Genomic DNA, 257,016 nt, shown 5'->3' with positions numbered 1-257,016 from the left:
TTATGAATGTGTTCCACAGGAAAGTATTCAATAAGCAAATGCCACATGGTACTGAGTCTAGGAATCCAACTGTGTGCGTGCAAATATGCAGTGTGCATGACATCCTAACATTTCGCATTTAACTTGAATACTTGTGTCGAATATTTGTTTGTTGTTATTATTATTTTTTACTATTATTTACTGCAATCCTCAGTTACACTCTGATGCCTTTCATGAATGGTTATTTGTCATTATAGGTAACACTATCTGTGTTTCATCTTTAAAATTATACAGGGGTGTATTTTGATCAAAATTATGATCTTTTTGGCATCTAAATAGAATAATGATAATAATAATGGATACTTTATTGATCCCCATGGGGAAATTACTTGTTTTTCTCTGCATTTGACCCATTCACTCAGTGAAGCAGTGGGCAGCCCACTAAGCAGGCGCCCGGGGAGCAGTGTGTAGGGACGGTACCTTGCTCAGGGGTACCTCAGGGTAGCCGTTAAGTGGATTCGAACCGCCGACCTTCCGATCATGGGGCGACCACTTTACCTACTGAGCTATCCCTGCCCCAATAAAGAATTCAACTTTATTGTCATTGCACATGCACAGGTACAGGGCAACGAAATGAAGTTTGCATCCATCCAGAAGTGCTTTAGTGATATAGATATATTACAATATATATTAGCAATAGTATAGATATGTGAGTATATTACAGAAATGGGTCTATTATGGTATGTTATAATGTACACGGTATGAAGTATGTTGTGAATATTCTATAACTAAGTATGTACAGGCTGTAGTGAGTACAAGCTATGAACAGGATATAAATATGAAAAACTATACAGAATATGAAATAAATAACTTTACAGAAATCTGAGATATACAGCTATACAGAAATGGGAACTATGCAAGTTGTAAACAGTTGTAGGATTAAAGATTATTGAATGTACAGAATGATTATTTACACAGAGCTATACAGTAGTGCAGTTAAGATAAGTGAGGGTGTAGATAGTTTCTACAGAGGCTATATAAAGTGCTAGTGGTTGTGAGTGGTGGTTCACTCCATGTTATTATTGTGTTTGAGGGTACAGTTGTCCATTGTGTGTGTGTATGTTCAGTCCATGAGTTTAACGTGGGTCAGATGTCAGGAGGCAGAGTTCAGGAGTCTGACAGCTGTGGGGAAGAAGCTGTTCCGGTACCTGGTGGTCTTAGTCCGGAGGCTCCTGTAGCGCCTCCCAGAGGGCAGGAGGGTGAAGGGTCCATGTGATGGGTGACTGGGGTCTTTGATGATTTTCCCAGCCCTTTTCAGACACCGCTTCCTGTAGATGTCTTTTATGGCAGGAAGTGGTGCTCCGGCGATGCGCTGGGCAGTTTTCACGACCCTCTGCAACGCCTTCCGGTCCGAGGCAGAGCAGTTCCCGTACCAGACTGTTATACAGTTGGTCAGGATGCTCTCGATGGTGCAACGATAGAAGTTCACCAGGATGTCTGAGGACAGGTGGTTCTTCCTCAGAGTCCTCAAGAAGAAGAGGCGCTGGTGAGCCTTCTTGACCAGCTTGGAGCAGTTGGTCGTCCAGGTGAGATCCTCGGAGATGTGGACTCCCAGGAACTTGAAGCTGCTCACACGCTCCACAGCCGTCCCCTTAATGTGGATGGGTGGATGTGGGTCAGCATTCCTCCTGTAGTCCACGATGAGCTCCTGAAATGAAATGAAACCAAAGGGACAGAAAAAAATGTTAAATTACAAAGTATCAGTCCCAGAAGGAACCCAAAGCCTGTGTGTGGTGGAAGTTATATGATTATGCCATCAGCCCCCATCTTATCGAGACTTTTGTCAGTTGTTATACTTTGTTATGCAGAAAGTGGTATTCTGGAGCAGCGCCCTGCAGGTTGAAAAATGATGCTGAAGGATTAGGCGGTATGTGAAAATATGACACCAACTGCTCCTGACTAAGTGTCAGTATGTGATGAGTTGAAGCAGAGCTATGTAGGAGTTTAAAGTTACCTGTGAGCATGGTTTGTGACATCAGAACTCATTTAAAGGTGAATCCTCGCCTAAGAGGCTCAGCTCTATTGTTGAAATTTGAAGCAGGGCATTGCACAGACACTGAACAGTCTTGAAGTGGTCTTTTTGTTTCAAGTAATTAAACTCTTGAAATGTAAATTATTTGCATTCACTGAAGAATTTTATATCACTTAAAGGGGACTTTTAATTTCCTTGAACGTAGTTGAAGTGGATCCTTAAACCTAGCTCTCTTCCTTTAGTCACAGTTCATGTGCTACCTTGACCCTGAACACTGATGAAAGCTCTAGGCTGCCATGTTTGTCTAAGAGGACGTGCAAGAGCCTGCTTGTCTTTTTCCTCCATGTTGTCTTGAGATCCTTTTCATTGGCAGCCGAAAACAGTGCGGCCACTGCTGCGTCCTTCCAGTGTTGCTAGTAATAAAGTTGCGCTGAACTGATTAAATTGAAGGCCAACTTAATGAACTTGTTGGGTTTGCAATGCGGCTGTGTGCATTGGCTAATAAAGTTGTGTTATCAGGATGGCAGGCAGCCTGCACAGCCTGCTGCTTTTCGAGACATGTCACGCTGTGTGCGAGTTAATAAAGTTATGTGTCCTTTGAATGGGTGTAATACAGTTGCCACGGGCGCTGCTGTGTGATGATAGCATTACAGGAGGCATTTTGATTGTCAGTGCAATAGGCTCGAACCAAATGCCTCTCAGTATGATGAGCAGGGCCAGAGGAAGCACACTGAGTTTCTCATTGCTTTTTGTTCCGTGTGACCCATGTGCAGCGGTTTTATTTGACTGCTAGATCTTAACATGATGGATAAACAGAGGAATTGCAGAGAGGAAGGTGATAACAGAAGCAACATGCACTCCCACAGATACATACAAACAGGAATGACGATGTTTGGTATGTGGCTTCTGTGTCAGGTGGAGCTGAGAAGGGTTGACACCTCGTCAGAGAGTCTGGGAAAGAAGACAGGAGATCTCACTATGTGACACCACGCTTTTTATAGACACAGGGGAAGTAGAGATGGATCCAAATGGATCATGTCTGCTTTACAGGGCCCCTCCACCACTCTGTGGGGTGCGCATGTAAATGCCTGTGGGCCTTTGATTTATAGACCTCTTTTTTAATCTGCAAATCTCATCGAGATTAAAGTCCTATTTATGTAAAGACTTAAAAGAACAACAGAAATAAAACTTTGCCTGCAAGAAACACTGACACCAACAATTAAACAACACAAATTTATACAAAATGAGTCATTGCATGTGGGGATTTTTATGGTCCTAACTGCAAATGGGTTTATTGTTTGCTTTAAACTCTAAGATCAAGTACTTTTGAGTTTCTTGCCATAACTGCAGAAGTTAGAATCTGCAATATGTTGTCTGGAGATCAAGTAATGACATTGTTGCAGTTGATACAGGAATTGCTGAGATATGCAGAAAGTGTCCTTTTGCATAGGGGGAGTTTGACACATTGGTCACTGTCATGTTAGAAATAGATGGAGTCATGCGTAAAGGTCTGCCTCGGGAAGGGGAGCCTTTCTTAGCCAGGTTTGTGTCCTGTTTAAAAGCTTTTTGTTCTTCTTCCAAGCTCTGCTTTGCTAGGGTAATATATATATATATGTATATATGTATATATAAAAATAAATATATGGCATGGCCTTCAATTGTTTATGCGGCACTTTGGGAGTGAGACCTGTCACATTTAAAATAACCTGGTGCATCATGGTGCCAACAGCAAAAAACGCCAGCGGCTGAGACAGAATGGCACTACTTGACACCCTGGGAATGAGAACTTGCTTAAATCTTTGTTTGTTTTGAGTACAATGGAACACTGTATGTCTTCCAACTTTGCAATAATGTGCATTTAATGTTTCTTTCATGAAGGAAAATTAAGCCTACTGTGATATCCTGTGTTTAACAGCTCTCGTGTATGCACAGTTGAATTCTGTGTGTGCGCTCATACTCTTTTGTGTCTCCAAGATAAATTGATTTCAAAATATAAAAATGTCACACAGGCTGAAGCACAATAGGTTGTAGATTGTTTGTGTGCACGTCGGCATGTGTGCATACATGCATACATAGATGCATGGGTCTGAATGCGCTCTGTGCTCAGCGTGAGCGAGTGAATAAGGGTGAATAGTGCACTGCGGGAATACTGCCCCTCTATAGAAGATAAATGCGCTGATATGACAGTGATACATGGTGATGTTTACAGTAAACCCAAGTGAAGATGAAGGGCTTGACCTCCATGGGATTAAAAGAAAACGGGAAGAGAAAGATGGACTCAGCTTGTAGGATGTTTTTGCTGAACTCTGTTAAGCACAACAAAATTGGCAATGCTTACATTAATGAAAGAGGACAGTTCATCCATCTCTCTGTCTCTACGGTGAAGCTGTTCTCTATCAGCCCTGTATGATATCACCAGAGGAATGTCATTATTATGTGAACTGACATGGTTGGCTCACGTTCAGTGCTTGTTCAAACAGCCAACATACACCCGCATGCCCCACCCCCAAACACACGCACACACGCACACTCACGAAGGTGCATGTGCGCATTAAGCCAACTCGTCCCACCCCATTACTGGAAACAATTCCTACAGTGTTTGTGAAGTACAGCACGCTCAATGCAGAGCAAATCTCAGCCCTTTCATACCAAAGGAAGGCGGGAAATTCAGCAGTAAACACAGACTACTGAGAAATTAAACTGTTTCCTTTCAGTAGCTTTATGGACTTTCTAAGGTTTCCCGAGTTTACAATTGGACCCCAGTGGACTGTCGTAGTAACAGAAACTCTATACTTTTAGCTGAATTGGTTTTACAGCAGCACACCACTCTGTGCAGCTTTGTATATCCAAGCTGGTGTATAATGTGATATTGGCTGGCTTTAGGAGACTTAGCGCTGCTGCTCTTGATTTGTTGCAACTTTGTGGGAAAGTTGACTGTGAGTGGGATAAGCCCTTTTTGCCTGCCCCTGTGTGTGTGTGTGTGTGTGTGTGTGTGTGTGTGTGTGTGTGTGTGTGTGTGTGTGTGTGTGTGTGTGTGTGTGTGTGTGTGTGTGTGTGTGTGTGTGTGTGAGCTGATGGATGAACTTGCAGTCTGGTAAGCAGGGACATTCCCCTCTCTGTTCTCTCTCCGTGCCATGGAAACCAGACAGGAGGGCTATGGTGGCCCACAGAAGCCAAATGAGGCGGCAATAATGCAGCGCTTAACCCCACATTGAAAAATGACTTCATTCTCTCATCAATAGAGCAGCTTCTAACGCCCCGCCACGCTTATGCATGCAGGTACACATGCGCACACGTAAACACACACACAGGGATACACGCATAAGTAACTAAAGGGGGTTTGATGCAGTTAACTGTTATGCTTTACACACACACAGATGCACAGCCTCTCATGCATACACCGTATGTGGTATGCTGCAGTGCGGAGAAACCGGTTTGTTCTTTTGGTTTGATTTGAATGAAGATGTGTACATTTCTGTTTGTGCTTGCATTAATATTCAGTGTGTGTGTGCGTGATACTTTCCTCTCTATTAGGATTCGTTTTAGCCAGCCTAGCAGATGCTAATGTTCTTAGGATGCATTAATATTAATACAAAAAGAAAAAAGAAATTTTGAATGCATTTCATCATGTTGTAAAATTCAAATTATTTTTTGAGAAAACACGGTTTCCTAATTGCTCCCGAAAGTGCTCATTAATTGAAGGTCATCGTAACACAACACTACATGCAACAAAGAGCTTATTGATCTGGCCAGAGGTCCAAGACATTAATCCAAACAGCTGCTATTTTTGTGCGTGACAGACATCCCAAAGGCCTTTTAAGATGCTCCTTCTTTCCAGAGACTCTGTGCTCACTTAGTGCTGGTATTGTGCGGCTTTCTTCCATTTTTGTATGTGTGTGTGTGTCAGTGCATGCATGTCTGAGTTTGTGACAAAAAAAGGCAGAGAGTAAAAGAAATGAGGTATACTGTAATATTATAAGTTGAGCCCTGAGGGCAGCTAGGAGCTTTTAGAGAAAGAGCAACAGAGACTGATGACAGAATGGCAGCCAGGCGTGACGGACAGACAGACGAGAAAACTAAGAAAGTGAAAGAAGAGGCAGATATGTTAAAAGACAAAAGTAAAAGAAAGAAAACAGTAAAGTCATACAGGAATGACTTTACTGTTTTTGACTCCCTATGGAGTCAACACAGAGTGATAAACTCAGAGAGGGAAATCCCTGATTACTGTGTCTGTGTGTTTTTATAATTACCAGTGTCTCTTGGATACCTCTTAGCATCTACACATTAACCAGAGATGAACAGGCTGTGTTTCCACTTCTAAAACGTTGCTTGATAGCATGTGTGTGCTTGTTTTTGTCAGGTTTGTTTATCAGTGCTTCTTGTGTTGGTTCTTGTGTCCACACGTGTGTGTGTGTGTGTGTGTGTGTGTGTGTGTGTGTGTGTGTGTGTGTGTGTGTGTGTGTGTGTGTGTGTGTGTGTGTGTGTGTCCACATATGTTGCCCCAGGGCAGCCTCTTTATATTCTCTCCTCTATAAGGGCTCGAACTGAAAGCTTATGGAAATGATAACCTAGATTTGGCTGTATACACAAGAGACACACAGTAGTGTGCAAAAATCTTGAACCGCCCCTCATTTTAGACAGACGTTCTTGTCATTTTTTAAGTGGTGTAGAGTAATAGTTCTCTGGTTCATTCTGAAGGTCTGTTGAAGTCTTTCTTTGGACATTGGATGTTTTTTCCACTCATTTCAGTCCAGTTCATTTTCAGAGGCACAGGGTGATTCCCAAAGAGCTATTAGGCAAACACTTGCACATAACACATAACACACATGTGCAGTGAGGAAACTGACAAGTGAAGATAAACAGTATCTGAAAGTCATGTGTTTAACAAAACCTCCAGAATACACCTGATACACAAGCTGAGAGTGGAGCAAGTGGACCTTCAGTTGATCCTTCTACTAATCACAGTCTCACCAGAAATGGTCTCAGCGGAAGGATGACTGTCAAGAAGACATTATTAAGGAAGGGAAACATAGAGAAAATGCTGAGATATGCAAGATTACAGAAGGACTGGACTAAAAATCAGTGGTAACAGGTCTGATGGAGTCATTAATCCAATTTTTACATTTGTGGTTCAAAATGTCTTCATTTTATATGGAGTAGGAAAGGTACAACACTGAGTGTCGACAGCCATCTGTAAAACACAGTTTTTCTATCCAAGTCACACAGTGGAACACTATCAGTCAGTGGATTGGCCTCCTAGGAGCCCGGACCTCAACAATATTGAAAGAAAGTGGGATCGTCATGACAGAGAATGTAATAAAGGGCAGAAACATCCAAAGAAGAGCATGGACCTCGAGATATAAATGGTTGATGAGCAGAATAAAAAGGAACAATATAATTCAATAAAAAAGAAGTGTGTGCAGGGGGAATAAAGTCATTACTGGAGGTGAAAAAAGGCTCTTTTATTTCCTTACTAGGGAATTGTTTTCTTATTCACTGCTCTTTCTTCTTGCCTTTATCTTTAAAAGGAGAAATTGGGGGGGGGGGGGGGGGGGGGGTGAGGAAGAAGGAAACGTTAAAATAGACGAGGGTTATAGGGGGACCATCTGTGTGAGTACATGTGTGAGAGCGAGGCCGACCAAAAGGGACAAAGTGCGAGAGAAATGAAAGACAGAGGTTAAAAGCTGCTGCAGTGTCTTGTTAACCTGCGTGGTGGGCAACAATAGCTCAGTAGGACCCCTGCACTCCCAAGCCTGTCTCAAGTGCTGCCTGTCAGTACTTAGAGTGCTCTCTTTCTAATCAGGCAGCCCGCTCTAGCGCCTTCACTATGGCCTCACTAGGGCCTCCCAAGACCCCCGCGCTAAAAAGAAACAATTTCACAACGCCACCCTCTCCAATCCGCTGTGACCAGATCCACCGTGGCTGGCACAATGAATATAACCACTGTGGTTAAAGTTGCACCATTTTCCTCAAAAGTGGCCTGTGCTGCACTCAAGTACTTTTCTTGTGAGTTTTTATACAAGTGGTCATTTTGTGCTTTTTTTAACCTCTGTTGTTTCTGCAGATCACCTGTCAGTCAAACACTCTGTCAAGTGCTGTGCAGGGCTAGCCCATATGTGGGAAGCTTTGCACAACACTTTGTGTAGGCAATTGTAGTTCCTGCAGGTTGCAGTCATCAGTTTTATATATTCCACAAAATTTAGCTTCTACATATTGAACAGTTTTACCATCTGTTGAACCTCACAGCCTGTGGTGTACCGGTATATTTTGTACTGTACTTTAATGTAATTGCTCTGTTTTTATGTATTTTTCCACTTTACACTGATTCATTTACAAGGATTGATTTGACTTTTCCTTTTAGGTTTCAATAGGTTTTTAATAATAAATAATATATAATAGTAAAATTACCTGTAACTTATGTGTTGTAAAAATCTGACATCTTAGTATAATGCATGAAATATGTGTCCTTTTGCATGTCTCCATGAGCTCCTCCTATACCATTAGGAGTTGAGCAACCAAACTTTACTCACATGTACATTTAAGGTCCCTGAAGGTTCTTGTCTATATTTTGTTTCCTTGCAATGGAGTAAAATGACCCATTCATAGCATTAATTCACCTATAACAACTTATAAAAGCATGTTGAATTTTAAAAAAAGCAATGGACTAAGATGAGTTTTTTGCATATAAAAGTGGGTCTCAATCAGTCCCAATGTTTTTATGTATATCAGTTTACCCACAGCATGAACACACCAAACAACACTGCAGTATTGGCATGTGGTGGCTGTAGCTCAGGTGGTAGAGCAGGTCATCTACTGATCGGAAGGTTGGTGGTTCGATTCCTGGCTTCCCCTAGTCTGCATGCCAAATATCCTTGGGCAAGATGCTAACCCGAAATTGCTCTCCGATGCATTCATCGGAGTATGAATGTGTGTGAATGTCAGTTGTGCTTGTGCGAATGGGTGTGAATGGGTGAATGCACAAGTTGTGTAAAGCGCTTTGAGTTAGGGCTGGGTATCGTCACTGATTTCTAGAATCGATTCAATTCCGATTCACAAGGTCCCAAATCGATTCGATCCACGATTCGATTTAATTCGATTCGATTTAAATCTGGGAAATTTTGACAGTCAGAAGTATAATTCAGATCAGAACATTTACATATTTTTGTATCTATAAAAAGGAAGCTGACACTCGCAAGACTTTATCCAAGGTGTGAGCATCACAGCAGATGCCTTTGTGTCAAAGTAGCTGAGGATAAAACACAGAAAAACATGAAGGTGATTTTCCTGGCCTGGGATTTTATAAAATATTCTGCAGTACATCAAAAACGAAAGAAAACCATTAATTAATGAACATTACCTCTGACGTTACAGCGGTTTTATTAGACACACGGCTAAGCATTTTGCATTTTGAATAATATTAAAAAGTTTAAATTTGTTCAGTATTGAACAGCAGAAATGAGGTTTTCTTTTCGGAAGAATGTAAAAGGGAAAAAAACAGCGGCCGACAGCGCTGTAAACAACAGTAGACTTGTGTAACAAGCAAGCGAATAATGAAGAAAGCGAAACTGTTCGAGAGAGGGAGAGAGAAAGAGAGAGGGAGAGGGAGAGAGAGAGAGCTGCGCATCGCAATGGAAGCAAAACAGTAAAAGAGTGAATTCATGACGATGTTTATGTGAAGCGTTTGGATCTTCTTTTGCTGCTGATTCGGTCAATATTGTTTGGAGAGACATCAAACTAACAGCTTTAGAATCAGCGCATAAAGGGCGTGAACACAAAGCGCGGACCCGGATCAGCGAGCTGTCGGCTTTCAGCCCCGACTGTGAGAAAGGCGACATCTAACTGATTCTGATCCGCGGGTCGCGCTGTGTGTTTAAGTCTATGTGCAGAATCCCTGTACCTGCTCTCATTTACTGTTTGGTGGTTCTTGAAATTTTGTGAGATGTCACCAGAGATTCTGGCATTTCGGACAAAATAAATTTATATTAAAAAATCGATTCAGGATTTTAATGAATCGATTTTACGTTATCCAAGCCAGAATCGATTTTAATCGATGAATCGATTATAAAAACCCACCCCTACTTTGAGTGCTCAGAAGAGTGGAAAAGCGCTATATAAGAACTAGTCCATTTACCATTTACTAGGCATCTGTGCAAAGTACTAACAATGAATGCAAACGGGGTGGTTTCTGTGTTTTTCACCAAAAAAAAGCTCATTTATCAAAAGCATTTTTTAAAACTCAGAGCACTGTGTCACATCTTCTCATGAACACAGCAAACATAAGCCACTTGAAGGCATCATGAAATCACACCACCACTAATGAAAGAAACTTATGAGTTGATACCACTTCAGTCACAGTAGTTTGCTGTTAGTCTGGCCATATTTGCTGTCCCTGTTTTGATGTTAAAAGAAACTCAAAAATCAAATAAAAATGACTTGACAGTAGTGAATGGTCTTATGCAAGAATTAGGCTGTTAAATCTTTAAATCAGTGGGGAATCATTTCCTCTGGTGAAACCCAAGACAGAAAATAACCTTTGCCTCAAAAACTTGAACCAAGCGAGAAATCACCATAATTTGTGTTTGTCTTCATATACGTGTATGTGTATGAGAGTGAAAGAGAACGAGTATGTTTCCCATTCTGGCCACCTCAGGACAATAAATTGTGGTGGTAAATGTGTGTCTGGGGCATGAAATGGACTTAGACTCTTTGGAAAAAACCACAGTAGCTCATCTACTTAAACTACACCATGTTTGTGTGGGTGTGTGCATGTTTGGTAGTGTTTTATTGCCCCGCTTAATGTGGAAGACTTAAAGGAAGCATGCGTGCCCTCTTTGGTATTCACTGAGAGAAAGGGAGAAGGACAGAGGAAAGGAGGAATGGAGCAGAGGAAAATAAAGAGGTAGGACACAGGACAGAAGGAAATGAAGAGAAGAGGGTGGAAAAGCAGAGCAATAAGGGAAGTTAAAAGAGACCATGTAGACTGTACATAAAAGACGGGCATATCCACCGTAATAACACCTATTAGTCTGTGAAGTTCTGCTTTAAAGTCTAGAGTTTTCATTACAGCTACTGGAACCAGCATTGACCACATCTGGATAAGAGGCTGATTTGTCAAACATGAATAGACTGTATGGGCACTTTGATAGCCACAGAACTGCTATTTAGTGCTAAGAAAAATACAAACAAAATACCATAACTAAGCTTATCAAAACTGGACATAAAACATAGACTTCTTGGGTGCAGTTGTATTATATGTAACCACGTAACAAGCCATGTCAAGTGTCAGTTACGGATACCACAAAGAAATACAGTTAAGAGGTTCAATTTAGCAGCTTCTGGGCCTGAAAAAGGCCAAGCCCCTAATAATTCTTACCTTTGAACCTTGTTGTTAAACAAGTGAGATGTTTTAAATTAGAGCAGCTGTTTAAGAACAACAGCAAAAAAGCATTTTTCTTTTTAAAGAAACATTTCACAGGACTCTCTGCAGTCACCCCTTAATTGCTTCCATAGGAACTGAGAGGGCAGTAACAGCCAGGTGCTTCTCAGTCCCTGAAAGAGTAAAAAGGTTGTAGTTCCAGCTACACTTGTATTATAAGGAATGCTTGTTCCCTTCATCAAGGTCATCTAGAAGGGACCGTGATGAAAGGTACAAGCTAAAACATGTTGGTCAAGCAATAAAGTGGCTGGAGCTTTAGACTTTATTTTCTTTTTCATGCAGCTTGGAAGTAAGTAAAGGTGTGCAAATTACCACAAATTTGTTAGGAAAGGTTACCAGGAGAAAACCTGTTTGCTCTAAAAAGGACACACCAGCTTAAGTTTGTAAAGTTATTTTCTCAACAAGGACTTTTGGAACAATGTCATTTGGACAAGACCCCGATGCAGATGTTTGGTCGTAATGCACAGAAATGGTCAGTGATACCAAGCAGAGCAGCAAAACTACAACAGAACGGCTGAAAAAGAAAAGAATGTATTGGGAGGATTAAAGTCAATCCATCAGCCTGATTGAAATACTGTGACAGGCCCTAATGGAGTGATGTATAAATGCCTGCAAACCTCAATGAATTGAAGCAAAGTTGTAAAGAAGAGTGGCCAAAGTTCTGATAAAGTCATACAAAAAGGATTTCTTCAACTTATTGATGTAAAAAGGCAGTTTTACAAGCTTTTAAATAATGTGGTGTGCTTAGTTATTCACAGAACTACATAGAGTCCTACTAGGTATTTGAGCTATGAAAATGTTTATTTCCTGCTGTAAAGCTGGGCATTGTAACACGAATATCTATGAAATCTGTCTCAAATGGCCAACTGAGAAACTGCAGGTTTTTTACTTGCCGCTTGGGAAGAATGGATAGAAAATTAGGCTAGAAAAATAATATGTCAACAAGACAAATGTTGAATGTTGTGGAATGGAAATATAGATAAAGGAAAGAAGAGCTTCATGTAAAAACTGGGGAAAGAATTGAGGACGAAGCGGAAGAAAAGATTAGAGAAATTGAAGGGTTGCAAGGAAGGAAAGAAGGAGGTGTAAGTTAAAATGAGTAGCCAAAAAGGGTTTGTGGTCAAGAAGAAAAAGAGGGGAAGGAAAGTGGGGGGTAAAAGCAGAAAGGGGAGATGGGGGGGGGGGGTGAACAGTATGAGAAAAAGAAAGGAAAAAAGTGTCAAATTTGTGTAAGTGGGTGTAAGTCTGTGTGTGTGTGTGTGTGTGTGTGTGTGTGTGTGTGTGTGTGTGTGTGTGTGTGTGTGTGTGTGTGTGTGTGTGTGTGTAGGGGTGAGAGGTCTATGTCTGTCTTCACCAGGATTAAGCTTCGCCCTTATTACAGCCTCATTACATCAGTCCACTTCTTCCATTACAAACACACACATTCGATGTTGTATTACTGGTGCAGGCACGCACACACACACGCATAGACGCTCTCACACATGCACACGCATACTTATGAATTTAAAAACAGTCGCCATGTCAATCAATCTCTGAGAGGTCAGCGCTGGAGGCTGGTATTCTGAAATGTTAATCAGTTTATGTGTATGCAAGTGTGTAGCTATCTGTGTGTGTGTGTGTGTGTGTGTGTGTGTGTGTGTGTGTGTGTGTGTGTGTGTGTGTGTGTGTGTGTGTGTGTGGGAGGGTGGACATGTGTGTCACAGCTGTCCAATGCATTACCAACTAACATGACACTCCTGGTGCGCCCACAAACACACACACACACACCCTGCTAATCTAATTTAGTTAACAGCAGCAGGCTTCAGAAAGGAAGCTGATGTGTTTGTGTTGCACAGCGCCTCCTATGTCCCTTCCGCTGGCAGGCAGCTTGTCTAAAATCACTTACTGATTTTAGACCTGAACGTGTTCTCTATATTTGGGACACAAACCTCATGGTGGACATTGTACCGTGGAGGATGAATTTCAGTCCGCGCTGCTCGTGTTGTGCTGTGGTTAGTAAATGGAACAGCAGCATCACGTAGGTCCGGACTCAGCAGCAGCAGTCGGAGAGCTGAAGTGTCTCAACTTGTTTAGTGGAAATGTGGGAAATGTGATGCGGTGCTCTACAGCCCTGGTCCTGGTCAGGGTGTGCGATCAAACACCGTGAGGAGAAGCTCTGTCTGATGTTGACAGTTTTGAGAGCTGTCTTAGAGAGGATTTCACACAGGTTTAAATATGCATTCATAGTTCATAACTTAGTGTTTAAAATAAGCTTATAGTCCCAAAAATGAACTACTTCATATGGATTTCTTATACTCACTTGCTCCGAACTTACCTTTTCCTCCAAATCCTACTTTTACTCCTCTGCCGCCAATAATTGGCTCTCAATGCCATGAATTAATTACTAAATATTAAATGCTTCTAAAAACTCAGAGACAAGACACAAAACAAATATTTTTGCTAAACTAGCCAGTTGCATAAATTCAGTTGTGTTTAATAGTCGCTGCAGATGTTGCTGATGTTCTGACTTATTTTGCAGACCTACAATTTCCATAAATTTGTGAGCTCACTTTTGGAATCTAAACCAATTTCTTTACAGGAATCTTTCAAATGCTTATTGGGACTGGCTTTTGCAGTAACACAATAACTTGCATTGACAGATTGCTCTACCATGCTTAATAATGTCAAACTAACTTACAGTTTATATACCATAAGATGAACATTCATGCTTCCTCAGGTTGCGTTCTTTCTCGGTCCACATGGAAAAATTTAGAACCACCGTGTCTTTTTTATGTAGAACATGATGATTTTCTTGCTTTTTCATGTATTTTTTATGTTTAAGAAATGGCAAAATTGCCTGTTTTTTATATATAGTGCTTTTCTACTCTACTTGAACACTCAAAGTGCTTTATGCATCGTGTCTAATTCACGCATTTGCACAAGCTCCGTTTTCTACATCTAAATGCTTTCAGTCTAACATTCATAGTCTGACAAACACACTGGGAGTAACTTGGGGTTCAGTATCTTACCCAAGGATGCTACTTAATCAACCAGGAGACTGAAATTTGAACATTTTAACAAACAAATTGTTGGCAAAAGTGGTAAGATTGGCTTACAAGCAATTAGACGTTCCAATACAGTCATTTTAAAAAAATGTTACATAGTAAGATACAGACATGTTGTCAGCCAGATGTTAATAGTTAAAGTATTCATAATACAGCAGAATGTGGACTATCTGTGTTATATAACAATGTTATGTTACTGTATTTTTAAGGCCATTACGTGTGATATTTTACCTGCAGAATCAGTCAGCAATTTCAAAATAAAATTACAGCAACTTCTGGTAATTATATAAGGGTATTTGTGGAAAAAGTACAATATATCCCCACAAAATGTGGTGAAGCAGAAATGTAAAGTACCAGGAAAGGGATATACATTAGTGAGGAACTTTAAAATGTGTTTTAATTATCCTACTTGAGCTTCCTCTCACCCTGTGACAACTAAGAAAGGCTCCAGCCCTCTGGATATCAACTACATATTAGTGCCATGAATATGAATATTTTTCTTTTAGCAGAAAGAGTGCAAATCAGGAAGTAATTTTAAAAAGTCATTTTAAACATTAACAATGTAAAACTTTGTGTTAGTTTTTCCCAAATGAACACACAATCACCGAGGATCTCTTTCTCAAAATTCCAGACCTCATATGCTTAAGTAGTTTTTCATTAGTGACATATATGTGCACACATAAATGTGCGCGCGTGTGTGTTGTCTGGCTGGTGTCCAGGAGACTTAATGGCCAACGCTGTTTGCTTTCATGGCCAGTCTTTCCAACTCACTGCTCAGAGGAATGCAGAGCGCACACAGTAATTTTGCTCACTTCAGCGCATATGGTGTTTCAGTAAATGTGGCACAAATGCATTAAAAACCCAAAGAAGCAATCCTGAAAGCCTACAACTAGCCTGGATTATGCGTGACTTCTCATTCTCACACTGTTGGTCATATGGAAATAGATCCTCAGCTTCTTTGTTTGCTCTCTGTTTTTCTTTCCCGTCTTTTGTCTCTCACCACTCTCACTCTTTGTCTTCCTTCTATCAGTCTCAAATATTGTATTTATTTTGACACATGCCCAATAAACAAAAATTGTTCCCGGGCATGGCGTCTTTGCCAGTAACTGCCACATTTTAGCACCAGAGTTGCAGTGTGTGTGTGTGTGTGTGTGTGTGTGTGTGTGTGTGTGTGTGTGTGTGTGTGTGTGTGTGTGTGTGTGTGTGTGTGTGTGTGTGTGTGTGCTGAGTGGACAGTGGACAGATGGTGCAGGACAGCTGGTCCAGAGTGACAAGTGTGTGTGACCCAAGCCTCTACGGTGGTGAAAGAAAGAAAGACAACATTGACGGAGAGAAACTATTTGAAGAGGAATATTTCAGCTAGCCTGCAATTGCCGGGAGCTGGCAAACAGAGGGGTGGAGGAGATGGGTGTTGTCGGGGAGGGGGGCGGTTCTGGAGACATCTTGAATAGATTTGGAGTGAGACAGAGAAGAGGAGGTGGAGTAGCGATAAAAGAAAAGCAGAAACTATGCCTTTCTGCCAATTTGTTCTTTTTTTCTGAATAGCGCCTGGATTTCTTTCTGATGGCCACAAATGTTGTTCTTCCATCTTTTTGTGTTCGCCTCTGGCCCCACCCCGTCTGTCGTCCTCTCCTCCCCCTGGTCTCTCCCGCTCTCTCTCTGTGAAGCATTGTGCAGGTGCCGGGTCAGATACTGTAAACTGCCACAGCCTCACAGTCGAGCAGCTGACTGATGAATCGCTCATTTCCCCAAACACCCCGAGTAGACGATTGACAAGAGGCTCATTTTCACACTGAGTTTAAGTGAGAGGCCTCGGGGGAGGAAACACTTTCTGTCTCTAACATACACACAACACACACAGATGGTGACACACACTCTAATAGTGCCTGATGGGAGAAATGTGATCTGCCTCTGCTCTTACGCGATGACCACCTCCTTTTTAACCTGCTTTAATGTGAGCTGAAGCCAAGAGGCCACAACGACCCCGAAGAAGCATCTGCATGTGTTACATTTGGATGTGCTAGTACTGCTAAAGAGCAATTTCATTCATCTGAATAAGTTGGAAAATATTTCTTTTTAAGCAGATACATGACATCTCTGCTTTGTGATTGACTGGCTACCTGCGGTTAAGAAAATGGATGAATGGAAATGACATTGCAGAGGTTTCCTTTGTAGATCAGCTGTCACGCTGATGTCACTCACTGCTGAATACCTGAAATTCTTTGAGAAAGATATAAAGAGGAAGGATATGAAGTAAAAATTCTTTGTATGTTGGCACAGATGGGGTGTGACATATTTAAGACTCAAGGACACCCTCAGGTTTTGGCTCACTTTTTAGGTTATAACCACTGCTTTATTAAACTTAGATTAATAAACTGTAGCTGACCACGCATCCCATCGGGTTAACCTCCTGAGACTTGGTATCCTCATACAGGGACATTACAATATAGTGTTTTATGCTTTGTTAAGCAGTGGTCATTTTATTGTGTTATGCTGTAAAATAAACCCACTGTCCCCATTTATGAGGACATGCTTTAAAAAATGCTCTCCATTTAAAGATGGTGCTTAGTCTTTATATTTATCAGGTCTTCCCAAAAGCTCTTAAAGATGCAACCCAAACAATAAGAAATACAGCAACTGACTTTTAAGGAGGATTGTTTTTTTTTTCTTTCGTGTTACTAAATGCCTGAGTTACAGTTTTTTACAGCCGCTAGGACACATTTCCCAATACTTAGGTCACTTTTGCAAAACACTTCACACAATCCTCCTAACTGACCGTCAGCTTGGCAAAGCAGTTCATTCCACATTCAAAATGCACTACAACTACCAAAACACTTCATTCAGGTCTCAAATAAACTCATTCTTCCAGAACACTAGCAAAGGTTGACAGCCGACAAACTTTGTCATCCACAAAACAATGACCTGAAAAACACTAACAACATGTAGCATTACACAGTGTTTTCTTGTGTAAAACAAGGACACATCTCTGTTTATAATTTCAATATATGTTACTGGAATGAATCAGACATCATGCAGAATTCGTTAATATTTGTTTATGTATTTTTAGTTTTTTGCACTAAGTAATCCCAAAATACAAGAATTTGTATACACACCATCCACTGATACACATACAATAGTAATGCTAATCTACTCGGTCTTCTCCATTTGGCCACAGGTTCTCATCCACATCACATCTTATGTCATCTAGGGCAACACACCTAGGAAAGAATCTTCTGGCTGCCAGAATTGAAGGAGTTGAAAAATTGAAGGAGTAACAACTGTGTAGATGTTCATCTACAATGAGAATCAGCTGTGGCTGGTTAAACTGCATTTTTAGATTTAGAATATGTTTCAATAAAATATTGCTGTTGGATTTTGCTGTCTTTTCAAGTTTTGCATTGTGTTATTGTTTTGGCCATAAGTTTAACAGTTTTGAAAACAGTATGTAAGCACATGCAAAATGTCCTGTCCGTACAAAGCTTTTTGGCAGTTGTTGTGTCTGAGTGAGAAAATAATTCATGAAATTTGAGAGATGTAGTCATTGAATGCATTTTGTGCCAAAACAATGATAACTGGTCCTCAGTTTAGCCCACATAGACTTCTGTTGTGCTCACTGTGTGAGGAGTTTTGCAAACGTGACCTAAGTATTGAGAAATGTGTCCTAGCGTCTGTAAAAAACTGTAATGCTGTGAATCTGTCAACACATGTTAAATATCATTCTGACGACTCGGCCCGTTCATTTTGTTCTCATGGGTTCTCTTGCATGACATATACTTCATTGATGGTTGTGTCTCCTAGGATTAAAAAATAAATAATTAAATAATTGAATGTAGCACTGTGACAATCTCCAAATTTAAACATATGAGATGGCATAAAGGTGCTGCAATTCAATTTTTTTTTTTTATAAAACAAAAATATTGAAATTAATGGAAGAGAAAAAAAAAGACAGCAAAGCGTTCTTCCAGGACGATGATGTGCCATAATGTCTAGAGCTAAAGTTATTACTATTTGTAGATTTGTTGTTTAGTCAATCAACAGACACCATATATTTGCCTAAACTGAATCTTAAATCTTGGATCTTAGGCTGCAGCATTTTTAATAACTGACAGTAAGTCAGTTTAGAGAAGAAGTACTAATAATTCAAAGGTTTCAAGGAATGCTACTTATTTCCTTGGAATGCTGTGAGAGCAATGGGATCGTATTTGGGTGGGCAGAGGCGATTGTGAGCGTATGCATCCTTTGTTCGCTATTTCCACACACTGTACAGACTAAACAAATGTTGCTCTGGTACAGCAGATCTTTGTCTGTCTGTCTCTTTGTCCACAAACTCCTCCTGGACCGCCAGGAGTTAAGCAACCAAATTTGGCACACAGGTACATCATAGGAAGGTTCGTAAAGGTCCCTGTCTATATCACATGTCGTGATGTGTAGCAACCACCTAACGATAGGCTAAAAGTTTTCAAGTTTCCAAGCAACTATCGATAACCTGTGATATACTTCCAGGGGTGAGCGACTGAAGCAACTACCAATGAGAGGGCAGCTACATTAGAGGGTTACCTTGGAAACCAGAGTCTGGAATGGCCAGTGTGGACACAGCTTTAATCTTAAATGCTTTAACACCCCCATCATATTTTTTTTTAATTTCACTAACATTGACTTTATGTCCACAAAAGTTGAATTATACATGTAACCACCTAGCAATAGGCTAAAATCTCTCATAAGGAATTTTAAGGGTCTTATTATCTATAAGCTATTAACGAATTACTCTTAAATACTGCAATGACCTTAACATAAGGTGTTACCTTATCAGCATGATCACAAAGACATGTGTAAACTGGAGATGTGTATGTGTATATGTAAGGAGGGCTTGCCAGCATGTCACTCTAATCTGCTGGGTAAACACAAGGAAGGAAAGACAAAACCGCGCAAACTGCTGAATTAAGAGATGTGAGAAGTGGTGTGTGTGTGTGTGTGTGTGTGTGTGTGTGTGTGTGTGTGTGTGTGTGTGTGTGTGTGTGTGTGTGTGATTGTCTCTGCCTGTCTTGTCATGGTTTGTAAACTGTGAATAATGACACCAGGGTGAGTAAGTGATCGTCAGTGCAGTCCTCTGCTACTCTCCACACTCGTGCTCACACGTTATGCCTCTTTCCACAGATCTGCTAACCCCTCATTCCTGATATACAAACACACTCTCCCCGACCACAGACCATAACTTCCTAAGCTCAGCTGTCAATCTCACCAAAAATGTTGCTAGAGGGGGGAAAAACTGACTTCTGTATTTTATAGCTGTATCAAAACCATTTTTGTGCCGTTTAGTTGTTTATTTGTTATCATCAGTGGGTCGCTTTGAACGGCAAAAAGCAGCAGATGGGCTGTTAGGGTTTTAATGATGACAATTTAAGCGTCAGACTAAAATAATACACATGCAGGTTAGGGATCTTTCTCACCACTCCCTCCTTAAGCCAAAGCATTTACTTTAAATAGAATGCTTCTGGATGTCTGACTGTGCGGGATTGCAGGATGACAGATGAACTGCACAAATGAATGATTGATGTATGAAAAGAGTGATGCAATGATTGAGCGATCAGGAGAATGGTGCAGCGACTGATGGATGAAGCGAATTGTGGGGGAAAAATTGATGGCAAAGCTAAGTCTGAAAATGACAAAGGATCGTTGGGCACCAGATTGATACATTATCCGCTAGTGAGAGGGTTTTTTTTTCTGTAAGTCGCTGAGGTTTTAAATGGAAAGGAGGCAGACGAGAAGGGAGGTGGCTGCTTGCTGCTTCAGCTTATTGGGTCATGGAGTTTGTGGCAGATCAGGTCAAAGACGTGGGTGAAAAACTTTCTGACCTGGCAGTGGATAGGCAGGCTGAGGCACACATGCAGGCAGATGCACAAACCCACACAAATGGACACAGACGCACAATCATGTGCTGTCACTTTCTATTTATCTTTTCTATTTATTATTGTATGGCAGTGTAAGAGGCAAACAGGAAAAGGATATGATGTCACTCACCAAGGGCTTGTGGCCACCAAGTGGTCTGGCAACTCATCCAGTGGAGGTCATTTTAGCTGTGGTGTGTGTGTTTGTGTCTACATCTTGTGTGTGTTTTGGACGCTCTTCCAGGCAAAGACTGCAATAAATTTGGTCATAGTGCTGAGCTGGTTTTAAAATTCAAACACATGCAGACACACACACACACACACACACACACACACACACACACACACATAGCCTATCTGTCATAGGCAGTGTGTAGGTGTTAGCGTAGGGGTTATTGACTCGTAGAGACAGAGACAGCAGCGAGCAGCGAGTGAACACACTGCTATCGGAATACGATTAATACTGTCTGGCTGATGGATTAGACTCATTACAGAAGGAGCAGGGCAGGAGGAGGGTGGTGCAGGGGATGTGGGAGAAAGAGACAGAGAAAGTGGTGGAGACAAAAGGATGGAAAGACCCCCAAAGGAATGAAGAAAAATCAAGATGAAAGACGAAAGGGGGGGGAAGAGAAATGTCAGGAAAGAAGTTAAATTTATGGAATGGACGGAGACATCAAAGATGAAATATTCCATTACATTTAAATACTCTTTAATTAAAATGAGATCAAACATCTTTAGAAATCTGGAGGTTAAAAAAACTGAAAGTCCAAGTTGACCATTAGAGGGTGCTCAAAAAGCAGTCTCCTTCAAAGATTTCACTCAAATTATGACCAACACGAGGCTCTACACAGGCACCACTGAACAACTGGTTTGAATTGTTGCATTTCTTTCACTCATTAAAACTGTAAGTCCTCTTTGGGATATGTACATATGTTTATGTTCTTAGAAAGAAGGAATCTTTATCATCGCCAATGCCAGTTAAAGCAGCTTGACTGATAAGCACATGCGCTAGATCAGTAAACTCATGCATGTGTTGATTTCCTGGGGATTAAAATGTTCTCAGCATCTCCGGCATTTGATGTTTCTCCTCTTCCATTTGCCAAAACATGTCTTAAAATGCTTGCAGAATGACGGGAAGAAGAATTGCTTCTAACACGCGTGTTGGAGGAGCACAGGTGCAGGCCACAGTGGGATGGCCTGCTCTGTTGAGCCAGCTGCAAATCTAAATATCATCATCAGATGGTCCCCATTATTAAGTGCTTCTCCTCATATGTAATTACTGCATTACTGCGAGCCATGTCTATCTCTCCGCTGTGAGTGTGTGCGTTAGTGCAACAGATGTATTTCTCACTTGTCTATAATTACACGTGTAAACATTTCAGATGATGTCATGGTCTCAGAACGCTGACTAATCCGTTCCTGGGCTGGAAAGCAACGTAGTCAGTCTGCTTTTACACACACACGCACACATCCAAACACACACACAAATGTAAGATTTTTTTCAGCTTTGTTGTTTTACCAGCTAAAGAAAAGAGGGCAATGTATATTTAGTTTTTAGTTTCCTCAGCAACAAGTGTGGCACGTGGCTTGCAGCTGGCTTTGTTAAAGAAATAACTAACTAAATAAAAGATTGGTGAACAATTGAATGAAAAATGCGTGAGCTATTTATGTAGGAGATCAGTAGGCAGAATGTCGCTTTTCTGCTGAGAAATCTTGGCTTTGCTCTCTCTGCATTCAAACTATAATCGAGGAAACATTGCAAAATAAAACCTCAAAATCAGCTGGAAAAGTAACACAGCTCTTACCACATGAGCTTCTCTAAGCTGGGCATTTTGTAACTCACGGAGGCAACACACACACATGTGCGCACATACACGCACATACACACACACACACATGCGTGCGCACCTTCTTTTGGGCAAATTGCCACCTCTGCAGGACAGGCGCACCCACGTACACACAGGGGACATCTCTGTCAAGTGAAAATGTCCCATAGGTGTCCACCCTTGCCCCGTAACCATAGCAACCCTCTCACCTGGTATTCAAAGTATGTGCGTGAGGTGTGACAGTGAATAAGGGAAATAGACAATGAGATGGGAAGAGAGGGAGAGAGTGAGGAGGACTGCAGATCTGTCATTCATGAGCAAAGTCAATATTAGTTTAGGAGAGGGGGACTGAAGGAGAAGGCTGAAAGAGGAGGCGATCTGTGTGTGGGAGGGTGTGTGTGATTCTGCATAATAACTATCTCTTTAAGGAGGGAATAGTAAGAATCCTTTTTTTTGTTCGTTTATTAGTTCTGAAATTCTGCTGCCCAAGATTTACAAGATGTGCTTAAATTTAAACCAGAGAGATCATGACGCGCACACCAGGCGCACGCATTCGTCCACACTGCCAGGTGCCAGTCCTGGCCCGGTGCGCTCAATAATCCATGGCATTGTCTTCAAAAGGTCTACTCTCCTCCTTCTCCTTTCTCCTCTCATCTCCTCTCTTTTCTTTGTGAATCTTTCTCCTCCTAATTGCTCACAGAAGTGTGATCTTTGGGGGTCCACTAATGGCACCGCTGCCCGAATTAGCTGGAGGATCTGACTGCAGACACACTAGCGCATACTGAATGTCCCAGCATCATTTTTAGCCTCCCTGACCATCTCTTCATAAAGCCCCTCCAGCAAAAACTGAAACTCACTCCTTCTCCTCCTCTTCTTCACCTTCTCCTCCTTTTTTCTTTTTCCTTTTTGACTCTTTCCAGCTTCGTCTTTGCCCATTCACACATTCTAAAACTTAATAGGATTAAGGTCTCCGAAAGGGATTTGAACAAGATGATTAGTTTACTGCACTGCCAACTCCGACTCATACCCTACCACACACACACCCACACACACACACACACACACACACGCTCTGCCACAGGAACCCCCAGTCTGCTGGACCTGGGAAGAATCTTGTGGCGGTAGGCTTCGTACAAAAGAGATTCAGAAACTGTATAACAGTAGGTAAGAGTTTGTGTATGTGTGTCCGGCGTGAGACACAAAAAACAGGGAGGAGGGGAAAGGATGAGGGGTGCATGTGTGAGAATTGAGTAGTGCTCTTTCATGCTTAGGTCTTCTTAGACACGGAGGGTGTCAAAAGCCCCCCTCACATTGAAAAGGTCCTTTAGAAAAGCAGCTCTAAGCTCTTAACACTGAAGACCTGACTCTGTCGCGCATACACTCCTGCGCACACGCGCGCACACACACATCCTGGACCACCAGAGGTGAGAAAAACAGGAAGATCCGTAGAAGATCCATTCGCACCAAAATGGATTTCAACAGTGTGAAAACAGACACATACAACCAGCATCTGGACAGATGTCTCACATAGTCAGACTGGTCCACTTTGCCCTCCTGTTCACCTGTTTTAAATTGAGTCTGTATACAAATCATAGCCACTAACCACTGTCACTTAAGGTTCATTTAGGGACTATACTGGAAATTAGGTGTTAATTAGAGCTAAGTAACAGACTAATAAAACACTAGAATTTCACTCATAGAAAATGGAGTGCAGCATTCTTGGATGTTGTGTTTTTACCCAAACACCAAGTTATGTCATTTGTAAGATAATAGCATGAAAATGCTCCAGAAGGACCTACAAACTTGATTAAGAAGTAGAATTGAGCAGCTCGAATTAGCTGAAGTTAACCCAGACAACCACTGCTCATGCATGGAAATCCATACCCCAAGCAATGCACAACTGTAACAATTGTAACCCTCCCTACATTTGGAAGGACTGTAAATGTCATTATTTCTGTTGTAAAGTTGTAAAGTTGTGTGTTTTAACACAGGCTTCTTTGGGGCTTTCCTTGCTTTTGGAGTCAGCCTCAAGTGGCCATTTGAGGAGTTTGAGTTTTCGACACTTTACTGTTGGTTTTACTTTTCTGCCCCGGAGCTTGATGCTTGGTTTCATTGTAGCCAAACTCACAATTTAGTATTGTCATTTACACATTTTTCTGTGATGAGACCGAAAAGCAAACGCTGCCCGGCTTTGGCACACCGAGGCGTCGGCCAAATCGTTATAAAGGACGAAGAGTGGTCTGAGCATCTATGCTGACATTTAAAATGTGTGACCACAGCGAGGATTAGAGGTTACAGGAAGCCGGCATTTTAACTGCTTTTTGGTAACATTCCTGACCAAAGACTTTTTCATTGTTTTCAAAAAGCTCAAGTTTTCTGGTGCACTCCAAAACCTGAGGCCAGCATTTTAAGATTTATCTGCGCTCTCAAACAGCTCAGTTACTGAGTGTGAAAAATAACAGCTTGGTGTGGACGGAGGGAGAAAACAGGGGCACCAAGTTTTTTTAGATTTATCTTTCTTAGGGTGGATGTCAAAGAAAAAGTGCAACACAAGGAAGAGAGCGAAATGGGACAGAACATTTTCGGTCCTTGCTGCTGTGAATTTGATGCATGTACAGTATCAGCATCGTGTGGCACCGCGTCTGTGTGTGTGTGCGGTTAAATCTCTTTTTCTACACATCATGGATAGAGGCTGTCAGCTGTTTGTTTCAGCAGCGACTGTGCCTAGGATTGGTGCGTGCATGTGCATGTGCATGCGTCTGTGGGTGGACGTGTGTGTGTCTTCTCTTTCAGAAGGTTCCTAACTTAGCAGCATGATATAGTTCCTGTGTGGGTCTAATACCCCCAGCCCCTTCAAACAAAAACACACACGCACGGACATGCACACGCTGGGCTCAGCGGGAGCCTCTTTTAATGAAGCCAGCCTCCCAGTTCAGGCTTAAGGGGCAGAGGTGAGGGGTTAAACCTTGGGGAAGTCCAAAAACAAGACCAATTTAGGAGAAGAGGAAAAGACAGAGAGAGAAAGAGAGAAGGATGAAAAGGAAGAGGAAGTTTGAGAAGAAAAGATAACGTGGTGGGTTGAACATTCACTAAAAAATCATTTAAGTGGAGATGAAACTGAATCAGGTGCATTGGCGCCAAACGGAGGAAGAAAATCCACTCCAAAGTCGCTAAGAAGTCAATTTACTAGGCGGGATATTCACTCTCTCTTTCTTTGGTGGTCTGAGTGATGAATAGGGTTTAGTGTGGCCTTCTGCACTTCCTTAAGAGCCCCCACATTAACCCAGACTGCCACTCACATGTGTATGCATGTACTAAGTGTACATGAGTGTGTTGTGATATGTGTGTACGATATGTAAGTGTTTGTGTGTGTGCAGTCTGTCTGTTGTTGTGCATCACAAGGGCAGAAAAATTGCTCAGAATCAATTTTCAATCATCTCAGCGCTTTCGAGGATGACGGTGTGTGTGTGTGTGTGTCTCTCGCTCTCTCTCACACACACACAGCACTTCTTTCCTGTCCTCTGATGTTTACCAAGCTACATTACTGTAATTGCCACAGCAACAAGTTGTGTGTTCCCAAGTGAAGTGTCTGTGTGTGTAAACAGTGAAGGTTGTGTGCAACCTAAAGCACAAACTGTCGAGCTGTCAGAGCTTCACATTTTCGACGTTAACAACTTTTTACTGATTGTTACATCTGATACAAAGATGTAGTGGATGCACACACTGGGTGCTATATGCACTGCTGTGTGTGTGTGTGTGTGTGTGTGTGTGTGTGTGTGTGTGTGTGTGTGTGTGTGTGTGTGTGTGTGTGTGTGTGTGTTGGGTTAAGTTAAAGAACATTTATTTGGATTTCGAGCTCCAGCGGTTAACGGAGCACGGCTGTTTTCCAAACCCCCTTGGTCCTGTAAAAACAGTATCAGGATACACTCTATTTGATTCAGACCAGCCACTTTGTGTGTGTGTGTGTGTGTGTGTACGTATCTGCATAAAAGAGAAGAAGCACACGTGTGTTCGCTTTGCGTGTGCAAAACAGCAAAGGTGAACACATTTTACTGGGGGGGGCTGCAACTAATTATTGCTTTTTCCCGTCACAATTTTCCAGAGCTCAGCGTGTCGTTCTCAGATCCTTGTTTTGTCTGACCGGTAATCCAACATCCAAAGATTCTCAGCATACAATGATTCACAGGGCAGAGAAAGCAGCATCATAACCACTTGAAAGATTAGGCAGTTGTAAAAAATGATCTACGTCTTCTATTGATCATCTTACATTTAATTCTCTTGTGTTCGCACAAATCGCCAGCTTACATTTGGCAATTATGTGCGGAAGAAATAAAAGCCCAGAGAATTGAACTTCTATATGCAGGAATAGATCCATCTCGAATGCAACGTTCAGCACACTTTCGCTGACTTAAAGTGCACTCACTTGTGTCATTTTGACACTTGAGAGTGAACTTGTGCCTCAGCTCTGACACTTTGAACATCTTCAAAACATTTACCTGCCAACGCCACAATCTGTTGCCGTGGTTGCAGAATGATGGATTACTTTTCTTCAGTATCACTCCTAACACACGCCTCTTAAAAAGCTACAGTTACCAGAGGACTCTTGTTTACATTGTGTCTTTGTGCCCCTGCTGTCTGTCTCAGCTGTCAATCCAAAGCTCACAGCAGCTAGCCAGCCCTCCCACAGGCTCGTAAGCTAAAAGAAGCATTTTCATTGTCTTTTCAGTTGGATATTAAGGCTCCAAATGAACAAGCCACTTTGTTGTTTTTAGTCTTCAAAACGCCCCGCTTTGTAATTTTTCTCTATTACTGGCAACAAATTACCACTTCAGATGAAGGGCTGGAAGCAGCAGGTGGAGAGATACCTGTAGCGCTGATTAAACGATCACAACTGCAGGAATGCGAGGAATGTGGATGGGCATTAGCTGTTAGCCGATTAGTGTGGCAGAGGACACAGTTGGGGTCGAGAGCTGGAAGGTCAAAGGTGAAAGGTCAGGTGGTCTGTCTGGAACTTGGGTTTGTATTGGAAGCAGAGGACACATGCAGAAACACTCGCTACCGGGCAGCCTGTGGTGCTTTTAGGATGCCTGAGTGTCATCTTTCCACAGCTGCTTGAGTGCTTTGATTTTACATGCTGTAACACATTTTGACCCGACAGCTGAATTCATTCTTGTGCCTGTGCTTTATGTAATTTATTTATATTTGCACATGTGCGTATGTGATTAACACCTCTGTTCGTGTAACTATTTGTGAGTACATCCTTCGGCACCTTTAAGGGCATGTGTGTGTGTCCTTTATAAACCAAGCTGCAGCACCAATGAGTGTTAGGATGTATGTCACATGATGGCAAGCACTATAATAACATTTAGTCAGTGAAGCACCTGTTTGTATGTTTGAGGGTATTTATACTTCTATGGGTGCATGCATGTTAGCACGATCTGCATGTATATCACTGACTGCAGTAAGTGTTTCCTTTTTTTAATGCCAACCTGTCGCTTTTTTGAAGTAGCTAAAAATTAAAGTGTATGTAAACTCCAAAACACACACACACACACACACACACACACACACACACACACACACATATCCATCACTCACTCCTTAAAAGCAGGGGAGGAGAGGGTGGTTGGAGTGAGGTAGAGATGAGTGGGAGTGATGAAAGAAGGAACGGAAATCTGAGGTAAGTGGAGGTCACTAGTGCCCCCTACAGGCTGCCGGAGGGCTCAGAGCCTCTTCCACCTGACTCGTGTGGATGTTCAAAGCAGACAGTTGAATTGCATCTGGCTCTAAATGTGTGGACACTTCACAAAGGAAGTGTTTTATGTATCCCTGAGAGATGAACCAAGACGGCTGATTATATTTGAGGAAGAAGTACTCTGTGTTGATGGAACTCAATTTTGCAGATGATCAATCTGGCTCTGAAGCCCTCCACCCACAACTTCTGCATTTTGATGATTATATCAAGTACTTAGTCTGCAAAGCAAGTGGCCCTGTGATATCTTGGCTTAACTCTGTGCTGCCTTTATTTTTTCTGTCTCCTTCTCTGTACAGTGATCTCAGCGAAAACCAGATTCAGGGAATTCCAAGGAAAGGCTTCAGGGGAGCTGTGGAAATCAAGAATCTGTAAGTAGCACTTTGGCAACACTCTCTCTGCTTATATGTGCGATGTGGTGTAGTGTGGTGTGCATGCGGTTCTATAGGCGTTCACACGTATGTGGCACCTCCTTTCCGACATGTTTGAGAATGTGCACAGCACCCATTTGCCTGTGCATCAATATTTAATTGTGGTAAATGTCATGTGCCTCCTGCCTGCTGTATTGACTGGCACCGCTGCTCGTTAGCAGCTGTGTGCGTGTCTGTGTTCATGCATTAGAGCGCGGATTACACTGTGTGTGTCACATCACTGGCATTTTGCCGTTTCCTCCCTTTGTTTTGCCTCACTCCGAGTTATGATAATTGTTGGTCATTTCACAGGTAAAAGTAATTGCCCATCTTTAATTCTATAAATATGGATTTCTCAACTTTTAGGGCTTCCTGTGGTTTTTTTAAATGTCTTGCAATTATTCTAAAAGGACAGGGCATCGTGTGTGTGTGTGTGTGTGTGTGTGTGTGTGTGTGTGTGTGTGTGTGTGTGTGTGTGTGTGTGTGTGTGTGTGTGTGTGTGTGTGTGTGTGTGTGTGTGTGTGTGTGGGCATCCATTAGAGTGCGGATGACAGCATGATTTAATGTCCTTATGTCTTAATTAAATTGTTTCAGCAAACCGACTTTGAGAAAGAGTCGGGGGAGAGAGAGGAAGAGGGACGAGGTATAGAGCAGCGCATACAAACTAGATGTCAGAAGAGAGCAGGAAACAGGAATGAACACACAGATAAATGCATTCAGAAATGCAGCTACGAAGAACAAAGCTACCAGGAGACCAAACTTTTTTTAAAACAGAGAGAAGGTGAGGGTGAGACAGAGAGAGGTTACTAAGGAGTTGAGTTGTTTTCACCTGGAGCCAGCCGAAGCCTTAAGATATACCTTTTAAACACCTTGATGTCTTCAGTTTCCCCTTTCTTTTAATTCCGTGTGTGTACATGTGTGTGTGCAGCCAGTTGGACTACAACCACATCAGCTGTATTGAAGATGGAGCTTTCAGAGCGCTACGTGACCTGGAAGTACTGTGAGTACCTGCAAAAAGCAGAGGGTTTGGTGAGCACTAACAGCAGTACAGTATAGAACAGCTAATTTCCTTGTTGACCTTTCAAAGACTGCATTGCCTATGCAGCTCCCCAAAAGGAATGAATTGGTATATTTTGAGCAGTGGCACTAACGCCTGGTTCTGTGGTAATGCTGTCATTGTAGAGGGTGCTTGAAGCAGGGGTTCAGGAAACGAAATAGGAAAGGCAAATATAAAAAGCAGAGAATATGCAATTGTTGTTGGGGATTGTTTCTGAAATAAAGTTAAAGCACGACAGTTTTCTTTGTTCACCAACATCTTGAGGAGAGAGAGAGAGCAGCTGAGGCGTCGCTGGGGTTTTAGATTTTTGCTGTATTGGCTAGCGATTGTGCTTCTCTATCATTAACCAAAACATCTTTAACAGTATTTTCTGTGTCACATTAAGGATCTTTCTAAGAATAGTATGTTCTTTCACGTGCAGGGCATCCAGGATTTTTTCATTTGTAAGATGACATGCAGTCCTGACGTGTCTTGAAATAAAAGTGCCCCTACTCTTCACATAATTTGTTAATGGGGCCATTAGGCACACAGAATGGACACTTTTGTTGTCCTGAATGCCTGTAATATTCATTTTGCTTTGATTTCAAAGTCAGTCAGTACCTTAAGTGGGCACTTTATAGCCCGGCCAAAATCAGAGCTGTAAGCAAACGTGCAAAGGTATGATCGTTCGATCAGGCAAATAAACTCTACCATCTATTTGTATCTGATTTCTAATGATTCAAATGATTTTCTGTAGTCTGAGCATTCCGGGAGCGAATAAATGGATTATGTTTTAAGCCGATGTCTAAAAAGAAAGAAAAAGAAAAAGCAAGATTAAAGGCTCAGTAGCTTTCCATTAAATGTGATTTATTACAGACCTAATTAGAAGCTAACAAGGTAGTGCTTTGAACACATTAATCTAAAAGAGTTGTTTTTTGATTGTTTTTGTGTTACATTACAAATGCACTGTATGACACTGCAGCCTCTTTCACGGTAACAGTAAAATACTGCGGGACAGATTTTCTGCATATCTGTAATATGCTGTGTGTTCACTTTCTTCTTTAGCACCCTGAACAATAACAACATCAGCCGACTGTCTGTGGCCAGCTTCAACCACATGCCAAAGCTCAGGACCTTGTAAGTGGCATCTCTGTGTATTTGGTACACCTCGCTGCCCTGAGGGGAAGGATTCTTCCCATCCGTGTCCATTTGTGTAACAGATTGATTGATGTGTACTTGCAACTCTCTCTCTCTTCCCTCCACCCAACCTGCTCCTGCCTCCCCTGTCATCACACTTCTTATTTCTCTCCTTCCCCCCACCTGTTCTTGTCTGTCCCATCTCCTCCTCTGTCCCTCAGCCGCCTGCACTCCAACAACCTGCAGTGTGACTGCCACGTAGCCTGGCTGTCAGAGTGGCTGCGACAGCGCCCCCGGCTGGGTCTTTACACGCAATGCATGGCCCCTCCGCACTTGAGGGGGCACAACGTGGCCGAGGTGCAGAAGAAGGAGTTTGTGTGCACAGGTAGGTCGGGTTCACCGGTTTGCTTTGCTGTCTGTTTTGTGACTTCCCTCGGCTCGCTGTTTCGCAGTGGCAAACCCATCTTTTGCTTTGTCTCGTCTGCTTTCTCTCATTACCTTTTTTGCTCATGATTTTTAAAGACTGGGATGAAGGTAAGTGGCTTGTCTTTAACTCTATGTGCTGCATTTCCTAAAATATATATCCTCGATCTGATTTTCTGTACAACACGAGAATAGAAAACAGTTGTAGATAGACAAGGTCACATCTAAGGACAGGATATTTCCCTCACTTGCACAGTTGCTCTAGCCGTGCTGCAGATTTTTTTTCTTTGCCTTTGGGATTTACTCAAAGCATAATCTGTTATCCGTGGATAATATTGGCCCTCTGTCTCTGTGTAGGTCACCAGTCGTCATCATCTTCCTCCTGCAGTGTGTTACAGTGTCCGGAGTCGTGCACCTGCAGTAACAACATTGTGGACTGTAGAGGGAAGGGTCTCACAGAAATACCCACCAACCTGCCCGAAACCATCACCGAGATGTAAGACCTGTGATCCAAGTAAACACGTTTGCTTCCAGCCGCTTTTCTTACACACACAAAACTCCCACATCCACACTCGGAGCAGTGATATTTGTCCTGCTCTTTCACTCTGCGTCTTTCCATTTTCCCTCTTTGTCTCTTTCCACCTTTCTGTTTCACTACTTCTCTTTGTGTGGCGAAATAAAATCACACATCTGTGAAATGAGAAAGCCTGGTCATGCAGCTCCTTCCTGCTTAAGAAAATAATAAAGGAATGACAAAAGAAGAACAATTGAAAGATTAATCTGAGAGACGAGGTGGATCATATCGCTATCTGTAAGTGAGAATCGGAGCAAAGTGGAAGGAGAAGAGCCAGCAGATTTAACAAAGTCCCAAAAAATAAGACGTTGATTTAAGATTTGAGATTTGGACTTCTTGAGTCAGACTTAAATGGACATCACACTGCTGCTCTTTTTCTTTGTTTCCCAACAAAGAGAAATAGCACAACACAATCTTTAAATGTGATAAAGCACTCATGAGAAGACAATTTATCGCAGTCGACAGTTTTTAACAATTGATTTCACTTCATTATAAAGACAGTCTTTGTCTATTAGACTTCTCTCTTCCCAACAGCTGGGCTAAGCTGAAGGGCTGACAGTCTTGAGACTGGTTATAAGATCTGTGGGCACTGCAGAGGCTCTAAAGGGACAGGACTCCCTTTAGACCACGGCCACTGGCAGCGATGTGGTGACCAGAGATCTGAATGTCAGTGAAAATGTAGCAAACTGCAGTGTCAAGAGACAAAAGAACTGCAAGGTGAACGACTAATGTGACAGCGAACAGCAGTGAAGTATACCACTGATCGACATGCATGGTGCAGGTGGAGAACAAAGTGCTGAGTGCTGTAAAAGTACAAACAGACCATAACGTCTCTACACGTCTGTCACTGCATCAGATCGCCCCCTATATTAAATACAGATTTGTGACTGGGACATGAGTTCTCAGATGGCATTCCAGCTCTGCCATTAAAACCATTAAAAAATTTTATATTTCTCATTTTTAAAAACAATATCTGCATTATTTTGAAGGTAAAGCTTTGGTCACCATGACTATGAAGACATGAAGCCTAACTTGGACTTCTCGCTCTCAAAGTCACTTCACTGATTTTGAGACCCATTACTTGCTTTGATACGAACAAAGACCCCCGTTTAATTTAACTGCTAAAAGACGTGTTTTTCAAGACTCAAGATCAAATTTAGCGTTATGTTTTTAACATCTCTGGGATTTGTGCCGCCCTAGAGCAGAATGGCGACCTGACCCAGCTTCACTGAATTGGATAAAAGTTCTATTTGTCTCCTTTAACTTAAGACTTTTTAAATGCTACAGGAAGATTTGGGGCATAATTTGGACTTCTCTTTACTTAGTTAAGACCTGGAACTCTTTCAAATGGCTTGAAACCTTATGTAAGACCTACAAGACTTCAGACATTAACTTCCTTAGCGATTTTAGATTTTATTTGGACTTAACATAGCGGAGCATCAACTTGTCTAAATTTACACTTGACTTGGCCTTGTCCTGATTGATTTTAGGCTTTAAAAGGACTCGTTTCTTTTCACTTCAGACTCAAAACAGCTGAAACCACTATAGAACAGGCACATTATGGTTCGTATGCACAACCAGTCAAAAATGTCAGCAGTGAAAAGTTTAGAAAGCGAGAGAATTTTTCACAATGAAGCTGTTGTTTTTGTTTAATTTGCTGTCACAGTGAATAAACACTTCTTTCTTTTTTTCCACGTCTTTTCACTCTAATGGCATCGTCAGATCGATGCACAGTCAGACCTAATGGAACACCTCCCAGATGTTACAGCTGTGTTTTTGTGTGTCCGTCTGACTGTGCAGATGTTAAAGAGGGCAAAAGATCAGAGAAATGTGGCAGACTTTGGCAGGGCCTATTAAAGGGACTTATCTGGAAAAGTTTCCCCTTAGCCATAGCCCCCGGGGAAAGAGCAGCAGCCAACAATGGAGCAGAGATAGCTCTGTGATAGGGGAATGTTAATGTCGCTTCTCAATGGTCTGTGTGTATGTTTGGTTCCAGACGACTGGAGCAGAACGCCATCAAGGTGATACCAGCTGGGGCCTTTTCTCCTTATAAGAAGCTGCGCAGGATGTGAGTAGATGAGGAGATGCGTGTATTCTGCACCCTGTCAACCATCCACAAAAACTTTTGTTGCCGGCCACTTTCCAGTTTGTGTTGACCTCCGTGCTGTGCTTTCTGTGTTTCTCTCTTCCTCACTGACTCTCTGGTTTTATGCTTCTGCTTCTTGTTCCCTTCTCCTTTTGTTTTTCACAGAGACTTGAGTAACAACCAGATATCAGAGCTGGCCTCGGATGCCTTCCAAGGTCTGCGCTCTCTCAACTCGCTGTGAGTATTGTGTGGTGTGTTTATATTGAAGTTGTATTTTTTTAAACACTCTGAAGCACCGCTTTGAGGGCACAAAAAAGTTTAAAATCTGTTTATGCTCCATAACTTCCGTTTATTTTTCACTTTTAGCTACTGCTTTTATATTTTATGTGAATAATGCGCTCAGGAGTTTAATATCTGAGATCTGTTATGGCCATAACATACTGAGAAAGAGAAACAGGAAACACAAACACAAACACTTGGATTTTCCCACAACAGTGTAGCCAAATTACAGCAACCTCTTCATTAGGAGTGAAAACACAAAGCAAGCCACACCTGAAATGATCCTCAAACTTTGGACCTCGCAAACGTTTTAATTTCCCAGTAACTTTGTATAGGAGAGCTCCTTTTTCCTTGATGGTTGGGAACCATGTTAAAGTTCCATTACTGCAGATACTGACGGGAGCGTGGGACCGAATATGGACAGGGAAAAAACAATAGAAATAGCAATGCACTTCAGATCTTTCATCAAAAGTAATGAATGGTAAATGGTCTGTATTTGTATAGTGCTTTTACTAGTGCCGCCTAGGGACCCCAAAGCGCTTCACACACCCAGTCATCCACCCACTGGTGGAGGCAAGCTACAGTTGTAGCCACAGCTGCCCGGGGGCAGACTGACAGAAGCGAGGCTGCCATATCGCGCCATCGGCCCCTCTGGCCAACACCAGTAGGTGAAGTGTCTCGCCCAAGGACACAACGACCAAGACTGTCCGAGCCAGGGCTCGAACCGGCAACCTTCCGATTACAAGACGAACTCCCAACTCTTGAGCCACGATCACCAATGAAGCAACACGATGAAGATTTTCCTGACAAACTCTTATTTTTCTTTCAATATTGTCAGTAGATCATTTCTCTCACCACTGTATCTGTGGTGCTGAAGCAAAGTTTGGATTCTTATCTGTTTTTTAATTCGACTGCAGTACTTTACATTTTCACTTTTTCAGCCAAGAAAACCAAGACTGTAAAGGAAAAATTAAACAATATTACAGTGCCTGGAAAACAAATTACCTTCAGCGAGCAGCCAAAACATCTAACCAAGCTATCCCCAAGATTTGGTTTCATCCAAAAATCATTTTTTAATTTGCAAAAAAAAAAAAATCCAGTTTGAATAATAATTTTGTGACACTTATCATCTGATTGCTTGTGGTTCTTTCCTTCTCATTGTGTTTATAAGGATAGAAACTACACCCACATCTGTGGAATAAACATACAAAACATAACGCACAAAACAAAAGCGTATACGTGTTTAGCAAAAGCAGCGGTGCTGCTGGCTTTCTGACTCAGCTCGGACCATCTGCTTTGCGTGTGAAGCTGCGGGACGGACCGTGGAGAGAGGAGCTGAGGAGGAAGCGAAGGATGGAGAGTTATTTCATGAAGGAGTTACATTAAGGTCTCGTCTCTCCAAAGTCAATAATTCATAAATGCTGAATTGCTGAATGGAGGCTTCTGCCACCTCATTACACATTCGGCACAGAAAGAATGGGACACACCGATTCATGCTGACACACCACATGCAGCATGGCCTTCGCATTAAGCCACACTGTGTATTTATTGTGCGTCAGTGTTTGGTTAGAGAGGGTGTAAATGAGCCATAGGTGGCATCTGCGCATGTGTCCGTACGCGTATGCGTGTGAACAAGCAGAACTGTATGTGCTGACTCGTCTGTGAGACATAAATGAAGCATCCGCTTCCAACGCCGCGTGTTTCCCAACATCGGTTCTCTCAGGGACGGCCACTCGGCACAACGAAATAAAAGCCGATCCAAAACACATGTCTTCAGCCTGAATACACAACTCATCTGTTCACAGGGCATAGATGTCTCCTGTGTGTGTGTGTGTGTGTGTGTGTGCGTGCGTGCGTGCGTGTGTGTGTGTGTGTGTGTGTGTGCGCGCGGGTGCGTGCGTGCATGCGTGTGTGTGTGTGTGTGTGTGATTGCATCTGAGGTATTTGTTGGGGCAAGGCAGTGGCAGTCTCAGCCTTCTCCTGTTTCTGTAGCACTTTTGGTGTGTTTATAAAAAAACAGTGTGCATTCCTAACATAACACCACAGCCAGATTTATGGACGTTATCTTAATTTTTTATGATATTTAAATGAAAAGTGATCGTCATGTGTTATATATCATGTACAGCCAGGTACGAAGTCAGATTAAGTGATTGAAGCTTTTTTTTTCCCCTGTGTGTTTCTGTGTTTTCTTGAGTAAAAAAGCCAAATGCCTTCCCTCTTAGTAATTTCTGCTGAATTCTAGTTAGTTTGTGTCACTTGTGCAGATTTAATCTAAGACATTTTAATGACCATAATTCTTTAGTATTTGGTTCTTAACAGCTGAGTACTTTAAACTTTTTTTTGCTGGTTATACGTTTGTGTTGAGGAAAGAAAATGGGTTTAATTATTATTAAAAGTGCAAAATATTGTTCAAGATCATTGTCAGCTGAGTGTTTTCAGAAACTTTTCTTCACTTTCTTCAGAAGTATTTTGTCAGTTCATGTTTTCTTTATGCTTTTAAACAAATGCTCATCCAGCAGCTCTGTCGGGCAAAGGTTAACATATCACCTCATACACAAATGGTCCATAGTTCGAATGCTAGAGCCCAGATAAATGGAAAGTAGTGCTGTGGGATACTGCAAATAATGGCAACAATCAAAGTTACTTTTACTTCCATTTTTTTAGATGTAACTACTTTTTGTGTTTTACCAAAGATTTCTTTAGATTGCTCAGTAGGTGATTTTGTAGTTGTCAGTCATTACCAGTACCTTGAGCTATTACAGCCAAGGTACTGGGCAGCATTTACAATAAAAACACAACGCACACAAAAAATCATGGGAGCTGTATTCCTTTTTTACACGAGTTTACACCAAATGCACTCATATTTTCCCACATTACCGCTTTAGAAAATATTAATTTTGCAATTTTGGTTGAGTAAAGAACCAAATAACTGGAAACAGACACAAGACAAAAAGAGAGGTCTGACTCCCTGTACGATCTAGGTTGACTGTTGTTATTAATGTTGCATTTGTTTTCTGCAGGGTACTATATGGGAACAAAATCACAGAGATCTCCAAAGGACTCTTTGAGGGGCTGTTCTCTCTGCAGCTACTGTGAGTAGAAACACACAGACGAGCACAAAATCAGTCGCATTTGCATCTCATCGATATTCAGCGGAAAAGTGCTTACCTCAAACATTGTCATCAGAGTTGAGGCATCATGACTGAAAGCCGTCTTCACTGACTTGCACCATTTGAAACACTCGTCAGAGAACGATAACGGGGTGAGCCTTCATTTCCATTTCTCCCACTCTCTCTCTCTCTCCTTTGTTCTGTCACTTCAGGTTACTGAATGCTAATAAGATAGCATGCCTGCGCGTGGACGCGTTTCAGGACCTTCACAACCTCAATCTGCTATCACTGTATGACAACAAGCTCCAGACCATCGCCAAGGGGACTTTCTCATCTCTAAGAGCCATACAAACACTGTACGTATGCACACACTCACACACACACACACACCAGACTTGTAGAGATAAATAAGGAAATGCAGTAACCGGCAAGCTTTATAAATGACATTCAATAGACATTCAACTGAGGAACATCTTTTTGGCTCTAACTATAGTCTCCTGTGTAGACACTTATTGCTCTGTTTCTCATCACTGGTTAGTGATTATAACAGAATATAACAGAAGAATAATTATTGTTATAACAAAGTGATAAATATACAGACTCCTTGCAGTCACACACCTCATATCATTTTTAAGAGAAATAAATCCAGGTATTTGTTCTGGTCCTTTAATTTAAAGAATAAAATAAAGGTTTTTGATGTAAACACTGTTCCAGTATCAGTCTTTGAGCTGCTGTTCACATACGTGGTGCTATTACACGCTCCCATTAGGCTTACCTGAATGTGTTTTGTATGTTCTGTGTGTCTCTGTGCAGTCACTTGGCGCAAAACCCCTTTATCTGTGACTGCCATCTGAAGTGGCTGGCAGACTACCTGCAGGACAATCCCATCGAGACGAGCGGCGCCCGCTGCACCAGCCCTCGACGGCTCGCCAACAAACGAATCGGGCAAATCAAGAGCAAGAAGTTCCGCTGCTCAGGTACAGACACGCACACACATGCACTTCACTGCATCTACACACATACAGTAGCTTGCACAAATATAGCTAGTGTAAATATGGTACATAGTAGAGGCTAATTCTTTCTTCTTCTTTTTTTACATTTCTGATCTACATGCACACACAAGACAAGCTGACCTCTCCTCTCTTTTCATTCTGTGTCTTCCTGCTGGGATTTTCCCTCAGCCTCTTTCTACTAACCTCATCTCCCTGTTGTTTTTAGCGTTTTCTGGGATTTTCCACACGTTTCATGCCAAACCACAGCCAGAGCTGGTTGTCTTTTAGTGTAGCTTTTTTTCTTCTGTTTTTCACTTTGACTCTCTCTGTCTCTCTATTAGCTAGAGAACAGTATTTCATCCCAGGTATTGTACAATGAGCATGAGTGTGTGTATGTGTGTGTGTGTGTGTGTGTGTGTATAAACCACTGTTTGCTCACTCACAGCTGATGCTTCACACTCGCACATCCTCGACGCTTTGAGTGACTTGCCCTGTCCGACACCTATTCAATGCCAAAACATGTTCTGCTAATGGTCTGTCATGCATTATGATGCACCGCGTCTAACCAGACACCAGATAATCACACTCTTGTCCTTGCACTGGGTTTTCGATGGTTAACGCAACCTTGATGATCGAGGGAGGAAAAACAGTTGGATTAACAAGCTTGGGTCGCTGTCAGCTGGGCTCTGTCTGTCTGGCTAAATGAAAGGACCCTGGTGCAGCGATCACAGAGACTATATTTAATGCCAGTCCTTCTTGATTCTTAGCAAATCTAATGACAGCTAATGTATGAGCGTGTGTCTGTGAGCATCTGCGTTTGTTTTTTTCGCTGCAGAACATCAAAAGGTCACACAGTCATCATGCTCAGAGGGGTGCTGGGAAATATGTAAATGAGACATGCATATGAGATCAGTAGCAGGGCTAAAGGCGGTCATTACCACAGCAGCACACAGAGGGGCCACGAAGTGTGTTGCATGAGAGAGCGTGCGCGCAAGCGTGTGTGTGTATGCGCGCACTCACTGCAGTCATTAACTCTGTAGCTCACCGGGGGGACAGAGGTTTCAAAGCCCAGATACCACATACGGGGCAAAGCTGAATAATTTAAGAACATTTTCGGTTGAAAAGTTGAATAAACATGTTTTATTCTGCGGTCCAACCTTCATATTGCGGCTAAGATCAATTCACCTAAAATCCTCTCGTTTGCATTTACACTGTTGTCTTATTTCAGATCCTACCTCATTTTTCTGTTGTTGCAAATGAGGCTCTTTTATCTGTGTATGTATGCTTTTTGCCTCACAGTCTCCCCAGAATAGGTTTAAATCGCGCCGTGCTTCGACTGGAAGAGGCCGGGACGTGTGTCGATAAATGTACCCGTTCTGTGTCACGTCACGCCAGCACGATTCTCGCTATTCACGAGTCATTAGTCCTTTAAATGAATCACTGCCTGGGGTCTGAACACGGACTGCAGCACAAATTGCAGCTTTTTTTATTTGCACTCAGTTTTTCATCAGCTTTTTCCCTTCCTGTTCAAATAAACGAGTGAAATCCCTTCTTCTTTCTCCTACTGCCTTTCTAACACACTCAGGAGTACACCATGTCAGCTGTAAGTAACACACACACCCCACACACACACACAAACGCACAAGGCTCTTCGTCCGCTCTGAATCCCTCACCTCTTGTCCCTGACCGGCATCTGACCTTTGACCTCAACTGCAATGACCCTTCTGTGACTCCTCTTGTCTTGTTGTTCACCATCAACAACGATGCGACGAGAATAATAATTACAATTTACACTTTAGCGCACAATGGTTCATGTATTTTTATCTTGTTTATATACCTATGGGGTGTGTTGGAGTGTGTGTGTGTGTGTGTGTGTCTGTGTGTGTATTACCCAGAAGTCAGGGCTTCTCTTGCATTCCGTGCTGCTGTAACTCTCCTCCCACTCCTCCGTAACAGCTGCCCTGTTCCTGCTCTGCTTTCTGTGATGTAGATGTCTGTAGATGTTCCTCGAGCCTTTCCCTCTATTCCTGCAACTTTTTGAACACCTTGTCTGATATCCTCCTTCTTATCATTTTTCCTCTCTGTCCTCTCTATTCGCTGCAAATTACACATTTCCAGTATCAGGTGGCTTCTTCGTTCTTCTCTCCTCCTTTCTCCTCCCACTTCCTCTCCTATGCCTCTTTTCACGTTCATTCTCCCCTCAGCTCCTTTTCTCCCTTCCTCCTCTTCCTCCTCCTCCTGTCTCCTCTGTCCTTCCCACCCCTGTGTTCCAGCGGAGGAGCAGTCAGTCAGCAGGTTGTTCCTTTGTGCTTGATCTAACCATGTGGCTGCCAGGTTCCTATCGTGGAACATGGTTCTTTCAAGCACCATGGAACGGCCCTGCAAAACCCTACAGCATGGCGCAAGAGACAGCAAACTCCTGTCACTCCCTGCAAGAGTGTGTGTGTGTGTGCATGTGTGTGAGCTTGATTTAGAGCCTCAGTGTCTGTACAGTATGATAGATGACTACCTGTATGTGCATGAGCATTTTTCTGGTGAGATCTCAGCTTGTTTGTAGTCTGACAGGGCAGAAAACCTCCAATATCTTTGTTCTCGTGTGAGTGCATGTGCGTCTGTGTGTGTCTGTCTTGATCTTCACAGTCTGTGTAGCTTCCTGTTATTTTGATTCCTTTAAGGCTGCGAAGCACAATGCAGCATTTTGAGCCAAAGCTTATGGGGATTGTTGCAAATGATTGTAATCAGCTTTCTTTTCCTATGACGAACAAAAAAACAAAAAAAAGCAGCACAGCCCTTGAGCAGTGTCTCTAAATTCTGCTATTGTGCTGGTGTTTCTATCGGGACCCGTGCCAGTAAATGCTGGGGTTTGACTCTTGCACATTTAGTGACACTGCGGTTATGATTGTGACCAGGTAACGAGGATTACCGTAGTAAGCTAGGAGGCGACTGCTTTGCAGACCTGGCCTGCCCTGAAAAGTGTCGCTGCGAGGGCACCACCGTCGACTGCTCCAACCAGAAACTCACCAAAATACCTGATCACATTCCTCAATACACCACCGAGCTGTGAGTCACGCCGTGTTTGTCTGCTACAAAGTGCATCTATGTGTGGGATAGAAGAAACCTCAGAGCCTCTTTCTCTTTGTTTCTAACCACCTCTACTTTGCTCTGTTCTCAGGCGTCTGAACAACAATGAATTCAGTGTGCTCGAGGCGACGGGGATCTTCAAAAAGCTGCCTCAGCTGAGGAAGATGTGAGTCAGACATGTCTTTAATGTAACAAGGACGTAACGTCACGAAGTCACACTCGGGTCACACAGAGGAAAACTGCGACAGATGCGGATATAGAAATTAAAATGAACTATGTGTGTTTCTCTCTATACACGTAACCCCCCACCCCCTCTTTACATCTTTCTTTTCTTGCTGCTCTCTTACTTTCCTTCCTCCTGCTTCCCGCTCTGTGTAGTAACCTGAGTAATAACCGTATCACTGACATAGAGGAGGGAACGTTTGAAGGAGCTTCAGGGGTCAATGAGCTGATTCTGACCTCCAACAGACTGGAGAACATACACCACCGCATGCTGAAGGGACTCAGTGGCCTCCGCACACTGTGGGTACACACACACCCACACACTCACACATATGCATATGTATTAAGTATGCCAGCAATATCCAAAGACGTTCCCACATACTGTGACACTGTCAAACACAGAATAATATGAGCATGCATAATTCACCAGGTAACACTGCATATTTAGGTTTATGTAATGAGCTTCAGTTAATAGGTAATACGATCCACATGAGGCTGTAAAGATGTTTATTAAGGCATATAATTTTACATTTTATCTACCTTGACAACAATCAAGGGCCCATGCCATTTTTTTCCAGGGGTCAGGGAATAAACCACCATTAACTGTTAATTAATATATAATAATTAAGACCCTAAGATCCTGAGGAAACCAATGCAGATTAGATTTTTTTTATAAAGTCAATAGTATCAGTCTTAATAAAGCAAAACTAAATGCTTATTCAATTTAATATGAGCCACTGGTTAAACTCAAAAAGTGCAACTGCATTGGTCTCATAAACAATTAGAGGAAGGTCAAGGCTTTTAGTGACATTCCTACACAGTTATAAAGTGTTAATAAGTGTTACTGTTTATGATCTTTAAGACGTATGTAGTGTTATGTACATATAATTTATAAGGAATTATGTGGGGATTTTTTTTAGTTATTAGCTATTAGTTAATCGCTATTAACTACTGCAAAGACCTGAAAATAAGGTGTTATCTCATTAGGGTATAAACATAAGTGTATATACTTAACTGTATATACACGTATACTACATACTTAACTGTAGCACAGGTTAATTCATTCACTTTTTTCCTGTGTGTGGGTAGCATGCTGAGGAGCAACCGCATCAGCTGTGTGAGCAACAGCAGCTTCGTGGGGTTGAGTTCGGTGCGTCTGCTGTCACTCTATGACAACCAGATTACCTCCATGAACCCCGGAGCCTTCGACACGCTGCACTCCCTGTCCACACTGTGAGTGTAAACAACACAACCCACAAATGTGACAAATATAAATGCAAAAAATAACAATAATAACAATAATAATAATGCTGAGCACCCTCATCACCTTACTTTCCTACTCTCCAGAAACCTTCTGGCTAATCCTTTTAACTGCAACTGTCACCTGGCTTGGCTTGGTGATTGGTTGAGAAGGAAACGCATCGTCACTGGTAACCCCCGCTGCCAGAGTCCTTACTTCCTGAAGGAGATCCCCATCCAGGATGTAGCTGTCCAGGACTTTGCCTGTGAAGATGGTGAGATGGAGAAAATAATAATGATATTACACGTCTCTCTAAAACAGCTTTTTTATCCCTAATCACTTTTACCATCAGGTAATGATGAGAACAGCTGCTCTCCGGTGCTGAGATGTCCAGCTGAGTGTTCCTGTCTGGACACCGTGGTCCGCTGCAGCAACAAAGGACTCACCACGCTGCCCAGAGGCCTCCCCAAAGAGACCACTGAACTGTGAGTTTATAGCAAACACACCCTTTAGTCTAAAGCTTAACCAAACTCCACATTTTACAAGCTGCAATCATAAAGTTCCCTATTAAATGTGCCTGAAAACATAAAGAAACATAAATTATTTAAGATCAGGTCCAGACCACTTCCAGGGCTTTGAGATAATTGTTACTTTTAGTTTGGTCCCTTAACACTTTCCCTGCTAATGACAAAAGCAATCAGTGATTTCAGTTGTTGACTGCTTGCACTTCTACATCTTGTTCAGAGAACAAACATTCCACTCTGAGTCAAACTGACCCAACGCTCATTACAATTAGAGCTGAATCTCCAGCTGTGACCCACAGACTAAACAACGATTGGCAGTTGAAGAGTCCACAAACCAACAAAGCATCCTTTGCTTCGTTTTTAATAGATTCACACAGACAGTTAATCCACCAGGGTCAGGAACGTTTAGTGGATCTGATCTAAACAGTGGTTCGTGCCAGCGTGCAATCCTGCGCTGGTGCACTGTAGCTAATCCCAGACTGAATCTGTGATGCTAAGATCAGTTAAGGTCAGTGCTCCTTGGGGCCACGCCACCTGCTTCAGCACTCATTGTTCATCTTGTGGCTAAAGATAGCTTTTTATAGCTTTGGCTGTATGTCCAAGGTCTGCATCAGTCGTCTGATGCAATATCATGAGACACTTGATAAATTATCTCTGCAGTGAGACTGTGCAGATGTAGAGCTAGAATAGCAGTGTAATGGAGGATACAACGAGTGAGTCTGGCAAAGAAATGCTGTCCTCTCACACCCCAGAGGCTGTCCTGAGAAAAGTAAGGCCATAGTAGAGGTCAGAGTCAGAGTGGATTTCAGTAGTGCCCACAGAGAGCTCAAACTTATGGTGGATGGAGGAAGTTGAAGCCGTCTTTGACTTCAGAAAACCTCAGATTTATCACGCTATGCATCTGAATCAATCTCTTACCTCACTGGAGCTTGAAATGTTCATTCAGAAAGGTGGAAAACCACAGAAACACATGCTTATAGATACACAGAGACACAGGAACCGTGAACTTGAAGAGAATTTTATTTCTCAGAAAGTCATCTGAAGACATTTGTGTTGTAATAATAATTTTGATTGGTATAGCTGTGTACCCATAATAATCAAAAACTATCCCTCATTTAATTTTGATTGTCTTTGTACCTTCCTGGATCACTTCCGCTTCTGATCTGACTATTAGCGATCGTGCTCCTGAGATTTTAAACCAGATCTCACACTTCCACAGAGTAAACATAAAATTCTGTTTCAGCCAAAAAAAATGCATATACAGTAGATGAAGATCATTAAGACGATCTTGAGCTGAGACTTTGACACAGAGAGTGTTTTTTTAGCTGAGGAGTCCACAGTCTCTAAGCCCCAAAGCAGCGCATCAGGTGAGGAGCACAATCAGGTGGATGCTCCTCATTCTTCTGACGTTAGTGTACTTGAATTCATTCCAGAAAGTGAAAACTATTAAAACAGATTTATACTGGAACATCCTGAGTCATCCATTTAAAACTGTGGCACTTGCCAGCTTGCACCAGTATTCAGCCATGAAGCCTTGAGACCTAATTTTAATCAGTCCTGAAACTTTCTGATCACACTTGGTACATAAAGTCCTGCTCAACAAAAAATCCCTAATGATCAGAGTATTATAATCTTGAATTAAATATCAGACCGCAGCTTTAGTGGTATTTTTATTCATTCTACTGTGTCTCCTTTGGGGGACAAGGTTCTTCCAGTATTAACAAAGACTTAATTAATATGCTGGATTAATAGCACATTGTCACAAAGTGAGAGATAGGATCTCACCCGTGAATGTGTGTATGTCTGAGCGAGAGATGCCTGTGGGGATATTAAACTCCAGTGTTTATTATGGCTGCAGCAGTAATGACTGCTCACACTGGTTATGAGGAATTTCCCACATGGTTAACACTTCATTTTCTCCCTTCTCACTTTCTTCCTTTGTTTACCAATCCTCCTCCATATTACCCCCGTGTTCCCTCGTTCTTTGTCTCCCACGCTGTCTTTCTGACTCTCAGGTATTTGGATGGAAATCACTTCACTCAAGTTCCCGTGGAGCTCTCCAATTACAAACACTTAACGCTCATGTAAGTCTCACCCATAGCACCTCAGTGGAGAGATATTGTATACTTTCACACAGATAATTAAATCCCACTTTGCCAAGTTTAGTACGGTTAACACACTTTTTTTTTTTAACGCAAAAAGAAAACACTGAAGGATTGGGATTTGGTCTGTGCTTCCTGCACTTTGCTTTTAATCACAACTAACAGACTGAACTCTGTGTTGAATCATTTTTGTGACTTTGTTTGGCCCTGATGTGGTGTGACAGTCTCGGTACGATAGACTAAAGGAGGAGCATTACAGAATCCATAGTCTGTGCACGCATGTGGGTTTGTTCATGCATGTATGGACAGTGCTGCCTGTGTGGGTTTTATGTATCTGTTGTTTCCTTTCCAGTGATTTGAGTAACAACCAGATCAGCACGTTGTCCAACCACAGCCTCAGTAACATGTCCGAGCTGCTTACCCTGTGAGTCTGGCTTTACATATGCCTTTGTGGTGTGTGTGTGAGTGTTTGTTTTTAGGCGTAGTTGTGACTATGTGTGGACAAGAAGCTCATAAATGCTCAAGTAGAAGAAGGCCTCAAAAAAATCATAGCAGAAATCAAGAAAGGGTGACATGACCGCATGTGATTTTTAGCCAGTCCTAAGAGAGTCAGGGGAATCTCTGAAAGATTTTATTGCCACAAAATAACCATCGATGTCATAAAATACTGGCTTCACCTAAACTAGTCCAAAAATTCACTTTAGTCAGACAACGTATGTTTTAAAGTGCTACTTTATTACAACAACAAACTATAGTTAGAGTCTGGCTGAGAGCTCAACACCCTGCCCCACAAATATATTACATACAAAACTGGGGAACGATGAGTAAATATACAGATGGATGTTGGACTGGCGGAGGTGCTTAACAGCTGGCATCAACTCAGGGCAGCAGGGAGAGCAAAGATCCAGTGCAGCTGGAGATGCTGCCTTGAACTAGCTTGCAGCTTCACTTCATTTTTAATAATATATAAAGAATCATTTTGAAAAAATAAAACAGGAAAAGAGTGGAAGGCACTGGAGAAAACAGTACATGATATATACATCTGAGAGCAGTTTCTCCAGTTTATAGTCTGCGCACCAGTGTGATAAATGTTTTGTCTCTTAGTTGCTGTAAATAAAAGAAACAAAATACACATAAAAAAGGAAGAAAACTTGCACTCTGAGTGCTAGATCACTGCCTTGTGAGACCTGCATATGAATGAGTGTATTAAACTGTTCATGTTTGCTGCTTTGCCTGCTTATCTCAGTCAGAAGTAGGATTGTGTTCTGAATTGTCTTGCTGCATGCAAAGATTTCTTGGGGAAAAAAATCTGCCTTGTGTCTGCGCTAAAATGTTAATTCTGTCTGCAAAGAATTCTGAGCTACAACCGGCTGCGATGCATACCAGAGAGGGCGTTCGACGGACTTAAATCTCTCCGTTTGTTGTGAGTATCTGAACTTTCTGATCCTGGGAAATGTCCCAGAGAGTCAGATTAGTGCTGAAGTAATCATCGAATCGTTTTTTATTGTATCTCATCCTGTTTCAATCACGTTTTCTTAGGTCTCTTCACGGTAATGACATATCACTGATACCAGAAGGAGCCTTCAAAGACCTGGCATCGCTTTCCCACCTGTGAGTAACACGCAAACACAGAAACATCACTGGTCATGTGTCGCTGTGTGTTGGAAAAATCTGCCCTTTTTTTTCCCTTATAAAATAACAAATCAAAGAAATACATAATCATCGTGAATATATCTGTCCAGTAACAGCAGGGACCTGAAAAACACAAACAGAACAAAACTTATAATTAAAGTTGTGACGCGTCGTCAGACAGGATGTTACCCGGCCATCTGCTCAGTGACCTCTATGAATGTCGACTGGAGGTCCTTTCTAGCATTGGGAAGATCGTTCGCTTTAATTTTGTGTGTTTTCCTTTACCATTTACAACAAAACATAACAAAGAAGTGGTTTATGCAGATGCCACATCCTTGTCCAGCTAACTGGTCATGCCATCAGTGATCACACAGGATTGTTTCTTGTAGCTGAGTAGCAGAGCGTCAGTGGTGATATGCGGTCACAGCTCAGAGGTTTACAAACAATTTTCACAATGAGCCAGGTATGCAATTTACACAAAGGTGGGCCTGAATGGCATAAATGTGTTTTTTATACGAGTATCTGTCTTTGTATGTTAAATGGACATTGTGTGGCTGTGTGATCACAACACTTTCAGAAACATTCAATAACAGAATCCATATTTTCCGGTCAGGTGAGATCCACATACTAACCACTTAGCAATCTAAATAGTAGTTATGAGAAGAATACAATGCACTGTGTTGTAATTTGGGGCAAATTACCAGGGATTTTCCCCCCTGGTAGTTAATGAATTTTCAGGGAAATCTGCTAAAATAATTAAATGCAAAACATAAAAAGCCCACTCCCACTGTGACGAGGACGCCCAGAGCAGAAGCAGAAAAATCAGAGAGTCATGATTATATATTCTAACGAGAAGTCCATGAAGCAGAAATATTTTGTTGAAAAGAAAACAAGCTGATGTAATTCAATGAGGTTTTGTTCTGCTTTACTTTATTTTACTGTTGTTTTCTTTGAGTGTTGCCTCGACAACGATCTCATGGCTGAAATGAACAAAAGAGAAAGACATACAGAGGAAGAGTGCGAGCACTGGGTATTGCTCTCATTTTTTAGTGCAGTATCAAAAAAACTAAGCAGGCTGCAGAAAAAGCACCGTGGTCATACAGGGTGCAGATGCCTGGTGAGTCTACGTGAGGCGCTCACAAGGATCAGCACCATGGAGAGTGCTTGTAACAGACAGTTCTAATACCCAAGGCTTTATATAAAATGATGGTGTAGCCACCATGATGTCGCCCCTTGGTTTTGTAGCTGAGGGTTGTGGTTGTTACCAGCTTGGGTTTTTGAAACCAGACGTGACAAGGAAAGGGTGGATCAGAGTGACAATCCAAACACCGCCACTCCCGAAAGCTTCATGGGCGACTTTATTTAACACCGAAATAAGTTGATCTAACAGTGACACTGTTACCACCATGATTCAAATGCTCCCAGTTATTTCTTCTGCTGTCTCACTTTTTGTCCAATCGGCTGGCAGGGCTCTGGGCGCCAACCCTCTGTACTGTGACTGTCACATGCAGTGGCTGTCAGACTGGGTGAAGAGCGGGTATAAGGAGCCTGGCATTGCTCGCTGTGCCGGGCCCGGCGACATGACGGACAAACTTCTACTGACCACACCCTCCAAGAAGTTCACTTGTACAGGTAAATGGACATATTGTAGTGCAGCAATACAATGCTTTCCAGGAGCTAGACAAAGAAACGACACAATCCAGTTAAATCAGTGTCTGGTCTTGTGCTAGCAAACATACATACACTTGAGGAGAACTCCCAAAGGAGACCACAAGTTGCCAAAAATCAAAACAGCACTATGTATATATTACACTTACTGTGATATTGTTTTCACTGGGCAAAAACGTTAATGTTAATTTTAACATGTATATACTAACTCTATACATTTCCTTGAGATTCTTGATGCTTGAAAAATGCTACTGTTAATCTTGAAACCTTATTCTATCACTTAACTTTGAACACAAGACTGAAATCTATTTTTGACCTAATCTGACTGACGCACTGTAGAAGTCCCCGGGCCTTGTGGTTTTCTGGTGCCAGGTAAAGTATCTTATAATGGTATTTTCTACTCAATCCCAGATTCTCCAGTTTGAGACAGTCCCGTCCCAGTTTTCCTCTCTGTTCAGTCAGAACCGCTCCGCTTCCCTTCCAACCCTCATGTTCTGACCAGCATTGTGTTCTTGTGTTTTCTGTACATGATATGGTTCTGCAAAGAAATGTCATCTTTCTCAAGCAATACTTGTAATATATGAGCAAGTGAAACCTCCTCGTGATAATACTAAACAACATAGTAAAAGTAACCAGACGCTTTCTTAGATACACCTTGCTAGTGCACAGTTGGACCCCTTTTACCTTCAGAAGTGCCTTGTTTCTTCGTGGCACAAATTCAGCAACGTGCTGGAAACATTCCTCTGAGACTTTGGTCCATATCGACATGATAGTATCACACAGTTGCTGCAGATTTATTGGGTGCACATTCATGATGAGAATCTTCCATTTTACCCAGATGTGCTCTGCTGGATTGAGATTTGGAGACTGTGAATTCATGAAACCAGTTTGAGATTAGTTGAGCTTTGGAAGCAGCCATCATCAGAAGATGGATACACTGTCGTCATAAAGGAATAGGCATGGTCATCAACAGTACTCAGGTAGGCTGTGGTGCTGAAAAGATTTTAAACACCAAAGTGTGCCAAGAAAATATCCTACACCACCAGCCTTAATTACTGATACAAGGAAGGATGGATCCATCCATTTACCCTAAAACCATAAACCTGGCTCCTGGTGTGGTCTTCTGCTGCCCTAGTCCATTTTCTTCAAGGTTCGACATGCTGTGCATTCAGAGATGCTATTTGAGAGGTTATTTGAGTTACTGCTGCCGTCCTATCAGCTTGAAGCAGTCTGACCATTCTCCTCTGATCTCAGGCATCAACAAGGCATCTTTGTCCAGAGAGCGTCAGCTCACTGAATCTTTTCTCTTCTTCGTTCCATCCTTTGTAAACCATAGAAATGGCTGTTTGGGAAAGACTGAAGTATTCACATTCAAAGTGACTTAAATCACCTTTCTCTCCATTCTGATGTTTGATTTGAACTCAAGCAGGTCATCTTGACTGTGTCTATGCCCCTGGATTGAGTTGCACATGATTGGCTGATTAGATATTTGCCTTAACGAGTAATTGAACAGGTGTATCTAATAAAGTGACCAGTAAGTGTATATAGAATGCAGGGTAAAAATCACCATCCTTGTCTTCTGCAGAAAAAGTTGACATTTGAAGCTTTTGCAGCTGCCTAATAATGTACAGCCCTCTGTGTAAATCGAGTCAGTGTTCCTACTCTCCAATGTGCCAAATTTTATGCATTGTTAATCATCTCTCCTGTGTATATGTTTTATTTGTGTGGATTGGTGCACCATATAGGCCCAGTGGATATAAATATCCAGGCTAAGTGTGATCCCTGCCTGTCCAACCCCTGCAAGAACGACGGCACATGTGCCAATGACCCTGTGCACTACTACCGCTGCACCTGCCCTTATGGATTTAAGGTACACCCAGCATAGAAAGCAAAAGGAATCATATTCACCTGCTCTTTCAAAGCATCTTTTATAATCACTCACTGGTAGAAAAAAAAACACACCCATGAGACAACACTTCTTATCTTTCAAAACTCATGCAGAGTACAAACTTACACATACAGACACGTAGAAAGATTATTCCTGCGTGAGCCAGATGAATACATCTGTGAACGAGTGTAGGGATAAGAGACAACACTTTCAAAGTCAACTGATGCAATAGGTGGAAATTTTAAGAAGCTGTTGTTGTTTGAGAGCGCTGAACATATGTGTGTTTGTGTTGTGCACGCAGGGCCAAAACTGTGACGAACCCATTCACGCCTGTATCAGTAACCCATGCCAGAACGGTGGAACCTGCCACCTGAAAGAAGGAGGAGGCAGCAACTTTTGGTGAGAGACATTCGAGATATTTTATCCAACCTGGTTAGTCTTGACCGTCAGTTTACCCGCAAGTTATGTTAAAGAGACATTTTCCTTAATTCACACACAAATATCCACCTGTTGTGTATCAGGAGGTACTACTCCACCTGTGAGGCTCTGGAGAGAGCTTTTTAAAGTGGACTCTGATGATGAAACTGGCTGGGACAAAAAAGAAAGCATTGCCGTGTTACATCTGAAAGATGTGAGCATTTACCTGATGGGGCGCATTGCATTATGGGAAATCCAAGAAAACGCATTAATGGATCAAACATTTTTTAAAGGAACTGCAATGTCAGAGCCTCACTTGCATCAGTTCTGACCTCTCTTTTGAACATTTCATACAATAGTATTCTAACTCCAGTATCTGTAGTCCTCTATGTGCTACAGGCCCCTCGGTGTACTCGGTGGTACTTAACTTTATACATTTTAAGTAGTGTTTTGTAAGGATTAGGGGGATAGAGCTAGAGGACATGTGCTCAAGGTGCTAAAGTAAAACTTCCTTTTCAGAATAACAGAACATTTATGGCTGTTTCATTCTTGGAAGATGATGGAGCTGAGCGAAAATACAAATAAACATCAATAACTGTGTTACCGCAAAGCATCTGTTCATAAAACCAACCATCCAGAACACCATACATCACCGATCAGATAGCAAGAGAGCACACGTGCAGGTAATCTGTGGTTTCTCAGCTGATTCCTCCATCAGTGATGCTGCACCGGTAATTAGAGGTGGTGATGAAGTTACGGGAGGCGAATGGCTCAGGAGACTGGTTCTTTTGTGTCTCCAGAGCAAAGTGGACAGACCCGCTGTGAGAACTTTCTTCATTAGTCTATTTAGTGTTAACTGTAGGGAAGCTAATGCCTGTTTGTGTGCTCGTTCCGAGCAGATCTTAACAACGTACGCAGATGATTTAAGAAACCCCAGCTCCTCCCGTTTGTCGTCCTCCATTTCTTTGCCCTCTCTCCGTATCCTCTGCTGCCGTTTCTTGTCCATTTATGTCCGTATTTCCATCGGTGTATGATTTCTTTTCCCTCTCCAGCACAGGGGGTGGAATATTCATCGTGAAGAGCTGTCGCCGACTATATAATGAGATATTAATCCACCCGAGTGTGTGCCGCATAAGAGCTCTTTATTAGACCCATAATATAGCGCTCTCAGTGTGTGTGTGTGTGTGTGTGTGTGTGTGTGTGTGTGTGTGTGTGTGTGTGTGTGTGTGTGTGTGTGTGTGTGTGTGTGTGTGTGTGTCATAGAGAGAGTGTTGTAATAAACCTGAGTAGTAGTTACAGAGTTGAGGCACGCTCACGTTAACAGAATAATGACTCTCTTCTGGGGATATGTAGATGGAGCTGACTCTGCCGTTATGAGCAGCATGCATGGATAGTGTGTGTGTAGGTGTGTTTGTTTATGTGTGTGTGTCTGTCTGTGTGTGTGTCAGTGAGGGGGTGGGGTGGGGACGGAGGGGATATTAAATATGTCTGATATTCACAGGTCCCCACATTCGTGCAATGTTTGCTATTAGAGCTGCAATGATTACTCAATAAAATTGTCCACCCACACAAAATTAGTTGCTGAATATATTGGCAATTATTCAGTAGTAATCAACTGCTTACAATCATCCCCACACTGGGCAGAAAATCCCTACCTGATGTCTGTTTGAGGCCACTGAGAGTATTGGCAAGAACAGCCGAACACGCCTGTGTATGAAGCTTGATAGTGTGTGCGATGGGACCTAAATTATATGTAAAATGTATTTATATACCCACGAGGGGCTGCTCTGAATAAAATCATGGGATGAAACTCCCAGCTGTGTGCTAATGCTGCCTCTGTGTCTCTGGTTATAGTTGATCAAATGCTGCAGCGTGAATACTGACAGGGACTAGAAAGAGAGCATATTCCTCCCATGTTAGCGTCGCTTCGTTGACTTCCTGTTAAATCCAGAATCAAATTTAAAATCTTTCTCATCACATTCAGGCCCCATCTTATCCTAAAGACTTCATAGTACCATATACCCTCAATAGAGCACTTCACTCTCAGGCTGCAGGCTTATTTGTAGTTTCAAGGGTGTTTAAAAATAGTTGAACCAGCTCCCAGTTTTGGATTCGAGAGACAGATATCCTCTCTACTTCTAAGATTAACCCTAAAACTTTGCCTTTTGATAAAGCTTATAGTTAGGGCTATATCAGGTGATCCCAAATCCTTCCTTATAGGCCTAGGATGCTGATGATGAGTGTTTTTTCTTCACTCACCTGTTTGAGCTCTCTAGGTTTGTATACACCACTTTGCATTGAATCATTAGTTATTCATCTCTGACTCTTTTCTACAGTTTTTTGTCCTGGCAAGCTAACAAGAAATTAAAGTTTAAGCACACCAATGCAACCTTTATTTTTTCAACAAAATTACTAAAATAATTATTTTTTTTATTTTCGGGATAATTTACCAAATATTTGCTCTCTTCATCTTATCATAGATGAAAAATCGATGGATTTCCCTTCTGTACATCCTGTCTGTTGTTAATCTAATAAGGATGAATCAATAGTTACATTAATGTTAGAGCTCAGTGTAGTGTATGTGACCCTACAGGTGTTTATCCACCTATTTATGAGCGCTTGCATCTTTCCGTGTTTGATCTCAGGTGTGTGTGTCCGGAGGGCTTCGAAGGTGACGCGTGTGAGATCAACATTGACGACTGTGAAGATAACGACTGTGAGAATAACTCCACCTGCGTTGATGGAATCAACAACTACACATGCATGTGCTCACCAGAATACACAGGTAACAATCACGAACGAAGAAGGAGCCGATGTTGGAGGCTGGCATGTTTTCCCCGTTCTGTATTCCTATTTTATTTATTTCTTTAAACACAGAAATACAGGACTCTCCCTGATAATGCAGGGATCCTGTAGGTTTGTGTCATAGCCATCAGTTTTAGTTACTTCAGTGTTGTGTTCTTATTTTTTTTGCATGATGTCGGCCACTAAAATACTGCAGTACCCATAGAGACAGGCCACCATTACCACAGAGAAGAGGTGTGTCAGAGGAACAAATTAGAGCATCTGAAAACAAAGTACCATACAATATTATGCTTAGAGGCATGAATAACAGAATTTTGTGGCTCAGTGACTTGAAATTTCTTACCAAAGTGCACCTTGGGAGTCAATCAAAGTGTTACGCCACTCAGCCCGTAAAGAGTGAAAATCATTTCTGGCTTAAATTTTGAAAATCCTGCCTTCAAGAGTTGCAAAATGAGACAAATCAGTGGCTGCTTAAAATACGCTGACCCCTTTTATGTGTTCACAATGGACCACGCACCCGCACAGGCATCAACATCAACTTCTTTGTCAAACTGACCCAAATTTTAATCTGAGGACAATCACCTGCCAAGCAGCAGTTTTCTGAAGGTTGTGCAACGTGACTGTCAGTGAGAAGTTCTGCTGTTGTATCTTAAGGCCTCTGGGGGAGACTTCATAAGCATAAACAACCTGAAGTGTGGTGCTGTGAAAACAGTTTTTGGCCACACCAGCACACCAGCCTGTCTGTGTCTTTGTATTCTCCAGACACTTCCAGTACTGGAGGACACGTCTGAGGAGCTTGGAAAGAAAAGCGTCTGGACTTCTTTAAGTTTCTTGAAGACGTTTCACCTTTCATCCATCTCTGAACAGAGGGGGTATCTTACGATACCAATTGTCTGCCATCTATTATCCAGTTTTGAGATCCCTTACCAGACACCTTAACCTTGGATGGTACTGGAGCCATTTTTCATCCACAGCGTTTTTTAATATTTGGCCATTTTCACTGTGTTGAATAGAATATAGCCAAACCTTCCAACCCTTTTTTTTTTCTTTTTTCTTTAGAATTGCAGTCTCCGTTTATTAGATTAGCTTAAAGTGGCTAAGCTACAAACCGGCATACACATGACGCGCTAGAGCCATAAATCGCCCCATTGAAACCCATTATAAACGCTATTTTTCACTGCACAATTATTACCATTAACGTAGTGGTGATGGCTTAAGTTTCGTTTTCGTTCTGTAGTCAGGACCTTAGAATTGTAATTTTTTTATTTGGCCACCGGGTGGCGCCCTTGCTTCACATTTGACCCCTGCTGGAAAACAGCGGGCTGCTTAGACAGACCTGCGGAAAATGAAGCCTGATTCCCGGCGTGCAGCAGCGGCTTCGCCCGCTGATCGGGCGGGACCATTTTTTGGTCCCCAGGTCGGCGAGAGGGTGCATTTTTTTTTCAATCAACAGGAAATGACGTATTTGTTGTCACGTGGTATCGGTGTGTGTGCTGGAGAAAGGACTCCGACCCAACATGCCCCCGGTGATGGTAGAGAGTTACACCGGAATAAGGCACTGCTTTCGGCTTAACGTAGCAGGGCTGGCCGCCTGGAGACTATTTTCTGCTCTTGCGGAAAAAAAAACCAAGTCGATCGAAATTAATGTTAGTGCCATTCTTTGGACCATCTAAAGGCCTAATTAAAAGTACAATAAAATATAACTTTCAAATGTATTTTATGGAAAATATTTCATTTTTTCGTTTTTTTCGCCAAAAAAGCCGTGCGCTCATGTGACAAAACCGGGATATAAAGGGTTAAAATCCGCGAAATATAATTAAAACTTTATATGAATATTTCAGGGAGAAGTAGTTTTAAAAGTCTGACCAATTTAAAGTGAAAAAAAAAATATGAATATATAATTTTTTTATAGCACCTTTTGGGGAATTGTCCTTATTCATAAAGGTGGATGCATTTTTTTAAATGTGCTCCTGCAAAAAAAATAATGGCAGGTCAAAATGTATTTTGGTGCCAATCTTTGAACCATCTAAAGGCCTAATTAAAAGTACAATAAAATATAACTTTCAAATTTATTTTATGGAAAATATTTCATTTTTTCATTTTTTTCGCCAAAAAAAGCCGTGCGCTCATGTGACAAAACCAGGATATAGAGGGTTAAAATCCGCAAAATATAATTAAAACTTTAGATGTATATTTCAAGGAGAAGTAGGTCTAAAAGATTGGCTAATTTAAAGTGGAAAAAAATATTAATGTATAATCTTTTTATAGCACTTTTTATGGCGTGGTCGATTTTTGGCTCTAGGACCTCATAAGGGGTACTTTTTCTAAGACCATCCAAGGTTAACATCCACTCACATCTTGGGTTATTTGTTCTCAGCAAGCCACATAACAGGTTGGGGCAAGGTCTCACAATGAGTTCACCCGAAACCTTGGCTGATTGTGACCCACACCCATTTTCACACCTTGGCTTGAGTAATTAGGCAGAGGATCAATAGGGGGTCCATGACCTTCTTAGGAACACCCCCACTAGGGCTGGGACTCTCCACCAGTTGCTCTTAGAACTGAAGAAGCTTCTTGGATGAGAGGTGAAACTTCTTCAAGGAAACTTAAAGAAGAAGACTCTTTTCTTTCCGAGCTCCTTAGACTACAATGACATCCACTCTGTACAGCAGGGACACAAGTCCTCAGGTTAGAACAAGAAGAGTGTCCCATTCATTTTCTGCCACTTATCCAATTCAGGGTCACAAGAAGGCTGGAGCCTATCCCAGCTGTCAGAGGGCAAGAGGCAGGGTACACCCTGGACCAGCTGACACTCAGCTCCAGAGCTAATACATAAAGACAGACAACCAGTCACATCTATGTGCAATTTAAAATCACCAATCCTCCCACAGTCCATGTCTTTGGACTGTGGGGAGAAGCCAGAATACTCAGAGAGAACCCAGGCAGACATGGAGAACATGCTAACTCTGCACAGAGTTGTGAGGCAATGTGGTAACCATCACACCGCCATGTCAACCTTTCAGCTGTTCCATTTTCACAAGGCTCTGGGTGTGTTTGATTTGGAAGAGTTTTACACTCTGACTGAAATGGAACTAGCAACCTTTTGCCTACCCAGCAAATGTGTCGACCACTACATTATGGAGCGACCTCGGTCACTTGGATGGAAAGATTAGCCAAATTTAAATCAGAAAGGTTTTTTGACCTATTTTCATTGGAAGGGTTGCCTGAGTTTTATGGCTGCAACTTGATTCAATCAAAAACCTGTACTTTTGATTTTTTTTACCAAACTGAAAGTTTCTTTTCTCTCCTTTATCGCCTTACTAACACTGACATTATCCAAACTGTAATGGAAAACAAACTCTTTATTCCAGAAATAGTCAGCATGAATATATCTCCCACAAAAAGTCTTCTATCATTACAGAGAGGTCACAAAAGATAAATGTTTTATCTGACTAACGCTGATCTGTTGCTACTTGTTTGTCTGCATTTGCACTGTGCTAATCATCTCTGAGTGCTAACTTATGTGGCGGTGTTCTCTCTCTGTCTTTCTGTGTTTTGCTGTCCTGTGTCTTTTCTCCCATCTTGCTCTGCTTTCTATCATCTGTCATCTTTTTTGTGGTTGCAGCTGCTACCAATGAGGTGGAGAGAGGTTAGTCTGTTCTTCTCTCTGTCCTTTCTGTCCCTCTCTCCTTCCTAACTTCCCTCATTTCCTGTGCTTTATCCACGGGAATGCTACAGATTCACCATACTGTATGCAGTCGTGCTCCGTGTTAGCAGTGCATGTCTTTGATGTATAAAAAGACCACTCTCAGATTTCTGTGGTTATACTGCTTGCTGCTTCACGCATACATGTGATGACCATTCCAGGTGAATGAGCTGAAATTAGAGGAACTGGCAATAATCTATATTTTTGAAAGTAGAAATCCCATTAAAATACCCAAACTTACTAACATCTAGACTGCATTTATTCCATCCACTCCTCCAGAACAATCAAAATATATATTTTCAGTTTTAAAAGAAGGCTAATTTTCTAAACAGTCACACATTGTACTTATTATCCAGATTTACTTAAATGGTGCATTTGGTGCCGACTATTTTCAGCGGAACGTTTGGGGGTCCTGTGAGTATTTGTTTGATTGTACGATAGACTGAAATAGACTCAAACGTGCGTGTTTAATGCTTTTAAAGCTGTTTGGTTGAACAATGGAGGCTTTTGGTATTGAAGGAGTTATATTAAGAGCCATTTGAGTTTGTTTGAGTCTTTTTTGGACCATAACAAAAACATACTGAGTTACATCTTATCTTTTTAATAAAGGTCATTTTAATGTTCCACACCTAGGAATGAAAGTCTGGGACAATAAGCCAGTCTGCTTTCTGAAACGTAAATATCTAAAGTGGTATGTAAAAGTTCTGGGCTACCACTCATTTCTTTATGTTTATATAAAACAAGAGAAAGGTGCAGAGATTTATTAAAACAGGCACCAACAGAACTTAGAATACAGACTGTTGTACCTCTTTCCTGATCTCCTCTGTACCTACTGACAAAGATTTTAACCAAAAATTTCAAATTTGGGTTTGCTTTTGTTGGTGGACCTGCACCTTTTCATGCCTGTCAGAGTGTGTCGTCTTTGGCATTTTTCGTAGACTATAATGTCAGTGTGTTTTGTGACAGTCTGTTAGTAACAAAAGCCTAAATATAAAGTTTAAAACTGGTTCTTTGTGTGATAGAACACACATAGGTAACTCGAGTTAGGTACTTTTTTATGCTTGAATAATCCAGAGGTCAGTATAAATTGTATAATAAACTGAAAAACAAAAACATTTCTGAATGAAAACAAGTGGACAGCGTCCAAAGGATGATTTCAGAAAGCCCGGAGAATTAAAAACACTTTGGAAACAAAAATTACTTCTGGCTTCAGAAACTCTGGCTGCTGGAAGCAAAATGTGAAGAAATGATGGGTGACTCAAGACTTTTGCACAGTATTATACTGTACATTAACCACCCAAAGTTCCTTTTTAAGGAACTAAAAACTTCCTTTCAGGCTTATGGTTTGCATGCATTTCAACCACAGTGTAATGATTTCTAAAAATTAAACAAACTGGTCCTCTGGTGTATGAAAAAGATATTTTAACACATAAAACTATGTTATACTGCCACTGCACCATCTGCTCTATTAATTCCTTTGCAGCTTTCTTAATGTGAACAAAAAACAAACAGTTTATACAGCTCTAAATGTTTAAATTGCCTGAAATAAAACGTGGTGAGTATTTTGCCACTGAGTAATGTTTGGCTCAAGGTTCATTTCTACACATACGACAGGACCTTTGAGGCTTCTCTGGAGCTCATTTCACATCCTAAAAAGTCGTGGGGGGAATAGACCAATATTTATCACATCTAGATTGTGATATTGTGACAAAAACTCACATGTAAATAAGAAGCCATCAAAGTAAACAAGCAAGTACTCACAGTCTTTTAACAGCTCTCTTACAGTTTTTTACAGACGCTAGGACACATTTCTCAATACTTAAGTCACTTTTGCAAAACTCTTCACACATTTCTCCTAACTGACCCTCAGCTTGGCAAAGCAGTTCATTTCACATTCAAAATGCACTACAACTACCAAAACACTTCATTCAGGTCTCAAATGAACACATTCCTCCAAAACACTAGCAAAGGTTGACAGCCGACAAACACACTTTGTCACCCACAAAACAATGACCTAAAAAACACTAACAACATGTAGCATTACACAGTGTTTTCCTGTGTAAAACAAGGACACATCTCTGTTTATAATTTCAATATATGTTACTGGAATGAATCAGACATCATGTATTTATGTTTATGTATTTTTATTTTTTTGCACTAAGTAATCCCAAAATACAAGAATTTGTATACACACCATCCACTGATACACATACAATAGTAATGCTAATCTACTCGGTCTTCCCTATTTGGCCACAGGTTCTCATCCACATCACATCTTATGTCATCTAGGGTAATACACCTAGGAAAGAATCTTCTGGCATGCCAGAATTGAAGGAGTTGAAAAATTGAAGGAGTAACAACTGTGTAGATGTTCATCTACAATGAGAATAAGCTGTGGCTGGTTAAACTGCATTGTTAGATTTAAAATATGTTTCAATAAAATATTGTTGTTGAATTTTGCTGTCTTTTCAAGTTTTGCATTGTGTTATTGTTTTGACCATGAGTTTAACAGTTTGGAAAACAGTATGTAAGCACATGCAAAATGTCCTGTCCGTACAAAGCTTTTTGGCAGTTGTTGTGTCTGAGTGAGAAGATGATTCATGAAATTTGAGAGATGTAGTCATTGAATGCATTTTGTGCCAAAACAATGATAACTGGTCCTCAGTTTAGCCCACATAGACTTCTGTTGTGCTCACTGTGTGAGGAGTTTTGCAAACGTGACCTAAGTATTGAGAAATGTGTCCTAGCGTCTGTAAAAAACTGTAATGACAGCTTTTCTTTTAAAGCCATTATGCTTTTCTGTCATACCGAACTGTTTGGAAAGGGGAAGAGATAATCCTAATATGATCATCTCAGTCAGACAGCTCTGTCTTTGAGTGCAGAATCCCCACCCACCTGCTGTTTGGGATGGTCAGCCAATCAGCAGGCTCAAAGGGAGGCTGGCCTTAAATTGAGAAGAGCTAAATTTACATATTTCAGACAGTAGGTAAACTAAGTGGTTGCACCAAAAACATGTATCAGATGAATAACTATTGTTACTGAAATGTGAATTATTAAAAAACAACATTTTATATGCATTAAGCAAGTCTGACTGCTTTTAAGTCCGTGAGCGAAAGAAATCACTGTCTAAATGAAGGGCTTAAAAGCACAAACATCTCCTGCTGTTTCACGCTTATACTTATTAATCCCTAGAGGGTTGTGTAATTATTCCCAGCGTGGACTTCAGGAGTCAAGGAAACTGGTTTATTCCCTCATCAGTGATTCATTTGGAGTTCAGAGTTTCAGGAAGATCAGGATACTCTCTGGAGCATCAAGATTCCCAGCACTGAAATCATTTATCGGACCACTGTGTTGATTCTGGCCACAAGAGAGTCATCCATCATGAGACCAAGCACCCATTCAACTGACACACAAACACACACAAAGAAAAAAACAAACCACAACGAAGTTAAAATATTGATGTGTTTTATGTTTTCATTTCACTTTATCGTTAATACTGTGCAAAGAATTTAAAAAGTGATGAGGTGTGTGTGTGTGTGTGTGTGTGTGTGTGTGTGTGTGTGTGTGTGTGTGTGTGTGTGTGTGTGTGTGTGTGTGTGTGTGTGTTCCTAGGGGAGCTGTGTGAAGAGAAACTGGACTTCTGTGCCCCAGAGCTGAACCCATGTCAGCACGACTCAAAGTGCATTTTGATTCCTCAGGGATACAAGTGAGTAGACTGGAAACACGCACATGCACGCACGCACATGCACGCACGCACACGCACGCACGCGCACGCACACGTACGCACACACACTCCTGTATAAACTAATATGCAGATATTAGAGTATGCAAGTAGTGGTTCTTGTTTCTCTCCTGCATGATTTGAATACTTATATTTTTCACACAGAAATAATTGAGTTCCAGATTTTTCCCAGCAGAGAAATGGTGTGTGTGTGTGTGTTTGCATGTGTGGATGGGAGGTGTTGGGAATGTGATTTTGGCTCCCTAGTAAGGTTCCCTGGCGAGATTTTATCTGTACTTTTACTCCCTTGCTCCCTTGCTTGTGTGCGCTGTGGTCAGTGTAATTACGTCTGGATGTGCTCTGTGAGGCAGTTTGACATCATGTAAAAATTAGATTAGTTTGTGTTCTCTAGGATTTGTGGACTGTCTGGGTCACGAAGCAATTGACATGTTTTCTTTTTATTGTTAAGGAAATCTTCCACATGCAATTAGAGCAAATCTAACCACAGGCAGCCACAAAGAACAGCTGTATCCCTGCGAGTCCAGTAACAACAAGCATTTCTGTGTGTGTGTGTGTGTGTGTGTGTGTGTGTGTGTTCATTTTAGGTGTGAGTGCATTCCAGGATACATCGGTGAGCACTGTGAGCTGGATTATGACGACTGTGAAGAGAATAAGTGTCAGAATGGCGGTCAGTGCATCGATGCCGTCAATGGATACACCTGCATCTGTCCAGAAGGGTACAGGTGAGCTGCGCACCACAGAGGAAGTCACACATGCCAACAGTTTTTGATATATGAGGAGCTCCCCCTGGTGTGTATTGTCAGTTATTGAGATCAACATACTATTTTTCTCAAGGTCCCTGGAATAATAGTACAGTGTGGTATTTTTTGGACTTTGGATTTGTCTAACTTTCACATTTGAAATGATGAAAAATCCAACTGTAACTGAAAGCACCGAAGAAGTATGTTTTTAAGCTTGTATGTTCTAGCAGCCGTACCACAAACTGATAATAATTATAAAAGGAACAAATAAAGGGAATGATCTGGACTCTTACGGTATTCCACGTGTGTTACAATGTGCGTTTCAGTGGGTTATTCTGCGAGTTCTCTCCTCCGATGGTCCTTCCTCGCACCAGCCCCTGTGACAACCACGAGTGCCTCAACGGGGCACAGTGCGTCATTGTGGGATCAGACCCCCGCTGCCAGTGTCTCCACGGCTACGAGGGAGAGCGCTGTGAGACTCTCGCCAGTGTCAACTTCGTCAACCGCGAGTCGTACCTGCAGCTGCCCTCCAGTCTCCTCTCACCACAGACCAACATCAGCCTGCAGGTGACCTTCTTTAAATTAAATGCAGCTCTGCACTTTTGCTTCGTTTCATTTCAGGTGAAATATTTTTGAAATTTTTGAAATGAAAATGTTTCCAAACTTTTTTTGAGCTTGTGACCCCTCAGAGTAAACAGAGTCACCGGTCAGTTTTACCAAAAAAAAAACAGCACACAACAACACACTTAAATAATTTATATTTAAAATGATCTACTATTTTCTTAAAAACAACAAAAAAAAAACAGCTTTTGTAATGAAGTCTTTTTTATCTCAAAGCTTTAATGTAGTAACTCTAACTTCTGAGAAAATAACTTGAAATTTTGAGTTATTCAGTCACATTTCAACACAATAGCTCAAGATTTTGATTACGTTCTGCTTTTTCACAAACAAGCTTCATCTCAAATCATGAAATTTAAAAGAAAGGCCCCACCTGGCCATCACAGATTTGCTTACAGCTCTTATGACTGGTTTTCTTAAATAAACAAATAATAACAGTTTCATACTGGAAAAATGAGTCTGTGTGTCTATATACCTGTGAATCCATTCATCTGATTGGCACTGTTTTAAAGAATGTTGCATGCCTTGAATATGCAAAGCTGTAAACTAAAAATCAGTCCCCTACCTGTGAACGTTTGGTTTCTACAGACATCCAAATATTTTAGAGACTTCGAGCATCTGTAATTTTGTGTTAACTTGAGCTACACTCCTGAGAGTCCATATTCATAAAGTTATAGTACCAGATCTTTATTCCAAAAAAAACAGAAAATATTGCTGGAAAATATCTAAAAGCACCTCTCTCTTCCTTCATCCCTTAATTATTTATTTATTGAGAAAACTCATGGCATTAGGGAATTTTTTTTGTTGTTTTTTGGGAGGTCATGTGTTATACAGCGCACACACACACACACACACTCTCTGGGGAAAACTGTCACACGGGAAAGGCGGATTACACAAAGTCACGGATTTTACACAAGCTATGTTCACAAAAGCTAGAAAGGATCACTAACGCGTCTTGCACAATCATCCAGCGATGAGAAGGTCTGTGTCCCGGCTTTAAATGGCATCACGTAATGGCAACATAATAGCAAACAGGTGTGTGGGCCAAGGGCGGGAGGCCGCAATGAGCTCCGCCCAGGCAGAGCGGCCAAGGAGAGAGAGAGAGCAAAAACAAAAACACATGTAGCCTTGTGGTCCATGACAATCTGTGCCTCCCATCAGATTTTATAATTTCACTGTGTCAGAATATTTATCATTAAACTCTCATTGGCATGCAGACACAGTTAGTGACTGGCTGGTGAACGTAGTGGAGCGCTTAGCTGCTAAAGAGTCAGATTTCCTTCAGGGGTTTGTAAAGATTCATCTCCAGTTTGTGCTCCTCATGTATTAGCATACATTTAGATCACAGCAGCAACACCAACCATCAGGTTTGCCTTTCAATTTCTCTTCTAGAGAAACCAAACAAAACAGAGTTAAAGTAGGTGAAATCATGTGAATGCACGTATTAACAGGAACTCTCACAACAAGTTTGTGATGCTGATTTAATTTCAGGTTTAAGTAGGCAGGTATAAGTAGGGGTCACAGAAGTACACACATGCTTTGTTTAAGTTGAAGATGCAGATACTTGTGTTTAAAAATTGATCTCTTTACCCAAGTGAGAGTGAAGTAAGAGGAAGGCAAAGTTTATTTCAATTTAAACTCTAATGATATTGTTTTTAATTTGAACAGCTGTGATGTAGAATTTGCTTTGCCTGTATTGCAGATGATTCAGCCTCCACAACTAAACAGAAAGAGTATATTCTCAGGTTAAAGTGAGATTTAGCAGGTTGGGCTGTGGGGGAAATAATCACTTAGAAATCATTTTTATTTTGAGCATAACTAGATTTTCTTTGTGTTCAGGCTGCGATTAGCTGAGCCGAACTGAATATAAATATAAGTAAATCTTTAACTTTCCAGTCCTTCATTTTAGAAATAATGTCTGTCTTCAATCTTTCTCCATCTCAGAGTGAAGTTAGCTTTCATTCTTTTCTCTATCCAGGAAATACAGCAGCTGAACCTTTAGCTAGCAACACACTGTGTGACAAACTGCACACAAACAGTTTGAGTGTTTGCTGATGTTTGTGGAGCTGAGCTGTGAACCTTAAAAACATTATTTCCTTTATGCTCGCTAGATGCTGATGTACTCCGACCACAACTTACAGACATCTGCACAAACGTGGATGTCTTGGCCTGCTTTAACCCCAGAGTACAGAGTTATAAAAGATCTATAGATATTCTGTGCAGTGACTTGAAATAATAACTCCCCTTAAATATCTGAAAGCTAAAGTTTGTTTTGAAAATGTAAGGAGTAAAAGCAGAGATATTTGTGTACACATATAGGAAGTAAAAGTGATAAGTTTTCAGAAAAATAAATACACAACTAAAGTACATATACCTGAAAATGACTTACTTGTTTTTTGTTGACAATTCTTACAGCAGGTGAAAAGAACTATGTGCACTTGTAGGCCACTAACATGGCGATCCTGCTGTGTTTTCAGATTGCTACCGATGAGGACAGTGGCGTGTTGTTGTATAAAGGGGATAATGATCACATTGCCATGGAGCTGTACAGGGGACGCCTCAGGGTCAGCTACGACACTGGATCCTATCCTCCTTCTGCTATATACAGGTATACAGAAAGCCCGTTCCCTGGCTCCACGTTCACATGATGGATGATACAGATGTCTGAAGTGAATTTCTCCCTCGTGTCTCTCTCTCGCTCTCAGTGTGGAGACAGTGAATGATGGTAATTTCCATGCCGTGGAGTTAGTAGCATCAGATCAGACTCTGTCTCTGTCCATCGATGGCGGGCCGCCCAAATCCATCAACTCCCTCAACAAGCAGTCCACACTCAATATAGATTCTCCACTTTATGTGGGAGGTAAGGACTCAGCGCTATGTATATTCTTAATGGCTGTGTCTGTGTAAGTGTTGTAGAACAGATAGATATCGTAATACTTATACAAATTATACTTAATACAAATTATAGTATAAATACTTGGATTTAAACATTATGTACAGGTGGCCAGAGGCTAGGTGTGAAGCACCAAGTCATAAAAAGCTTTCCCGTTGAGTTTGGACCTGATTTTATTTCCATACACACAAAAATATAATTAAGATGATCTTTAATCATCTTAAATGAGGCGCTGAGATACTTCTGTCTTCATGCAGGGATGCCAGAGCGAGCCTCGGCTTCTGGCGGTCTGTCGGCTCTACAGCACAGCTCGGGTGGCCGTAATGGCACGAGCTTCCATGGCTGCCTCCGTAACCTCTACATCAACGGGAAGCTCCAGGATCTAGGAGCTGGGCTTGAAGCGGGGCTCCCAGGATCTGGAACCACCCAGAGTACCACCAGAAAGTGGTTGGGCAATGGGGTGGAGCCGGGCTGTCAGCCGTGCCAGAGAGGGGCCTGCGTCCAAGGTGACTGCCACCCAACTGGACACCGCGGTTTCACTTGTACATGCCACGCAGGCTGGACGGGAACTTTGTGTGACCAGCAAGTTAGCAACCCCTGTGATGGCAACAAGTGAGTGTTTCTGCGCTTCGTCTAAAACCACAGCTAGTGCAATGGCTCTCAAAGAGAGACCACGATTTGTCTGTCCAGTTCTTTACCTTCTGTATTTCCCTCTTCCACCCTACAGGTGTATCCACGGTACCTGCATCCCAATCAACTCCTATTCCTACTCCTGCCGCTGCCAGCCTGGCTTTGCTGGTGTCCTCTGTGATGAGCAGGACCAGGATACAGCTAACCCCTGCAGCCTGTCTCGCTGCAAACATGGCAAATGTAGAGTGTCAGGCCTGGGCAAGGCGTACTGCGAGTGTAACAGCGGATATACAGGAGAGGCGTGTGACAGAGGTAAGCGAAACACGGATGCCTGTTCGGTACACTACCTTAATTCTTCTAAAAATAATAATCTAATACTCCAGTGGGCTTCTTTTAACAAAGTCTGAGCTTCTCTGTTACTTGCTAACTCTCTTTAAAGTGTCTCAGCAGCGTGTGTCTCAAAGTGTTTAATCTCTCTGCACTGACGCTTCTAACCTGTCGCTTTTTCAACTCAGCATCTCCTGAGCCTCCTCTTAATCCCACACAAGGGGTTACTCAGGTGAGACCACCTGATCGCATGTTAACGTCAGCTTTTCTTTACTAATTTTCCCTCCTGCATGCAGCCCAGCAAACCTCTCATCAGCATACTTGCTCTCACCTCATGCAACATATAGCATGACAAGTTCCAGCTTTTTATTTTTTTTCCCCACTGTAATGGAGCGCCGCAAACTCTGCAGAATAATAAAAACCTTTTTTTAATACTAATTATAGCATTAAAGGAATACATTTTTGCAAAGGTAACATAGCTTTATATTAGTGGAATTATATCCCAGGACTGGTAAATCAGAAAGAACCAAGTCTGTCTGTGTATCGAGGGCATTTCCTTTTCTGAGCTGGATACTACTTTTGTCAACTCATTTCACAGATTTATCAACAGCAGATTCAGCTTAACAGCTCTTGACCAGTTGCCCTCACATCACATGTTTTGAAGGTGCCTAATATGCTAGTGTTGAATCTCTGCAGTTTGTAAACAGACCAAGTCTGGGAGATGATGATACAATCATTTACATGCTGCAGAGAGCTTCTTCCCATCTAGATAGTAATGGCTGCACAATGAGGATCATCCTCTTTGATTTCTCAAGTGCATTTAACACAATCCAACCGCTGCTGCAGTAGAGAAGCTACAGAACGTGTCAGTAAACACATCCACCATCTAATGGATTACTGACTACCTGAGAGCTGTCTGCTGTGTTGATGAGCAGCACAGGAGCTCCACAGGAGAATTACACTGTAATTCTGTTTACCTACAAAAACATTAAGGTAGATACATTAGAACAAGTCATATTTTTTCAGGACTATACTATACAAAGCAAAACTATACATATATAGCATGTGTAAAAGTACATACACATTACTTAAGGTATAATTATTTCTTCATTTCCTTTTACCCCGTTATTGTAGTGTTAAATATTTGTAAATAATTGCGTTGTAATTTCAAATAAAATGCACACATGGCAGGCCAGTTTTTCAGGCTGAGCTATTCAGTGTGTGCAACAAATTGATGGGCCATTTGAGGCGATTGAAGTGTACTTTGCTGCGGTCTGTTGGCGGAGCAACATCAGAGCTGATGACACCAACAGACTGAATAAACTAATTAGGAAACCTGACTTGAAGCTGTGGTGGAGATGAGGTCACCGTCCATCATGGATAATCCTGACGAGCTCCGGGCCCAGCCGCTGCTTACTGGATGGCAGTGAAGGACAGACCGACTCAGCTCCACTGACACAAAACCAGATACAGAAAGTCTTTCATACCACATACTACGAGTCTTTGTAGTAGTGTAGTAGTATCACTTCAATGTTACTACCAAATTCCTAAATATGAAACAAATAAAATGTTTGATTGACAAAAATCAAGTTTTCAGCTGTCGAGTTGTTAAAAAGGCTTCTAGAAAAAACTTTCTTTTACATCTGAATTTAGTTGAACCAACAGCAGACATCGACTTCTACTAAACTAACGCCATTGAACCAAATTAAACCCGAAAGTTTTATGAACAGTTCACTCAGCAGTTTATTTCTAGAAAGGGTTTTTCTTTATTCTTCATATTCGTGCCATTTTTTCCTCTTCTTGCTGTCCTCTTTGTGTCATTGGTGTACTGACTTGTTGTGTTGCTGCTTTTACCATTAAGATTGCCTGTCATTTGAACACAATAGAGCACTCCTGTTTGAACATTTCATTCCCACAAAACTCTTTTTTTTTTTTTTTTTTTTAAATCCAAACAGTAGTCGTATCATTCCTAATATATTTCTTACTTTGTTGCCAAAGCCGGACAACCTTTTCCCATGATGTGCAGAATTGGTGGAGTTCTCAGTAAAAACTTTGGACACCTTGCAAATATTCTTTCTGTTCCTTGTGTCCGCAGAGGTGGCCTGCCGAGGGGAACGGGTCCGAGATGTCTACCAGAGACAGCAAGGCTACGCGGCGTGCCAAACCCAGGAGAAGGTCTCCCGTTTAGAGTGTCGAGGCAGCTGCCCGGGGGGAGCAGAAGGACAGGGCACCTGCTGCACCCCCCTTCGCAGCAAACGCAGGAAATACACGTTCCAGTGCACTGACGGGTCTTCTTTTGTCCAGGAAGTGGAGAAAGTTGTCAAGTGCGGCTGTACAAAGTGTTCTTCATAAAAAAAAAAAAGAAAGAAAAAACAGAGACGACACCCTCAGCAGATTTTTCTGTTCTCCAGACATGTTCTGTGTTCCTGCTCGCCTTACTTGATCCCCCACCCCCTGTTGTCCAAGATCCCAATTCCCCGTGAGGAAACCATGCACAGTACCCCCCACCACCTTTTTTTAAACCCTTAAAAAACAAACAAAAAAAAAGTTTCTTTTCTTGTCAGTGCTGGACTGATGATTGATGCTTCCTCGGTGGGGATGTCGAATTGTATTGTAAAGTACGAAAACAGACTTATTTTTTATTATGAAGTGGCGAAAAAGACAAAAAAAAACCACACACACACACACACAGAAGTTGACTTTTTCCTTTTATCTACTTCTTTTTGTTGGTCATGATGACTCTAATGGTGTGCCACACTTGTCTCTTCCCTGGAGGACTGACGTGTCACTGACAGCTGACCACTTCCTGACCACAGACTTCCTGCTTCCTGTCCCCCAGTTGTGTGTTTTAGGAGTAACCTTAGTACCACAGACTCACCACTAGGAGGAGCTGCGTTAAGGCACTGGGAGAGGGCGAGCAGTGACAACCTTCACAAGAAATCACCACTGCAGTCTGCAGTCTCCCTTTTAACAGACCTCCTGAACCCTCTGAGACTGTGTGCATGATCCTACACACAGCTGTGCTCAATCATGTGCTATTTTCTACAGCTACTGAACAACACACACAAACACAAACACACATAAATACTCTCACCTATAGAGGTAAACCTATTACCTGCCAGGATAAACACACTTCAGTCCGTTTATTCTGCCCCCAGTCATGAATGACAAGTATTTATTGTATCATAAATACCTGTACTTATTCAGTAGATTCCCCATGTATCAATCTGATTCTTTTAATATATATTAATTTATACAGTATTTGTCCTTATTTTTGTATTAAAAAGACATAATCTGTCAAGATAGCTGAACTAACAAAATGGTGAGAAGTTGTTTTTTTCTTTTTTTTTTTTGGATCACTGAAACTATTGTGCTTGCCAGAGACCTTTAGTTACATTTTAATCTGCAAATGTGACGTGAAGACATTGTATATTTTTGTCGCGTTTCCTGGAAGTTTGTACTGTGCCATTACCAGAAGGTCTTTATATTAGAGTATAAATGTATAGATAATTTCCCTACCTATGTATTTCACACACAGATCTTGTGAGTAGCATTGACCCTAGAGGATGCTTAGGACTGTTTTTACCTTTTTAACAAATTTATGCTTAAAGAATACTGTGACTTTTTTCTAAATGAAACTACTTTGTTAGCCCCTTGGTCTCCGATGTTAACATGTTGCTGCTAAGTTTTTGTACCGTAGACTTGGATCCTGATCTGTATGTTATATAGAACTTCCTGCTCCTACTGTACGGGGGGCACCTTGTGTAACAGATAAATATGTCCCCCCCTCCACCACTACACATGTGCATTGTGCTTTATATATTTCCCCGTCTCCATCCCCAGACTAATGTCAGTTCCCTGACTGATGTTTGTTTATTAAACACAATATTTACCTCACACTTCTCAGCTTTGCTTTTCTGTCACACTAAGAAACACCGAGGAGAATGATTATTAAAGACTGGAGGTCAATAATGTGAAAAATAAACTCCCATTATTTTGAATTTTGTTTGCGTAGTGCAGAAAATCGAGACTACACCGGAAATCCTCACCTGTACCCCGTTTCATCCCCTTTCTTTAACTTGTTAGATATTTAATCATCTTAATTGTTTTTCATTTTCTTTTAGTGTTTCTGAGGAATTCAGAGCATACACATAACAATTAGAACAATTTTATTCTTGCTATATTTTACCAATACATGTTTTCCGAGTAGAGTATTCTTCCATAAGAGTTTTGTTTTGTTTTTCTTTTTAAGTTTCTAGCTCAGCTGACTCGTAGAGTGGCATACAGGAGGGGGGGATATAAATATATTTATTTATTTATTAAATAAATAAGATGTGCATTATTCCTAAAAAGAAAAAAATGAATACCTACATTTATATTCATCATTTCTGCTTGCAGTGCAGTCGTTAGCTGTCTTAACCAAAGGTTGCATCAGACCCATGGTCGTAAGAAGTCAGGTAAGTAAAATGGTAGAGAAAAAAGCAGTTACGTTTACCGCAAGCTCAGCATTCGTTGTTAAATGTTACAGTTTTGTATTTTCAGCTCTGGTGTTACTGTTTAGAAAGGTTTGGATTCAGTTTAGGCTAGTTTCAGTGTTAGTTTTAGGGGGATTTTTGTTTTTCTTGCTTTTCTTATTATTATTATATGAAGAGTGTTTGTCCAGCTAAAATTTGGAAAAGTTAAAACAGGTATTACAATAAAAACACAACACTTTGTGAGGCTGGGTATTTGCTCGTTTAGTTATCTCATGTCTCATCAAACAAATGCGTCATACTCGCTGTGTTGTCAAAAACTACAAGTAAGGACATTTACTGCAAATATTTGTATTTTGTTTTTATTTCAAAAAGTCATTTCAGTTAGTTTTCAAGTGTGGGTGTTGTTTGTTTGTTCATTTGTTTGTCTGTCTGTCTTTTAGGTTAAATAAAGCCACACCTAGTCTTAGCTTTTAATATAGCTCTAGATCAGGTTAATAACATTCTAATCAAAGCAGGGTTTCCATGGAAACGCATTTCATCTTTACCACATTTCTTACTAAACCTTCAGTGAAAATTTGATGTTTAATTAATCAGATCTTTAGTTCCAAGAATCAGAGGACACACATCACACAAGGGAACAAATGTGCAAGCTTTAGACCTCCAGCATCTGTTTGAAGTCCATGGCTATATCCAGCCAGCGTGGCCAGTTTGTCTTTCAGCTATAGGTGACCTCTAGACCACCTGAAGGTTTTTATGTCATGAGCTGTCAGTGGAAGCAATGGACACAACATTTAAAAAATACTCAGTTTCACTGGTTAGTCCTGAGTATTTTAGATCTATGTGCTCGTCAATAATAATGAGGATGACTTACATGCAAATTTTTTTTCATAAAAATTGAAGGTTAGACCGTGACCATGAAATCTATTCGCAGTTCATCTTTCTTTTTCTCTGCTGACTAAAACAAACTGTCAAATTAATTCCAGTAAAAACAACTTTGAATGTTTCGTGTAACTACACAGTTCAGCAGTGCCATCTACGGTTTGTGTTGCTTAATTACAAATGATTCTTTCACTGTCAACTTCTGATTTGTTCTTCAATAAAAGAGAAATTTTATGATTGATGGCTGTACAAATAAATCTGATGTCACCTGATCTGGTTACAGCTGGGACTGACTATAGTCGAGGCTACGCAAACCCACTCAGCGGTAAAACAGTAACACAGCAGCCTCGGTCATCTCTTTGGAGGCGCTCCAGCCTTGCTCTTTGCCCAGTCTGTCGTAGTCAAACGATGGGAAGTCCCCACACTGCTCCTCAGGGTTGAAATATCCTCCTCCTCCTATACAATACTAAAAACAGGGTTTTTACACCATGTGTACTCACACAGTATAGGCAGATGTGTGACGACTGATTACTCACATGTTCAGTGTTGCAACCGACAGTCGGCTTGACACCAGAGCAGATAGCCATGGCCGCAGATTCCCAGTTTATTGCTCTGAAAGTGATGAAGCCTGGTTCAAACTCCCCTTTCATTCAAACAAACAAACAAACAAACAAACAAATTAAATAATTAAATAAACATTCATATGACAACTGGTTTAATTAATAGAGTATGTTCATAAATACTTAAAAACCCTGTTATTCATTTTGTGTTGCAAGTTTAAACAACTATTTTATGTGTGAAATATGTAAAAGACTCTTATTACACATTAATTGTCTAATTAATTGTCTTCTAATGATCCAAATTATCATTTTCAATCTGATTAAATGAGCTTCTTACTTCTTGGATTGGGTCCATACAACTTTTTGGTGGACTCCGCGTCTCCGTGGTCGTATATGATGGGAATAGCTGGCCCTCTGTCACTGCATGTTCCAACTTTGTATCTCACCGGATATTGCTGCAACAGTGTTGGGGGAGTTTGTCATGAGTGTGTATGTATGGACACACGCTCACACAGAAACACACACATATATGTATAAAAGTAAAGAGTAAAGCCTCTGAAAATTGATCCAGTGGTTTATATTCTGCAGTAAAAAAAAACGTTTTCCAAGAACATTTTGAAGTGGATGGCAGGATCAGAATTTGGCATAAACAACATGAAGGCGTGGCTCCATCCTGTCTTGTATCAACAATTAAGCCTGGTTGTGATGCAAAGGTGGTGTAATATTTTCTTGGCACACTTTGGCCACAAGGAATTGAGGCAGCTCAGAAGGCAAAGGGGATCCAAGTTGGTATCAACTAAGTATCTCTAATAAAGTGACCAGTGAGTCATCCTCCTGTTCAGTTGTGCTCTGGGTTAACTTCTTTTGCATCATAAATTGCTCCATTTTGCTTTTCAAATATTTTGCTTTTCTTTTCAAATAGAATTTTTGTGACATCCCACGCCCACCTGCACTGAACCAATTCAGTGACATAAGCTGGAACTGTAGCTTATAACCAGCTAAAATATACTTTAATATCAAAAGTGTTTGACACTAAAGTGAATGTTTTTTCCTATGGTAAATATTTTATCTATGATATTAATTGGTGTTTAATACTGTTATTTACATCATGGTTAAGATTCACAATCAGACGATAAACCAAGGAATTTAATTGTTGCTTCTTCTTGTTGTATCCTGTGAGCATTTCTGTCTAAACAATTCATCTGGCAAGAAACTGATGAGTTTCCAACAAACTAACCACAGCAGTGTGTTGCATTTTATGATCTCACAATCAGTTTTAAGTAAATTAAGTCAAGTGCTTCAGTTAATGTTCCATTCCAGCACTGTTTTTACCACCACGGCTGATTTTACCTTAAAGTCATCAGCAGTGGCGCTCTCTACTGTTCCAAAGGAGTTTCTGTTGGACCAGTTTCCATCTCCATCAGGCAGGTCAGCATTGTTGCCCTGCTGGCTGGACCAGCGATCGCCGGCTGTGCACCTTCCATAAATGCTGTTCTCATGGACGCTCGCCACCAGCGTCCATCCGCCCCCCGCAGTAGTCATATCACAGTAAGTCTGGTACAGCATGCCATTAGCTGTGGTGAGGTAGTACACCCCATCTGGAAACAAAGTATTAAGAAAACATAGTTTCATTTTAAGAGGGTAGAAATATCCTGAATGTTGCCCGTTAAATAATTATGACTTGTGATTTGTGTGATTGTATTGTCCTCACCTTCATATTCACCATATCGGTCCTTGATCTCTTTACAGCTTCTTGCAATATAAGTGAATCTGTTCCTGAGTTTCTTCAGCTGTTCAAAGTCTTCTGTCTCACGTGTGGTTTCTGTGCATTTTTCTGAAAACAAAGTCAAGAAAATGTAAGAAAGTACACATGTAAAGCAATCTGGAGATTTGCAGTTGTGTGAAAAATATAATAGAAAACAATTTGGTCCTTTAAGTTAGGTTCATACTACTTCAGATAAACAACAACACATATTATAACATGTCTGCGTCGGAGTGTGGCTTGTGGCTCAGCTGCAGCGGAGGGGTGGAGCAATGGGTTCAGGGTGTGGTGTCAGTTGAGGCTGACTCACATACCTGACCTCCATCATCTGATCATGTCTCCCCTTTTGAGGATGTTGCCGGGATCAGGGAGCGAGCCGTATGTGGTGCTGAGCCAAGAAGGCAACTGGAAAGCTGAGCAGTGAAAAGCGCACAACATCTTTTTTCCCACATGGAAAAAAGTGACATGGTGTAAGATGTTTTGAGTTGTTGTTCATCTGAGGTTGTATTTACCTCATTTTAAGACCTGCTAAGGATCGATTATTTTATTATGTCCTAATAGGTGATAAGTGTCAGATGGTGTATTTTCTTGTCGCTACGTGTATGTGTGCTGTACCACTGAAAGCTAATAGAAATAGTTTAAACGTTTTCATATTACCTATTTGTGAAGAAGTAAAATCTGCAAAGGATACTTGTTCCAAAAATACCAGACTCACAAAAAGCAAAATTATGCGATGTAACATCTCCTGTGGGTGAAAAAAGTACATATTAGGTGCTTGATGATAAATGTTATCTGACACAACACATCAAAATATGGAAGCTTGTTTCCACCTCTGGGGAAAAAAGGCATCCATATGTCAAAATTTCAGGTTATTATCTCAAAAGTCAGTATTATTTTTTTGAGTTTTGACAAATATGTAGAAATATTTACTTTCTTTCCTGAACAGAAACATTTTTTTAAAGCTTGGATGGTTATGTTTAATTTCTAACATCTCAGAGAAGTCTAGTGTTCTCAAAACTGGGTGTAAAACATGAATTCAGCAGGAATTTGTCTGATAAATAAAAACATGATTTTTCATTTTTAACAAATTTGAGGCATTTTTAAAATATTTGTGTGTTCTTCTAGTTAACGATAGACGGTCTAATAAATTTATTACGCTCTGCATCTCAAAATTTGAACTCACTAGCTCAAATGTCTGAGAAAATAACTTGAATTTTCTGCTGAACTTAAGTCAAAACTTCAAGATAAATTATTTTTAAAATATTTCTGCATGGCAGCAAAAAAAGTGAAATGACTAAATGAACTAAATAAATAAAATAGTTTTTCAGTAGCCGTAACAAGCAGAATATTTAGTTAATTCATCTCCATCTCAAGAAACCTAAGTTTAAAAAAAACAAATAGTAATAATGTGTGTGCTTGTTTTATTCACCTTTGTTTGTTTGAATAGGTCTTGAAGATTATGAAGCTCATTTCTTAAGAAAGAAGAAAGGAAATTAATAATTCTTGGTCAAGAATAACTAATTTATTTTATTATTTTTTTTGTTGTATTTTAGTGCTAGTTATTGTTTATGTTTTAGCTTCTTCGGTTCTTGTTATTCATGTCCTGCTTTATATTCCTCTGGAGTCTTATGTGTAGTTTTACTTCCTCCCATGTCTGATATTTTTTATTGCCTGGGTCTAGTTTGGCCCATGTGTATCTGCTTGCTCTGATTGGCCTTCGGTGTGAATATTTAGAGCCCTGTCTTTCCTGTTTTCATCACCAAAGTCTTTCCTCTTCTCGTCTATGCTGCCTCTTGTGTTCTTGGAATTTTTAGTTTTCCTCAGCTTGTGGATTTTTTGGACTTGTGCAATTGAGCTGAATAAGTTCCTTTTTTTTTTTTTTTTGCTTGCTTGGACCTTGTCATATAAGCCTTGAATATATAAGCATAAAAACTATGTTCAAATCAACTTAAATTCAAATCATGAAAATTTCAAGCGCCACCAGTGATCATGAATAAAAAAAAGAAAGAAAATAAACTAAATGTTCTTTCACCATTATCACCAGGTACTATGGGTCGTGAAGTGGGGTACACTCCGGACAGACTGCCAATCTGACACAATAAACTGCATGTATTTTTTTAAAACAGAAATTAGTTTAAAACCCGTGGGGGTTTTTTTCCCTGAAGAGATTTTACATGAAAATTCACAGCAGGACAATGAGGTTCAACGTGATTGATAGAGAATTGCTCTATATGTTTATAAAAGCAACAAAGAAAGATACTCACAGTCAGTGAAGCTGACAATGCTCTTAAAAAAACATTTTTCAGTGACTGACAACTAAATCCGAGTTGTTACCTGATTTAATTTCCAGATTGTTTCTCCACTATTTAAATTCTCTCATGAAGTCTGCAGTAGGAATAAGACTTATTCACATGACAGAAGAATATGAAGAGAAAGTTTGGCTCACATGACAGTAAGAGGAAAGTTTAAAATTAGGTCAGGAGGAAGTCGTTTTTGAGCATTGCTCAAACATGGTATTTTCTACAGCTCCTGAACAACACACACACACACACACACACACCCTCTCCTGTATTGTTAAACATTAATCTTTTTTGTATTAAAGACATATTTACAAGATAGTTTAACTAACACACTACACGTCTGCATCATGCTTTATATTTCCCCGTCTCCATCCCCAGACTAGTGTCAGTTCCCTGACTGATGTTTGTTTATTTTTTTTTTTTCAATATTTTATTTTAATTTTTTCAGCATAGAAAACCCCATGAACAAACAAATACAGCTCAGGCGCTGAGATGATAGGACAAGAAATAGCACAATAATAATAATTAATAGGGAAAGACAAAAGAAAAAAGAAAGAAAACATTAAAATTTGAAACTACCAGTATCCATAATGAATTAAATGTCATGAATATGTATTAAACAGGGAAATTGCATCGCCATGGTACATGTTTATACAACATGAGCTTTCTCAAGGTGAGTACAAAACAGAGTCCAGGATTTTGAGAAAACTTTTGCTGCAGGTGTTTGCAGGTATCGAACTTTTTCCAGCTGAATGACTGATAACATGTAATTGAGCCAGACACTGAAGGAGGGAGGAGCAGCGGACTTCCATTCCTTTAGAATAAGTCTTTTCGCAATCATCATTCTGAGGTCGATTGGCACCCGCACAGTCGCAGGGATAGTTCTGAAACGTACACAGCCAAAAACTGCAATTTCTGGATTGGGTGAGATGGAAATCCCTTAAGCTTTAGAGTAGAGATGGACCGATCCGATATTACGTATCGGTCCGATACTGACCTAAATTACTGGATCGGATATCGGAGAAAAATAAAAAATGTAATCCGATCCATTAAATATCACGAAAGCACCTCACAAAACTTGCAACACGCCGTAACTCACCTCAGAATGTTAGCACGTCGGAGCAGTATGCATCACGTGATACAGCGCCGGTGGTCTGGATAGCATGTGGAGCTTCGCTAGCAACCCGGCATTTCATCTCCGACAAAGTTATCTCCGAGAGAAGTAAAGCAAGTGTGTAAGTCCATCTCTGAATGTTTGTAAAGCATTCCTGCGTTAAGCTTAACGAGCGACTGCCTCTCGCTCTCCGGCTGCTACTTCAATCATGAAACTGCTTAATGATCAGCTGATCGGCTTTTCTGTCGCGAGTCCGTGTCTCTTGTTTGCTTTTGGCCCACTTTGCACCAGAAAGAGGAAACCAGCGGCTGAACAACAGCAGCACGTTTAAGTTTGATCAGCTGTTGTTAGAATGTATTTAATATTACTTTCTACTCGAGGATCTTTCCCTACGTAGCTGACGCTGGTAACTGTGCAGGGGCGCATCTAGCAAAGTTTAGCCAGGGGGGCCGATAGGGCATTAACAGGGAAAAGGGGGCACAAATATCACACAGCGGAAATTTGTGTTTTTATGTTTTATCAATCTGTGTATTGGTACATAGTGTTGATTTTATTTGCATGATTTTATAGTGATATTTATATTGCATGTTTGTTTGTTGATATTTATACTGCATGGTTTTATCCTCATATTTATATTTGTGTTAATGTTGTACCATGTTCCTTTAACCCACTGTGGACTAAACAGATAATTGTAGGCACCTGTGAGGTGGGGGCGTTCCCCAAGGTGGCCTATCAGCCACCAGGTTGACCTGTTAAAGGGGATGGTGAGCGCAGAGACAAAAGGAGAGAGGAGTGACGCACGAAGGGTGAGGAGGAGAAAAAGGAACGCGTGCAACCCCGCACGTGTGTGGAACGAACTGCTGCCTGACTGTGGGGCGCTGCGAGTTGTTCGGCGATCCAGTCCTAACGGCAGGAACGGCAACAGTGGGTGGCGATGGCTGCAATGCACGACAGGGCAGGGATGCCCCTCTGCCTGCATCTGACGGTGAGACGAGGGAGGCCGTGTTCAGGTGTGGAGTGGGGCGGGACTGTACGGCGACGCGCTGTCAGGAGGAGACAGGTCTGCGATAGGAGCCCCCTCCCTGGTCTGTTGCTGACGAGTTTTACCATACTGGAAGAGAAGTTCCTCTCCTGTCTCTTTCATATAAGAACCATTCGCCCAGGTGTGGCTGGACTGTGGGATTATGGGACTATGGGAGGGTAATTTTAGCATATGAAAAAGATTCATTTAGCCTTGTTTTAATATTGTATAGTTATTTCTGCCAGCAGGGTTTTTAGCGGGTTGCAACACTATTTTTATTGTATACGGGGAATTTTATCTTGTATTTGTGACTCTGGCTGTGTTTTTTTATGGAAATAAATGGTGTTTGAAGCCAGCTGAGTTTCTGTGCCCTGAGCGCTGACCCGCTCACTCCCCTTTGCGCTTGTATGTATAAAGACGTGGTGGTGAAGATTTAGGTCCACCAGTCTTAGCGGCTACACAAAGACATACTTTTCTTTCTTATTCTCATTTAAAATGTCTCGCTTTTAATTATTTAATATTTATCTGAATCTTACACCCAAAGTTTTAATCTGATGTAAAATGAATAGAAGTCAATTACTGTATATAGTGACTATTAAGTCTAAGATATATATACCCTAGTAAGCTATAGTACTTTTTCCTTTGGGAAGGTACCATCTGTGTAGTCTGCAATTTTGTTGAAGAAAGATGTTGAATCTATTTAATATTTCTTGAAAAAGAATTGATTTCTGTGCATTTTTTTTTCACACTGCATCAAATTAAGGTTGATTACGTCGATTAAGCATCATGAGGTGGCGCGTGAGGGGTGGTTCCCTATTTTTTATTTATTTATTTTTGTTGTTGCTGGGAGTTGGAGCCCTATTAGTTAGGTTGCTTAATATTTATGCTAAGTACTCTTTAAAATACCAGAATAGGGAGGATGGTGTCGTTTTAAGTTTATTAGATCGATCAGTATTGCTGAACTATGAAATTTTTTTTTTTGCATACAGGTATAACAGAATAGCTTTAGTGTAGTTGTTGTTTTAAACTTGAGTATGAACTTATACAAAATGCAGCAAGATATTTAAAAAACAGTTTTGTTGATTAAAAAACACTATATCGGATTCATATCGGTATCGGCAGATATCCAAATTTATGATATCGGTATCGGACATAAAAAAGTGGTATCGTGCCATCTCTACTTTAGAGTACCAATCAAATATTTTGGACCAAAAATTGGTCAATGAGGGGCAATGCCAGAGAGTGTGAGCCAATGTGCTCTCTGATGTTTTACATCTGTCACATATGGGGGAAGTTGAAGGATAAATTTTGTGTAGTCGAACCTTGGAATAATGTAGCCGATGGACAATTTTAAATTGTATTGGTAAAATGGTAAATGGCCTGTATTTATATAGCGCTTTACTAGTCCCTAAGGACCCCAAAGCGCGTATTAATTGATGTCTGCTGTTAACAGAGCAGGAATGAACTTTTGATAGGCATTTGTCCCACATTGATTCTGATATTTCTATGCCCAATTCCTCCCTCCAAGCGTCTCTTATCCTCGAAATCTGCACTTCAATGCTGTCATCAAACAAATGTACAATTGTAGAAATCAAATGTTTGGAGTAAGGAGGGCTCAGGAACACCTTAAAAAGGTTATGTTCATGGGGAACATCTTGGTAAGTCTTCATATTGGATTGCATAAAATGCCTGACTAGTAGGTAACGGTAAAAATGTGAATGCGGTAAATCGAATTTTTGCTTAAGCTGATTAAATGATGCAAATTTTTCATCAATATAAAGATCTTTGAATTTGATTAAGCCCTTCTCCTTCCAAACATAGTAGGATTTATCATCCCAAGGAGGCAAAAAGGCATGGTTATCACATATTGGTGCCTGCACAGAGGAGTTTGGCAGTTCAAAAAAGCCTCTAACTTGGTTTAAAATCTGCACAGATTGTTTCGGAACAAACCCCAGTTTATTAAGACTCTCAGCCCTCCCTACTTTTGAGAAAAGCAGGGCCTCTAGAGAGGAGTCCCTTACAATGCCAGCCTCCATTTTAACCCAAAGGGGGATGTTGAAATGACCAAGATCTGAGGATGTCTGTTGCCAGAAAGTCAAGGCTCTTAGATTTGCAGCCCAGTAATAATGTTTAAATATTGGTAAACTCAGACCTCCCTCCAATTTGGATTTTTGTAGATGTAGTTTTGAAATCCTAGGATTCTTGTAGTTCCATATGTAAGAAGTAATAATTGAGTCCAACTCCTTAAAGAAAGAGGAAGTGAGATAAATAGGAAGATTTTGGCAAAGATACAGAAATCTAGGAAGAGAGACCATTATTATGGAATTTATACGACCAACCATAGATAGGGGAAGAATTTTCCATGACTCGATGTTATGCTTTAATGTTGATAAGAATTCAGCAAAGTTCAAGCTTAAAAAATTAATTTGGGATCTTTAGGAACAGTTAATCTAAGGTATGTGAGATGGTCGTTAACTATTTTGAATGGAACATTACAAAGAAAACTCGGCGAACCGGTTTTAGATAAAGGCATAAGTTCACTTTTAACCCAGTTAATTGTATATCCTGAAATTTTGCCAAATGAGGTGACCAGATTAAGAAGGGATGGTACAGATTCTTCTGCATTACGCAGGTATAATAGTACGTCGTCTGCGTACAAACTAATAACAGTTTCAACCCCTCTGACCAAGAGTCCTTGTATTATTGGGTGTGCTCTTATCTTAATCGCAAGGGGCTCTAATGCCAGAGCAAATAGAGCAGGGGACAGGGGGCAGCCCTGCTGAACAGAGCGCTGCAAAGGAAATGGCGCCAACCTCTCTCCATTTGTGAGAACTGAACAGATTGGATTTGCGTATACTAATTTTACCCAAGATATAAATATTTCACCAAACCCAAACTTCCGTAATGACTCGAACATATAAAACCACTCAACCTGATCAAAGGCTTTGTGTGCATCAAGAGCTAAAATTGCTGCTCCTCACGAACTACCATGGTCAGAATAAATGGTGTTGAGAAGACGTCTAACATTGAAAAAAGAAAGTCTGCCAGGGATAAATCCCGTTTGATCGGAGTGAATAATAGAGGTCAAGTACTTGTTCAGTCTAGTTACTAAAATTTTGGTTATCACCTTTCGATCAAAATTTTGAAGAGCAATTGGCCTGAAGTTAGCAGGATCTGAGTCATCCCTGCCTTTCTTCAAGATTAATGATGTTTGTTTATTAAACACAACATTTACCTCACACTTCTCAGCTTTGCCTTTCTGTCACACTAAGACACAAGGAGAATGATTATTAATTATATATAATTAATAATTATATAATTATATATAATTTTTTACTTTTCCTTAGCGTACAACACTGTAAACCCAAAGAAGTTGGCAGCTCAACTCTATACAGTGATCTTTGTTCCTACAAGTGTAAGGCATACACCAAGTTTTGACCTGCCAGTATCTTTGCTTTGGTCAGAACAAGAACCTATGTTGCTCATCAAGGTGAGTAAAGTAGCCACATTTGGTTTCTAGTAATTAGACATTTTTGAAAGAGACGTAAATGAGAATTCTGATTTTCAAAAGACTGGCGTGCAGCAACATATTCCTCTCAAAAAAATTCAGCCACTTCTCTACATGGTCATATCACTAAAAGTTAACTTCTCTTTGCTTTTACCAGTTCATGTCACTTACCCAACAATTACTCCCTGTCTTTTTCATCAGTTCTGAAATCTTCGCTAACGACATGAAACTAAATTTCAAAGACTTTGTTATAATTTCTGTATCTAATAGAATATTGTATCAAAAGAAAAAGAAAAAACAACCTCAGAACAACACACTGAGTAAATCTTTAAAACTTTGCAGTCTGTCTCAGCTACTGTAATGAACTCAGCTAACTTAGTGAAGTGGCTGTGTTAGCTTATTAGCTGCTAGCTTATTAACTGTCAGCTATCTATCAGGGGACCCAGCATTTTCAGTTTATATTATATTTTTGATTTCTTATGTTATATTAAAATAATGTAAAGTTCTTGTTTTATTATTTAGTTAGAGTTTAGTTGGGTTTTATTCTAGTTTATGTTCATCCATGTCTCTGTGTTTATGAGTTTTGTTCTGTCTTTGGTGTAAGTCTGTCTTGTCTTGTCCTCTATGTTGTACTTTTAACTATGTCAGTACTTTTCATCTCTCTTTTGCTCCCCTGTCTGTCATGTGTTTCATGTTAGTTAATTTATTTAAGTACTTTGAGTGCCTTTTTTTCTAGGTGCAGAAATTTCTATCTGCAGTCCAGATCTTTCTTTCTTTTGTAAATAAAATATTGACACAGAAACGCAACTTTTTGGTATTTCTAACAGGCACATGCAGAGGGGGGGACTAGAGGGGCTTGAGCACCTGCCCCTTTCCTGATGGGTGCCCAAAGTGCCCTTTTGATAAGGCAACTTTTTTAAAAAAATTATTTATTTTTTTATGTGTGTGTGCGTGCGGAGTCCTGTCTGTGCCCCTCAACAATAATATTTAACTATTAATCACAGTTTTGCTAAATAAAAGGATCTGGCTTGCATCAGTCACATGATCACTATTAACCAATGGTCGCCCTTGACGGCAGAACGCGCTGGTTACGAGCCGGGAACGAGCTCACAAAGAGCACGCGCATTTTTAGCGGTCCGGAGCTGTAGGAGAAACACAAATTAACTCAGAGACACAGACTGATGCGACAAAACCAGTAAGTAGGTGTACAGCATACACTGTAGTGTATAGCACCCAGAGTATTGGCTTATTACGTACACGTTGGTAAGCTGTCTTGTTGCAACTGACGAACTGAAACAAACGAGCGTGCTGTGTGTGCAACAGCGCGACAAACATTACCTGTCCTTTTATTAACTGCACAAGTAGTGCTGGTCATAGCTGCTGGCTACCTGGCTGTCATGGGTCTGTAGCTCTGTCACCGTTTTAGGGAACATATTTAGTTTTAAAGTAAGTTACAGGGCTTTTCCTGCCTTTCTGGAGGGATTATATTTCACTAAAAAACGATCTAATATGCATGTCCACATAATTATTATAATTATAATATATTAAAAACACAAGCTGTATTTTAAAGAACATACATTAAGAAGCAGATTATATTAGATTTATATTTTAAATAAGACAAATTTGGATTTTACAGCAGTAAAATTATTGTATCGCTACAGTTTAAAAATGTAATAAGCTTTGCCCCTGCACAGAGTGGATAGTGAAACAAATGGAATCATCATAAATACATTATTTCATATTTATTACTCCCCCCTCCTCATTGCTTTATTATTGTAGCTCTGAATAATAATGTAAGGATTCTGGATCAGCACCGTGATGCCCATAGTATATACAGTATTCTGAAGAAGGTCTAAAATGTCACTGTGTGTGTGTGCATGTGTTTGTTTTATTCAGATGGATTTTTTTTTTAAATATTACTCATGATATAACATTGTCCAGACATGGCTGGTAAGGACATGAGGAGGAAACAGCAGGAGCTGTGTGAGGCTACTAAAGGCAGGGCTATAACATTTTTCTGTCATCATTTTATTATAGATTAAGTGCAAGAGTTGTTAGGTGTGGATAATTAGATTATAGTTTATTGCAATAACAAGTTGTGCCTTGTTCTCAGATAGACAGCAAGTGGAGAGTGATATATGAAATGATGGGATGGAAGGAAGAAGAGAAGCAAAGAGTGATTCACAGGCAGAGCCTAAATTATTTCTCACAGTTTTTTGTGTCCTTATGGTTCCAAGTACTGTCACCAATCTTTGCATTTTGTTATTATCTCATGATACTTGTTTAATCACCATCTCTCCTATGGACTTTTTAATGTCTACAGTCTCAGATCAACACAGCCCTGCCCTTCCCATATTAGATTCTTGATGAATGTGTGTTGTTGTTATTCAGCCTGGTTCAATGTGCCCCTTTTTAACTTTGAGCACCTGCCCCTTTAAACCTCTCTGCACGGCCCTGATTTCTAATATCTGTCTGAAATTCATAGCTGTATTCTGCCCACAGTCAAAGCATCCATTGTCTCTTTCAGGTTCATTCAGCCATTCAAATCACTGAATTCATGTGTTCCAATCACTTCAGTGGCCACAGTTGTATAAAAATCAATCACATAGGCATGAAGACTGCCGCTACAAACATTTGTGAAAGAATGGGTCGCTCTGAGGAGTTCACTACTAAATATTCTACAGTCAGTGGTTAGTGGTGTTAAAACAAAGTGGAAACGATTGGGAACGACAGCAGCTCAGCCACAAAATGGTCACGCATAGTGGACAGAGATCAACAACTTTCTTCAGAGCCCATCGCTACATACTGCTCTAGAGTGCAGTGCAGTGAAGGTGTGTTTCTTGAAGTAATAAATCACACTCAGACTGGCAAGCTGATGACCAAGTCTGGGTTTCGTGATTGCCAGAAGAACGGTACTTTTCTGATTATACTGTGTCGAGTGTTAAGTTTGGTGTAGAGGGATTATAGTGCAGGGTTGTTCCTCAGGAGCTGGGCTCAGCACCTTAGTTCCAGTGAGAGGAAGTCTTGATGCTTCAACATCCCAAGACATTTTGGAGAATTTCATGTCCCCAACTTTGTGGGTTTGGGGATGGCCCCTTCCTGTTCCAACATGACTGCAAATCAGTGCAGTCATGCTCATCCATATATTTATATCCATAAATACATGGATGAGCGAGTTTGGTGTGGTGAAGAACTAAACTGGCCTGCACAGAGTCCTGAGCTTAACACAATAGAGCACCTTTGGGATGAATTAGAGCGGTGAATGGGATGTTACTCAAGTTTATCTCCTTGTGAAGGCAGACGAGCAAATACTTTTGGCAATATAGTGTATAGGTGATCTCCAAACTAATGTTATTGGTATAATAACTGGTTTATTGGTAACAAATAAACTGCCAATATTGTCCGTTCATATTTATATTTGTCTCCCGCATTTCATGTCTACTGACTATTAAATACAAGTACCCAAAATAATTTCAGAGAGCTCATCTTTTAATCATTTTATTTGAATACACAGTTCATTACTGCTGGTGTGTGCCTTAATTACAAATGACTATTAATAATCTCTCAATTACCATTTCTTTTTATATGTAGAAACTATGTGATTAATATATGTTAAAAAAAATCTGTAGTCTTCCCTGATCTGGTTACAGCTGGGACTGCTGAACAGACTTTAGTCAGAGGCTACATGTACACAAATCCTCTCAGCGGTAAAACAGTAAGACAGCAGCCTCGGTCATCTCTCTGGAGGCGCTCCAGCCTTGCTCCCTGCCCAGTCTGTCGTAGTCAAATGATGGGAAGTCCCCACACTGGTCAGGGTGGAAATATCCTCCTCCTCCTATACAGTACTGCAAACACACGCACACACAAATATTGTCAGTACACTGGATATACTTTGATATACAAGGTACCGTCCCTACACGCTGCATTGGTGGCTGCCCACTGCTTCACTGGGTGATTAGATGAAACTTTATTAATCCCTCGGGTGGGTTCCTCTGATAAATTCAGTAATTTCCCTATGAGGACTAACACATACACATTATTAAGCATTATTATTATTAAGAATTTATACCATTTGTTGTGATGACTCATTGCCTGCAGATGTGAGATGACTGATTACTCACATGTTCAGTGTTGTAACCAACAGTTGGCTTGACACCAGAGCAGATAGCCATGGCGGCACGTTCATTGTTTATTGCTCTGAATGTGATGAAGCCTGGTTCAAATTCGTCTTTCAAACAAGAAACATAAAAATATCATTAACTTTGGGATGCAATCTACACTTAAAAACATTTTACTTAACCTTTTATTAGTATAGATGATAATCCACGTGTATCCTATTCATCAATAATGGTATACACACACACACACACACACACACACACATAGATAGATAGATGGAGTTTTTATTTTCTTACTTCTTGAATTGGGTCCATACAACATTCTGGTGGACTCCTTATCCCCGTGGTCGTATACGATGGGAATAGCTGGCCCTCTGTCACCGTATGACCCAACATTGTATCTCACTGGATATTGCTGAAAAGATGAGACAGTCTTATCATGTGTAGATCTGCATGTTTGTTTGTGTAGTTAACAACATTTTTAACCACTGTTTTATTTTATACTAAAAAAGTCTCAGCTCTAACTGGTTAGAAATGGCTCAGGGCTGGAGTTATTTACATATCTGTAAGTTTCTGACTGAAAAGCAAACAAATGTAATGCTTTTGAAAATACAGTTTAAAAATCAACATGTGTGGCTGTGTGAATATGACTTTCCTGCTTCTGTGGAACAGCTACAGGCAAAACGAGAAGACCACAGAGACAACAAAAAAAGTGTCCAAAGGGAGTGAAGTAGTGCAGCCAGATATCTTCTAACCATTTATTTAAATGTAACACTTTTAATTTAATTGAACAGGACATTTTGACAGAAAGACGTCATAAGTGCAATATTCTTTCTTTGTGTGAGTCTTCAAGTGTTACAGAAAGAGAAGAAATGCAAACAAAAACACTTATTTTTCAGTTTCCTTTTCCCATGCACAGACCACCCAAAGAAAGAGATCAATGGCAACAGTCATTTGTACAAAGTATCACCCATGCAGTAGTACCACCTTGTTAATGACAGACAGTAGCTGCCAGGTAATTGATACCTAGCAGTTTGTGATCTTTTACCCTGGTTATAAGTTCGGTTTATGCACAGCTAAATTACCTTGAAGAGCTGAAAGAGATTTCCTCCATACAGTCTGAGGAAGCGGTTTTCAGTGTGGTAGCGGAGGACGGCTGCAGCTTCCATGTTCCAGAATTCCAGCGGGAAGTTGTTGGGAATGTGCCACACAGACATGTCCTCAGCTGTTATATCGTAGTAACCTGGATTCTGGAAACGTGCACACATTACTGCTGTGACTTTAAATAAGACTTTTGCCACACTTATGCAATACTTATTTTGCAACAAATAGGTACATTTTCTCATTTCAATCAACCTTTGAAATCATGAAAGAGAACTTACTTTAAAAGTAAGTTTTGAAAAAGTAAAAGACAATTCCTAAATACAGAGACTCATAACAGAGACAGTAAAAGAGGCAGTAATGGCAAGATGGGACAGAGAGAGGAACAGACATGGAAAATGAGAAAAAAGAAATCAAAGCAGAACTTCTAGGACTCAACAAGGGCTCTAAACTCTTTATTATGTTCTACCTATTTACCCTCAGGTACAACTAGTTGCAGGTAATTGTAGCTAGCTAGCTTTAGATAGTAGAGTACAGTAACGGTGCACAAATCAAAGGTAAGTTTTACTGACTCTTTATCTTCTTTACATCTAGTTTCTGGTAAATCCAGTAGAAACAGAACTAAATGGATGTATTTTATTATCTTACTATGCCTTTTTATATGTAATGCTGATGTGAAATATTATTACAATCAGTTAAATGCAGTGGAATAAAATATGAGTTAAAAAGAAGTAGAAAGTAATAAATGGAATTACTTAACCAACCTCAAAATAAAGTAAAGTAGTGTTAATGTCTCTTTCCACCACTGGTGACTTGCTATTTTACCTTAAAGTCATCAGCAGTGGCGCTCTCTACTGTTCCAAAGGTGTTTCTGTTGGACCAGTTCCCGTCTCCATCTGGCAGGTCAGCATTGTTGCCCTGCTGGCTGGACCAGCGATCACCCACAGTGCACCTTCCATAAACGCTGTTCTCATGGACGCTCGCCACCAGCGTCCATCCGCCTCCAGCTGTGGTCATGTCACAGTAAGTCTGGTACAGCATGCCATTACCTGTTGTCAGGTAGTATACTCCATCTGGAAATGTTATAGCATTAAGAAAACATAATTCAGTCTTAAGAGGACATAAATGCCTTGGACTGTTATGTTACATTTATGAATCTTGTCCTTACCTTCTCGTTCATCATATCTGTCCCTGAGGTCTTTACAGCTCCTTGCAACACGAATGGATCTGTTCCTCACTTTCTCCAAGTGCTCAAAATTTGTCCTGGTAAAGTTCTGCATCCTCTCAGCATACTCTCTTGTTTCTGTGATCTTTACTAAAAATTAAAGCAAGTTTAAAAAAATTACATTTTGACAGCAGGAAGGGAAAGTACACAAAGTGCATGGCTATAAGCATATATATGTGTTGTATCAGGCTGTAAGGCTAATAGACATAGTTCACACATTTTTGAATTACCTATTTGTGAAGAAGGAACCTCTGCAAAGGAAACATGTTCCAATGACAGCAGACCCACAAAAAGCAAAAATATGTTGTGTAACATCTCTGAGAGGGAAGAAAAACAACACAATTTAAACAATCAAACTGCTCAATGTTCTCTCACACCTTTCCGAATATGAGTATGCATGTGTGTGTTTTTACTTTAGCTGTGTTTCTTCTTGAAGGAGCTGTCTTGGTAATAATGAAGCTGTTTTCTGGTACTGAAAAAGAAGTGATTTGTAAAATATTTCCATATCTCCCTTTTTCTCCTATATATTCCAGGTTTTTGATCAAGAAAAACAAACAACTCAAATCACTACAAAACAGGTATGAATCTTATCTGTAGACAAACACAGCACTGATGTGTCTGTCAGCAAGATTTCACAATAAAATGCTGACCTGAACTTTATCATAAATGTGTGAGAGGAGTAAGGACAGAAAGAGAACCTATTACATTTTGTGCAGATTTGGATTAATTTAAAAATGAAAGTGAGGATAAGCAGTTATAAACTGCTTATCAATACTCTGTATAAATAAAAATATTTTCAAGATTTTAAAAACTAGTACACCCGAAGTTTTAAACCAAAAAAAAATTGCCGTTTGTATCCCTACCATGTAGATCCTGTCCTGGGTCGAAATAAGGAAGTTGGAATAAGGCTTTTATTCACGTAACAGAAGAATATATAGAGCTGTTACACCTGTCATGTGACATTAAGAGCAAAGTTTAAATTCATAAGTGGGTCAAGTTATTGTTTAGCAGTGTTCATAAATCATCTCTGCAGTCATTAAATTCCTTTTTACTGATACTGGATGTTGTACTGACCTCGACTGTCCTGAAATGTTAAAGTTATTGACTGTGGAAAAATTCCTGTTGTTTCACTTTTCCATTTTGTTTAATTATAATAAAATGATTTGTAATCCTCCTAAAGTCCACATTTAAGTGTTTATCCTTAGCTCAAACTCTTTAACATAAATTAGTGGGTGTAATATCTGACATCAGCCACTAGATGCCGTCGTTCTCGTGCCTGTATCAGGTTCATTTTCTGACCAGGACAGACAAAAACTCTGCTGCTTCCCTCCGGGTCCGTCTCATCGTGGTCTATTCTTAGAGGTTAGAGGGACACTGTGAGAGTGGGCTGGAAGGTTTTCTGACACCTCGCACTAATAATTCAACTGCCTCACACAACAGAACGAATGAAAACTGGCAGGAAAGATGCACCGACACAGCTGCACCGGCCACTTGTGGCCGTCTGTTGGAACCGTTTCTTCTTATTAATAAAGCATTGTGTGTCCTCTTCTTGCACTTCCCCAATTGTTTTCTCTCCCCCTCCAAGTGTTTTTTTCAACCCTGGAGCTATTTCTGGCTCTTGTCCCATGTACAAATGTAAATCAAAACTGTTACATAAACGCACGTCTGAATTATTTACTTTGAACGGACACTGGCATTGGCAAAGGTTATTTTTCTTTTAGTTTCTCTGAATGATTGTTTAATCAAAGTAATTTTAAACCTTAGTAAGCCTGCGATGTTTCATTTTAACTAAAAATGTTGTTTTACAACAATAAGATTTAGTTCTGGTTCTGCATTCATTTTTTTTATTCTGTATCTATTTTCAGTGCAGATCAAATTCTGGCATACACACAGCTTTGACTCGGTTTAGTGGAATACTCCAGACTATCTCTACCTTTACTTTTTTTAACTTTCTTTTTTTATCTGGCCTAATTCTCTCGTGTTCTTTGACTTGAATGCATGCTCTTGTATAAGAGTTGTGTAGATGTAATTATAAACCAGGACAAAATCTAAATTTTAAAAAAATGTGTTCTCTATAAATCTATAATAATGCTGATCTGATTTCCCAAAGGACCAAAGGAGGATTATAAGGTCTGTCAGATAGAGAGACTTTACAAACCACAGTGGAGAAGAGAGAGAGGTGTGCAGGGGAGTCCACGTATCCTACACATAACTGCACATTCTCATCCAAATTTAAGTTGGTGGGGTTTTTCTGGAAGCAACAGTTCAATCAGATTATGGTGGTTTTTAAAATAATTCAGAGATTTCCATATTATATCCCACAATTCTAAATAGATAGGAATGCTCAAAAACTAATCTGATTATGCACTGATTCACATCAGTGAGTCAGATTAAGCTACAGTTAGGGTGATGTTTCTGGCACCAATGGCTATCATTCAGCCATGGTAGTAATGTGCCTTTGGTATGATGCACCTATTCACTTACACTGACATTACTTTAAACCTCTTAATTAGAAAACAGGTATCAAATGTTCATTCAACACCTGAAATCAGCTCCAGATTTATTTTTTACCTGTTCAATTTGTTGTGAAATAACAAGGAAGCAGACCTCATGTGCTCATGAAACTGCTTGTCAGTCAAAAGTTGTGTGCATAAAAATGGCTGTAATTCCTTAACAGCAAATCCAATACGTTTGTTAAAGTCTGTGAATTAAAGCAGAAATTCCACACTTCAGTCATACCTCTATTGTGGGATTTATAATGCTCTGTGCAGAGTGTGCAGGGGTACAAAAGCTTTGCACTTTGTACTTCAATAAATCCGATCCATAGGAGAATGAGGAGAATGAACATCTGCAGGAAACAAAGATTAGAGTGGGACCTCTCTCATCATCGTTGTGTAGGATAAGAGTAGATTTAGCCTTCCACTCACAAACCATGTACAAAAAAATGGTTTGTGATTACATATACACACTCACCAGTCACTTCATTGGGTACATCTGTACAGCCTAAATCATTTAGGCATGTAGACAGGATCAAGATGATCTGCTGATGTTCAAACGGAGCCTCAGAAGGGGGAAGACGGTGATGTAAGTGACTTTGAACATAGCGCGGTTCTTGCTGCCTGGTCTGAGTGTTTCAAAAAGTGCTGATTTGCTGAGATTTTTGTTTTGTTTTTTGCACAAACGTCTCTACAGTTTACAGGGAATGTTTAGAAGAAGGCAAAATAGCCAGTTGTTCTGTTGATGTCAGAATGGCCAGGCTTCTTCATGTAACACACCATGTCACAAATCAAAAGCTCAAATAATCTCAAACTGGTTTCTTGAACATGAAAATGAGTTTACTGTGCTCAAATGACCTCAACAGTCACCAGATCTAAATCCAATAGAGCACCTTTGGGATGTGGGGGAACAGGACATTTGCATCACGGCTGTGCAGCTGACAAATTTGCAGCAGCTGTGTGATGTCATCATGTCAACCTGGACCAAAATCTCTGAGGAATGTTTTCCAGCACTGTGTTAAATCTGCACCATGAAGAATTAAATTCACTCTGAAAAACAAAAGATGCCCCAACCTGGCACTAGCAAGGTGAACCTAATAAAGTGGCTAGTGAGAGTATATGTTCTGCTATGCATACAAGAAATCCACTAAATTACAGAGTGAAGTGGAAAATGTTCGTTTACAGGAATTAAAATTCTGCTTTTTCTGTCCTGTTCTTTTTTGAAATATTTGGTCAAAGCTTTCTAATAACTAATTTAAGACCTAAACATTTATTCAACTTCTCAGACTTAGTAGAAATTCCTGTTTTCAAATTCATGAAATAGAAATTAACAGTGAATTAACATTTGGAAAATGCCTCACTTTTTCTATTTGCTGCAGATTTTACATGTACTTCCCTTCACTTAAAAATTCTACAACAAAAAAGATAATTGGCCATAGATTTATTATTACAAGGGAGGGTTATCATGACAAACCATGTTCCTTAGAAAACTCAGTGCAGGAATTACCTTTATTAGAGGAGTTCTCCCTCCTCAAGTGCACACATCGATTAACACCTCCCTCAGAATCTCTCTGCTGCAGGGGCTCTTTTAACTCTCACACTATCAAGGTAGGCAGATGTGGCCCATAAAAACCTTCCCCCGGTGATCTACCTTGGGAGACACATTAATGCAATGAGCTTCTTTTGGGTAAGAATGAAATGAAGACAGTCATTAGTCAGTTAATATTAATAGATATAATCACTTCATCATGAACGGCACTCCAGTCAGACCTTTAAAGACTTTTGTCACTCCCCGTGCAACATCTGCACATTTTAAAACATTTATTTGACCTTTGTTTTATTAATCCTCTTTGGTGTGGGGAATATTCTTGTGCACGGTGCAGCTGAATGTCCCATGAAGGTTGCAAGAGCATTGCAGAGCAAATATTATAATTAGAAGCATACCATAATGTCTTTTGCAACTCTTACAATGCACAGACACAAACACGGTATAACTGTTGCCTTGAGATTATATTATGGTTCTCCATATGTTTTCAGTACAACTGGGAGCTATGACTAACAATTATTTGCTGCTGTTAATTAAAGGAAGAATTTAACAGACTGGGAAGGACAGGTTTCAGTTTATAGTTGGATGACAAAAATTCAGTTGCAGCTGAAAAATGAATCCATTATAGGAAGCGTGTCAGACTGATGCTGGCTATAGGAGAGAGAGAATCTGCATAAATCCACATATTAAATGAGCTGCTTTGATACACAGCCTGTTATAAAGAAAAGCAGTTTTGGCTTGTATAGCAAATATTACCCTTCATAATAAGAGTATGGAAAGGGTTGAATTTTTATACCTAAAGTAAAATGTTATAACTGAGTCATTCCTCTGAGATGAACTATGCCTTCTGCTCAGCTGTCTTCAATTTGCATCAAAGTTTTATGATAGAAAATTTGAGTGTTTATATGAATGCTGTGATATTGTAGCTTCATATATCATATACATAATTATCTCATAACCTTTTAAAGATAAGAGTCTGAAATGTTCAGTGCTCTTTTTTATCATCAAAATGAATCAGAATCTGTAATTTGGGATTAATACATTAAAACATTTCTGAGTATTAGCTAATTAAAATATGAAAAAAAAAAATTCAATCAGTGTTGGAAAGTCCCATTATTGAGCAATCACTAAGACTTTACATTGGGAATATATATACATACATATATATATGATATATTGTTGAATTACACAATTTACACATTACACATTACTGCAAAAAAAAACCAGCATGTAGAACACATTTTACCAGGAAATTCTGAGTCACAAAAATTAAAATCATATTTACATTCAACTTTTATCCTGGAGCAAGTATGATCACAAAAAAAGTTGTAGCACAAAAACAGAGATATCAGTAGATTGTCCTGTACAAACAGAACAAGGCGTTTCCAGATGGTAGTATGATTATAAATCAGAAGATAACTTAGTAAAATATGTGGACAATTTTATTTTTTAATTTTCAAGGCCTGGATCACTCCAATCTCAAATCATCAAATTTTTAGAATAAATCTTCACATTGCAAAAATAACTACTGACAATTTATGAATAGTATATAATTATATTTCACAATAATGCTAAAATAATAAATGTATATATGTATGTATATGTATGCATGTATATTCCCAATGTAAAGTCTTAGCGAGTGCTCAATAATGGGACTGAAAGCAGTCCCATATATATATATATATATATATATATATATATATATATATATATATATATATATATATATATATATATATATATATATATATATATATATATATATATATATATTGTTTTTGTTTTATTTATTTATTTTATATATGTGAAAAGTGTTTGACATATAAAGCTAAAACGTTGCAGTAAAATTTCACAGTAATCATTATATATGTTTAAGAATATGCTGATATTTAATAAAAAATATATATTTTCTGCCTTTATTAAAACAGTTCCATCTAGAAACTCGAGAATTTTGTTCTAATTGCAAAATTGTCTTTTGCAATGTAAAGTTTTTTATTACTGTGTACTCAAATATGGGAAGTTAAAGTATTGAGGTTGAATGATTTTTTTTCCAGATTTTAACCAGCCAGTACTGAGACATTTTTTAATGTACCTGCCCCAAATTATAGATCCACATTTATTCTGATGGGGGGAAAAAAGTTGTGAAAATGTTAAGCTAATTGTTTTGCAGCATGGTGGTTAGCACTGTTGCCTCACAGCAAGAAGGTCCTGAGTTCAATTCCATCAGGCCGGGGTCTTTTTATGTGGAGCTTGCATGTTCTCCCCGTGGGTTCTCTCTGGGTACTCTGGCTTCCTCCCACACACCAAGGACATGCACTTAGTGGGGATAGGTTAATTGGAAACTCTAAATTGCCCATAGGTGTGAATGTGAGTGCGAATGATTGTCTGTCTCTACAGGGAGTGCAGAATTATTAGGCAAATGAGTATTTTGTCCACATCATCCTCTTCATGCATGTTGTCTTACTCCAAGCTGTATAGGCTCGAAAGCCTACTACCAATTAAGCATATTAGGTGATGTGCATCTGTGTAATGAGAAGGGGTGTGGTCTAATGACATCAACACCCTATATCAGGTGTGCATAATTATTAGGCAACGTCCTTTCCTTTGGCAAAATGGGTCAAAAGAAGGACTTGACAGGCACAGAAAAGTCAAAAATAGTGAGATATCTTGCAGAGGGATGCAGCAGTCTCAAAATTGCAAAGCTTCTGAAGCGTGATCATCGAACAATCAAGCGTTTCATTCAAAATAGTCAACAGGGTCGCAAGAAGCGTGTGGAAAAACCAAGGCGCAAAATAACTGCCCATGAACTGAGAAAAGTCAAGCGTGCAGCTGCCAAGATGCCACTTGCCACCAGTTTGGCCATATTTCAGAGCTGCAACATCACTGGAGTGCCCAAAAGCACAAGGTGTGCAATACTCAGAGACATGGCCAAGGTAAGAAAGGCTGAAAGACGACCACCACTGAACAAGACACACAAGCTGAAACGTCAAGACTGGGCCAAGAAATATCTCAAGACTGGTTTTTCTAAGGTTTTATGGACTGATGAAATGAGAGTGAGTCTTGATGGGCCAGATGGATGGGCCCGTGGCTGGATTGGTAAAGGGCAGAGAGCTCCAGCCCGACTCAGACGCCAGCAAGGTGGAGGTGGAGTACTGGTTTGGGCTGGTATCATCAAAGATGAGCTTGTGGGGCCTTTTCGGGTTGAGGATGGAGTCAAGCTCAACTCCCAGTCCTACTGCCAGTTTCTGGAAGACACCTTCTTCAAGCAGTGGTACAGGAAGAAGTCTGCATCCTTCAAGAAAAACATGATTTTCATGCAGGACAATGCTCCATCACACGCGTCCAAGTACTCCACAGCGTGGCTGGCAAGAAAGGGTATAAAAGAAGAAAAACTAATGACATGGCCTCCTTGTTCACCTGATCTGAACCCCATTGAGAACCTGTGGTCCATCATCAAATGTGAGATTTACAAGGAGGGAAAACAGTACACCTCTCTGAACAGTGTCTGGGAGGCTGTGGTTGCTGCTGCACGCAATGTTGATGGTGGACAGATCAAAACACTGACAGAATCCATGGATGGCAGGCTTTTGAGTGTCCTTGCAAAGAAAGGTGGCTATATTGGTCACTGATTTGTTTTTGTTTTGTTTTTGAATGTCAGAAATGTATATTTGTGAATGTGGAGATGTTATATTGGTGTCACTGGTAAAAATAAATAATTGAAATGGGTATATATTTGTTTTTTGTTAAGTTGCCTAATAATTATGCACAGTAATAGTCACCTGCACACACAGATATCCCCCTAAAATAGCTAAAACTAAAAACAAACTAAAAACTACTTCCAAAAACATTCAGCTTTGATATTAATGAGTTTTTTGGGTTCATTGAGAACATGGTTGTTGTTCAATAATAAAATTATTCCTCAGAAATACAACTTGCCTAATAATTCTGCACTCCCTGTATCTTGAAAAATATATTTGATGTATTAAGCTAAAATGTAACTTCACTCATAATATGTGTTCAAACTTTGGACCATAAAGGTTTTTATAACTCACCTGCTTGGATTTTAACATTTAAAGTTTGGACTGTAACCACATTGACTGAAAGCTGTGCTGACAGAGGAAGGTGTTGCAGTCACCGTCTACTAGACTAATTGTTGTCATTCAACCATGTTACTCATGTTAATGCCTCTTGGAACATTTATGATGGTTTTATTTGGAAAAACTAGATGCTATGCTATGAGGTACAGCCTATTCAGGAAGGGCTTCTTTGGTTTGAGAAACAGCTAATATATTGATGTCAGGAAAAAAGTTAACATGGGTTTAATAGAGCTTTTCACAACTCTATTCAAAAGAAAAGGAAGTTCCATTTTTTTTGGATTAGCAGTAGGGCTAAAGAAGTCCCAGGTTTCACAAGTGCTGGAAACATTCCTCTGAGATTTTTGTCCATGTTGGCATGATAGCATCACACTGTTGCAGCAAATTTGTTAGTTGCACATGCATGATGTCAACCTCCTGTTCCAACACATCCCAAATGCGCTGTTGGATTGGAATCTGCGGAGGCTATTTCAGTACAGTGAACTCACCGTCATGTTCAAGAAACCAATTTAATATTAATTAAGCTTTGTGACATAAACGATTATCCTGATATACGATGCATCAACAAGGATGGATCCAGACTTTGTAGCCTCAGTTTCCTGTTCTTACCTGATAGGAGTGGTACCACACGTGGTCTTCTGCTTGGGCTTCAAAATATGACATATTGTGCCAGAGATTTTCTTCCACATACCTTAATTGGAACAATTAGTTATTTGATATTCTCCTGCCTTCCTATCAGTTCGAAGCAGTCTAGCCATTTTCCTCTGACTGCTGATATCAATATCAATTTTCACCCAGAGACCTGCTGCTCACTGGACATTCAGCCCGTTTTCTGTAAATCCTAAACCATTTCATGTTTAAAGTCACTTAAATTGACTTTCTTGCCCATTCTTATGCTCAGTTTGAACTTCAGCAGGTAATCCTGACCAGTTGCTCCAGTGTGATTGGCTGATTGGATATTTGTATTAACAAGCAGTTCCAAAAGTATACCTAATCAAGTAGCCAGTGAGTATAGACTGGAAATGAGTAATACAGAAAGTCACCTTTACTTTTTTGTTTAGGCCTTAAAACACAAATAAAAGTGGGAAAACAGCAAATTCTGGTTTACAGGCTTATGTGTGTGTGGTTTTAGAAACAAACTGCAGTTGAAAAACATATTTCTTGTTGGTTCCATTAAGGCTTGGTGGCTCTTTCAGGTCACAACAGACGCGTTCATATTTAACACCAACAAGGTCCTGTGAAATTAAAATGAACAGATGAAAATATGCAGAAAGTTCATCCAGAGCAGACGAGACTGCGTGCCTCTGCTCTTGTGGTGGCCATTTCTGCATCAGCCTTACTGCAAAGAATCACATCTTGTGTTTTCAGGAGTTGTCACCATAAAAGCTTCTGTGTTCTTGCTGGTCAGGACATCTTTCACAGGAACAACCACTACAAATAATTCATGATTGTTTCTTTCAGGGGAAAGAGGGAGGGGTGGCTGGGTTAGGTGGGGGTGTGCGGGGGTAACAGAGTGCACCGTGCATCCACCAAGATGCACAGCTGACGGGTGCTAATGTGAGTTACTTACATAATCCCATTTCTAGAGAGTCACAAAAATCCTGACCTCTGGTAAATCTCTCTCCACACTGGGGGAAGAGAGAGAGGAAAGCCAGCTATTTGCCTTTTGAATGGCCACTCTGCAAAACCTCTGTCCTACTGAGTAAATTTTTCTGTTAATCCACCCATCCATGTAAAACATCTACTCCGATCTGAAAGCTGGAGGTGAGGGTGAGAAGGATGCACCTCACTCTGCCTGATTCAAGCATGTATTCACCTACGGGTGTCCCCTTTACTTCCAAAGTACAACTATATATATTTTCTTCATAAAAGGGTCATATTTTCTCCCTTTTTCTTCTCCACCTAATTCAGCCTGCTATTTTTATAAACTTTTCAACAGCCCCCCTTCAAATTTTGATTCAGAATATTTTAACCTAAAGATTTTGTTGGGCACTGATCAGCAAAGATAAAGCTTATGTCTACACACAGGTAGAAACAGCTGCACCACCCACAGTTATCCAAACACACTCCCTAATCCCAGGATGGGAAAAAGACTTTAGAAGACATCCAGATGTAGTGTAGCAGTAAGGTGGGTTATTTTGTGGGTCCTCGAGATCTCCCTGGTGGGAAAAATTCAGTGCTTCACTTTTCCTGTCCCTCTACATCCGGGGTTTAGTCTGTTCTCCTTGTGTTTGCCTTACCCCTCGACCCCTGAAATGATCCCGCTCAGATGGGAATGTGCGTCAGCTTGTCTCTGTCGCTCCTGTCCTCAGTGTCCGTCACTTGTTCTGACCTCGTCCCTCTGTGATAAAACACAGTCACCGTAGTGTTCCCGCTGTCCTCACTTCCCCTCGTGTTTGTCGCGCAGGAGACGTCCAGCCTCACCTTCGTCGGGCTTTCTCGCTTGGAGTTTCCCGCCTGGTTACTCGCCATTACCGTCTCCACCGCGGCACTCACCGCGGCCAAAAATCCGCGTCCCCGGCAGCGCAACAGGCGCAGGAAAGCGTCTCTGAAGTCCGCGTTGAACGCATATATGACCGGGTTTAGAGACGAATTGCTCCAGCCGATCCACACAAAGACATCAAAAGTTTTTTCGCTAACGCAGTAAGGGCCGCGTTGGGCCGCCGGAGCAGCTGGTCCGGGACAGAAAGGCAGAGCGCAGTTGAGGATAAAGAAAGGCAGCCAGCAGCAGACGAACACGCCCATTATGATGCTCAGAGTTTTGAGCACTTTTGTCTCTTTTCTGATGGAGACTTTGAGCTCGCAGTGTGACTGATTAGAGGGCTGGCAGTCCGGATGTAGACTGATGTGAGACTGAGACGAGCGGGTGCTCATTTCTGTGCACAGGTGTGAAATCAGTTCAGGAACGTCCGAGCGGCAACTCTGCGCGTGCTCAGCAGCCCGCTCCAAGGAGGATATCATGCGTATCTGCATTTGGGCTATCCGGTAGATGCGTGTGTATGTCACAATCATGATCGCGACCGGGATGTAGAAGCTGATGAGGGAGGAGGAGATGGCATATGTGCGGCTGAGGCTTGAGTCACAGCTGTCAATACTACTACCGTAGTGCGCCGGATTCTCCCCGGTTGGGTCACCGATCTCCGCCCGGTGCCAGTTTAGCTGTACAGGAACGAAGGAGATGACCACAGACACTGTCCAGGTCACACCGATGATGACGGATGCAACCCTCCTATTCATACTCCTCTCATAGCGAAACGGGTTGGAGATGGCCCAGTATCGGTCCACACTAATGACGCACAGGTTTAGGATGGAGGCCGTTGAACACATGATGTCGCAGGCCAGCCAGGTTTTACAGAAGCCCCCGAACGGCCAGAAACCGGCCACTTCGGCCACCGCTTTCCACGGCATCACCAGCACGGCCACCAGGAGGTCCGACAGAGCCAACGACACGATGAAGACGTTGGTTACTTTTGCGCGCAGGTGCCGATAGCGATAAACGGCCGCGCACACCGTGAAGTTACCTAAAAGTGTCCAAATGATGAGCAGCGCCAGAACACAGCCCGTCAAGACGCGGTGCGCCGGTAGCCCTTCCCGGCTCCTAGCTCCTACCAGCGCCAAGCCGGTTGTATTATTCATCGCCTCGTCCTGCGCTCGGCCACATGTCGAAGTTAAAGTGCGAGAATCCTCGCCACTAACAAAACAAGAGTCTTAATGGTAACCCACAGTGGCGACTGAGTGTCCTGCTCCACTCGGGCTGATCTCAGCTTCTGCTCTGAGCGCACAGCAGACTGACTGGGGACCTGATGCACCACCAGCTATGCTCACTGCTGACAGCACAGCTCCCAGACGCGCAGAGCTGAGAGAAGTTTGCCACCTGAGAAAAGCAGAAATCATGTCGAGCCATTTTTAATTTTCTCTGTGAACAGTTTCATTCTGCATTACTGTTTGAGATTAATCCCTTCCCGGTCTCTCACTCTCGCTCTCTCTCTCTCTTATTTTCCTAATCTCAGGACTCTTACCATCAGTGGAGACGTTGCTGTAACTAAATGAAAGCAGGATGATTCAACACAAACACACAAAAGACTTTCCTTTACAGATGTTCCCATTAATTTAGGCCAGTTTTTCAGTTCATAGAGATTACAGCCAGAAATGCTGAAACTAAAATCCCCCCATAGCGTTTTATTATTAAAATTTTTTTGTTTCATGCATTTGAATCAGGATATTCGTTTTGGTTTTCTTTGTTTTTTCTTTCCTCACGGACACATTCAGTGTCTCTAATCTTTATTTATAACAGTGTCTTGAATATTTATGTATGACAGGAATACATGGCTTTTTGGTTTATTATCTAAATATAGTTGTCAAGATATTCTATGTGGCAGGCAGAGTGTGGACCCAAATGCAGGACACAGAAACAGTCCTTAACTCCAAAAAGTTGTATTGCTTTGTATTTTAGTATTCTCACAAAAACCAAAAATACAAAAGCCAAGACAGTGCTGGAATCAAAAATGCAGAAAACTCAGAAGCTAAGGAAAAACTAAGGGAAAACACAAAATACAGGAGCACACTACTAGAGGAGCCTCAGAAAATAAATACACAAGAGGTGGGAGCACAGCTGGAACTAAAGTTAAACTAAACCCTTAACTAAACTTAACTAAAACCTAAAAAATGACACAAAAGTTACCAAAACAAAACTAACTAACTAAAACAGGAGACAGCTAAGACAGAGCCAGAGACTTAACAAGGTACGGGAAACACACAGCAGGCAGAATAAACTGAAATGGAATATAAGAAAACTATAGCCAAGTATTAAAAATATAGCCTGAGGATGTAAACAAACATAATATCTGCAATCCATTAATTAAAAAAGAGTCCATAACACACAACGTTGCATCAAAAGACCCAGGACCATGACATCTCTTCATCTGGTTTCACTCAAAAATATTTGCATGTTTTCAAAACAGTGAAGTCAGTCACATCATTTGTAGTGTTTATTTTCCCTCAATCACCCAGTATCCAAACAATCACGTCCTTAATCTCATTATATTGGTTTATCAGCTAATCATTATTTTCACATAATTTCTGTAAATCCATGCTTTGGTCAAGGACACAGGAGAATTGTTACAGTATCAAATTATTCAATTTCACAACAATAGTTTGATTTTCTGCTCAAAAAGATGCTTTGACTGACCAGGAGACAGCTGGCCTGTATCCAAAGGTAACAAAAACACCTACAAAATCCAGTTTGTCACATTTTCAGTCTTATAATAAGTTAACAGACTGCTGGCTGTTACTTACGATGATGGTGATATGGTGTTTTTTTAATATTAACTCTCAGAGATTCAGACTGTATTCCCTTATGTTTTGTTTTACCATGTATTCATGCACTGTGTTGTACTGTTTTATCTGCCAGGCCTCTGGTAGAGAACCCAAACTTGAAGTATAAAAAAAAAACACGGTCAATCCTTCAAGCTCGGGTCCTCTACCTGAGGCCTGGGAGCTTGAGGGTCCTGCGCAGTATCTTAGCTGTTATATATTAAATATATATATATATACATGACATGCATACACATTTCTTCAGAGGACTTTGACATAAACTTCTTTTCTGGAGACTTAATCTAACCCAAACTCAGACTACTACTTTACTCACTATACTTTCAGGTGAACACTGAAACGAAGTCGGAGAACAAGTGCTCAGCTGAAATAAAGTAATTTACATTACTGGAATTCATATTTTGTCTCCAAAACAGAGTTAGGTCAAGACTGTATAAACAGAATAATGGTCTGTTCCCACAACATCAGTAATACAAGTGCACTCAAACACAGACACACACAGACGCACAGGGCAGTGGATAAAAGCAGAGTTTTTGGCTGGGAACAGAAGCAGATGGCACAGTTGAAGTCACAACATCGGTAATGATGCTGAAATAGCACTCAAGCAATATTTGATCTTTATTAATGGCAATGGGATTTTATTCGAAAAAAGGTTTAAATGAAAGAGATAGAGATAGCAGCACAAAGCAGAGGGCGTGGAGGTGATCATCAGATTATGTCTGTCACCGTTGAGATTTTGTACTTTTTTTGTGCTTTTGGCAGGGTAAGACATACAAAGGAATTAGGTCTCTTCGTTGAAATGAAAGTGTTTACACATGGGCATTAACTCCCTGTTGCAGGTAATGGTCAAATCAAAGAAGACAGTTTAAAGGCCAGAGCATATTATAGTAATTAATAATAGTAATTATTGTGCCAGCAAACATATGAATGGTAAACATTTAACACAAAGTGTTAGTGCTGTTATTGTACACAGTGGTAAGTTCCAGCATTCACAAAGCTGCATTCAGTCTCATCTCTTGTCCCTGTGCTGTCTCTCTGCAGAGATCCTAACACTTACTGTCAAACTGCTTTTCCATCTTTGGGATTTCCTTGTCGCACTTTTCTCGTTCTCTTCACAGGTTGTCCTCCAGTGTCTCTTGGGGCTTTCTTCACTAACCTTTTGTTGCTCAAACTTTATTTTGATGGGTTTTACTTCATCCTCGAAGGGCCTCAGTTCTCAGCTTTTCCATCCTCTGCTTTTCCATCTGCATGTCCATTTCTTTGTGAATTTTCTTCCTCTGATCTGTGAGTCCATCATCCATTTGCTTTTCCCCCTCTTCTCCTCTGAACTCTGGACGAATTAATTTAAGTGTCTTCAAAGAAACTCTCGTCACATCTTCCCTTTTGTATTTCCTGAACTTCCCCTTCAGTATTTTTATTTTTTTACTGTAATCTTTTTAGATCCTCTCCTCCATTGATTTTATCCCTTTCTCTTTCTACTCCACCTGCTCCTCAAACATGTTGGTAACTTTGTGAGGTCTTATCAGTCAAGTCTTACTCAGAACTTCAGTCAACTGCTTCTCTTGTATCTTCTCCTTTCTGTCATTTTCCTCAGGCTCTCCCCTAAAATCCTCCCCATTTCTCTTACCAGTTTCTCCTTCCTCTGATTTTTGCTGAACCATCTTTAAATTTCTCTCATAGTGCTAATTTGTTACATTCTGCTGCTCCTAGTTCTCATTCAATAACCACTTCTCCATCTGTAGGTGATGAGCTACATCTTCATCCATTTTCTAGCAATTTCCTGTGATTTTGTGCTTTTTTTTTTAATTACCTTGCTTCATAATATCCACCAAGCAAAATGACTTCCAGCACCTGTTCTTTGCTACAACATAGTACTTTCCATCTCTTGTGGCCAGCAGCTCAGCCAGATTCCTGCTCCCACCTATCACACCCCGTTCATGGATGTGCACCACCAAGAAATGTCTATTAGTTCTGTCTCACTTCCTCTTTTTCCTCCTATCTAGGAAGTAGAGGAGGCTAATACACCTTTCTTCTTCCACTTTCTTCTTCACTTTTTGTGAACAAGGAAGGAAAAAGCAAAGTGCAAAACTGATGAATGACATGAATTATTGTTTATCCTCATTATTCTCCCAAAACACTGTAGTTCTGTAGATATCTCGGTAGGTATGTCAGACCATATGGTCCCTCTGGACTCTAACTGTCATTACTGCTTTTTTTCTCATGATTGAAGAAAGTTTGTATATCTGAAGCACTCGGCTCAGCAGGCCTCTGCTCTGAGAAAACACAGTCCAGAAAGAAGCAGCCTGATAATGCAGATACAAGCAGTTTGTGAAGAGGTTGGGAGGAGTGTTGTCAACAGGATAGTAATGTGATATTTATATATGTATTTGTCATTTAGGTACCAGGGGTCAAAAATGAGTTGTTATTCTGTCCTTGTTGAGGTCAAACAATCCAAAGAAACAGACTGAAGCAGACACATCTGCACAAGAATGTCTAAAAGTCTTTGCAATAACTTTGTGTTGCATCTCTTGGCGAGAGGAAATTATCAGCTAAATGTTGTCCTTCGTGTTGCTTTCATAGCACGCTGCTAACTGTAGGCTAACTCAGTATTTCTTTTTCCAAACTCCACTAGATGGAAGCAAAGATTAGTTCTTCTCATAACAGCCTGACAGCGATGTCTTTGTGACAGCAATGACAAGGAGGACAGTAGACTTTTTTTTAAAGATTAAGCAACAATTGATTGTTTTTTTTATTATTGATGTAATTTTTTAAAAAATACTGCAGAAAGAAAATCATTTAGTCAGCTATGAAGGAATTTATTTGGTGTCTGAAAATGGGAAGATAAATAATAATGAACTTCAATTTAAGCCTGCAATAAACTTTATTACTTTCTATTACTAATATTTCCTTCCAATTCGAAAAAGATTTAAAGAACAATGTACTTTTTTGTTGTTGTTGTTTTGTGTTTTTTATTTAGGAACATGAGAGCCAGTCAGTTGCATTAATGCTTTTGCCATCCAGGAACTGTCTACACACTCTGGCCACATGAGGATGATCATTGTCCTCCAGAAGGAACCAGAGGCCCACTGAACGAGCCCAACCTCTGACTGTTGGCCAAAAATGTGAAAATCTGTATAAGATTTCAAGGATTTCCCTCCCAGACCTTCACCCACTGCCAAACCAGTCGTGTTGGATCATGCTGTGTGTGTGTGTGTGTGTGTGTGTGTGTGTGTGTGTGTGTGTGTGTGTGTGTGTGTGTGTGTGTGTGTGTGTGTGTGTGTGTGTTTTATATGCTTGTCTACCTGATTTTAATGAGTACTGACTTATAGAAAAAGTGCTAATACATTAATTTATGATTCTATCCTCTGTTTTTACCTCTTGTACTGTTAAAGTATCTATGGGACATTTGGTTATGCAAGTTCATTCATTAATTCATTCAGTCAGTAACTGAATCGTCTCTAATTTGACCTAATCTGCCCTCCAGAGGCTCTTTTCTGAATTGAAACATTTAAATAAAATAAACCAGGTTCATTCAGTTGCCTGCCCTCTACAGTCCAAACAAACTGCTAATCATCAAAAAAAAAACAGGTGAGGGAAAATGAGTGTCTGTGATATGGATAAGATACAATGTTAAGTTTATAAGCTGCATTTTATATAAAAAAAAAACAAAAACAAAAACAGGACAATAAGAAGGGGACAGAATTCACAAACACACCAAATAAGATTTAAACCACCACAAACTGAGCAACAATCATTTTTAATAACACAATATCAAAGGTTTATTTTTAATTGTGCCATTGAGCAAAGTGTAAATTAGCAATAAGGTAGAGTGCATCACCCTTTATTGTGAAAAAGTATCACTAAGGTCAGATAGTGTGTTAAAAGTCTTTGTGAGGTAAATGTTCACCTTTTCTCTTCAAGTATGGAGAACTTAAGATAAGATAAGATAAGATAAGATAAGATAAGATAAGATAAGATAAGATAAGATAAGATAACCTTTATTAGTCCCACACGTGGGAAATTTGTTTTGTAAACCAATGTCAGTTTCATGTGGCTTTAACAGCATTAACTCACACGATCTACCAGTGATAGTGTCTATAAGGATAGATGTGATTCATAGGCTGTGTCATCGACATTTACACTGTTTCAAAAGTATTTCAGGTTTTCCTCTTGGTGCTCCCTCCCACATCGTAGCCAACTCTGGAAAATAGCATCCTCTGGTTGCTTAAAACGTAAGGCAAGAAATGTAATGCCTATAGCTGGATGTTTGGCTGTTAGCTCATCAATAATAGAGTCCATGCATGTTCAAGGCAAGGCCTGGATTGTCTTACTGCTCCACTGCTCTGTGACACATGCAAACAGATCTTACATAAACTAACCGAGAGGCTTTCCGTGCACACGTGTGGTTAAATGGATGATTTGTGTGCAGTGACCTCGTCTTCTTTACGTCGAAACAAAACAAAAACCCCAGACAAACACTTACATACACGCACACAAACACACACACACACACACACGCACACACACACACACACACACACACACACACACACAATACTGACATGAAACACGGTTTTCTTGCGGACAAAATAGTCTTCATTTGTCTCACGTTGCATTAAAGTCGAACAGAGGTGTAACAAGACTGGAGGTTTAGTGTCGATGAAAAGTAGAAGAAGCTATCAAGACGCCTTGGCAATGATGAGAATGCTCATGAGGAAGACCATGACGAAAAAGATCCACATAAAAAACCGATCCATCACCTTGGCAACTTTCTTCCACTCTGCTACCTTGATGCACGTGGCTCTCTGCTCACGGAAACAGTTTGCAATGTACTCGATGTTCTTAACCACCTGAAGAAAGGACAGATGGACACTTAAAGGTTATTTATATAACATCCAGAAAGCCATTGCTGCTAATGACACTTGTGGCCATTAGACAAACTGCAGTCTATAAGTTTCTAGAATTTACATGACAGCAAGAGGTTCATACCAGACCGTTCAGCGCTGTTATGTTGCAGTGTTGCATTTGCTGTAGTTCCTTTATGCTTTAACACACTTAGTTTGAAACATCGTCTAAATTTAATTTAATTTCAAAGGACACCAGGGCATGAGAATACATCACCAGGGAAGTCTAACAAAAACACTTTTACAAATTGCTGGCTTTCCCCCAAATAAGGTTTTTAAAAAGATTTTTCCCTGGAAGTTTTACTACTATCAGTGCTGTCAGGTGAATCCAGTGTCTCCTCCTTATAATCTTCCTCATTTTTCCCCCTTTTCTGTGGGAAACAGTTTCTTGCTTTGTACCATTGCTTTTATTTATTCTTGGATAAACACACAGTCGGACTCAACACTTAAGATGCACCATGGCTTACGTTGGCTGATGAAGCATTTTGGTGTTCATGTGCATAAAAAAAGGTTTGCAAGCTATTTATAACTTTGCTGATAAATTAATTTACTGATTAAGCCATTTAAAACGATCCAGATTACCAGCCATGGCAGCCCTGAGGGTCTGAATAAATTAGCTTACTCGCACTACATTCGATAGTTAGGCAGGCTAAAATTACCTAACATTAGCAAGAAGAAAGCTTGGGGTTGGCTTTTTCTCTTGAGGTTGTCCTATTTGGTTTTCTTCTGCCTCATGTTAGCCAGTGTTAGCAACAATTCCAAGTGTTAAAGTGGACTGAAACTATCCGGTTATGATGTTCCAGCATTTCCCAGGATGCAGCCTAACTGCTCATCTGCTTTATACCAGTTGAAGTTCAGGGTCTTGCTGCTGCAGTCAGCATTCACTCAGATTTCACTCTGGATTCTTGACTAGCTTAACGTTAGCATGCCCTCTTGGCAGATGCTTTCAAAAACCCAAAGTTGTGTTAGCAGCATGATGTGTTTGTTTCTGTCCTGGATGCAGTTTTCCACTTTACCATTTATTTTGTCCTTTTGTGCAATAATAATAAAATAAATGTCCATATCTACGCTCTAGACTGTCGCTATTTTCCTCCTCTGAAATGCAAACTGAAATCAGTTGATTGTAGTACGAGTGCAAGAACCAACAACGGGATCGATAGGTAGACATGCTAACAATTTTAAGAATTTGGACTAGAAACCGGTTCCCTAATGCTGTAGTCAGGTGCTGCTTCCTCCTGATACCATAAGATGCTTGCTTAATATAAAGAAAATAATATCCAACTCCCACTTACACCCTCAACATATTTTTTTCTTTCTCAGCACTGTGTTTCTAAATCACGCATGATTTTTTAAAAATGAGATATTGGCTCAATGCTTCATCCATGAAAATACTGGGAAGTTTAGTACAGATTAATACTGGATAAACTGGTTAGTTTGCAGTACTGTAGTGAAGTTTACAGTGATGCAATATGTTGGACTGGTGCAGGGTAGTCTGTGGCGTTCATTGTCAGTGTACGGTTACATCAAGACATCAATTTATATTTAAGCTGATCAGCTTACATATTGTTCAGTTCAGTTAAATCCCAAAAGATCAGTAAGCTTCAGATCAGCAGGAACAGAGTGTTAATGGTCTATATGCAAAGAAAACCAATCTACTGGAACTCACAATACAAGCTTTTATAGATCATTCAGAAGTAGCTTGAAATTTCCAGGTATTTAACCCCAAACTTCTGGATAATATCTAAAAAATTTTGACTTTGATCTAAATCTTCCTGGCGTTTTCCTTCCAGTGGCAGAAATAAGCTTCTAAAGTTTTGTGTGTCTATTTCTAGGTGGTTTTCCGAGGTTGCACAACTAAACCAGATATTAGGGTTTCCCCTATCTGACAAAGCACAGTTTAACCCCTGGCCAACACAAATGGATTTCTGACTTGCCAACATAGCAGCTAGCTCACTAATCTTAGTTTGTGTCCTCGCTAACATTTTTAAAGAAAAATCCTCATTAATTGATTACTCATTGGTTTCTGTCCTTATCTGGAGTTTCTTTTAGAGTTTATGCTGTGATGAAACAAACTGTTTTGTGGTTTGTACAGTTCCTTGTTCCTTGCCAGCTATTGTTCCGTAATGGCAAAGGGGCAGAAGAGAGACACTGAGGGAGGGATCATTAAAATGAAAATAACTCCTTCCCCATTCACCAAGTTCACAGGCTGTAAGGGGCAACCCAAAGACATGGAGAAGATGTCATTTTACCACTCACACACTGGCAATAAAAAATATTAAACATATAAAAGTCCTACATATCGCTTCTAAATTAATATTAGTTGCGTTTAAAAGTAGTAAAGGATGAAACAGCATGAAGTGTCACCTGTTTATGTTGGATAGAGGGGCAGCAGCAGGGACAGGCAGGGACTTGAATCTTCTCTGAGGAATAGAGGATCTGCTCCTTAAACCCCCCATTCAGGTGTTGGAGGTGCAGTGGATGCCGAGGAGCCTGGTAATCTAGTTCATCCCTCCTGATGTGGTGGTAACGCTGAGTGGGCTCATGCTTTGCGTCACCCCTCTCCAGCCTGGAAGCGTGGTTGTTATGGTTGTTGTAATGGTGATGCCTGCTGTTGGTGTTGCCATTTGCTTGTCTTTTGTGATGGTTTTTGTGATGATGTACACCATTCCCATTGCTGTATTTGTTTGGATCACTGTCAGTATAGTAGAAGCCATCATGGAAGCGGTCGTCATGGTAGCAGCTCTTATCACCCATTGGTTCCTCTGGGTAGAGCGGGGTCCTCTCGCTTTCTGGCGTGGTGCAGTTCTCCCCGACTTCATAGACAAAGAAGATTTTTGACATGTAGTCAATGATGAGCACCTTAGCCCAGTAAGGGACTGGTTTGGCTTCAGCACCGCAGAAATGAATGTTCATGATGAAGATGGTGAGAGAAGTGGAGGCTGTGATCATAGTCATGGTGGCAATGTAGTACTTCCCTAAAAAGGAAGATAGAAGAAATTACAGATTTATAAATAGAGTCTATTAAAAAGTCTGTAAAAATAATAAATACATAGGGTCAAGTGTATGGGTAGCTTAAAAGTAGGTAATACTGGTTTATTTATCTTGAGATACCATGCAAAATTTTAATATATAACCACAAGACTAAGTAACCAGTGGGGCCCCGATTTATGTGTAAAATCTGTCAAAGTTTTGACCTTGTGCTTTATATTTTTGAATGAATTTTTATGCATTTTTATTATGCCTGTTTTTATTATGACTTTCTACAGTTTCCATACTTCCATAAATAAATCAGACCTATGTAGGGCATGCTTTCTGCAGGAGGCATGCTCTCAGCCACCAACAACTGGAACACAGTGAGCGCCAGCAGAACCGTCACCCCCAAGGAAACTTTCTCCCCCGAGTCGGCTGGAAGGTAGAAGCCCAGCGGAGCCAGGAAGGAGATGAGGAAGCAGGGGAGGAGCAAGTTGAAGATGTAGAAGGAGGAGCGCCTCTTCAGGAGCAGGGTGTAGGTGATTTCAGTGTAAGGATCGGAACAGCAGCCATACATCATGACGTTTCTAACCGCTGGCATGCCGTGACACTCCCACTCCACATTCTCCACAAAGTCAGACAGGTCCCCGCTGTCCATGCCCAAACTGATGTCCACCTGTGTGGAGTCCATACAAAAGCACGATGAAAAGATGTTAGTGAAACATGTACAAACAAGTAGAACTACGATGATGAAATCATGTTAAAACCAAGAAAATGAACATTTAAATCACACAAAAACAACACCCACCACAATAACTTAAACCCAGTGTTGCAAATTAGAAAATCATTCCACCCTGAAAAACAACAGTTCAAAGAAAAGCTCAAAATTACCACAATGAGTGTATTTAAACTTCTACCACAACTGTATGGAGAAATAAGCTCCTTAAACATCTACTTTAGCACATTTTGCTTGTGTTCATCTGTTCACTCAGTAGTGTCCATGAGTGTTTCCATACTTTCTATCACTGAGTTCAGCAGTGAGAACATACTGATAAATATTTAAGACGCTATGTGTTTGTCAGCCATATATCTGTCTCCTTCTTGCTCTACATGCTCCCTGTGTGCAGACACACCTGGTTTCCATTGTAGGTCCAGGAGCCAAATGTGAGATTGCACTGCTGCCAGTCAAAGGGGAAGTAGGAGACGTCCACCACACAAGAGCTCTTTGTGATGGCCGGAGAGTCCCAGATGATCTCTCCGTTGTAACGCAGCTTCACGTTAGTGTTGGATGGGCCTGACGACTCCTCATCTGCTCTACGTGGACAAAAACAGAAGGAATGCGTGAGCTCGATCAGATGCACCTTTTCCATTTGATTAACTATAAAAATATGATTCCTCATCTTCTTTCTGTTCTTCTGTCTTTGTTTGTTACTGACTTGTTATAGAGGACAATGTCGGGCTTCCAAACCAGGTCACTGGGGATGTTGATCATTTCAAGGTCATCATATTCCTCCTTGTCCCACTTCAGGTAGGCATCATGCCAGACCTGCCTGATCCACAGGTATGTGGTTAACACCTGATTCCTCTCATCCTAAACACACACGAACATAGACACAGTGACAGTGCCTCGATTTATGGCTCCCACAAACGGAGTACACTTGAAGACTCCTACTTTATATTACATTATCCTGAGTGTGATCCTCACAGTACACTGAAAGGCTGTATGCTGAAACCCATCTTTATCTGTAGCTCTGAAGATGTGACCACTGGGAGTAAAGAAGCTCTGTGAAAACAGCCTCTTTGTCAGATCTGAGAAGAGGCCTACAAAGGTTAAATGATCTGGGTTTCCCAGCTAGTGCTTTTAGAAATGTAAATTTGTTACTGAATGCTTGAGTTTCAAACTGGAGGCGTGGAGTTTCATAACAGCCAGTGAGGGTCTAACACAGCAGGCTGGTATAAAGGGGACTAAGTGTGGGAACCATGGGGTTTGGTGGGTGCTTGGCATTTGGAAATCGCAATTTCTTCAAATTAGCATAAATATGATTATATCTTTATTCAGTTGCAACATTGCTTATCTTCATTATGACAACCGCAGAGCAACCTCAGCACTAAAACATACACGACTGAGTGTCAAAAAGATGGAGCGGGTGAGTGTTTTTAATTGCATTAGTCTGCGCAGGCATGCCTAATAAAGTGGAGGCTGAGTGTATGTGAGTTATTACCACTGTACAATAAATCATCTGAAACATGTTACAGGAAAATGTGACTGTCAGCTGCTTCTTAAATTTCTTATCTTTACAGCTCAGATTGTCATCAGATCGATGTAAAATGTTACCACATAATACCGCATTATTTGTTTTTTATTACACACCATCTTAACCCTTAACACCTACTGAAGCATATTAAATATATGGATTTTTTTCTGGGTTTTTAGGACTTTTGCATCATCAGTGGGATTTTTTACTCCTCTGAAAATCCAAAATAAATTGCATAATACATCTTTAAGCAATACATTTGAGGGGGAAAAGCCAGATGTAGAAAATATGACACAAATTAAAACTCATATATTTAATTTTTTATTGGAATTGTCTGCAATGGTTTCATTGTCCATGCTTTAAAGGGTTAAAGTGCAACCTCGGCATAATGCCACTCTGGATTTTATTGCAAAAACTGTGCATGTCACTGTTAAAATGTTGAACCGGTGTGGCCAAGCAGTGGTCAAATCCACACAATGTTTCTTCTAATATAGCAGTCATCTCACAGTTTGAAAAGGGAACAAATACACCTAGCTATTGATAAATGTAATTAAATTTAAAAAAAACTACAAAATACCTTAATTTTTTTCCACATTATATATTCCCCTGCAGGCTTTTAAAGAAATGATGGCTTGGATTTGGACATACGCGTCCCAGACTCGTATTGAAAAGTTTAAGTAACAAAAGGGGGCGACCACAAACGTTCCTCTCTACTCACCATATCTTTGATCTGTGACAGAGTGATCTGCAGGGAGACATTGAGGGCTTTGTCTGTGTCCTCTACAGGTCTCAGAGCATTGGAGTAGTTCTCCATCAGGTCGTTTAGAAGTTTATGGGCATAATGACCCTGAGCACAATGGGACACTGAGGAGCAACACACAGAAAGAGAATGGAAGGCTGCACTAAACAGAGAGAAGGAAACTACAGATGATGAAGAGTAACAAATCTAACTTGGCTTATTAAAGCAAACTCCCGCCTCAGCGGTGCAACAGTTAGTGACAGCTGCGGCATCAAAATGAGAACTGACCTCGCACCAAAAGGCCGATCCAAACCATCAGCAATGCCTTCCTCATTCTTAACCGGTCACAGGCCCAAGGATCAATTATTCAGCAAAGCAGTCGCTGGGACAGCTTGTGTCCTAATCCAGCGTCACTCGATTCTGATCTCCATTCTCCCTCGCTGAAGCCGAGCCAGCCGAGACCACAGAAAATTCTCGAAATCTTACATCCTGTCAGAAGCTCTCAATGCTTCGCTAGTTGTTAGTCGCAGTTCGTCTCTGTCACTGTCTCTCTCTGTGTGTAATCGCTACTGGAACAGGACCTGGAGCTATCACACACACATACACGCACACACAATCTCACATGCATGCACACACAACCACACAAACACTCAAACACAGGTACAGGTGCAGTATCACATAGCACACATGCACTGGGTGAAATGCGATGCCTGCAGCCCCATCCACTTCTGTACATGACCACAACCAGCTGTATGACACACACACTCATGCACACACACACACACACACACACACACACACACACACACACACACACACACACACACACACACACACACACACACACACACGCTGAACCCTACTGTGTTACACAGCTAATGACAAATGTCAGTCACACACATTCAGTGCATCTCAGTGACACTTTCTTGCCCATGTTCATGTCATTTAACAGGAACACTGAGGATGTGAAACGAGTCAAACATTTCACATGACAATGAATTTTACACAGATCCGGGTCTAAATCTGTAAACAGGAATTTAATAACATGGCAACAGATCAGCCACTGAGAGCAGATTTCATCTTCAGCTGTTGAGGAATCTACACCTAATAGATCTCTGTCATACTACCCAGCAGTCCTGGCATCTTTAACACTTATGCTAAAGTACTGCTTCCATGTTTGCTTGAATCTGACTAACTGATTCTGTTCTCAGATCTTCTTGTTTTGTGTACTTATACAATATATAAATACAAAATACGAACCGAGTTTATTTAAAACATAGTCCAAAAAGTGAAATTATGATCATGTATTCAGAAATACAACAATACAGTAAGAAAAAAGGGAAAGAAAGGTATTAAACGAGCATATTCATTGGAAGAAAATGTAAAAACAAAACAGAAAAACTGTAAAATCTTACAGTCTGCATCTATGAAACTTTCATTTATCGCACAGCGTAAAGATGCTAAAGTTGGCAGAGCTGTAGGTTATGTAAACGTGAAGCAGGGCAGATCTTAAAGAGAACAAGAAATGCCAATCAGCTTTATTCACAAAAGTCTAAAACTTCAGCGCTTGTTCAGTAATGCAGAAAATTAGGACAGGTTTCAGAACTCTCTCTAGCTACAGAATGCAGAAGCACTCATCTGTTTATTCTGAAATACATATAAACTTAACTTTGGAAATCAACACAAATCATTTCATTTGAACTTTATGCTAATTTGTGCACACACAAGATAAACATTATTTATATAATAGCAAAAACAGAAGCTCACGTTTCAAAGTATTTATTTAATTTACATCAGCGCACCGGTTACATCCGGTTAAGTCCAATACTGGTTAAAAACGGATCCTAGCGTCCTGGAGTAAAAGAATACTTCTGGATGATGGGAAAGATGGATTAAGGAATCAAACGTCAGTGAGAAATGTTATTGACATAGTGTTACTGTCTTATTCTGCAGAGAAGTGTGCATGGTGATGTGATGTGTTAATGTGTCACTCAGTTTCTGTGGTACTGAGCTCGTATAGGACAGGTGTTTCCTGTGTGTGCATGCGTACGTGCATGCGTGTGTGTGTGTCTGTGAGGAAGGAACGTGTGAAATAGAAGACTTAGAGTTTGAGAAAGTCAGCTTTTTAAACCATTCCTTATCTTCATTTCAATGTTTGGTTCACTGTGTGTTGCCGGTACGTGCTGTGTGTGTGTGTGTGTGTGTGTGTGTGTGTGTGTGTGTGTGTGTGTGTGTGTGTGTGTGTGTGTGTGTGTGTGTGTGTGTGTGTGTGTGTGTGTGAGAGCAAAAGAGAGAAAAGGGGGAGATAAAGACAAAGACATGGGCACAGAGAGCTCAAAGAGCAGTGGTTTGGCCATAACTGAGGAAAATATGTATAAACTGATTATCGCCCTCCCACAATAATGAGCAGGTTCTGGTAAACTGAGCTCATTTGCAGTAAGAAAAGCACTTTGATCTGAAATATTCTGTCTGGTAATATAATAAATGATTTTATATTGCCAGATCCCATCAAATATATAAACAATTAACAGTTAACTAATAATGTCTAGCGAGAATTGTTTGTGTAGCCACCGTGTGACTTTACTTTTCGGCCCTGTGGTATAGAGCTCAGATCAGTTAGCCACATTATCGCACTGGAAAGGCCCCCTTTTTTTCCAGAAGTGATTTTGTCTCGTTGAAAAACAAAGGTTAAAATATTAAGATAGTTTATTTGCTTTTAGTTGCATTTAGTTTTAGGGATGTGTGATGACTTACTGTCATACTGACTGAGGCCACTACAGCCTGAATACCACAGGAAGAAGACTGGAAAGTACTGAGAGGTGCTTTGTTACTTTTGGCCTTTAATTGAATTTTTCACTGGAATTGTTGAAAATCAGATTGTTACGTCATTTAAAAAATGCAAAATAAGGACAAATACATTTATTTCTTCTTGTTTTTTAGTAAATCATGTCTGTTGGAATCAGTTATTAGATATGCTGCTTTTTTCTTTCTTTCTTTTGTGCAATATTGTAAAAAATGGAAACGAGTGGCTGTTTTTCCTGTAACAGTAGTGCAAGAGCTTTGGAATAAAACCAAAGTTAAATGTACTCATTGTCATTAACGTTATTAGCGACACTTGTGTTTATGAATTCTCCTCCAAGGCATATGAGAAAGAAGCACACCCACCACTCTCTGACTATGAAGTGGCTTGGCTGCATACAGTTGTGTACACCACCAGTGTGTGTGTGTGTGTGTGTGTGTGTGTGTGTGTGTGTGTGTGTGTGTGTGTGTGTGTGTGTGTGTCACAGAGGCAGAGAGAGAGACAGAGGCATACAGCGACACAGAAGACAAGGATAAGGTATTGTGGTAGCTGTGGCAGAGAGCACAATGAGAGATGAAAGCTGTGACCACAGCAGGCTGTCAAACACGCTGAACTCTTAAAGTCAAGCATTTCTTATTTGTCACTTATAAAACTGCCGACATGCATTTACATTTATCGTCAGATACATTTGAACATGTGACAGCATCTTTGGATTACAAGTACCCTTCAAAAATATACCAGCAGCAAAGTAGAAATTATGCTTTTGCTACTAAAAATCAGAAGGAAACTTGACAAGAGAGGGAAAATAAAGAGACTGGCTCAAGATTTTCTAAACTGTTTATGTCCTAATAGCACAGCAAACCTATGAATCATATGTGTAACCTTTGTACGTCTATGAAAATGAACACACAATTTCATGTGCTGAAAAAATACACAACTTCTCACTGTTGTTTTTATACGTTTGATTCACACTTAATTACTTAAACATTTCAGAAAACACTTGGCAAGAATACACAAAACACACAAACCGATATAGTAACACATCCACATCATATCATATTTATACATTTTATAACATCTTTACAAACGTTGCTTCTATGACAACACGTGTATCACTCCTATAAAGTCTATTGAGGACCAGTAAGTCAGCTAACGTAAACAATCAATGTTAAGATTATTTGCCTGACAGAACAAACAAGCTTATTTGGCTTCGATTAGAAGATAGCAAAATTAAAGGAAAGTTAAAACCAGTTTGTACACTTGATTTATTTTTATTTCAAAAGCAAATACATGATGTAGCAGAAACACATTTAATTCTGACAAACGACTTTTGGCATGGGGCTTTATTTATATTGTTAAATGTTTATTATGTGAATGAAGTCTAATTTCTCGTGCTCATGTCATATGACACAACTTTAGCACACAAACTGATCTGTAAAACTTAATAACTTTTTTTTGTAAAGTAAATGAATCAAACTCTCAAATAGAGTCTCACTGGTTCATTTGTACCCCGGATAACTGGCTTATTGTACCATCGTTGATGGACTTGCAGTTTCATCAATTTCAGCTCACGCTCTTCTTGTGTGTTATCTACAGGGAGCTGTATGGTTGTCAGCACAAGTGTCAGTGTGTGCAAAAAAAACGTGTGTGTGTGTGTGTGTTCAAGTGTGCGGACAGATGTGTTGAGAGTCGTTGTGTGTGTTTGCACAACTTTGTCTATATTATATACAGACTATATGTGTGTGTGCTGGGATGTGGTTAGGTGTTTTTCACCATATCCTTCAAAAGTCTTCATTTGTACCTCTCATCCTCAGCAGCTCTAAACACCATATAGGACAGAGATATGTAGAGAAACAGCGGGAGACAGCATGAGGGGGGAGGAAGAGCTCCTCTGAGCTTCGTCCCTGGTGCTTTGCTTTTCCTGGTTGTCCTTTTTTAGACTTTCATTTAGCTAAAACAATAAAGTTTGGTTTAAACTGAAATAAAATTGTTTCATACGAACTAATTTGTTCAGCCATATGTGTCGTTCTCTGATGTACGGGTCTCACCCCTCATGTTTAGGACAAGCGATGATGTATTGACGGCATTTAAAATCTAAATGTTCACAGTGTCAATAACTCATATATCAAAATAATGAAAATTATTCTTGTTGCCTGCTATTGCAGAGTTACTGTTACAGACTATATCTTACGTTTTGACTTGAAATGGAGCTTTAGACAAATAGATTTCTGTGTGTGCGTTGATTTTAATTGATTTTACATACAACACAATATACATACAATATCAAAATCTTGTAATTTTTTTGACAAGCCTGACATTTTTGGTCTTCACACTTGACAGTGTGAAGGCCTTACATAAACACCAGAAGGTATTTCTAATCATACCGCTTCTGCGTATAACAGGTTACACCGATACGAGTCCCAAAACCCTCAGGAGCAAGTTTTAGGCTAAATAAATAAATCTAATAACTTGAATAAAGTTTTTATAATATGCATATTATTCATAATTTATTTAATCATACAACAGTAACATTAACATTTTTCTGCACATCACTCTGCATTAGTATATATCATACAGCTACTACAGTTATATAAACCATACATCTCATCCCATACATTAGATGGCTGCGTATTAACGGTCTGAGACATGACACATTAAGTAAAGCCCTTATATGGAAGCTCATTGGTGTTCAGATCTTTTTCAAATCTGCTTGGTGGGCTTTGTTTTTTTTGTGATCCAGCACTCTACTGAAAGCCAGTATATACAAGTCTTTTTGATTGGTTGATAAAGGTTTCTTCAAACAAAGTGTTTTTAACATACTTATCATTAGTTTGAAGAAATAACCAAACACTTTATAGTTTGAAACAGCTATTCTCAAAATGTGCTGAAAAAATATAAAACTTCTTACTGTTTTTTACACACTCTGATCCACACTTCCTTTGAGTTTAATTGCTTCCATATTTCATATAACACTTGTTAGGGATACACAAAACATGCAAAACAGCATAGCAACATAAAACACCGGCCACACGATATACACTATATGCATATAGTGAAGTACAACATGTTTACAAAAGTTCCCATCATATTCTGTGGCACTGCGTAGAAATTTGTGTTGATTTGCTGAAATCAAAGTGAAAATTATTCACATTACATGACAAATAATGTGAGGCTTCTAATGGCAGGCAAATAAACTTAAATCCAATGCAATTACACCAAAAATGACTGAATATCTGACACTCAAAGTAACATACACTTCCCAGTGGCTGCACATTTGTTCAGCCCTCTGCTATGGGTAAAACTGTACAAACATACTGAATGTTCACATCAGTGGAAGTTGTAGTCAGTGTGTTAAAACCTTAGTTGTTCCAGAAATAAAATACACGCATGCACACACACAATAGGGGGGGACCTTTTTATATATATTTTCTGAGTAGAGGTTTTTTGGGGGGGTTTTAATACACATTGCGTGATTTCAATAAAAATAAAAACTTATTTACTGAGAAAAAATTCGAGATCATCTTTAGATTTTTGTCGTTAATTAAAAAGACCTCACATGTAAAAATGCAAATCTAATCTAGAGAACATTACGCAGCATGTATGCATTTCTGTCAACTGTTTGTTGACTAATTAACACTTGTTTTCTGGTAATATCTAATCAAATTTAACTATATATACGAGTACGTTCAGCCCAACGTGGTAAAATATTCTCATTTGGCTCTTTGAGCTGACACGTACATTATCGTTTTCTTGGTATGTTAAATAACTGCTGAGAAACAGCAACACAAGCATATCGTTATTTACTTCATCCCCTTAAATAAAATGTCTCTAGGGTTTTTATAGACGTTATCCTTGATGAATAAAAGCTTTAATTAAGAAAAAAGTCCTTCGCCACAAATGCTTTGTCCCTTTAGACCAAGAATAAACACAATTCTCGAGGACATGTATGGGTAAGTCAAACATATGAATCAGAGTCTGTTAGGTTTTCAGTCAGTGTAATCTCAGTTTAAATACTGATCCAGTTTAGGGTCTTGTGGGGAGGTTAGTGAAAAACAAGTTTATTAAAGAAATCCTAATTTGTGTTCTTGTACCCCTACAACACCAACTGAGTTTGAATAATACGTTTAAAAAGATCATCTGATAAAAGGCTCAGGAGCTCACAAAATCAAGGTGAATGGGTCAAAAGACCTTACACTGGTTCATGCTGAACATGCGTCTTCTGGCCTGTTTCTTGGCCTGGTTAACAACTGTCCGCACAGCGTACTCAAACACCTGCTGCACACCGCGGTTGCCTAAGGAGGAGCACTCCAAATAGCCTTTAGCTCTAACATCTTGAGCCACGTGTTTACCCTCGGATGGTGTGATGCACGTGCCCCGGTGCCCACCCATTTCCCTCAAGTCTGTCTGGGTTGCCACAACCAGCACCGGTACCCTGGGCAAGTGTTGTCGAACCTCATTGATCCACTTGTTCTGGACACTGGCGAGAGAGTGGGGGTTAGCCACAGAGAAGCAGATGAGGACAACATCGGCCTGCTGGTATGATCTTGGTCGGATCTGTTTGAAGCTGTCATTGCCGGCCGTGTCCCACAGCCCCAGGCTGATCTGGATACCGTCCATGTACACCTCCACCCCTGTGTTGTCAAACACTGTGGGCTTATAGGTGTCAGGGAAAGTCTCTGAGGTGAAGCGGACCAGCAGGGCCGTTTTTCCGACTGCGCTGTCCCCGACTAGGACGCACTTAATCGACATTTCCGAAAAGTCATTCATGATTGCCTCTGATTATTTCCCTTCTTAAGTTGCTTGGCCTAACTTTTTTTTTTTTGGTTTAGAGGGACGCAAAGTCCGCAAGGCAGACAAAAGCACTGATCAGTCTGTGTGCTGTACTTCCGTATCCAGGCGGTAGTTTTGTGTAGCCCTGCTTGGTGTAAGCTTCATTAATAGATGCTCTACTGCAGTGGTCATTCAGTTTATTGAAGGGACTTACAACGTGTCTCCTGTCACTGACAATAAGTGTGTACAGGCAGCTCTTCTCCAACAGACAGATTTATATATACGCTTCACATAACCTCTTAGATCTTCAGGCCATCTCAGCTCGCCTCACTTCCGCATTATGTGCGCAGCAGCTGGTCAGGTTCTGGTCCTTCTCTCTAACCATCTCGAAGATCCTCCTTTTTGTTAGGCAGGTCTAATCTCGGCACTGAAGACCAAGATTTGCTGGGAAAGAGAGATGAAGACACAGCATTTTAAAAACAAGAGGTATCGGAGAGCCCCTAGAACAGTTTGTTCAGCTGAAGCTTCATTTGCACGTCTCTCTGTACGTCTGACGAAGTCTTCCCCTACAGCGTGCAGTCTAACATGTAAGATACCTGCAGCGCAGCTCTTAAAACAATATGTTTGCATGAGAGAAAGGATCAGAAAGAAGATGATATGAAATAGGAGCTCAAACAATCAAGCTGCCAACCGCTTGAGCCATGTGTGTAGAAGATGACACTCACTTTTGCTTTTTATGATAATTTTAAGTATAAAGATTCAATTCTGTGTCAAAGTTCTGATTAAAACACGGAAGTAAAGACTGCTGTTGTTTGGGCGTGACCCAGAATTCACAGCTTTATCCCGTAAACTTTAACAGGTGCTCAGAAATTAAATCTCCGAACTCTCAAGCTCACATAAAAGATCCACCTTGCGTGTCTCCTTTCTCGATTCTGCAGTTTATACCACAATCTGACATCTGACCAGGGGTGAGGATGTCTCAGTTTAACAAGGTGACAAACATGAATCTTGACAACTAATGACCCAGTTTAACAAAATCTACTGGCAGATCTTCATTATTCACTTTTAAACTGACGGTTTTATTAAAGCAAGCAGCAGACATACCAAGTGACAACCTCAAAACCACCTGCCATGTCACACAGTCATCCAAAATGGAAAGCCCTGCGTAACGCAGATGGGACGCTTTAATCAGTGGTTTTTCCACAGCTCATTTCTCACTAAAATCATTTTTTATTTGATTCTGTCTGTGGTCAGAGGAAATGATGTAAGCCATTTACTAAAAATAGGAGAAAAAATGAGACCAATTTGTTAAACTAGTGAACTGTCCTACCATCCTCATCCTCACACAGTGTAGCTATAGTTTACTGTGAAATCTTACAAAACATCCAGTTCTTATCAATTTGCACTTCTCAGATTTCAGGAACACACTTTAAAGAGCTCATTGGTTTCGTTTTAAAGTTTGACTGCTTAAAAACAAAAAACTAAAACTAAAAAAATAATTTTAAAAAAACAACTAATAACGACCCTTTTAATTTCTAAAAGATTATCATTTACATAATTAATTGATTGTTAAATTTCAGAACTGAGTAGAAAATCTGGGTCATAAAGGCTTCAGGAACACGATGTTGTATCAAGACAAAGAGAAAGAGAAAGATAAAGGCGAGAGAGAAGAAGATGGTTCGGCCTACCTTTCTTGTCAGTCTTCTCAATCTTTAACGGGCGGATGCTGGCTGCTGCCGCCTTTGTAGACTTCACAGAGCTGGTAAAAATCACTCGTTAAACTCCCAAAAGGGCCCTCTTAATAATCATAAGAAGCCGGCCGCTTTTTTGTTTAAACGCCCCTGCTACGGGCGCTATTAATGAGGACAAAAACGAGACGAGATATTGAGGCACCTTCCTAAATAAATGTCTCGTATGCACCGAAAGGAAGTGAGAAAGTACGAGAAAAGTCAAGTCAATTGCATCCGCTTGTTGGAGTGTGGAGGTGTGACTGAGTCTACTGCTCGCCTCCCCCACAGCAGCTGTGCCGTGCGTATCACTTTGTTTCTGTTGTGGATTTGTACTGTTTGCTTGCAACTTTACGCACAGCTGGCGCACGCTATAAAGGGCTTTTATAACAGTGTTAACGCAGCCAAACTAGCCGCTGTGATCGCACTATGATGTGGGCAATTATTGCAAACAAGGGGCTAAGCTGTGTTTTTTTTTTGTTTTGTTTTTTAATTGTCACTAATAAACAAGAAAGCACATTTAGGTGTATATGCTTACTGCGCCTTAGATGCAGAAAGTCCGACTTATTTTCCATTTATGATGGGAAAAGTGGGATTTTACAGCTTTAAACTATAAAGATTAAATAAAAGGCAGTGTTGGTTGAAACTGAAGTGAGTTTGAGTAATATAACAGATCAAAGGAGATGAATTCATTTTTTTATGTGCAAAAACGTATTCAATTTTTACTTTTGTTTCCACATTTTGTTAACATTGCGAGTTAATGGTAACTTTAAATTTGTACACAATGCGTTGACAATATACTTGTGCATTGTACAATGTGTGGACAAATTAGGCAGCATATATACAGAGACAAACCCGTCAACGTGTGGACAGGAGTGCGTGTAGATGGGTGCGAGCAAGTGTTATGTGCGAATGTGTTTTACTTAGTTCAGTGTGGGAACAAGAATGTGCAAAAGGGAGACGATCGAAGTGATTTTTTTTTTTTTAAACCTTCTTTAAAATGGTTTTACCCCTCTGCGCGTCTCCGCGGCTGTGCGATACAAAACCAAACCACCATCAGGGGCCTCTCTGGCAGCTTAGGCAGGGTCAGCGATTCTTTGGTTAATTCGTTGAAACTGTATTTTGAACTTTGATTTACTTTCATATCTATCTGAAGAATGCACAGTGAGTAACCAATATCAGACTTGTGTCACGATACCTTAGCCTCAATCAAAGATGTTTATTTACTTGCAACACCTGTTTCCAAAAAAAGATGTTGTGTTATGAGTAAATTGACAGAACCCAATTATCTGACACATTTTTATACATTTACATGAAAATAGTTCAAAGACAACCTATAAACTTGTCTTTGTTGTTTTCTTTATGCCACTTCAAAATTAGTTGCCATTATTACTTAAAAAGAAACAGAAACAGTGGCAACAGAGACTAAAAACTTGTTTTATGCTTTAAAGAAAAAGAGAAGGTAACATAAACCCCACAGGTAATTAGGTTAATTGGCATTAGCTTAGTAACATGACCTGTTACACCATGACCTTTCACTGATGTGAGGCTGCTGGTTCCCCTAACAAGGTCCCCTCAATTCACAGTTACATAGAGCACAGAAGGGATAATCCCACTCTTTATACTGATCTAATGTAGATGTGACAGTAATGATTTAATCAGGAATGAGTAATATAATTAAGTAGCCTAATGTTGATTACTTAATTACACCTCCCCCCCAATTGCTTGTGATTTGTTGGGACTGGGTTAGGATAGGGGAGGTTCAGAGGATAGGCGGGGAGGAGGGTTTGCTCATGAAAAGGGGCAGTGAATGTATAAAAATCACTGTCGTTCATAATGTATAGAGTTAACTTGTCTTTGATTTTATAAAGTATGTGTGGAGAAGAACAAAAAAGATGCTGAGAAGTGTGTAGAGAAATGGTTTAACAAAAATGTTTTGTAGTGTAAATTTATCAAGAATTTGGGGATTTCACAATTTAAATACATGATATGATGAAAACATTCAGAGCATTTGGGGAAATCTTTGTACACGAGGCACTAGGTTAAAAACTCACAGCACTACATGGCCACAATCTTCAGCCAAGTTTTTTTTTAGTTGAAAAATACAGCAAGGACTCAGATATTTCTGTCTCTACAAACAAAACTTTAAAAATTACCATAAAAACAACTAAAAAAGAAAACAAAAGGAAAAAAAAATCTGAATTTGAACTAGTCTTTGAAAATCATGCACACAGACTGAAGAGGAGCAGGACCACCTGGCATGTTATCTGTGCACCGATCAAAAGCACACATACAGGATAGCATGAGCAGTTTGCACATGTGTGAAAACAGCACTGTTGCTAAACTATATAGAAGCATTGTGAAGGAAAAAAGCATAGTGCGTAAGTTTATTTAAGCAAGATAATACCACACCACATACTGCATTTATTTATAGCAGGTTTGCTCTGTAATAAACTGAAGGTGCTCAACTAGCCTGATGACTGTAACTTTAAAATATAGTTTACATATTAGAGATCTTTTATATTTGTAACTTATTCAAAAACGATAAATGTAAATCACTCACACAAAAGCACAGAAATATTAAACTGTAAGTTTTATTCCACAATACCATGTCTTCTTTAAAAAAAACACAAACCACCAAATACAAAAATACAATCTTCTTTATAATTTATGTGGTCTCAACAATATGTACATTCGGTAAAAGCCGTCAACACTATTGTTACACATTTTCTGAAAAATATTATAGAGAAGCTATTTTAAAACTACAAAACTAGAATTCGAACCATTACAGTACAGCTGCTGCAAAATATGGCACAATGTTTAAAAAAAAAAAAAAACTACAAGGAAAAGCACTGGAAACAATCTTTAAACTTAGAGTTCATCACCTGAGTGTCAATATATTAGCAGCAAAACATTGTTGCTTGGACTTGCGCAAGAGTAAATGAAGAGCACTGGGTTGCAGAAGCAGCTGCTGAGGCAAAAAAAGCGATTTCTGCAGAAATCACAGTGAACGTTCTTCAAACTGCTCAATGACACCACACACTCTCTTTCCTTCTGAGCACTGGGCTTCATGAAAAAAGCATCAAATTATTAAACTGTGTAAATATTTTTGTCATATCACTTAAAACCCTGGAGAGAAACCTCCAAGCAGACAGCATGCCATCAGGTTTGAAATAAAGCATTATAAAACACTTACATGTTTAAACAATTAACAACTTAATTGAAATGGAGATTTTTAATCTTTAAAAAGATTTCTTAAAAATACACACTATAAAACAATTAAATATAAAATATGCACACAATCCGTCTTTACAAACACAGCGTTTCACACCATAAACACGGGAGGAAAAACTCGAAAGGGAGACCGAGTGAGTACATATCAAGAAAAAAAAAAAAGCTGAGACAAGACTGATGGTGGCAGAGAATCATACTAAATAAACGGTAACAGTTGTATTGTGGCGTCGTAGAAGTGGAAGGTGAGAGATAAAGAGAGTGTTGTCCTCCATAGCAGCTTCAGTCTGAACACAATAAACGGATTCTTTCACTTCAAAGAGACCAACACAAGACCCGGCTTTGGCTCAGTGAACCTGAGAGATGCAGAGATACGAGAAAATGTGGGTGAAGATGAACATGTAAAGCATGCAACATGTCTTGAGTGTGCGTGCGTGCATACCTGTAGTGTTTGTTAGTGAGGTAGTCTATAACAGCGGGACGGATGCGTGCCACGCCCCCCTGGCTGCGGTTCCCTCTTCCTGTGATGACAGACAGCTGAGGTCGGCACAGACCCTGCTCACACTCTACGCCGAAAGAGGCCAAAGAAGAAGAAGCACAAGCAGAAAGTTACAGTTTACAGCAGTAATAACGAACGCAAACTCTGAAGGGGTAACTGCGCTTTCTAACAAGCTGCGTGGTCAGTGTCCTGCTGGGTAATGATGTACACCACCGGCGCTTGTCCCTGGTTAGCGCCTGGACTCGAAGCAATATCCAATCACTTTTACACATTCAGTTCAGAACATCTCAACCTCTTCTTTTCTTCGTTACAAACCGGGTAAACTGTAGTACAGGTGTCAAGTCTTTTTTAAAGTAAAAGCGATTTTCAGACATGGAATATGTAACTTTGCTGGGGGGGGGGTTTACACATGGCAGCCACCACACTTGTGTGATCTTTAGCACCTGGTGACTGAGAGAAAGGCAGACATGAGACGGGGGCTGTGATAATATATGTACGTACTACAGAGGCTGTAGAGCTCGCTAACATGTTTCTCCTTGTACTGCTGCAGCTGTTGCACTTTTCTGATAACATTTCATTCAGACTTGGGCTCTGTTGCAATGTTACTCCGTCCAATAATGAGGTCAGTGGGGAGAGGGTTTCACCTAAATGTCCCCGCATGGGACTATTCTGACATGAGTGACGTGTTCAGTTGCCACAGATTAACATTAAGGAATTTGTGAAAAGGGCATCTGTAACAAGCTAACGCTTACTGAATAGATAATAGTTTAAGCACCTTTGGTTTTGTCCAGTAAGACCTGAGCCAGATGTTCCAGGGCCTCATTGACATGTAACCCATGGAGGTCCAGGATATTGCTGGGCAGCAGCGATGAGTTGACCCTTTCAAAAATCTGAACTGCTGCACGGTGATTAGCCTCACGCATACGCTGGCTATGGAGGTGCCCCTGAAAAAGCAGAAAGAAAGACAAATTTAAATAAAAAGCCACAAATATATTTATTTAATTAGATGGCAGTGACATGCTACACATTCAAAAACAGTAATAATAAAATGTTGTGCTTCGTGTTGTGCTCAGTCACTCACCTGCTGTGCGTAAAATGAGGCCACTTCTTTGCGTCCTTGCTTGTAGGCCTCTGCAGCCTTAGCAAAGCTCTCGAGCTGTCGGCTCCTCTGCAGTCTGGCCTCGGCCCTGAAGTCTTCATAATCTGGATCTTCTGTATCCTGATAATTGGGTACGGCTGATTCCACGGCCCTCTGCTTCTGACAAATTAAAAGAGCAGAGTGATCAAGACACACTTAAGGGTGTGGAAAATTAAAGGCGACTAACTGTCAGCTTTCTGCATTTGCTCAGATATGATGTTGTACTGCAGGTAAACCTATTCTATACATTATTTCTTTCTATTTTTCTGGGGAAATGGGAAACAGGTGCAGCGATTTATTGGAACACATGGAAACATACATGGAAATGCAGTTTATAAGTCAAAAGAAAGTCAGTATGTGTATGACAACCTTTACCTCCAGACCTATGCCAGGTCTTTGCTGGATATTTTTTTCCTATTTTTTAAGGACATGACTGTCAAATACTGTTCAATCTGATAGAAAAAAAAGAACAGGTGTTGGCTTTAAAAACTACTTGTGCAGTTTCTTCAGTTTTGTTTTGTTTTTGTTTGGGTTTTTTTTTGGGGGGGGGGGGGGGAGATAAAATGCAAACCAATTCCATAATATAAGTTTTCAGCTGGTAAAAAAAAAAAAGAAAACATTTTTTGCCAATCGAACTGTTATCTTTGGCATTTTATGTAAATTTTACTAAAGATATGAGAACAAATTACGTGTTCTGCTAGTAATAACATGCAAATTTAAAATGGATTATTTGCCAAGTTGTCTTATGTGTTATGGTTTCTCCTTTTTTAAGCCTTTTTTACACTTCAATGATTCATAGTACAGTCTTCAGTGGCTTTACAAACCAAAAAAACATTCCTTTGAAAATGATTATGTACAAGGACTGGACTGAAAATGAGAGAAAAGGTAGCCAATGTTAAAAGAAAACCCTGGAAAGGCCTCCAGAAAGTCTGGAGAGCTACTGTTCAAGAGCACTTTAAATAAATTAGAAAAAAAAGGTCTGGCTGCTACGAGGCAAAGAAATGACTGGTGGCTCAAGACTTTTGCACAGTACTTCTACAAGTTGAATCTCACAATTCAACTTGTCTGTATTGTAAAATGATAATTGTAGAGATGTTGCAATAAAACAGAAAGAGATTTCTCCGACATCCAAATATGGAAAATACAAACTAAAAAGATCGAGACTAATTAAACAGTTCATGTTTTCCCACCTGTGAAACAGATCTAATGTATACTGTACATGTGTTCAGTGCTCCGTTGTTTTCATTCTCTGCCTGTGTTGTGAATACCTTTTCCCTCTCCTTGCTGGCTGGTCTGTGGTGGTCAGAGCGAGGAGCTTCTGGAGCAACTACAGTCTTCACAGGCTCCTCGTTCAGCAGAGAACGAAGAAACAATTCTGCCTCCGTGAGGCTGTAACTAAACAAACACACACACACACAACACAAAGAAAAAGACACATTAGCCACTAAAATCAGTACACCAACTAATGTTTAGAGGACTATAAAAAGTTACAGTTGTTTTCTCACTTGTGGTCCCTGAAAATGTCCTGCAGAAAATGCCTGTCAATGGTGGGGAAGAGGGCATACAGCTGCTTCTCTTTCAAAAGTGCGGCTCCGTTACGTTGGTCAAGGTCTGCACGACTTTTTCTGGTCTGAAAGAGAGCGTTGGACTTTAAGAAAAGGATATCAAGGCAGAACAAGATCATTAAATAAAATCTAAAGAATCTGCAGGTGCAGTAGGCGTGCGCGTTACCTTCTCTAAGTTGTTCTGCAAAGCCTGTTCTTCTTCCATAATCTCTCTAAGAGAGACAAGCGGACGGGACGCATTCCAGTGATCCATGATTGGCATTGGACCGCGAGGCTCTGGGTGGCTGCCCGCTGACGTGTACTCATCCGTGCTGATCAAGACGTTTGCTGACTGCGTCTGGTCTCGCGACCCGGTTTTTCCCGTCTGTGAATCACCCCAGTGTACCGAACCTAACAATCCAGAAAAACTGTTAAGTCTGTGCATGTTCACAGACTTAACAGTTCACTGCATATGCACTGTCAGCATGTGTATTGTATTCAACAGAGTATTACTCATATGCTGAACAGATTATTCCTGAATGTTATTTAAGAGTATTTTGGTGTGTATTAAACTTACTTTCCTGAAGCAGGTGAAAGGAAAGAGCCGCTTGTCTTTGACTTTCCTGAAAAACACAAATTATACATGAACGCACAATAATTCACGCACAATATGAACATAAGGCCCGCAGGCCAGAACTGACCTGGCAAAGAATAAAGCCCAGTGTACAACAAAATATGAGGTTATCAATTTTGGACTTCTAACGATTTCTATTTTATTTGTTTTACACCTTTTCCTGATGATAAAGACCCCCCCCCCCCCCCCCCCCCCATAGCCATTAATTCTATATCAGTGTAGTTAAGAAACAGATAAACAATTAAATAAAAAAAGGCTGTTGAAATGACTTTTTTTTTTTTATCTTATATTACCGTATCTCGAGAATTAAATGTGTAGTTAACATCTTTACACAGACAGAAAGTGGAGTTTCACTTGTCTGGCCCATTTAAGATTAAAGCAGGCTGTTGACATCTCGGTATTAGACCTAATGCAGGAGAAACAGTAGTTTAAACTCACTTGGATGGTTTCCTTCCACTTCTGGTGGAGCAGCTTAGCAAGGTTCAAGTCCATCTGCACTGCATAGTCATTTGCAGAGCACGAACCTGAATAAAAATCAAGCAGGACATATACAATCATGTCAGTTTGGAGTAGCAGAGAAGAATAAAAATACCACTAAAGGCATCAGTTGGATCAGTTACCAGAGTACGAAACACTGTATCAAACTGCAGAACCAGAGAGCGACGGGAACACTTTTGTAAAAAAAGAGAAACGTGACATCACACCCAGATTAACAGAACACCTGTTTGGAGCTGCAAAAGAGTTTTCTATGATTATTTTACAGTTACTTTACTCCTTTTTGGTGTATACAGCTGAATGAAACAGCATCAATGCAATTTAAGAGGCCATCTCTAAACCACATGCTTTTACTGCATCTGTAAGAATAATGATATAACGCCCCTCTTCACCCTGGCTTCATCCATGACCAATCACAATAAGGCTTTAAGTTTGACATTTCTTGGTTGAAAACCTGTGTGTTAGTTACCTGGGTCTACTCCCACAGGGCCAAATAGTTCAGTTAACTGCAGTGCCAGCTCAGTGGGTAGTTTCAGCTCCACGCTCTGAATATCCAGGTGATGTCGGCCTCGTGTCTCCTCTCCCCTCTGCTTTTCCTCTCTCTCCTCTCTCTCCAGCTCCTCCAGCTCAGCCCACAGCAGTCGGTTCATCTCTTCCATGTTGGCAATCTCGTCCTCAATCTTAGCCCCTGACATTTCAATTATTGCATTATCTGAGCTCCCACCCCAAGCTCCTCTTTCCTGGTCAGACTCTGATATTGCTTTGGGTTCAGCGCTGTCACTTCTCTCTCTTTCCTTTACTGATTTGGGAACACTGAGATCTGTTTCAGGGGCTTTTTCTGAATCTGGGATTGCATCAGGATGGTTTGCAACCAGAACAGCTGCTCCTCCAGAATCGGACACATCTATATTATTTTGGCTCTCTTCTGATTCACTGACTGTCACACTGGGTGATTGCTGGGTCTCCACCTCAAGCATAAATGGCTTTTCCTTTGGCCAATCTTCAGGATGATCCTCATCCAACATATTAGGATACGAACTGCTTTCTACAGCCTGACAGGAAGCAGCACACAGATCAGATGTATCGTTGATGTGAGCTTGACCATCCTCCTCTTCGCCATCTTCATCTCTAAAGAACCTTTCTCCAGAGTCCAGCAGCAGGTTGGTGGTCCACTCTATGTCTTGACTGCACTTGTCATACAGGTCTTCTAAAGTGTCAAAGCTAACGAGCCTAAAATGACGACTGAGAACATGCAGGCTCTCGAGCCGGTTTTGAGTCAACCCGAGCTCTTTTTCCTCCAACTGTGTGCCTTTCTCATGCACCACACGGTAGGGTACCTCTCTGTGGCCAGATGGGTGAACTGCATCTGCTGCACACACGGCAGAGGAGAGCTCTGGCACAAAACGAGAAGAGTCGCCATACAGGACTCTGATGTCACCAGTGGCCACAGAGTCGGCTGAATCATCGGGGTTGGTTTGACGATTGAGACGCCAAAGAAGGGCAAAGTCTTGAGGTTCTGTCTGGGTGAAGCAGCCAGTATCTGCCAGAGGTGGCTGCAGGGATGCCTCAGATTTAGACAGATCCAAGTTTGGTTTAAGATCAAGAGTAGTGTTCGCATTAAACGTGGTTTCACCAGCTGAGCCACTACGGCAAGAGTCTGGGTTTTGAGCTGTGGAGTTGGGACAATCTACGGACAAGGGGCAGTTTTGAGTGAAGGTGAGTGCGAGTTTGCACTGCTTCCCTGACCTACGACCCTGACGCAGTTTTCCCTCCTGACCACCTCCGATGGAGGGGCTGCTTTCTGTTTCCACAGAGCCTTCACACACAGGACTCTGACACATTTCACTCATATATGTACAATCAGCCTCTGCGGCAGTCTCTCGGTCATTCTCAGTGCATTTACTCATATCCACATGAGGAGTGCCCTCATCTTCAGTACTGTGGCTTCCTGTATCACTGTTACATACATTTGACTCTAAAGTTTTGGAGCTGTATAACAAATCTGTGGCAAGAGCTGAAGTTGGATTTTCTTTATTGGCTGAATTTAGGTCTGCAGTCTCTGGCTCCGTAGTATTCCTTTCCTCTTCATTAGGTCCTTCGTTCTCGATTTTAAATCCGTCCGAATCATCAATTCTTGATTCCTGGCCAATACAAGAGGCGGCAGCCTTCCAGTCTAACACACAGTCTGGTAAATCACCTCTGCTGACATTAATTGTGTTCTTGTTTCGTTTTCTCTCTTTACTGTTAGATCTGCTGCTGTGGGATTCCTCAGAGCTTCCATCTGCCTCATCCTCTCTCTCGGATCCTTCTCCAGAACTCAGAGAAAGGAAGGGAGAGTGGGAAGAGCAGGTTGAAACTGTGGCTACGCCAGTCTGGATGAGATCAAGAAGCTTCTGAACCTCAGTTACATCCGGACCTGGCTGTGCTGGCTGTGCTCTTATTGCTTTTTCATAAACACTGGCTTCTTGACATGCGTCTTCATATTCCCTTCCATGTACCTCATATCTTTCTCTTTTTCTTGCCTCCCGCTGCATTAGAGGCCCTTCACATGGCCAGTCTTCCACAAAGTTCATCGTTTTAGGCGTGACCTTCTCTTCTTCGTACCTCACCACCTCGAATCTTTTTACTTTCTCCTCTCTTATCATTTCCTTCACCTTTGTCATGCTGTCTACTTGGTTAGTGTCTTTCACCAGATCTGCAGGCTCCATCCTCCTGCTTGGTCTTTCTCTCTTCACTCTCTGTCCAATAGACTCAGCGAAAGCCACAGGAATTTCATCCCCACACTGATCTTCATTCATCACCGATTCTACAATACAGTCTGGCATTCTCTGCTCTAATACCGGGTGATTTCGCTCTAACTGAGCATCTAGCTCAGAGTCTAATTCCCCCAAATTCATATCATCATTTTCATCAGAAGCTTCCAGGCTGTCTGTAGGTTTTTCTCCAAGGTGTAAGTTGAGAGACTCAGTGGATTCGGGGCTGCCTTCTCTGGGCATTCCCACGTCTCCAGAAAAACCAACAGACGACACATCTGGGAGAGAGGAAAAGCGCTGAGAGGTGGATGTCTGACATCCTTCAGCTAATCTGGGCTGACCTACAAGGTCAGGACAAGGTGCTTCAGAAGATGCGAGCCTAAAGGAACAAAAAAGATACGCAGGCATGGTCAGACGTTTACATACATTTATCATGGGCATGAATGTCTGGTAATTTTGGCCTTTTAATTATTTCTTTCAATCAGTCTTTTCCCAGAAAGGAATGATTGTACAGCATGCATCTTTAAAGACTTTAAAAATCAAGAACTGAGTGCAGAAGTTTAAATTCATTTAGGATTTTCTCTAAAACTCACACACAAGCTCAAATATACACATATAACATAATTTCTCAGGTATATGAAATGGTAATTTTGAGTGAAACTCACTGTGAGATTCTGTTTTGCAGAAGAACCTGTCGTTTCCGTTCAGGCATCTGTGAACCCATGATGGACTGGACTGTGACAAAGCGCTCATATCCTTCAAGCATGCGGCGGACTGTGTCCACGTGTACGTTATGTGTAGTACGCCTGCACAGACCACCAAAAAAGCAAAGCTGAAGGGATGAAATTTTTTCAAGCAACATTTTCAAAAAATCCGTTTCTATACTGAAACCATAGGCTGCTGTAATTCCTCTGTTACGCTCACCTCACCAGTTCTTTGGGTTTATGTTTCCACCAGGTGTCTGCCTCTTTGAATAGTACCTTATAGTCATGTTTTAGCGCCTAGGAAAGATTAAGGGAAAATCTTTTTGTGTAGTTCATAACCAGTTTATGCATACTTCAATATCCAGCCACTTATTATAATAACTACACCCTAAATGTTCAGTTTGCCTCTGGACTAAACTGGACTGCATGTCTGAAAACACATATAGTAAGCAAAAATACGTTCTTAAAAGCCTTTGCCCATTTGCAATGTTGTCTCTTAAGTTTACTGATGACTGACCTGTGCAACATATGGTTTCATCTCCCAGCCCTGCATGTTGGTATTATCAATGATGATGGGATTATTCCCCTTCTCAAAAGCCTCCTTAGCTGTGGGACAAGAATAAGGGAGATAAGCCACAGTGTGATTGTTCCAATAGTACAACAGAAGCTGAAAAAGCATAAAGCAATCAATAACAGAGACTTGCTATCAGTGTGTGTATGTGTGTGTGTTCCTGTCTAGCTATCTTTGTGAGGACCGAAATCTGCATTCTACTATACTTGTGAGAACCAACGGTCACTTGTGAGGACACACTCACCGGTCCTCACAGGTTTGAAGGCCTTTTTGAGGCTCAAAATGTGGTTTTAGTGTCAGGGTTACAATTAGGTTATGGTTAGGTTTAGGGTAAGGCATTCATTTTTAATGATTAGGGTTAGGGTAAGGGGCTAGGCCATTGACATAATGGTTTCCCTAGCCGCTAGGGAAACCATTATGTCAATGAAGGTCCTCACTAAGATAGCTGAACGGTTAATGGTGTAGTGTGTGTGTGTGTCTGTTGTTTACCTCGTTTATGGTTCCACTCATGGGCCTCCCCCAGGACAGTGGGGTCAAAATTATATTCTCCATTGTGAGTGAAATAATCGTCGGTGCTTAGTACAACTCCACCAGGGTTGTTCTGTAGCAAGGCTCTGCAAAGACACAATGAAGTGTAAATGCAACACAGCTGCTGATTACTGTAGCAGAAATCATCGACTCCTCCGGAACAGGGGTTGCTGAAGTGTTGCTTAGATTGTGTCTCTGCTGTTTCAGCATAATACCGGCTTTGTTGTAAACTAGTGGTGAATCATTCCTCCGTTGACCAGTAATCTTTTTTTATATTTAGATAATGTGAACATTTTATCATGTTGGTTGTCACTCTGGAACAGAGTCTCTTCCCTGTCTTTAAAACATCCAACACAAGGTTGCAACATACTATGCAACTAATGGAAACAGGCTAAAGTTGTGAAAGATTTCCAATATTTCCTACAGTGCTTGAGCAACAGTTCTCCAGACTTTCTGAAGGTCTTTCAAATCAGTTGCTTTTTCACTCATCATTATACCGAACCATTTTTTAGTAGCAAAAATATTCCTCTAAAAACTCTCACCTATGAATCATCCGAGCATGAAAATGGGTGTTGTGTTTATTAATAACAGATGCTTTAGCAAAGAAGCTATTTTAAATTGTATCATTAGGCTCTGTGCTACCAGCAGCCTGATCCTAGCCTTTAACAAGCCTGGAGAACTAATTCTGAAGTAACAAAACTACAAGAAAGCTTGCCTAAGAGACCAAACTGTCTTGGAGAAGAAAAGTGGTCATAAAAAAATGCTACATTTCAAGTTCCCGAGAACAGAACAAACTCTGTTTTTGGCTTAAAAACTGCATTTCACTTTGCATGTTTGAATAAATTGCTGCACCCATTTCCATATTCAAAGCAAAATGGACAAATGAGTGGTGGCACAAGACTTTTGTACAGTGCTATGTTAAAATTATATGTCAGTAATTTAACAAAAAATATTTTATCTTTTCTGGTATTTTTTTTAAGATATTTAAATTTCACTGTTAAAGTATTTTTTGTAGCACTTTGTAGTAAACTATGAAGAGAAAAAGGAAGATAAACAAGGCAGCAGAATCTAGGTTTTGCATATATATGTATGAAACAAGGAAAAATTACTATGCAACATCTTGTTTTTGTGTGTTGTAAAAATAGAAACCCCACAATTAGTTGCTAAAAGCTCAAATCTTACCAGCCAAGTAATCTAAACTGAGCACCTTATTGGCTGATTTAAAAAATTGGTTTTCAGAAAAACCTCCTGTTGAACAGCTGTTACTATTACTTTTTAGGCCATCAAAACATTCCTACCTTGCCAAGGTGGATTTGCCAGACCCCGGAGCGCCCCGCAGGAGCACAAGCACCTTCCCTTCCAAACGAAGCCTGCTGTTGCGGGCAGGAAGCTGTGGGGGAGCAGGCTGGGCCCAAGACTTTGGAATAGTAGCAGAAGGTTTGAGAGGTGCTTGAGAGAGAGGGCCATGAATCAGATAGGGGGCAGACCAATATGAATGTGTGTGAGCCACGGGGGTAATAAAGGCTGGCATCTGGTTTCCATGCATACGAGGAGAAAACACTGGTGCCTCCAGGTTCCAGTGTTTTGGAACCTGGTCGAGCTGCTCCGGATTCAGCGTGTTCATCTTGGATCTCGCTCCTGTGTCGGATTGCATGGCCCCAGCGCTCTCTGAAAGAGTGTGTGTCAGGTCTTCCTTTTTATACACCTGGAAAGCAGAGGGACGCCCTGAAGCTGCCAGGTCCAAGGCAAGTTTTGGGGTGTTTCCAGATGTTTCTGTTGTCAGGTGTCTGAAATCCAATACAGGTTGCTGCCCTTCTGTGTTCTTTTGTTCCCATGTGCTGAGCTGGTCAAGTGGAGAAGAAGCTCCAGATTTATGCTCTATGAAATGTCCTTCAGGGCCAAGCCGCTCAGCAGAGGGCTCTCGAGATCCATGGTCCAAGCTGGACTGAAGCAACCCAGGGAGAGCTTGCTGAGGAAGTGGTGGTGGACAGAAAGAAGAAGAAAGCGATGCACCAGAAGATAAATATTTGGTGCTCTGGTGCTCCTCACCAACATCATGTTGCGCAGCTAGTGTCTCTAGCTCTTGATCAATCAGCAGGTCAAGCTCTTCTGTCAGCAGGTTTGAGCAGGGAGGAGAGGAAGGCTTCTGTGAGGGTTTTGAGGGTTCAGAAAAGTGCTGTGGGGCAAGCAAGGCTGCAGCAGTGCGCTCAAAGCCAGAAACAGAGGGTGGGGCAGGGACTGTGTCTTCAGCAGCCACAGAAAGTTCCAAGAGGGAGTCCATTGCATGTTCAACTATGACACAAAAAGACAGATAAGAGAAGCAGAACATTTTCCTGCACAATTGAAATGTGTTAAAACAGCACTCAATATCTGAGTGCCATTTTAACACATTAAACGACTTATACAGAGCAAAAGTAAAACCACTGATTTATTTACTCACTGTAGAGTAAAATCTATGGATCAACCACACCATAGAAAACGGATGATTTGTTACTTGGTAGCTATGAATCCATAAGTTTGCCCTTCAGTGACTTTACATGCTCAGAAGGTCAGAAGAGCATAAGCAGACCAGGCTGTCAGAGGTTTATAAGGAGACTCGTCAGAAACAAATCTGGATTTTTTTCTGATTTTAGATCTTAGACAGGTGAAGCTGTTACACAGAGTCACAGATGTTGGGTAAATCATTTGCTGGACAGCTTGCATCTTTAAGTTGGATCCTTGCCCATCCCTTGCACCTCTGCTCCTGGACTATTTAAGGTGCGACTTTATCCAAATTACAAAATACAAATTACAAAATGACTGATGGTAGTCTTTGTGCCTTTGTATTGTTATATGTCGGTCTTGATCTGCACTACAAAGCATAGTAAAACGCCTCAGTACTATCAGAAATGCATGACTAAGAAGCTCCACAGCTAACTGGTTAGTCAAGTTACAACAAATACCTTTCCCAAAAGTGACACAGCACGTCTGTCACGTTACCTTTGAAGTCACACTCGGAGAGCACGATGTAAATAACTTCGGGGTCCAGGTGTGAGAACATCTCCTGCATGCTTCTGACGATCTCATCTTTGACGGTATTGGGTGGAAAGTTGCTGGACATACCACCACCGTATCCCTGCTGTAGTGGGTAGCCCGTGTTCTGACCGAGGTTTCCCCGCTCATTTGCACCGCCGTCGGGGAGCCTGCCCGGACTCTGGCCATTTTTCTTTCTTCGAGGCATTCCGTTGGTCACCAGCTGCTCTCATTGGCAGCTAACAGAGCTAGCCAAGTAGCCTATGACCTACAGGAGGACGGTTCAAAGCTGAAAACATGTTGTAGCTCCAAAGTGCAAAAACTCTGTAATGCTATCTAATAGCAGTACGAACGACAACACAATTGCACCGGAAGCAACACACCGGAAGTCAAGAGGGTAACTTCAAAATAATAGTCTGTTTCTCAGTACTCCTACTTGTTATTGAGAAACGCCCACAGATTTCCATGGCCTTTCAGAAAAATGTCACACCCTGCTGTGGAAGCTTGTTTCCGCCATTGAAAAAAAAAAAAAATATCCATAGCTCAGAGTTTCGGGTAATCATACGAAAATTCGAGTTAATTGTAAATTAGATATAATTATATAATTTATATTTTTTAACTTAAACATCTGAGAAAATGCCTTGCAATTTCAAATTATCAAGTCAAACTTTGAGAACTATTTTTTGGGATTTATTATAATAGTATATAACCATTAAACACTCTCTTCACTTCTAGATAATGAAAAATATCCTCATATTTTTTTTTAATCAGTATTAATTCCATATTAATTAACACTGAGAACACAAATGCACTCTGTGCATTAAAAGTAGCTGTAGGAAAATGCTTGTGTGTATCGACTGGATTTGCACATTTCCCAGACTCACTGACAAGTCAGCCTTCATAATCCCCATCCAACTCTTCTCTTGATCTCTGTTTTATTCTTAGCAAGCTTGCAATAAATGGATTCATTTTTTATTGTTAGATTTTACTTTATTTCCTTTTACATTGTGGGTAGTTGTACTTGCAGGTGCAAATGCAACGTATTCACATTTATATAGCACTGTTCCATTTTTTAAAATACAAATCCGATTTTATCTATATGGTCCTGTAATATCTTATTCTATACACTAACCAGACTGGGATGTCAGGCTGTGTGCGGGAGCCCACTGGATGACTTGGAGCAAGGTCAGTCCAGGTATACTGCAATGGGTCAAACATGCAAACTCCACACAGATATGTCCCAGCCACAATTTGAATCAGAAACTTTATTTATCTGCGGTGTTAACCACTGAATCACCATGCCACCCTATTTCAGATCATGTGTCTGAAATGAATAATCCTATATGTACCATATAGGATTACTCATATGCAGTGTTACTATTGTGTTTTTAGGAGATTCATTTATGATCCTTCAAACACACAGATAGGTCAAGGTCCATCTTGAATATCTGGAACTGGGTCACATTTGACCCAGCACAACCTCCCTGTACAAAAAAGTATAGTACCTGCACAACTGTCTAAAATACTTTAGGTCACTTTAGGAAAAGTTAACAAATTTCAGGCTTAAAAAAGCAAATTTATGGTGGTTTGAGCATATGTCTCAGCATTTGTAAGGGTTAACCCTGTTGCACATAACATTTATATACAATTATATTTCCAGTGTTTTTGTCCATGAATACTGTGTGTATGTTATTATATGCCAGTTTAGATAAAATAGTATACAGATTGCATTTAATGAGTTCAAAATGTTCTTTGATATAAGTGCACTTTAAGGATAAACCCACAGTGGGTTGAGGAACAGAAAGTGTGCCAGCTATCGGTTACAGACTCCCGCCATGTATGTGGTGCAGCAGTACCCGTCTGAGACCGAAGGGGGCGTTCTGCACCCAGCCTTCACACAAACAGCACTGACTGAACGGACAGAGAGCTTTGTGCCGAAAACTAAGCCCAACCTGTGTCAGACTAATGAATTAAAACGGCCTGTTTAAGAGGTAAATACTACCGAGGAAGCGCTTGGCAAACAACCCGGGGTTTGAGTCGCAGTCGTATATTTGAAAGTAGAGTCATTTTGCATTTGTTAGGGTGTTCAAAATCATCCGTGGAGCAAGTTGGTGTTGAGAGAGGAGGGCTCAGGGCGACGGTAGCAGCAGCCCTTCTTTCGCCTGTGAACTAGCGGCAACACGGAGCGATGCTCGGAAGTTGAGAAAAGACAGTAACAAGTAAATTAGCTTCATTTTTAAACTTCACAAAGTAGTTGCATTAGTTGTAAAGCACAGGAACTGGCCACGAGCATGGCTATTTTAGGCAAAGAGGAGAGGATACTTAACTTCCTCTGTGATTGTAGCTGGAGATGTGATGGGTACCTGAATAGTTTGCGGCCTAGGCTAACCAGTTAGCTAACGTGTACTAGCCGCTCGATGCTAACTGCTAACATGACTTCCTTCCCGCAAAATGCTAACCGCTAGCTAGTAATGTTTGCATTGCAGCTAGCGAGCTAATGTAATAACCTGTATGACAGTAGATATAGACCGGCGCCTCTCGTGTTATTTAAAGTGATTTTCAAACTGTTTAACTGTACGAATAGCTGTGATATTACCGAAACAGCAGCTGAGATCGTTTCTGCATCCAGGCGATGATTTATGAGAAATCTACGGAAAATGTAGAGCTGATGTTTATTAGCTTGCACGCTTAGCATGCAAGCTAATAGTATGCACGATGCTTGTTTACTGCTTGCTTTCTGTCTAAAAAGTTAACCGGATTAGAATATCGTTAAATATACAGGTACGGTTTTATCAGTTTCAGCAAACAAAATTAATGATTGGCAAATAGGGAAGATGCTTAAAACGAGGTTTTGGTAAGTGCGGTAGCATGGTTGTGTTGAACTTTTGTTTTCTGACCCATAGAGGCCAGTAAAAGACCGTGTGGACCATATATCAACAAGCATGGAGTTCCCGCAACAGCAGAAACCGGCGGGGGAAGGAATCATCTATCCTCCTGGAGTTAAAGAGATTACGGACAAAATCAGTAACGATGAGATGGTCAAACGATTGAAGGTATGTTTAGTGGGCTTTCTTGCTCTAATAAAACACAATTTTCTGCTGCCCCTAACGTAATTTAAGAGTGTCCAGCCTGTGGCGCAATGCCAAAAAATCCTTCTAACTTTGTAAACTGCTCTATATTAAGTCATTATTGGCCCTTGTTGTCTTGGCTCTTATTTTGCTTGTAAACAATACGCCTTGTCATGTTGTTCCTACCAGAGTGTTTTTAAATTTGAGTGTGACACCATACAAAACAGGCGGGGGTATTGTTCATAGGCCTCAACATTTTCTAGGCTTTCATCCTATCTCCCCAGGCTGGAAAAATGGAATGGTCCCAAAATCTGAATGCAAGAAAAGCAAACATTACACACTGAAGCTATTTTTACTGCTGGTGAACAAAACAGAACAGTGAGTCATGTTTAAGTGAAATTTAAGAAGAGAACTGCAGTAATAAAACTGATTATAAACAAGAGTATTTTGACCTTTGTGGATGTAAATAAAACTTGAGGAGTTACCACATCTTTAAAATATGTGACAGCTCTGAACTAAACTAAACTAAATAAATAATAGTGTTAGGCCATACTAGAAGTACCTTTTATCTATTTTATTAATTTGGGGAAACTGTGTAAGCCCATTTTTCATACATTTGTTGGGACTAAAATATATACACTCAATGGGCAGTTTATTAGTCATCCATTTAATTGCTTGTTAATGCAAATATTTGATCAATCCCATGGCAAAAACTCATTGTTTTGTAAGCATGTAGACACGGTCAAGACAATCGTCAGAACATGACTTAAGTGAAGAAAGATGATTTAAGTGACTTTGAACATGTTCGGTGCCAGATGGACTGGTATGACTATTTTATAAACTGGTGATCTGCTGTGATTTTTTTTTTTTTTTCACACAACCACATTTTACAGAGAATTGCAATAAAAATATCCAATAAATAGCAGTCCTCTGGGTGAAAATGCCTTGTTGATGCCAAAGGTCAGAGAAAAATGGTAGGACTGCTTTGACCTTATAGGAAGGTAATGGTAACTAAAGATAACCATTGATTATAACAAAGGTATATAGAAGAGAAACTCTGAACCATTGAGACATTGAACTTTGAAACAGATGGGCTACATAAGACCACATTGCCTGCCTCTCCTGTCAGCTAAGAACAGGTCATCTGACTGTTGGGGTTTGTCTGTATTATTGTACAGTATTTACTATACAATATTATGCACCTTAAGGCGATTTTTGTTGTGATTAGGTGTTATATAAATAAAACTGAAATGAAACTGGGGCAGCGTGGAGTTTGCATGTTCTCCCCATGTGTTTGCGTGGGTTCTCTCCGGGTACTCGGCCTCCTCACACAGTCCAAAGACATGTAAGAAGTGGGGTTAGGTTAAATGGTGATTCTAAATTGCCCATAGGTGTAAATGTGAGTTTGAATGTGGTTGTCTGTCTCTATATGTTAGCCCTGCGGCAGACTGGCGACCCTGCCTTTCACTATATGACAGCTGGGATAGGCTCCAGCTCCCCCACGATTCTGATAAGGCTAAGCGGAAGAAAATGAATGTAATGGAATGAATTGTAATTGAAACTGAGTTCCACAAAAATAATGCAACATAATATTACCCAACATAAAATTTGAGAAATTTTCTTAGCACACTGTGGGCCTCTTAGTATCAACTAAGACTGTTTAAACTCAACAACCTTCTTGATTATTGTTGGTGTTCAGCTCCATCCATTTATGAGCACAGTATATCAATCGTCTAATGGTTGCTTCCAGCAGGACAACACAGCATGTCGAATTATCTCACCGTGGTTTGTTGAACATGACAATGAGCTCACTGTAGTCAAATGGCCTCCAGTCACCAGATTTCAGTCAGCTGTGTCATCAACTGCACATTCACCTGAGGATTTTAAAATAGAACAAAGAAAACTGACAGGTCATTATTACATTCATTATATTCCTGGCCAATTTGTACCCAGCAGCTATGCAGGGACATTATATTATATATCAGTTGTGATTGTGGCCGCCTGGAAATTTCCAGATTATCTTTTTTTAGCCCTGTTTGTGGTCTAACCCTCACCTGAGGGAAATGGGAGTTCCTTAAGTGCTCACTCCTCTGTTGTGTTTATCTGTTATTTGCTAACTGTGTCTGGAATTCAATCTGAGTGGACATTTGGATTTTAGAACTTATTTATTGGTAGCTGCTGCAAGAAGTAACTGCATCCAAGGCTGACTTGTGAATTAAAACAGTAAAGTTTTGGACTGGAGAGCTAAGCAATAACCTAGAGCTCACTAGAGAGTACTGTAAAGCTAGTGGTGGCTGAAGATTGTGGCGAGTTCTCTATAGGTGTATCACTATCAGTAAATAACACTTAACACTGCCGTATGGTTATTCATTATAAAAAATACACATTAGAGGTGTTTTAATTGTGTGCATTTAACATTTATATCCACAATTTAAACAGTCAGCAGTTTTAAAGTCAGCATTTCTACTTTTTTTATTCAGGGGTCCTGTGATTCCTTTTAATCATATTAGAGTGTTTACCACGTTAAAAATGGTTTCCGGACAGCAGAGAACTGATTAGAGTGACCATAAAGAACACAACCCCTGGCCTTGTCAAGTAGGGCAAATGTACTGAATGGCAGGGTGCAGACTGTATAAGACAGATGTGTGCAACCGTTTAACCTGTGCTGGATCGGAAAGTTTGACATTAGATCTGCAGTAGGGGTTGCATTGTACTGTGCTGCCAGCAGAGAAGTTAGTGTATTTTGTTTTAGAAGGGTTTTGATGTCATTTCCTGTCTTTAAATTTTCTAGACTTTAAGTTGTGTGGTAAAATTATATAGTCGTTATGTATTTTCTAGTTGTAGGTTGCACAGTGTTTGTGATATATTGTAGGTTTGTGTTATAGTGTAAATAAGTACTATATCAAACTCTTGATTGATGTGAGACCATGATTGTTCCACATTTAAAAACAGCATATTACTTTTGTGACCAGTTGTGGCTGCAGGTTTCTTCCTGTTAAAAGTGAGTTTTTCCTTCCCACTGTCACTAAGTGCTTGCTCATAGGAGGTTGTTTGATTGTTGGGGTTGTCTCTGTATTGTTTAGGTCACAATATAAAGTGCCTTAAGGTGACTGTTGTGATGATTTGGCACTCTATAAATAAAATTGTATTGAATTGACATATTGGCTGCTTTCAGTCTATTAAATGGTACTTCATAGGTATTGCTGTCAAGGTAGCCTGCCAAACCACTCACTGTGTTGATCTGTTTGTCGAGAAGACATTATCTCTGGCTATGAGTTAAGCTTGTGTCGATCCTGTGTAACACGTTCCACAGATTTCAGGCTGAAGTCCTGGCAAGTACGGTAGTGCAGAATTAGAATTGGAAACCAGGTGACTCAAAGTGATTTAGGTGTAATCTGGTACGTGCAGTGCTTATGTAGCTGTATTTTTTTAAATGCCTTTTATTACTACTGAGCATTTATTTTGTACATGTAGTCCTAAAAAATATCAACATGCCTCATTTTAGAATTTACTAAAAAAAAAACAAAACCTGGGTTTGGCTGTTTAATAACTGAGAAATGGCTTTACACTTAAGGCATGTTTAAAAAAAAAATAGCAGTGGTGCCTATTTCTTGAAGAAATTCAGGTTTCAAGTAGGGCTGGGCGATATGACCCAAAATTCATATCTCGATATTTTTTAGCTGGATGGCGATATAAGATATATATCTCGATATTTTTTTAAGCCATAAAGTAAGAACAAAAAGAGAGTTCTTAGTTAAAGCTGTGTCCCAGATGTCACACAGGCACTTTTATTAACATACAGCACAGATGTACATGAAAAATTACTCAAAAATAAATTATGAGCATTCATTAAATAATAATACTCCATGAATAAAATAAAACAATGTTGTTTTTGTGCATAACAAAGAGCTCACAATTGTGCAGTCAAAATGTAAACTAAAAGACGCTGAGCGTAATAACAAAGACAGACAGATTTCACAGCAGCTCTATTTCCAAGTTTTACTGCGTGACTGACAGCCTGGAGTTTGAAATCCACTTCATAACCACGTACGTCTCTTACAGGTGCTATTTATGGTCCTTATACACACACAATACGGTAATATTACGTTGAAGCACAGTACGTATCACTCCGCGAGGCTCCTCGGTAGCCGTAATGCGTCGACAATCTATCAAGCGGTGCAGCTCCGTAGCTGACCAAAATCGTACTCAAACATTTTTGACAGATTGCTGAGCGCCGTGTTCCACATAAAATCGGCTCGCGGCCATCAAGCACAACCAGAATTCATACATAAGGCGCGCTGTCAACTTTTGAGAGAATGAAAGGATTTTAGGCAATGCAGCCCGTAGGGACTAGCGCGGTTAGCTCGTTAGCATGGTTAGCTCGTTAACACGTTAACGCCGTCCAGCCCCACGCATGGGGTGATGCGCAGTAACTCGTTAACGGAGATTTGCCGTGTCCATCTTGTCGCTGCCTGCACGTGAAGCGATGGGGGAGGAGGGGGAGTTGTGTTCAGTGAAGGATAGAGGCGAGGCGGAGTAATGTTGCGTAGAGATAAAAGTAGACGAAAGAGAGGCAAACTTGCGGCTCCACAACTATAAGTATAACGTAACATAGGCTATATCGATATAAAGGATATTGTCACATCTTATATCTCGTATAAAAATATATCGATATGTTTTAAAAACTCGATATATCGCCCAGCTCTAGTTTCAAGGATAAAATGTTATGCTTTATGCAACATTGGTATTCATCAGATACGTCTAAAGCACGCACTGAGAAAATTTGTTGTGATTCAGAATTTAAAGGAGACGGAAAATCAGTGCCAATATCTGTCCTTACTCATTTTATCCTATTTTGACATGGCTGCATTCACTTTGTGAGCAGCAAAATGCTTCATGTGTGGGAGTAGCTTACAAGCTGACTCTGTATTAGCCAGGCTTTAAAGATGAATCAAATGGAAAATGGCTATCTCATCCTGTAATAAAACCCTATTCAAGTTGTTGGGATAATATTAATGTTTTTATTTCTATTTATTTATTTTAAACAAGCTTCATATAACATATCTTTTTTTTATTGATAAAGACACATAACAACTTTAAAGTTGTTATGTGTCCTTCCCAACAAACATTTATGGCTTTGGTTTGGGGACTTTTAGTGACCTTCAAATCCAATGCATCCTTATGGGCTCTGCAAGAACAGTCTGCTTGAGTCAAACTCTGCCACCATGCGCTGGCACTTTGACCATTATTTTCACCACCACAGTTTTGTTTTTGTTTTTTTTTTTTTTGTTTTTTGTTTTGAACTGTTTGTCTTTATTTCTGTTAATGTTAATGTTAATCTTAGTAACATGCCGTTACTAAGATTAAAAAAAGCATCGTGTACAGCATCTGCTTATCTGTGGTTTTTTGCTTGGGTATTTGGCAACTTGGAGAGAAGGATTTTGGGTGTGCAACCTATGCAGATGTGCTTGTGTGCAGTCCTTCACAAAGACCACAGCACATAGCACCATCTCCATTGGGCTATGTGTAGGTCAAATGGTGACTGGTCAAAAAGTGGACCTGAACAGGAAAGGGGGCAACAATGGAGTTTGCAGAGAAGGAGACAAGTGCATAAGAAGCAGCATGAAAACCACAAAGTAGCTGCAGGGGACAGATTTTATTGTTTTTAATACTTCAGCTATTTATGTTATGACATCAGTCCTCTCTGTGGTTGCCTGAAAGACTAACAACAACACAAACAAGAGCAATGCTATGCATATGACCTAATTGCGAAAAATTTCTTTATTCTACAGTCACACTAGGAAAAACTGTTGTTGGAGACCATTGCGTGACCACAGTTATTGTGACTATATGCAATGAGCTTGTGTACTTGTTGCCTTTGAAATGGTTGCTTCAAAGATGAGGACCAGGTCTGAGATCACTCGCAGTTCGTTGATGCCTTCAAAGCAACTTTAGGTGTCCCTCCACAGTGGTTGCTTCTCTCAGCGCTGTTACATCATCATACAGATGCAGACATTTATGCCCGTTGTTAAGGCACAAGAAGCCACAGCGGTATTCTCCTAAACAATCGGTGTTGCCACTCAGACAATATTGCGTTAAACGCCCTGATAAACGTGCATAACTGACCGACGCACAACAAAGATTGTCTCGCGATACAGGATGTCATGTCAAAATCGTGACTTGGCTAGCATAAAAAGGCCCTTAGGTGTGTTAAGAAAGTAATACAACAAGATTGAGTCAAGTTGGCAGTTGTAATCTGTTTTTGATAAATCGACAAAAACTTCAGATCTATTGCCATCTACATGCACAGAATTTCACATTTGCGACTTAAACCTCTTTTCTATTACTACCTAATTGGGTCGGTTCACTATGACTCACTTCAGCTTTCAGGGTTTTTCATTAGGTCATAGTGTCTGGTAGGGCTGCCACAAACGATTATTTTGATAGTCGATTAGTCACCAATTATTTTTGCAATTAGTCGGCTAATCAGATTGTGCATCCATTGGACATAAAACATACAGCTTATTGCACCAGTAGAGCAGGGCGATATGGCCAAAAATATTTATCACGATATATATTTGAAAATTTGCGATAACGATATAACTGACGATATAATTGATGCGAGACAAAATACAACTCCACAACATTACTAGCGCAAAAAGACAACCTTCCATTTATTTTCACTTAAACAAGAAGCTGGTTTTTATGTACATTAAAGCTTTATAAAAATGTAACAGTGCAAATGCAAATTCCTTGCTGAAAGTTTAACCAAAAGGCATTTCCAGTAGAAATGGGCTGACATATCCTGAGCATAACCATGTATAATATCCACTGAAGTTAAAAAGAGGTGCTTTGCAACATTAAACTGCAGTGTGCAGTACGTATGTTTCAGACCATAAGGTGCACAGGATTATAAGGCACATTAAGCGAAACAAAGTCAGATAAATCAAACTTTATTAAACTCATTCTTCTTGCTTCCTCCACTTCTGTACCATTGATTCATTAATGTTGAATTCTCTGGCAGCGGCTCTATTCCCATGTTGTTGCAGTATATTAATGACTAACCTCATATTGTGGATGGATTATCTCAGTTGTTCTCCTGACTGAAGTTTGGTCCGTTTACAGCATCCTGCCATGCGATTGCATTTGTCTCTAACTATCAGAAACCTTAACGTTAACTTTTTTAAGTGGAAAAGTGTTAGTGTTCGTCCTCCAGCTTCACTGTTTATATTATGCTAACATAGCTGTGTTGCTAGCGATCACGTAGCACATCATTAAATACCAGCTAGCCCAACTTCAGTAACCCTATAAACGTCACTGCTGTTTAGTTTCCTGTCTTCATTTATGTTGGAAGTGATAGCAGACCTGTACGTTTGATTTTTTTCAGAAATCTCTCAGTCTCTCAGTCAGAACATGCTAGCGAAACTAGCGAGCTAACTTCCGCTAGCTTCCTGCTAACTTCTAACTCCGTTAAATGTAATAAATTTTGTTTTCATGGATGCCTGGAAGTTAAACTTCATAGTTACACCTGGTAAAGCAGCAATGCTGATCGTTTTATTAAAGATGAAAGAATTTAGACAGTTTTTAACTCTCAGTGATGCTGCAGTGTTCGTTTGACCTGAAGAGGGGGTTTAGGACCCAGATTACTCCCAGATTTAAGAGCATCTTAGTCCGACAAATATGACAATAACAACGGCCGCTTGCATGTTCTGCAAAAAAATGTGCTTTGTCATGTATCTGACGGACAAACACCAAACCAGTTCCACATCACTGAAATTGCACCATTTTTACAAACCAATTCTGGTTCATTTGTTTCACTCAACAATCGGCCATGTGCATATGAAAACAAAGCCACTGCGCATGCGCGTTTTACTCATATTCTATCGCGATATTTCATTTTCCTATCGTTGCCTAACATTATACCGGTATTACCGTGAACGGTATAATATGGCCCAACCCTATGCACCAGCATGCATCTGCTCTTATTAACGATCATTAGCTTACAGCTTTAAGTGTTTAAGGTATGTGCTAACTAAAAATAAAGACAACATGAGAGTTTATTAAATTTTAATGACATTTGCAGATTGTTTCGGTGAAGTTTAATCTGCTTGACGTTTATTCAGCTGTGTAAAAACTATAACTTTAATCTCAGCCAAACCGATTTAATCAGGAACAAATAAAATACTAAAAAAAGCCAAACAATAAAATTTTTAAGTTATCTAAGTGACTTATATATATATATATCATATTTAACCTGAGTAGCGAAAGACGGCGGTGGGTTTGAAAACGGTTTGCCGGGAGTCCGGTGGTCTCACCGGCTTGTAACAGACATCTCCGAAAACGTCGGAGCGCTTTTGAAAATATGTGGTGTCTTGATAAACTGAGCAGATATTTGACTCAGAAAGAATAAATAGGAGTAATATTAAAACTAACCAGCTGCCACCATCGTTGGAAACTGAGCTGGGCCGTGCTATGAATTCTGGGACACAGCTTCTTCTTCGGGGTTTAACGGCAGCTGGCATCCTTGTACATGCAGTGCTGCCATCTTCTGTTTCAGTCCGTTATTACACTCTTAAATCCTACTACTTATTCCTGCGTCTTTTGGAATCTTACAAAGCGTCAAACGACGCGTCGACTATTAAATTAGTCGTCAACGATTTTAATAGTCGACGTAATCGTGACTAGTCGACTAATTGTGGCAGCCCTAGTGCCTGGTACAGGTCCTTTTTTAGTACCTACTCTGCCAGGGTTCAAAGTGGTCCAAGGTAATCCAAAAATGTGACGTTGACAGATAGCATGCCAGTGATTGGCTGGTCAATGGCGTCGCTCGAAGCGTCATAAGAGTATCTTGCTCTTGCGTTTATATAGAGACATAACCAGAATACAGCTGGTTGTTGACAATCTTCATAAACTGGATGAGAAACACTTGCAAACCTTTGCCTTCGTCTGTCTCAGAGTAATTGCAGTCAGTCCGAATTGATTACTTGGAGACTAGAGGTTAAGGTGGTTGAAAGTTCAACCTCTAGGTGACCAGCTGCTTGCTGCAATTTCATGCAAACAGTCTTGTCAAGCTGCATCTGACAAGACAACTTGTCAACTGCTGAGCACATAAACAGAGTGTTTTGGAGGACTTGGATTTTGAAGTTGCAGCTGTGATGTTTGGTACACTTGAGGTGCAATTACTAGGCAGATAAAAAATTCATCACGCCTTAATATGTCTTATTGGTTGTTTTTTCCAATTCTAAAAAGCGTTTTCTTAATTAAAATATTCCATCGGCCTTAAAATGTAACTATAAAAATAAAACTATAACCAAATTTTACTTCTAAAGCACCAACATGAAGATTTTCAGCACTTGTTACCAGTTAAAATCAACAGTCTCACTACAGACAAGAGTAAAATGTGAATAAAATTTAAAAAGTTGTGTCGTTAGACACTAAATGTCTTTACACATGCGCTGCTCTGTGGGTTTCTAATTGTTACCCAACAGAGGGACGTGCGAGAACACGTTTGGCGCAGTTGGTTTGGACATTAAACGGTCTTTAACCTGCGATCTTCCCACAAATGAGCCCATGTGAGCACAGTGCAAGTAACAGTTAGATCTATTCAAAGTGGGTGACGTATCTTCCTGCTGCACTCAGCCCTGTCAAACCACACAGAATATTTCCAGTTGTCAAAATGCGTCTGAAGTGGACTACTTCCTGTTGTGTACTGCATGTGAGAAAGGACAGACCTGGTTCTCATTGTAAGGAGTTCATGTGTGAAAACTACTCTGAGCTCTTGTCAGTCATCTCTATATGTGGAGGTGGCTACTGTCTCAGGCTGCTTCAAAAGTAGCCATTAGTCTATTTAGAGAAAGCTTCTGTTTTTTGTCTGTAGAAATTCATAACCAACATGCTGACGTGCAATGAATGGGAGTGGCTATAAATGTGGCTCTTGGACTTTTTGATTAGTTAGTTTGATAATGAACTCTGGCTGGTGTTTTACACATTAGATTTGCACAAGAGTAGAACTTGTGGTCTTGGATGATTTGAGTAAAACATTGTACTTGACCTGGCTTCACTGTTTCTACTGTCCTCTTTGTACTTGTTACATCAGTGTTATTGTTACACACTGAAGGACGACAGGGTTCATTCAGGTGCACATGAAGATTTATTGCGCTGAAACACAGCAAAACAATTCAGTGTTACTGGCGGCTTCCATTGTAATAACTGGCCTGCGTTACTTTTGTGGCATTACGTGTAATGGCCACGTATTAATCAGCCCTTAACACACAGAGAAAATGACCAGCAACAATAGACAACATAACATGTACTGGCTGGTCTATCTCCTAAACTTTAACTGAAACCAGCTAATAGTTTCCTTTCACCTTACTGATGGGACAACACGGTTACAGAGATTAATGCAGGAGGCTAACATGACTTAGCTAACGCACAAATGTTACTAGCCTTACCCACAGATAACGTGAAACAACTCCCTTATTCGCTCACATTAAACACCATATAAACAAGAATTACACTCCAAACATGTTAAATAAGCATCAACTTTACATAAATGTATGTAGTTCTCGTATATTGCTCTCACCTGAAACACAGCAAAACAATTCAGTGTTACTGGCGGCTTCCATTGTAATAACTGGCCTGCGTTACTTTTGTGAAGGATTATTTTGCCAGTTACCTGTTTGGCTGAGCCGCCACTGCCACCTACTGGCGAAACTAAATATCGCCCTAACATCACATCAGGTGGGAGCAAATGAGCTTTTCGCTCTGTGTTATGATGCAAACTATTGTCACAACAAATAGCAAAAAATGATGATGGGGGGTGGGCACGAACACATAAGGAACACATCTGAGACTTGTTCTTAATGCGCAAAATACTCAGGGCGCCACACCCTCCCCTACTTAATAAAAAAAAGAAAGAAAGAGGGAAAAAAAGGCTTCCGTCTATTTTTTCCTAAACTCTTTGAACATGTTTGCCGTTGTCAGTACATTTCTTGTGTACTATTAGTATACCTATCCCTGGGTAACAATTATGGTTACACATGCTTCTGACATCTGTTCAATGAAACATTGCAGTACAACAATTTGCATTCAGCAAATTAAAAGTCATGGTAGAAGCTAATCATGAATCTTGTTGTGCCAAGTAACCATTTTTTCTCCCTCAAGGTTAGTAAACAAGTTCATCATGTTACTCTGAATTTCTTACTGTAACCAGACTCAATATTCGCCCAACAATACACTAGTCTGTTACCACACTTAACTTTGTTTACATATCAAGGCATCTTTTACAGATGGTCATCATCATCATATGTTCAGCATGTGACAAGTTAGCACACACCATAAGAATGAGTGTTAGATTCTGTCCATTGTCTGTTGGTGCTACGTTTGCTCTATTCTGCTTGTCACAATGTTCATGTTAATGTCTTCATTTTGGATCAGTTTCTTATTACTGTCTCTCACACCTTGCTGGTATATCTTCAGGCCACCAAGGCCTCCACAGTCTCTGGGTGCAAATAGCTCCCATCTTAACACTGTCCATATCAGCTTGTCTGACTGTGGGTTGTCCTAATATATCATATGTCAGCATTTTGGGCTGACGTCGCTCTCTCTTGGGGTGTCTGAGGACAGGTGACAACCCTAGTTCACTGTTGGAGTCACTGTCTCCTTGCTCATCTTGTTGTTCATCCTGTGACTCCTGGTGGTTGTAATGTTGCTCTGCTGTCTGCAACTCAGGTTCGTGTATCTCTCTGTGGTCCTGTAAGAAAGGGTCGAAGTCAGCTGTTTGAGGCTCCCCCAGTTGTTGTTCACCCACCAGAGATTCCAGGGTTGGAGGGATAATGGTGGTGGTACTGTTTTGCTGTGGAAACCTCCACACAAGCTCACCCTCATCCTCACTCTCCACGTCTGTGTCTTGTTGTAGTAGCTGTTGTTGAGCTTCTACCCCTTTTTGTCTCAGGCTTTTTCTTTTTTCGTTTTGCTCCTGTCTGTGTGGTTTTTCTACAGGTAGACTGTCACATGGAAGCAACAGGTTCCTGTGTACTGTGCGGCTTTTTCCTCCCCTCTCTGGCTTGATCTCGTAAACTGGGATGTCAGGGCTTTTTTGACTCACCACCACATACACTGTATCCTCCCAGTATGACCGAAGCTTGCCTGGGCCTCCTCTCTCCTTGAGGTTGCGGAGCAGGACTCTGTTCCCCGGATGAAGTTGAGCTCCGTAGGTCTTACGGTTGTAATAATGTTTACCTCTCGAAGCTTCTTTCTGGGCTGCCATAGATGCAATCTCATAGGCCTCCTTCATTCTGGATTGCCATTTTGTCACATACTCCTCGTAGCTTAATTGCTGTTCCTGTGAAGGCAAGTTGAACAAGATGTCTATAGGAAGTCTTGGAGTACGGCCAAACAACAAATAGTACGGGGAAAACCCAGTAGCCTCATTCCGAGTGCAGTTGTAGGCGTGCACCACTTTTGTCAATGATTCCTTCCAGTCTGCTTTTTCAAGGTCAGTTAGTGTTCTCAACATGGACAACAAAGTTCTGTTGAAACGCTCCACTTGCCCATTTCCTTGTGGATGGTATGGGGTAGTGTGAGAGCCACGTAAACCACAGACTTTCTGCAACTGGGAAAACATCTGATTCTCAAATTCCCTGCCCATGTCATGGTGGATGCGTGCTGGGAAACCAAAGTTCAGAGCAAAGTGATTGAAGACCTTATCCACCACTGTTTTTGCAGATTTGTTTTTTGTTGCATAAGCTTGTCCAAAACGTGTGAAGTGGTCCATCACTACCAGTATGTACTCATATCCCTGTTTACAAGTCTCAAGGTGCAAAAAGTCTATGGACACAAGCTCAAATGGGAATGTCGTTGTAATGGTGGTCAGTGGGGCCCTGGTAATCTTACTTGGCCGCTTTCTCTTGAGGCATTCGCAGGCATGCATTACAAAATGCTCCACATCGCTTTGCATTCGAGGCCAGTAGAACCTGTCCCTTATTAAACACAGAGTTCTTTCTGTCCCCAAATGTCCCATCTCTTTGTGCAGTTCCCTGAACACAGTGTCACGATGCTCTTTAGGGAGAAGAAGCTGATCTCTGCCTTTCACTCTCCTATAGAGGACCCCATCATCATTTATGTGCACTCTGCTCCACTGCCTCAGCAAGATTCTGACATCAGGGGGTTCTGCTGTTAGGGCACGACCTTTTGGTAAGTAGTTGTTGATTTTGTGTTGTAAAAAGCGACTAATGATGGGATCTTTCTCCTGACTCACTCGGATTTCCTCGGGTGACAGAGACTTTCCAGCAGACAGTGTGACCGCGTCTTGCACTAAACTGACGGCACTTAGGCTGACAACAACAGTTTCATGCAGCAGATTCTCCCTCTGCAATACTGCACTTTCAACAGCAGCTCTAGCGACACCCTGTTTGACTTCTGATGTGCACTGTGCCATATACTGCTCAATGTTTAGTGGTAAGCGGGATAGGCCATCTGCATCAGCATTTTTCTTCCCTGGCCGGTATTTGATAGTAAAGTTGAAGTCAGCCAGTTCACTCACCCAGTGGTGGCCTGTGGCGTTCAGCTTTGCTGTCGTAAGGACATATGTCAAAGGGTTATTGTCTGTGTAGACAACAAAATGTGGGGCGTAATATAGGTAGTCCCGAAAGCGTTCACAGACTGCCCATTTTAAAGCCAAGAATTCCAGCTTTCCCGAATGCATATGATAGTTTTTCTCAGGGGGTGTTAATGTCCTTGAGCCATATGCAATGACCTTCATCTTGCCTGCTTGCTTTTGGTATAACACAGCTCCCAGGCCCTGTTGTGAGGCATCACAATGGAGTACAAAGGGCTCTGAGAAATCAGGGTAACCCAAAATAGGTGGCTGTGTTAGACAATCAGTCAACTCATTTAAGGCATTTTGATGGCTCTCAGTCCATTTAATGGGTGTGTTAGGCGGTGGTCGACCTTTCGGTTTTGTCTTAACCACTTTCCCCTTTGTCCTGGGCACTGGTGGCAGTGCTTTATCTGGAGGCAGTGTCAGCAACTGGTACAGGGGTTTTGCCACTTTTGAAAAGTTTGGGATATAGGATCTATAGTAGGACAGGAATCCTAGGACCCGACTCAGTTCCCCCACTGTGGATGGTGGTTTGTCTCTGAGAGCTTGTACAGGGACTATTTCCGCTGGGTCCATGGTATATCCCTCTTCGGACACCATCCGACCAAGGAAACGTACCTTTCTCTTGAAGATGTCACATTTCTGTGGGCTGAGTTTGACACCATGTTTTTGGTATCTCTGAAGGACGGCTCTGATGTGTTCAAGATGAGTATCAAATGAAGTAGAGTGGACTAGGTTGTCGTCCAAATATGGCTGACAGATTACATCCCGCAGTCCCCTTAAACAGTCCTCCATGCTCCGCTGAAACTCTGCTGGGGCCGAGCTGAGGCCAAAGGGTATGCGGTTCCACTGGTACAAGCCCCAAGGTGTGATGAAGGCTGTCAGGGGGCGACTTTCAGGGTCCAGGAACCCCTGATGGTATGCTTTCCCCTGATCAAGAACAGAGAACCAGGAGCTGCCATGAAGGGAATCTAGCATATCCTGAATTCTGGGAATTGGGTGTCTGTCTGGTACTGACTTCCGGTTGAGTTCCCTGTAATCACAGCACAATCTCAATTCACCCGACTTCTTCCGAACACAGACGATTGGAGACGAGTAGGGTGACCTAGACTCTGAAATCCACCCACGGTTCAGCAGGTCTTGAAGATAGTCTTTCACCTCTTGGTGCAGAGGCTTTGGCACAGATATGTAGGTCTTTCGAACAGGTGTTGTGTCATGCAATGTGATGTGCATGTTTAAACTGGGGATGCACCCAACATCTTTATCATCATAAGCAAAAGCATGACATTCCTCTCTTAACAGCTGTCTCACCGTTTGTTGTTCATTTTCCCTGAGATGGTCCAACTTAACTGGAGGGTCCCACTGAGGTGGCTTATGGCTGGAGGAGGGTGTGTTCATCACCTCATTCACCTGTATAGGAGGCTGTGATGAAATCTGCTCTACTGAGTGTTGTGTCTTTTCAGGGGTGATGGGGTACACTGCTTTTATTTCTTCCAGATGTCCCAGAACAGTGTGAGGAATTAAGTTGACATCCCGCTTGTTGGTATTAGCTATCGCGACTGGGATGTACACTGACCTGCCCTCCATTATTGTGACCAGTCCCTCTTGAATGACAAGACCCTCAGGCAACTGTGATGGTTCATTCGGGACAAATAACAGACTGTGTCCTGAAAACTGGGCTCCAATATGTGCACGGACATATGTCGTGGTAATCTGTTCAGCAGCCAGACATAGTCCCCTCTTTCCTGCCAATACTGTGCCCACACTTTGGTTTTGGTCTGGTGACTGCAATAGTTTTAGTACTGATTTAGCAGTGTGTACTGATACTGAGAGGATTTGGCTGATTTTTTTGAACGTTGCGTGAGCTTGGTTGTCACTTGCCCCATTTACTCACAACTTCCTCTATTACATTAAATCCAATAATGGGCAGTTGTGCAACATTGGGGTCACTGGATACAAGCATTGGGACTAGAAGACAATTTTCAGGGTTACAGTCCAAATAGAATTCTGTCTCTACCCACCCATCATATGGGATTTCACTACCATTAGCTGCTAAAGCCACTAGAGGTTCTGTTCCCAACAGCTCAGCAAGTGGCCTGACAGTGCTGTGTGGTAGGTGTTGTTCTCGCCATTCATTGTTAATCAGACTTGCCTGAGCTCCAGTGTCCCACAGGGCCTCTACTGGTACCTTATCTAGGTGGCACTGAACTGTGCATCTTTTCCCAATGAGACTGATGAGCTTGGTTTGCCGTTGTGAGGGTATATAACCATTAGATGTATCACTTGTCAATTTGTTGCTGTTTGGCTCTTTTGGGCCAGTTTCAGTGCGTGTGGAATCATTTTGTGGTGCTTGTTGATGCGAGGTGTTTTGCACATAGACAGGATCTACCTGGGACCTGGGTGATGAGTGGGCTACTGTGGGTCCCGGCTCAGTAGCCCCCTCCCGTTTCCCTGGGTGATCCTAGCCTGCCTGCACCCTCGGGAAAGGTGACCCTCCTGACCACAGCGGTAGCAGTGTCTACACAGATCACCAAGCTGAGCCTCTCTGCACATTTGGCAACCTCTAGCACGTCTTGTTGTAGGAGAGAACCGACTGTCCATACTTGACCTTACTTTTGTTGCTTCCAAAGTCTCATTAAACATTTTCTTTACTTCAAGCACATCAGCTTTCAGGCCTTCAATCAGCTTAGCTGTCTCTGAATCCAGGCCCTTATTCTGTCCTTGCTTTTTCTTTGTGGCACCTCCTTCACCCCCCTTTGTCTGAGTTTCATCTTTTCTGTCTGGTTCACTGTTCAAAGGTGGCTGAGTGTGGTTGTGCTGTGACTCTGCGTGTACCTCATTTATCCTTGGTGTTTTTACTGTAGTATTTCTCCTCAGTTTATTTTGTCGCTCTAATTCAAGGCTGGCTGCTTCATTTATCTTCTCAATTAGAACCTCATCTGTTACTTGTTAGTTGCTAAGATAAGGCTTTAACTGAAACTTCACGGCTTCACTGAGGAGGCCAGTCTCTATTCAATTCAATTCAATTCTTTATTTATTTGTCACATGTAGTTATAGCTGGTACAACATACAGTGAAATGTTTTTTCTGGCTAAAAAAGTACTCCCCCCGACTGTGCAAACATGCTAAAAAGGATTTTACATAAGCTAAGAAAAAAAGGAAAAGAAACAAAAGTTAAAAGTAAAAAAATATATAAAAAAACAATGTAAAAGTCCATATGTTTGTGCTTATAAATATATATCCATGACGTGCAAGATATTGCACTGTAATGATTTGAATGAGAAGAGTCGCGACGACTCTTCTCATTCAAACCAGGACGGCAGCCGAACTCAACGGCGCCATCATCACATCAATGAGCGCAGGAACTTGCGCTGAATTAAGTCTGGGCTGAACTGCTCCCCTTCATCGTCATCACCAGACTTCCAGAGCAATTTCTCTCTGAGTTCTATTGCCCTGAACAGAAAGCACTGAGCAGATTCTTTGGGGTCTTGAGATATGCTCATGAGTTGATGAAGCAGGTCAGCTGACGAGTCTTCTTTGTAATGTCCCCGTAATATAGTTCTTAGTGTGGGAAGTGTGAGGTCACGCTTCACTTCCAGCAAGTCTCGAAGGTGAAGGCCAGGGCTTACTGCCTTAATCACAGCTTCAATGATTTCAGTCTCTGAGTAGCCTTTCTTAAGCCCGGAATCAATTTGGTTGGTCAAGCTAGTGAAAGATAACTTGTCTTTTTGTCCTGCTTCCCCGATCTGACCCCAGATCCGAAAGTCTTTTCTCAGAGTCACTTCTGGTGTAGTAAATGGTGCAGGCTGACTTACTTGTTTTTCACTTATCCCAGCTGCACCTCTAAACTCGGTCCCCAACGCTTCAATTTTTTCTTCCAGAACACGTCGTGCTTCTGCTTGAGCTTGTTGGAGCTGACTGTACTCTTGTTTCAGTCTTTCTATCTCACTGAGCTCTGCTCGTTGTATCTCCACTTCAGCTACAGGATGTTCTTGTAATGACTGTATGAATGACTGGAGATCACGGATGAACTGCTGAAACACTTCAGATTCCTCTGTTTTTTCAATCTCATCCAGAGTACTTTCTGCCAGCCGAATCAGAGCACGTCGGGACTGTCCTTTAAAACCCACCCCTGCTGGTTCGCTGCACTTAAGATGCTGGCATACCTTGGTGAGTTCGGGTTTCCCAAGTGTCCACAAGGCTGTGCTGATCTCATCCTGTAGTTGTTCCATCTTTACCAGATGTTGATTTAATGTGTTCTAGGTTCTTGTCTGGAGCAGGAAATATGCTCCTGGCTGGCTCGCCAAATTATGTTACACACTGAAGGACGACAGGGTTCATTCAGGTGCACATGAAGATTTATTGCGCTGAAACACAGCAAAACAATTCAGTGTTACTGGCGGCTTCCATTGTAATAACTGGCCTGCGTTACTTTTGTGGCATTACGTGTAATGGCCACGTATTAATCAGCCCTTAACACACAGAGAAAATGACCAGTAACAATAGACAACATAACATGTACTGGCTGGTCTATCTCCTATAACTTTAACTGAAACCAGCTAATAGTTTCCTTTCACCTTACTGATGGGACAACACGGTTACAGAGATTAATGCAGGAGGCTAACATGACTTAGCTAACGCACAAATGTTACTAGCCTTACCCACAGATAACGTGAAACAACTCCCTTATTCGCTCACATTAAACACCATATAAACAAGAATTACACTCCAAACATGTTAAATAAGCATCAACTTTACATAAATGTATGTAGTTTTCGTATATTGCTCTCACCTGAAACACAGCAAAACAATTCAGTGTTACTGGCGGCTTCCATTGTAATAACTGGCCTGCGTTACTTTTGTGAAGGATTATTTTGCCAGTTACCCGTTTGGCTGAGCCGCCACTGCCACCTACTGGCGAAACTAAATATCGCCCTAACATCACATCAGGTGGGAGCAAATGAGCTTTTCGCTCTGTGTTATGATGCAAACTATTGTCACAACAAATAGCAAAAAATGATGATGGGGGGTGGGCACGAACACATAAGGAACACATCTGAGACTTGTTCTTAATGCGCAAAATACTCAGGGCGCCACACCATACTTAAGGCATCCATAGGCCACTTGGGTCTGTATGCTTTAGGTGGTCAAAGTGAACCTCTGTAAATGTCCACGTGCCTTTAGTTTTGTTGTAATCATGACGAATAGTCCGCAGTAACACTACACTACAAGGCCCTCACTATGCATTTGTTCTCCAAACAGACTCTTAAGAGGAAGGAGTTGAAATAAACATGTTAGAGGATAAAGTTGTGGCTTAATCATAACAAGGACACACACTACTCAGAGCATTCTTGATTGAAAATAATGAGGAAAAACTGGAACAGCACAGATGGTAGATGTTTAATTTGTAGTAAAGAGAGCAAACGTCCGTATCAGATTTGATTGATGATGCACCTGATTAAAGACCTGTGACTGTTAAAATTAAGGTAGGTAAAGCTTCATTAATAGCTGCCTTTGTATATACACAGAAAGGTTTTGAGCTGAAAGGACTTCAGCCTAATTTTCGCCTGACGTTTAGCAGTTGTAGATTCAAGAGTCAAGAACTTGGTTTAGCAGTTATTTGAAAATGCGTCACTTACATTTTATCACTGAACTAGAGATTTTGTTATATTTAGGTTGCAGAAATGCAAGTAAACAGTCCCACACATTTAGCGTGGAGGGCCTCAGCTCTGAGTAGCGAGTGTTTCAACAGAGAGTAGAGAAGCTTGGGGTGCATGTGCGAGTGTGTGTAGGAGTGAAAGGTGTGTATGTGTGTGTCTGTCTGTAAGAGTAATTGTGGTGCTCTGCAGTCTGCTGGAGCTCTTGGCCCATCCCCCACCCCTGCTGGCTGGTTATTGAGCTCTACTGCTATGCTTCAGCTGGCTCTCATACACATAAACACTCACGCACAGAGGAAGCAGCAGCTTAAAGAGAGATATCGTAGCTGTAAAAAGTCATTGGATTGATAAGACTGGTGTGAAGATAAGCTTGAGAAGCCAGTGTTTCATTTTACTGAGAAATAAAAAGGTCCTCAACTGAAGTTTATGTTTGTGTTGTGTGATAATCCAAAGGGCAACGACAACATCAACACCGATGAGTGCTGGAAAGCTGCCACTTTCTACTCAAGTTGTCTTTTTATATTAGTCATTTAACTCTTTATAACCCACAGCATTGGTACCTCTTGTCATTGGTACCTCTGTTTCCTTAAATGTTCGAAGATAATGATGCCGTGCATCAATAATTTGGTCTTTCTTGTTTTAAAGCCCGTCCCAATTTCTATATTTGCTAGCCTGCTGAGCAGGTTGCTGATGTGGTGGTCCATATTATTATCCAGCTGCTTTGCTGAAGAAGACATCATCTCTGGGTTAGATGTAGTCCAGGGTCACCGTCTTGGAGCTCGGCTTTGTTGGGCTCCAGAGCAAAACAATGACTACCTTTATCAGCTGCAATCCAAGACAGTGGAGTTGTTGTTCATTTGCAGGTGTAGCTGGTCTAGTGGTCAGCCATACATCACAAAGTACATTGCAAATGTTTGTAGAGGAGAAACTCATAAATGGATAAGGAAAACGTGTGCCTCTCATGGCAGTACCTGTCTTATGTCATACAGATGAAAAGTAACCTGTCTGCTCTCTCTGGTGGATGTTTTGGTGAGACTGCTTTTCTATTAAGGGGATTAATTACATTACAATTGCATTGTATGTAAAGGCCATTCAGCAATTTTTGTAGAACTTCTTAGGGCGCATTCCCCATTGGCTTAGAGATGTTGCTGTTAGCCAGAAGGTCTGTAGTAGAAGGTTTGGGTAAGATGTAGCTCACCTCATACTTTTTACATACCTTTTTTTTCTATGACAAAAACACTGGAAACACAAGCAACTATATTTTGTATTTTGTATTGAAACATTGAAATATTCCACTTGCTTTATTTTTTTTAAATGCATGCATCCACCATTTCAACCTCCACCCTTGTCTCTCTGTTTAACAGATGGTGGTGAAGACATACATGGACATGGATCAAGACTCAGAAGAGGAAAAGCAGCAATACCTCGGCCTGGCACTCCACCTTGCATCAGAGTTCTTCCTTAGGAACCCCAATAAAGATGTTCGGCTACTAGTGGCCTGCTGCCTGGCTGATATCTTCAGGATCTATGCCCCTGAGGCTCCCTATACCTCCCATGATAAACTCAAGGTTAGATACCAACCTTGGACTGAACACTGTCTTCAAGGGAGTCTTATAGTAGTCCAGATTTTTGATGATTAGACAAGTTGAAATGACAGCTGTCATCAAATTTATGGACTAAATCAAAATATTGACTTTTGTTCACTTATTGGCCTGTTTCCTGGCTAATAGTTGAGTGTGTTTGATTGCTAGTTTATGGTGAACCAAAATGACCCTGAAATGTGCGTCTACTGTGATCTCATGCACACACGCAGGGTCATATTGGTTTGCCGGGGTGTGGCTAATGTTAAAACTGTTAGCGTCAGTGGCTTTCTTTCCTGATGGGTTAACACCTGCACCACATGCGGTTACACATTGCCCTTACTAGTGAGGGACCAAAGCTTAATCTCTAAGTTTAGTAATTGTGCATACCCCTTTAAAAATGTGCTCAGATCTTATTGAGTCCATTAATATCATTTTACATCAAAAGTAGAGCTGGGCGATATGAGATTTTTTTCATATCACGATATGTTTTTTTCATTTCAGGCGATAACGATATCTATCACGATATAAGCCAAATAACTATATTTGTAAGATTTAAATGTGCCGTTGCTCACAAGTAAAATGTGAAATAATCAGCAGCTTGTTTTGATTTAAATATTTATTTCCCATAATAAGTTCAACAGGGTAGATGTACTTAAGGAACATGAGACTTTTTCAGATAAATAAAGGCAAATATTGCAAACTACACAAAAGGCAGCCGCTAAAGCGTTTAAGTTTCAAAATAGAACAAACGAAACAGACTAAATTGTCAATTCCACTTAGAAACAAAATATTAATTCTAAAAATAAATCTTAGTTTGTTTTACAGAAGAACAGACAAAACTAACTTTTGTCAGTATCAAATAAACTGAGAACTAAAAGGAAATTCTCAATCTCTCCTTGTTGTATAGCTGAGCTTTTCAAACAGTTTTAACAGTTACTTTAGTCTGACAAAAGCCGAATGACGAATTAGCGCTTCCAGTCAGAGACTGAGGCTACGTCCACACGTACACGAGTGTTTTTGAAAACGGAGATTTTCCGTTTTCGTTTTAAAAAATAATCCCGTCCACACATAAAGGCAGAAATGAAGGAAAACGCTGCTATGAACATGCCAAAGCAGCAGGTGGCGCTAGATTCCTAACCGTGCAGAAATGTTGGCCAATCAGAAGTCTAGAAGCCTCGGTGGGAAAAAGTAAACAAAGCTGGGGCATAGAAGCAGAACCGAGTCGTATGTGTGGAGGGACAGTAACTGTGTGTATATGTAAGCATTTAAACACTGCAGAGAGTAGAATTAACAGTATTGTAGAAATTCATTTCACCGAAACAATAACGTGGCGCACAGTGTGACGCATGCACCAGTTTATTGTATTTCCAGACTTGCTTTCGGCACAATTTACAGTGCACGCTACTCTGTTTTTTGTCAGACTTGAAATAGCCGAAATACCTTCAAACTACGGAACTTCTATGGCTCTTCCGTTCGACAATCTCTCCGGCATTGGAACCGTCATCTGTTTTCTCTTCGGTCACCCTCGGTTGATTTTTCTAGTCGGCACACTCATTTCCTCCATTACGCGCTGGCTCCATTACCCACTGCCTGCTTCCCAAACAAACACACGTGCGGCTTGGCACTTGTGCTGTACGTAACAAGCCATGCGACGTGACGCTGCGGCTGTGATTGGTTCGGCTCTGCGCTACTTAGTTTGGATTGGCTGACCTTTTTTTTTTAAATTTTTTTTTATTTTAAGAGGACAAGAGCGGCGAAGTCTATCGCGATAGCTTAATTTCTCTATCGAGTAAAAGTTATATCGCGATACATATCGTTATCGTTCTATCGCCCAGCTCTAATCAAAAGTAAACAAAATTGAGTTGTGAATTAATGGCATGGTTGAATTTGCAGCAAGATTACAGCGTTGACGTCTAGTTCTTTCATTCAAAACCACGGCAAAGTTATTTTACCATGATGCACACCTCAAGTGAATATTGGTTGCAAGCCCTCCATTGATCACCTTTGTCACTACTACTGTGAAACTTGTGTGTACTCAACAGCACTAACTCAATTTCCCAAAATTCCCTAGGACATCTTCCTCTTCATCACTAGACAGTTAAAGGGACTAGAAGACACCAAGAGTCCTCAGTTTAACCGATACTTCTACCTGCTGGAGGTAAGGTGCTAAAGGAGAGATCACTGTTTATGTTTGGAGCTAAAACAGTTTGGGTGACTAACAAAAAAAAAAAAGTAATTAATAATTTAATCTGTTTTCATGGAAAATTTCCATTCTCTGTTTCCAGCTACTGAAATAGCAGGATATGTTACTTTGCGTTGTCATATTTAATAGTAAATATTTGATAGTATCATAAGCTTTTAACCATACACAGTCAGTGTGTTCATGGATTTTAGTTCAAGGTAAAGTACGTGGTAATAGTATTAACTGCTAAAAAAAACCAGTAACATTTATGGCTTTGTTGTTTTCTATAGAACCTGGCTTGGGTGAAGTCGTACAACATTTGCTTTGAGCTGGAGGACTGCAATGAGATCTTCATCCAGCTTTTCAAAACACTCTTCTCTGTTATCAAGTAAAGACTTTTGTTATTGCTCGAGTCTGTCAAACTCTTTTTACACCAGAGTTTAAAATATGTAACTTGAAGGAAAACCGATAGATGTGATTTATTTTAGCATAAAGACATGTATGCTTTTAGATTTTACTACTAAATGGGATTATAATAAACACTGTATCAATTGTTTATAGTTAGTTTTTGATTATCATTATTATTGTTTTTATTTTTGTTTGTTTAATTATTCCTCCTGTTATTACACTGAAAGGATTTCTGTCTTTCTTCCTTCATAGTAACAGCCATAACCACAAGGTACAGATGCACATGTTGGATCTGATGAGTTCTATCATCATGGAGGGAGATGGTGTCACACAGGAGCTGCTGGACACCATCCTCATTAATCTCATCCCTGCACACAAGGTAAACAGCAAATAACATAGCAATGTACAATATAAAATCAAAAGAATAATACACTTCACCGGATTTAATTTTCATTTTTCACCTTCTTTGGAACAGAATCTGAACAAGCAAGCATATGATCTTGCTAAGACTCTGCTGAAGAGGACTGTCCAGACCATCGAGACATGTATTGCAAATGTGCGTAGCGTCCTGCACTCAGTTGCATATTTTAATGTTTTACTTGTACCTTCTCCCTTGTATTTGGTTCGTTTAAATTTCAGTGTCTCTAACGTTTTGTTTTTTTTAATCTAATGCAGTGTTTTATTTTTCATCTTTAGTTCTTCAATCAGGTTTTAGTGATGGGCAAGTCATCAGTCAGCGATTTATCAGAGCACGTCTTTGACCTCATCCAGGAACTGTTTGCCATTGATCCTATGCTGCTTACCTCTGTCATGCCACAGCTGGAGTTCAAGCTTAAGGTGAAGACAACAATCACAAAACAGACTTTAACCCTGTTGTTGATTAACAGTATGCATTTTTAATATTATTTAACCTTTGTGGTGTTGGTGTTTAATGGGTTGTCAACTTACTGAAGGTTAAAGGAAAAGCGGAGGACTGTATTTGACTAATCTAGATTCATCTTAATGAGATTTGTTTTTGTTTTTTAAGTAGCATAAATCTTTTTCTGGCTCCAGAAGGGGCCTGTGCAGAATGTAATTCATTACCTTCATGTCCCTTGAGGAGTGCAGGCTAATGGTTTGAATTAGATTTAGAAAGAAGTGAGCTTACAGACCTCTGTTGGCCACTCAGTTCTGCTTGAGGCTAGTGGCCAAGGCTTTGTTTGCTTCCTCTAATATAACGTGGCAGAATCTTCATATGAAAATATCGATAATTTCATTAAACCTGGTTTTCAGAACACATAAGGAGGCATGAAATAAATAATATTAAAGTATTTCTTTGCATAAACCTTTTCTCTCTTACTGACCGTTGTGAGTTCAGCAATTTTACATATCAATGCAGCCATTTGTGACTCTCTTTGGGAGTACTTATGTTCACAATTTGGCAGCTGGTACCTTTATTTTATCCTGTTCATTTTCCTTAAAAATCGTCCGTGGTGGGCGTCCGTGGTTCAGGGGGTTGGGAAGCTCATCTTGTAACTGGAAGGTTGCCAGTTCGATCCCCAGCTCTGTCTTTCCTGGTCGTTGTGTCCTTGGGCAAGACACTTCACCTACCGCCTACTGGTGTTGGCCAGAGGGGCCGATGGTGCGATATGGCAGCCTCGCTTCTGTCAGTCTGCCCCAGGGCAGCTGTGGCTACAACTGTAGCTGCCTCCACCAGTGTGTGAATGCGAGAGAGAATGAATAGTGGCATTGTAAAGCGCTTTGGGTGCCTAGAAAAGCGCTATATAAATGCAATCCATTATTATTATTATTATTATTATTATTATTAAAAATCATCCATCCATCCATTTTCTTCTGCTTATCTGGGGCAAATTGCAGGAGCATCAGCCTAAGCAGAGAAGCCCAGACCTCCCTCTCCCCAGCCACCTCTAGTTTATCTGGGGGAACACACAGATGTTGCCAGACATGTTGAGAGATATCTCTCCAGCATGTCCTGGGCCACCTCCCGGTGGGACATATCCAAAACACCTCACCTGGGAGGCATCCTTGTTAAACCTTAACTGACTCCTTTCAATGTGGATGTCTCAAATAACTGAACTCATCACCCTAAGGGAGAGGCCAGCCACCCTTCAGCGAAAGCTGATTTCCGTCGCTTGCTCTGTGATCTTGTTCTTTAGAACAAGAAATCTTCATCATAAAATATGACCTGCTTTAATATATTTCAGTTTGTCATCCAATGAGCTCTGAAAATTTAGCGAGAGCAAGAGTCATGTGGTAGAGCCGATAAACATCAGCCACAGACATCAGTAAACCTCGTCATGTTTGATATCAGTCAGCAAGGCGATATCTGCCAAAACGCACTCTTGGCTGAGATATCAGTGCATCACTGAGGTTTCATCTTGCATCACCACTGAGTAATGACTCGTCTGTTATCTTTCATTCACTTTTCCTTTTCTTAGTTAGATGCTCAGTTGTTTTGTTTGTCACGCAGATGTTTTTGAAGACCAGCTTTTCTTGTATGAAGTCGTTTTTGGTCATGACATGACTCTTTGAGTGCCCAGTACCTTTACACCATCACAGTAAGCCACCTCTGTATTGAGTCTGCCGTCATAACTGAGCCGTTTCTGTAGATACTGTTAGAATGAGTGACCAACAAGTGGGGGAAAAAAATTCATACTTTAAAATAAAACTGTCTTCAAGGGAGTGGCTGAAACACACGCGCTGCTCTGTGTGTGTAGCAGTATGTGAAATGGGTCTGAGCACAAGATATGAACAGTATTAATAACAGCTTCAAGATAAAAGCTGCAGCCGGTATTAAAAATAAGTGTGTGTGTGTGTTGTGTTTGCAGAGCAATGATGGTGAGGAGCGTCTTGCTGTTGTACGGTTGCTGGCAAAGTTGTTCGGGGCCAAAGACTCTGAGCTGGCCTCGCAGAACAGACCGTTGTGGCAGTGCTTCCTAGGACGGTGGGTGACGTCAACACAGACATGAAGTAATGTTTTAAGCTGCCTCGATTCAGTCACGAGAGACACAGAAACGTGTAAAGAGATGGCATTATTGCAAAAATGTAATTTTTATTACAATTATATTAGTTAAGGAGAAGTTATGTAGAGAGAAGTGAATTTACTTCCATCATCTTATGATTTATCTATAAATTGGATCTGTAGTGTTTTAGTTGGGAACTGGTCTATCCATTTAGCACAATGGGGGAAAAGGGAAAGTTTCCTGGCTCCAAAAAGAGCTCAGATTAATGGAGAATTGGTGAACAGTGTAAAGTGTGACCTCAGCTCACCTATCAGTAAAATGTGTACAGATTTGTCCTGCTAGTTGGGTTTCCTACAGATTTGGATCCTATTCATGGTGTTGACAGGTGAGGGTTGGGGTGATGGGGTTATCTGTGCATGTGTGTATGCAAGCCACATGTTTTGGTAGTTAATTTTGAAGTATAATAATTAAGGTCAAAGGACAGCAAATGTTTCCCACACTCAGTGGACTTCACCCGGTAATGGAAAGTCCTTGTTCTGCTCTCCAATCTTGGGTCGTTTGGTGTTGCGGTGAATGCAAAAATGCTCTACCTGGTTCTGGTTACAGCAGCTGTCCAGAGCAGAACAAAGATCCCTTCATTTAAGGAGTCCTGTAAGGAGGTGGACTCAGCTCTCTATTTAGAGGCAGCTGAATAAAGGTTCTTTTTCTAACTTCGCTCTGTGTTTCACTATGGGAATCGTGACTTCCGTAGTTGGTCACACCAAGGCGATTCCCACAGTGAAACACCTGACTCTGTTATCAAAGAACCAGGAATTAAGTAACCCAACGTTCTAGTTTGAGCTTGCAGTAAGTCCAAGACTGTGGGGTTGAAGCACATCAAGCAGGACGTAGTCATCTTTGGTGATCTAACCGAACGATAGTGAGGACCACCACAAGAGCAACTTGGCCAGTGAGTCAGACAGCAGAGAAAACACAAGGCAGGAAGGGCACAGGCTCACTAATAAGCAGTGACTAACCTTTAAAAATAATAGCGAGGGGATTTTCCTCTAGTACTTTTATTGCAGAGAGGGCGTTTTCTGTGTAAAAACTTAAAGAAGAAAAGAAATGTTTAAAATAAGTGGCCAATTATTCTTTGGTGCCTGTGAGACCTGTCTATGTAAAGTCTGTGTGGGGAAACAGTGTAGGCCTCATCAGTCTTATTTACTAAGTTTTACTGAGGCACTTTTTCTTTTACCTACAAAGTTTAATGCCTAATTAAATTAATTATGTGTAACTGTATTTTGGTTTCCAGGTTCAATGACATCCATGTACCAGTCAGGCTAGAGTGTGTAAAGTTTGCCAGCCACTGCCTCATGAACCACCCAGACTTGGCAAAAGACCTGACAGGTTTGCTTTGTTTTTTTGTGTTTGGGAGTTTTTCCACTTTCAGTCTTAACCTGCTGTTTTTCATCTTGATTTAACAGAAATATTCTTGCTTATCTTTATTATTCTTTATTCCCTCAGAGTATTTGAAGGTGCGTTCCCACGACCCAGAGGAAGCCATTCGTCATGATGTCATCGTCACCATCATTAATGCTGGGAAAAAAGACCTCAACTTGGTCAATGACCAGCTGTTAGGCTTTGTACGGGAAAGGACCTTAGACAAGAGGGTAAGATAAATATTTGTAGTACAGATATTGTAACGGGGATGTGTTACATTAGAACTAGTGACGTGTGGGTTTATTGGCTTGTCACTTAACGTTGTCATGGCAACAATAGTGTAATTTTAGTGCCATCATCAGTAGTTATTGACCTTATGAAGTGAATTATGTATAACATATAACAGTGTTCATAAAAGAGATGAAATTTCCCTGAATGCAACATAATTTCTTTATCAAACAAGAAATAATATAATGTACTTCCAAAATCTTAATTACATTTTTTTCCATCTTTAATCTTTTTCTCTTCCCTTTTCCTCCCTCTTGCTGCAGTGGCGTGTGCGTAAGGAGGCCATGATGGGCCTGGCTCAGCTTTACAAGAAATACTGTCTGCACCACGAGGCTGGAAAAGAGTCTGCCCAAAAGATCAGCTGGATCAAAGACAAACTGCTGCACATCTACTACCAGAACAGCATCGACGACAAGTGAGAACATGCAGGCTTTACAAATTGGACTAATGATTTACTGCTGCTAAGAATCAAATTCACAAAACCCAAGAGGTTTACTTTTTATTTTCTATTGTTTGTTTTGTTTATATTTCATTTGCATTTTAAAAGGCAAAAGCGAATCTGCGAGGGCAAAAAAGTAAAAGTACTGAAGTTATTTTGTTTTTCATTTTTAGGAAAAGAAACAGTGCGGATAAGTTTTAGATTCAATTAATTGATAATTGTGTTAGGAGGACTGAGGTGAAATATTTGAGCATTTGTACCTTGTGACCTGCAGACCAGCCTTAGCAGCAACTCCGGTAATCAGAAATGAGGCTGACAGACCAATTCAGTGCACCACTTTACAGCACCAGGTCTTTGCTGCAGGCTAAGAGGACTGATGTGTTTTAAAGGAACTGTTTTCCTACAGTGTTTTTGATAATGAGTTTTTCTCCTGGATTAATGTTGCAGAATAAGGCTAGTTGTCCACTACTGGGTAGTGTTTAAAGCAGAGAAGGCCTTTAAACTTGCACCCTAGCTGATTTATTGATTTTTCTGTGTTTTCAAACAATTCTTCCTTCCTTTCCTGCAGGTTATTAGTTGAGAAGATCTTTGCCCAGTACATGGTCCCTCACAATCTTGATACAGAGGAGAAGATGAAATGCCTCTACTACCTGTATGCCTGCCTGGACACGAACGCTGTCAAGTCAGTAAACCCACACTAATGACACCATCAAATCATCATAGATACGTACAAATGAAAAATGACCAGTATATTTTTATATTACACACACCATAAAACTGCCTGGATTATTCTTTACACATGTATGCGTCCCGTAGAGTCTGTGTGACATAAATTTCATCATCTTGCGGTAACCATAAGGGTCTTTGCGGATGTCTGTGTGCCTGTCTGGTTTTTGTTTTTTGTGGCGGCGTGGACTTGTCTGCAGATAATTTGTTTTACAATGCACAACTTACAAATGTGCCCCAGGCGGCAGACAAGTGGACTTCAAAGAAGCATAACAAGACTGAATACTTTTTTCTCTCTTGGTGTAATTAATTTTTGCTTTCAGGGCCCTGAATGAGATGTGGAAGTGTCAGAACATGCTCAGAGGCCTCGTCAAGGAGCTGCTTGACCTCCACAAGCTGCCAGTGGTACATTTATGCAAACACACGCACTGATCACCTGTTCCTCCTATTCTTTAAAACTATAACCTGGTTCTTTTTCTCTCTCTCCCTTTCTCTTAGTCTGAGGCCAACAACACAGCAATGTTTGGGAAGTTGATGAGTATTGCCAGTAAGTTGCATACACACAAACACTAGACAGGTCCTTGTTCTTTAAGGCCAGCTTCTCTTTAAATCGTCTTTCTTTGATTGGTTGCCCCTCATAAGCACGGTTTGAGCAGCAAGTGGGTTATTTGTCCTCACACTAATAACTTACCTCCTGGCTGTAGCTTACCAGGTCATCTTCTAATTGGAAGGTTGGTAGTTTGATCACTGGCAGCTTCAGCCTGTATCCTTGGGCAAGATACTGAACCCCAAGTTCCTCTATGATGCTTTCATTAGGGTGTTAATGGGTGAGTGATGCATGTTGTATAAAGTGCTTAAAGTGCTCAGGTAAAGGAGAAAAGCACCATATACGAACCAGTTCATTTACCATTTACTCACAGCCGGAGATGTGTTCACATTAAAGACAGGCTCTCTCTTTTACATCACACAGAGCCAAGACTAGAAAAACTGTCAGAAACTAGACGAGTGTTTAAAGCAGTTTGAAACCTGAGCTTTTTACCCTGATTATTTGCATTTTTTTATTTGAAACTTTGGCCCAGTATTAGTCCTAGTATCCACCATTGAAACAGTGTGTATTTGTGTATATATAGCACAATATCACTATTCTTTAAATAAATGCAAATAGTGTTGTCATGGTTGCTTAATATGTCCAAGCGTGTTGTTCACAAATCATGGGGTCAATATTTGTCTCTCGGCCACACCAGTCCTCATGTCAAGGTTGTCATTGTTGCAGTCTGTGGGTATATGATGGATAATCCAGTGGGTCAGCTTGAATTCTTTAGGTGCATAACTTACCGCCTATTATAACTCTGCCTTGTGTTTTCAGAGAACCTCCCAGATGCTGGGAAAGCTCAGGACTTCATGAAGAAGTTCAATCAGGTACTCGGTGAGGATGAGAAGCTCCGAGTTCAGCTGGAGATGCTCATCAGTCCGACGTGCTCCTGTAAACAAGCTGAGATTTGTGTGGTGAGATGACATGTTTGATGCCTCCTCTCTTTAATGGTTTGGTCCCTAATTTCAGTGCTGTTAGTTTGAATGTATCAGACCAAAAGCACGAAATAACCAAAACAACTTTATTTTTCAATTAAAGGTCCAGTCAGTCAAAGAAAATGCAGATTTCTGTGACAGATTTCAGTCTTGAACTGTGATAGAGAGCAAAATAACTGCTAGGTTTACTTTTTCCCCTCTTAACCAGAGTTTTAATAATACATGACTTGCTGTGAATGTGCATGCATAATAACATGCACAGAATGACAAGTATTAAGATGTTATGATGCTGTTTATACTCTCTGCAGAGGGAAATCACTCGGAAGTTGACGTTCCCCAAACAGCCCACTAACCCGTTCCTGGAGATGGTGAAGTTCCTGTTGGAGCGTATTGCTCCTGTTCACATCGACTCTGAAGCCATCAGGTCAGAAAAATTCACATGTGAACACTGATGGAACAGACTCAAAACAGAGCTAAGATGTTAACATGTGTTTAAGTTTAAACTCTGATTCCAGTAAACTGGATCACAGTAAACCAGTGTGTTTTTGTATAGTCTCCAAAACAGGTAGTTGTATGACTAGCAGTGTGTCTCTTCCCCTCACTCAGACTGCTTCATGCCCTAGCTTTGTCTCTGTCATTGTGTAACACTTTACCATAGACAGACTTTCCTCATTCACTGAGACACCTAGTGGCGATAAGGTGTAACTGCAGGCCTCTGGCAGGGCATAAGTTTAACCCTTTCTTCATTGTGGAAAAACACCATTCTGAATAAACACATGTACTGAATGACTTTTACTTCTCATGCTTTGCAGTCTAACAGTTTCTACTCAACCCTTTTTACTTCCTGAAGCTGTAACCAAACAAATTTGGACATAAATTTGCTTAATATAGGAGTAGTAATAATCTGTGTTTCATCTTTTACTTTAGTGCTCTGGTAAAGCTGTTGAACAAGTCTATTGAGGGCACAGCTGATGATGATGAGGAAGGTGTTACCCCTGATACAGCCATCCGCTCAGGACTGGAGCTACTCAAGGTACATGCTGTCACCAAAGTGTACTGAAATCAAATTGTCAGCACACAATAATAAGAAGAACAAAATACCTGTATGATGCTGCTTAGAAAACATTTCCTTCTCTGTTTCCAGGTTCTGTCTTTCACCCACCCCACCGCATTTCACTCGGCAGAGACCTACGAGTCTCTGCTCCAGTGTTTGAAGATGGAGGATGACAAAGTTGCAGAGGCAGCCATCCAGATTTTCAGAAACACTGGGCAGAAGATCGAGACGGAATTACAGCAGATAAGATCGTAAGTGACATAAATTTACAGAGACGTAAATGCGCCAGGAGTCTTTACGTTTCAAGAGATGTGCCTTTACTTTCAATATACTCACTTATCGGTGCTTCACCAATGGTAAATCATTAAATAACAGCACTATACATTTGAAGATGCTAAGTTAGGGGTTAAAACAAATTACAAAATTAGCTGTGTTGGTCTTTAATCGCTTGTTCTTGTTTGTCCATCAGGACTCTGATTCCTATCTTGCATCAGAAGGCCAAGCGGGGCACCCCTCACCAGGCCAAGCAGGCTGTTCACTGTATTCATGCCATCTTCAACAACAAGGAAGTGCAGCTGGCACAGATTTTTGAGGTATTCAATTATTCCACTTGAGCAATCGTATGATTTTACATCACCTCGATTGCATATCAAATATGTGGCTGCTTTATTCAAACATTTTGTCATCTTTCCTTTCTTTGTATTGATGTATTTACACCGTTGGTTTCTTCTTCCAGCCTCTGTCACGTAGTCTGAACGCAGACGTCCCAGAGCAGCTCATCACGCCTCTCGTGTCCTTGGGCCATATCTCCATGCTGGCTCCAGATCAGTTTGCTTCCCCAATGAAATCCATTGTTGCCAACTTCATCGTGAAGGACTTGCTCATGAATGACCGGGTAAGTGAAGACCCCTGTATGTAGGCAAGAAGTGTGTGTGTGCGTGCGTGCGTGCGTGCGTGCGTGCGTGCGTGCGTGCGTGTGTGTGTGTGTGTGTGTACGCACGCGCACAAAAAGAAAAAGTGAAAATCTGATTGGCTTGTGCCTTTGTTACTTCAGTCGGTAGGAAACAAGAATGGAAAACTGTGGACCACTGATGAGGAAGTCTCACCGGAAGTTCTTGCTAAGGTAAGAGGTGATTTCAGTTGTAATACAGTCTGTTTGAGGTTCTTCATCAAAACTTTTTGTCTCATTATATTTTAAAAACAGAATCTTTATAACAAGGATCTTTCTCTTTTTAAATTTCTGTTCCCAAAGGTTCAGGCCATCAAACTGCTCGTGCGTTGGTTACTAGGAATGAAGAACAACCAATCCAAGTCAGCGAACTCCACCCTGCGCCTGCTGTCAGCCATGTTGGTCAGCGAAGGAGACCTCACAGAGCAGAAGAAGATCAGGTACCTGGGGCTGGAGGTCCCTTTGCTGAGTGACGGATGTTAAAAGTCATATGTGTGGGAGTGCTTTGGATGGAGACCTTAATTTTTCTTGGCTCATGTTTTGAGGTGACCGGTTGTTTTTTCCTACTCCTGACAGTAAATCGGACATGTCCCGTCTGAGGCTGGCTGCAGGTGGAGCCATTATGAAGTTGGCACAAGAGCCGTGTTACCATGAAATCATCACACCTGAGCAGTTTCAGCTGTGTGGCCTCGTTATCAATGCAAGTCTCACCTTCATATCAGACTTTAGTGCCTCTGTCATCGATGAAAAAGTAAAAAAAAAAACTTCATATCCACTGACGCGGTTTGTTCCTCCGTGCAGGACGAGTGCTACCAGGTTCGTCAGATCTTTGCACAGAAGTTGCACCTGGCTCTTGTGAAATTGCTGCTGCCCCTCGAATACCTGGCTGTGTTCGCTCTGTGCGCCAAGGACCCGGTGAAGGAGCGCCGCGCACATGCCCGACAGTGCCTCCTCAAAAACATCTCCGTCCGCAGAGAGTACATCAAACAAAACCCCCTCGCTCAGGGTCAGTTCTCTACACCGAAACATCAGTTTTTAATGTGCTCTTTCTTAGATGGCAGTTTAGATGATGAAAGAGGATCGTTTAATCCAAATGTAGTACAAATTGTTACTAATGTCATGTTAATATTAGGCTTTTGAGTCAGTTGGAAAAACAGCTTTTGGAATAAATACTTTAGTCAGATGTTGTTAAGTCACTGCATAATTAAAAAAGCATCAAACAGAAGAGAGAAACATGATGATAATGGTTATTTGTTGGTTTGTTTTTATTACAGCATTCAGAACAGCTTTGTTTTTGTCCTGCCAAAGGTCATTTTACAGTTTTATGTTTGGCTTTTCTAATTCAAACACAGCATCACAGAAAAAGTACCAGTATTGTTGGCTGAGATTTATTGAGATACTTATTCAGGAAGTAACATTTCACCTGGCGTTTTCTTTTTCCCACATTGAAAAAGGGGACATAGAAAGTTACTCACACGCATTAAAATTAGCTATTGTCTCTTTCTCCTCAGAAAAACTTGTCTCTCTTCTTCCTGAGTATGTGGTTCCTTACATGATCCACCTGCTGGCTCATGACCCAGACTTCACAAAACCGCATGAATATGAGCAGCTCAAAGACATCAAAGAGTGAGTGTGTTTTGATTTAGCCTCCTGCTGTGACTGCCTTTCCAAAAATGCTCTTATTTCTAAATTGCTCTTTTGTTCTATTATAAAGTCCAGTGAATACACATAAGTGATGATCGTACAGCTGTGGCATAAAGAATATTTATTGTGTGTGTGTGTGCGTGCGTGCGTGCGTGCGTGTGTGTGTGTGTGTGTGTGTGTGTGTGTGTGCGTGCGTGCGTGCGTGCGTGTGTGTGTGTGTTCATATATAGATGCCTGTGGTTCATGCTTGAAGTGCTGATGACCAAGAATGAGAACAACAGTCATGCCTTTCTTAGGAAGATGGTAGAAAATATCAAACAAACCAAGGATGCTCAGTGTCCTGATGATGCAAAGGCCAACGAGGTATGTAATAGTGTTACTACAGTTTTGCATTTTAACATTTAAAAACATTTGACTGGACATCCAGTGTAGTTTATATAATAGAGTTAATACTTTGAATTGCATTTACAGTTTGCCAGTAAACTATAAATTTGAGTCATTCCTGTTCTTTAAAATTACAAAGTAAAATCTTTGGATTCTGCATTATTGGGCAGACAGTGTGTTTAGCAATCGGGCAACTGAATGGCTTTCTTTCATGTTGTGATTACAGAAACTGTACATTGTCTGTGACGTCGCTCTCTTCGTGATCGCCAACAAGAGCACTGCGTGTCACCTGGATTGTCCGAAAGAGCCTGTCTTACCCTCCAAGTTCTTCCTCATACAGGACAAGGTCACACACACACCTTAGCGTTTTCCTAACTGTAACCTAATTGTAACCCTGACACTAAAACCACATTTTGAGTCTTCAAATTCAGGGGAACAGCCCTTATTTTCTCACCATAAAGGCTGTTTGTCCCCACAAGCATAGTAAACTTCCAATTTTTGGTCCCCACAAAGATATGTGTCTCTCACACACACACACAGGAAAATGGTTAGGGTTGGACACATTTGGTCATCTCAGCTAATCGAGCTGTTTGACTCTGGGGATGGAAAGTGATTCATGCTGGTATAGAGCTGGGAAATTGTGCTTATGTGCAGTTAGGAATCTAAATCATGACCTTATTTATGTTTTGGGTTTACGGTGATCAGTTGTCTTGTTTTTAATTTCTTTCAACAGGACTTCAAAAACGATAAAGAGTATTTGACGGCAGAAATGAGACAAATGCTGCTCACTGGAAAGGTAAATGCACGACACCGAGGCTTGTTACGTTACATTAGGCTTGTTACCCACAGTTTGCCAGTAAACTCTAAATTTGAGTCATGATGTGGAGCTAAGAGGTTTAAAATTTTTTCCATGTTATTCTGAGCACAGAAAGCTGAATTCTCTTTCACTATGTAGCCCAAACCAGCTCCTGTGTTAGGAGCAGTGAACAAGCCTCTGACGGTACCAGGGAGGAGGATCTTCACCAAGACCACCACAGCTTCAGACACAACCAGTAACACCAGCACCAACTCCTCTCCTCTGAGCTCAACAATCAACAAGAACAGGTAAGCACGCAGACACAGATGCTACAGGCGCTCGCTCTTAGACATAAAGTTTCCGGTATCACTGACACTCTCTGCGTCTCGCAGTAACAGCAGCTCTACCATTGAGTCATCAGAGAGCAGAGCACAGGAAAACAATGAGAACCCAGTCATCAAGGCTGAAGAGGTGAAGAAGGTAATCTCACGTGGGAACTACACATTCCTGCGTTTAAGCACTGGTTTTACTCAACTGAACTCTTATTGCCGTTTCCCAGGTCGAGCCCAGTCAGAAAGCAGCTCCCGATGCCGGGACAGAAGCGTCGCCTGTCAAACGACGTGGTCGCCCGCCTAAATCAGCTGCTGCTGCTCCAGTAGCAGCTGACAAAGAGGGAGGAGCGGCACCAGTGGGGGGTGGAACCAGCAGAGGCAGGAAAAGGGCAGCTGACCCCAACTCGAACCCGTCTGCAGAGTCAATCAACATCAAGATGTCAAAACAGCAGCAGCAGAATGACGAAGGGACAAAGAGACAGATTGACCTGCAGAGGTGAGGTCTGAGAATGAGAGGAACGTGGTTTGCTGGATTCAGATCTGGTGATCGTGGAGGCCATTTGAGTACAGTGAACTCATTTTCATTAAGCTTTGTGACATGGCCCTTGACCCTGCTGGAAGCAGCCATCAGAGGGTGCTATAATGCTCTGTGTGTACTAAGGAGCCCAGAGTGCTACAAGAAAGTACTCCCCACATGATTACACCACCACCAGCAGCCTGAAACATAATACAAGCCAAGATAGATACTTTCATGGTATTTACACCAAATTCTGACCCCGACCTTCCCAGTGTGGCAGCAGAAATTAAGCCTCAGTTTTGTGCTGTCCAGTATTGGTGACATGTGTGATCTGCAGCCTCAGTTTTCTGTTCTTGGCTCACAGGAGTGGCACCCGGTGTGGTCTTCTCCTGCTATACACCATCTGCTTTAAAGTCAAACTTGTGTGTTTAGAGATGCTCGTCTGCATACCTTGGTTGTAATGAGGTATGCACAGTTATTGCTGCCTTCCTGTCAGCTCACAGCCTTCTGGTTATTCCCCTCTGACCTCTGGCATCAACAAAGTATTTTCTCCCAGAGAACTTTTGTTCGCTGGATATTTTCTGGGATCATTCCCTGTAAATCCCAGTAGATCGGCAGCTTCTAAAATACTCATACCATGGACCATACCATGTTGAATCCCTTGAATCACCTCTCTTCCACTTTTTGATGCTCACTTTAAACCTTAGCAGGTTGTGGTGACCATGTCTGCATTCCCTAAATGGACTGAGTTGCTAACAAGTGATTGACTGATAAGAGATTTGAGTTTATGAGAAACTGAGCATGTGTACCTAGCAAAATGAACGGCAACTTTATACTTAAAATGTCCATTTGCAGCCCTTTTCCACCAATACCTACTTGGCTTAAGTCTATCTCCCTCGGTTTTGGTCATTTTCCATTATCTGAAAGTCCTGTGACATAATTTGTGTGTGACATGAACACAACAATGGAGGATGTGGAAGTGATGGTATACCTGTTTTTGTTTTTGTTGGTTTATGGGGTTCTTTGTGTAGCTATATCCCTCATCACTGGCTTTCAAAATGGCAGTTTTGATTTTTGCAAAGGAGTCACTAATGTGACGCCACCGTACAGTCTGTCGGTGCAGAGAGTGCCTACTCTGATGTAGGAGCTTTAAAAACCCTCCTCTGGGGTAATGAAAATATTCCTGTGGTCTGAAAGTGATTACTGTTCCTACAGGTTTTAGGGGCAACCTGCATTACAAAGTGATCACTACTGAGATGTTGCTCAGAATTGACCTTTTAGTTTTTACAGATGTTTGTACAAGTTGATGAACTCTTGGGGAGATCCCTGATTTAAAGGAACAACCTAAATATTATCTAAGGATTTGTGTACATGTTACGTTGATGATGATGATGATGATGATGATTGCGCCGACACTGACTCAAAACTTCGTCTTTCAGGTAAAGAGGAAACCACTGAAGGTGAAACCAAGACTGTAGAGACTGGGCCAGACTCTTCCTTATATCCTCCCAACCCTGCGTACAAGCTCCTCTGACTCTTACAGCTTTCCTGGATACATTATGGACCTTTCTTAAAACACACACACAGGCACACACACAAACACACACACACTCTAGAAGGTTTTACCTTGTAGTCATGATTTGAAGCTCATTGTATGTAGGTCTTACTCAGAATCATGTTATTTTTTTCCTTTGTGTTTGTTGCTCTTTGCTTCTTTTGTGGAGCCATTTTTAAGAAAAAACAGGATGGATATTTTACAGCCGATTTAATCTGGTTATGATTGTTGCTTATTAAATCCCCTGGGAAAATCCTACTGTACGTCTCTTGACCTCTTCCTCTTTGTGTCTGAGTTGCACAGTATTTTTTTTTTTTATTATATTTTTTTTCTCATCGGTTTTTTACACAGTTATATTTTGTAAATATGCCTGTGTAACTTTCCACTGAAAACTTTTTGAATATCTAAGTGAAAACAGTTAAAATCTTTGCAGCAGTTGGCTTAAATATGGGAACACCTGATGCGTTTAACAGACGTACCGGCACCAAAATTTTATACACTTTGGTAAGTTTAGGTTTCTAACTTTGGTATGTTTAGGTGCTTTTGCTTGTTTATAGCATCACAAGGCCAGTTAGAAACTTGCAGGTGCTTCTCAAGTGACACCAGTAATGCTTTTAAAGGCCTTTTGATTTATTTCCAGTGCGTGTAAATGGACAAAATTAAGCGGTCAAGCATTTCTGGATACTGTGCTCCCAGCTCTGCTCGCTGCCTCGTGCCCTGGACATGTCAGAGGCTCTGAAAATGAGCTGGGTTTTAATGACTTTTGTTTTCTTTTTTTTTACTTCTGAAGTACGTCACTTTGGATTGCATAAATGATATATAACTATCCAAGTATGTGTTCAGGTTTTTGTTCATCTTTTATGATTGAATATTTTTTGTACTTTTGTCAGTTTTCTGTTGGGTTATTCCTGATTTTTAAGCATCGAGTGAGTGGATGCCATGTGGGTTGTGTTGATGACGGGGACTAAATATGCCTATACTCATGATCATATTTAATTTTTTCCAAAAAGAAAAAAAAAATAAATGCTTTTAGATGTTATGGTGCAGTGCGTTTGTCTCTATGCCTGTGTTTTGGAAGTGCAGATTTCAAAAACAGGTGATTTTTCCACTTTTTTTTTCTTTTCTTTTTTTTATTCAAAGAAACATGACACTGTCACAATAAATAACCATGCTTTTTATACTGCGGATGCTTGCTTCCGAGGACAAGGAAAAAAAATAAGTCTCAACCCAAATGGAGAAACTGAGATGCAACAGGCCCCTTTTCTATGCTTGTAATCGTGCAATATTGTACATCATGAGGAAGACTGGGGAGGGTGTCCGTTTTTGTCTTTTTCTTAGAAAATATTCGATCCAGCCATCAATGGTGCACTCTAGTGATAAGATGGTTCTTTATTAAGAACCAAACCCAGCTATTTACAAGTAAGGGAGATGGCGTGTGCATTCTGCCTGCCTATGAACTTCCTTTTTTTTCCCCCCATTGTGAGCAAAGACTGCTGCACATTAACTCCATGTTGCAGTGTAATACACTGCTGTGCTGGTAGGGACTGAGCTGGAGGTTAAGCAAAATAATTCCTTTATTAAAAACAGAATGGCCCCTTGTGTGGGGATGCATCTACACCCTTTCTCTAAATGCCAAACATGTTTTTACAGTCCATGTACCTCAAAATCAAAAATATGTGAAAACACTTCCCAGGTCTGCTATTTTACTTCATAGAATAACAGAGGAGTTCCAGCCTCTTTTACTACCTAGAAGACATAGTTCAAAGACGACCTCAGTGAGTGTTTTATTTGGCTGTGTAGTAAAGCATGTTTGGGAATATAGGACATCACCTATATACCTGTATATATGGCCAAAGCCTTTGATTGACTGGATCAGCAATAAAGTGTACAGCGCCGCCTCCTATTGGTTATGTTAATGAGCAGATCCTCAATCTGTGGCCGAGGATGTGCGTATGGTTAAAAAAAAATAAAAAAATAAAACAGCACTGCAAACCCAAATCCTTAATGTCACTCATCAGAATCTTCCTCTCAAATGTCTGAAAAAAAATTCCATTCGCTTTCCATCAACGTGTTCGGTAGGGCTTTGGTTCCCTACCAGTGTAACGCCAAACTGGGTGGTGCTTGGTGGCTTTCCCCATCAGAAGTTCCAGGTGTCTGATTATATAGAATGAGTCCTGTGAGATCCAAGAGTGTAGGAGAGGGGTGTTAAACCAAACAAACACCCACTGCATCATCTGGCCAAATCAAAATAAAGGCAACAACATGAAAGGACAAACACGTGCACAAAAAAAAAAAAGTTGGACTGTAGATGATAGCAGAAAAAGTGGCTGAGCTGGCTGTTAGCTCCTGTGCCATGAGGGCCAAGATTTTGGCTGTGCCACCCTTTAAAAAAAAAAAAAAAAAAATACATTCAGAGGGACTTCTCATGGATCACAAAAGCATGAACACATTTATCTCCTTACAATTGTAAACTAGGCATAGTTTATATTTAAAATCTGTTTTACAATGCCATGTAAGAAAAAAAAAAAAGTACATCCCCACTGTATTTTCAAATTTACACAGATCTATTTACAGATTTTTCTTCTGTGCATGTGTGCAGATGTTGGCAGATGTGTGTGTGTGATTTTGTTCTAAGTCTACATACAGAAAATAAAACCTGTACATCCAAACTTCTGTAGTGGATTGAGGCATCAATGAAAGGTTGTTCAGGAGAAAAAAAACATTACACTGCTCATGCACAGCACTATCCAGTCAAGAAAATTTAATCCAGCAAGACTTTTTTTTTTTCTTTACAGTACTAAAAGTCTGTAGCAGAGAAACACACACGGTCCAACTGGCTGCCGAAGGAATTAAACGGTAATGTAGTGTAGAAGCAGTCAGCAGGCTTTCCTTTCCTTACATTTTACCCTGGAAAATCCACCTGATTACAGCAGCTGTTCGATCCTTTACAACTTTAAGGAAATTTGTGGGGGGAAAAAATAATGTGTTTAAAGGGCATGGAAGACTGGAGGCATGGGTGGATTTTTTTTTCTTCATTTTTTAAGGGTGGGAGGGCTTAATACTGAAATACACATATTGGGTAGGTGGGAGTAAAGACTCGGCAGGCAACGGGGTGCTGTGCATATTGGCAAATGCAGCGCTACTGGTGTTGACTTAGTAGCAAACAAACTGGTAATAAAAGAAGGCTCAGACTGCCATGGTGGATGGGGTGTTTGTTTTCTGTGTAACAAAAGGCAGTGGTGGAGGAGCTGACACTGTGATGAAGGGTTTTTGGATCCTCACACCTGGCTTCAGTTGCTTAGGAGCAGCTCTGTCGCCGTTTCCACGTCCCAGGATTTTGAAGACAAGGCCGCTATTACTGCATTCTGTATAAAAGGAGGAAGAAAAGTTGAAAAATGATTCTCATCTGAGAATTCGCAGATCTCACAAAGGCTGCAGAGAACAAGAACCACCAACTGCAGCTGGAGTCCATCCACGAGACAAGAAACCCACTGGAGAGAGCTAAATATACTGTTTGTTTGTCTTTAAGTACTGCGGTAATGTAAATGTTTGCATAAGCTTACTGCATAATAATAAATTCAAGAATGCATGCTCACGAACACAAATGAATACTTGTGTGTGTTTTGTGTAATCCATCTTGCAAGGCCAACATTTACAAGGCTCCAGCCATTTTGAGAAAGTTATTTATACACTAGAGACTATTCTGAACTATAAAGTAAAGAAAAAAGATCCACAGACATAAAAAGGAAGGAATCTACATACTATCTACTACAACTACAATCTACTACTTAAAGCCTTAATTCTGGCAGGTAAGAAGGCCATCAGGAGGAAATGGTTGAGCCCCCAACATTAAACCATATGCACTGCTGAAGGACTTTACAGAGTGAAAAAACCCCCCCCAAAAAAAAAAAAACCTATGAGTTGAGAATTAAGGCCGTCAATACCTTTGACAAAAATGTGAATAAACTATGTAAAGATAAGTTATAACCTGATGTTTCCAGCTTATCAGCACTGTATATCATGCCCCATTCATTTCTTACTTCTGCACCTGTAAAACGTTCTGGTTTAAATAAAGACTATTAAAAAATACTAATGATAATAAAATTCTGGCTACCGCCAATGCTACCCAATAGCCTCCTACCAGACACATCTATGCTATCAATTTTAAAATCCTATGTTGCCTTGTTCTCAATTTATCGCATTCACTAGATTTTCAGAAAACTTGACCTCTGACTTTAACATTGAGGTCTCTGAGATTCAAACTTCTCCAAGATTTTTAGGGGACATGCTGCCTCATCCTCGAGTTATCGCATTCACAAATTTAGGTATTCACCTTGTCTGCCCGGCTGCCCCGCAGGGTGATGTCAATATTCCGTCAGCCTTTTACAGCTGAGGGGTAAAAATCATTTTAAAAATTATTACATCACCATCCAACTTCAAATCACCCCCCTCCAAAAAAATTACATTATACACATATATTATTGTGTATAATGACCGTATTGAATATAATGCCAGCAACAAACCAGAACACCAATTAATCTCATGCAGCGGTCGATCCAGTTCACAGGTTACTGTAATGTGTAGGCGATCATTGTGTGCCAGTTGGTTTAAATCTGACCAAAACTGCAGCAAGAGTAGTGATTCTTGTGAATTGTAATCGAACAGATGCATGACAGATGGCTCGTCATGGTATGAGTTTGTCCAGCATTCAGCTGAACAAACTAAAAAGTTGACACGCCGCATCTCACTGTTCATTACCAAATATTTCGTTTTTATCATTGGGTAAAAACATGGTGCCAGAGATGGAACAAGTCTTCAGGGAAGTGAATAGAGGGTGTGGGAGGGTAAAACTTCAAAGAATTTGAGCATTTCATTAGCAGATGAGAAAAGAAAAAGGTAGAAGGGCTCAATCTGAGCAGCTCACGTGTCTTATTAGGAAAGAATGAAGCAACAGCTTTCAAAACAAAAGCACTTCTCTTTGTTTCACAAGCACAAAATGCTGTTGAAAGAAGATGTGATGCAACAGTGATGAGCATCGCTCTTTCTAAATGTCTCTAAAGCATGTTGCTGCCATCAAGCTGAAAATAAGCATGTTTCTTAAAATATGATGTTATTATGTTAAATATAAGCTCAGTTTCCCAGACAGCGATTAAGCCTAGTCTTAGACTAAAAACTATTTTATCATTATTTACTTTTTTAATGGAGAGCTTCAGTGAATTTTTCCCTTGCTCTAAAACAAGGGACGATTAATGTTTGGGAAACTGGCTGATAGAGTGTAACTAAATTTTACCTATAAATGTGAGGGCACAACAAAAACAAAGGGGTTCTGACCTTATCGAAGCCCATGGCACAGAGTTTGTCTATTTTACGTGTATAGTCAGGACTGGAGACAGGAGCGCCCGCGTAGACGTGAGACCAAAGCCTCGCAGTCTGTTTGAACATTTCTGGGTTCTGCTTATACTGAGGATTCAGAAATACAGGTCTGTGAGCAACATCACAAAATGAACTAGCAAATATGGCAGATTTTATTTTAGACACAAGTTCACACCAGGTACCGAGACACGTACAGTTACCCAAATATAATTTGGTACTTTAATATCCGATTATAAGCAGACAAAATGCGAGTCGTGCATTAAGTCCTTCCCACCTGGTTTGCTACTACTGCATCCTGTGGATCGTCTGGTTCTGCTGCAGCGAGGAGAGCCTGTAGAGATAACAGCACTGTCCTCAAGGTCATAGCAGCTGCCCTGAGAGAGGGTGAGAGGGCAGGTTAAGTCAATGGAGCACACAGGCACACTGAGAACAGTTCAGATACTTTGCACTTACCACTGGTCTTTTAAAATGTCCAGGCATATTGCTCCGGTCACAGAACTGATATTAGGATGCCAGATCTTAGTGATGAAGCGCACCTAGGACATACAGATGAGGAAGCGTTATCTAGAGAAGAACGTGAGGTGACAGAAAGAAGAAATATTTACAGTTTCTTACAACAGATATGTCAGTATCCAGGCTACACTACAGTAGCTGTCATTTTACCATGTCCTGATGTATTGCAAGCCATTGCGAGGGAAATACTGCAAATTAATGAGCCAGCAGTTATAGTTTATGGCACCACTGCATTTTACATCTAAGTGACAAATTAACTTGATGTATTAAGCATTTAAATTACTGTATAAGCCAAACGCCGGTAGTTTAAACCCGTAAACTGTTACCTAACAGGTTATTTGGTGACATCATTTCAGGGAAAGATTGATTTCTTACCACCCCTGTGTTGAAGGTATGTTTACAAGATTCATTTGGTTACAGGAGGGAGACAATAAATGTTTATTTTCACTATTATCAGTATTAGACTTTCTCTTTTGCTTTTAACATACAAGCTAATAGTGACCAGAAACCTGAAAAGGCTGTTTACAAGTCACGTTATGCTGTTCTCTATTAGAGCACTAACACAAAAAGGTTTTGTTAATTGAAGCATAATAGCTGAATTTACCTCAAAACTCTGATGCTCATAAGAATTATAAATTGATTCCGGTCAAAGTGCCACATACTCGCTTCTCTTCATTGGCTCACTGTTAAATCCAGAAATGAATATAAAATCCTTCGACTCACATGCAAAATCTTGCATAATCAGGCCCCATGATATCCTAAAGACCTCATATTACTATACACTATACTTCGAATACATATCGTTCTTGGACTGCATACTTGTGGTTCCTAAAGCGTCTAAAAGTAGAATGGGAGGCAGAGGCTTCAGCTTTCACGCCCCTCTTCTGTGAACCAGCTCACATTTTGGATTTGGGAGGCAGACACCATCTTTACTTATAAAATTAGACTTAAAATTGTACATTTTGATAAAGCATATAGTCAGGGCTGGATCAGATAACCCTGAACCCTCCCTTTGTTATGCTGCTACAAGCTCTGACTGCTGCAGGGCTTCCCATGATGCACTGAATGTTTTGCTCATCATTTATCTCCTTACTCTACCTGTTTTTATTCACCACCACTGTATTTAATCATTAAGCTCTGGTTCACTCTCCTTTAGTTTGCCTTTTGTCCTATTGGTCCCTCTTTTTTCGCTTTCCTCTCACCCCCAACTGGTTGTGGCAGACGGCTGCCCGCTCCCTGAGCCTGGTTCTGCAGGAGATTTCTTGTTGCTATATGGGAGTTTTTCCTTCCCACTGTTGCCAAGTGCTTGCTCACAGGGGATTGATGTTTCTATTATCGTAGAAACATGGGTGCTACATAATTAAAAGTGATTTGAACTGCAGCACTGGGAGCGGTTTTTAGAGTTGGGTACCATGCACAGGGTCACTTAGGCATGAGCAGTGGCAATTAGTGACAACCGATTTTACCAGCTATAACAAAAGTGTACATGTTTTCAAAATAACTGAACAAGGAAGAGAGGCAGAGGATGAAAGGCACTAAAGCAAATACCTTTGGCGGGTTAAAAGGATAGGTTTCTGGGATTTTTATTTCAAGCTGATATCTGCCACCTAGGAAAGAGAGAAAAGCAGACATGCGTTAGTATATCAGACCACATGACGAGTATCACATATCTTGGCCATCGTTTCCAATATTACAGTACCTTCATATGGTGTGTCTGGAGGCCCTGCTATCTCACCCCTCAGCTCTGTGAAGTTCTCGTCCACCAAATCTACTTTAATCTGGTTTTTACTCGTCTGTAGGTTGGAACAAATGCAAAAAAGAAAGAAAGAAAGAAAAAGGAGTTACCCAGCTCATGTCTTCACGTGTTCACATCAAATTGAAAACAAGAAGTCCCTGGCAAGATGGTTGCTAGAAAAGGCACGGCTAGTGTCATTTTGTGTTAACATTAAAAACCAATTTGAGCCCCATTCCCAGAGGAAACACTAGGACAATTCAGGTTAGCACCAAAGTTACAAAACTATAAAACAGCATTAACAGGAGTTGGGCAGGAGGTGATATGACAGCATACACCTTTTAAATAAACGCAGTGTATTCAGACTGTTAACAAACAGCTGATTAACGCCTGATAAGTTTGTTGAACGTTGCAGCAAAACATCACGGCTGCTAATGCTAACTGTGGATACATGTCAAAATAGCGTTAGCAAGCCTTGCTAACTGCCGCTAACTCATTTACTTTGCTAAACAGCTGCGGTTCCCTGCCTGAGGCGCTAACAGGCCACACACTCTAGGTTTACTTGACTTGTGTAATTAAAACAAAGGTGTGCGACGTTGTTTGTTAGGCATTCAGGGCCTGTCAGCTGAGAGAGCCGAATCCCCGGTGTTTCCTGAACACACCCACCTGACATAACAAGGGAGGTTCGCCTGGACGCTGATTTGAAGCTAAAGCTAGCTAAAGTTCTCCTATTTGGGCCTGACCTGCTGCAACAGAGGACCCAAACCTGACTAGGGTAAATCTATTTGGTCACAATAACGGCTGCCGGTAGCGTATATTTTAACAGAGCTGACACAATTCTAAAGAAAGAGCTGAGTAGAAGTGAAAATAAGCCGGTAGCGTTACCGCACCTCTTCGCTTTTGAGAACTTCTTTGAACTCCCGTTTGATCCTTTGGACCGCAATGTTGGCCATGGCTGTGTCTGCTGAGCTGCTGCCGCCGCTGCTGCCTTCAAGCTACACCCGTGGCCCGTCTCCCTGTGTTGTTTGTTTGTTTGTGTGTGTGTGTGTGAGGGGGGGGAGGCCGCCTGTTCGGTGCTTTCCACACTTACGGAGCTCCTTTCACTTTCACCGTGTATAGCGCTTCTTTCCAGCTCAGCGAGAGTTCGCAGTTCGCCTGCCTGCGCTCAGCGTCAGTCCGTCCAGAACATACACACACACACACACAGAGAGCAGCTGCATGGAGCACACACTAGAACTTTCATTAATGAGCTCTGGTGACAGTCAACCTGGGTTGATGCTCTTTTGTAACTTCCCTTCAGGGCATTTCTGTCATGGTTTCCATCTGATTGTGAGGGATGTTCTTACTGGAATGGGAACTCTTTCTTACTCACATTTTATCTACATGGTGGTCAGTATCTCTATGTGTGTGTGTGTGTGTGTGTGTGTGTGTGTATGTGTATGTGTGTGTATATATATATATATGTATGTGTGTGTGTGTGTGTGTGTGTGTGTGTGTAATGTTCTGCATATATGTTAAAAGCCATATATGCTATTAACAGACACATTGCAGCTTCTGTCACTCCCTAAGTATCTTGTGATAACTGGCGCAGGCAGCTGTCTATGTAGAGTGCACACACTCTTCATCTACAGTTCTTCAGCTTAAACTTAAAACTTTTCAGTTGCATTCACACCTTTGTGGTTTGTAACATGAATGGCATTTCAGTGGCTTTCAACTCTTGGAGGTGCAGAAGAGAGCGGATGGAGGGGGTGGGGGCATGTTATGAGGGGGGATTTGAAGGATGCAAGAGTGAAGGGGAGGTTTATAAGATGATATGATGTATGGTTTGGAGATGTCAAAACTGACAAAAAGACAGAAGGCTGAGCAGGAGGTGACAGAGCTGAAGATTCTCAAGTTTTCCTTGGGATTGACCAGCATGGACAGGAATAGAAATCAGTACATTAGAGGGACAGCTCAGGTTGAGCAGTTTGGAGATAAAGTTGTAGAGACGAGGCTGAGATGGTATGGGCATGTACAGAGGAGGAAAGGAGATATATTGGGCAAAGGATGTTGAAAATGGAGCTGCCAGGCAGTAGGGAAAAGAAGGCCCGCAGAGGAGGTTAATGGATGTAATGGAGGAGGACATGCAGAAGGTTTGTGTGACAGAGATGGATACTAGGGACAGGGTGAGATGGAGGCGGATGATCCATTGTGGCGAACCCTAAAGGGACCAGATGAAAGAAAAGGAGTTGCTTCCATCTCTTACAGATGCATCTTTATAGTCACTAGAATAAACTTTTGTTTCATTCACAGAAGTGAATGTATTCCAGGTTGGTAACAGATGAAAGTAAGGTAAAGAACCTCTCATATTTATTTTTTATATTGATAATAATATTAATAATAACCTCCACATATATTATTATATTCAATGAGGGGGGGGGGGGGGGTTAATGGTGTGTGTAACTGAGCTTGTAATGTTTCTAAAACTTGGAAAATACAACAGGTTGGTGCTTCTCTGGCTCTTATTTCTAAGTATTGGTGTCTTATAAGCTTATTTGGGAATGGTGATAGATTAACTTCCACTCCCACAGTGACAAAAATAAAACCAATAAGTTATATAATAAATAAATAAATAAAAGCCCAGATTCAAAGTTAAAGTATGTGTTGTGCTGCAGAAAGGTATCTCTTTGTTTTCCTTATTTAAAAGAATAGCATTTATATAGTAGCATAAAAATTAAATACTTTAACTAATGAAAACTTTAAGTAATGAAAAGTATTCAAGTCGAATCCACCACCATGTATTTGATTACACAACTGCACAGATGTTGTAGGTTCATGGGCCTCTGTAAGCTGACAGGCAACTGGACTGTTTGTTTACTATCCAGAAAAAGTGATCGTTGCTTGTTGTGATTGGCTCAAAGGGCCCGCCCATCAGACTTTCAGACCAATAAGCAAGACAGCTGTTTGGCTGAACACAGAGCAGAGCCATCGGGGAGCCGCCCCACTCCCGAGGTCCCGGATGAAGAATAGCCGCTGGCTCACGTGTATTAAACAAAACACAGACGGTGGTTTGATGTGTTTGCAGTTTGATGGTCTCTGTGTAGAGCAGCGGTGCAGCTCGGGCCCCTGAGAGACAGTGATCGTTTTATTAACATCACGCCGCTCCAGTAAGTCGCTGTTTTTTGCTCTCATGTCTTTGTTCAGTTAATAACAATCTAAAGACAAGGGAGTGGGGGTGGGGGGTGGAATGGGTGTGAGTTTCCTCTGGCTTGGCTGGCGGGGTTAGCAAGAAGCTAGTGTAAACGTTAGGCTAAATCACGTAATTTTAAAACTACAGGGAAGTAACCGTAGATGTCTTTAACCTCGTTTTAGCTGACTTCCGCAAAAGTGCAGGCAGTCACCCGTGGATCATACTGCAACCTTTGTATGTCTGATGTTAAACCTCCTGCAGTCTTAATCGGAAAGCCGCGCAGTGACAGATTACGGTCTTCGGCTTTAGCTGTGTTGATTCAGGTTGTTTGTGGTGTTGTTGCACTACGTTGCTTCACATATTTGTGTTGTTTAGTTTACTGTCATTGACGACAGTGGGGTGGAGGAAAAAAGCTAGCTATAAGCCAATAGAAATTTAACAGCACCACCAAATGAAACCTTTAGAATGCCCATAAAGTTCACCCAACAGCCCTCTAGTTTATTACACAATCTTTCGCTGAAGGCTGTGAGGTTTAGCCAGGTGTGCATCACTGGCCGCTGGGTGTAGTCAGTCTTAGGTAAACATGTTTGGCTTTTTATTTTTTTTTTATTTTGTTTCTTTGTGGTGTAGACAGATAATTCGGATGTCTATTGTGTGCTGGTGGATGCATGGCAAGAAACATGAAAATAAAATAAGTGGTTGAAAATATCCTAATCACAAAACAGCGGCCAACATATGTTGGCCGCTGTTTTGTTTTTTTGTTTTGTTTTTAAATGATAACAAGATATAATCTTGAAAGAAATGTCAGCCAGTAAAATCAGCCAATCCCATCACAGGTATTCAGTGCATTTAGGCGTGCAGATAAGGTCGAGAAGAACTCCTGAGGTTCATAGTTTGTAAAAGAATGTGGAAGAAAGGGGATTTAAGTGACTTTAAACACAGCGTGAAAGTTGGTGCCAGATGGGCTGTGTTTCAGTAACTGCTGGGTCCTATTCCAGGATGAGGTCTAATTTAAATGGTAAATGGCCTGTATGTATTTCTGTTCGCTTTTACTAGTCCCTAAGGACCCCAAAGCACTTTACATATCCAGTCATCCACCCATTCACACACTGGTGATGGCAGCTACATTGTAGCCACAGCCACCCTGGGGCGCACCGACAGAGGCGAGGCTGCCGGACACTGGCGCCACCGGGCCCTCTGACCACCACCAGCAGGCAACGGGTGAAGTGTCTTGCCCAAGGACACAACGACCGAGACTGTCTGAGCCGGGGCTCGAACCGGCAACCTTCCGATTACAAGGCGAACTCCCAACTCTTGAGCCACGATCGCCCACAGGGGCTGAGTTTGTTAATCCTGAGTTGAGGGGAAACTCTGGGTTTTCTGTTCCAGAGAGAGCATTAAATTGAACTCTGAGCCAGTGTCCAAGGGGTAACACTGTGTGAACCCAACCTGCTCACTGGCCGGTTTACTTCAACAAACTGAGATTCTATCAGAGCTCATAGCAGCGCAAATCCATTTGCAGAAGCCTCAGTTAGTTTATAGTTTGCAGTTTTTTATACTTAATATGAGCTCTTTTATAATCAACCAATACTCAGTGTAAAGATGTATCCAACAATTACACTGTAGATTTATTATCAGTGCAAAAAATAAACTCTGTGCTCTCTGTTATAACCTCTGTGACTCTGTGGGCAGTAATTGAGCTGCCACATTGAACCTTGAAGCAAATGGGCTACAGCAGCAGAAGACCACACCTGGTGCTACTCATGTTAGAAATAGGAAGGTTACCGTTCACATGGGCTCATTAAAATTGACAACAGAAGATTGGAAAAATGTTGTCTGGTCTGACCAGTCTCAATTTGTGCAGTGACATTTAGATGATAGAGTTAGAATTTGGCGTAAACAGCCTGAAAGTATGGATTTTCAGGTTTCATATAAGATGATGGTTCAGCGGCCTGAATTGTTGAGGCTGTTGGTAATGTAATGGGCCCAACAAAGTACTGGCAAGGTGTACCCAAGAAAGTGGAAATGAATGTATTTCAGTATCGTTATGAGCTTTAGAAGTTCATCTGGGGTTTGTTATGGGTTTGATAACCACGATTAGACACCTGTAGCAGACATCTGTGTGTTTGTGGTTGTTTTGTTTTTGGGGGGGTGTTTTTTGAACCATTGTCAGTGTGTGTTTCACCTCCATCATTGTCAGCATTAACCAGCTTGATCTTACTCCATCAATGCTTTATCCAAGCCAGAAATAGCTCATCTTCCGTTGTCACTCATAATGACAGCAATCATCCAAGTTCTTGCTAGTATGAGCCACTTTATTAGCAGGTTCTAAGCTCATAGTTGGACTGCTAGTTTGTGTCATATGGATTCATCTTTTTTAAAAAAGTATGTTCATACAAAACATGCTAATACACTGAGAGTGCAGAAATCAGCTCTGAATGATCCAACATGGTGTTTCATAAAGGGCTTCATAGAGTGATAAAGGTGAAGGCTATTTTAAATAGAGGCTCAACATTCCACAGTTAAAGTTTATTTTCTCTTTCAAGGTTACTGCGATGAAACTGTGAGATTGGCGGAATATGGGGATTTGTTGGTATTCCCAGCAAAAGCTAGAAAACCGAAATTAACTTTTCACTGTTGCTGACATGCAGCAAAACGAAACGCCAGCACTCTATGCAGAGTCTCCTTACCTGAACAGTCTCCTCCCCCTAATCAGTGTGCGCTTGTAGAACAAGAGGGAGTGTTAGGTTTCTTTCAGTTGTTCATGTACGTCCTAGTTACATGCTGTACTTCTCTTCAGGTGGATACTGTCTGGTGAGGAATGGCGGAGGGAGGCTTTGACCCTTGTGAGTGCATCTGCACGCAGGAGTACGCAATGAGGCGCCTCATCAATTTGGTAAGCGACACAGCTTGGAGGTTTTCTAAATCGCCTCTAATTTAAGTTGAAGAGACGGCGTGTAGACATGTCAAAATATTCAAAGTATGTGGTGTGAAGTGATAACATCATCAGCTGAAGTTTAAAAGGAAACGAAGATCAACTTGCAAGTAAATTCAAGCCTTAAAGAGATGTGGGGAGAAGGAAATGCAAAGCTACATCCGGGTTCCTGCTCAGTGTTTGTCTTGACAGCCTGTCTGCTCTGCCATGCAAAGACAGTTTTATTGCCCTCAGGCTTGTATTGTGCTTGGAAATATACTTTGGCTCTTCTTATTTCAAAATATAACATTTGTTGTTGTGAGTTTCCCAGTTTCATGAAGGACACAGTTCATAGTTACTGTATGGCAGCTTACAGTTGACCTAATTTACATTTGGTGCACAGGTGTAGCCTACATGGCAGAGAGCTGGATACACACTGGGCCATCTGATTTGCTTACAGTGTTAAAGGATGTTGTTCAGATGTCTAAATAATTCTTCATCATAGCTATAGTGTTTATCTCAGGAACCAGGTAGAGCTCAGATGGTGGCTTTGTAACACTACTCACCACAATATCTCTGCTGGTTAATGAATCAAAGTTAGTAGGCAGTGTCATTTCCTCCCAGTTTGAGGGCAAAGAGTAAATCATTTTGTTCTTCTGTAATTTTCTTCCAGCTGAGGCAATCTCAGTCCTACTGCACAGACACAGAGTGCCCTCAGGAACGTATGTATGAACTTCTCTCAGTGTAGCTCACATTTTGTAAGTGTTTGAACGCACGATAGGACTCAAATGTGTGTCTGAATAAGAAGTATTTTATTTTATTTTATTGTTTTTCTTCAGTGCCAGGTCCCAGTGGGTCAGTGGGCGGGGGAGGTGACCTGACCCTCCCCATGGTTCTGATGGGATGGGCGGTGTTAGCCCTGGTCCTGTTTTTGCTGCGCCCATCCAGTCTCAGGGGAACCCATCATTCTGGCAAGCCCAGTGGACCCCGCAACGTGAGTGCAGATCACACTCATTTTACATAACAAATATATCTGAAATGTAAAGACGTACAGTAATGTGCAAAAGTCTTGAACCGCCACTCATTTCTTTATATTTGCTAGGAAAATTAGAAAGGTGCAGCAGGTGCAGGACAAGACTTTGAGATGATGTTCATCTGCCGGAGACGTGTTTTTAGGCCTGACACTTCCTGACATGTTATCTTTTGCATTTTGTATAGATTCAACTAAAGAAATGGGGAAAATGTTTTTGCAAAAGACAAAGTGACAAAGGTCTTTGCTAGGTTACCTGTTATGTGTATGCACAAAACTAGTTAATGCCTTGCATTAACTACCTGCAAAGTCTGGCTTTTTGAAAACAAAATATAAAGACATGAGGTGTGGCTCAAGACTTTTGCACAGTACTGGAGTTTTTTTTTGTTTTGTTTTTTTCCCTTTTGCCTCCACCTGAACAGTCCAGATACCACGTGCACATTAAATAAAAAGGAAGGTGTTTTATCAGGGAAACATATTTCCTTGAATCTAATAATGCAACGTTTGATTGCTATGAATGAAAGAGAGCTATTATCACAGATGATTAAATAGAAAAGCCAATTTGGTTGTTAATACGCTGTATTCTGCTTCAGGAAATTCGTGGTAAAAATATTACTGAAAAAGGTTTTACATCTGGTGTGTACTGCAGAGTTAGTAGGGCTAACAGCTGCTGCATGAACTTATGTTTAAAAAAAACATAGACCAGTGTTTATGTAGCAATCAGCCTAAAAACACAGGACCTTTAGTCATTGCGATAAGAGACTTGGGAAAGCACGGAGGAAAATCTGCGTCATCTGAAATAAAAAAAGGTTTTGTTGTAATGAGGTCAGGGGATTAGACAAACCTGATACCTCTCTGACAAGGCACATGTCTTTTATAACAAAAGGCTGCAACATAAAACCAACCAAAATCTCAGAGTAAAACTAACATAAAGTCGCTTCCAAACAAGTTTTTCTGCCACTAAACATTTGATTTTTGAATTTCTCTCTGCCTGCTTTCCTGTCCTTTTCACTTCTGTCAATAAACATTACTAATAGTAATAATAAATGTAATTCTTGGGAATGTTGTTGTCATAGCTCTGTTGATTTTTATAACTGTGTGTATTATTTGAGTTTTAGACAAGTAACATTATTTCCCAATGCAAAAAACGCAGTTGCTGTATTTCAAAGCGGATAGGTTAATATTTGCAAAGATGACTAATTCTCTCCCTGAATAGAAACCAGGAACCTAATATTTATTCTGTGATGTCCTTCACAGACCAAACTGGAGCTTTATTTTAAGGACAACATATTATGACATTGTGGTTATTATGGTTTTGGGGGGTTCTCCTTCCCTTTTATGTGTATGTGACAAAAATCCGCAGAGTTGCAAAGCTCAACTCTAACAGCAAGACTTTCCTATAATCTAATTTTTTATTTTAAAAAGAGGAAAGAATAGCATTTCTGCTATACTTGAGTCTACAAAAAGTGACTATAATGAGCAGCTGCCTCACAAACATTTTTATTTACTATCTATAGCGTCTTGTCCCATCTCTAATGCTAAAATGTCTCAGCAGGTCTGCTAAATCTTCAAAGACTATGTGCTGATTTACAAGACTTGGTGGATTACTTTTGTTCTTGATGCCACTGTCGCCATTAGCTTTATATGGCTAATGAGAAACTGCAGAAACTTCAGACCTTATCTTTGAAATACTAGGAGGAGGGTGTGTGTGTCAGTGTGTTTGCATGTTGCCTTTTGTGTTGTGAAGTGTAGCCTCATCATAACCAACTGCTTTATTAGCAATACAGGAAATGTAAATGGTCAGGATCCAATAATGTTTTTTTAATTTTTATGATAGCAGGTTTACTTGTGACATGTGGGCATGTGCAGATCATCATTTCATTTAAAGCTACAGGTACAGAAACGGCTTATTTGAAGTGGGCTAAATTGAGGGGTATGTGGCCATGTCTGTTAGCTGAAACTTCAGCTCCAAACACTGCGAAGTTTTCCCCAAAGGATCGTGGTTCAAACCTTTGTAAGGGACACTTTTTAAGCCTTTAAAAATCAGTAAAATATTTATAGCCATTTTTGGATTTGACTGGTAATTCCATGCTAGGAGTTTTTAAATCCCAGTGATCTTTGAAAATACATTCACAAAAAGCCACTTACAGCTGCTCCCTTATTTACAAGGATTTGCAACAGGTGCAGGAAAACAAAAAAACAAAATATAGCTAACTCTAAGAGTGGCCAAGTGTGGTACATTCTTAAAAAGAATAAATGCTCTGACAAGCCCAGCAATGCCAAAATACATGAAAGACCACAGATGAAGTAAAATGGATGATGACAGAAACTCTTCCTTGGCTAAGAAAAACAGCTTCACATCATCTAACCAAGTCAAGAGCACTCAAGTAGGTAGACTTGTCATCGTCTACAATGACCTTGGCAAAGATGTCTTCCAGAATGGAAATACAGAGGATTCAAAACTATGTGCAAACCACTGGTTACTCTGAAGGACAAGAAAGTCAGATTAGATTTTTGCAGACAACATCTAAAAGAGTTCTTTGGAAGATTAAACCCAGATTAACTTGTACCAGAATGATGGGAAAGGAAATGCTGCAAGCCTGCACACTATCTGTGAGGCAAAACCAAAAAAAAAGGTTAAAAACATTGTCTTTTTTCATGTATTTATACCCAAAATTATTATTTATTTATTATTTATTTATTTATTTCTGGGTTTGTTTTGTTTTTTGCAGAGTGATGGAAGAGAGCCCCCAGCACCACCTATCGACTAGCAGTGGAGCCAAACAAACAGCAAATGTACACCTCCTCTGACTGGAGTTGCACAGTAGCTGCAACCAGGACAGCACCATCTGTCTTTCTGTCAACATTCCCTCACATATCTTTTTCTTTCTTCTTCTGATGCTGCCACAGACTTGCCTTTGATTTCTTATTACTAGAGTCCAACTGATCAACGAGGCCAGCACAACTATGATATTTAAAGGGGACCTATTATAGCTCATGTCCAGCTCCAAAACTTATTTTACTCAATTACAATGGCATGATTTAGAGTTTGAAATGATCCTTTTTTAGGTTATACTTGTCCTGGTGCAGCTCCTTAGCTGGAGAGGTGTTAGCCCCTCCCTCTTTAAGTCAGCTTCATTCTTATTCGCTGCCATGCGCAGAATTTGAAATGAAGGTGGGTGTAGCTTCTATGCTTACAGTCAGAGCTACAAGCCTGATATCAATTAAGGATTACTGCTCTCACTGACATCACAAAGGAGGAAGAGTAGAAAAAACTGAGCAACTTTGACCGTATTTAGTATGAGCATCCACCCATGTAAAAGCATATATGTGACACACATGGGGAAAATGGTGAAAAGCAAAATATGTTCTCTTAAAAACAGTTGCATTTCTCAATTTAAAAGATTTTATCCAGAGGAATGTGATAATAGCTGAACACAATCACATAAAAAATATAAAACTTGGTACGACACATGGCTTTTCATAGCAGAAGTACACACTCAACTACCAAACAGCTGTGGCTTAAAAATATATATCAGTTGGATTTGCTTAAATGAGCAATCGCAGGCATCAGAGCTGGTCCCTGATCCCAGCTGTGATGCCTGCGGATCTGCAGAGACTCGGATGCAAATCTATGATGAAGGAATGTGTCACATAATCGGGGAAGAAGGGAGGGGGCAGTAGTAAAGAGTTCCTGTTGAATCGTTAATTTGTTTTTCCGGTGCTTGAAATAACAAAGGGTGGAGGGTCCTTCAGTCTCTCTCAAACATTCCACACTTCTTACTTTATGAAGATAAAACTCTATACGGTGCCAGTAACCATGACATTTTGTATCATGTTTTAGTTTCATATTTAACCCTGCAGAATTTTTTTGATAAGGTTATAGTCTCATTACAGTAACACAACATAGGATTCTTAATGCAGTGAGTAAGTCTAGTGTGTTTACATTCAGGCCTTGGTGAGATACTCATCTGACTCAAGCAGGTAGTCGGCTCTGCTATATTGACTGTAAGGCTGTCCCTTTAAATAAGGTGGTGCAGCAGCACATTTGAAGGACAAAATTGAAGTTGATCTGTAAAATGTGAGCAAAATATTTGATGCACACACCAGAGAAAACTATTATTCACCTCCAGTAATACAGAGATGCTTAGCCTCATTTGACAAAATGAAACTATCTGCAGTTATATCATCATCGTATGTTAGGATGATTGTGTGTATTATTGTGCTTTAAAAGAAAGTTGTACTAGTACCCAAAATAATACATTATTAGCACTTTTTTGATTCCTTTTGGAGGTCTTGTGTACAGATTAAGCTTTCTAAAAGATGAACGCAATCAAAGTTTCTGCTTCACAACTTCAGTACCACGGTTTGTCAGTGGAAATTAATGAAACGTGCCAATGTGAGTTTTTAGTTTCGAATTATTTGTGTTGAAATGGCAATACTGAGGGGTCCTTTTATGATTTTCACTTTATTTGGGAATGATTTTTCATTTTCCACATTTTAATTGGGAACATTACCGATACTGGAGCCTTACCATAAATAAATATATAGCTCCCTCCTATTGTATTGACCCACACAAAGCAACAAAACCATTGAACCCACATGTTTTCAGAACCATCAGCTGAGTGAGTCTGTTTGTGTTTTGTGAACATCTGTATAGTGTGTGGTTATTAAAGTGTATATGAGCCTTGGGATATATCCCAGGGTGTCTGTGATACCAGAAATTACATGCATTAATCTTAAAATGGAAGAGTATTTGTTGAATGCATGGAGGGAGTTTTAAACACATCTGAATCTGGCTGCTCTTCATTATCAGCGAAAGTCCTCTGAATTATGTTGTACTATGGCTTTCTAGGGTTGTTCTGCGAGGTCACGGGGAAGAGCTGAAAGATTGAAAATGCTGGGTCAATTGTATGGTATCAATGGGGAAGCCATGAGACTATTGAGATGATTGGTGGCATCAAGTAGACCTCAATTTACACTGTTACTGTTTAAGAGTAAAAGGGCTTCAACTATGCACTTTTCCTACAACAAAACAGAAAATAAAAAGACTTATGTCTGAAGCTTGGCTGTGTTTTTGTGTGAAGCTGGCACATTTCCTTCTCATCAGATTTATAATTGATATATGCTTCCAGCCAGAGTAAGAATGTAACACTTACACTTTTAAACATTTGATTATCAGGTGTAGTTGGTGACTCTGAGTATTCAACAAAACCACTGATGGTCTTTCTGTTGTAGCATCAAAGCTACAACAGAATGGCTGAAAAAGAAAAGAATCAAGGTGTTGCAGTGACCCAGTCTAGACCTCAACCTGACTGAAATGCAGTGAAGGGTCCCTTCACTGCATTTCAGTGCAGAGAGCTGTGCATAAACAAATGCCTGTAAAATCTCAGTGACTCAAGCTATACTGTAATAAACAGTGGGCCAAAATTTCTCAACAGTGATATGAGGGACTGATTAAATCATATAGAAAACCACTTCTTCCAGTTACTGCTGCTAAAAGTGATTCTTTAGTTTTTCACAGGACTGCATATTTGTATGTGTTTGTCATCCTTAAAGATTAGGCTCTCTCTAGTTAAGGTATTTTCAAAATAAATTTTAACAATGTTAACCGTAGCTCAGGGGGTTGGAAATCGCATCTGTAACCGGAAGGTCGCCGGTTTGATCCCTGGGCTCTCTGTCCTGGTCGTTGTGTCCTTGGGCAAGACACTTTACCCTACCGCCTACTGGTGTTGGCCAGAGGGGCCGATGGCGCGATATGGCAGCCTCGCTTCTGTCAGTCTGCCCCAGAGCAGCTGTGGCTACAACTGTAGCTGCCTCCACCAGTGTATGAATGTGAGAGTGAATGAATAGTGGTATTGTAAAGCGCTTTGGGTGCCTTGAAAAGGGCTATATAAATCCAATCCATTATTATTTATGTGATTACTCCTCTTGATAATTAAATCACTTATTCAAAAAAAAAGTGGTCCTTATTAATATCAATTTGAGGCTAGACTGGGTAAATAAAGTAGATAACTTCTGACGTTACAGTATTTTTTCACATAAAATTCCTTCATTGTGTTTTTGCTATATAGCCCTCTGGTTGTGTGCAACCCCCCTTCCCTTACATGTAGTGTTCTGGTCACAAGTGACCAGCCAGTTTTAACAGCTCTTAAATTAACATAAGAAACATTTTTCACCACCAGATTCAGTTCAGTGGGTGGGTCAGTGGGTCGTTCAGTGGTCATTCACTTGGCCATTCAGTGAGGTATTCAGGGGGTCAGAGGCCAAAGGGGCGTGAGGGGTGGATTCCCATTAATTTCCTAAAAAACTCAAAATTCAACGAAAGAGGTGCTCATCACTTTTAGATGTTCAAGTGCATCGTGTGGAGGATGCCACAAGTCCTCAAGGAAATCGGATGTAAAACACAATAGTTATGAGTTTTTACATTTGTAAATCGGTCAGATTTGACCTGAACACGGCAGGAAGGTTTTAAATAGTCTATCTCTAATTAGCCTTCTTGTTACCTTTAAATAAACTTTGGACTATAAAACTATGAATCATGTCTCCCAAGCACTGAACACAATAGTTTAGACATTTTAATAATTAAATAAACAAACATATTCCTTCCGAAACAAGTCTTGTCCTAAGTCTTCTAAGCATGCGCAGTGCTAAAACGGAACTGTCCGTCTGTTTCCCTGGGTTACCATCAACAACTTCGCTAGCCCACAGTATCTTCAGTATGCTAGCGTGGCTTTAGGGTCTCGTGTATCATTATACATCGGCATAAAAATATGTATAGAATAGGTGATTAAGCTTGAAGAGCAGCACGGGAGGTTAATAACGTGTTTAGAGGCTAATTAGCTCGAGCGAATGAACCCCAGCTAGCATTTTAGGGAGCTGTTTACAGCTTTAGGATGACCGAGCAGGAGTACGGGACTCTTGCTTATTCAAAAAGTCCGAAAACATCTAAAAGAACAACATTTCAGGTAAGGACCGTTTCTAAACAAAATAAGAAATGAGCGGCTCAGTTAAACCTGATTATTAAAGGAGAATCATGTTAACCTGAAATTATGTCGCTTTAGGATGAACTCCAGGCTGCTGTCTCTGCCAGGGCGACCAAAGCCAAGACAGATCAGTACACCTACTCTGATGACTTCGAAGAAGATGAAGATGGTATAACGAAAAAGAGTTATTATATCTAAAAAGGACTCTAAGTGAATGGAGTAGTTCATTTGTTACAGAGGGATAGTAGCGAAGGTTAAAGGGAAGGCTTAAAAGATGGACGTAAGACCTGCTGTGATGCATGGTTTAGAGAGCGTTATACTGAAAAATAGACTGGAAGTGGAGCTGGAGGTGGCAGAGCTGGAGATGTTGGGATTTTCAATGGGAGCGACTGAGATTGACAGCTTGGGTTAGGCTGTCAGGAGACAAAGCTAGAGAGAAGGTTGAGATGGTTTGAAGACATGCACAGGAGGGATAGTGGATGCTGCAGGTAGAGCTGCCTAGATGTAAGTGAAGGAGGACATGTAGAGGGTTGGTGTGACAGAAAGGGATGCTAGGAGTAGGGTGGGAGGGAAGAAGATGATTGATTAAAAACAACAACAACAACAGTGTGTGTGTTGACAGTTTATCTTTTTGTTTTTCAGATTTTTTAAACAGACTCCTTAAATTAAGAAAAAAGAAGACAGATCCTCTCAAAGCTGGGAAGAATAAAGCCAAAATCATTAACAACTTTGACCTCTCAGATGATGAAGACAAACACAGGAGGACAAAGAAAGTTTCATTCCTGAAAACAAAAAGAATCAGCTCTCCCTCCAACAGCACCACTGCGTCAGAGTCACAAGAAAAAAACGAGCCCCTAGACTCACACACGGCTGCACGTGATAGTTCTAATGGGTCAGCATCTTCACAACGCTCCACAGATGACGCACAGTTTAAAAATGCTCGTGTGGATTCAGCTGATCCTCAGATCACAAGAGAAAGCTCAAGTAAATCTCTGTCATACCAAACATCAGACGATACTCTCCTGGACATGCCTTTACCGTTACCATCTGACAGCAGCGTGGTGGAAACTCCAGGGCCAGAGCAAAAGAGCGGCTCTGCTGCTGAAGAAAGCTCACAGACTTCACAGTTATCAACATGTGACCTGAACCACACAGCTTCAGCAGGTCTGTTTAGTTTAATACACAATACTGCTATCAGGAATCAGTGCAGATTTTACATTTAGATTTACACCTGTCACCATTCAGATAGTGTTTCAGAGAGGGAGCCACCAAGACCTAAACCCCGGGAAAGGACCCTAAGATTGAGCTTTCACACTTCAGAGAAGCCAGCTGAAGACTTTCAGGATCTCAGCAGGCCTCAGACTTCTTCTGTATCAATTCCTCTCTCAACTGATACATCTGGCACCATAGCTGTAAGGAGCTGCAGTCCAGCTGTGCTTTGTTAATCAGTGTTTTAAGCTGCAAACTAAAATGAAACTTTTCATAATCAGAGGATGTTTGTGATGTTGTTTCATCATAGTGGACAGAAGGAGACCACACAGTTTCACCCTCTTCAAATAAGAGTGCACGGTCTGCACTCCTCACAAAGTCCACTGTTGATTCTGGATCGAAAGGTAATGATCATAAAAAAAATCTTCAAAACCTTTTTTTCTTTTTATTCAGGACATTTAAAAAAGGGCAACTACAGATAATATGGTGTGACGTTAGCAAATCGTAAGGAAGACGAGAATAAAAATACTTTTATATTTATAGGTATTGGAGTTTGCATGCAATTATTGATTAGTTATGCACTGACTTGGGCAGCAAAATTTAACACAAAAAATATTCATTAAAATCTGGACTTTAGAAAAATGTAGAAAAATGTGTTGTTTAAATATATATATATATATATATTTTTTTAAACCTACTGTGGGAGAAAAATCAATCACTCCACATTATAATAATCATTAAAAAGTCAAAAGAAAATAACCAATATTTTTGCTACATGTCTAATTAATGCTCTTAATATTTGTTTTATTGTTTTAGATGGCTTTATTTCTGATGACAGCAAAGAGCAGGAGAGGAACTACTCCACATCATTTGAAGAATTTACTGTAAGACATATTCTGCACTGTGTAACGTCGCTGTGAAGTTTAGTTTTTTTTAATGAATCACAGCTTATTCTGAGGAGAGCTCCAGCTTCAGTTTGTGTGGGTTTTCAGTCACTCGGCTGATGGTAGTCTTAAGCGCTTGAGTTGAGGCAACAGGACTGTTTTGTAGGTTTGTGAAGACGTTACACATGTCATCTAAGAGGCTTCTTATGTTCTAAAAACTGATGGAGAATTCTGTGTATTTAACCTATAGCGAGGTCGTCCTCTTGGAGGTGGTCCTGAGAGTTGTTGACCCACCTTGTAATTATTAAAGGTCACATGAGGGTCTGAAGGTATGAATCAAGGCATGCGTCATTACGCTGCATTCCAGATTGAACACATAGAAGAAGCCTTGTGGATGAGAGGTCAAACATCTTCACGAACCAAAATCAAGTCCGGTTGCTTCCATTTCAAGAGTCTAAGAGCTCAGTCTGTGCATTGTTGTCTTCCAGGGATGCTCAGGAGATCCCTCAGCTCATCTCTCTCATGTCTCTGAGGAATCTGTTGAAGCAAGGTTGGTAATCAAGCTGCAGTAGCAGAGCTCTATGTGTGAAGCAGACCTGATCACTTAGCTGGCCTTTCTGTTGTTGTTTTGTTTAAATTAGGACTTTGAGTTCTCACTCTAAGACCACTCCAAGATCTCAGAGTGCATGCTCCAGGAAAGTGGAGTCCAAGTATTTGGGGTCTCTCAAAGTTCTGGACCGTAAAGTCTCTTTACAAGAGTCTCAGCCACAAGAAGCAGATTCCCTCCGAGCTGCCATTTATCAGGTCGGTGTGGTTCTGAGGGTGTTGTCTTTTCTAGTTTTTTTTACATTGTCAGCCATGCAGTGGAGAAAAGCACTGTGACGTACCCTTATATCTACAGTTAAAAGTCTGTGTGTAAAAGACAATGAAAACCTTACTCAGCACTGCTCCGAAGAACCATGCAGCTAAATATAGAGTAGCAGTGGTTTTACTAATCTAAATTAAAAGAGTGTTTCGTAATCGTGTGAGTTGTTGGGAGAAAACAATGTACTGCACATTGAACATTTAGATTTGAATGAATGTGTGTATGTGTTAAGCGGGCCTCAGAGTATCAAAAGCACATTCTCAGTCCAGTAAAATCCACCCTCACTTTTACAAGGAATGGCTCAAAAAGAAGAAGGAAAAGTCGAGGGAGAACATGCAACTGAAGAAGAAAGAGGCCATGTTGAAAGAAAACAAGGAAAAGGTGAGTCATCTGTGTTTTAGACAAACTACAGAGCACCTTACAAGCTTTAAAGATTACATGGATGCTCTTCAATTTTTTTCAAAAAACAAACAGGAAGAGGAGGCTAAAAAAGAAGATGCTGTTGCGTTCTATGAGGCTTGGAAGAAAAAGAAGGCAGAAAGCCTCAAATCTAAGGCCAAAGAGAAGGAAGCTGTGATTAGAAAAGAACAAAAAGCAGCTGAGGAGAAAGAAGAAAAAAGGCAGACTGCTCAACAGGTAAAAGCATACATCACTCTGACACCTATAATGAGATTGCTTGTGTGTATCCGTGAGGTTAATTTGGTATTTTAATAACAATTAAAGGTGTTTGAGAAATGGAAACGTGAGCATGATCATCTGCTAAAAGAGAATTACAGAAAACAAAAGGAGGCTGAAAATAAATTGAAGCTTAAAAACAAAGAACAGGAGGAGGTGAGAAAAAGGGACAGCAGGTCTGCCTTTTCTAACTGGTGAGTGGAAATCATTCATTATTAATTTGTCCCATTTATTTAAAGGTGATGAAAAGAGATATCTCTTTTTTTAAGGCACTGAGAATTCATTTTTTGCAGAATGGTCTGAACAACAGATCCAAAAGATGACTGAGCTTTGCTTTTAGTGGTGGTAATACATAGATTTAAATGTGCATATATGTTTAATAAAACTTGTAACAGCTGTGGTGCCGGGTTGAAAAATATCGCCCACCAGATGGCAGTCAAAGCTCAGATCTTCATCCACTGTTTATTTCTAAAAACCTCACAGAAAAGTCATGTATACTGATTTTTTAATCCTCTTTTTAAACATGATTAAGGTGTGAAAAGAAGAAAGAAGTTATCGATGACAAATTCACGTCAGAGCGCAAAGAAATCAAAAATAAAGCGGAGGAGGAGAAATACATGAAGGAAGAAAGAGATAAAATGGCTTTAGAGGTGTATGAAAACTGGCTGGTAAGTAGAATTATTAATGATTATTACCAGCATCTGAGGTGCTGCTCGCCGCATCCTTTTTTGTTCATGAGACAGATGGTCTCTCGCTTAGCAGTCGCGACCAGGCTCCAGTGTGAACTCTTCTTTTGTGACTACTTAGATGGCACTGACAGATTTCACTGCTCAGGAGGGGAAAATCTGAACGTTCAACCAACTGTTTCAGCATATCTTTAATGAAAATGTTGTGAATTTCTTCTGATTTAATGCTTTTACCTCATTCTGTTTCTGAGAATTTTTTCTGAAAGTTTTTAAAATAAAAAAAGTGTGATAGCTTAATAAGATCAGAACCTTACGTTATAAAGATTGTAGATTAAATCAGCATCTAAATATATTTTTTGTTTGTGTAACTTTTTGGCCAAATGAGCCTGCATTTTACACATAAAGCTCAAATTAAATATGTACAGTACTGTGCAAAACTGTTGATCCATCCCTCATTTGTTTATATTTTGCTTCCAAGGAGCCAGACTTGGCGTTGAGTGATAAATCTCCAGGCTTTCTGAAGGTCTGCTGGACATTTTTGAACTCATTTTTAGAGGATTTCTTTGTTTTTTCTTGTGGATCACCATGCAGTAATAAAAGTATTCGTATGAAATATTGACTTTCAAGCTTGTTGGTATTGCACCAGGTATGGCTCAAGACTTTTGCCCAGTATTGTATATCCAGCCTTACTCCCTCTTTGATTAATCATTTCCTGACCTCGGAGTTTTTTGTTGTGTTGCCTTGGATGTGCGTGACTCGTAGCGCAGTAACTCTCTCCATTTCATAGAGCTTTCACAGCATGACCACAGTTATGAAATTGTACACGTGTCTTGAGATCATAATGGGCGTGATCTTTGACTCAGAGCTTTGTTTTGTCTGCCTGAAGTCCATCTTCCCCCTCGATGTTCAGACTAATTTATAGAGACGAGATCACATCATCCCTGTCAGTACCCGTTACATACATAATTGATTTGAACTTTTATTAAGTTAAATATGAGGTTCACACCACTGTCCCACGGTCTTCTTAATTTCTGGTTGTATAAGGCGTTGTTATCAGGTGTACAAATCTAGTATTTTTGAATATATTGTATGTGTGAGCAGTCCTTGTCCTTGTGGCTAGTGTCACAGATTTTCTTGTTGTTCTTTAGGCAAGAAAAGATCTAGAGCAGAAGAGACGCAGAGAAGAGAGACGGATACAAGAGATACTCGGAGACAGCCCACCTCCACCATGGAGCCCCCCAAATAAAACCATACCGTTTCGAAGATGACGAATAAAATGTAACATAACACCCGTGTAATGTCTGTTGGTGCTATGTTACATGTTTTTGCAAATGCAAGTTTGTAATGTATGTTGTTCTCTGATAGCTACTTTCATATGATTTTGTATTAGACAGCAGATCTAGTGTGTGTTTATATTTTTATATGTTTTCTAACTCAGATGTTTGCAAAATTGGAAACAGTTGTGGGACAGAATGATTTTGTGATATGTCAAGGAAAAATTCATGTATTTAATTTTTTAAAATTGTATTTGATTATTTTTATAAATATGTTTATGCTTTAGCATGTAATAATAATAATAATAATGATGATAATAATAATGAATGTATTTAAAGGCCCTTTACAGGCACTCAAGGACACGTTACACCCAATTAAATATCATATTATGATTGAAATTACAGTTGAAAAACAACTTAGAATTAAAAGTTAAGATAAAATTTTCAATAAAACAACAGACAATTAGGGCTTAACATGAGAATGTGCAGTAAAGCAGTTTAACATTGTTGTTGTTGTTTTTGCTGATTCCCTTTTAATGTTTATTTTTGTCTTCTGGTTAAGAAGAACTCACAAACCTGCAAATGATTTATTTATTTTTTGTATTGTAAGGGCATTTCAGTAATTACTTAATAACTTCTCACCCACAGTTATGTTTATAAGTATTTGGAGGAAGACAGGTTTTTGTATTTTGCCTCTGTACACCACCACAGTAGATTTTGAGGTGCAGACTTCCTGTTTTAATTCTGGGGATTTAACTAAATATTGAATAATTGTTTTACACAGGCTCCTATTTTCACAGCTCAAATGGAATTAGAGAATTAACTGACATGTAGGAGGCCCAAAATGCAGAGTCATCGCCCAGATGTGCCCAGAGATCACGGTGACTGTTGTGGAGGTCAATGGGTCCCGTTAATTCTCATTCATAATACCATTATCTAAAAAGCTGATATGAGGATAGTCGGACAGGATTAATTGTTAGAGATCTGGTAAAGCTTTAACTAGCAGCAGTTGGTCATAGGCTGTATTGATATGCTCACCTTTGAGATTCAAATACAGCATCTCAGAAATGCTTCAAGCTTCTTTCATTTATTTGACAGAATTCTAAACATGGTTTAAAAAAACAACTTTAAATTGGTTGCTTTCCTGGCATGGAGTTGACTTTTAACTGTAGTTCACAAATTTTCAACAGGGTTGAGGTTAGGGGGTTGATATTCCAGCAGTTCTTAATGGCAGGCTTGATTCTTAGTGGTCTCTGGGTTGTTGCTGAACACGTTTGAATAATTTGTGCAATTATTTGAACTAATCACCCTGGAATCTGCAGTTGTTTAGAAGTGGCTCTAAGAGACCTTCCTGACTATGAAGCTATGATTCTCCCTTTTAGATCTCCACTGAGTTCCATGGAGCTTTGCATTGTTCTGACAATTGGTCAGTCGAATATTTGCTGTCTTAACTCATGAAAGATGGATACTATACAATTATTTCATCTCGGAAAAAGAACAATTACCATGACATTCATGTCCATGATGACTGTAAACTTCTAACCACAGCTCTCTATATAACGGTGTAAAATGCTTTTACTTTGAAGGTATGATGCCGGAAGTCTGACCAGTAAATAAATAGTGGTTTCTCCGAAGAAGCGCTTCACTTTAGGTTGAGGTCCAGGTGAGGAAAGTTGTTGCAGAGATTTCATTGGTGTGGTTTTTATACGTCGAGCTCTGGTTTGCTTTCATTTATCGTGTGTAACGGAACCGTGGCCGTGGGTTTGACGCCGGGACAGGACACATTTAGCGGAAGAGCTAACACAGTCTGCGCATTACTGAAGTTCAGAGACTGTCGAGCTGGCAGAGGTAACGAACCGTTAGCTAACCCGCTGACAACAAACACTTACCCACTCATTCATTTTCGTGTTTAGTTCTCCCTGTTTGAAGGAACAGAACTTAAAGTAGCTTCATCGTTCTCCTGTCGATGTGCCACATCAACGCGGGGCAGCTAACGCGAACTAAGTGAAAGGCATCACCGATAAAGGGCTCATTTTTCATCTCTGCTTGACGTGGCTGAGCTGCAATAAAAGGCTCTTTATATTCCACCAGGCTACAACTGTGCACCTGGCAACTATTACCGCGGCACCACCGAGGAGGTGAAGTACTCCCGAGGAGGATTTTAGACAGAAAATCTAATTATTTGGGAGGAGCCACTCCCCTCTGAGTGTAACAGGGAATCAGCTTACCTGACTTGTAAAGTTGAGGCATCAGCAAAGCAATTATTTTCCTGTGACGGAACTAGTCATTACTGTAATTTCCTGTTATTTTGATAGTTGGATGGTAGCGTTTTACTTGCTTCTTATGCACTAATATTCCAGTCATCATCTGCAGAGAAACTGGATCTATAACGTTTAAACTATTAGAAATATGTTTGAGATGCTGTTAAAATGTTTTGTCCTCGACTATTTGAGCCACAGTTTTTTCATGTTTTTTCATATACATACCGACTTTCATGATAGCAAATTCATTTTTAAAAAAAGATTTTGTTGACAAAGATTGTATTGTTATGAAGCTGAAATTATGAGTGAGATCATCGATTACTACTTACTCTTCATCTTCAAATTCTTATAAATTGTTTTTTTTTAAGTGATTTGGAGCAAAAACTGTCCAGGACTCCTTGGGACCCCCTCCTCTTATTTTCTTATCTGGCAAACCCACTGATAAGCTGTTGGCAAGCACTGAAATGTGTACAAATAAGGCTTGCTTGATGGGTACTTTATCTCTTTATTTGCAGGGAAGTGTGTTCACTTGATAACTTTATAGCTCTGTGTTGTGTCCTCCCCAGATGTTTCAAATAAAGAGGATCTGTTGCATTGGTGCGGGTTACGTAGGAGGCCCAACATGCAGCGTCATCGCCCAGATGTGCCCGGAAATCACAGTGACTGTTGTGGACGTCAATGAGTCCCGAATCAAGGCCTGGAATTCTGACACTCTGCCCATTTATGAGGTAGCGTGCCATTATTTTAAAAAAACAAAAAACGTGGCGCTGAGGATAGTAGGACAAGATTAATTATTAGAGATCTGGTTAAACTTTAACAAGCAGGAGTAGGTCATAGGCTATTATCCTGATATGTGCAGCTTGAGATTAATATTCAGCATCTCAGAAAAGCAGTAAAGTGTTCAGATTCATTAAAGTGTTAAAGGAGTAGGTGTAGCCAGGCAACAGTTCCAGGCAAATGTTTTTGTTAAACATTGCTCCACCTCATGGACAAAATGAAACCTAAATTACTTCCAGACTGTGTTGCAACTTTTCTACGTCAACTCTGACCACGGTGTATTGCATCATCGTGAGTAGTTTAAGGTTAGTCAGTGGTCACTGTGAGCTGGTGTTGCACTCTTCACGTTTATTTTTCCTGCTGTCTTACTAACACGGCCTCTCACTTCCTCCCATTTCAGCCTGGACTGAAGGAGGTGGTTGAATCATGCAGAGGAAGAAATTTGTTTTTTTCCACAGACATAGACTCGGCTATCAGGGACGCAGACCTCGTCTTTATCTCTGTGAGTCCATCATTTAGCTCCACACACACACAGCCCTAGAGCCCGACTGATCCTGGATATTCGGTGGTTGAATATAAGTGAAAGATGTCTGTCAGTCTTCAGTTGTATTTAAAAGAGGAGATTGTGGCCTTATTATTTAACTTCTCAGCAACGCATGTAACATGCTATGCAGAACACGTTCTGCTCAGCTGTGATGTGTAACGGCTCTGTAATGACACAGTTTCTAATTTACTCCACTTTTCTCCTTTCTGCATTAAGTTTCTATCTTGTTCCAAATATACAGTTCAACACAGGCCGATAATGATCGACCAAAATTTCATTAGGGTTCTCCATCACACACTGGTTTTGCTTGTTTGGCCCACTGACATAATTAAACTGCACCTCTCCTTGCACTCCTCCAGGTGAACACCCCAACAAAGACTTACGGGATGGGGAAAGGTCGCGCGGCTGACCTGAAGTTCATCGAGGCGTGCGCCCGGCGCATTGTCGAGATGTCCGACGGCTACAAGATTGTCACGGAGAAGAGTACGGTGCCAGTGCGCGCCGCCGAGAGCATTAGACGGATATTTGACGCCAACACCAAACCCAGCCTCAACCTGCAAGTGCGTACCGTCACGTGAACAAAGCTCTTCGACCTTTGCTGAGCTGCTTGTTTCTAAAGTTGTGCTGCCGCTTCAGGTGCTGTCCAACCCAGAGTTCCTCGCAGAAGGAACGGCGGTGCGGGATCTGAAGGAGCCAGATCGCGTCCTGATTGGTGGAGATGAGACTGCTGAAGGTCAAAAGGCGATCAGAGCGTTGTGTGCTGTATATGAGCACTGGGTCCCCAAGGAGCGCATCATCACCACCAACACGTGGTCATCTGAGCTCTCAAAGCTGGTGAGTGAACCTCTGGGTGAGGTCGACCACAGAGAACAGTTTCGTAAATCTGTTGGTTGTTGTAGCAATTTATTAATCGTTTGCAAAAAAAGGCCAGTTTTCTTGGAAAATATCTCATGATTAATATTTTTAATATTTAACAGTCAATAAAAAAATAAATTACCAGAACTACATAGATTAGATTTGTGTTTATTAATCTGTTTCCAAATAGCTGCTCTTTATTTAATCCGTATATTGAAGGGTATATAAAACATGGAAAAAGGGTCAGATAGATGAACTCTGCTTGTAGAAAATAAACTGTGTAAATTATTAAGACATCAACTTTTACTTTGTGCTGTCAATTAATTTCTATGATCAATTTTAATCAGCTAGTTGTTACTCGTTTAGCGAAAACGTTGTATTTAGTTATTTATTTCATGTGTGTGAGACGATCCACTCCACCCTACCTTTCAGTCTGTCTGTGAAGCGGTCCTTTTATGCAGGAAATTGAGAAGCGCTCTGGCTGAATGTTTCCATTCAGTAACATCTTCGCCCAGTGCCAGTGCTCTATAAAAGCTCTTGGAGTTAGTTGCTGGGCGTCTCTCCTGCCCTGAGTCACATTTGATTTCTGTGGCTTCTTGGTTTGCTTGTTGGACTAAATGTCCTTGAATGCACCATCTCTTGACTCGTGCATTCACTTGCACTACGGATCACATTGATTACACACACCACGGCTCAATTTCAGGTCTTTGTTCGTTTGATAAAAAAAATAAACTTTTTTTAATTGGATTTGTGAGTCTCCTTCTGTCATCGCTGAGTGGCCTGGTGTATGAGAAGTGTGTAAGTGATTATCACAGTACTTGTCCTTATCACAGAGCTAAACGAGTATTCCTGTGTGTCTGTGTGCAGGCAGCTAATGCATTCCTGGCACAGCGAATCAGCAGCATCAACAGTATCAGTGCTCTGTGCGAGGCCACTGGAGCCGACGTGGAGGAAGTGGCCAAGGCGATCGGCATGGACCAGAGAATAGGGAACAAGTTCCTTAAAGCCAGCGTAGGTGGGAGACAGTTTGTTTTCACATCCGCTGAACATGTACGAATGTTTCCCGTTCATCTCTTTGCTGTTTCCAATGCCTCGTACAGGTTTCGGTGGAAGCTGTTTCCAGAAGGATGTGCTGAATCTGGTGTATCTGTGCGAGGCCCTCAACCTGCCTGAGGTGGCTTCCTATTGGCAGCAGGTGAGAGCGACGCTCCTTTAGATGAGGAGGAGTAGTGGCTGAAGTCAGAGCCTCTCCCGAATGACTGAACACTTCGCCTTAGGCTAAGGGAGATTTTGTGGCAGAATCAATGCAGAACATTTTGGACATAACTGTTTATTTCCAATTAAACAACTTGTACATCTAGTACTGAGTAGTGACAGTAGCACTTATTTTATTTTTTTTTTTTTTTTTAAGGTGATCGACATGAATGAGTACCAAAGACGACGGTTTGCCTGCAGGATCATCGACTGTCTCTTCAACACTGTTACCGGCAAAAAGATCGCCCTGCTGGGCTTCTCCTTCAAAAAGGACACGGGTGACACGAGGTGGGTCTCCTCCTTTTATTTTGGCCATTTCTTTCCCGTTTTGATTCACTTGAAATGGCTTTGTTAAACTTTTGTTAATCATAAACCTCAGTGTATGAAAGGATAATGAAGAGCCCATTTCAAACCCTGGGTTTGCTCTTTGTACATACAAAACCTGCAGAGTCACTGCTGACTGCTTTAATGTGCATCTGTGAACTGTAACCTCGATTGGAGCTGACATCAAGGTGTTCGTGTGTGCACGTGTGTTGTGTAACTCCAGGGAGTCGTCCAGTATCTACATTTCTAAGTACCTGATGGATGAGGGCGCCAAGCTGTTCATCTATGACCCCAAAGTCCTTAAAGAGCAAATCATTCACGACCTCTCCCAGCCCAGCATCTCCGAGGACAACCCAGAGAGAGGTGTGTGTGCAGGTTGCAGGTTGCAGTTTCCAGTGCAGTACTGAAAAACTCATTGTGTAGTTTATTTTTGTCAACACCCTGATTTACTTCATGTCTGTATGAGTGAACCAGGTGGTTTAGTGTAAAGACACCTTCAGCTCACTTCAGTACCTGGCTGCAGACAGCTTAAATAAACATGATTGTAATGTGGTAATAAGTGAGCTATAGAGATGCTGCTCTGTGGGTGGTGTTACCTTTGTACAGGGCATTGCTAAGCAAACTGGTTACGGGCTCGAGCTTGACACTTTACATGCAGACAGGAGAGGTAATGATGTTATAATCAAACACCTTTAAGATCAAAACTATTAAATGACTACTCCTTTTCTGATAATAAAATCTGATAGGACTTGAAAATAAACCAGAATTCCAGGATGTATTTAATAAGATTTATAAAACTGTAACTCTGACTGTGCTGTAATAGTTCAAATTGTCTGTTGGGGAGAATTTAAGCCAACAAAGTATATCATGTCCTCTACACCCACCAATGTTATCTTTGGGTGGGTGTAAAGGACATTTTCAAGAGAACCTAAGATAGGATAGGGACACACCATGTCAGAAGCGACTAAACTTCTTAAACATCGCCTGTTTTTGCTCCATTCCTGCTCCATATTTTCATTCTTGAACTTTGGTACAATTCACATTTCAAAATGATCATTGTTTGGCTTTTACTGGGCCTTGGTGCAGAAAGTGTTTGTCTTTCCTCTCTTCTGATTGGCTGTCCCTCACAAACAGCAGGTGTGAAGAGCAGGCGGGCGTGGTAGCTGTAGCAGAGAGAACCACATTAGATATTGCTTCTCTTAGATGCCACTGAGATCTCAGTAACTTTCAGTTGCTTTATCAGTAACTAAAGCAGCACTCACTAACACTAATTTGTTTGAACTGTTCTTCATTTTTAGTGTCTGAGTTGGTGACTGTGACATCAGACCCTTATGAGGCTTGCCAGAGCGCTCATGCATTGGTCATCTGCACAGAGTGGGACATGTTTAAGGTCCCAGTTACATTTTACTACTACTTTTATTTTTTTTTAAATGCTTCGTATTTGAGGAATATGTGAGAAAACATTTTAATAGTCATATCTGCTTAATCCCACCACAGGAACTGGACTACGATAAGATTTACAAGAACATGCTGAAGCCGGCTTTCATGTTTGATGGCCGCAGAGTGCTGGACCACCTTCACCCTCATCTCCAGAGCCTTGGCTTCCAGGTAAGATTTACAAAAAAAAAAAAAAAAGTTCCAACCCCTCCATCATGTAAAAATCCAAAGTATTTAAGTTTTGGTTTTTTTGGTTTGTTTGTTTTCCTGTCTGCAGATTGAGACCATCGGTAAAAAGGTGACACCAGCACGAATCCCCTACACTCCAGCAGCTGCTGGTCCTCGAATCACTGCCAGCGACGTTCCCACCAGCAAAGCAAAAGTCTGAAACTCATTTCTTCATCACTCAACATGCAGCAGATTCCTCCTAGCCTTTCCCCCCCTGTAGCTGGTGAAACAATCCAGATCCTTCTCCCTCAGATGCTGTATCATGCCCGATGAACAGTGTGTGTGGGGGGGGATTGGATGAGAGCTGCTGATCCTTGAATCCAAAATTTGTGAATGATTGTTTTTTGTTTTTGATTAAAGCATTCCATATGCGGTTAGTTTTATACATTTCACATATCAGGTACACCTGTTGGACTGATTTCTGATGAACACTATCAGCCTGAGTGTTATATTTACTGTACAATCAACTATTGTTCTAAATCACAAATTTTATACTTATAGTATTTTTTATAAATCTACTGTATGTTAGTCTGTCCTCAATATCTGTGGCTGTTTACTCAAAAGGGCCAATGCAAGTAAATTAATTTTTCTGTTTTGTCTGTTTCAAAAGTAATAATAAAAAAAAATAATTAAGAAATGACAAACTGCAAAAATGTGACCTTTAAGACTTTTATTTCTATAAATATCAATGTACATTTGAACTGATCGGTGTGCAGCACAAACATCTTTCTTGTCCAGCTGTGACATTTACACTGTTTTACTCTAGAAAAAGTGCACTTTCTTCCAAATTGGCTGTTCAGCAAATACACGGGTATCAAAATCTTTTGCCACCCATTTACCTGCTGGGAGGCTAATTGCCCTTGCTTTGTACCTTTCTTCCACACAGTACAGGATGGATGGTGCTTCTTGTTTTTGTATCACAAGACTGATCAAAAAAAAAAAAAAAAAGGATCCCGCTTCATTAAATCAGTTCTAAAGAAGCAGACATGAAGATTGTATAGGAATTTCTTTTACTTATGTATTAATCACATTATTTTATTGTATAATGCCTTGGTGCCACTGGATTTTAACATGTCTCACACTCATACAGTAAGACAAATGGTGGGGGTCTAGTAAGGAAGTTGGTGGAAGCAGACAACTCCACAGGAAGAGTCTTTTGTCTCTTCGAGGACTCTGGGAGGTAGCAAGGGAGTGTGAACCAGCTGCGTACTGCCTTTTGTTCCTGAAGAAGGTATTTAACTGGGAGCCATGCTAGGCTCAGGGAGACTCTGACCGTCTGCCCCGCGGTCATGCAGGCTCTCCGCCAACTTGGTTGTCTGTTGTCTTTGTGTGTTTGGATTAAAGAGTGTTAGCTACTGCTCGTCTGTAGGCTTTATTTAATCGAAAACTTCCACAACAAGGTGACCGTGAACAGAGCCCACTGTTAAAGGTCAGTAGCTGTTGAGAATAGATTCCTTAATATACATCATAGTTAAAGAGAATATAGTTTGGGATTGATTGTAATATTACAATATGGCCGTTAATGGGTGTAAGAAGGCCTGGAATGGGAACAAAGAACTGGGGTGCAGGGCAGGAGGACAATCAACCTGGGCCAGGAAGCAAGAATTACTGAGGGTGAGGGGCAGGCAAAGGGACACTACCTTAAAAGGAGATGGGGTCAGGGTGTCAGCACCCTTGGCCACTGTACTAGTGTATTTCCATTGTGGGGGTGTTTACTGTAGGGGGGAGGAGACCAGAGGTTATAACTGTAACTGTTGTGTGGAGTTCTTTAGATCAGCCTTTAGCATAGGACTGCAGTGTGCTGATCTCCAGATGCATCTGTAAGAATAATGGGTAATAAAAGGATTGTGTAAAACATGGAAACATCTCAGCGTGATCTCTACCAGGACCAAAAGAATCGCAGAGACCGGCGTTGTCTCAACATAGCTTTTTTTTTTTTTTAAACCCAAAGTTCACTGAGACGAGGGATGGGATTTAGGAATCCCCAAGGAGCGGAAGCAAATTACAGCCTCTGCTCCTGACAGCTGGGCGAGTTGGTGGACACTCGGGTTACCCAACGTGTCTGCTGTTTGTTCTTTGATAGTCTCTTTAAAATGCAGCCCTCTGGCTTTTTCTCAGGGAACACAGAGCAGCAGTTAGAGTATGGTCCCTGTACTTACAAGTCTGTTATTGTCACTTCTGTAGCTTTATTTAATGCCTCCCACAAACATTGTACTAATATTAAACATGTTTCCTGTGCTGTACTTTAAATCGGTGCATTACGTTACAGATGGACGAAGCTCATTTTGTCACTGCGTACAGCTGAACGCACACAGCAGGCTCCTCATTCTGCTGCTTCTGTTTCCCTCTTCTTCAGTAGATTCTTTAAGAAGAATTCACCTGTGAAGAAAGAAAAGAAGAAATGCACTGAATTCATCCATCCTCTGCTTCTTGTCCCGTTCACAGGAGCAGCAGTCTAAGCAGAGATCCCCAAACCTACTTTCCCTGCCCACTTATCCCAGTTCTTCCATGGGGGACCCTGAAGCATTCCCAATTCACCTGAGAGAGATAACCTCTTAAGGCTACTGTGGGGTCTGCCCCAGGTCCTCCTCTAAATAGGACATACCTAAAATACCTCATTTAGGAGGAGGAGGAGTAGCAGCTCCACACCGATTCCCTTCCAAATGACTGAGCTCTACATTCCTGTCTCTGAGGGGGAGCCCACCCGCCCTTCAGAGGAAGCTCATTTCCACCACGTGAATTGATCTAATTTTTATTGAGTGATTTGGCCCAAGTTTTACTGCTGAATTTGTCTGAAAATGCAAAGCCACGTTTAATAACATGATTTCTCTTCTTAACTGAAACAAATTAACTGTCTCTCTTTTGTCTTTGTAATCATATAATTATGCTTATAGTTGATATCCCTGATCACAGTGTTTTGTTTTTATTTTTTATCTCTGACCTAATATCTCCATTTTTATTTGAATGTTTTTGGCTTAGTTGGCTTTGGACAGTCACGAGGATGATTTGTGCACTTCATTAGGCACTCTTTTCCCCACCTGATCGTCTCTTTAAAAAAAAAAAATTGCAATGTTTATCTGACAAAGTCTATAATATGTTTCCAGAAGTGCAAAGTTGAAAATATGTAACTAAAATGATTTCATATAGAGATTTAATATTCTTTGCACACTGGCTGGACATGTTGAATATTAATATATCCAAAAAATACTAATAAACATTTATTAACATCACTTCTCACCTGCTTTGTAGGAGGATCGCACCAGTGGTCCGCTGGCTGTGTAGGTGAAGCCCATATCACTGCCAACTTTCTCCCAGTGGGCAAACCTCTCTGGAGTGACATATTCCTCCACCTAAATCCCAAAGACACGCACAGAGTCAGAGTGAATGTGTCTGTAGCCAGCAGCACAGCAGTAGGAGTGTTTACCTTTAGGTGGCGTTTGGTCGGCTGCATGTACTGCCCGAGTGTTAGACAGTCCACTTCTGCCTCTCGCAACTCTGTAATGACATCCTGTCAGAAAACTGTAGAGTTTGTCTGATTTTTTATAATGTGTGTGTGCGTGAGACAGCGGACTACACACCCGTCATAGTGCTGACGATCTGTTGGTCAGTCTCTCCAAGCCCCAGCATGATGGAGGTCTTGGTGAGCACCGTCGGTTTGACCTTTTTAGCGTGCTTCAGGACGCTCAGAGACTGATCAAAGTTTGCTCTGGGATCACGTACATGCCTGTAAATACACGACAAACATCACTGTGCATCTGAGAAATGTCTCTGCTGCACCACCTGCTGGTCAACATGTGTTACTGCAGTGTAACGACATTGCATGTTGTTATTAACTTTAACAATACTTCACACGAGCCAGCTTTATAATGTGTGTTTATGACCATGAATTTAAGCTTTTTAATGGCAGAACTAGAAATTAGATGCTCAGATTTTGACTCTGAGGACTTACAGTCTATTAAAAATCCCTCAGTACCTTTGTAGCTCGCGCACTGTTTCCACATTGTGGGCGTACACGTCTAATCCCGACAGGGCGATCTTTTCCACCGCTGCCAGGTCTCCACGGAAATCAGGAGTCAGGCATTCAACCAGAATCTGAGGATTTCTAGCAGGCAGGATCAAAGTTGCTTTTACAAAGACATTCAGATAATGTAATAAATCCAAAAGGGGCGGAGTCGTGTTTACCTTTCTTTCAGGTTAGTAACCGTCTTAGCAAAGTGCTCCGCTCCACCATCAGCAATATCTGCACAAAAATACAGAGAGAAGAAAAATCTAAGATATATATGATATATAATATTTTGAAAATGCCTTGAATTTTATCTTTAATTTGTGGACATTTTTGTATTTGTAAACTGAAAGTTAAAACCAGAACAGTCTGATTTCTTTACAGCTTTATGTTATTAAATTCTACAAATTGCAATGCAGTTGATCGTCACTCATGTAATTCTTGCTGATGCACAACAGCAAGAGACTCATGCAGATACAGTCAGGTAAGAAACTAGTACCGTCTCTGTCGACCGAGGTGAGGACCACGTAATCCAGTCCCCAGGCGGCGATGGCTTTGGCTGTGTTGTACGGCTCGTCAGGGTCAAGAGGCGGAGGCTGACGTGCTGTCTTTACTGAGCAAAACCTGCACCCACGGGTGCATGTGTCTCCCATCAGCTACACACACAAATACATTATCTCGCTAAAATAGAACAAAGAATCCAGACAAATACAAAACACTGATATGGCAGCGCCAGTTCATAAAAGAACAGATGGTGAATATTAAAGATTAAAGTGCTTCTTTGCCCTCTTCAAAAACTGGAAGTAAATTCAGAGAGCAGCAGAGACTCACCATGATGGTGGCTGTGGCTGTGGCGTACTCTCCTCCTCCCCAGCATTCCCCGATGTTCGGACACCTGGCCTCCTCACACACCTGAGATAACAGACAGATTATTCATAAATCACAACAACAGTCATCTAAAGATGCTTTATATCATAAGGTAAAGACCCAACAATATTAGAAAGAACTCCAAAACCAGATGAGCTCCTATGAGATAGGACTTTGTGACAGAGGGAAGGCAAAAAAAACAACAACACAAAAAACACTTCAACAGGAAGAAACCTCCAGCAGAACCAGGCTCAGGAAGGGGCAGCCATCTGCTGAAATCCAAACTGGGTGCTGGAAGCTTTGGAATTTTTTGAGCTATCCTACTGCATTTAAACTGTTTTAATGGGCTGTTTAATGTTTTGGCTGCTGTTACACGGGAATTTCAAAATTTCTTTCTTATCTTATTAAACATTTTTCAGCCTTTCTGTTGAAGGTTGAATAGTCAAAAACGTAGCATGTGCCGTTCAGTGAGCTGAGAAACTGCAATATTTTGATAAGTGCGTCAGTGCTACAGCAGTGTGAAGGCGAATCAGCGGAGACCTTCAAAGATCACATTAGTTGCACCTCAAACATTTCTTTAACAGCAGCCAAAAAGCAGCTGGGCTGCCTGACAACTTACAGACGGAAAACTTACCGTGTGAAGGTTGAGATCTCTCAGGGTGTTCTTCAGCCTGTTGTAATTCTTTCCAATGGGGATCTCAGTCTTCAACCATGGAGGCAGCCGCAGCCTGACAGGAACAACAGCAGACAGCTCGGTGTCTAACAGTGCTCTCATCTCTAAGTATCTGTGTCTAAATACTGCTAAAAAACGTTTACTGATAATAAAGAAACCTGCTAGGTCAGAGCCTGCAGTGCGGGGAAGAGCTCATTGAGAATTAGTGGCAGGCTGTCAGGTCTGCCTGATGCCCCTACATGTAATAACTTTGTCCTCATCTGTATTTTGAGCTCTATGATGAAAAATCCTGCATGCATTTGGATGCGTTTTGCTACTAAACAGTCGTTTTCTTAATCTCAACTTCACTTGCATCTTTTGTGACTGGCTGCAGGGCGCTAACCAAGCGCCCGTTACTTTTTGCATGTGTCGACTTCGCCTTTAATGCTCATTATGGTGTTGAACTGTTCTCTATAGCATGTGTCTGCACATTTATGGTAGAGCCGAGCAGGCCAACAGCTCATTATCCAACAAACACTTTTATATTTCCTCTGAAATCCATTTTTCCATTTGAATGTTTAATGCAAACATTTTGACTAGCTTTTACTGAAGCTTTAACAGCGTTGCTTATAGCAGTGTTTGTGATGAAGTTTTGGACTCAGAGACTCAGCTTCTGTTTGTGTGCATTAACAGAACAAAATAAACGTGCAGATGCTGATTTCTATACTAAATGATAGTCGACCTGTCATTTAGTATAATCCAACAGCTGCTACAAGTGAAATGCAGTCTGTTTATTTTTGTCAGTGATCATGAGTTTAAAACTCAGACATGCCAGCATCTTAACATGGACTCAAACCAAAGCTCAAGCTCCCCGGGGCCTGAAGCCTCACCTCTCTCCCTTCTGTCTCTTCAGGGTGCCTTTGTACTCAGCCCACTTGCTTTTTTCAGATAATTCCCCTGAAATAAAGTCTTGCAGGTCAGGCCCGTCGTCTCTGAGCAGCTCCTTCTTTCTGTCACTTCTCTCCGGGGAGGGTCTGGTTGATAAGCAGCTGGTGTAAACCTGCAGAGCAACACTGACGATTAGTTCAGGAGCTTCTCTGTGTTTCTACACACGGCAATTCACACTGACAAGGTGGTCACGACTCCGGCTACTAAACTACATATTCGCTTAGACACATACAATCTGTCAGAGGCCTCCTGACAGACCCAGCTGGGAAGCCCGCAGTCAGATTTTTTCACCGGCTGGAGCCGTTAATAGACTATCCGAACCCAAGTTTGTTAGACTGAGTTGTGAATTTAACTACTCACGTGTGGGATGCATCTGGGACTCAGCCATAGGTGGTTTGTGGAGAAACGACCCGCTACGCAACAACTTTGCTTGAGTAGCGCCATGACTTTGGCTAGCAGGCGGTTAACGTTGGGATAGCACCTCGGTGAACGACTGCTTTGGTCTGGTGCTTCACGTGAAGCGGACAGAATTGGAAAGTATTCTTTAAAAAAAATGAGCTAAAATTTCAACGTAGGTGATTTTTTTACGAACTTAATGGCTTATAGATATATTTTAAAATGAAGACTAGACGAGCTGGAACATAACATTATGGCAGCATTAAAAAATTTCTAAAACAAAATAAGGCAACAGATGGACTAAAAGATGGCCATTAATGATGATCATTTGAAAGGGACTTACATGAAAACATGTTTAAATACTATTTAACAAATTGAATCAGATTCAAATTGAGAGACAATACTCAATATTATACAATACTTAAGTAAGCGAAATCGCCCATCAGTTATAATGTTGAAATCCCTTTGCAGTGAAGTGACAGTGAACGCGTCTCTGGGAGTGCTGAATGTAGACTGTACGATGCCACTCGAATGCAGCAAAGCTAAATAAAATGTTTGAAAAGCTTGCAGTAAAAAATAACAACAGAAAACGCTGCTCTTTAACTTTTGGAATCTTTTTGGTGGTTTGCGACACCTCTGTTCAAATATTTACATCCAAAATATGCGCTCCTCGATCGTCTGGTAATGCCTGCTGGTGGCACGTACAATTGCGTGGTGACGTCGTCCTTTCCTCCTTTCCTCTGCTACCGGCGAGGTGAGGATAACCGAAAAATTGTTGCCTTGCTTTCATCTAACTACATCTATGTCTCTTAAACCTATATTTCGCTCGATTTTGAGCCATCACACTGAGAATATGTTACACTTCTCACCATAATCTGTATTTGTAGCCTACTTTAGCTCTGTCGGGATATATGATGTTAGTTTTAATCAGGTTTGATGCTTGAGGCCTGGCGCTCTGTAAGCGCTGAGGCCCACAGCGGATTCAACAATGCTCATATTAAACATGGCGTTTGCGCGGCTCCAGGTGTTATTTAACAATTTCTAACGTTTTTACTGTATCGGTATCTCATGAAAGGAGCTGGTCGGCTATCTAATGCTTACTTCTGTTAGCATTGTAGCTAAAGCTTGCTGACACCAGTGTGGTGTGCCTGTATCTCACAGTCCGAACTTTAGTAAACAGTCATTGTGGAGCTGTTAATATCACAGATATAAAGGCATACACGCTTTAGCCTGAATCTTTAGCCAGTCAAACTTTTCAGAGTTGAAAGCACCTATTTTGTCTCTTTACAGAATGAAGACCATTCTCAGCAGCCAAACTGTCGACCTCCCCGACAATGGTAAGGGGAAAATCAGTTTTCCACACAGATGTATTTATGTCCTGTCTGTAGAGTAGCTTCTAACCTTTTTTTTATATTTGTGCTTGTTGTGCGGCAGTCGAGGTGAGGCTGAAGGGCCGAACTGTGACTGTCAAAGGCCCCCGTGGCAAGCTCACCAGGGAGTTCAACCACATCAACCTGGAGCTCAGCCTGCTGGGCAAGAAACAGAAGAAGGTATGAAAGAGCCAGAATAATGCTAAGTTACTTAAAGTGAAGTTAGCAGCCCCAGGATGTGATGGCAGGAGGGCATCACACATGTTTGGTATTAAGGATGTGTGATTTTAGAGTGTATAAGTTTTCAGATTTAAATAGTGAGTTGTTTTGGTTGAGGTTGGATATGTAAAATTAACAACTGCATCATTTAGAAAAGTGCTTTAAGAACTGGTCGGGTCTTCAAACTACTCTGCTCAGTGCGAAGTTTGTAGGTAAAGGGCTTAAAATGTCAATTTATTGTCTTAAAATGGGAGTAATCCTAAAAGCCAGTTATGTGCTTTGCCTAAAAGTGCCATAAGTGGATTGCAGAATGAGTTTTTGTACAGGGCTGTTTATATGACTGTTGAAAAAAAGGTTTAATACATACACGGCTGGTGTCAACAGTGCTAAGAACAAGTTGTAGAAAAAGTCTTTAATTTTAGAGGGAAACTATTGAAATATCTGACTGGCTGTGACTGAGATGATATCAGCGTTTGAAACCATCCAACTGTTTTCTTCACGTGATCCAATCCCAGCTGTGATAGGGCGAGAGGCAGGGTGCATGAACAGGTTTTCAGTCTATTGCAGAGCTAACACAGAGAGACAGACAGCTGTTAATGCTCACATTCACGCCTATGGCACACTTTGTTATTAATGTATCATGCATATATTTGACAGCAGCACTGTTGCCGCACAGCAAGAAGGTCCTGAGTTCATTCCACCATCAGGCCGGGGTCTTTCTGTGTGGAGTTTGCATGTTCTCCCCGTGTTTGCGTGGGTTCCCTCCGGGTACTCCAGCTTCCTCCCACAGTCCAAAGACATGCAATTAGTGGGGTTAGGTTAATTGATCAATCTAAGTCGCCCATAGTTGTGAATGCGGGAGTGAATGTGAGCGCGAATGGTTGTCTGTCTCTGTGTGTTAGCCCTGCGACAGACTGGCGACCTGTCCAGGGTGTACCCTTCCTCTCGCCCTGTGACAGCTGGGATACGCTCCAGCGCCCCCTGTGACCCTGAAAAGGAGAAGCGGATGAATGGCATATATTGGAAGTGTGGGAGGAAACCAGGATACTCTGAAAGAACAAAACAAGGGGAGAACATACAAACTCCACACTGAAAGACCCTGGCCAACCAGTGGATTTAAACCCAGGACCTTCTTACTGGGCTAAGCACCACACCTCCGTGCTGCCCCTCGTTTAAAACCTCTAGAATGTGTCCAATAGTCTGTGTGGTTTGCACTTGCTGTATAGTAAGTGTATACTGACATTAATGCATTTGGACGACAGAGTTGGTTTTTGGTGTTCTGACATGTGTTCCTGTCAGATTTGAGGCTGTTAGCCGGGGTGTAGTTAGTGTATCGCAACAGGTAAACAGCAGCTACTGCAAAAGGTAAATGTGGTTGCATTTTCCAATGGCGGTCTGCAAGGCCAGTATTTCGCTCACATGTGGGCTGATTGCTTCAACACCTGTTTCATGCAAGTGATTTGAGCTGCTGTGTTTTTTTTTTTGTTTTTTTTTGTTTTGTTTTTTCCCCCTCAGCTTCGTGTGGATAAATGGTGGGGAAACAGGAAGGAGTTGGCCACAGTCCGCACCATCTGCAGCCACGTCCAGAACATGATCAAGGGAGTCACTTTGGTGAGAGCTCAGATATGCTTGTTTCAGTCGGTCCAGTTATAAACCCTGTGCATGCTTCTGGCTGACCCTGCCTATTGTTCCAGCATCAATTCTGTTTGCCTCTCATGCTTTTGTGCCACTGCAGGGTTTCCGGTACAAAATGCGTTCCGTGTACGCCCATTTCCCCATCAACGTGGTCATCCAGGAGAGCGGCACCCTGGTCGAGATCAGGAACTTCTTGGGAGAGAAATACATTCGCCGTGTCCGAATGAGGGGTGGTGAGTCTGCGTCACATCATGGAAATGTTTATGAGAATGGCACGTGTGAAGTCCAGAAATATTCAAAGTTTCTGAGGTGTGGCGTAAATGACTTTGTCAGGAGAAGTTGGAAGTTATGTATAACTTCATATTGGGTTTGTGGTTGATTAGACACAAATACTTGTGACACATTAAAAGTTAAAATAGCCAGATGGAAGGGACCACAGTGAATTTATCATTTTAGTCTTCAAAATGTCAAATTATCTTTAAAGATCATTAAAGACTTGTTTTTCTGATCTTTTGTTTCATCAGTTCAAAGCCCAAGAGGCATCATACTAAAATCATGAAATTCACACACTTGTGAAGCTGAACGAGCTGCTGGTTGGGCAAAAACTGCTAACGGCTGATTTGAAAACCAGGGCTCGTTAAATTTATGGATTAGGAAATTATTTTGTCAATCAATCAAAGCTTTATTCGTCACATGCAGGTTGCCCTGCAGTGAAATGGGACCCCCCCCCCCGACCTTACACATATAGCACAAACATTACATGGGGATACAGGTCGGAGATTGGTAGAATCAGAGAAAAAACATTGAAATGTACACTACAATGGGGAAAGTACAAGAGGAAAAAAAGAGACCCCTACTCAAGCTATGCTTCCATGGTAGGACAGCATGAGAACAGGAAACAAAAAAAAACTCCTCTGCACAAAAAGCACATAAATGTCCACAGCACAACATTGTGAAGACATGACAAGCCACAGGGGTGGGTGGGGGGTGAGGAGTAATCCGAAGTGAACACAGCAGCCGCCCTGCACAGCGCTACCATTCCAGCGCGGCACACAGACCCGCCGTGTTCCCTCGCAGGAAACAAGCATCGAAGGCGTTGGAAAGGGAAGGGGGATGAGTGAGTGCCTATCAGTGTAAGTGTATGTGTGTGCGTGTCCATAGGCCGAAGGACACTGTCTCAGCTGAACTATCAGGCTAAGTAAACAGTCCTCCAGCCAATCCAGGTGTCCTTGCATGGGATGGGAAGAATAGCCGTAACACAGTCGTTATCAGGGAGTGATTGTTCGGCTCCAGCCTTGGGCCTGCAGCTGGCGCCGTGATGGGGATCCGCAATGTTCATGTTGGTTTTGTTAATTTCCATGCGAGCAGCCCAGGAGAATTTTCAGGCTGCTCTTTAACACTCTGACACTGGCCTCTCAATCTCCTGTTGGAGAGTCGCGAGCCTCCCCATGATGGTATCAAATTTCTGTTCCATGGTGTTGTCATTCTTTTGATTCTGAGACCTCACAACTGCAGTGATCCGTTCCGCGATGTCTTCCAACTGTCGCTCAAGGGTCTCATTTTGAGCAGGCCTCTCTCTGATGTTTCCCCTCATACGCTCAATGGTGTTGTTTTGAGCCTTCACAGCAGCTGTAAGCGTCTCAAAGGTGTTGACCATATTACGTTCGTTGTGAGAGGTTGCGCCTCGTTCCATTGCGATTCCAGCGGGCAGCCTTGGGGGGGTTTGAACAGCCGGTTCCGCTCTCTTATTTCTCCGATAAACCAGGGCTAAGCCAACTCCGATCAGCATGAACCCTGTTATCACGGTTCCGAATAGATAGATATCTTCAGCGTCCTCGATCGACAGTCCCGCCAGGCACATACAGATTAATTGGTGTAGTGAGTCTCTGAGGAGGGATTTAGAATTGGCAGAGAGTGAGGCACGTGCAGACTTTGTGGAGTCATTGAAGCAGATTCTTTAATTTGTGATGAAGTCTGGAGTTGCACTCAGAGTTCAAACATGGTCAGTTAAGCATATCGACTTTTCTCTCAGCAGATCTAAAGATCCTGAGCTCGCCTCATTTTGGTGATGTAATGTCTGAAGCTGGATATTTATTATTTGGTGGAACTGTCATCTCATTGGAGGGCCACTTTAGTGTTCAAGTAGTACAGAAAAAACAAAACACAGACAAATATTTCTGAAAATGTAGTGGAGGTTTTTTCTTTTTTTTAAACATTTCTAATTTTGTATAATAAGACTAAACTTTTGTCCTTGTTCTCTTTCAGGTGTGCTGTGTTCAGTCTCAGCCGCACAGAAGGACGAGCTGGTCCTGGAGGGTAACGACATTGAGCTGGTGTCCAACTCTGGTACGTCTGCCTGCTGTTTCCTCTTTAGGTTTTCTACACCATAGGATGAAATGATATGATTATGTCAAGCTCCACCAGCAGATGAGAAGTTTTTCATTATTTCAGTCGCAGCCGTCCTGAAACTGATTCAGTGTCACCTTGATGCTCGGTGTAGATAAGAGTGAATAAAACATCAGCGGATGTTTGTCACCGACCTTATGGTTGGAAAACTGGACTCTGTGGACAGTTGTTGCACATCATCTGTACACACTACATGCAGTTGGACATCAGTGCAGCTGCTAATCCAGTTTATCACACTTGACTTCTGATCAAGTTTCCCTCCACCTAAAGTCCTACTGTTCTCCTTACTGGGGTGCAGTGAGGGTTTTATCGATTATCTGACAGACATTAAGTTCAGGTTCTCAAATGAAATTATGGAAAGAGGATAAACTCAAATCAGAGAAGAACAGCGTCTGATCTCACCAGTGTTTCTAGACTATTGTAAGTTTGAGTTTCTCCTTGAGTTGATTTTTCGCCTTCACTCTTCTACATTAAGGACTGAGCATGGTCTTGTGTTTGCACGTCTACTTTGATGAACAAAAACCCCATCGCTCCACCTCAGTTGGGTTTTTTTTTTTTTTTTTTTTTTTTGCTAGTCTATAGTTGTTCTCCAGAATCTGTATTTTTAGTTTTTGTCCATATTAGTTGTTTTTTTTTGGCTCAGCTTTTGAAGGCAAAGCTTTGTTATACAGCAGTGAGTATAAATATCATATTGATGTCAAACAAAGGCCAAAAACTGTCACCTGACCATAATCCACTCAAGACTGTATATAATTTCTGAAAATGAGTTTAAAGTCAAAATGCTCCTGCAGGTGGATTTTCCTGTAAATCCCTGATGGAGCTGTGAGATGCGAGTGTGAGATGCTTTTAGACCTTTTTAACTACCTTTTGATTCACATGCTACAATCCAAACAGCTCGACCTGCATGTATAAAAAGGAGGGTCGGTATGAGACCGCTGCCTCAGGGACATATCAGGTTTTTCTGGACTTGTATCCAGATTCTTAGTAAACACGTTGGAGATGAAATTTGAACTTGGAGCCAAAAAGACAGCAAACAGTGTGTCACACAGTCCTTCCTGAATCTTGTGTAATCCTGTTGTGATGTGCTACTTATCACCCCAACTTCTCTGTTGCAGCTGCTCTGATCCAGCAGGCCACAACTGTCAAAAATAAGGATATCAGGAAGTTCTTGGACGGCATTTACGTGTCTGAGAAGGGAACAGTCTTGGAACCGGAACAGTAAAAGTTACACCTACACTCTCGGAGGTTAGACATCACCATCCTCCTGTCCTGCATGCTCTGCTAGTTTTTCTTCCTTTTAATGGTTTCATTCTTTCAGATCTTTTTACACAATGCGCTGCTGCTCCACTTTATTTAAACTTATTTGTTGGGGCTCATGGATGTAGTTAAATTATTTTCCATTAATAAATACTCCTTACATGAAGTCGCCTTCATGTGTGAATCAATCTCCAAAAATCTGACTGGGCTTTTAACATTTTATCGGCAGTTTCAGATCATTACCAGTTTCATAAAAGCTGTAACTGATACGAACTGTTTTCCAGCCCCATGTGGTGTTTGTGTGGATGCTTTTGGCGTCACTGTTTGCATGAATGTGCACCACAGCGTGCATCTGTGCTCCTAAAGCTGCCCATTATTTTTGAAGTAAACTCTTCATTAATCCTCCCACTCAGTTGATCTCTGTCCTCACACTCGGCTCCTCTGTTTGTTTCCAGCAGCCCTGATCCAGCAGACCACCACAGTCGGAAAGAAGGACATCAGGAAGTTCCTGCACAGCACAGTGCTAATGACAAGCTAATAAGACCAATAAACTAATGTGTTTTCCAGTTAATCCAGTCTCTGCCTCCCTTTCTTATTGGTTTTTGAGAATAGTTCAGCAAAATCTTGATATTGTTATAAATTGCACACGAAAGAGTCACTGGGGTAGTTCTACCCATCATCAGAAGTTTAAGATTTGAAGATTTTTATTTTCACTTTGTTCAGTGGATTTCCTTGTTTTAGTTTAGCTTCACTGTTAGTTTGAGTTGTTCTGTTTCAGAGGAAAGATTTAAGAAATTCAGGATGAATATTAATAATCAAACAGTGCTTGTTAGAGGTTGTTTCACCGGCCAGGTTTTGAATACTAAAACTAAAGACATTGTAATCACCGATGAACTTAAGGGCTGTGAATGGGCTGGATCCCTGCTGTCACAGGATGAGATGCAAAGTACATCGTGGACAGAATGCTGGGATCATGCTCAGCGACGGTGTTAAACACTACAACACTGTGCCCCCAAAACTGATTTTCTTTTACTTATACAAGTATACTGTTTTTGTTAAATTTCTGCTAAGCTCATGGTCAGTTTTTCCTTGTAGTTCATTATAATAACAATAAAACTGATGGATCAGATTCACTGAGGAGCTTGTGAAAATACTGAGATTTCTTGAGGACCAAAGTGATTCACAGACAGTTTCCAGCACATCCACTGGTTTGTTGCCAGAATGGCAAGTTTTAATTTTGAACATGTAATCGAACACAGACTACTAAAAGCAAAAGATTTAACCCTAAGACTTGCCTAAAACAAATGTCACATTTGTTACCTAGATTTTTACTTTTTGTTCTTAGCACAGCATTTCAGACTCCTCACAGCGCTGATACTTCAGTCTCACACAGACTGAGGTGGTTTGATGTGTGAGGCGTTTGTCTGACCTCAGGAACATCTTCAGGAGGACCAGGAGTCAAACAGACAAATTGTTCTAAAACCAGAGGAACTCAAATGCAACCTAACCTGAAGGTTTTCATAAACTCACCATGTGTGGTTTGTGTGAAAGTCTCACGTTTAAATGCAAGAGGAGCAGAAAAAAAAGATTAAACCTTCATTCCTCACAGTATCTATAAATTATTTGGGCTATACAACTCGGATTAAATACATCCAGGTCGCTTCTCTTCTTCATACTATTATTTTTTTAAAGAACAAACAATAACGCGGAAGCAAGAAAGTGGATTTGCTGGGGGGAAAAAATGAAAGGAAGTAGTTTGAGTGGTGTTTTCCTCCGGGAGAGTAGTTTTGTTTTGTTTTTATTTGTATTTGCATTTTTAGTTAGAATCTGTAGGTTATTCAAGTTTTAAACAATATTCAAACAGTGCAGACACTACAGTTTATTTTTATTTTGTATTGATTGCTCAAACCATATGTATTGTGGTCATTTTTTGAGTTTAATTTTAGTTCATATATTTATTTATTTTACTTTCAATTCTACAATTATGGATATGAAAGTCGAGCATTATCAAATCAGTGATACAGCTCATTGCTTTCAGTGGTAAAAGCGCGCAGATTTTACCGGAAATTCTTCACAATAAGAAATGAATGCAAAAAAAAATCTGCTAATTTATACCACAACAAAAAAATAATTTTTGTTATTTATTGTTTTAAACTTTTTTTTATTTATTTATCTTGACATATCTGTAAACATTTAGGTTTTCTTTAGTCGAATAAAAAAACGTACTCGTGGTGACGCGGTGACGCACGCCAACCAGCTGCCGGAGCGTCATTTCCAGGCGACCGCGGACTCTTGCTTCGCGCCAAGCAGTTGAAGCTTTTTCTTACTTTTTTTTTGATAACAGACCAACACACCGAGAAAGCGCGTTCATAATGGTACGTGACATATTTCAGCTGCTTTTTCACTCAAACCTGGAGCCTGTGTGCATAAACACAGCGGGTAAATATGGAGGAAATGATGCTGTTGTGTGGTTAAACCTTGCTGCTGCTACTGATGATGATGATGATGAAGCGCAGTGCGCAGTTAGCTCCTGCTAAAGAGGATAAACTTCAATCCTTTGGTTCAGGTGAAGCTTTGAGCAGCAGGTGAAGAAGGTGAAATCTGTGAAGTGTAAGAGCGTACAGTTTGTAGTTTGTGTAGCTGTGCGGTCTGCTGTGGAAGCACACTGACTAACATGCAGAGGGGTGACAGTTTAAAGGAAAACCATGAAGCAGTGGGTGTAGAAGGACACACACAGGTGCAGATGCTTCCTCACAGCTGCACTGCAGGCTACAGTGAAGCAGCAACATCTGTGGCATGAGTGAAAAGACTGAGCTGACTTTGAATACGTTTGTTTTTGTTTGGGTGCCAATAAGGTGATTTTAATTCACTTAAATAAAACTAAAGATAAAATCGTTTTGTTTGTTTTTTAAAAAAAAGCAAAATTAACTGATGTAAAATCAAAAGTTGACTCGTGGTGTAAACTCATAAAACCTAGCATAAGGAAATGTCCTTATGCTAAGATTTTCACTGGGAGTGACAGGATGAGGGAACATTCATAGATGTAGTGAGGACATGCAGAGGGTTGGTGTGACAGATGGTGGTTATGTCCACTAATGGGAGCAGCAGAGTGAAGAGGATGGCTTCATTCAATTAGGGAAAATATAGGGAGGAACTAGTGGGTATGAATATATTATCAAGGAGGGCCAGTCGGTATTAATTTATGTATCTGAGTAAGCATAATAAAATGGATTTAAGTAAAATAAGTTATTGGGGAACCAAAATAACTACAAATAGGTATAAAATAAGTGAGCTAGTCTACAGACAAGATTGGTAAATAATTAAAATAATAAAAGATTTCCACTTTTTGGGGAAAAAATGAATATAGCTGCCTTTGACTGTGAAATTCATCTTTTCTAATTTGCAAAATGAGATCATGTGCTTGAGCTGCAAAGATGTGGATGGGATAGGATGGAAGGATACAAAGTCTCACTGAGATGTCAAAGAATGAAATAGTTTTGCATTCGTAGCTCCTACTCCCAGGCACTTTATGAGTCAGGATGTATAGTTTTGATAAAAGTGATTTTTTTCCCCTGTTTTTTCCTTTTACGTAATTCTGTAATTCTTACAGTTTGTACTCTTCTGTGTGTGCAGGACATCAGGCGGTTCTTTGCACCGACGTCGGCTAAGCCTGCGGTGCAGAAACCTGCCCCGAACGGAAATGACAAACAGGAGAAGAAGAAGAAGAATTCCTCGTCAACGGACGAGGAGGTGAAAAAGAAGAAGAAAGAGGCCAACAAGGTGAGGAGCTGCCCCCTCTCCTTGTCTCCTTTCTCTGTTCCTCTTCATCCTGTTTATCCGGCTTTATTGTGGTTTCGTGTTCTGTAGGTCAAAAGCAAAAAAACTGAGGAGCAACGCAAGGATGGGGAGAAAAAACGAAAGAAGCACGCAGTCATAGCCTCGGGTAGGCATTTCCTCCACAGTGATGTCTCGGTGTCACAGCATTGTTATTTTTCTTAAGGTTTTTAAAGGATTTGTTAAAATACATTCCTTTAAAATGTAGTTTATTGCTGTTTGATGAGATGTATGCGGGGACTCAGCGACCTGCAGCATCCTCAGGCTCTACTGTGCATCTGGATTTAAAAAAAAAAAAAAAAGATAACACACATTTTCTAAAGTTTACAAAAGATTTAGCCTCATATTTTCATCCAAAGATGAATGGAAATAGATTGTAGATTTAGATGAGGACAGAATTATTAGCCCCCTATAAAAGTTGAATTTTTACCCCCTCAGAACTAGAAGAACTAGCAGGGTCAAAATGTTGTAGTTTTCAACAGTCTCACATGTGCTCCTGACCAATCACAGCTCATTCTTCTTCATGATCCCTTCCACTTTGAGTTTCTTGGAGCCTTGCAGCCCGTTTCTGTGCAGGGTTCTAGTGATGCGTTGTGTTTGTGCTCAGACTCAGATGAGGAGGAGCCAGTGAGGAAGTCGAAATCCCCCAAAGAGAAAGCGAAGACGAACAAAAAAGATCCCGTGCAGTACGTCTCTGAAACAGGTGATGCTTCAGATGTGCTCTTACCCCAGCGTTAAAGGGAAAATGTCCTTTTTTTATAAACGCGTGATAGGAGGCCTCTCTTTTCTGCTTGTAGACTCAGACAGCGACAACTTCCAGTCCTTGAAGAAAACTTCCAAATCCAAACAGAACGGCGCCGCAAAAACGACAAAAGCGGACGCCAAACAGTCGGGGAAGTCTCCCGTCAAGCCATCCTCCACCCAGGGAAAAACCACACCAAAATCTCCTCCTGTGCCTTCCACCCCAAAGTCAGCTCCGCCCCCTCAGTCCAAACAAACCCCCACATCAGTACTCGATTACTTTGGCAGCGCGAGTGTTCAGCGCTCGGACAAGAAGCTGGTAGCCAGCACCAAACGAAAGGCTGTGAGTACTGAGGCATTACTTCTGTGTGTGTTTCCTTGTTTTTTTTACTCATCCTCTCATGACTCAGTAACGATCCTTTGTAAAAACTCCTCAGCCGACTCTCACAGACGACCTGATAAGCGATGAGGAAATCGCCAGGCAGCTGCAGATGGAAGAGGACATGGAGGTAGGCTGATCAGCCACTGCTGGTTTATTTGACTTTGAATTAGAGCTGCTCAGTAAATTGACAGATGGCTTTGACCCGTAGTTCATTACAGCTCTTCTGCTGTTCTCATGTTTTTGCTGCTTCACTCTCAGCTGGAGAAACAGGTCCACGAGGATGAGGAGTTTGCCAGAACGCTGGCCATGCTGGATGAAGAGCCAAAAGCGAAGAAGGTAAAGGCTGCAAGCGTTAAAAAGGTTTGTGCAATTAAATTCTCAAGTTTATTTCAAGTCTTGTTTCTTTTGTCTTCCCAACCATCCAGGCTCGCAAAGGCTCTGATGAAAAACAAGTCTTGACCACGAGCCCCAAAAAGAAAGCCACAGACGCTGCCGCCCCTGGGAGCAGCTCGAAGACCAGCGTGTCTGAAGATGTGGTTAGTCCGTCTCCCAAAAAGACCACAGCTCCTGTAAAAGCCAGCTCCAAACTGGCCATGATGAAGAAAAAGGATGATGACAAGAACGAAGGGGTAAAGAGCAAAACCCCTACTAAGATGAAAATTTCTCCCAAAAAGGAGCCCCACGCTTCATCTATCTCAGAGAAGACGTTCACCCCCAAAACTGGAACCACGCCCACCGTACTTAAGACTTCTCCCAAGAAACCGGAGGTGAGCCACACAGACGACCTATCAGATCAGAGGAAGAAAAAACCTGAGCATATAGATAAAAATATCCACTTCAAACAATTTAAAACCCAGATTATTTGCCTCTGTCTCAGAGCACGAGCACAAGCCCTGACGACCAAGAGAAGAAGAAGGCCAACTCTTCAGCTTACAGGAACTTCCTGAACAGAGATGGACCACGAGCTCTGGGCTCAAAGGAAATCCCGAAGGTAACCTGTGCTCGCTGTAGACGCCATCGTTCAGCTGGCCAGCAAGCTTGCGCTGCCTTTGCTTTACTGCCTGCGTGGTTTGTGTTTTCCAGGGAGCAGAAAACTGTTTGGAGGGCTGCGTGTTTGTCCTGACCGGCGTCCTCGAGTCCATGGAGAGAGAAGACGCCAAATCTCTCATCGAGCGCTACGGAGGCAAGGTGACGGGCAACGTCAGCAAGAAGACCACCTACCTGATTCAGGGCCGAGACAGCGGTGCATCGAAGCTGGAGAAGGTGATTATCTCTTTGAACATGAATGCATCACCATATTAAAGGATTTGACATCAATAGAAAAAACTGTCTGAAGCCCGAGCTTTTATCTCACAGGGATTAGCTGTTCCAGCACCGATCATGTGAGTTATGAGTACTTTATCAATACACATGATAGAAAATAAGGAAATTCAATAAATTAAGATAGACTTTAAGGATAAACAGTTTGAGCTCCAGATACGAAAAAATGGCAGAAAATGATAATAAAAATTGCTCCTTTTTTCTTTATTATCCTCTATTTTTCCCACACACACGTGAAACATTTTGCTCCATAGTTTTGTTTCTTGCGTTTCTCAGGCGGAGAGCTTCGGCACCCAGATCCTCGACGAAGACGGTCTGTTGGAGCTGATCGGAACCAAACCAGGAAAGAAGTCCAAGTATGAGATCGCTGCGGAAGCTGAGGTCAGTATTGAAATTATCCTGTAATGTATGATTCAATCTATATATATATATATATATATATATATATATATATATATATACATACATATATATATAAACTTATCTTGTGTCACAGCTGCTCATTTCTGCTCCCGGAATAAACGCTTTACATTAAAAGATGAATTTTACCCATTTCCGCTGGGTTTCTATACCCTCTGCTTTTGTCACATAGAGCAAAACCACAAAGACCAAGACGCCTCCAAGCCAGGCTTCAAAGAGCACCCCGAAGGCCCAGAAGATCTCTCCCTCTAAGGGTAATTCCAGATCACCTCACACCCCGAGCCCTTCAAAGACGGGACAGGCACAAGGCCGCAGTACCAAGACCAGAGACGGTGGGACTCCACCCGGGAGAGGCTCGGGTCAAACTGCGCGAAGGGAGCTGGGCCTTTCCTCTGCTACCTCTTCTTCTTCTTCTGTCCCAGAACAATCATCTCCATCACCCACAGAAGAGGGTGGCAGCCTGTTGTGGGTGGACAAGTACCGTCCACGCTCTCTGAAGGCTGTGATTGGCCAGCAGGGGGACCAGAGCTGTGCAAACAAGCTGCTGCGCTGGCTGCAGAACTGGTACAAAAACCACGGCAGCGGCAAACCAGCAGGTAGCAGAAGACTGAACGTGATTTGTTTTTGGTCGATTTCAGCTTTTTAAACCCGTCTGTGCTGAAGTCTGCGTGTGTTCTTTTCTGCTTTCTTCTATGCAGCGGCTCGGTTTGGTAAGTTTGGAGGGAAAGACGATGGCTCAGGATTCAAAGCCGCTCTGCTCTCCGGCCCGCCAGGGGTGGGAAAGACCACCACGGCTGCCCTGGTCTGCGAGGTCAGCGTGAAAACACACACAGATTTATTGTGAGCAGTCTGTGTGCGTATTGAGCACGCCGCTCTAATCTCAGCCTCGCGTTCACTGCGTCTGTGTCGTCCTGCAGGAGCTGGGCTTCAGTTATGTGGAGATGAACGCCAGCTGCACTCGCAGCAAAAACAGCCTGAAGGAGGTCGTCGCCGAGTCGCTGAACAACACCAGCATAGAGAACTTCTACAAAGGTCACTCCAGCTTTCAGCTGCCTTTTATACAAGTGATTAAAAATGACACGCAGTCTGTGCACAGGCTGTTATTAAAACAGCAAAGGTAAACAGATGTGGTTGTTGTTCTCGTACAGCAGTGACTTCTCCATTAAAGTAGATAAGAGCTCATTTATTCCACTTTTTCTTAAACAGCAACTCTGGCTGTGCTTTTACAATATTTATGAAGTGCATGCTGGACAAACTTTTTAATAAATTAACATAACATACAAACGATTAATCAGTGACACTTAAACCTTCTTCTTGTTTCTTGGCGTTTTGCAGGCACGTCACAGACAGTGAGCAGTAAACACGTGCTGATCATGGACGAGGTCGACGGCATGGCTGGTAACGAGGACCGCGGAGGAATTCAGGTAAATGACGGCATTTTTTTTTACAGACTGTAGAGATCTTAACTTTTATAAGTTAAAAGTTTTAGATTAGGGAAATGTGGAAAATAAGCACTCACAGGTTTCAGCGCTGGTTGATGGTCGACTGAGCAACTGCAACAGAAAATAGTTCAGTCTGATCCTCAGACCTCTCCAGCTGACCTTTAGATCACATGCTTATTGGTTTATTTCTGTTGTTTCTTCGATATTGATGTGTTTCTGCTCCTGTAGGAAATGATCGGCCTTATTAAAAATTCAAAGATCCCCATCATCTGCATGTGCAACGATCGGAACCACCAGAAGATTAGATCTTTGGCCAACTACTGCTTCGATCTCCGCTTCCAGAGACCGCGAGTGGAACAAATCAAGGTACTCACACATCTGTCCTGTATATAGCTTTCAGTATAGATGGTGCCTTTCCAGATGTGCAAACACTAATCAGAGCTTTGCATGACAAACTTGTGTGTTTTTTAATGCGAGGGCCTGAAGATTTTCGGCATTGTCCTCGTGCACAGAGGTTTCTCCAGATTGTCAGAATCTTTTGAGGAGATTAACTGTAGATGATAATATTCGCAAACTCTTTACAATTTTGCATCGAGGAACATTATTCTGAAATTGTTCTGCAGTTTTCTGCAGATTGGTGAGCCTCTGCCTGTCTTTACTTCTGAGAACCTTTTTCTCTGTAAGATTTATTTTTAATACTCTGTCATGTCACTGTCCTTTTGCCTGTTAATCCAATTAGTTGCTAAATGTTCCTCCAGATGTTTCTTTTTAGTACCACTTACTTTTGAGCCTTTTGTTACTGCCATCAAATTCTAAATAAGCTTAGTTTAAACATTTGAGATGTTTTCTGTGTTTAATTGTGTTTTCTTTTATTGTGGATTTTATTAGTGAGGTTTTAAAATCGTTTCCTCCTCCTTTTATCTATATGTAATCCAGTGTCCCAGCTGCTTTTGGAGTTGGGTTTGTGCTAAGTGACAGAGTGATGAACACTAGAGTTTCAGTCACCCAGAGAAACCACAGCAAACAGCATCTATGACAGTCGCGCTTACTTCTTCATTTCTCAGGGAGCCATGATGTCCATTGCTTTCAAGGAGGGAATCAGGATCCCGCCCCCAGCTCTTAACGAAATCATTTTAGCCTCCAATCAGGATGTCCGACAGGTAAAGAAATCAAAGCGTCAACTCATAACGAGCCTGAGATGGTTGTGTCCTGTGGTTACCTCCTTACCACTGTGGCTGTTTTCCTCTCCAGGTGATCCACAATCTCAGCATGTGGTCAGCCAAGGACAAGGTGATGACGTACGACCAGTGCAAGTCCGACGCAGCCAGCGCACGCAAGGACATGAAGCTCGGGCCGTTTGACGTCTGCAGGAAGGTGTTTGCCTCGGGGGAGGAGACGGCCCGCATGAGCCTCATCGACAAGTCGGACCTCTTTTTCCACGACTACTCGCTGGCGCCGCTGTTCGTCCAGGAGAACTACCTGCACGTGCGCCCAGCTGCTGCAGGGTGAGAGAGGCCACCTGCTTCATCCCATGCGTAAAATTGACCAAGATGTCAAACTTTTATTTTAAATTTGCTCGTTTCCTTTGTTTTTTTTTGGCAGTGGCAACCTGAAGTCCCACCTGGTGTTGCTCAGTAAGACGGCTGACTCCATCTGTGATGGCGATCTGGTGGATAGACGGATCCGCTCAGGACAAAACTGGTCACTGCTACCCACCCAGGTAACAAACACACACACACACACACACACACACACACACACACACAAAAGCATTGCTATCATGAGAGCGTGAAAAACAGGACAGAAAGCCGCTCAGTGAGCCTTGAACGTTGATGAAAGGCTCCCTGAGGGATGCATACACAGGTGCTTCTCTGATGAAAGCCCCTGATCATACTTCTTCTTGTGTTTGTGTGTGTCTTTGTGCATATTTGCAGGCCATTTATGCCAGTGTGTTACCAGGCGAGCTTATGAGAGGCTACATGAATCAATTCCCGATCTTCCCCAGCTGGCTCGGCAAGAACTCCTCGACCAATAAACACTCACGCATCGTGCAGGAGCTGTCCTCGCACATGGGTTTAAAGTCAGTGTTTCTTCTTTATCGTCTTAAAATGATGCTTTTAACACATTGCTGAGCTCAAACTGCTGCTGCAACACTGAATTATTTTATCTGCTCGGCTCTTTTCAGGACACTGAGCAGCAAACAGGCGGTCAACCTGGATTACCTGCACTACCTGCGACAGGCGATTCTAAATCCACTCCAGAAGCACGGAGCAGAGGGCGCTGCCGAAGCCGTGCAGCTGCTGGACGACTATCAGCTCATCAAGGAGGACGTGGACAGCATCATGGAGATCAGCGTCTGGGGAGGACAGCCCGACCCCTACTCCAAACTGGACTCCAAGGTGAGGAGGTGGCAACATTTAAAAGTTTTCCTACTGATAATGACCGCTACTACTGAGGCCCCCTGGTGGTGGTGAAAATGTTAAAAATCTACAGAAGGGAATAACAAAAAGTACCTTTAAAACCAAAGTTATGACGTGAATGATCTCAAATTGCTTCGTCAATCTCTGCGACTCATGAGAACAGAACTGGATGTCTTTACGTCCCAACAACCAGCGACTTTTGACACCTGTCGTTGTCACCTTCCAGGTAAAGGCCGCCTTTACACGGACATACAATAAAGAGGTCCACCTAACACCATACTCCCTGCAAGTGGTGAAGAAAGGCCGCCGTGGTGGGGGAGGAGACTTTGAGGGAGGGGAGGAAATAAGCCAGGAAGATCCGGAGTCTGAAGACGAAGGAGAGGGGCTCAAAGCAGACGCTATGATTAAGGTGAGTGCATTCAAGCTCTGGGATCATTATAAGTGTTAAGTTCACCTTTCTGTATATTTCTCACACATGCATTCCTGTTCTTCCCTGCAGCACAAGAAGGCCAAACCCACCAAGGAGTCAAACAAGGAGAAGAAGGAGGATTCTGGAAAGGGCAAAGGCAAGGGCAAAGGCAAGGCTAAGAAATGACCCGAGGAAGAAAACTAGCTGCCCTGGACTGGACTGATGATGTTCTCTGAACTTGTATCTATCCAAAGTAGTAAAACTGGTCCCTTTAAACACTTGAATACAGACTGAGGAGTGTCGCACCTGTTTTTTTTTTTTTTTAACTCCAAATCTCGCCATACTGAACAAATGATGTGCGTAGTCTTCTCGCTCCACCACCATCATGTCTGTACATCTCTGTAGGAACGTGTCTCATCAGGAGTGTCGTTCACTCTTTCTGATAATGCGACTTTGGCTGGAGGACTGTTTCTTTTTCTACAACTACAGTACAGAAATGCTTTTGCTCTGCAGTCAGCACAGCTTCTTTTTCCTGTAAATTGCAATTTTGTAAAAAAAAAAAAAAAAAAATCCAAACAAAAATACACGAGTATTAATAGAGAAATGTGTTGCCTAGTGACTTATTTGAACAATTTGTCTATATTTGTATATAGTTGAAAAATGTTAAATATTCTGAGGATCCAACAAGAGGGCTTATCTCATGCACCACCATCCTGACGATAGCCGAGCAAACTTGCATTAAATCGACTCAACAGAAAAAGCATCCAACTGTGGACAGACTCAGCTGTAAGCAACTGCAGATTGTGGTGACTAAATGGTTGCCCTTTTGATCGGATCTGCCACAGGGTGAGAGGTGGGATACACCCTGGACTGCTCACCAGTCTGTTGCAGGGGGAATCATCAGTTAACCTTACCCCACTAACTGCATGTCTTTGGACTGTGGCCCAAGTTCTATACAACAGCTGCCTCACAGAGCCCTGAACAAGAATTACATGGATGATAATTGAAAGAAAATCTGAAGTAAGCTCAGACAGTAACCCAGAGGAGAGGTGAAATTCTTCCACTCTCCTCGGTGTATCGTCGTACTGCAGTGACTGATTATAATTTGAAAGAGACACAAAGAGATCTCAAGTGTTTCAGCTTGAGCTCTGGAAATGAGCTTGTTGCACAATTTTGATACCAATGGTGATAAAATAGAATTTCTTAATAATAAAAAAAAACGACATTTTTATTGAAAATACACATTTTGTTAGAAACATGAATACAGAACATTTACTGACCCCCCTCCCCCAAACACACTGGACTACCATATTAAAAATGGGAAATTTGGACATCTTTATATATTTATACACACACACACACACACACACACACACACACACACACACACACACACACACACACACACAATAAATTCAGCCACCAGCTCGCTGCAGCTGACCTAGTTGATATTGAATCCTCAGAATACGGCTCAGACCCGCTCTCTTTACAGCCTCCTGCTCTGCAAACTACAGCAAAGTGCAAACGTGCTACCTGTGACTTACTTGTCCTCATATCTCTCTCTCAGACTCTCACACACACGCACACACACACACACACACACACACCCAACCACCCACCCTCTGGTTGATGTCTGTTGTACTTTTACTGGGTTTCATCAGGTTCGTAGGTTTGCAGGTATTTTGCACAGTCGGAGATCTTTATCACCTGACTGGCACTCAGACTCTCAGAACACATAGGACATGATGTCTCCCTCTCCAGCAACCTGGAACAAAGTTCAGTTTACACGTGAACATTTAAAATTTCTATTAATTACACTAATTGATTCTGCTTCTCTTTGGTGAGAAAGAATACAGCCAGAGTACTTTTAACATTATTTAGCACAAAGACATGGTGAAGTGGTTAAATGGGTTTTTCCTGTTTGTTTGAAAAGATAAAAAGTTGTTGAAAAAAGGGCGTTGAAAACTTTCTATCACATAAACTAGAATAACAAAGTGACCATTCAATGGTTTTATGTGCTGTTCTGCAAATGCGATGTAGATGCCAACAACAGCTCGAGCTCATTTAATTTGGGTGAGAATCAGGTGAAGATCAAGGAAATCGGTAAAAACTTTATATTACTCACCATTTGTTATGGATCGTCTTAAATTTCAATTTGTTAGATCATAACATAAACGATTTAAAAACACGCTTTAGATTTTTATGAACGCATCAAAACTGGAAATAAAGTGCCGAGTCTGTCCCGTATGAATCACTGTTAAACATCAATGAAATGCTGACAGTGTAGATGGCTTCACTCTCAGGAGGTGAGACCACTCTAATGTTTAAAATAAGAGAAGCTTCCTCTTAAAGTGAACATTAAGATTACTAAGATTACTGATAAAGGTGGAAAAGTATTCAGCGCTCCAATAAAAATATAACTTTTGGCAAAATAACAAAAACAAATTTGACTCTGTCATGTTCAAAAATAGTCAACAGGGAAACCAGTTCACCCACTGCTGGTGAACTGCTCACTATGGTTTTAGATGTGAGTGTGCCACTTACAGGATGAACTGTGAGTGCAGTGCAGGGAATTCACAATGAGGACAGATGGACCAGTCCTCTTTCAGCATGTGATGACCCTGAGGAAGAAGCAGATGGATCGAGAATCAGATGAAGAGTATACGGGTCTGTCTTGGTGAAGAGCATCACAGTGTGTGAGCGAGCCGTCCTGTGTACCGTGGCGATGCAGTAGGGCAGGTTGTTTTTGCAGGAAATGCACAGCAGTTCGTTTTGCGGCAGCTGGAAGCCACAGAAGGGACACGGAGTAGTTTCCTCCTCCAGCTCAGACTTATCCGGGCGACTAGGGTGCAGATGGGAATTAAAATGAGGAGTCAGGGGCAGAATGGGCAAGAGGAGCTGATAAAGCAGAGGATGGATGAAGAGGGTAAGGATCACACGGACTCACCGAACCATCGCCTCAATCTTCTTCCTGTATTTGGTGTCGATGTCATTGCGATACTCCGGTCTCATCAACATGGCAGCGAAGCTGAATGCCGAGTTCTTCAGTCCAGCGCGGTGACATTCGATTACTGCTGACGTCAGAATGGGAACAACATCTACCCACACGCAAACACACACCGATGAGTTTTTGGCTTTTCACCAGCGTTTAGGTTTTATCAGCCATCATGTGAATCGGACTGACGGGTTGACTCACGTGCAGGAAACTTGCTGATGTTGTTGCTGACGCGGATGAGCATCCGTGCCCCCTTTAAATGGTCTCCTCTCTTTACATGAATCTAAATGTAACAACAACGAGAAGCAGGAGTCAAAAAGGTGCTTGTGTGAGCTCTGACAATATCAGGAGCACTTTGTTTGAAACTTATCCACATCTGCAATGTTGATAATTACAGGCTAATATGTTGAGCACAATTTGTTACCTTAAAAAGACTACTGAAATACAGTACACTGTAGGTGGCAGTAATAGAACATAACGAATGTAATTCTTATACTTTGGAAATAGCAGGATCGTGCCGAAAAGGTCAAACCATAGTTTTAAGAGTCAAACAGTCCAGGACCCTTTGATGGACCCACAGAGGTAAGAAATAAGTCTGTATTTGTAGTTTTATATGTAAACAACACAGTCGACCCTGTCGATAATGGCCAGCCTTCGACTCCGCCTCCATCTGGAACATCTACTAAAATCTTTTAATTAGGACATGCTCATTTTATCCCAACCCTCCCACCCTTTAAGGCAGACAGCGGCCCCTCCCTGAGCCTGGTTATGGTTTCTTCCTGTTAAAAGGGAGTTTTTCATTCCCACTCTCACCAGATGCTTGCTCAAAGGACATCATCTGATTGTTGGGGTTTACTCTGTATTACAGTCTTTCATTTGCTGTTGTTTTTCTATCCTCAGCTTTAAATTTACAATTGTCCAAAAAGACAGAAATTGCAGACCGTCCGAGCAGCTGCATGACAGACGTGTGCTGTACTCACCTTCACCAGTAGGTAGGAGTGGAGGATCATCAGATTGGTGGCCATCTCAGCAGGGATCTTAATCTTCTGAGCCTGCAGCTCTGTGTACATGCTGAACAGCACGTCGTGGGCATTACGGTAGTTCCCTTTGGAAGTTACACACAAACGATTGGAAGTAAGCATGTTTTATTGTGCTGTTGCTGCCCACACATAAATATGTTTGTGTGAATCTGTTTGCACCTGCACACTGCTCTTCTCTGGCGATGATGATGGCAGTGCGAGCTGCCTCCCTGTACTGCTGCAGGGCCATATACAGCCGGAACAGGTACTTTGCATCCTGGGAGGAAAAGAGAAACATGAACTAACAGATTTAAAAAGTTTCCCTCTCAAATTTACTGAGGGCTCTAGCTGCATAAAACAGTAACAGCTACAAAACTATCCGGTTTAAGTTGTGTCTTTGCCCGACTGGTGACCCATCTATCAGAGGCTTCCTGTGACAGCTGGGACAGCTCTAACTCCCCTGGGACCCACCCACTTTCAACTGCTCCCTTTACAAGTCATCACAGCAGATCATCTCTGTCCCTCTCACCCAATCCCTAACGTAATCATCTGCCACACCAACCCTCCGCATATCCACATTCACGACATCCATGAGCCATCTTCTGTGGTCTCTGTCATTTTCTCCAGCCTGGAAGCTCAATTTCAACATCCTTTGTCTGGTATATCCACTGTTCCTCCTCTGCACACATCCAAACCATCTCAGTGTATTTCCAGTGTATCATTTCTAATCTAGTCCATCCTGGTCACTCCCAATAAACGTGACACATGGTTTAGGAAATGGACAGTGGATAATTTAAAGCAAGAGATACTGACACATAAAAATCTTGCAAAGCTAAACTAAACTAAAAATTCAACAAACAGAAATGAGAGAATAAATAGCAAACACTTGCCCACTTTCTCTTAACAATGGCTCATGTGCAAATTTTCTCTGATATATCAGCAAGCTTAGAAAATACTGCAGATACACAGTCAGCAACATTTGTTACCAAAACACAGGCATTTATTAATTTATTTAGAGTTTAACACTCAAAAATATTATCTGCTGACATACTAGCTCCACTGTAACTGTCATCAGACATTATGCAAGTGATGGTCCATCCTGACTGCAGGAAAAAAAATAACACCTTTCTACAGCAGAGACTCACCTATTTTAACCATCAGGCATAAGAAAACTGCCTCAAGTGCTTAGAGTTAAAACAAGAAAGCCTCAGCAGTATTGAAAATCTTCTTCTTCAGTCCTTCAAAGTAATGCTTACTACAGACAATCTGTCAAACAAACTCCCGGCTGCTCTCTAATCACAGATCTGCTGTCCCATTACCTCTTGAAACACAACATTTGTGAAGAAAGTCTAAATCTTCTGGGTCCTTTTTAATATTACATCAAAAAACAGAAAACTCACGACTACAGCTGCTCACTGAAGGCGCTACAAAGAATATATTCACAGGGAGAAAAGGAAGTAAAAATACTGCAGAACAATAATTTAATAATCAGAATATGCTTGCTGAGTTCAACCTGAAACTAAAGGCTCTAGTGATCCAGTTACCTTGGGCATGCCGTCACTTTCCCCCATCAGGTAATCTATCAGCTGATTGGTCAAAGAGTTGTCCTTGGCCTGGCCAACCTGGAATACACACACATCAATAAAAGAAATGTCGCACACACACACACTCTTTAGCTCACAGCTCTCACCGTCTCAATCGCCATCTCGATCGCCAGGTTGTCTTCGGTGTTAGGGCACAACAAGAAGTGCTTCAGCGCCTGACAGTTGTCCAGAATTAAAAGAGCCGTTTGAATAACAGGAGTCATAAAACTAAACATGATTGATGAGTGAATTCATTGCTCTTACTCTGCTGTACTGTCCACACTTCTGAAAGAACTTGCCAGCCTGCAGGTGTTTCTTCTCTCCCTCAAAGTAGAGAGCGATGCTCTGATAGTCCTCCTGTATGGCCTCAGAGCCTGATGAACACAAAACCCACCAGCCATGAAACAACAGTGAAAACTACGCATAATGAAACAGAATAACACAAAGAGAAAACAGCTCAGGCCTCGAGCAAACACTGCAAAAGGGAAACACATTTCCAGAAACAGGCTGACCGATGATGTCTGCGTAGACCTCCATCTGTCCGTGCTGCTGCGCCAGCTGGAAGGCTTCGTCGTTGCAGTGGGATAAAACCAGGAAGTGGATGGCTGAGCCATAGTCGTTCAACCGCAGAAAGAACCTGGGGTGCACACAAACAGACAAATGGAAAAAAATAAATAAATCACCAAGCGGAAACAAACAGAGCTGACAGAAAATTAATGAGCACCAACCCTAACAGGAATGAATCCTTAAAGCCTTTAAACATCAAGTACACTGAACCACAGCTACTCCCAGCTTCTACTGTGATCCTCCTAACTGTCATCCATCACCTGTTAATAACATTTACAGGCCTCAAAGACATTCAATTCTCTAAATCTATAGTAATAATAGTCATTGGTTGCAGCTTTGTGAATGCAAATGTATCAGGCACCAGTTATCCAACCTTCAATCTCAAGAGGTCACTAATAAAATAACACGGTACTGCCAATGTTTTTGTACACTCAGTGCCTTTAATTTGTTAAGCTGTCCCTTTTATAGTAAATGTTAAAAAAGTGAGTTATTTGTTGGATTTTAAGGTCAGTAAAATCCTACCTGGCAACCATCTTTGCTCCGTCGATGCTCTGCATCTCTCTGACGATGCGAACAGCTTCCTCTGGGTTGTTCAGGTGGTCCAGCAGCACGCGGATCACATTGTCCCAGTCCTTCGCGCTTTCGTAGGCTCGTGCCGCATCCTTGTATCTGTGCACACAGTTCTCAGGACGTCAGGTTCCCTTTCAGCGATCCACACATCACAGCCACAGGTACACAAACTAACAACCTACTTGCCATCCGCCTCCTTGGCCTTTGCATACTGCAAATGAATCTTGGGAGAAGAGACATTTGGAAGCAGCTCTCCCACCTTTGTCCTGAGAAAGAAGCAAAACATAGTAAAATCCAACCAAGATGATGAGAAACGTGCAGATTGGATATGTTAGTCAGGGTTTGTTCATATTTGCCTCACCAGTTTTTGCAGCGAATGTAGACAGAGGCCGCTTTGTCATAATACTGTCCTTTTTCATAGAGCTGAGCAGCTTCAGAGTATTGCTGTGATTAAGAAAAAACACACACAGATGAAGATATGAACAAGACACACCACCTCTGATCTGTAAATGCAGTCGTCTCCATTTTTCAAAGTCTGACAAACAAAGTAAGACAGACTTTGACTAAAATATACACAGCATATGTTGTGTATATTTCTGCTTATAAAATTGGTAGAGACGCAGCTGAGACTCACTCCAACAAGGCTGTTACTCACACTCAATTTTTGCTCCAGTTTGTCAAATCTCCCCTGGACTCGCAATAAGGACAGGGATTATTATATTTTTAAATTCCCACAGATGTCCCTTATCCGTGGAGCCTGAGGTTTTTCATTTTGGTCACATGGTTTTCAAGCTGTAACTGACTAAATTTAGGGATGCTTTTTTAGGTGGAAATGTCTGCCAAAAATGTGGGGCTGACTCTACCTTCATGCTCTCCAGTATGGCCCCACATTCCTTCTTGAGAACTCTGCTCGGGTGCTGGATAGCCTGAGCGGCTCCTCTCCTGATGTCACCCATCCTGATGGACATCCTGGCCACACCTGCCTGGCACGCCTCATCGTGCTCCTGGAACTGCCCAGAGAGGGGGAAAATGAGAAAAATGGCTACAAACACAAAACTGCTTTATTTCCTTCACCTCTGACTAGAACCTTCAACTGCCATCTTGTGCAACAAATAGAAAGAATATAATCTGTAATCTGTAACTTGTGCTTGATGTACAGCGACCCTCCAACCTGCCTTCAAGTGTCCTCTTTGTAAATACAGGGAGAAGGTGAGCAGGAGATAAGACTCTAGGTGACATTTTCAGCTATGAAACACTTAAAAAATAACACTAAGTCACAAACATCCCTTAAAAGGAAAAAACTGAATCGTCAACATGAGATTTCTCTTACTTTGCTGTTGTGGGTCATGCCTTTTTCATAGTGTGCCAACGCAGTAACATAATCTCCACTACAAACAGAGAGAGTGAGACATTTAATGAGAGTGTAGACAAATCAGGTCTGTACTAAACCTGTGCCGTGTGTGTAAACACTTACACAAATTCTAGATGAACAGCATATTCTTTGGATATAAAGGGAATCTGATCCTCTGCTAGCCTCTTGGCTAACATGAGAGCACTGTCCCAGTGCAGCAAGTCTCTTCTCATCTAATACACACAAAGAGACACACACAATACCACATTAACAATATTATCGTTACAGATGTTCTGCATGCAGTAAAATCTCATGATTGTAATGAACAGCTTAACATTTTATGCATGTGACACCATAAAAAATGCAAGGAGTCAATTTTCAGTCTCTTAAATGTTTACACAGACGCAAACACACCTCCAGAGCAGCGACTGGGGAACTCGAGGACAGATAAAGGTCTTGGGCCCGGTTGTAGTCCTCCAGAAACATGGCCAAATGTCCTGCCAGTAAATTCATTTCCTCTGTACCCTGGAAAGAGAGAATGACATAAATACTAAGAGAAAATGAGAGAGGAAACAAGTGGACCAGTCTAAAATTAGAACAGACAGAGACGATGTCTGTCAGGAAGAATCTGTGACACACAAATTATTTTTATGTTTATTTAAAAGGGACAATGCATATTAATTAACATGGGAGCATAACTAGTAAATATGCCAGATTTAGCTGTACAGGCTACTTTACATCCGTGGTCCCTGGCAGGTTGATGGCATCATAAATTAATCAACACAACCAAACATACAGAGGGATGTGAGCATAATTAAAAAACAGAAACAAATGTAAAATAAACACATACCCAAATAGCATATTAAAAATCTAATGCTAAAATCATTTTATGAAAACACATTAGAATCAAGGACTTTCAGTGAGATTATGTCTAATCAGGAAAACGTGTGTATACCTGGATGCTCTGCAGAGACAGCACCATGCCGACATTGCCACTCATGCGGTACACCTGGATGGCCAGCTCAACCTCCATGTGGACCAAGCAGGCTTTGCCCAACTCTGCCCAGGCTGCATTAGTGCCTGCAGACTTGCACAGAGCCCAGGCTTCGTGGAACCTGGACAGGAAGATTATGTTATTTATAAGTCCTTTACGGTTCTTCTCGCCTCCATCAAAGTCGTCATTGGCTGCCCTAAAATTGCAATTTTGTAAGTTAACAGACTGCTTATCTTGAGTGAAAATGTAAAAGCGGGTAAGAAAAGTAAATCAGTGAAAAGGGATGAGTGGCTTTTTCAGATGCTTTCTTTTATATCAAAATGAAGTTTGGTAAAAATGTTTCAAATTAATAACTTTAATCTCTTCCTTCATAACAATCTTTCAAAGCAGCGCAAAGCAAAACCGACTGCAGACGGGACAAATTCATTCCTTACATTAAACATTTGCATGTGAACCAACAGCGATATCACTTTAAGGCCTTTTCCACCTGGAGCACACACAGTTCAGTGTTTCCAGCATCGCTGACCTTTTGAGCATGAGAGCCTGGGCGAGCTGCCTGCTGAGCTCTGCCGATGAGTCTGTCGCCGTGCGCTTCAGGAATGAGTGTGTGCTCAACTCCACTTCGCTGATTTTACCGCTCGCCGTTTGACAGGTCAGCTCACCGTTGTGAAAGAGCAGAGGCTTCTGGGAAAAGGGGAGCGCAGTGCTCCCTACTAACACCACCTGTGGGCCTGAGCAGAGTCACAGAGAGAGGAAATACACTTAAAAATATCACCTGTAGTAGATTTGAATGCATGTGGGCACTGATGTGACCTTCTTATTACCGCCCCGTGATGTGGTGCCATCCCCCTACCATAGATGGTGGTTTTATGCAGGGCGTAGGTGTAGACTTTGTCATCATCATAGGCTACAAACACCCCTCTGTCTGCATGCCAGTTGTCCCAGAGCACTCCTGTGATGGTGGGTGAGAAGTTGGGGAGCTCAAAGCAGGACTCTGTTGCCTGCAACACACACACACACACACACACACACACACACACACACACACACACACACACACACACACACACACACACGCACACACACGCACACACACGCATGTTACTGTAATTCTAAAGACGTTATGCCCCCAAATTAATGCTGAAAGACTGCACTTCAATCATATCTTGATTGCTTGATTTAAAACCCAGTGTGGTGTTGTACAGATGGTGGTGTCTGCTGCTTCTATTACTACCACAAAATGTAACACACAGTGACATTCATCTTGGTGAAATATTAGTTATCTTATTATAAAGTTTCACTACAATATGCTCAGGTACTTTATATGCTTTTTTATTTAGGTGAATATTAATACTTTTAAAAATCACTGACGTTTGCAGGGGAGAGCAGGAAGCCGCTGTTCTTGTTATCGATGAACACCAGTCGAGTGCCAATAACATCAGGGAACACTTTCCTCACACCAACTGAATGGCTGTAGCTGTTCACTGTCTCCCAGTCCTCCACCAGGACAGACACCACACTTCCAGACTGAGAAAAACAAAAATTCAAGTGATGTTAGCAAGTGACAAAAAACCAAACAAATAAACAAAACACTGAGGGGGAAACAGGACAAATATGACTGACAAGAAAAACACAATTAAACTAAAGATAAAAAAATATATATTTAATGACTGACAGTGTTATACTGATGTCCCCTCATATAACTATGACATGTAGATTTTGTACAAAGGTGGGTTTTTTTCTCTGATCGCACTCACATCAGTGCCATAGTAGAGGAAATCAGCAGTGAGGGCGTGGCAAAGGATGCGGCCTTTTCTGTCATTGTCTGGAAAAAGCTTCATCTGCTTCTTCTCGTCCTGATCTTTGCCTTCAATCTAAAAACACAACACATATACGGAGGCCTGTAGTTTATTCATGAGATAAAACAAAAAAAACGATGAAACCTGCTCGGTGATCAGTCACCAGATGGCTCACCACATGGAGCTGGACTTTCCCCTCAAACAGCGCTGCTGCGTAGTCAGAGTTAAGACACATGCTGGCTATTGTCCCCAAATACTCGATGTCCTTCAGCTTATTAAAACCTGAGACACACAGAGACATTTCAGGGACGTAGAAGGGCAGTGATTCACTCTTGGAAACCTGATTCACTGGACACACAAACACACACACACCTGGTTCCTGGTCTACCAGGGCGTAAAACCAGGCTCTGTTGTTCATCCCCACAGCCACATGGTACGGTCCCACTGCAATGAATGTGGGCTCTACTTCCACTTCTATCGTTACTGGACTCTCCTGAAAACACAGCAGCAGATTCTCATATTACATATTACATATTTAAAGAAATCCTTCCTCTGTTTAAGGGCTGCTGTGAGCCTGTATGAGTGCACTAATCCCTCGACTCTATTAAAAAAAACCCGGTTTTTAATCCAAGTTGTTTGAGTTCGTTGTTTTTTGCTGATTTTATTTTTTTATTTTTCATCTTGTTGCCAGCAGTAAGCCACTCTCCTATCTCTGCTGTTTTTTGTTTTTTCAGAATAATAACTGATGATAATTATAAGAGAATCCGTGTTTGTGTGTGTCCTTACCTCCTCCACCTGGTTGCAGACAGTGACCTCCAGCAAGGAGGTGAGGTAGGCCAGCCGGGTGCCGTAGCTGTCGCCAAGAATGGGCAGCTTTGTCAGGAAGACATGGAGCGTCCCTCTCTGTGTGGAAAGTGCCAACAGCTGGCCGTCATCTGTCCAGCTCAGCTGATCCAAACCTGTAGGAGGAGACACAGCGGGATCCACAGTGATTGAAGAATGTAAGATGGACTATCTGGATGGCGGAAAAAAAACCCTAAAACACCCCCAAAACAAAACAAAAACAACAGCCTCACCTTTATTCTCATCATCCAGCTGAATTATACTGCTGATATCTTTGCGATCTGACAGCTCGTGGATTTTTATGCTGGAGCAGAAGCACAGGGTTAGATTTTTCCCATTTACAAATAATTAAAAAAAAATAAACAACACTGAAATGGCAGCCCAGCTGCTTTATTGAAAGTCTGTGTGCATCCTCGCTTGATGCTGGTGAGATGGCCACACTATTGAGTCCATCTTTACAGCTATAAGTGTGACACAGCTCATTCCCTCTCTCTCTGGATTTTTGTGGGGCAAAAAAACCAACAAAGTACACTTTTTTTTTAACATCACACGAAGATTCTGAAGAGTGGTGGTGTTTTGCGTACCTGTTGTCCCCACAAGACGCAGCCTTGTTCAGTGCTGTGGAGATGGCCACGCTGTTGAGACAGTCTTTATGGTTGTGAGCCTGATAGAGCTCATATCCTATCTCCCTGATGTGTGTGGAGATGACCACAAAGTATCCATGGGAGAAACCAATGAGTATATACCCATCACCATACCTACACAGTGCAACAAAGATGGCGAGAGAACACGTTTTACTGCAAATAACTCAAGCGTGATTACCAAAGCTTGTTGTGTGTGTGAACAGATGCAATACCAGCGGTAGGACACAATGTTTCCATAGCGACGCTCGAAGGCTAGCTCTATTGGGTTTCCAGGGTCGTTGATGTTGAAAAGCATCAGTATCTTCTTGTCCACAGAAACACTCACCTGAAGGGTGGAATAACGTGCACTTTTTCCATGACACATTTCAGACATCCTAAACCTTTTATCCCCTTCATAAGAAAAATTGATTTTAACTTTTCTGCAAATCCCAGCTGTCATGTTCAAACAGACCTTCTTAAAATTCATCTCCAGTACAGGTTCAATTTGAAACTAGCAGAAAGCAGACTCACTGTGCTCTCTCCTTGAGCTGACCTTTCATCCGTCTTCATCACCGAGAAATAAATTTCAGCAGGCTCACCGCGAACTGTTGTCTGGCAAAAGATCAGAAAGTACACTCGGTCATTAAGGCCTGCTGTGACTGATTTTTAGTCCAGTTCAGATTTAATTTGGCGTACCTCAGCCTTTTCTCCCTGTTTCCTGAATAGCTACTTAACATCCACCCTTCCATTGAATCCATTTCTGATGTGGCTTTAACAAACAGGTCTGCTCTTTGGGAATCACCTTGTTGGTGCAAAAATACTATTATGTATTATTGTGCATTATGTACTATTACATTATGCCTGTCACACTGTGTTATGTTTGGCATTTTTTACAGATTCAACCAAAGAAATTATGTGTTTTTGTCACAGGCGTATAGTAACAAAATGCCTAAAGATACAACTTAAAATTGCCTGCTTGCTAAGCTGTCTGTTATGTAAAGAATCAACACTGGTTCACACTTTGAGTTAGCCTTCTTTAGGCTTGAATGATCCCTTGATCAAATGGCTTAACAAACAAAGCACAGACTGAAGTGAAAATGAGTGAAAAAGCAGCAAATGTCCAAAGAAAAACTCTGAAAGACCTTCAGAAAAACTGGAAAACAATTCTTAAAGAACATTAAAAAAATTATAAGACATGAGGGCTGATTTAAGATTTTTGCACACTACTGTATTTGACTACCTGTCTGATGGTGTCTCCCTCATGATTGCTGATACTCAGCGTGTTGTCGTCACTCCCCAGAGCCAGCAGATTCTGGGAGCTCCAACAGCCACAGGTAATCTTCTTGCTATGTTTGCCTATCAAGTTCGGAGAGAAGGAGGCAGAGAATCAATATTACAGAACAGACTAAAGACCATTAAACCATCCAAGATTATATATACAGTTGTGTTGTCTGTTACCCAGCACAGGGATCTTGCGTGAGGTCTGCTGATTGTAGATCAACAGGTTTCCTTTGACTGTTCCGACTGCCAACAGCGGGCTAGTCTTTGACCACAAGATGAAAGACATCTGATCTCTGTTTGAAACCATCAACAATGAGAACACAAAACGTTTAGCTTTACTTATTTCAAGATTAGTGTTCTGTTGAAACAGGGAAAAAAACATATTTGCAGTGAAATTATGCAATGACTAACACTTGCATCACTTATTCAGCAATTAACTGTAGTAGAATGATGGGGTTTTATTTTCTCCCTCTGAAATGGTCGTACCTCATACCGCTGTCTATCTGGGATGTTTTACTGACACTGGCATCCCAGAGAAAGATGGAGCTGGATTTTGCAGCTATCACTGCCAGAATGTCCCCATCCTTATCCCAGTCCATCCCCACACAGCGTCTTACAGAGAAAGAGGAGAAAGGAAGTTATTAAGAAAACCTGAACATTCAGTGGTAATCAGCTAAAACTGTTAGATGACACAAAACTGGAATCTGAGTGATTTTCTCACACTTACCCTGGAAGGTTGATTTCAGTCCACTTGTGTCCATGTCGATCAAATATTTTCACTGTGTTGTCCTGTCTGTGTGATTGAAAATAAAGCTCAGTCGAAGACAAATAGCAGACTGTTACACAGCCTTCTCAGAGCTATTTTGTTAATCAAAAAGGCATACTCACCCTGCAACAGCGATATAATTACCAAGGCTTTTCTGCCACTTGTACAGCAGGTTAGATCCCGCCCAGGCTTTTTCAGCAAGTACAAAAACACTCTGTGGATTTAAACATGTCCTTATAGGTTTGTTTTTCCCACTCTACCAATTTTATAGGTCAAAATGAAGAGCATTATAACACAGCCAGAAAAGGGAGTCGCTCATCATCTTCTTGTCAAATCCAAGAAAATGTATCCAAGTTAAATTTTTCAGGGTACCTGGTAACTGATTGTTTCCCCAAATAAATCTGTTTTATTGATTAGTATCACTTCACATTTCTCACCTATTTGTCCACACCCCACGGTCTTCAAAGCCACTTATGTATGGGGAGGATGAATTTTTGGAGAGGTTCAAAGTCTCTCTCTGGCATAAGTTTTAGCAATTCAATTAAGTTATTTTTTCATGTTAGCGCCCCAACCTTAGAGACATACAGTACTAAATTTATGGAGTGCCACTTCAACGTAAAGTTTCATCTTATTTGCTTCTAAATACATATTAAAGCATCGTCTAGAAAGCTCCTTAATCAAACTATATCAAAACATGTGCCAGATAGCTAGGTGTACAACATACCCATGTACTGGATGCAACAAAATACACCCGCAGAAGTTACTTATAAAACAGAAAAGTGACAACTAACTTATTTTAACTTAGCTTAAACTCATGTCTGCGTTATCATTACAAAGATTAGCTCAGCAACCTAAAATATTTTAACAAAAACGCACAAAAAACGCTGTTTAAAAAGACGGGTGACAAAGGAGAAAGGTGCTATGGGTAATATTATTTTAGCTGTGAGTATAGAGATTTTTGTTATCATTACTGTGACTATGTTTGCCAAAACAGCCCGTTTGTTCGATTATTGGATAATACACAACGCAACGCAACACACATTTTTAGTGGACTTTGGTCGACGTTCAGTCTGTCTTCAGCTAACACTTGGCTAACGCTTGGTTTCTAGGAGGTGAATAAACGCAGTTAGCATCCAGCTAAACGTGTGGAACGAATGGAATGAGTGAACGAAAATAAAATTAATTTATTGGTACAAACCTTCATCGCGATGCTGTTTTGTCGTTAAATATTGGAAAGGACAGGTATTCACTTCTCAAAGCATCTCAGATTTACAGATATGTGTATGTATTACCCACAATCCTTCACTCTGAAGCGTTTGCGGTTTGGCGCTGTCATGGCAACAGTCAGCAGCCAATGAGGTTCTGTACAGATGAGAGCGATCAACAGGTTTCAAGCAAACACTGTAAAAAGAAGATGTAAAAGATAAAGAGGAGGTCTCATATTTAACAGTGGGTGTTGTTTAATATGGATTTGTTCTATATTTAATACACAGAATAAAACACAGATTACTAAATAATGGACACCGAAGAAAGCCGAAGGAACTGAAATATGTCTCTCCGCATGTGAATTTAGCCTTTGGCAGCAAATAATTTTAATGCTCTGGGCATTATCTCAGAACAGATATGTACTGGTTGCCCTTCATATTATAGCATGCAACAAACGGTGTGGATGCACTAAAATAAGAGGGAATAATTTAAGGCTTTACAGGAAAAGACAAATAATTATATTTTAAGAAATGTTAAATAGTGAGTAAGTCATTTTAAGTAGTGTGTAAGGTGTTCAGGCATTTTTACATGAAAGGACACACAAATTATACTATAAGTTATTTTAAATAGGGGATTATTTGTGGAAGTTCTCCTGTTCACAATGTAAATACGCTGTCCGTCTTGATGCAGGCTCAATCATCAAGGTAAGTAAATCTCCAAAAATTGATTCTGTTCATCTGGATGTAGCATATTTAAGTAGCGTAAATACGCTGTACTTTTAGGGGCATGACAATTGTATATTGATATGCATCGTGGATGTTCCACTATATAATTGTCTGCTTATATTACAAAAATAGGATGAGGACTGTTCTTGCTTTCCTACCTGCCCATGTGATCTTGTAATGATGAAGTCCAAACAATAAAATCAGCGTGAGTTAATCAGGGCTCGACAAGTGAGTGGGTGTTACAGTTAAAAGTGCAATGAAAAATACAGAAGTTAAATGTTCCACCTTGTCTCTTGTGAAGGATCTCCTTCACAATCAAGAATCATTGTCCAGATTCAAAATGATTTCAAAGTTTGTTGAACCAATGGACAAAGCTAAATCACCCAACATAAAGTCTCTCTGTATTTCATTTGCTCTGGGAATATAATTAATACATTATTTTAAAAAACAGGTAGAAAGTGAGCATTGCATATAGCATGAGAGAGAAAACAATTCATATCAGTTCTGACAGGATTTTCTAATCAACTGCAATAAATGGCATGAAAAATTGTTATTATCCATCCATCCTTCTTCTTCTGCTTATCTGGGCCGGATCGTAGGGGCAGTATCCTAAACACAGAAGCCCAGACCTCCCTCTCCCCAACCACCTCCTCCAGCTTATATGGGGGAACACCAAGGCCTTCCATCCCTTTATGCAAAGACACAGTTCTTTCGAAACATCACAAAACATCGAATACAAATTAAACTCTCAGATCCAAAAAGTAGGTTAAGCAAAATTTGCACTTCAGTGCTTGCAAACACAAACTTGCTTCAGCCATCATAACTCCACTGACTTGGATCTCTAGAGTAAAAACTTCTTCATAGCTGGATTAACCAAACAGTAAACAGTACTGATTCTTAGGTGAGGATATTCACAGCATAACTGTTTAATACAGACTTGCAGCTTTAAAAAGAAAATGTAAGTAACACCACAAATTAATACCACTGGCCAGTTTTCACCTTTTCCAAGCAGCATTATTGTTACAAGTATCAAGCCCACATGAAGTTAACTGAAATCATGCTTTCACCACAGATCCAGCAGGTGGCAGCTTTTCATAGTTTTTCTTTAAAGAACATCTCTTTCTACTCTCCAGGCATGCCTATCTGCATATCTTTGTCCCATTTCATTTCTGCTGTCCTCTGGGTGTTCACTGATGTCCTTTTTGGAAGTTAACCAATTTCAGTGCTTTTCTCAGTGCTTTACAGAATGACCCACCCGATATAAATTAGGAGAAACTTCTGCCTCCCTTGTGTTACCTCATTTTGCCCATAGGCAGAAAGAAAATGCTGATGACCTTCTGATGATCCGTGTACAACCCAGGCAGAGAGCTGGGATGAAATGCCAGCTGTGTCACACAAATATTCCTGTCTGTGCTCTGGCATGCTGAAGCAGAATACACCCTGCTGACTCAGATCTCATTAAGATGCACTGAAGGGAGCAGCTGTATGATTTTCAAGCAAAATGGTAAAATTAGAGCAGAGAGAGATGAAAAAACGAGCTGATGAAAAATGAATGAAAGTGTTTTTGCCAACGAGACAATGCGAGCAGAGCTTTTATGCAGGATGCGGTGCGTTAATAGAAAGAAAAAAGGAACTGCTGCACTTTACGAAATATAAAGAAAGCAGGTCTATATGACATAGTGAAAGCTGACAGATAATCACTGAAAATGACTTCCTTTATTTCCTTTATTATGTGAACCATTTCAGCTTTCCATCGTTGCAGCTGCGGAGGAAATGAGATTCTCATGGTATTTTTTTTCTGCTCCTTCCTCCTTATTCTTTCACAAAAAAATCCCAAATGAATATGTTTCTGCCCTCCAGGAATCATGCAAGTTTTATGTAGGTGTTACAAGTTGCCCTGAAAAGATACTTTGAAATATCTTTATGTTCTTTTTAAGGTTTTTTTTTTTTTTCCCTTCTTTTAAACAAATCTGATCCTGGAGGTTTTTGTCAATCCTGTGGTATTATTTTTTTCTCCACACTTTCTAGGCATTCAGTGTCTAGCAGAGCACAGGAGCCTTGCAGGAGAGCAGTTCCTTAAATATTCTATTTTTGGCAGGTTAATTGGTACTGAACCTCGGGCTACCCCTGCACGACAATCCTATTTCTCTTTTGCTGTATATGCATTTATTAATAATACTGATAAAAGATAAAAGGCATTATTACAGCACTACATGCAATCATGCTACATACAATCTTGAAACTGAGAATCAGTCCTAGACTATACAGTGAGCCCTTATCAAGACCACACAACCAGAATACAGAGCAATCCAAACACAACACATGCAAGATGGAGTCACCCTGTGTGTGTTGGATACTAGGAGGCAGTTTTGGCAGTCGACAGATCCGCGTCAGTAACCACTGAGATCCTCCTAAGGAGCTTTTTATTTTAGTGCATCTCATAATCTTCAGCTGATGATTTTTCTCGCCCCAGTGATCACGGATATGAAAACAGTCAAATTTCAACCCGTGGTGGTTTAAAAGCTCCAAATGCGACAACTGTGACAAAACTGTCACCATGATGTTGACTTGTAAACATCTATGATGAATTTTTAGTCTGCAAATCAATATTCTGACAGTGTTAACACAACAAAGTGCACTCATACACTTTCTTTCTCAAAGCTGCAATTAAAACGTAGGCAAAACAAACACGTGTAAAAATTTACACATCGAGTTTGCCGCAAAGTGATGACACCATTTGTGGATGAAGGATTGCACGAGTGCCAGCACCGTGATGACACCATCAGTAATGAACGCACCTTTTCCCATTTGTTTTCCCCAAAATGAAGAGGAAATTTGCTCTTAATTCACAGTA

General features: G+C 41.0%; 16 protein-coding genes across 43 annotated transcripts in view; 7 read left to right on the top strand and 9 right to left on the bottom strand.

Moving 5' to 3' along the window:
- The window catches only part of slit2 (slit homolog 2 (Drosophila)), a 104,502-nt gene extending 34,369 nt beyond the window's left edge, over nucleotides 1–70,133 (top strand). Inside the window, exons 5-42 of one of the 16 annotated variants that reach the window (XM_026170988.1) lie at nucleotides 28,254–28,325; nucleotides 29,293–29,364; nucleotides 30,466–30,537; nucleotides 30,759–30,922; nucleotides 31,060–31,071; nucleotides 31,318–31,456; nucleotides 33,531–33,602; nucleotides 33,786–33,857; nucleotides 36,920–36,991; nucleotides 37,222–37,365; nucleotides 37,823–37,986; nucleotides 38,343–38,366; nucleotides 39,587–39,604; nucleotides 40,911–41,061; nucleotides 41,174–41,248; nucleotides 41,461–41,604; nucleotides 42,394–42,537; nucleotides 42,652–42,818; nucleotides 42,897–43,029; nucleotides 45,084–45,152; nucleotides 45,523–45,594; nucleotides 46,522–46,593; nucleotides 46,710–46,781; nucleotides 48,271–48,434; nucleotides 48,810–48,842; nucleotides 50,216–50,340; nucleotides 50,660–50,757; nucleotides 53,421–53,560; nucleotides 57,206–57,229; nucleotides 60,899–60,992; nucleotides 61,613–61,750; nucleotides 62,095–62,335; nucleotides 64,864–64,994; nucleotides 65,092–65,246; nucleotides 65,537–65,891; nucleotides 66,007–66,221; nucleotides 66,425–66,468; nucleotides 68,332–68,491. In XM_026170988.1, the coding sequence (XP_026026773.1) occupies nucleotides 28,254–28,325; nucleotides 29,293–29,364; nucleotides 30,466–30,537; nucleotides 30,759–30,922; nucleotides 31,060–31,071; nucleotides 31,318–31,456; nucleotides 33,531–33,602; nucleotides 33,786–33,857; nucleotides 36,920–36,991; nucleotides 37,222–37,365; nucleotides 37,823–37,986; nucleotides 38,343–38,366; nucleotides 39,587–39,604; nucleotides 40,911–41,061; nucleotides 41,174–41,248; nucleotides 41,461–41,604; nucleotides 42,394–42,537; nucleotides 42,652–42,818; nucleotides 42,897–43,029; nucleotides 45,084–45,152; nucleotides 45,523–45,594; nucleotides 46,522–46,593; nucleotides 46,710–46,781; nucleotides 48,271–48,434; nucleotides 48,810–48,842; nucleotides 50,216–50,340; nucleotides 50,660–50,757; nucleotides 53,421–53,560; nucleotides 57,206–57,229; nucleotides 60,899–60,992; nucleotides 61,613–61,750; nucleotides 62,095–62,335; nucleotides 64,864–64,994; nucleotides 65,092–65,246; nucleotides 65,537–65,891; nucleotides 66,007–66,221; nucleotides 66,425–66,468; nucleotides 68,332–68,424 (4,246 nt within the window). In that variant the 3' untranslated portion in view covers nucleotides 68,425–68,491. Of the gene's footprint in view, nucleotides 1–28,253; nucleotides 28,326–29,292; nucleotides 29,365–30,465; nucleotides 30,538–30,758; nucleotides 30,923–31,059; nucleotides 31,072–31,317; nucleotides 31,457–33,530; nucleotides 33,603–33,785; nucleotides 33,858–36,919; nucleotides 36,992–37,221; nucleotides 37,366–37,822; nucleotides 37,987–38,342; nucleotides 38,367–39,586; nucleotides 39,605–40,910; nucleotides 41,062–41,173; nucleotides 41,249–41,460; nucleotides 41,605–42,393; nucleotides 42,538–42,651; nucleotides 42,819–42,896; nucleotides 43,030–45,083; nucleotides 45,153–45,522; nucleotides 45,595–46,521; nucleotides 46,594–46,709; nucleotides 46,782–48,270; nucleotides 48,435–48,809; nucleotides 48,843–50,215; nucleotides 50,341–50,659; nucleotides 50,758–53,420; nucleotides 53,561–57,205; nucleotides 57,230–60,898; nucleotides 60,993–61,612; nucleotides 61,751–62,094; nucleotides 62,336–64,863; nucleotides 64,995–65,091; nucleotides 65,247–65,536; nucleotides 65,892–66,006; nucleotides 66,222–66,424; nucleotides 66,469–68,331 lie in introns of all 16 variants that reach the window. The other 15 variants (XM_026170971.1, XM_026170972.1, XM_026170974.1 and 12 more) reach the window with 15 other exon arrangements.
- A 921-nt stretch (nucleotides 70,134–71,054) lies between these two features.
- LOC113024172 (intelectin-like) lies at nucleotides 71,055–77,343 on the bottom strand. 3 transcript variants are annotated; one of them, XM_026170970.1, is made up of 8 exons: nucleotides 76,247–76,279; nucleotides 75,342–75,384; nucleotides 74,570–74,657; nucleotides 73,862–73,984; nucleotides 73,501–73,748; nucleotides 72,488–72,605; nucleotides 72,127–72,233; nucleotides 71,055–72,056 (listed from the first exon to the last, which is right to left on the bottom strand). In XM_026170970.1, exons 3-8 carry the CDS (start codon nucleotides 74,652–74,654, stop codon nucleotides 71,910–71,912), a joined length of 828 nt encoding a protein of 275 aa, XP_026026755.1. In that variant the 5' UTR covers nucleotides 74,655–74,657; nucleotides 75,342–75,384; nucleotides 76,247–76,279; the 3' UTR covers nucleotides 71,055–71,909. The 3 variants fall into 3 exon arrangements, with proteins under 3 accessions (XP_026026755.1, XP_026026754.1, XP_026026753.1); XM_026170969.1 differs by lacking the exons at nucleotides 75,342–75,384; nucleotides 76,247–76,279 and adding an exon at nucleotides 77,312–77,343; XM_026170968.1 differs by lacking the exon at nucleotides 75,342–75,384 and having other exon boundaries at nucleotides 76,247–76,298.
- An 8,118-nt stretch (nucleotides 77,344–85,461) lies between these two features.
- LOC113024171 (intelectin-like) lies at nucleotides 85,462–91,226 on the bottom strand. Of its 2 annotated transcripts, none has more exons than XM_026170966.1 (9): nucleotides 91,039–91,226; nucleotides 88,713–88,771; nucleotides 88,530–88,616; nucleotides 88,243–88,389; nucleotides 87,900–88,147; nucleotides 87,059–87,223; nucleotides 86,271–86,388; nucleotides 85,977–86,083; nucleotides 85,462–85,700 (listed from the first exon to the last, which is right to left on the bottom strand). In XM_026170966.1, exons 3-9 carry the CDS (start codon nucleotides 88,612–88,614, stop codon nucleotides 85,557–85,559), a joined length of 1,014 nt encoding a protein of 337 aa, XP_026026751.1. In that variant the 5' UTR covers nucleotides 88,615–88,616; nucleotides 88,713–88,771; nucleotides 91,039–91,226; the 3' UTR covers nucleotides 85,462–85,556. The 2 variants fall into 2 exon arrangements, with proteins under 2 accessions (XP_026026751.1, XP_026026750.1); XM_026170965.1 differs by lacking the exon at nucleotides 91,039–91,226 and adding an exon at nucleotides 89,163–89,287.
- Nucleotides 91,227–97,478: 6,252 nt separating this feature from the next.
- On the bottom strand, nucleotides 97,479–100,298 carry LOC113023285 (D(1) dopamine receptor-like). Its single transcript, XM_026169310.1, has one exon. The coding sequence runs from the start codon at nucleotides 100,068–100,070 to the stop codon at nucleotides 98,700–98,702; it is 1,371 nt and encodes a 456-aa protein (XP_026025095.1). The 5' UTR covers nucleotides 100,071–100,298; the 3' UTR covers nucleotides 97,479–98,699.
- A 5,976-nt stretch (nucleotides 100,299–106,274) lies between these two features.
- Nucleotides 106,275–113,219, bottom strand: chrna9a (cholinergic receptor, nicotinic, alpha 9a). Its single transcript, XM_026170964.1, has 7 exons — nucleotides 112,922–113,219; nucleotides 112,613–112,758; nucleotides 111,076–111,230; nucleotides 110,773–110,953; nucleotides 109,964–110,315; nucleotides 109,034–109,644; nucleotides 106,275–106,615 (listed from the first exon to the last, which is right to left on the bottom strand). The coding sequence occupies exons 1-7, from the start codon at nucleotides 112,965–112,967 to the stop codon at nucleotides 106,445–106,447; spliced, it is 1,662 nt and encodes a 553-aa protein (XP_026026749.1). The 5' UTR covers nucleotides 112,968–113,219; the 3' UTR covers nucleotides 106,275–106,444.
- Nucleotides 113,220–118,879: 5,660 nt separating this feature from the next.
- rhoh (ras homolog family member H) lies at nucleotides 118,880–122,127 on the bottom strand. The gene is made up of 2 exons (XM_026170963.1): nucleotides 121,892–122,127; nucleotides 118,880–120,647 (listed from the first exon to the last, which is right to left on the bottom strand). The coding sequence occupies exon 2, from the start codon at nucleotides 120,198–120,200 to the stop codon at nucleotides 119,613–119,615; it is 588 nt and encodes a 195-aa protein (XP_026026748.1). The 5' UTR covers nucleotides 120,201–120,647; nucleotides 121,892–122,127; the 3' UTR covers nucleotides 118,880–119,612.
- Nucleotides 122,128–124,508: 2,381 nt separating this feature from the next.
- n4bp2 (NEDD4 binding protein 2) lies at nucleotides 124,509–139,887 on the bottom strand. Of its 3 annotated transcripts, XM_026170953.1 has the most exons (17): nucleotides 139,367–139,887; nucleotides 137,007–137,307; nucleotides 135,326–136,319; nucleotides 133,989–134,113; nucleotides 133,446–133,534; nucleotides 133,149–133,225; nucleotides 132,890–133,030; nucleotides 129,941–132,603; nucleotides 129,415–129,500; nucleotides 128,920–128,965; nucleotides 128,530–128,753; nucleotides 128,304–128,428; nucleotides 128,067–128,193; nucleotides 126,742–126,918; nucleotides 126,436–126,604; nucleotides 125,604–125,727; nucleotides 124,509–125,517 (listed from the first exon to the last, which is right to left on the bottom strand). In XM_026170953.1, exons 2-17 carry the CDS (start codon nucleotides 137,245–137,247, stop codon nucleotides 125,472–125,474), a joined length of 5,454 nt encoding a protein of 1,817 aa, XP_026026738.1. In that variant the 5' UTR covers nucleotides 137,248–137,307; nucleotides 139,367–139,887; the 3' UTR covers nucleotides 124,509–125,471. The 3 variants fall into 3 exon arrangements, with proteins under 3 accessions (XP_026026738.1, XP_026026737.1, XP_026026739.1); XM_026170952.1 differs by lacking the exon at nucleotides 139,367–139,887 and having other exon boundaries at nucleotides 137,007–137,429; XM_026170954.1 differs by lacking the exon at nucleotides 139,367–139,887 and having other exon boundaries at nucleotides 126,742–126,915; nucleotides 137,007–137,429.
- Nucleotides 138,855–180,512, top strand: pds5a (PDS5 cohesin associated factor A). 3 transcript variants are annotated; one of them, XM_026170956.1, is made up of 33 exons: nucleotides 138,855–139,030; nucleotides 139,943–140,092; nucleotides 160,728–160,931; nucleotides 163,018–163,104; nucleotides 163,419–163,516; nucleotides 163,789–163,915; nucleotides 164,012–164,092; nucleotides 164,233–164,373; nucleotides 166,365–166,480; nucleotides 167,791–167,885; nucleotides 168,003–168,148; nucleotides 168,470–168,621; nucleotides 169,214–169,327; nucleotides 169,695–169,776; nucleotides 169,870–169,918; nucleotides 170,738–170,877; nucleotides 171,207–171,322; nucleotides 171,826–171,931; nucleotides 172,043–172,203; nucleotides 172,422–172,545; nucleotides 172,689–172,847; nucleotides 173,007–173,075; nucleotides 173,205–173,341; nucleotides 173,478–173,601; nucleotides 173,703–173,907; nucleotides 174,413–174,527; nucleotides 174,776–174,908; nucleotides 175,156–175,275; nucleotides 175,663–175,725; nucleotides 175,885–176,033; nucleotides 176,118–176,205; nucleotides 176,285–176,553; nucleotides 178,014–180,512. In XM_026170956.1, exons 2-33 carry the CDS (start codon nucleotides 139,982–139,984, stop codon nucleotides 178,015–178,017), a joined length of 3,885 nt encoding a protein of 1,294 aa, XP_026026741.1. In that variant the 5' UTR covers nucleotides 138,855–139,030; nucleotides 139,943–139,981; the 3' UTR covers nucleotides 178,018–180,512. The 3 variants fall into 3 exon arrangements, with proteins under 3 accessions (XP_026026741.1, XP_026026743.1, XP_026026742.1); XM_026170958.1 differs by having other exon boundaries at nucleotides 138,856–139,030; nucleotides 176,124–176,205; XM_026170957.1 differs by lacking the exon at nucleotides 138,855–139,030 and adding an exon at nucleotides 139,045–139,258.
- A 363-nt stretch (nucleotides 180,513–180,875) lies between these two features.
- Nucleotides 180,876–187,020, bottom strand: ube2kb (ubiquitin-conjugating enzyme E2Kb (UBC1 homolog, yeast)). Of its 2 annotated transcripts, XM_026170959.1 has the most exons (7): nucleotides 186,638–187,009; nucleotides 185,715–185,808; nucleotides 185,564–185,622; nucleotides 183,956–184,038; nucleotides 183,777–183,876; nucleotides 183,461–183,589; nucleotides 180,876–181,494 (listed from the first exon to the last, which is right to left on the bottom strand). In XM_026170959.1, exons 1-7 carry the CDS (start codon nucleotides 186,698–186,700, stop codon nucleotides 181,420–181,422), a joined length of 603 nt encoding a protein of 200 aa, XP_026026744.1. In that variant the 5' UTR covers nucleotides 186,701–187,009; the 3' UTR covers nucleotides 180,876–181,419. The 2 variants fall into 2 exon arrangements, with proteins under 2 accessions (XP_026026744.1, XP_026026745.1); XM_026170960.1 differs by lacking the exon at nucleotides 183,461–183,589 and having other exon boundaries at nucleotides 186,638–187,020.
- On the top strand, nucleotides 186,270–197,923 carry smim14 (small integral membrane protein 14). Of its 2 annotated transcripts, none has more exons than XM_026170962.1 (5): nucleotides 186,270–186,522; nucleotides 191,717–191,812; nucleotides 192,504–192,552; nucleotides 192,670–192,824; nucleotides 195,593–197,923. In XM_026170962.1, exons 2-5 carry the CDS (start codon nucleotides 191,738–191,740, stop codon nucleotides 195,629–195,631), a joined length of 318 nt encoding a protein of 105 aa, XP_026026747.1. In that variant the 5' UTR covers nucleotides 186,270–186,522; nucleotides 191,717–191,737; the 3' UTR covers nucleotides 195,632–197,923. The 2 variants fall into 2 exon arrangements, with proteins under 2 accessions (XP_026026747.1, XP_026026746.1); XM_026170961.1 differs by lacking the exon at nucleotides 186,270–186,522 and adding an exon at nucleotides 188,729–188,893.
- A 1,579-nt stretch (nucleotides 197,924–199,502) lies between these two features.
- On the top strand, nucleotides 199,503–205,454 carry map9 (microtubule-associated protein 9). The gene is made up of 13 exons (XM_026169309.1): nucleotides 199,503–199,828; nucleotides 199,925–200,015; nucleotides 200,489–201,010; nucleotides 201,092–201,258; nucleotides 201,366–201,459; nucleotides 201,872–201,939; nucleotides 202,428–202,489; nucleotides 202,581–202,743; nucleotides 203,099–203,185; nucleotides 203,279–203,440; nucleotides 203,528–203,673; nucleotides 204,012–204,147; nucleotides 205,314–205,454. The coding sequence occupies exons 1-13, from the start codon at nucleotides 199,757–199,759 to the stop codon at nucleotides 205,431–205,433; spliced, it is 1,890 nt and encodes a 629-aa protein (XP_026025094.1). The 5' UTR covers nucleotides 199,503–199,756; the 3' UTR covers nucleotides 205,434–205,454.
- Nucleotides 205,455–207,042: 1,588 nt separating this feature from the next.
- Nucleotides 207,043–214,163, top strand: ugdh (UDP-glucose 6-dehydrogenase). 3 transcript variants are annotated; one of them, XM_026170950.1, is made up of 13 exons: nucleotides 207,043–207,287; nucleotides 207,531–207,577; nucleotides 208,267–208,428; nucleotides 208,878–208,979; nucleotides 209,381–209,581; nucleotides 209,658–209,855; nucleotides 210,744–210,891; nucleotides 210,977–211,071; nucleotides 211,288–211,418; nucleotides 211,678–211,817; nucleotides 212,753–212,844; nucleotides 212,952–213,062; nucleotides 213,169–214,163. In XM_026170950.1, exons 3-13 carry the CDS (start codon nucleotides 208,267–208,269, stop codon nucleotides 213,277–213,279), a joined length of 1,491 nt encoding a protein of 496 aa, XP_026026735.1. In that variant the 5' UTR covers nucleotides 207,043–207,287; nucleotides 207,531–207,577; the 3' UTR covers nucleotides 213,280–214,163. The 3 variants fall into 3 exon arrangements, with proteins under 3 accessions (XP_026026735.1, XP_026026734.1, XP_026026736.1); XM_026170949.1 differs by lacking the exon at nucleotides 207,531–207,577; XM_026170951.1 differs by lacking the exon at nucleotides 207,531–207,577 and having other exon boundaries at nucleotides 207,046–207,102.
- A 1,122-nt stretch (nucleotides 214,164–215,285) lies between these two features.
- lias (lipoic acid synthetase) lies at nucleotides 215,286–220,370 on the bottom strand. Its single transcript, XM_026170946.1, has 11 exons — nucleotides 219,950–220,370; nucleotides 219,532–219,701; nucleotides 218,624–218,717; nucleotides 217,954–218,034; nucleotides 217,622–217,778; nucleotides 217,302–217,359; nucleotides 217,093–217,221; nucleotides 216,698–216,843; nucleotides 216,544–216,614; nucleotides 216,358–216,469; nucleotides 215,286–215,498 (listed from the first exon to the last, which is right to left on the bottom strand). The coding sequence occupies exons 1-11, from the start codon at nucleotides 220,031–220,033 to the stop codon at nucleotides 215,443–215,445; spliced, it is 1,158 nt and encodes a 385-aa protein (XP_026026731.1). The 5' UTR covers nucleotides 220,034–220,370; the 3' UTR covers nucleotides 215,286–215,442.
- Nucleotides 220,371–221,236: 866 nt separating this feature from the next.
- Nucleotides 221,237–227,443, top strand: rpl9 (ribosomal protein L9). 2 transcript variants are annotated; one of them, XM_026170948.1, is made up of 7 exons: nucleotides 221,237–221,322; nucleotides 221,420–221,535; nucleotides 223,090–223,185; nucleotides 223,310–223,442; nucleotides 225,475–225,555; nucleotides 226,731–226,860; nucleotides 227,331–227,443. In XM_026170948.1, the coding sequence occupies exons 1-6, from the start codon at nucleotides 221,277–221,279 to the stop codon at nucleotides 226,835–226,837; spliced, it is 579 nt and encodes a 192-aa protein (XP_026026733.1). In that variant the 5' UTR covers nucleotides 221,237–221,276; the 3' UTR covers nucleotides 226,838–226,860; nucleotides 227,331–227,443. The 2 variants fall into 2 exon arrangements, with proteins under 2 accessions (XP_026026733.1, XP_026026732.1); XM_026170947.1 differs by having other exon boundaries at nucleotides 227,328–227,443.
- Nucleotides 227,444–229,103: 1,660 nt separating this feature from the next.
- Nucleotides 229,104–238,124, top strand: rfc1 (replication factor C (activator 1) 1). The gene is made up of 23 exons (XM_026170944.1): nucleotides 229,104–229,247; nucleotides 230,506–230,652; nucleotides 230,740–230,815; nucleotides 231,314–231,409; nucleotides 231,504–231,790; nucleotides 231,885–231,956; nucleotides 232,088–232,165; nucleotides 232,255–232,596; nucleotides 232,707–232,820; nucleotides 232,913–233,092; nucleotides 233,426–233,530; nucleotides 233,742–234,165; nucleotides 234,268–234,380; nucleotides 234,487–234,601; nucleotides 234,905–234,993; nucleotides 235,240–235,377; nucleotides 236,076–236,171; nucleotides 236,263–236,516; nucleotides 236,614–236,731; nucleotides 236,946–237,091; nucleotides 237,197–237,410; nucleotides 237,658–237,840; nucleotides 237,931–238,124. Exons 1-23 carry the CDS (start codon nucleotides 229,245–229,247, stop codon nucleotides 238,024–238,026), a joined length of 3,486 nt encoding a protein of 1,161 aa, XP_026026729.1. The 5' UTR covers nucleotides 229,104–229,244; the 3' UTR covers nucleotides 238,027–238,124.
- A 7-nt stretch (nucleotides 238,125–238,131) lies between these two features.
- On the bottom strand, nucleotides 238,132–253,569 carry wdr19 (WD repeat domain 19). The gene is made up of 36 exons (XM_026170945.1): nucleotides 253,430–253,569; nucleotides 252,354–252,445; nucleotides 252,193–252,258; nucleotides 251,952–252,077; nucleotides 251,643–251,758; nucleotides 251,425–251,540; nucleotides 250,716–250,796; nucleotides 250,418–250,530; nucleotides 250,146–250,319; nucleotides 249,795–249,865; nucleotides 249,505–249,677; nucleotides 249,091–249,211; nucleotides 248,894–249,000; nucleotides 248,677–248,793; nucleotides 248,291–248,446; nucleotides 247,773–247,920; nucleotides 247,446–247,650; nucleotides 246,881–247,040; nucleotides 246,340–246,450; nucleotides 246,049–246,158; nucleotides 245,905–245,962; nucleotides 245,438–245,584; nucleotides 244,936–245,018; nucleotides 244,757–244,840; nucleotides 244,527–244,673; nucleotides 243,950–244,074; nucleotides 243,702–243,811; nucleotides 243,545–243,613; nucleotides 243,399–243,476; nucleotides 242,035–242,131; nucleotides 241,816–241,940; nucleotides 241,037–241,118; nucleotides 240,788–240,938; nucleotides 240,559–240,682; nucleotides 240,385–240,461; nucleotides 238,132–239,605 (listed from the first exon to the last, which is right to left on the bottom strand). Exons 1-36 carry the CDS (start codon nucleotides 253,433–253,435, stop codon nucleotides 239,485–239,487), a joined length of 4,047 nt encoding a protein of 1,348 aa, XP_026026730.1. The 5' UTR covers nucleotides 253,436–253,569; the 3' UTR covers nucleotides 238,132–239,484.
- Nucleotides 253,570–257,016: the final 3,447 nt, after the last annotated feature.

This window comes from Astatotilapia calliptera, chromosome 6 (genome assembly GCF_900246225.1).
Source record: "Astatotilapia calliptera chromosome 6, fAstCal1.2, whole genome shotgun sequence".
NCBI classification, from domain to species: Eukaryota; Metazoa; Chordata; class Actinopteri; order Cichliformes; family Cichlidae; genus Astatotilapia; species Astatotilapia calliptera.
Note: the sequence above shows the minus strand (reverse complement) of the source record. Positions and strands in the feature narration are given on the sequence as shown.

Bases quoted from the DNA above. Each gene is read 5' to 3' on its own strand.
- wdr19 (XM_026170945.1), bottom strand. The intron at 243,812-243,949 runs GTCAGCCTGTTT...TGTGTTCATCAG, and splicing joins GGTCTACGCAGACATCATCG to GCTCTGAGGCCATACAGGAG. The intron at 240,939-241,036 runs GTGAGTCAACCC...GCGTGTGGGTAG, and splicing joins CATCAGCAAGTTTCCTGCAC to ATGTTGTTCCCATTCTGACG.
- lias (XM_026170946.1), bottom strand. From the start codon at position 220,033: ATGGCGCTACTCAAGCAAAGTTGTTGCGTAGCGGGTCGTTTCTCCACA. The intron at 216,844-217,092 runs GTACTGAGGGAT...GTGTATTTACAG, and splicing joins ACAGTGCGCGAGCTACAAAG to GCATGTACGTGATCCCAGAG. The intron at 216,615-216,697 runs GTGTGTAGTCCG...ATGTCATTACAG, and splicing joins GATCGTCAGCACTATGACGG to AGTTGCGAGAGGCAGAAGTG.
- map9 (XM_026169309.1), top strand. From the start codon at position 199,757: ATGACCGAGCAGGAGTACGGGACTCTTGCTTATTCAAAAAGTCCGAAA. The intron at 199,829-199,924 runs GTAAGGACCGTT...ATGTCGCTTTAG, and splicing joins CTAAAAGAACAACATTTCAG to GATGAACTCCAGGCTGCTGT. The intron at 202,744-203,098 runs GTCGGTGTGGTT...CACTTTTACAAG, and splicing joins TCCGAGCTGCCATTTATCAG to GAATGGCTCAAAAAGAAGAA.
- ube2kb (XM_026170959.1), bottom strand. From the start codon at position 186,700: ATGGCCAACATTGCGGTCCAAAGGATCAAACGGGAGTTCAAAGAAGTT. The intron at 185,809-186,637 runs GTGCGGTAACGC...TCCAACCTACAG, and splicing joins AAGTTCTCAAAAGCGAAGAG to ACGAGTAAAAACCAGATTAA. The intron at 181,495-183,460 runs GTCAGAACCCCT...CCTTTTATACAG, and splicing joins GTGCCATGGGCTTCGATAAG to AATGCAGTAATAGCGGCCTT.
- ugdh (XM_026170949.1), top strand. From the start codon at position 208,267: ATGTTTCAAATAAAGAGGATCTGTTGCATTGGTGCGGGTTACGTAGGA. The intron at 209,582-209,657 runs GTGCGTACCGTC...CTGCCGCTTCAG, and splicing joins AACCCAGCCTCAACCTGCAA to GTGCTGTCCAACCCAGAGTT. The intron at 211,072-211,287 runs GTGAGAGCGACG...TTTTTTTTTAAG, and splicing joins TGGCTTCCTATTGGCAGCAG to GTGATCGACATGAATGAGTA.
- rpl9 (XM_026170948.1), top strand. From the start codon at position 221,277: ATGAAGACCATTCTCAGCAGCCAAACTGTCGACCTCCCCGACAATG. The intron at 223,186-223,309 runs GTGAGAGCTCAG...GTGCCACTGCAG, and splicing joins TGATCAAGGGAGTCACTTTG to GGTTTCCGGTACAAAATGCG. The intron at 223,443-225,474 runs GTGAGTCTGCGT...GTTCTCTTTCAG, and splicing joins CCGTGTCCGAATGAGGGGTG to GTGTGCTGTGTTCAGTCTCA.
- LOC113024172 (XM_026170969.1), bottom strand. From the start codon at position 74,654: ATGTTACATCGCATAATTTTGCTTTTTGTGAGTCTGGTATTTTTGGAA. The intron at 73,985-74,569 runs GTAATATGAAAA...CTTTGTTTTCAG, and splicing joins TTTTACTTCTTCACAAATAG to AAAAATGCACAGAAACCACA. The intron at 72,057-72,126 runs GTGAGTAATCAG...CCCTGTTTTTAG, and splicing joins TCGGTTGCAACACTGAACAT to TATTGTATAGGAGGAGGAGG.
- LOC113023285 (XM_026169310.1), bottom strand. From the start codon at position 100,070: ATGAATAATACAACCGGCTTGGCGCTGGTAGGAGCTAGGAGCCGGGAA.
- chrna9a (XM_026170964.1), bottom strand. From the start codon at position 112,967: ATGAGGAAGGCATTGCTGATGGTTTGGATCGGCCTTTTGGTGCGAG. The intron at 109,645-109,963 runs GTCTGATTTATT...CTTCCTTTTTAG, and splicing joins AGAAAGCATGCCCTACATAG to GGAAGTACTACATTGCCACC. The intron at 106,616-109,033 runs GTGACACTTCAT...TCCTTTCTTCAG, and splicing joins CCTCTATCCAACATAAACAG to GTGGTTAAGAACATCGAGTA.
- LOC113024171 (XM_026170966.1), bottom strand. From the start codon at position 88,614: ATGTTACACAACATATTTTTGCTTTTTGTGGGTCTGCTGTCATTGGAA. The intron at 88,390-88,529 runs GTAATTCAAAAA...TTTAATTTTTAG, and splicing joins GGTTCCTTCTTCACAAATAG to TAAAGATCACAGAAACAAGA. The intron at 86,084-86,270 runs GTAAGAAAATAA...CTTGTTTGAAAG, and splicing joins GTATGGACCCAATTCAAGAA to ACGAATTTGAACCAGGCTTC.
- rhoh (XM_026170963.1), bottom strand. From the start codon at position 120,200: ATGAATGACTTTTCGGAAATGTCGATTAAGTGCGTCCTAGTCGGGGAC.
- smim14 (XM_026170962.1), top strand. From the start codon at position 191,738: ATGGCGGAGGGAGGCTTTGACCCTTGTGAGTGCATCTGCACGCAGGAG. The intron at 191,813-192,503 runs GTAAGCGACACA...ATTTTCTTCCAG, and splicing joins TGAGGCGCCTCATCAATTTG to CTGAGGCAATCTCAGTCCTA. The intron at 192,553-192,669 runs GTATGTATGAAC...GTTTTTCTTCAG, and splicing joins CACAGAGTGCCCTCAGGAAC to TGCCAGGTCCCAGTGGGTCA.
- n4bp2 (XM_026170953.1), bottom strand. From the start codon at position 137,247: ATGCCTCGAAGAAAGAAAAATGGCCAGAGTCCGGGCAGGCTCCCCGAC. The intron at 134,114-135,325 runs GTAGGAATGTTT...GTGTCTTTGCAG, and splicing joins GGCAAATCCACCTTGGCAAG to AGCCTTGCTACAGAACAACC. The intron at 128,429-128,529 runs GTAACGCGCACG...GCTCTCTTTCAG, and splicing joins TGCAGAACAACTTAGAGAAG to ACCAGAAAAAGTCGTGCAGA.
- rfc1 (XM_026170944.1), top strand. The intron at 235,378-236,075 runs GTACTCACACAT...TTCATTTCTCAG, and splicing joins CGCGAGTGGAACAAATCAAG to GGAGCCATGATGTCCATTGC. The intron at 237,092-237,196 runs GTCAGTGTTTCT...GGCTCTTTTCAG, and splicing joins TCCTCGCACATGGGTTTAAA to GACACTGAGCAGCAAACAGG.
- pds5a (XM_026170956.1), top strand. From the start codon at position 139,982: ATGGAGTTCCCGCAACAGCAGAAACCGGCGGGGGAAGGAATCATCTAT. The intron at 168,622-169,213 runs GTGAGAACATGC...CCTTTCCTGCAG, and splicing joins CAGAACAGCATCGACGACAA to GTTATTAGTTGAGAAGATCT. The intron at 171,932-172,042 runs GTACATGCTGTC...CTCTGTTTCCAG, and splicing joins CAGGACTGGAGCTACTCAAG to GTTCTGTCTTTCACCCACCC.